At 32.3% G+C, this 254,465-nt stretch overlaps 18 protein-coding genes, 1 long non-coding RNA gene, 1 other non-coding gene and 1 pseudogene across 29 annotated transcripts; 11 read left to right on the forward strand and 10 right to left on the reverse strand.

Moving 5' to 3' along the window:
- The first annotated feature begins 5,511 nt into the window (after positions 1–5,511).
- Positions 5,512–6,193, forward strand: LOC133676520 (uncharacterized). The gene has a single exon (XM_062098201.1). The coding sequence runs from the start codon at positions 5,580–5,582 to the stop codon at positions 6,057–6,059; it is 480 nt and encodes a 159-aa protein (XP_061954185.1). The 5' UTR covers positions 5,512–5,579; the 3' UTR covers positions 6,060–6,193.
- Positions 6,194–40,448: 34,255 nt separating this feature from the next.
- Positions 40,449–42,461, forward strand: LOC133677279 (alpha carbonic anhydrase 1, chloroplastic-like). The gene is made up of 6 exons (XM_062099210.1): positions 40,449–40,726; positions 40,901–41,112; positions 41,356–41,462; positions 41,582–41,684; positions 41,947–42,129; positions 42,217–42,461. Exons 1-6 carry the CDS (start codon positions 40,621–40,623, stop codon positions 42,346–42,348), a joined length of 843 nt encoding a protein of 280 aa, XP_061955194.1. The 5' UTR covers positions 40,449–40,620; the 3' UTR covers positions 42,349–42,461.
- A 1,461-nt stretch (positions 42,462–43,922) lies between these two features.
- Positions 43,923–45,368, reverse strand: LOC133677278 (uncharacterized). The gene has a single exon (XM_062099209.1). The coding sequence runs from the start codon at positions 45,205–45,207 to the stop codon at positions 44,257–44,259; it is 951 nt and encodes a 316-aa protein (XP_061955193.1). The 5' UTR covers positions 45,208–45,368; the 3' UTR covers positions 43,923–44,256.
- Positions 45,369–58,889: 13,521 nt separating this feature from the next.
- Positions 58,890–60,374, forward strand: LOC133677044 (uncharacterized protein At3g28850-like). The gene has a single exon (XM_062098884.1). The coding sequence runs from the start codon at positions 59,075–59,077 to the stop codon at positions 60,314–60,316; it is 1,242 nt and encodes a 413-aa protein (XP_061954868.1). The 5' UTR covers positions 58,890–59,074; the 3' UTR covers positions 60,317–60,374.
- Positions 60,375–60,819: 445 nt separating this feature from the next.
- LOC133677191 (uncharacterized) lies at positions 60,820–63,447 on the forward strand. Of its 2 annotated transcripts, none has more exons than XR_009835714.1 (4): positions 60,820–61,057; positions 61,358–61,578; positions 62,143–62,753; positions 62,991–63,447. It is a non-coding gene; the product is annotated as an uncharacterized LOC133677191 (long non-coding RNA). The 2 variants fall into 2 exon arrangements; XR_009835715.1 differs by having other exon boundaries at positions 62,143–62,235.
- Positions 63,448–73,273: 9,826 nt separating this feature from the next.
- On the forward strand, positions 73,274–170,379 carry LOC133677689 (F-box/kelch-repeat protein At1g57790-like). 3 transcript variants are annotated; one of them, XM_062099815.1, is made up of 3 exons: positions 73,274–73,340; positions 74,415–75,557; positions 76,087–76,360. In XM_062099815.1, the coding sequence occupies exon 2, from the start codon at positions 74,455–74,457 to the stop codon at positions 75,511–75,513; it is 1,059 nt and encodes a 352-aa protein (XP_061955799.1). In that variant the 5' UTR covers positions 73,274–73,340; positions 74,415–74,454; the 3' UTR covers positions 75,514–75,557; positions 76,087–76,360. The 3 variants fall into 3 exon arrangements, with proteins under 3 accessions (XP_061955799.1, XP_061955798.1, XP_061955797.1); XM_062099814.1 differs by lacking the exon at positions 76,087–76,360 and adding an exon at positions 170,370–170,379 and having other exon boundaries at positions 73,300–73,460; XM_062099813.1 differs by having other exon boundaries at positions 73,300–73,460.
- On the reverse strand, positions 80,446–86,350 carry LOC133677299 (heterogeneous nuclear ribonucleoprotein Q-like). 6 transcript variants are annotated; one of them, XM_062099242.1, is made up of 9 exons: positions 86,129–86,350; positions 84,658–85,068; positions 84,460–84,579; positions 84,127–84,267; positions 83,856–84,029; positions 83,279–83,486; positions 83,019–83,194; positions 82,265–82,350; positions 80,446–80,927 (listed from the first exon to the last, which is right to left on the reverse strand). In XM_062099242.1, exons 2-9 carry the CDS (start codon positions 85,057–85,059, stop codon positions 80,801–80,803), a joined length of 1,434 nt encoding a protein of 477 aa, XP_061955226.1. In that variant the 5' UTR covers positions 85,060–85,068; positions 86,129–86,350; the 3' UTR covers positions 80,446–80,800. The 6 variants fall into 6 exon arrangements, with proteins under 6 accessions (XP_061955226.1, XP_061955225.1, XP_061955223.1 ...); XM_062099241.1 differs by having other exon boundaries at positions 84,658–85,093; XM_062099239.1 differs by having other exon boundaries at positions 84,658–85,454.
- LOC133677551 (uncharacterized) lies at positions 100,958–104,015 on the forward strand. Its single transcript, XM_062099631.1, has 2 exons — positions 100,958–101,232; positions 103,652–104,015. Exons 1-2 carry the CDS (start codon positions 100,958–100,960, stop codon positions 104,013–104,015), a joined length of 639 nt encoding a protein of 212 aa, XP_061955615.1.
- On the forward strand, positions 109,475–111,847 carry LOC133677552 (uncharacterized; annotated as a pseudogene).
- LOC133677344 (signal recognition particle subunit SRP54, chloroplastic-like) lies at positions 116,238–125,576 on the reverse strand. The gene is made up of 15 exons (XM_062099325.1): positions 125,323–125,576; positions 125,059–125,197; positions 124,716–124,783; positions 124,537–124,638; positions 123,999–124,151; positions 123,796–123,873; positions 123,288–123,413; positions 123,059–123,161; positions 122,308–122,408; positions 119,528–119,665; positions 119,304–119,447; positions 118,969–119,044; positions 118,021–118,106; positions 117,790–117,915; positions 116,238–116,742 (listed from the first exon to the last, which is right to left on the reverse strand). Exons 1-15 carry the CDS (start codon positions 125,503–125,505, stop codon positions 116,632–116,634), a joined length of 1,734 nt encoding a protein of 577 aa, XP_061955309.1. The 5' UTR covers positions 125,506–125,576; the 3' UTR covers positions 116,238–116,631.
- Positions 133,093–136,683, reverse strand: LOC133677345 (8-hydroxygeraniol dehydrogenase-like). Its single transcript, XM_062099326.1, has 5 exons — positions 136,334–136,683; positions 136,134–136,247; positions 133,954–134,467; positions 133,667–133,820; positions 133,093–133,582 (listed from the first exon to the last, which is right to left on the reverse strand). Exons 1-5 carry the CDS (start codon positions 136,429–136,431, stop codon positions 133,374–133,376), a joined length of 1,089 nt encoding a protein of 362 aa, XP_061955310.1. The 5' UTR covers positions 136,432–136,683; the 3' UTR covers positions 133,093–133,373.
- Positions 149,624–154,183, reverse strand: LOC133677444 (rho GTPase-activating protein 5). The gene is made up of 5 exons (XM_062099503.1): positions 153,564–154,183; positions 151,923–152,043; positions 151,604–151,723; positions 151,025–151,255; positions 149,624–150,461 (listed from the first exon to the last, which is right to left on the reverse strand). The coding sequence occupies exons 1-5, from the start codon at positions 153,977–153,979 to the stop codon at positions 149,850–149,852; spliced, it is 1,500 nt and encodes a 499-aa protein (XP_061955487.1). The 5' UTR covers positions 153,980–154,183; the 3' UTR covers positions 149,624–149,849.
- On the reverse strand, positions 161,520–163,361 carry LOC133676795 (probable small nuclear ribonucleoprotein G). Its single transcript, XM_062098534.1, has 4 exons — positions 163,218–163,361; positions 163,095–163,117; positions 161,837–161,958; positions 161,520–161,722 (listed from the first exon to the last, which is right to left on the reverse strand). Exons 1-4 carry the CDS (start codon positions 163,250–163,252, stop codon positions 161,660–161,662), a joined length of 243 nt encoding a protein of 80 aa, XP_061954518.1. The 5' UTR covers positions 163,253–163,361; the 3' UTR covers positions 161,520–161,659.
- TRNAP-CGG (transfer RNA proline (anticodon CGG)) lies at positions 163,477–163,548 on the reverse strand. Its single transcript has one exon. It is a non-coding gene; the product is annotated as a tRNA-Pro (tRNA).
- On the reverse strand, positions 166,705–171,662 carry LOC133677553 (uncharacterized). Its single transcript, XM_062099632.1, has 3 exons — positions 170,856–171,662; positions 170,457–170,622; positions 166,705–167,117 (listed from the first exon to the last, which is right to left on the reverse strand). The coding sequence occupies exons 1-3, from the start codon at positions 171,660–171,662 to the stop codon at positions 166,705–166,707; spliced, it is 1,386 nt and encodes a 461-aa protein (XP_061955616.1).
- Positions 171,663–194,416: 22,754 nt separating this feature from the next.
- Positions 194,417–202,118, forward strand: LOC133677674 (kinesin-like protein KIN-5C). The gene is made up of 23 exons (XM_062099796.1): positions 194,417–194,686; positions 194,776–194,905; positions 195,292–195,450; positions 195,555–195,904; positions 195,987–196,125; positions 196,220–196,317; positions 196,402–196,558; positions 197,170–197,239; positions 197,335–197,411; positions 197,540–197,593; positions 197,694–197,774; positions 197,851–197,962; positions 198,037–198,123; positions 198,210–198,385; positions 198,549–198,710; positions 198,810–198,917; positions 199,208–199,366; positions 199,447–199,530; positions 199,599–199,804; positions 199,895–199,996; positions 200,252–200,361; positions 200,671–200,822; positions 201,509–202,118. The coding sequence occupies exons 1-23, from the start codon at positions 194,628–194,630 to the stop codon at positions 201,710–201,712; spliced, it is 3,036 nt and encodes a 1,011-aa protein (XP_061955780.1). The 5' UTR covers positions 194,417–194,627; the 3' UTR covers positions 201,713–202,118.
- Positions 202,056–204,346, forward strand: LOC133677675 (pentatricopeptide repeat-containing protein At2g33760-like). The gene has a single exon (XM_062099797.1). It carries the CDS (start codon positions 202,056–202,058, stop codon positions 204,177–204,179), a length of 2,124 nt encoding a protein of 707 aa, XP_061955781.1. The 3' UTR covers positions 204,180–204,346.
- Positions 204,347–221,256: 16,910 nt separating this feature from the next.
- Positions 221,257–225,103, forward strand: LOC133677115 (beta-fructofuranosidase, insoluble isoenzyme 1-like). Its single transcript, XM_062098947.1, has 7 exons — positions 221,257–221,561; positions 222,753–222,761; positions 222,886–223,742; positions 223,833–223,991; positions 224,171–224,415; positions 224,526–224,616; positions 224,725–225,103. Exons 1-7 carry the CDS (start codon positions 221,378–221,380, stop codon positions 224,944–224,946), a joined length of 1,767 nt encoding a protein of 588 aa, XP_061954931.1. The 5' UTR covers positions 221,257–221,377; the 3' UTR covers positions 224,947–225,103.
- Positions 225,104–231,803: 6,700 nt separating this feature from the next.
- Positions 231,804–236,824, forward strand: LOC133676609 (beta-fructofuranosidase, insoluble isoenzyme 2-like). 2 transcript variants are annotated; one of them, XM_062098314.1, is made up of 7 exons: positions 231,804–231,987; positions 234,680–234,688; positions 234,788–235,644; positions 235,735–235,893; positions 236,079–236,323; positions 236,434–236,524; positions 236,630–236,824. In XM_062098314.1, exons 1-7 carry the CDS (start codon positions 231,804–231,806, stop codon positions 236,822–236,824), a joined length of 1,740 nt encoding a protein of 579 aa, XP_061954298.1. The 2 variants fall into 2 exon arrangements, with proteins under 2 accessions (XP_061954298.1, XP_061954299.1); XM_062098315.1 differs by lacking the exon at positions 234,680–234,688 and having other exon boundaries at positions 234,785–235,644.
- A 4,568-nt stretch (positions 236,825–241,392) lies between these two features.
- Positions 241,393–243,704, reverse strand: LOC133676572 (ubiquitin-ribosomal protein eL40 fusion protein). The gene is made up of 5 exons (XM_062098258.1): positions 243,542–243,704; positions 243,354–243,440; positions 243,149–243,251; positions 241,690–241,756; positions 241,393–241,594 (listed from the first exon to the last, which is right to left on the reverse strand). The coding sequence occupies exons 1-5, from the start codon at positions 243,642–243,644 to the stop codon at positions 241,568–241,570; spliced, it is 387 nt and encodes a 128-aa protein (XP_061954242.1). The 5' UTR covers positions 243,645–243,704; the 3' UTR covers positions 241,393–241,567.
- Positions 243,705–246,301: 2,597 nt separating this feature from the next.
- On the reverse strand, positions 246,302–249,796 carry LOC133676825 (uncharacterized). The gene is made up of 5 exons (XM_062098583.1): positions 249,451–249,796; positions 249,131–249,369; positions 248,481–248,593; positions 246,924–247,064; positions 246,302–246,815 (listed from the first exon to the last, which is right to left on the reverse strand). The coding sequence occupies exons 1-5, from the start codon at positions 249,680–249,682 to the stop codon at positions 246,560–246,562; spliced, it is 981 nt and encodes a 326-aa protein (XP_061954567.1). The 5' UTR covers positions 249,683–249,796; the 3' UTR covers positions 246,302–246,559.
- Positions 249,797–254,465: the final 4,669 nt, after the last annotated feature.

Below are 254,465 nucleotides of genomic sequence, written 5' to 3' on the forward strand. Positions count from 1 at the left end.
TTCGTCAGTACATATATTATTGATGGGCTTATAGACAGAAACAGTCCATCGAAAAAACTCTCATTGGTAATTCATGGTATGTTGGTGAGTCAGTCGGTAATAAATATACTGATGGATTTACTAACGGACAAAGCGTACCAAATTTTTTTTTATCTTTTTTATTTCATTGGTATCTCCATTAGTAAATTTAACATATCACCGACAGGAAAACTGTATGTAATACCATCAGTGTTTTTATTTGTCCATCTGTATATCCATCGGTGAATATAACATATCATCGATATAATAATATCTTTAATTCCGTCAGTGCATTAATAGTAGTAGTGATATCACAATAATTCTTTTCCAACTCTCTTTGAGAAATATCGACGAAGTTGTTCAATTGGTAACCTTGTCAATAATATTTGAAAAATATATTGAACAAAATAAAAATAAAATTAAAATAATATAAAAATCAAATATTTATTACAAATTTAAACATTTGTACATTCAAATACAATAAATCTAAAATAGAGACGGCGATGAAGGAGGAGGAGGTTGGTTGTCGTCGCGATTAGGAGGTGCACATGTACCACCCATCTATGATCTCATCTTCATTACCAATCGACAGAGTTCTTCATAATCAACACTCGATCGTTCACATTTTTCATTAAGATGGACCGTTCGAGCCTATACTCATTAGTCTAATATCACCGCAAACTCTAGAGTTTGAGTGCTCGGAATTGATTGCGAGCATCCAATAGTCACTACGGACCGTCCATATGTTCTCGGCTATAGTGTTAGAGAGTTTGTACACCTGATTTCTATCGAGTCCATCAGACGATCCTGCCTCGAACCACAAATCTGGATTAAGAGCATCTGCAAATATCATCTTGATTGCATGCAAAATTCTCACATTATATGAAAGACTTTTCCTAGATTTAATAGTTTTACCGACAGAAATTTCTGTCAGTATTTACACTCATAGTTCGTTAGTACATATATTATTGATGGGCTCACGGACATAAACAGTCCATCGAAAAAACTCTCATTGGTAATTCATGGTATGTTGGTGAGTCAGTCGGTAATAAATATACTGATGGATTTACTAACGGACAAAGCGTACCAAATTTTTTTACCTTTTTTATTTCATCGGTATCTCCATCGGTAAATTTAACATATCACCAACAGGAAAACTGTATGTAATGCCATCCGTGTTTTTATTTGTCTATCTGTATATCCATCGGTGAATATAACATATCATCAATATAATAATATCTGTAATTCCATCAGTGCATTAATAGTACTAGTGACGTCACAATAATTCTTTTCCAACTCTCTTTGAGATATATCGACGAAGTTGTTCAATTGGTAACCTTGTCAGTAATATTTGAAAAATATATTGAACAAAAACAGAAAAATAATTAAAATAATATAAAAATCAAATATTTATTACAAATTTAAACATTTGTACATTCAAATACAATAAATCTAAAATAGAGACGGCGCTGAAGGAGGAGGAGGCTAGTCGTCGTCACGATTAGGAGGTGCACATGTACCACCCATTTATGATCTCATCTTCATTACCAATCGACAGAGTTCTTCATAATCAACACTCGATCGTTCACATTTTTCATTAAGATGGACCGTTCGAGCCTATACTCATATTAGTCTAATATCATCGCAAACTCTAGAATTTGAGTGCTCGGAATCGATTGCGAGCATCTAATAGTCACTACGGACCGTCCATATGTTCTCGGCTATAGTGTTAGAGAGTTCATACATCTAATTTCTATCGAGTCCATCAGACGATCCTGCCTCGAACCATAAATTTGGATCAAGATCTTAATGGGTCAAAGAATTGTCCCCATATCTCACTTTCAATTGGCTGTTATATGCATCTTGAAAAGAAAAATAAAGTAAATTCATCAAGTTCAAGGAAATAATAACTTCAGAAAAAAATGGTTGAAAACCAACATACCATAAAGTGTTGAGCTCGGCTATCCACAAACTGTTGCATCTCTTTTTAGCTGTCATCACCCCACATATGCATTTCAATAAAAAGTATTACCGAAGGAATTATTATGTAAGTAACTCTGTTGGCCATTCTGTTGGTAAAAACATCACGTCACTATATGATTTACCTTTTTTGAATCCGATTGTAATACCCTCCGTAATTCCCTTGGTATATACTAAGAAAATTTTTCCATCGACATATTTATAGTTATACCGTCGAGTTAATTCCGTCGATAATGCTGTCTGTAAAAGCTACACGTCATCATGCTATTTGTTTTTTTTATTCTTTATTTTTCCACTGCAATTCCCTCGGTATATATCGAGGGAATTCTTCTGTTGGTGTTTAATCATGGATACAAGAATGACAAATTTTATTAGTAAATGTCATCACAATATACTGATGGAAAAATTTCGTTATGTTTTCATTTGTATTTGTCAATTTTATAATAATGTAATCCCTATACAACATATCTCTCTCTCTCTCTTCGTTAAGATTTTTTTTTTATATGAAAATTTAATTCGAACTTGATAGATATAGATCCTACTAGAGTACCTTAGTGGATGAGTTATTTTTTATGGTTTAATAAGCCATTTTTTTTTAAGTAGGTACATATATGTATTAAATAACCAATATTATACATACATATTTATATTATTTTTGAATAATAATAATAATTAAATAATTAAGATAGATGCTCAAACAATTATACTATTAAAAGGAATGCTGATTTTCTAACTACCCACTACCCAGAAACACCCAGAATGGAGCATGCGTGTGGAGAACATTATCACCTTCCACTGAGTAACCCTTTTCACCAAACTACTGCAGATCCGTGATTCATATCGTGGCCTTTTTCCTTCTTCTTCTTCTTTTTTTTTTAAAAAATAAGAGCCATCGACAACACCCATCTTCTAGATTAACAAATCCTTAATTGTTCCTTTACTGATTGCATCGATTATATATGTATTTTACAGATTAGAAAACCGTGCAGGACCGCACTTCCATGCTCCACATTGTCACAGTAACGTACAGGACAGGCAAACCGATAATTAAGGACCGTGAAGCTGTAGAAAATTAAGACATTAATTAAAAGAAACTAAAAATCATAGAAAAAACACTTTAGCAATAATTATTTTAACCAACGTCCAGGGTTTTTATCGTATTTTCATCCTGTTTTTTTATATAATTAAATTGGATAATAAACAATTTAATATTTTAATAAATATAAAATATTATTTTTTAAAAAAATAATTAATACATGCAATATAGACACTGATGTGTAAGGAGATTTTGTACTATTTGAATGGCATGTGAGGGGTCGTTTGTTGGCCAAACGATGGCTTTCAGGTGGAATTGGAATAGTCTAGGTAGACCCTTCAACCCTAGGTATCAAGTGTGACCAACAAACCTTCAATTTAGCAGTGACAACATTTTATTGTTTTTTTTATCTTTTTTATCTTCTCAATTTCTATGCTTCACCCTTCAAATTTCATAGCAGCCTTTCAATTTTTTTTTAGATTTGATCTCTATTATTTTTATTACGAATTATTTTTTAAAAAATTAATTATAAAATCAGAATATTTTTTCAATTTCATGCCCTTTTAATGCTTTTATTTGTCAAATTTTGTCCATATTCTTTTGATTGCTATTTGTTTTATTAAGATAATATTTAAAATTGAATTTTTTTAAACGAATTCATCATAATCCACATTCTTTTAATTGCGATTTTTTTCTTTGACAAATTTTCAAAATTAATATTTTATTTTTCGATTTTATTTTTCAACATTAAATTGATTGATCAGAATTGAGTTTCTTGATAAAACTCGAGTCTAGGATTTCATGTGTTGTAAGTTTGAAAGATTAACTCAGGTTTAGAAAATTCACTCAGATTTGCTTGTTTTTTTTCTCCCTTTTTCAAGTTCATGTTTTTTTTTTAGTTTTATCATTCAATATTTATTTTATTAGAGATTAGGCTATATTATTATTTTTATTTGCTTTCTGTAGGATTTTTCATTAATTTTGAAAGTAACTTGGGTTTCTCAAGTATTTTTATTTGTCTTTAATTCTTTGTTAAATTTAGTTTTTTTTTAAAAAAATTATTTTTAAATTAAAGTAAATTAATTGATAAAATATAAGCATGAGAAACTCATTTCATAATATTTTATTTGGTTTTCTTTTCCTAGTAGTTTCTTTTATAGCTCGTGCGACATCTTTTGGTGTCGTCATGCAGCCTTTTACAGTGGTGTTAGAACTATTTTAATGAATTTCTTTTAGAGGTGGGGCAGTGTATGATAATGATATGTCATTTTTTATAGTTAATTATTGTTATTTTGTATTCATTCTATCTACTATTTATGTTTTTAAAATTATTTTATTAAATTAACTAAGTTTATTGACCAATCAAGTCAATGATTGGATTTCATATCTTTCTTGCTTCTTAATTTAACAATATTAATATCAATTGAACATTTTTTTTATGTTAAGAAAAATTTAACATGTCCTGCAACAGATCATGATGCCATTATGTGTATGTATATGTCCATTGCCCGCACATCGTTTGCACGTAAATTTCTGGAACAGTTTAGTGAAATATTGCTTTTTACTTCTTGATTATAAAAAAAACAGCAGTTCTCTCCTATCCCTGAATACTTTCTTGCCCCTTCCTAAATCTTTTGCATTTTATGCTAAGATATTAAATGAGTCCTATTAATTATATAGATGTATGTATTCGCTTCAGGAGAGGCATATAGTTTTGCATCAAATCACACCATGACAAGAAACAGTGCCTTAATTACTAGTGACCCCCTCTGCCAAATCTTATTATGCTGATGTTAGGGTTGGAAGTAAGGAGAATGTCGCACAAAGATGGTAGTCAAATAGTTAACCAGAGCGACCCATGGAGCCCCAGTGGCCAACCATTAACGTGTATAGAGTTTAAGCGGTCCTGCTAGATCCTAGCTGATCTTCCACTACAGTAAAAAGATGGAATCTGGTGATCACCCACTTCCATTCCAAATGCAAGAAACGAGGTTGTGTATTTGCTTATTGTCCCATAGACAAGCCTGAGCCCACTCGCAAGAGCAGGTAGAGATAGCTATCAAGCAATAGATAGATTGTGCTGTACAGTTTAAACACTAACGGAACAACAAATGAAAGCTGAAGCTAATCATGCTTAATTTGTACCTTTATGTTATGCTAATTTTCTTTTCATACTGTAATCTTGTATTTTTAAACTACTCAATCATGCTTTATTTCCTATTAACACCCATCAAAATCTACTCACATGCACCAATGCACATCAGTCGGCTTTGATTTTCAAGTTGGGTGGTGATGATCTCAATGAGTAGGTCAAGTTGCAATTTCTGTTTAAACACCAGCAAAAATCAACACAGTGGGGTCCAAAGTAAAAGGGATGGTCTTTTTCGCAATATTTGGGACATCATAAGGGCATTTTTATAATCATATATTCTATAAATACAACACCAACCATAACCCCAGCATCATTCAGGCGATCGAAGAAATTAAAGCAGTACCTCTAACAGCTTCTTTTTCACTAAGCAGTCAATATCTGGATATATAAACCATGGGGAATTGTCTGGTTCTGCAAGGAAATGTTATCAAGATCATGAAATCAGATGGGAAGATCCTTGAATACCAAGCACCCATAAAAGTCCAGCAAGTTCTGTCAGATTTCTGTGATCATGCAATAGCTGATTCACTTCAGGCTTTCCAGCATCTTTTGCCAGACACCAACCTACTTGGTGGTCGCTTGTACTATCTTGTGCCGCTTCAACTCCCGTCCCCAGCTAAGAAGAAGAAAGTACGATTTTCAATTCCAGAGGATCAGGAGGTCAAAGATGTTCAAGAAAAAACCAGTGTAGTGAGAATCAAGTTGGTGATCAGTAAGCAAGAACTGGAGGAGATGCTAAGAAAGGGAGGAGTTTCAGTTAATGATATGGTTTCTCAGCTTCAGGGACAACAGAGAGTGCAAACGGTTGATATCCCTGATGGAGTGAACACCTGGAAGCCTGTGCTAGAAAGCATACCTGAAAGAAGCCACTAGAAGTCTAAGTGTAACGACTCCTTTTTAGTTCTAACATAGGAATAGATTTACCATGTACTTACTATCCCTGCTGAAAGATATTGAAAGAATACAATATTTAGCTCGCTTCCTAATCAGAATTACTTAGATCTTAATTCCGTGTTTCAAGAAATTAACCTGATTAGAATTATTAGAGATTATTATAAAAACACTTCTTGGTATTTATTTAAGTTTTTAGATTAAAATAATTTTTTAATATGATATCAAAGCTGTTTTCACTCAACAATACAACTTTCTTGATTAAAATAAATTTTTTATATATAATTTCAGAGCTTCAATTACAATGTAATTATGAGTTTGAATGATATCTTTACTTTGTTTTCTAATAATTAAAAGTTAAATTTAGCATAAAATAATAATAAATATATGCAAATTTGAAGTCTAAAAATTTTAAACTGAAAAAGTATGGTAAAGAATAATATAGAATTATTATTTAAATGTCAATTAATAATTTTAATTTTTAGATTGAAATGTTTTTTTTAAATAAATCATATAAATTAAAATTTATTATAACATTCAATTAAATTATCTTTATAATTGTCACCTTAATTACTAAGATGGTCATTTTATAAGGGGCGAACATGGATGTACCATTTCATTTTATTTTCAACCTTTGTAATTTCATATACTAGCAAATAGCTTTATACGATGTGGTTTGACGGGTCATGAGACATGTTTGAATTTATGATTGACTAATTGATAAGGTTATTAAGAATTCCTATTATAATCTGTCTTCCAAGCCCAAGGATGTTAAAATGTTGGTAGTGTTTGGCTCAAGCAGTTAATTATAACACGTGCAATACAAGTTCCTTTAAAGGTTTAAAGACCTTTCGATGCCTAAATTAGTTTAAGTAGAAGATGAAGCTCTTGTAAGGCTCTAAGTGTGTGTGCGTGCTTTTAATTGAAGGGAAAGTATTACAGTTGCCAAGAGGAGGAAGAAGTTTCTAATAAGAAATAATATCTTATTTTACCTTGGAGTTCAATGTTGTTTATATAGCTTTGAATCCATATAGACATGTCCATGTAAGGACAAAATAATCAATATGCTTTCCACATATAATTTTGAACTATTTGAGGACAAATGTCTAGTAATAACATTAGGCCATTACTTCAACTATCTTGATTTTGGATTGTTCAAACAACATATTATTAATGATAAACATTAGACTAATCTTTAAGATGACACATGGCTATGAGGTGTGCCTTCTTCATTTAATGCATGTGCATTTTAACCTTTAGGTTGGTGGTGGATATACTAGTTTAGCTAAGGAGTTATATGTTTAGACATATAAGGATTTGTTTGGGGATTGTACCATCCAAAATGTTTTTTATTTAGTTGGGTTGATGACTTGTAAGGTTGCCAATGCACTCTTGGAAACAAATCGAGGATCACAAACCTTTTGAGGTGTATTAGGCCACTAAGACAACCTTAGGCCTAAGTCAAAGACATAATTCATTGATAATACTAGGTTTATAAGAGCATCACCAAATCTAAACCAAGCCTATTGTCATATAAACTTGGTCTATTTATTTCCATCTAGGTAAGCTTTGAGATCTATAATGATTTTAGGCTTATGTCCATACTCGACCTGATATTGTACGAGGGGTTATAGTTTTTGTCTAAGGAATGTGAACCCTCAACCCATCAATTGTCCTTCTAAGTATTTATGGTGTGGATGACACAAAGACTAAGGTCCATTATGATCAATGTAAACTTTCCATACCTCGTGGTTAGGGTGGCATAGGTGTTTCCCTAGATACACTCCTTAGTCCCATCACTTGTCTTGTCATTTGCTTTTTTTCATAAGTGTCATTACGGTGGTTGGTCTTGAAAATTATAATGTTATGAATGAGCATAAAAGAGAAGACCTAACAAGTGTGATTTGTAGTATAGAAAGTAAGGGTATTGTCCCACAGAGATACAAGTAGTAAAGCTTAATTACTCAATCAAAATAAGTTATTTAAGTTTAAATTAAAGCAAATCATATAAAGATGCACTAAATATACTTTAAACAATAAGTAAAAAGGAGATTTTGTTTATTATTTAAACTAACTAAAACAACTTAGAAAGCTAAGAAAACAAAAGAAATCAATTCTGAAAAATAAGAGGCAAATTGAAAGAATGTAAAAACAAATAGAAGGAAAAAAATGTTTTTATAAGAAGTATCCATTAAGGATAATTAAACATCGATCATTGAATTTATATATGTTTTCTAATATGGTTTGTGCTAATAAATAAAGCAACTATAAAAAAAAAAGTTTTTTTTTCCACCTATCCTTATGTTTTAGTTGTTCGTACATCAATTAATCATAATCACATGATAATCTTCATTAAGCATGCAAGATTTAATTATGTGTCAACATTAAAATCAAGATTGGTGCAATTGACTCATGATAATTAAATACACATGAGGTGTTGTTTTAATCAAAACTTATGTTTTCTAAGTAAAAAATAATCAAACATGGGTTTGAAAATTAGATACTCCTACTACTTAAGTTTATTAGTCATGCATCCAACATAAACTAATCAATAGCAATAGATTTAAAATAAAAAAAAATATATGTTGTGCATCATATAAAATTTAGGTTATCAATCATTAAGTTTAATCATATAAAAACATAAGATATTTATGTATCACAATCAGATATAAAATAATTATAAGCACAAATTGTTATGATAATTTAAAATCTAAGAGTACTAACCTCTTAAAATTAAAAACTAAGCATGTTGTAAATTCAAAAAAGAAAGAATATTAAAAGAATAATTATGAAAAATAATAGAACCCCTCATTCTCTTCTCTATACTTGAAATTTTATTCCTTTTTTTTAGAGGTTAGGATCTGTTATATGTGTGAGGAGGTGGAGAAGTTTTCTAGTTAACAACTAAGTCGTAATCAGACTACTTTGAGGTTTCCTTATACTAATTTGATTTTAATGGCTTATGCATTGAATTTAACATTCTAAAGAGGTTTCTTGTTCATATGGAATCCTTGACACATAATTAATAAGTTGTCATGTCATCATTCCGACATGAAAATATTGGTTGAGACTCATGCTAGTTTGCTGGAAGAGTTCAAGCCTGATTTCATAGATATTGTTCTCTTTCATCTAGATGAGTTGTCGAGCTTAGTTTATATGTATGGAAAACTTGAGATATTTTGTTTTCATCCCAACTTAAATTACAATAAAATTCCATTTATAACTTCAGATATGGTTCAAAGTGTACACGAAGATCAATTCTCACAAGTTTGTTATGACCATTTCTAATCCCACCAGGATTCCTTATTTAAGCTGGATTCCTAATGCAATTAAGATTTACATTTTAGCTCCAATGACTCGTCCCAATGTGAGCTTTCTATCCATTTGCTTGAAATTATGCTAAAAATACTCCATTTAGCTTTTTTTTTTTACACTTTATATCTCCATAGCATTGTTAAGAACAAGAAAAGTTAAGTAAGCTGTTGTAAGATATACAACATGCATAAAATATTAGAGTAAGGTGCTAAAATGATAAAATAATATGAGTGTATCAAGACCTCAAGTTAAAGCATTAGTGTATAAGAGAATGACAAGAATTAGTTGTCTTTTGAAATTGTAATTGTCCTCGATCTAACTATCACATCGTTTATCTAGTTGTATACGTATCAAAATCTAGTTGGATGAGTTTGTCACATCAACTTGCTATTAATAATAGGTTAACCATTTTGACTGTTTATATAAGATTGAAGATGAGCTTTCTTTTTCATTTTAACAACTCTCTTTCTCTCTCTCTCTCCCCCTCTCTCTCTTATTGTAACTTTATTTTTTTGAGGTGATTTTTGATAAAGCAAAACTACCATCTTAATCACTTTAAAAACTATATAAAAAAAACCTTTATCTTTTATCTCCCTCTATTATAAAAAAAAGTTTTACTAACTTTATACACCACTAAATCAATATTTCAAAAGGTTTTTGGGTTTTTAGTGGTTTTTTTAATAATTTTTTTTATTAGAACCCATCTATACAAGTGATAAGTTATTAGTTCATTCTCTATTTTTTATTACTCACCTTTACATGTTTATATATGGGTATACATTCTCTTCTTCAGGATTTGCATACAGGACTTTCCATCACTTCAGCCTCTATGCTAGTCAGTTATACTAGAACAAGTACACTTTTATTACTGCTTATAAGAACTATATGAGGTAGCATGGTGAGATGCTCCATTTGAGGTTATTTATGCATTACTATTAATAACTTAAGCACTTAGGGGGTGTCTTGGTTATATATATTTTCCTATAACCTAAGAGCCTCATCAAAAAAGTTATAAAAGGAAATAAAAATCATGTAAATTAATGGAGGATCAAATGGCTAGTCGTTACCTTTAGATGTGAGATTTATATAGCTAACCCTTAAGAGATTTGAGGATGTTAAAATTTTCTCAAAAACTTATTTGGCCCACACAATAACAAGCTTTTTTTTTAGTCTAGTTGAGAAGTGCTTGTACAACTAATTGGTAGTCCACTACTAAGTACAAAAATAATCCTTTAGCTAAAGGATGCATATTGTAAGAGAGTGTTAAAGGTAATGCACTTGGCCTTTTCTATTCATTCTTTGTAATATTTGTATTAAGCCTAGGTTTATGTTAGTAGGTTGTTTATATTTTTTTTTTATTATTATTGTTACAAGAAGGTTTGACCTAAAGAAAAAACCCCAAAAGAAATTTTTACTTTAAACTTACAACTCACAGACTCATCAATAGTATTTAAGGACGATATAAGATTTTTTTTATCCACTGTAAAAGTAACAGTCTTTTTTCCCAAGCAAACCCACCTTCTAAGGAATACTTTTAAGGCTATCTGAGAATATGAATTTTGGGTAAGCTATAACAAAGATGGCATTAAAATCTAAAAATAAAAAAAGGAAAAGAGTGCATGAGTTTGCTAATAAAAACCATTTTCCCTCTTTTTGTTAACCTATCATACCGAGGTCTATTTGTTTCCCTAGTCAAGATAATTAATGATCCTTAACACCACTAACCTTAGCCCTGATTATAGTGGTTACTCCTTAAAATATTTAAAAGTAACTATTTCTTCCTTGCAAGGCTCGACCTTAGGGATAATCCTATCCTATCAATTGGGAGTACCATTTTTTAGGGAATTAAAATTGGGTTTTATGCTTCTCTCTCATTTATCTTTGACTCGAGAGAAAAGGCCAATGCAGTCTAAACCATTTTAAGAAGAACCTTATCATTTTAAAATTGTTAGAAATCTCATATGTCTAAATGTTTGAACACCTATCTCAATTTTTTAAAGATGTAGATGGATGGATGTAGAGTAATCTCATCCACTAGATATAAATGAAGACCCATATGGCCTTCAATGTAAGTTTTCCTTCTTATTGTTATTTATTTTTATTTTATTTCCTTACACATATGTTGAAAAAGTTTTTTTAGGAGAAAGATGTTTTTTATATGAATATTGAGCAGGTTAAAAGTCTTTTAAAAAGGCTAACCATGAACTAATGGTATGCCAAGAGAGAATTGAGGAGCTGGAGTTCGCCATAAAATTAGTAAAAAGTAAGAGAGATAATGATCAATAAGAATTATGTAGAGTTAAGGTTGTTGGGGAGGCCTTAAAAGAGTTCCTTAACATGTTTGATAAGACCCAGGCTTTAAAAAAGGTTCTTAATGATAAGTGGATAAAAATAATGAGCAATCTTTAATTATATAACTTACCCAAAGGTCTGGTGGTGGATTTCACTAAACCCTCGAACCGGACTTAGACAAGATCTTCCTTGATTGTACTATTGTTGTTTTCTAAAAAGAATATCTTGAGCCCAATTAAGAGGAAGTCGAGGAGTAGAAAATGTAATTAAAGGTAAAACAATAAGGCCTTATAGTTGAATTGCCTTTCACTCATAAATGATACTACATAAAAGGCTTAGTTTCCTATGAAAGAAAAGGAACCCTAAGTTGAAGAATTTAAAAAGAGCTAAGTAGAAGAATTCATGGGTATAAATTAAGTATTAATATATGTTGCACTTGACCCCAGTCTTGTATAATCTTTTGATATGTATTTTAACGATTGTCGTAATTATGTACCTTTTGAATAGTCTTAGATAATTTATTTTTTAATATGTTTATTTTTTTAAGTGTTGTTTATTTTTGGTATTACATATGTTTTATTCAGGGTCTAACACCCATTTTTCTAACTTAACTCTGAGATTTAAAATCCTAACACGTAGTAGATTTTTATAACTAATGTACTGTTTAAACTTAGATAAAAAAATGGTATTCATTATCCAAATACTTAAAAGCTTCTTTGGTCTAACATGCCTAGAAAAATGGGATCCAACTTTCCAATCCTTTCCTTCAACTTATTATGGATGAGTCACGTGCTTTGGAAGGTTTTGACCCTATAATTTTAATACTTGGAGAAATTTTTAAGTTACACTTGATGGAAATGCTTGTGGAGGTTATTCACTTGTTCGTGTATGCTTTTATACCTAGGTAAAGTGGTCATTCATTTCTGAAAGGAACTTGACATTTATACTTGGATAATATGGTTTCTCCATAACTAAGGGGCCTTTGCCTTTATATCTTGGTAAGGTGGCTTTTTCTATCTTGGTGGAATGTAGCCTTTATACCCACACAAGTGGTTTTCAATTGTTGATGGGTCATTGCTTTTATTATCAGACAAGATCACCCTTTATGTTTGGTATAATGTAGATATTACACTTGGGCAAACTAGTTTTTTACTCTTTAAGGGGCATTGCCTTTATAGCTAGACAAGATGAGAATTAGTGTGACAAATAAATCAAATAATTGAGTGAAAATATGTATTTCCTTCGTTCATTCATCATCAAAATATAGGAGTGCTTAGTATTAAGAACTTGGTAAAATGATAGTACATTTTCAAGTGATCTAGGTGTCATGTTTGGGGAGGTTCCTTTCATTAGTGTCCTAAAAAAGGTATGTATTTTCTTTGACCACCCAAGCATATTTGTAAGGTTCATCCAATTTTAGTGATAGTTTTCCTTTGCTCTCAGGGTTGCTCGTTGCCTTAAGCTTCCTTAAGACTAGGTACGTTATGTTGAAATATTTGTCTTTTATACTAGCATTGTGATATTATATTAGCCTTCACTAAGGCCACAAACCAAGTCTTTTCAAGTAGGTTTAGGTTTATCTTGAGTTCTATTTCATACTAAGGCTCTTTTTATGATTGGGACAACCAATCTTGTTGGTATTATCGCTTTTGTTCTATAAATAATGAGAAACAAGGTCTCTATAATAGAGTTTTTTTATTTGTTTTGTAGGTCCATATAATCTCATTGAAGAGGTCCAGCCACTTTATTTTTTCCTCATTAACTTTTTTGTTAAGCCAACTCAAAAGCACTTTATTCATGAGCTCAATTTGTCTATTGGTTAGGGGTAGGAGACAAAGTAAATCATGTGTTTCGTAGTGCCCTCATCTTCATATCTTTGAGTAGTGTCTCATTATCCATGATAAAAAAAAATGGATCACCTAAAATGAAAAATAATATTTTTTCATGTAAAGGAGTTAACCTTATTGGTAATACTCCGGCTAAAGCTTTAAACTTCACCCACTTTGTAAAATACTCTCTTACCACCAATATAAATTGTCTATTTCTTGAGGCATTGAAAAATAGTCCCGTTATTGTTTGTCCCTCTTTAACAAAAGACCTAAGGTGCCTTGCATGGCTGAACTTTTGTAATTGGTTGAAGGAGATTAAAGCTTTGGAATTGATAAAACTATGAGATTTGATTTATTTTTATTTTTTAATTTACACTTTGAAAAATGGATATTTTTTGTGTATATTTTCATGATTGTGTCATTGATAAGATGAAGAGGTTATTTTTAGAAAAATATTTCCTAGCTTTAGGGGTAGGTAAAATTTGAAAAGAAATATGTGGCGTAAGGCAGCATAATGGAGAATCCCTACACAATATTGGGAACGATTCAAGAAATTTTATGCAAGTTGCCTCTATAATCAAATTAGTGAGCAGATGCTTATTTAATATTTCTATAAAGGCCTTCTACCGACTGATAGGAGGATTATTGATGCTACTAATGAAGGAGTTTTGGTAGATAAAACTTTCAAGGCTGCAAGAAACATGATTTCAAATATGACAGGCAATTCTCAACAATTTGGCACTAAGCTTAACGCTCCATATAAACATGTTAATGAGATAATTATTTCATCCTTTGAACAACAAATTGAAAGTTTAATTTCTCTTGTTGGTTAAATAGATATAGGTAAGATGCAAACAACAAAGGCTTGTGGGATTTGTTCAGTAGAAGGCCATCCAAACGATTTTACTTAGACTAAGGTTTGTTCTTTTGATTGATTTTGATATTTTAATTTGAGTTATTTCTTAGTTGTTTTCTTGAATTTGTTTTTTTTTATACTCAACCCCTTATCTTTTCTCACATAGCACAAAACTAAGCTAAATACTCTTTATGGAAACAATCCTTACTCCCTACATATATTTTTAAGGTTTTATTTTTTGTTTCCTGCAGTAGAACACCAAATTTTAGAGTGATTCTAGTTGATTTCTTTATGCTTCTAGTGATCCTTATTTTGTTCTTGAACTTTTTGAAGAAGAAAAAGGCAATGTTAGTTTTTGATAGCATATAGTTTCGATAGAATTTTGTTTTTGATAAAACAAGGCCTTCATATTATAGTATTTTAGTTTTCTTAAGGTAAACATGTTCTAGTAAGACTAGTTGATCCTTTAGATTACTATCCCCACTCTCTCAAGATCATACTCCATTGTTTTTTTATGTTGCCAAGCTTAAAAAAACAAGGTGTGAATCTGCCATAATTATATGAGGATTTGTCATAGACAGATTATTTGGATGGTGTAATATATACATTTAAGGACTAGTTCTTCAAAGATGCATATAAACTAATTGTATTTGCATAACCTTACATTTGTTCTTCAAATATGCATATAAACTAATTTTGTGTTAAATTTTGTAAAATGTCATTTTATGGTTGAGCAAGGGGTAGTTTTGGGTCATGTTGTTTCATCTAGGGGAATTGAGGTTGATAAAGCTAAAGTTGATATTATTCAATCTTTACCTTACCCCAATAGTGGCGAGAAGTTCGTTCTTTTCTTGGACATACAGGTTTTTATCGAAGATTCATCAATGACTTCTTTAAAATTGCATTTCCCCCTATGTAAATTACTATAAAAGGATATGGCTTTTGAGTTTGATGAGGAGTGTAAAAAGGCATTTGATAAGTGATTAATACTTAAAAGTGCATTTTTATCAAGGTTTTATATCATTATTTTGCACTTAAAGTATCAATAACTCTTTAACTAAAGCATGCTTTATAATAACATGTCTAATAATATAAGATACCTTTAAGTTATGGTAAATGTTCATCTTAAATATAGGCCTATCACATAAATCAAAGGATTGATTGATGAGTTTAACTACTGAAATTGAGAAGACAAAGAGAGGGTTAAGCTTAGAAAAGAGATGTTGGTTTACTCCAAACAAGAACACCATTTTGTTATTGGATCATAACTAGAGTTGTAAAACTTGGATTTAGGTCTAGTTTATATGTATGGAAAGCTAAGACATATGCCTAAAACTTTCGTGGAGAATCCAAGATTTAAAAGTGCCATTTTCAAGTTCAAATGGTAACAACAACAGAGAAGTCAGAATCTGTCTTGCAGCCCAGACATTATTTAGTGTTCAACCCATATCTCGAGTTTTAGAAGTCCAAATGCACCGATTCTTATTTTTTTGGAAAGTTGAGATAATTTCCCAAAACTTTCTTAAAGACTATCTATTCAAATTCTGATGTTAGCAATTACATTTTCTACAGACAAGAAGATAAGGATTGTTACCAAGTCAAAAGGTGGCCACTCATTCAATAATTAGTCATCAAATCAATAATTTTGAATTTTGGCCTATAAAAGGAGGCATTTGCCATGCATTTAGGCATCTTGATTTTCAGATCAAGATCATGTTCTTGCTCTCTTTCTTTATATGTTTTTAGTGCTTAAGTTTTGATTTCATTAATCTCTTGTTTATGCCTTTCATTTCCTTTACTATACTTATATAATCATGTTCTCATCTTGTTTATTTATGTTTCTCTTTTTCATTATGTTTAATAAAGTTTATTATGTCAAGGTGAAAAGGTACACTAATGGTGTAAGAATAAGTATAGTGTAAACTCAACATGGACTTTAATGTTTGATACTAATGTTGTAACCCAATTTTGGATCCACCAAGATTTTCTCGAATGTTATTTTATTTCTATTATTCTTTATAAAAATCCAAAAAAATTAAGTAAAAAGTTTAAAAATTCAAAAATATACTTTTCTCAAGTCAACCGCATCTTTCCATCAAAACCGAGTCCACCGGGTCAAACCATGTCGACCAGGGTAAAAATGAGTTTCGGACCGTTTCGGGTCGAAACCGTCATTTTTGGTCAAAACCGAATCCACCGGGTCAATACGGGTCAAACCATGTCGACCAGGGTAAAAAATGAGTTTCAGGCCGTTTCGGGTCAAAACCGTCATTTTTGACCAAAACCGAGTCCACCGGGTCAATACGGGTCAAACCATGTCGACTAGGGTAAAAAATGAATTTCAGGCTGTTTCGGGTCAAAACCGTCATTTCCAACCAAAACCGAGTCCACCGGGTCAATACGGGTCAAACCATGTCGATCAGGGTAAAAAATGAGTTTCGAGCTGTTTCGGGTCGAAAACCATCATTTTCGACCAAAACCCGGTTCACTGGGTTGATACCCATCAAAAGTTTTTTTCCCAGTGTTTAAAATAATTTTCGGTCATTAAAATGGATTTTTAATGGTTGAATCAGGTTTTTTCTAATACTAAATATAGTTTTTAATTTTCCCTATATAAATATATATTATTATACATAATAAAAAAAATAATAATAAAATAATAATAAAATAAATTGGCAAACAGCGATTAAACAAATGCCGAAAGCAAACGGTGATTTAAAAAAACTAAGATTTGAAGATTTGCATGCGGCTATAAATAGCCAGTGATAGTTCGACACAAGGGGAGAAAAGGGGAGAAAACAAAAAGGAGGAAAGAAAAAGAAAGAAAAAAAAAGAAATCTTTACTATTCATGTTTTTTTACTATTTCTTCATGCGAGTAGGATATTGATTTTCAAAAAAAACAATTTGAAAAATATCAAATATATCCTAACCGTTAGATCTATAGTGTTTAGATCTGAACCGTTGATTTAATAGGGTACAATAGGGCTTACCACACTAGATTAAAACTCAAATCCATCTCAGCCCTTAAAACAATTCTCCTTTAGATCCGGTGGCGCCACGTCACGCGGTGTACCAAGCTTTCGGTACACCGCGACACACCTGATTACACCTCTGATCATCCGGACCGTCCGATCAACCTGCAGATCCAGCCAATCATAGCCGTAGGATCAGTTCAACTGCGATCCAACGGTTCTCAGCCTTCAGCTGCACCGTTGCACCATGAGCGCGTTCACACCGTAGCACTTCTCAGATTCCCTCTCTCCTCTCGCCGGCGACGCTCTCTCTCTCATCCGATCTCTGTTTTCCGGCCGTCTCCAGCCTCCGCACCACCACAGAAAGGTTTTTCCCCTGATGTAAAGAAAAACCCTGGTGGTTTTCATTGATTTCGCCGCCTCATTTGGCCGGAAAAGGGCCGCGATTGTCGGCGGCCACCGAAGCTTCATGTCGTCGATTCTCCTTCGTCAGCCATCAACGGCCGACGATACCACCTCCATCAGAATCCTCGTCCTCAGATCTACCAGGATCGACCGTCGGTTGGACAGAAATCTCGCCGGGAAATCTCGCCGCCGCCCACAGTAACCGCGCGTGTGCCACACGCGCCGCCAATGGCATTTTCGTAATTTTTCAAGAAATCCGAGGGTATTTCAGTCTTTTACCTATACATTGACACTCAGGTAATTTTTTGGGTTTCAACTGGTATTTTTGATATTTTTTTATATATAAATGCTTGTAAATTTTCTTGCATGTTGTAAAAAAAATACAAAAACCAAAGTCGACAAGTCTCCTAATTTTTAGGGACTGATGTCATTTTTAACGCGTCTCCTATTTTTAGGGACCGACGTTAACCGTTTTTTTAAAAAAAAACAAGTTACCAATAAACCCAAAATATAATGGATTATATCCATTATTTCTTTTGGTAACCCAGACGTAATTCTCCCTTTTTAGGGACAAACGTCAATATTTTAGACGAGTCTCCTAATTTTTAGAGACTGATGTCATTTTTAATGTGTCTCCTATTTTTAGGGACCGACTTTAATCATTAAAAAATTTACAAATAAGCCCAAAATATAATCGCATTGTGAATCAAATAGAAAACACACAAGTAAGGGTAACCTTTCTATTGAAAGGATGTTTTAAGGGTGGTGTCTACCTTCCCTTAATCATAACTATTCCCGTACCCGAATCTCTGGGACCAGTGTCTAATTTGGGATTTCTAGTTCCCTCAAATTACTAGATGGCGACTCCAATAAAATCTTTGTTTTCCCCAATCGAGAAAAAACCCTTTTTTGTTAAATAAACAAAAAAGCGGGAGCCGTCGCCCGACGTCGTGTATCGACAACTAACATGTTTTGTATTTGTTATCTTATTCACTCTTAAAACTTTGCTTGTTAAATGGTTAATGTAGATTTATGTTGTATAAACCTTGGTATAACAAATACTTGATCCTTTCATAACCAACTGTATGGTATAACCGACAACTGTGTTATGAAAGAAACTTGATTTGTTGTCAACATAAATTAACATCATGAATACCTGACAACATTTACAACTATTAGCATTATTTGAATAAGATAACTAATATAATCATGTTAACAATTTATAATCCGATTGGAACCTCCTTTGTGTGTGGTTTCCATTTGAGTAATAAAAAGAGTTTATACTATACTTATTTGAAATACCATTAGTGGATCCTCTAACCTTAACATTTGTTTTATATTTGTTGAAATCCTTACATCAATATCACATCTCAAAGCTCTCTTCAACTCCTTTTTTGTTATAATATATTTCTTTATTTATAGTTTATACAACTAACCTCCCTGTGGTTCGACCCTGGTCTTGCAGGGTTATTTATTACTTCGACACTCCTGCACTTGGGATAAGACATCAATCTTTTGATCGTGTCAATAAGCTGAAGGAATTGTTGACTTTTACCCTAGTTATCTAATCCTCCAACTAGAAAGCTCCTTTCAAGATAATATATGACAAATAATTATGCAGTAGGTGTTGTTTTGGGTCAAAGAATTGGAAAAACATCTCATGACAATTATTATGCTTCAAAGACTTTGAATGATGAATAGAGAAATTACTCTACTACAGAAAAAAAAAAAACTTTAACTATGGAGAAATTTCGATCTTATTACTTGGTATTAAAGTCATTGTTTACTCTAATCATGCAACTCTTTATTATTTAATGATAAAGAAAGAGGAAAAACCAAGATTAATAAGATGGATACTTCTCTTGAGTGAATTTGACTTGGAGATCAAAGATAAAAAAAAAAAGGATAGAAAATCATGTTGCAAATTATTTGAGTCGTTTAGTTCATGTGGAGGATGAACTTCATTTGTAAGTAATGTTTCCTAACGAGCAATTATTCTTTACGAGTATGGTATTAGCTTGGTATGGGAATATTATAAATTATTTGGTTACTAATATATTACCCCCAAATATGTCTAATGCTCAAAGACATAAGATTAAAAGTGATGTCAAATACTATGTGTAGGATGACCCATATTTATGAAAACATTGTGTAGATCAAGTGATAAGAAAGTGTGTTTCTAAAAATAAAATTATTTCTATTCTTATATTTTGTTATTTTTATACTTGTGGAGGTTAGTTTGGAGCTAAGAAGATGACGAGAAAAGTGTTAGAATGTGGTTTCCGCTTACCAACTTTATTCTGTGACATATGTTTTTTGTAAGTTATGTTATCATTGTCAAAATACAAGTAATATATCCTAGTGGAATGATATACAGTAAACCCCTATATTATTTTGTGCAATTTTTTATGTTTTAGGAATTGATTTCATGGGACCATTTCATGTATCTTTTGATTATGTTTATATTTTATTTGTTATTGATTATGTCTCAAAATGGGTGGAAGCTAAAGCCACTAGAACTGATGATTTTAAAGTTGTTATAGATTTTTATCAAGTGACAGATGAAATTTGTTTGGAGTTTTAAAGTTTCTAAAGCTAACATACTCTCCAGGTTTGGAATTTCAAAAGCTCTATTAAATGATAAAGTCACTTACTTTTACAATTGAATTGTCAAGGCTTTGCTAAAAAAGTATCATATAACCCACAAGGTTTTAATTGTTTATCATTTGTAAACTAATGGACAAGCAAAAGTGTCGAATTGGGAGATCAAATCTATAATTAAAAAGATGGTCAGTCCAAGTAGAAATGAATTGGGAGATCAAATCTATAATCTATACTTTGTGGGCATATAGGACTGCATATCAAAAACCCATTGGTATGTAAACATATTGATTGGTGTTTGGAAAACCATACCACCTTTTAGTCGAGTTAGAACACAAGGCTTATTGGGTTCTAAAGAGCTTTAACATGAAGATGGATGAAAGTGGAGAACACAGGAAGTTGCAACTACAACAATTAAAGGAAATTTGTAATGATGCCTATGAGAGTACAAGGATTTACAAGGAAAAGACAAAGGCTTTTCATGACAAGATAATCTCTAGGAAAGAGTTTAAAGTTGGTCAAAAAGTCCTTTTATACCACTCACGACTTTGTTTGTTTCTAGGAAGTTATGTTCTTTTTTTATTGAACCTTTTATTGTTACTAATGTTTTTTTTCATGGTGCAGTTGAAATTCAAAGTTTAGCAACTTTAAAAATTCAAGACGAATGGCCATAGACTTAAGCCTTTCTATGAAGGATTCCAAGTAGAGAATGTGAGAAAACTAGACCTTAAGGATCCAATTTATACAGATTGAAGAAGGAAGCATTGGGTCGAGCCAACAACAATAAACAAAAGCGTTGTTTGAGAGGCAACCTGAAAGGAAGTTTGTTTTCTTTTCTTACCTATTTTTGCATTTATATTTTGGTTACTTTTTATCTTCTCTTTGCATTTCACCTTATATGGGGGACAATATAGGTTTTAAGTGTAGGGGAGGGGATTTAGGTTGTGTTTTAATTCTATTTTGATTGTTACAAAAAAAAAAAAGGAGTTTTGCTTTTGTTCTTTTGGTTTTTAGCCATTTTTGGTTGTGTATGACATGAGCAAAATTCATTTAAGCTTGAAAATTCATAACATGATTGAATAAGTAACTTTCTAACTTAGAATTAATTAGTCTAGTTATTTTCCTTGAGGATGGAAGTGACTAAATTTGGTAGACTAAAAGCCAGTAAGATTTTTTAATCTTTAGACTGACACATCTATATCAATCTCATTATTTTCTTTCATGTGAAATATTCTTCTATGGATTTATTTCTTCATAACTTGTATTGATTCTCTTCGAGATCACATTAACACATGCAAGTATGAACATGATTAAGACCCTCTTTATTATATGCTATATAAGTCAAATAACTTACCTTGTATTTACCTTTTCCCTCTGTTAAACCCCTTTAAGCTTTATTTCATTTAATGTAAACCCATCTTACAATCTTTTAAACCTGAAAAACAATATATTTACCTAAGTCGTAAAGCTAGTAAAGCATTGTTCATTATTATGATATGTGTGGATGTTCAAGAAATAAGTGTGAGTCTGGATTTGTGTTATAACTATGTCTATGGAACATGTTTTCATTCTGAATTTGTAAGTTGTGTTGTTGGCGTATTGGAAAAATTTTTTGATAAAATAAGGAAATTGCTTTTACTGTTATAAATTGTCTATTTTCATAATTCTTCCTAAAAGTCCAAGAAAGGGGTTGTTTCATACGTGATATACACAAAGGTGAAAGAAAAACAAAGAGTTCCTTTTTAATGATCTTTTTCAATATAGGAGTTATACATGGTTTAAATGCTTTAAAGTCAAATAAAAGAAGCTTCTAAATTGAGTGATTGGTTCTACATGTCTTATATATTCAAGCTTGAGTTGATTTTTTTGCTCTAGAAGTTTAGATGGATTGTGAGCAACAATACAAGTTTCCCACCTTGATCCAAAGCCCCATTACAACCCTTGAAAAGTCCTTATGATTTGTGTTATGTATGTGATCCTAATAGTGAAGAATGAAAATATATGTAAGCCTATGGTAAATCATTTCCATTATAATGAATTTGAGTGAAACACATACCCTTCAAACACATAAGAGTCAAGTGTTTATTTTTGTGAGGTTTTACGTATTTAGTTTACTCCATCTTCAAGTGAAAATGCTTATTAATAATCATAATTTGTTAAGAATGTTTGCTCATGATATGTTATGAGTTTTGAAGAGCTTGGTTTTTCTTTGTTGATGGCATTGCAACCTTGTATTTCTTTTTTTTTTTTTGGAAAGTAAATTTAAGTTTTGCTCAAGACTAAGAAAAAGTTAAGTGTGGGGGAATTTGATGAGAATGAAAATTTTCATTTTTTTATCCTTTAATGTTTAGTATTTTATACTTATTTAATGCCTAAATGTACTCATTATTTTAAATTTTGATTTAGGATGCAAATGGAGATGTTAAGGGCAAAACAAAGCTAATTGGGTGATTTTAGACTATTTTCACACTGCTTTGTAATATAGGCATAACTCTCTCATCCGAGCTTCGATTAAAATGATTTAAAATGCTATGAAGCTTTAAGAAAAAGCTATACAAATTTCATGGAGTTTTGCGAGATATTGACTTCATCGAGGTCAAAATTAGGTTTAAAGTCGTTGCACTTGTACTGCCAATATGCTAGAATGCTCTTTGGTTTGTAAATCTAATATATAGACTTGATATGATTTATTTTCAAAAGCTTCTTGGTGCATGGATTCCAGCTGAAAACATCATTTTTTTAGTTATATTAAGACTCTACTTTATTATTTAATAATTTCATTAATTAGTCAGATTTGGTGGTAATTGTTGAAGGATAGTATTTAGAGTACTTTTATGAGATTTGATAGGTCTTTAAAAATAGATGAACTTTAAAAGGGGAAGAAAAACCCATCACACTAGGACATCTCTTTATTATATCTTCCTTAACAACTACTTCAAGTTTTCATTATGACCTTGCATGGCTGAACTTTTGTAATTGGTTGAAAGAGATGGAAGCCTTGGAATTGATAAGACTATGAAATCTCATTTATTTTTATTGTTCAATATACACTTTGAGTAATGGATATTCTTCTGCGTATAATTTCATAATTGTCTCATTTAATTACTAGGAGGCCTACTAGTGTTTTATTTGTTGTAATTTGATGCTAGATTAGATATCAAATCTATAATGGTTTGATTTCTCTAATTTGTGAAGCAACTAAAGTTTAATAATTTGATGCGTCAAAAATTATTAAATCTTAAGAAGAATAGTCGACTAAATTAAATGCAACTCCTTGTGCTTGTGTTATTTAGTTTTATCGACCTTTCTAATTCTTAAGTTTGCTACCATATTAAACATTCAACACTTGTCTTAGGGTTATTTAGTAGTTAAGATAAATCAAATCGTTTGTTTCTAATTAACTACAATAAAGAAGAGACAAGGAAATAATTCTAACAGCAAAAATTAAAAGTGTAAATTGATATTTACTTGCATTTATAATCAGTTATAAAATTTCAATGGTGGATGTTGACTTGGACCAAAGTATTCTTTGGGTTAATTTCGATCCTTCAATTACAATTGATCTCTAGGTTTTTTTTTCTTATAATTTTTTTGTTATACTCGGACCCTCCTCATCCTTGTTCACTAGCATAAAACTAGGCTAAATACTATTTATGGGAACGATCCTTACTTGCATTACAATATATATTTTTAAGAGTTTATGTTTTATATTTGGATGTGTGCCATAGAAACCAGTGAACTAAACAAATTATTGATACCCAACTAATTAGGTATCATTGGTAAAATTCAAACTTATTCAATCTATTTATATAATACCCTTTAATCATTATCAGTTTTCTCTAAAAAAATAAAAATTCCTATAAATTTACCGAAATTGTCAACTTAATAATAAAATTGACAAAATATGAAATGTATCCATTAAATAACTCATTATTTCTTTTATTACAAAAAAACTTAAGTTATAAAATCAAACTTAATTTCATCAAATGACAAACAAATACAATTTTTAAAATCTTAAACAAACTCTAACATGTACAAATCATACATTCATACACAAATTTATATAGAAAAAAACTATAAAACATGTAAAGACATAAACAAACTATATATACTACACAAAAAAGCTAAAAAGTTAACATAAAAATGGGTTACAATAAAAAAAAATGGGTAGGTTTTCTTACTTGATGTAGTGAATCTTCAAAACAAAAATGAACCAGAACAAGGATACTGACAGATTGAGTGTAAGGGTGGCTGGATTTGTAATGATGGGAGCTTGATTTGTGACAAAATTAGAGGGGAAGGGTAAAAGAAAAGGGAAGAAGAAGAAATTAGGGAGAGGGGGGAGTGAGAAGAAGGGTCATATGACAGGTTATAACTTAAATATTACCGATGGGTTCCCCGATAGAAATTAGCCACTGTTATTTTTCATCGTTAATTTCGTTGGCAATATTGATGTGTCAATATTGGTGATAGAATTAACGAGAGAATATTTGTCCAATTTTTTTTTGTTCTTTTAATTCCTCTTGCAATTCGCTCTATATTATTTAAGTTGATATTTCTGTTTATATTTGATAATTTTCTAGTAGTAGTAAAATTAAAATTACCTCATATTATTGGAAGGTAAAGCTCGTAGGTGGTCTTTCTTTTGGTCAGGTGCCTTGTTATATCTTTTTCTGTGCAAATGTAAAATTAAACCTATTATTTGAGTTTTCTCTTTCACTATTTTGATAATTCTACTGGCTTGAGTGAGTGATGGAAGATGAAAGTGTGGATTTAAAGAAGATTCTTCTTTAAAAAAAAACCTAGCAGATTCTTTGATTAAATCAGTCAATACTAGTAAGTATTTATAGTATACATCCTCTTATGGGCCTACAGAAATATAAGCAACTTTTGTCTCTAAATGGCAAATGTAAAAAGGATAGAAGAATCAAGAATGTGATCAAGCATGAAGATGAATCTGGTGTCACTTGTCTCCAAGTAGAATATTGAGTTTGAAGACAAATTGCACGTTTTCATCCTTCAATTAAGCTAGAAACAAAGCTGAAAATATGTTGAAAATGACCACCCATATATGCTTGATTGGCACCAAAATGGGAAAGAAGATATGGTGAAAATGATCATAAGTAAATGATGTGTTCAACCATTTGGATCAGGAAGAATTAAATGATATCATATATTCTTTAATCCTTTAGAGGCTTCCACATATATTTACTTAATTGTAGTTCATGCTTTTGTGGTTTCTAAGAGATTTGATAATTAGAGGATATATATTGTAGTTCATGCTATAAATTGTGTTTTCTAGAATGCAGTGCACTTAATAATGAGAAAGGATATGATGTATATGATTAACATAATAAAATCTTATAAAAAAAATGAAAATATCATAAGGAAAAATCACATAAAAGGATAAAATAATAAATTTAAATTCAACAGATCCAGAAAAAGAAATAAACATATTAATTTCCAAAAGATTGTGTGTTATATGATCAATACAATAAACTATATATTATCATATTTTCAGCAAATATTATTGCATTACTTTTTCAAAAATTATGTTATTGTAGAAAGGATTATTATTTGTAATATTTTAAGAAAGTATGATTTTCTAAAACAATAAAAACACGAATCATCCACTCAACAACAGGACATTGATTAGTTACAGTAAGTAGCACAATAACATATTTGTTGTCGGAACATTATTCTTAGGTCATAAGTCATAACTTTATCACATTCAGACAGTCTATGTCATTCCAATTGGTTGACCATATTTGGACCATAAGCAGGTTAATTTTCAGCACAGGTTTAATAGTTATGGATTTCTTCCATGTAAGGTTCTTAGATTTATTTGTGCAGACTAAGTCCTCTTTCTTGGTTTTGGTTATATTTGTTTGAATTTCAGGTTTCTAAAGAAGAGCTTGTAGAAGAGTTTTGCAGAGAAGATGAGAAGAAATTCTTGTATTCTATTCTACATCTTTTCCAGTGCAAGAATCCTGCTTTTTACACATTATATGTAATTAATAACAAAATCCTAGATTTTAGGAATCAAATCATCTCAACCATTCATCAATTGAGGGCTACGATTCTTACACATATAAGAAACGGTTTGTAACAGAAATTAACAAAAAAAACAACTATAACCGTTATAACTGTTTTAACTGCCTTTAACTGTTTTTAACTGTTGTAACTGCTTTTAACAAAAACTTCTTCCATTTCTTTATTCTTCACTCTTCTCGTTATAACCTCAGGATTTACTTTTGAAGCTTTAAAAACAAGTAACCAGCTTAACTTTCAACAACCTTTCCTAAGCTGCTTACTGGTTTAACTCTAAGATTCAATCTTAGTTGCTTGAATCTGTCTTTAGGCAATGCTTTCGTGAAGATGTCTACAAGTTGCTATTCACTTCTGCAGAATTGCATATTTATCACTCCCTCTTGCAGAGCTTCTCTTATGAAATGATACTTCCTGTTTATGTGTCTGGTTCTTTGATGAAAAACAGGATTCTTAGCCATTAAAATTGCTGACATGTTATCACAGAACAAAGGTGTTGCTTCAGCTTGCATTTCACCAAAATCATCAAGAACAAATCTTAACCAAATTGCCTGAGCTGTTGCTTCAGATGCTGAGACATACTCAGCTTCTGCAGTTGATAATGCCACTGTGTCCTGTTTCACAGAAGCCCAAGAGAATGCTCCACTTCCAAAACTAAATGCATAACTAGAGGTGCTTCTGCTGTCATCTTCACTTCCTGCCTAATCTGCATCACAAAATCCAATAAGAGTTACTGACTGGTCTCTCATATATTCAATGCCATAGCTGAGAGTTCCTTGCACATATCTTAGAACCCTTTTTGCAGCTCCCATATGAATTTTGGTAGGTCCATTCATGAACCGTGACAACAAACTGGTAGCATACATCAGATCAGGTCTTGTTCCTGTCAAATATAGTAAGCTTCCTACTATTTTTCTGTAAAGACCTTCATCAGCCAACTCACTCCCATCCACCTTCTTCAGTTTCTCACCAGTGGCCAAAGGAATAGAGACTGGTTTGCAGTCCTCAAGTCCAAACTTGCTAAGCAAGGATTTGGCATACTTGCTTTGATGAATGAATACTCTTTGATCGGTTTGCAGTATTCCCATGCCAAGAAAATGATGTAGAAGTCCAAGATTAGACATCTCATATCTCTGCATCATTTCTCTTTTAAATTCATTAAGCATCCTCTCACTGCTGCTAGTATAAACAATGTCATCAACATAGATTGAAACAATGATCAAGTTACCTTCCCGATCAGACCTTGTATACAAAGTAGCTTCACTTGTGCTCCTTTTGAATTTGCACATAGAGAGATATACATCAATCTCACTATACCAGGTCCTTGGTGCCTACTTTAATCCATATAAAGCTTTTCTTAATTTGTAGATTTTGTGCCCTGCATCCTTTACTTCAAACCCCTCAGGCTGCTCAACATATACATCTTCTTCAAGCACACCATTTAGGAATGTTAACTTAACATCCAACTGGAACAACTTCCACCCCTTTTGTGCTGCAAGTGCAATAAGAGTTCGAATTGTATCTAACCTTGCTACTGGTGCAAAGGTTTCATTGTAGTCAATTCCAGATTTCTGTGCATATCCTTTTGCCACAAGTCAAGCCTTGTGTTTTTGTATTATTCCATCAAGATGAAGCTTGGTTTTGTACACCCATTTCACTCCTATAACAGGTTTGTCAATCGGTCTCTCCACCAATTCCCAAGTATTGTTCTTCTCTATCATTTCCAGCTCTTCCTTCATAGCTTATTGACAGGCTTTATCTCCAGCTACTTCTTGGTAATTCTCAGGTTCTATGATGCCCATATGACACCTTGCATATATGTCTTCCAAGGTTTTTAATTTTACTGAAGTAGAGCTAGGTGAAGAATGTTGGTTGCTATCACTGCCAATGTTCTCGGTTAACTCACCAGCTGTAGAGTTTGGATAAAAACCTTCAACATTATCGGGTTGGATTGCAGCAGAATTTTCTTCAGGATTTTCACCTTCAACTTCATCTCCTTCAAGGTTGAGAGGCATTTGCATTTGATTCATCTACTTTCTTCTCTAATTCCATGACTTATCCTCACTAAAGATCACACTTCTTGAGAGAACAATCTTCTCAGATTTCAGATCATACACTCTATATCCCTTTTCACAGCTGTCATATCCAACAAAGACTCTCTTTTCAGCTTTGCTATCCCATTTCTGCCTTAGGGATGATGGGATATGTGTGTAGCACAAACAACCGAACACTTTTAAGTGCTTGACTCCTGGCTTTCTTCCTGTGAAGGCTTCAAATGGAGTTTTTTCACTAACTGATGTTGTGTAACATCTGTTTTGAAGATACACGGCTGTACTCACAGCTTCTGCCCAAAAAATCACTGGCATTTCTTTCTCTGTCAACATGGACCTCGCCTTCTCGCAGATTATTCTGTTTCTCCTCTCTACAATTCTATTCTGTTGAGGAGAGTATGCAATTGTCAGCTGCCTCTCCATTCCTTATTTTACACAGAATTCTTGAAACTCATTTGAGGTATATTCACCACCTCTATCACTCCTCAGCTTCTTTAATTTATACCCATTTTGCAATTCAACAAATGCTTTAAATTTCTTGAACACATTAAGTGTATAAGATTTATTCCTGAGGAAGTATACCCAACACATTCTTGAATAGTCATCAATGAATGTGATGAAGTATTTATTCCCCCCAACTGATTCATTCTACATTGGTCCACACAGGTCTGTGTGTATCAGCTCTAGTAGATAGCTTTCTCTCCACGTTTGTTCTTTGTCAAGTTTTTCCCTATAGTGTTTTCCTGAAACACAGCCTGCATACACATCTTCCACTTCTATTAATACAGGAAGTCTACATACCATCTTCTTCTACTGCATCTTCTTCATGCTAGCAAAGTTTAAGTGTCCTAGCCTTCTATGCCATATCCAAGAATCCTCAATCATTGATGCTTTTCTTGCTGCAGGTGTCATGGACTCAAGTGAAAGGGAAAAACATCAATTTCCTCCCATGATCACTATTGCTACAATATTGTTAAGGCTTTCATCATCAAATATCACTGCTTTGTTACCTCCAAACAGGATATAATAACCATGCTCCATCATCTGGTCTACACTCAATAGGTTTTCATCTAATCCTAGAACAAGCAACACCTCTTGCATGTATCTCTTCCCGTGCTGAGTCTCCACCACCAGTGTGCCTTTTCCAGTTGCTTGCACAAGGTCTCCAGAGCCCATCTTTACTTTGCAGGTTACAGTTTTATCAATGTTGATTAATTCAGATTCTTGAGATGTCATATGGTTGCTGCAGACACTGTCCAAGAACCATATATTTCTGTCTTTGAGACTTGTAGAATGACAAGCATAGAACATGGTTCCTGTGGTTACTCCTTCTTCGTTTGCATAGTTGGCTAATTGTTTGTGACTGTGACTATCACAGTCCTTTGCAATATGGCCAAATCGATTGCATCTTCCACATCTCGGTTTTCCTTTGTTCCTGCACAATCCAAAATGATGCTTTTGGCAGACCTGACACTATGGTTTTATACCTGTTTGACTGCTCCCCCTAGTAGTGTTATTCCAGCTTGAATTGTTATAGTTATTCAGGTTTCTGTTTAGAGTCTAATTTGATCCCCTCCTGTTTTGTGATTGCTATTTTTGAGTAAATTTGCCTTGGAACCCCTTATGTGAGCTATAGGCTTGATTGTTTCCAACCTTTAAACTGTTAAAGGCTTTTTCTGATCTTGTTAACTTGTCCCTTTCATCATGCAGATCCTCCCTCTTATCATAGACTTTGACAGACATAATGACCTCTTCTACTCTTAGAACATCAAGGTCTCGTGTCTCTTCAATGATAGACACGATGGACTTATATCTTCTACGTAAACTTATTAGTAGTTTTTGCACAATTCTGGTTTCTGATATATCTTCTCCTAATGATTTTAGGTTATTCACAGTTACAAAGAATTTAGCTAGATATCCATCTAAGCTTTCACCTTCTGACATTCTCATGTATTCAAAGTCTGCTCTAACTGCTTGAAGTTTCACAGCTCTAACCTTTTTATCTCCTCTGAATTCTCTGCTCAAAATGTCTCAAGCTCCTTTTGCAGTCTTCTCGTTTCTTATGCGTGGGAAAAGGTCATTTGTTAATGCTCCTTGTATGAAGCTTAATGCCTTTGCATTCTTAATTTTGATTTCTCTGGAGGTAGTGGATGTTTGCAAAGTAGTTTGCTCAGCTTCACTCTCTTCATCGCCTAATCCATCTGCAACCTCAGGTGATTGTTGAGGTTGTATTCCAGCTTCTATTGCGTCCCATGGATTGAATGCTATGAGGATTGTCTCTATTTTTACAGCCCAAAAATCATAATTTATTCCATTGAACTGTGGAGTTCTTAAATCTCCTCCAGCAGAGCTTGATCCTACCATTTTTGAGTAAGCAACAATTTAATCAATCTGTTTTTCACAGTTTACACCCCTCTCAGGAATCGGTTTTATAGCTCTGATACCATGTTTGAATTTCAGGTTTCTAAAGAAGAGTTTGTAGAAGAGTTTTGCATAGAAGATGAGAAGAAATTCTTATATTCTATTCTACATCTTTTCCAGTACATGAATCCTGCTTTTATACACATTACATGTAATTAATAACAGAATCCTAGATTTTAGGAATCAAATCATCTCAACCATTTATATATTGAGGGCTACGATTCTTACACATGTAAGAAACGGTTTGTAACAGAAATTAACAGAAAAAACAACTATAACTGCTATAATTGCTTTAAGTGCTTTTAATTGTTGTAACTATTTTTAACAAAAACTTCTTTCATTTCTTCATTCTTCACTCTTCTCGTTATAACCTCAAGATTTACTTCTGAAGCTTTAAAAACAAGTAACCAGCTTAACTTTTAACAATATCCACGCTAAGTGGTAGCTGATAAAAAATCCAATCGAATTCAGAACAATTACCATGGCATCATCCATGGTGAGATTAGAGGATACATGAAAAAATATGTTTCTACGGCTTTGTCTACGAGCTGAACCTTGCCTGACATGGTGGGAGTATATCCGCTCGCCAAACTTAGCCAACCCTCGATGTTTATAGTGATGATTTTGATTGATAGACCGGCGGCAGAGCCCTTTCGGAGAGATGAGATTTGTTTTGGCAAAACCTAGGCCATGATTATGAGGAAGCATGCTTACTGTTAAAGAAAAAGCTGGATACTAGAACTTGTAAAGCATGACTGTGGCATATGATCTTTTCATGGTGGGGGCTGATGAATATCCAAGTTGACCTATGTCTTTTATGCAGATTCTTTTGAATGGTTTGAAGTTCAGAAGAAAAGAGTTGTCATCAAGTTTCTTCTACACCAGCCATATATGTGGTAGTTAGAGTTTCAAAATTCAAGCGATGTGTATTCACTAAGAGCTTCTCATAGTGCAGTGTCATATGCTGGGATAAGGTATCTGATTCTGGCACTTTTGGGTACAATTTGCCTATCCCAGCTAGCCACGCTTCTCTATCCATTTTTGCATCCTGTCTGCTTTCTATCTACTTTTGTTTGTCGAGTTCAATCATGCAGATCTCATGTTGGACGTGAGCCACACCTCTTGGCAGTAATATGTCATTGTTTCTTCTCATGACTCTTTCTGATTCACCATTCATTCTAAATTAAGACGTTGAATTGAGGAAAATCTACATCCAGAGGCATTGATCATAAATAAATTCCACCTTTGAAGCGGCTTAAATAAATTTCTCTGAAATGGTTTCCGAAGATTAAAATTCATGGCGGTTTACTGTTTGTCAACCTGATTTCTCAAACATCAAAGATCAGGTTTTTATTCTGGAAAGACAAATGCTTTCTACAGTGCGTATGTTGTGCATTTGCGAAGACAAATGCTTTCTACAGTGCCTATAATGGATCTTGATTTTGTTTAAATTTGGGATATAAGCACTCCATGAAGGAGGTACAAGCAACACCAGATTTAGTGTTTCTGCAAAAAAAAAAAAAATCCGCATGCAATATGTGACCGAACACCCAGTAACAAATTAGCACGTGGAGCTTAGGTTGACCTCTCGTGGGTAATGGAGCATCCACTAAGAACTGAATTAGAGCTGGCCTGAGGAAGGTGTTATTTGTCTGTGGAGAATAAATAAAGTTATGGATGTCGGGGCTCGGTGAGGCTAGCCAGCTGATTGACATTTCTCTTTAATTTTGGCACACAACTTCTCCGCACTGAATTTAGCTTTTCAGCCTAGAGGCTTCCTCTTTTTTTGCACCTTTTATTGGTTTGCTGGTGCGGATGTAGGATGATAGTGGACTTGTTTTTGTAAATTAGGTGATGAAATTTGATAATTTAAAAAAAATGTGACTTCAGTTGTTGGTTCAATTGATAATTTCAAAAAAATATGACTAAAATATACAACAACAATAAATAATCCGATAAAAAATAACAATTTAAAAAAAAAAGGTAAAAAGAGCCCAACATGAGCTCACTCAAATTATCAAACAATCTATTGTTGAAGAGAGAAACTAAAAAAAATTAAAACAAATCTTAGTTAAACCGGATTAATTCACAAACTTCACGGCTATAGATATAAAATTGGGTTAATCTTATAGAAAGAAATATAAGAAAAAAAATTTTAGAAACCAATTCCTAATAATTCAAATGAAAACATAATAACTTCATAAAAAGAAAGTGAAAAGAATAAATTTGAAGCACAATCTTTATCGAATGAAATATTGAATGATAAAAATTAAAAAAAATTATAATGAAAAAAAAAGTAAAAAAAAAACTCGCCTACCTAGGTTATGATGCAAATCTTTGACCCAATTGTGATACTAGGATGACCGCATTCAAAAGAAAATTCAACAAAAATCATGAAGCTCAATTATCGAATAACTCAACGTTGAAAGATAAAAATAAAAAAATAAATTTAATTTGAAAAATCAATGAAAAAAATATGAATCATCCCAAGTTAACTAGCAAATCCTATGAACATAAGTAGAGTATCGGGATAACCCAATAGAAAGAAAGGGAAAAAAAGTATCAAGATCAATTTTCAATAAATCAAATATTAAATGATGATATTTAAATAAATCAATTTAAAAAAAAAGACCCGAAAAAACAAAAATCAACTCGTGTTAACCTTTGGAACTGGTGACTCTAGACATGAACCAAGAACTATCCCGTTAGCAATGGGAAAACAATATAAGTTAAGTCGGGTTAAGCCGCAAACTCGACGACCATGAGCATAGGATCAGGATAACTTAATGAAAAGAAATGGGAGAAAAAAAGGTTGGAAGACCAATTTTCAATAAATTAAATGTTGAATGATAAAATTAAAATAGATCAATTTAAAAAAAGGACTTGAAAAAATAAAAATCAACCTGTATTAACTTTTGAAACTAGTGACTTTAGTCATGAACTCGAGACTAATCCCATAAAAGACAACTATAAAAAATAATTAGCAAAACTCTACAAAAATGAAAAAACATTAGCTTTAAGAAAGGAAAATAAAAAATAAGCAAACTCGGTTTAATCTTTAAAACTCGTAACTTATGAAATCCTGGAACTAAGTTTAATAAAAAACCTTAATTCCCAATTAATTAAATTTTGAAGGATAAAACATGAAAAAAATATATCAATTAAGAAATTTGTCAAAGTATAAAAGATAGCAATAAAAAGATGAGGGATCAAATTTGATAGAAAAAAAATCGAGGATGAAATTATAAAGAAACAACAATCTAAAAAAATGATGCTAGACAAAATAAATAGTAATAAAAAAATAGAGACCAAATTTGAGATATTAAAAAATGAAAGGGATTGAAATTAAAAAAAACATTTATAATTTTATAGCTTATTCAAAATTTAAAAAAAATATATTAGTTAAATGGACATGGACTAAATGTGAAGGAAAAATTTGTGATTGTGGTCATGATCCCGAAACTAACCCTTTAGTATTGGAAAAATAATGAGTCAACCCGGGTTAACTCACAAACCCTATGACTATGGACACAGGATCGGAATAACTCAATGGAAAGGAAATGAAAAAAAAAGGTAGGAAAACCAATTTCCAATAAATTAAATGTTGCCAAACAAAATAAATAGCAATAAAAAGAATAGGAACCAAATTTGAGATATTAAAAAATGAAAGGAGTTGAAATCAAAAAAATATTTGTAATTTTATAGCTTACTTGAAATTAAAAAAAAAATAGTAATCAAATGGACATTGACTAAATGTGAAGGAAAAAAGAAATTGAAGGGGTTGGTTTTAGATTTTGAAAGGGTTGGCGTTTAATTTGAGGATGAGAGAGAGAGAATGAAGGGGAAAAAACAAATGATTGTTGATGCCAAACTAGAAGTGTGTTTAGTCCATGTGTTACCCCATCATGTATGGAGTGCTAAGACCTTCCAAGTGCCTCTCCAGAAAGCAACATTTAGTGGTTGTAATGGTCGCATACGCGCCACCCAAACAAAGCGAGGTCATTTATGTTCGTACGTGCTAGCAGTTTTTTGTAATAATATTTAATATATGTTAGTTACAATAATTCCCCTAAGTAAAAAAAAAAGTACAATAAAACCAATTTAAAATGATAAAAAGAAGCTCCTGAGAGAGAGTTATGTTGATTTTTTCTTTAAGGCATCAAAGTAATAACACTATTTTAAAAGACCAAAACACACCTGAGTAATAAGCATTATATTTTTTTATTCTAGGATTAAATTAATAATTTTATTATGTAAGAAAAAACAGAATGACAAATCTAACCCCATGTAATTTCTAAAAGATAATTGTGTCATAGTAAAAATATCACCATGTCCCGAATGCCTAGTTCAAAAGTTTTATGGCTCGGGAGCAATTTTATAATTATACTATTACAATAATTAGTGTTCTAAATCTTGGTGAGTAATAAACATTATATTTTTTTTATTCTAGGATTAAATTAATAATTTTATTATGCAAGAAAAAACAAAATGACAAATCTAACCCCATATAATTTATAAAAAATAATTGTGTCATAGTAAAAATATCACCTTGTCCCGAATGCCTAGTTCAAAAGTTTTATGGCTGGGGAGCAATTTTATAATTATACTATTACAATAATTAGTGTTCTAAATCTTGGTGAATAGTAATTTCTCCAAGTGACTTAGTTTTTTGTTAACAAGATTGGTGGCTTACCGCGTACATTCTTTAATGTAAAAAAAATAAATTAGGCATTGCTAGTGTATTTTTTAGAAGCAAGAAAAATATGTGATTTTGGTCATAAATCCAACTAAAATCAATAAGTCCACTTCATGAAATCATATGATAAACAAAATAGGTAGTTACCACAATAAATCCATTGAATTAAATAAATAAAAAAAGGTGACAATAAAACGCTTGCCAATATTCTAAAAAATTTTATATAATCTTACTTGATAACTAAGTACAACTTAAATAGAATTTAATAAAATAATATCTAAAATATATTTTTAATTAATCTCAGGATATAGAAAAATATATCAATCAACAAAATTTTGGGGATGAAAACTTGAAAAATATTATTCAATTTTTTTAAAAATGACAAAAAAAAACAATCAAAGTCAACTCAGGTTAATCAAATAAAAAAAAACTCAATTTCCAACCAACTTAATGTTTGAGAATGAAATTGAAAATAAATTCAATTAAAAAACAGGAAAAAAAAAACCAAGTTAATTCGGATTAACCTGCCAAATCCTCGACCAAGGTCGTGAGACTAACAAAACTCAATAGAAAGAAAGAAAAAATAAAGCTCAATTCCCAACCAACACAATGTAGATGTAATAGCCCAGTCCAACCTACCGTATATTATCTGTTGTGGGCCTTACTGCCCTCATGGTTTTGTTATTGGTGACGTGAACGCACTTCTGAACCTGATATCCCAAAACACGTACAACAAGTTAGCAACCAGCACTACTCATAAAACCCTAGCTCTGGACGCTGGCTTCCGATGTGAGATATCATAATCTCCCCACCTTAAGACGAGTAGTCCTTGGCTCTAATACCAAATGTAATAGCCCGGCCCAACTTGTCGTATATTGTCCGTTTTGGGCCTTACCACCCTCACGGTTTTGTTCTTGATGATGTGAGCCCACTTCTGAGCTTGACGCCCCAAAACACATACAATAGGTCAACGACCAACACTACTCATAAAGCCCTAACTCTAGATGCTCGTTTCTGATATGGGATATCACAGTAAAAGCATGAAATTAAGAAAAAAATCAATTAACAAAAAGGACAAAAGAAAACAACTCAAGTAAACTCGGGTTAACTTGTCAAGCTTGCAACCCAAATCATAAAACTAGAATAGCCCTATGAAAAGCAAACCAAAAACAATTACAAAACCCAATTCCAAATCAACCTAAAATTAAAGGATGAAATTGTAAAAAAAAACTCTTACTAAAAATAGCATCAAAAGAATCAAAGAAACTGGCATCCCACTTTTCTCTTTTAAAGAAAGAAAAAAGAAGAATGGTTCGTCAGATCCAAACCGGAAATGCTCTGTCAACACGCACCACCGATGAAAAAAGCTCATGTCGAGATGATTTTAACTGTACGAAGGAAAGGTGTTTTCAAAGGTTGTGGCCATTGCTGATATTTTATGCATTTTGATGATAATCAATCAACAAGTCCAACATGCAAAGCAAGTGAAGACTTAGTTTTAAGCGTTCATTTTAGTGCTTAAAAGTAAATCTTTATATCATATTTGATAGCACAAATTAAAATAAATGCACACACTTCACTTTGCATGCATTTAAAAAAGGATTGATAAAACAGTTCTAAGAATTCATGAGGATTAAAACTGATAAATCTAGAATTCTACATAAACCGGTTGACACTTTTTCATACGTGATGAACACCTGTGAATTTACATAAATCGGTTGACTGATTGACTTGACCAATCTAAAACGGTAGATTGTTTGAGCTGTCAGAGGAACTATAACGGCTATAAACTACTAGTTTTTGTAAGAAACATATATATATTGTCTAATTGCAGAATTAGAAATTGAAATAGAATTATATCATACACAAGCTATTTTAAGAGCCAAAACAACTTCAAATCATCACTCCTATATCATACTCATATATGTGAATTAAAACATTCATATTCTCACTCAAGAGTATAAATTCTCACGCTCACTACATTTAAATACCTTCATACATTCTAAGTGTTATTGAGTGAGCTATAGAGATATAAGCTTCAATTGTATTATCTACTATTTGAGAGGATGTTGTTACATTTCAAACAATTGTAATCCTTCAAGAGTTTAAGTGAAAAAACTCTTGGTTATTGGTAAGGTACATCACTAAGGTGATAAATCTTTAAAAGAGTATTTCTTCAAGTGGTGAAAAAGAAATTGGTGAGGATTCATCAATAACATTGTAATCTTCTTTTTCCTTTTTAATTTTTCAAAAATTTTGGGTGGTTGGTATACAAACAATGGCAATAGATTCAATCCCAAATCCATCAAGAAATTCTAGCAACTCATCTCACCCCCTTAACAACCTAAATCAATCGAGCAGCCCTTGTTCTTATGCATCCCTTTCTCACTCGAGTGGGCGTTTGGCAGTGTGTCAAGCCCCGACACGCAAGCCAGACTTAGACACTATTGGACTTAGCAATGTGCCAAGCCCCAAGCACGCTAGGTTTGGCAGTATGCCAAGCCACTGGCACGCCCATGGGAATGCGCATCCGTCATTGGAACGCCCAACAAAATGACCATCCTCCCTTGACATGTCTAAGGGAATGAGGTAATGTGGGTCTCGCAAACATGTCAGACCCAAAGTACTTGACCTTGGCATTCCGCCAAGTCCATTATACTTGAACTTGACAGTTGACTGAGTCTGAGATAATATGGGTCTAACGAACATATTAGATCCAAGATACTTAAACTTAGCATTTAGTCAAGTCCAAAGTAACGTGGGTCTGAAAAACATGTCAGATCCAAGACCCTTGGACTTGACAATCAGTCAAGCCCAAGATAACGTGGGTCTAGCGACTCAAAGTACTTGGACTTGACAATTAGCTAAGTACAAGGTAACGACCATCCTCTATTGGGCTCGCCCAAGGGAAAGACCATCATTCATTGGCACGCCCAAGAGAATGATGTAATGGGGGTCTGGCAAACATACCAGTCTAAAGCACTTGGACTTAATAGTTAGCTAAGTCCAAGACAATATGTGTCTGACAAACATGTTAAACACAAAGTACTTAGTCTTGGCAGTTAGCCAAATTCAAAGTAACGACAATCCTCCCTTGGTACACCCAAGGGAATGAGGTAATACGGGTATGGCAAACATGTCAAGCCCATGGCACTTGGACTTGGCAGTCAACCAAGTCCAAGACAACGCGGGTCTGGCAAACATGCCAGACCCAAAGCATGTAGAATTGGTAGTCCGTCAAGTCCAAGTCACTTAGATTTGGCGGATTGTCAAGTTCAAGACAACATGAGTATGGCAAACATGTCAACCCTAAGGTACTTGGTCTTGATAGTTAGCCAAGTCTAAGATGACGACCATCCTCTCTTGGGCACGCCCAAGAAAATGACCATCCTTCATTGGGTCTAACCTAGGAGAAGAACTCAGCCTCCATGGGCTTAGCTACATTTGATGTTTTAGACCCTAATCTCCATACACCTTTTAAATGTATAAAATTCCTCCAATGATCTACCATATTTCAATCAAACATTAATATAGATGTAAGGGATATATATCCCTCATTAAATGTTATCAGGGTAAGATTACACTCCAGACCCTCTTCTTCACAAAAAAAACAAGACTCATGGGCTATAAATACACCATGAGACCTTCAGAACAAAGGTTCGCAATCTTCATTCTCTACTGCATATATATTTTCAGAGCATCTCTTTCTAGAATATTCTTGTATTTTCTCTCTCTAAAAAAATATTTATTTAAGCATCGGAGAGTTCTCATCTCCACTAAATAGGACTTTTTACAGGTACTAGCCACAAGGCACCTTGACTTATCAAGCATCAAGTATAAGCTATCAACTACCTTGACTAGAAAGAATAGATAAAATTGTTACAATCAATTAATTAAATGATTATCCAACCTATGAGTTCTATTCCTATGCTAGTTGGTTTTTTGGACTTCATCACGTGTAATTAACCCTTTTAATTGATAGCAAAATCTGCATCTGCCTTAGTTTTAGCATCCTTTTTTCTGGTTCCCTTTCTCCTTAACTGTTATGTTTTTCTGCTTTTTTATCTGGTTATAATTTACAAGGAACATGAGGTAGCCAGGCTCAACAAATTGGCTTTGTGAAGTAAATAGTTCTCTCATTGTCTTACCTTGAACAATGTGCTACCTAGGGAGTCGTGGTCCCTAGGTAATAGCAGTATTGCATATACATATCTGGCACAGATACATTTCTAGAAAATAGAAACCATGGTTATTGGATTCGTAAGAACTTCCACTGCTGATTAAAATAGTCTTCCTTCCTCCATTAATTAGAAGTTAGGAGATGCTTTAGTTTGTGCTTAGCAAAGTAGACCAGCCACCCCGCACCTAACTTGATGGCAAGGGATCATGTTTCTTTTATGATTGTGGCCAGTACCTTCATATCATGCATGAAATTGCGAAGCTTCTGGCTATTTTAATGATAAAAAGTTTTGCAAATTTTATTCAATGGACAAAAAGAGTTTACCTACAAAAGGTAGAAAACCAGTCAGCTGGTGTCAATCCATCTTGAACAACAATGTGACCAGTGCAAGAATTCAGAGATGCAGATTATATTAGTCTAAATATAGTCATTCAATAAGTTTGATTAATCTCTGAATCAGTTATCAGAAAAAGCTAGCCGATGGTCTCCATTTTCTCCCAAGCCAGCTTTCTGCGTTTTCTACTTGTAATAATAACAGAGCCAAGCTGCTACTTTGTGACAAAAGTGCAAATCCAATAATCTGCATTAATTTAAAGCATTTTGATTAACCCCCTAGCTTAGGATAAAGGTTTCTTTTAGAACATCAAACAAAAAATGAAGCAGGATAGGGCAAGCTCGCCACGTATATAAATAGACATAGACATACAGAAGAAGGTGTACCGAAGGTTTTGAGAGAAGTACAGCTAAATTTACCAGCTCTCTCCAAATTTAGCACCAGTACAGCTACAAGTTGAGCCTATAATTGAAAACTTAAAGCAAGAGAGCCAGCCTCTCTCTAACAAACATCTTCGAGGAAAAGGTCTTAATCAGTCTGAGATGAGAGCACACCTGCAAAATATGGCTCCTCAACTCTCCTCCTCTTTCATTTCTATTGCATTGTTGTTTGCTGTTGCTTTCGCAAATTTTGGACAGCAAGCTCACGGTATGACTCTCTTCCGCACGCGCTACTCTTTCTCCCCCACACACGCACACAAACAGAGTTCTTCTCTTTTCTTTTCTAAAACACATATTTATGTTTCTTTGACAAGTTATATGATCTTTTGTTATTATTATGTCACAAACTAGCTGACTTAGATTCTTGAAATTTTCCTGGCAGGTTCTGTATTTGAATTCAGTTATGCTGGTTTACATGGCCCTGCCAACTGGGGAAGCTTGAACCCCAAATTCTCAACATGCTCATCTGGGAAACTTCAGTCTCCTATCAACATCATCAAGAACGAGGCAGTGGAAAACAAAAGTTTGACACCCTTGACCAGGGTTTACAAGCGTGGAAATGCTATTCTTGTTAACAATGGCTTTAATATTGGGGTTTATTCCTGAACTTGGCACAATTTTGTTAATTTTATCATAAGAAATTAATATACTCTAATCAACTCTTTGAATGGGCTGACATACATGTTGTGGTAGGTTAGATTCATATGAGCTAATGGAGAAAAATAGTTTCAAGAGATCTCTTGGACAACTTTATACATGCTTATCCAAGATATCATTTGTTTTTCTTAAATTTAAAGTAGTAATAATTATTCTGAATTCTGAATTTTCTATATGCAGTTGCACTATGAGGAGAACTGTGGAGTCTTGATTGTAGATGGTAAAAACTACACATTTAAGCAAATGCACTGGCATTCTCCCTCCGAACATCAGATTGACGGAGTCCAGTATGCTCTCTCTCAACTCACAAAAATTACACATTTTTGCAATCAGTATAGATTGCAAAAATGTTTGATAAATAGAAGTGGGCACCAAATTGAACTTGATTGGCATTCTATATCTGCAGATACGCTGCCGAGCTTCATCTAGTCCACCTGTCAGATTCCGGCGCCATCGCTGTTGTGTCAATGCTCTACGAACTTGGTGATGCTGATCCGTTTATCAGTAAGGTAGACGTTACATCGCAGTTTTTTCATCTATACTGATTTTAGTTATTCCTAAGGGCATGTGTTGCAGCAATGCAAACAAGCAACCACTTCACTGTAAGTCTTAGGTTGAAGTAAACAATCCTGTTCCTTCCTGGAAAAGGTTCAATTTCCTTGAGGCAATCGCTTAGGGTTCCTCCTTCTGATGCTGTTCTGCATGAATAGATTGAAGGTATGACATCTCTCGAGGAAAGTTTTAACCAATAAGAGTTATTCATGGTTGCAGATTACAAACAAGCTGGGTGATCTAGCAAAGGACGCGTGTGCAGGCAATGAAGAAGCCCAAATTCCTATTGGGCCATTGGACAATAAGCTATTAAGAAAAAATACCCGCAAGTATTACAGATACATCGGCTCTATCACCAGTCCACCATGCACGGAAAATGTGATCTGGAACGTTCTTGGCAAGGTAAGATATATATATATATAGCTACACACACACGTATGCAGATAAACATACAAGCAGACTTTTTGATAATGGCACACAAATATGTAGGTGAGAACAATATCCAAGGAGCAGGTAGAAGCCCTGAAAGCTCCATTGGGTGCTGATTACAAGCAGAACTCAAGGCCTTTGCAGTCACTGAATGGAAGAAAGGTTGAACTATATAATGAATTCTCCGATTAATATTATTCCCACAGGAAACAAAATGTTCCTTTCCTGTCTTATGAACTTATTTATGTAGTATTATGGACAAATTTACCAGCGTAGATCATGGAAATGATCTTTTCGTGTCTGCAGATGCAACTTCACCCTTAATTCTTTTTTGCTTGAAACATTTTAAGGGGCACGATAAGCTGATTGCAATTAATTCTTCTTCAATTTGACCGTTTCTGGCCTGAAATAGCAGATTGGAAAGTACATGTATAAAGCTCATAACAAACATCTTGAACTTGACTCTAAATCCAAGCTGCTAACTTCATGAAAGTGATACGGACATTGTTCCCTACATTCATGATATTACGTGTCAAATTTGCCAACTGTGTTCAAACTTATGCAAGGAATTTCAGATCAATTCCTTGACAGAAGCTCCCTAGTGGAACAATCCGACAACGAATTTCTTGTCCCCACGAAGTGATGAAGTTTTGAGAACAACAAGATGGAACCCGTTGGTGTCATTTTCATCTGAACTAGAACAATCATGGTGGACTTGATTATTGCTACACCCTTGGTTTAAAATCATGAGTTGGAGTTCTGATCTTGATTTCAGAACCCAGAAACAACCACTCTAAACCCCCCCCCCCCCCCCTTCCTTCTAACAACAATCGCTGTTAAGAGTTTTGATCAGTTTTCTTCCCCCACCATTTCTTATCTGTTGGGAAGATCAGCCCGCAGACAAACACCCATGATGATGAGTTTCGATTATGATCGAGCAGTCAAGTTGAGGTACAGATTTCTGGGCTGAACTCTTGGTTTTTTTTTTATTATTAACATAGATGCGATCAGCTTGGATATCTGAATTAATTTTACTTTACAGGCCTAAAATTAACGAACATATCAACTTTGATTTCAGTACATTCAAGACGTAACCAGGACTCTTTATTTTGTTTTTTTCCCTCCGAGTTATGGCTATAAAATGAACATGATGTATGTAGACAGTGAAGCAGTCAAGTTGTTAGACAAATGGGTGGGTGAAAGACGAACTCAGTCAAGATTTTAAACCATCGATCACACAAAGACCACAGAAGTCAATAATGACGATGGGCCTTCCAAGGGGATTCCCTCACTTGTAAGCTAATGAATGCCCACCTAACCACAACAAATTACAAGATAATTTGAACAAAACCCAACAAAGTGATAAGACCACACAGCAATATCACTAAGCAGATGAAGACCACTCGTTTATTTTTACACTTCTCGAATACCCCGAAACGATGCAAGCTCATCCGAAGTAATTAAAAGGTTCCTTGAATTTGTATGACCTTTCATGGCAACTGCAAACCCCTTGAATTATAATTGAAGCATGTATATATCTTCAAGATTCCATGTTTTCTAGAGTCTTAATCTAGCTGATCAATCTACACAAATTCCTTAGCATGGATGTGAGAGGGATAACCAAATTTTCCAAGGCAAAACAGTGGTGAATTTTAACATAGAACATCAAACTTAGTCTTCCTTGCATTTAACCCAAGAAATTATAAAATTCCATGCAAGGAGGGAGGAACAAAATAATAGCTTTGCATCCTCTTGAGACAAACCACTATCCAATGATATAGGAGCCTTCATTAACTACATTATTTAACAGAATTTACACTCATTATATATCTACAAGCCCTCTTTGTATAACTTTTGAAAAAAGACAAAAAAGAAAAATTCACAAACCATGAAAACAAAAAAGACAAAATAAAAAAAACGTGGAAAGGTAATTACTGTAGTTACCGCGCTTGAAATGGTTAATCCACCATGCCACGTCATCCTAACCGTAATTCAAACCCACAGCACAAAAAAGATGCCCACCAATCACGACCGCAACCAGAAGCGCTCCTCCCCCCTTTTACTTCACCCTGGACCAAATTGTTTACTTGACCAATCGGATCATGCCACGCCAATTTCAACGCTCCACGACTCCGATCTCCTCCCTGACGCGAACCTCGTCATCCCTCCCAAACCAACAACCGGCTCCGCCGCCAACGGTTCCATTCCAAAGCTCCTCCTATGCGGCGCGTCTCTATCACTCGCCGGCAACCGATCCCTGATATCACTCGATTTCTTAAACGTGTAACTCTCGCTAACCGATCCACCATACGACGTGTCATTGCCGGTGGTCCTATGTGATATATCTTTGATGTTACTCTTACACCTGAAAATAGCTTTAAGACTAGCAAAGAAACCTGCTTCTTTCTTCTTGTCCTTTCTACTACTTTCCTTCTTTCCGCTTGATTGAAAAGATAGCTGTTCTTGTTGCTGTAGCTGTTTTTTCCGCAATCTACGGCGATCTTTCTTCGATCTTACTCTTCCCATACAAGATACTTTGGGTGAAGACGGTTCAATCATACCCGTCGGATCCGACTTACCGGTCGAACCGGACCGTTTAGGAAACAATCGTGTGTTTCCATGTTTACAGATGCGGCGTTTCTTTGTGTCAACAACGAAGGTTGATTTCTGTATCTTTGGTAAGCCAATGATTGATGCCTTAGAGTGAAAGGAAGAGAAACGCTGTGAATTGGAGGAGTTATGGTTGGGATTGGGGATGAGGTTCGGGTTTAAGTTTGCGGAGTTTGAGTTTCCTTTTGTGGAATCTTTGCGTTCATAGTATGCGTTGGTGTTGAACCAGTCGAGTTCAGCGTCTTTGGACAGCCAGAAGGATTCTGGCGGGAAATCTGGTGGTACTTCGGCAACATCGGGCGAGTCTGGTGGTGGTGGCGGTAGGGAGCGGTAGTTGTTTGTGTTACTGGTGGTGGCGGCGAGAGTTTCACAGGCGATTTTGCTGTCGCAGGTGCCTCCGGCGCAGGCTGAGACTAGAGTTTCAAGATCCACTTGTGGCATCGTCGCCCGTTCAACTAAGGAAAATTATGTCTCGGTGATTTTTGAGAGCGAGAGAGAGAATTGGAAGGTAGGAGGTTAGTAATATGTGATGATGAAGGAGATATAAGAAAAAAGGGAAGAGGTCTTTTTTGGAGGGAGAGTTTCAACTTGTTGACTCGTGCTTGCTGGTTTTCGGAAAGGTAAAACCGCATACTTTAACAGAGAAATAAATTTATTATAAAATAATCACTCTGATTTTTATAATAATTATTTTATTTAAAAAAAAACCCTCTTTTTAATCAAAATTTCCCATTTTCTTTACTTTTCTTTTATTTTTAGAATATTTTTTTAAAAAAAAAAGGAGAGAATTGATGGGATAAGTAATTATTTTTTTTAACTTTTAGTGAATTTGATCTTTGTGCTAATTATTTATGATTTTTTAAAAGAAAGAAAGGAAAATTTTGATTTGGGCAGCGGCATTAGGCAGCCGCTCTTCCAACTTCTTCCACCCGCTATTTTTTTTTTAATATTTCTTTATTCTTCTTCTTAGAAACTACTAAGACTAATGCCTTAATAAATATTTTTTTTTATTTTATTTTAAATACCAGTACTTAATTTTAAAGTAAAATTATTTCTTGTATTTTTATTTTTTATTTTTTGTTATCAAAGATAGAATTCTGCAACACGTAATCAGTGGTTAGTGGATCAGGATTAGTAGCAAGCATGGCAAAGAAGTCATATTATTATAATAAATTACTGCATTCTAACTTCCTTTAATAAAAGAGCATTTATTCCGAAGCTCAAATATTCAAATAAGAAATTTATACTCACAAGCTCTTGCAAGTACGAACATCTCACTATCACTCGTTCATGTGCTAATCCGTGCTATGTTGAGTGTTAAATTATTATTTTTTTATCAAAAACATTAAAATATTGTTAATGTATTTTTAATAGGTAAAACAATATAATTATATGGAAATTGACACATATTAGATCTACTCGGACCAATTTAGGTTAATTTGTCAAATCTACTACTCAAGTCATGAGATCTTGATAACCCCATAAAAAGCAAATCAAAAAATAATTATGATTATGATTATGAAGTCCAATTACTAATCAATTCAATATTGAAAGATGAATTTGAGAAAAAAAACATAATTAAAAAGAAAAAAAGAAAAAAATGACCTGAGTCAATACGACTAACCTGCAAAACTCGCGATCTAGGTCATGAAACAATGATAATCCCATATAAATAAAATAAAAAATAATTATGATTATGATTATGAAATCCAATATTGAAAGATAAATTTAAGAAAAAAAATAATTAAAAAGGAAAAAAATTACCCGAGTCAAATCAGCAAACTCGCAAAACTCATAACTTGAGTCATAAGATCGAGATAAATCTATAAAAAATAAATTATAATAAATTATAAGATTCAATACTTAGTAAACCTAATATTAGAGGATGAAAATTAAAAAAAAAAATTCTAAAAAATTTTAATTTTTAAAGATTAAAATGTGAAATGCCAAGACATTTCGTTTTTAATTGTTATAATTGTTATAGTGAAATGATAAGGCACTTTTAGCATATGTTAATTTCATATTATCTTAAGCTATTTGTTTTCGCTAGTGAAAAAAAAAATCATATTTAAGCTAATGTCCAATTATGTTATTGTTTAAAAATAAGTTTAAGTCTTTTATGATGATATTATTGATTGCCTTGTAAAATGTTCATTAATATTAGCCTAATATATAGGATTTCTAAAATAAATTGTTCATTAATATTGAGTGAGAATAACATTTGATTTTTTATTTTTAATTGTTTATATATATTTTTTCAACCTTTTATTCTAAGATATTTTTCATATTAGTGTGTAAAAATAATAGATTCATGATTTTCTTACCTTTTTAATAAAAACTTACTTTCACAATTATAATAAGTTTTCACTAAAATCAATGCTTCACGTAAAAAAAGAAAAAAGGATGCTTTCTGTCAAAATAAGAAAGAAATGCATGAATAAGATTAAGTCATTGATTAAAAATATGTTTTCTTTTCTTTTTAGTTCAAATCATCGTAGTTTTCACAAATATTTTTTTATTCTTGTTAATTTTTATTCAATGAACTACCTTGTTAATAAAAATAATAATTTTTTCATCAAAATAAGAAAAATGATTACATAAATAAAAAAAAGACAATTTTTATGTGGAAAAAAATGTTTTCTCCATAATTTTATTTGTTATCTTTTTTCTGTTGACCGTTTGTTTATCGTATGACAACCCTCAATAACTATGCTAGTAACATATAGTTGGGGATAACCGACTTACCTTAAGGTGCATATTAAATTCAAAAAAAATACTAAAAGGCATCGGATTTTTACTGTGGATTGTGAAGGAATTTACTATTCTTTAGAACATTCTTTCTCTTTTTTTAGATATTTTTTCTTTTAATTTTTAATTTTTCAATTTAATCCTTTTATATTAAACTAATTTGGGGTTGGACTTTATTATTTGTTTTACTTGGCTTAATTTTGGCTACTTGCATTGTTAGAAAAGAAAATTGACTCTCAGTTAATGCTTGATTTGAAGAAAATCAATGACACTGAATTGAATTAAAACAATTAAAGGAGTGAGGACTTAATTTTACAATAGACAAGTATTGAACCTTTTTAAAAAATAAATATTAGAGACTAATCTTTTTTAAATTTGACTTGCAATTTTTTTTTCCCCTGGATATGGGGAAAAGTTTTAACATGTGTTTGATGCTTACAATTTATTTGATTTAAAATAGTTAAGGCTTGAGAGATCTAATTTAAAAAAACAAATATTATAGTAAATAAAAAAAATATCAAATACATTGTGCTCTAACAGCGTGTGCAACCTTTTTTGACGACAAAAAAATATTGTCCACGAATGCATGAGGACTACTATAGAGAGACCTCTCTATTAGTGGGATGTGTGTCCATGGCGGTGCTACGATGAAGCTTCGATTGACTTTTCTTTTTTCTCCTACTTCTTTTCTCTCTCATGTCCTTGGAAATCATGTTGAGCTACCAAAGTTTAAAGAAGCCGTGTTTTTTTGTTTTATTATCAAATTTAGTATTTATTTTTTTATGTTTTTTATTGATTTTTTTTTAATTTTATCCTTTAACATTTTGTTTCATTTGATTTTTATATCAAATTTAGTCATCATTCTCTTAATTATTATTAGTTTTGATATGGATCATTCTTTTAATTGAATTTTTTTTTCAATTTCATTCCTTGTATTTTTGTTTCATTTTATTTGTATGTCAAATTTGATCCTTATTCTTTTGATTGCTTGTTTTGGATCCTTTTTAAATTGATTTATTTGTTCAATTTCATCCATAAACATTTGATTGATTGAGAATTTGGCTTCATGTTTTTTTTTAGATTTGCCTTCCTTGAGATGATCTCAACCTCCTGATATAGGTTACATATTTAAAAGATTAGCCCAAGTTGATATCAATTTTTTTAAGTTTTTTTTTTAAAAATTGATCTGTTTTTAAATTTCATCATTCAACATTAGGTTGATTGAAGATTGAACTTTGTTATTTTTTTCTCTTTTCTCTCTGTGGGGTTATCTCGATCTAATATCTTAGGTCACAGGTTTTGTGAGTTAACCCGAGTTGACTTGAGTTTTTCTTTCTTTCTTGCAAGTTTTTTTTTTTCAATTTCTTTCTTATATATATATATATATATATATATATATATATATATATTAACGAATACTCTAAAATGCGTAGAGAAAATACTGTAGCTTTCCCCACAAGTTTTTTTTTCATTTTCCGCATGTTTTTTCTTTCTTTTTTTTCTTTTTTTTTCATTTTTTCTGGTCGATTTTATTTTTAACTATTGAACTGGTTGATAATTTAGCTTTATAGTTTTTTTCTTAGAAACATTATCAATTGCTACAATGTTTTCCACATGGTTTTTGTTTTGTTACAGTGTTTTTTCGCATATTTTTTTTCTAAAATTATCGCTGTCAATTTTTTTTTTTTAATATTGAGATGGTTAAGAATTTAGTTTTGTAGTTTTTTTCTTTAAAACATTATGGGTTGCTACAGTGTTTCCCCCACATGGTTTTTATGTTTTTTTATGATTTTTTCCAAAATTATCTTTGTCGATTTTATTTTTTTAATATTGAGCTGGTTGAAAATTACAACTGTAGTTTTCCTCACAAAACATTGTGGATTGCTATGATGTTTCCCTGCATGAGTATTTTTTCTTTTTTTTATGATTTTGTTTTTTTATATGATTTTTTTAAAAAATTATCTTTGTTACTTCTATTTTTTTAATATCAAGCTGGTTGAGAATTTAGCTTTAAATATTTTTTTACTTTAAAACACTGGATTGCTACAGTTTTTCCTCACATGGTTGTTTTTGCTATGATTTTTTTAAAAATTATCTTTGTCAATTTTTTTTTTTAATATTGAGCTGGTTGAGAATTACAACTGTATATTTCCTCACAAAACACTATAGATTACTACAGTGTTTCCCTACGTTATTATTTTGCTTTTGTTTTTTTATATTTTTTTTCTAAAATTATCTTTATAGTTTTTTTTTAAAAAAAATTATAGATTATGACAATCTTTCTTCATATGATTTTTTATATATATTATTTTTATAAATCCACGATAATACATAGATATACTATAAGCTCGCGACAGTATGCGCATTGCATATAGGAGACAACTATATATATATGCGCTATGCGCGACGGTTTTGTTCGCATTGCAAGTATCATTTTATAGCTTGACTTGTAGTACAGGTGGCATTAAATTTATTTATTTTTAATCTATGTATGATAATAATTGTAATGTTATTGCCGTTGATGATTTCGTAACTTTTTAAATTTCCAATTTATCAATGATACTTTAGAATTCCCTAGCTTGCACTGAGTGCTGATCATTGACGAGTGATGGAAATTTAATCGTTGATAGTTCATTAATTACAAATTAAATAATTTTCAAGGATTTGTAGTTTTCTTTTTGCAAAAGATGATCATTAGCAAATTAAATAATTGTTCGGGGTAGTAGTTTAACTAGCATTAATATATTTCTTTCTTTAAAAAATTCCGAATTTGAAGATCTTCTTTGTAACAAAAGAATAAATTAACTAATTAAAATGACCATTCTTCTTCTCTCCTTTTTTTTTCTTTTTAAATTTTTATGGACATGACTAATCATATATATAGTTTTTTTTATTATTATTGTTTTAGGTCGAAAGAGATGATACAATAGGACAGAGGAACAAGATAGAACATGAAATCAAAATAAAATTATGTACGGTAATAATACAAATGTTTTTATATCCTGTTTGATTAATAATGGACAAAATATAATAAGATATAATAAAATATTTATTTTATTCTTAATATGAATTATTGTCAAATTTAAGTATTTTAAAAAATAATTGACTATTTTTTTTTTACTTTAGTTTATATTGAGAGTTGAAATTAATAATAGTATAATTATTCTAGTTATAAAATTTAGATCGACCCGATGGGTCATTGAGGAGCCTGACCAACCTAGGCTTGGACCGTTTTATTTATATAAAAAAAATAGAGTAAGGATCGACTTATCCTGACTCATCAAAAACCCTAGTTGATTTGTGACTTGAGTTATTTTTTTCTAAAATTTTTTTTTTATCAAAACAACATTATTTTGATTATTTTTTACAAAACAATTAAGTTCAACTTGGGTTAACCCTCCCGACTAGTGACTTGGGTCTTGTCTCGAGTCTATTCTAGATCAAATTTTAAAATTATGATAATAATCATTTTTATTATTTCATGCCTAATTAGTTGTATAATTTTAAAATTGAGAGTTTTTTACAATAATATTTTAGAGATTAAAAAAATAATGTCTCCAAAAATATATCTTTTTTGTACCTTCTATTTTAAAAATATATAAATTCATTTTAAAATTATTTCAACTATAAATTTACTGTTTCCATCTCTTTGACGAAAAATATTATCTCTATATTGTTTTTTTGTCCCCTAACCAAACGAACCATAGCAACTCACCCTCATTATAACATCATTTATGATGATCTTAATCAGTGATTGGCATTGTTCTACAAGACACCCTACCCTGGAAGGAACCAATGTATATATTTGTTTCTCATTTCAATAGCTGATAGCGCTATTGAAAAATAATTAAGATTTTAGTCGTGATTGTTTGATAGTTATATTTAAAATAATATTTAAAATGTTATTGTAAAAATATTAATTTTATAATGATATTTCAAACAATTATCTTTATTATTATATATTTCAATAAATATAAGATGTATCATAATTGCCACTATAATTTTTTGATGTCCATAAAACACACACACGTGTGTGTGTATTTATATTTATATTAAATGGTAAAATAATAAATATTATTTTATTTTTTATTGATTAATAAATAATAGTATATAATAGATAGTCATTATATACTTAAAATCCAATAAATAAATTATAAATATCTAAATTTTTTACCTCATAAATAATTAATAGAATATAAATATTAAAAAATTCCATCCGCAAATACCCATTGCTAACCTAATTGACTCTTTCACAGCTCACAAAATTCTAACATCACATAGAAATAATTTTTAATGAATTTCTGAACCCTCATAAGCATTGTCTGTTAACGTTTTTTTTTTTTTTTTTTATAGAATTAAAAATATAAATTGAGAAATTGTTTCTTATTATCTCGAGATGGCAAGTATAACTACTTCTATGATCTGATTGTATTAATCATCTAACCTTGCTTATGAATTATCCTTCTAGTTGGGGAAATTCCATTGAAAGAAATTGACGGGTACTTGTGAACAATTTTTGGACACATATATATGAACTGAGAGAATGGGCATTATTAATCTTGGCAATACCGACGACCACTTGCAGAATATATTAATTAATAGCAGCCATCAATAAACCATATCTATGCTCAATCTGAGGGGTGTTTATTTTCGATTCGCTTCGATTTTTATCAGAAAAAATAACTAAACTGAATTTTAAAAAAAAAAAACTGCAACCGAACCGAAACCGGTTCAAACCAACCGATTTCAGTTCGGTTCGGTTTTTTAGAGCAAAAACCGGTTCAAACCTGTTTGGCTCGGTTTTTTATCCAGTTTTTTCGGTTTGGCCATCAACAAACAATATCTATATATGCTCAATCTTGGAGGATGCCTCCTGCAACCAGGGGCAACTCATCTTCACTTCCTGGCAATTGACTTCTTTTTTCTTTCTTCCCTGTATCATATTATGCATATATATTCATGCACACGACTCATAATGGGCGGGCATTTTCAATAGTCAAATCACGGTGAGAGCCATAGATTTTCAAACGATTAAATACAAGGAATACATATGAATATCTTTTATTTTAGTACATGATTATTGCGGATTTAACTAGTGTCTCACATGCCCTGGCAATTGACTCTACAACAACCATGTGATGTGTCCCCGTGTATCCATTCAATTATAACGTGGCCTCAGGGATACCAGCGAAGTCATGAGCATTGTCGTGCAAAAATAACGTTATTATTTGTATGACATGTCCTAACATATACTCAATGACCAAGATAATCCATTTATATATATATATATATATATATATATATATATATGAACATCTTGAAGAAGTAAATTGGTATGACTTTGCAAAAGGAGAGTTTAATTTTATTAATGGGTTAAAATGAACGAACAAAAAAGATAATGTGAGAGATGATCAACCTATCTCCAACTCTTTCAGCCTGTTGGAATCACCAATCCCATAAAAAAATAAAAAAATACCATAAAATTTGCATCTTGATCTAAACTCAACAATCAAATCCAATACATCTCATATGTTATGCTAAATATTATTGTTTTTTTTACTTGATTAATGTAAGTATTCGGATCGAGTTTAAGATATAAAAAAAATAAATTTTTTAATTCTAAACTCTTATAACTCAGTATCTACCAGAGTTGCATTATTGTTTTTGTTGGCTAGGTAATTGTAACAGCTAGCCCTGCTTGGAATTGTAAGGATTTGGAATGGTTTTGTGGTCTTTAAGAGACTGAGTTGAAGATTTTTTTAAAGTTAAAATACTGCTAATACAAGAAAAAATAACTAAATTAAAAAAATAATAATACTAATTTGAGGTAGTCTGGGCTCCCATAGACTAAAGTCCTGCATAAAAATTATCATAGTTACCGTATATTTTAATGAGTCGTAAATAACCTACAGGAAACCTAAAAATTCAGGCCTTTGAATTTTGAATTAGATAAGCATCCCTATCCATGATCCTTGACATTGTTTCTCCTTCAAGACTTGGAACCAGCTGTCTTCCATTAATAATGGCACGTCATTGCCTCGGTAATGATTGAATTCCAGCCATTGATTGTATCTGTGAATCTCCGATTGAGATTTTGTCAACCCAGGTTAAATAAAATATTCTCACCGAAGACTAGTAAATTCGAAGGGGAAATTCCCATGATTGAAAATGAAATCTTTTAATAGTTTGTGTGAAACCCCGGGTAAAATTTGAAGAAAAAGTTGAAAATGTTTTACCGAGTCTAAACGGGTATTAACGTGACCAATTTATAAACCCCTGAAAATTTGAAAATAAAATAAATAGAAAATATGCAAGTAAAATTAAAATGATTTTACATGCATGGTTAAAAGGTTAAAAAAAAATAACATGAAAAAATGTTGGTGTAAACCCCGATTGAAAATCGATAACGATACAATGAAACGGTGATAAGTCCGTAAAACAACTAAGTGGTAATAAAATAAAATAAATATATTTAGAACAATAAAATGGTCTTGAGGATTTAGTAGAGTGATTAATACAATCCATGGAAGGATGAAACTACAAAAATTGAGTTTTTGGTGTAAAATCATCTACCGAGCAGTTTTATAATATCAAGCAAAACTCTCAATCCAACTATCAAATCAAGATAAGATTTTACAAGAAACCTTTTGAAATATTATATATCTTAAGTTAAAATATTAGGTCAATGAGTATGGAAATATCATATGAAAATAGAAACATTCGAACAGAAAATAACGTATAAGTTTAATAATAGCAATCTTGTAAATAAACTAGAAAAACTGGAAATTCAGCTTCTTCTTCTCCTATAATTGTTAGCCATCACTAGGAAGGGAAGGAAGAAAAGAAAAAAGAAATTGTGAAAGCATCCACCATTAAAACACCTTGAGAGAAACAATTTTTTTAGGTTAGATAGCGAGGGAGCGACGGTTTAAAGACAATCAACACAAGATTTAAAAGAGAAATCAAGTGAGGAAAAGAAAACAAAGAGAAAAAGCTCACAACATAGTGTAAAGAAAGGAGAAGCTAAAAACTTTGATGTTATTAATAAAGAGAGAAAGTTCATCTTATTCTCGGATAAGATATTATAAGCTTGTTTGTACAAGTTTAAGTAAAGATTATTAAAGTTTAAGCAAAAATTTTAAATTTTAAATTCGTGTTTTTAGATGAGAAAATTAGGGAAATGAAAAATTGTGAAACTGTGATGTTTTTGAGATGTAATAGAAAGTAGATGAGTTTAAACGATACATACTTGACAAAGAAAACTCGTGTTTCATTAGCATTAATAGCTGATAACATTAAGAGAAAATAGAAAAGGATGGAAAACCAAATAAATGCTTATTGACTAAGAATTCAAGGGAGGTTTAGTTAATTGCTTGGATAATTGCATGAATTGAATGTGTTCACATGTAAAGAAAGAAAAGAGATAATGTATGCAAATGATTTTGGAACTTGTTAGTTGGAACTGAGAAAGATGTATGAGGTTTACAATAACTTTAAATATGGTGGCTTTCTTTTTATAAGATTTACAAAACATTTAAATTTGTTAAACAACCTTATCTTTATTAAGTAACAACTAAAAGTAAAACAAACAAAAAAACATAAAAGAAATTAAAATAAAATCTGAATTAAAATAATAAATCCAAAAAAACTTAGGAAATAACAAAATGGCTCAAATAACAACTCCTAGGCTTAATTCTGAGAGATCTAATGATCCAATAAACAAAAACACTTACTATTATTATGATTGCCTATAGAATCACCTGAAAAAAATTAAACCTCATCTAATAGTCAGATTTTTTATTATCACTGTTTTAAGGCGCTCACCTAATTTGATAAGATCAAACCTTTTTTTTTCATAAACTTGTCTCACTAGTCCATCAAAGTATTTGTTGGGGAATCCATATAGAGGGTATTTGAGAGTGTGCTTGCGGTTGCTTTTCAAAACGCTTTTTGCTTGGAAATGCATCAAAATAATATTATTTAGAAATTATTTTTGACATTAAGACGTCAAAATAATCTTAAAACACCAAAGAAATATTAATTTAAAGTAAAGAAAAAAATAAAAAATTTTATTTTTTTAAATGCTTTTGAAACATAAAAATAAACAACCCTATAGTCTGTTTAGATCAAATCCCCATCTGATTATGTCAAATTCTCTCCGATATAGAACTATGCTTTGTGTTTGTTACAGTACTTTTATTAAGAAAAAAAGCATATTAATAAAAAAACACCCTAATGTCCTCTGACACTCCTTCCATTTATTAATTGCCATAATTATAATTCAAATTCAATCCTCAAATAAAAAAACTTTTAATATGGTCCAGTTTTTCTGAATAATAGATTAAAACTTTGCTAAGGATAGGGTTTTTCCATGTGAAGACAAGCTGCAGGCATGCATATAACAATGACTGGCTCCTTTCACTCCAAAGACTCATTATGGAGACTGACGAGCAGTTTTGAAGGCTACTAAAGTGGGCAGAATTAATTTGTAGTCCTGAGATTGAGGTGGAAGAGTATGCAACAAAAGAGAAAACAGATATGCTGGTTTGTATAAGTGTGATAATAGTTGTATTTTAAAATATTTTTTATTTAAAAATATATTAAAATAATTTTTTTATTTTTAAAAAGTTATTTTTGATATTAACACATTAAAATATTAAAAATTTTAAAAACAATAATTTAAAATAAAAAAATAATTTCTTTTATGGCCACCATTAAGAAAAAGAAGAATGATAATGTACGACACTTGAGGTTGTGACCTAACGGGGGAAGAGATTTGTTCCCTATCTTTGCATCCGGGTTCGATTCTCTCTGTGTTTGCCTATCATTCTTGTGTTGTCTTAGCTGCTCACTAGGCTTGTAGGGTGTTTAGTGGACCCAGAAATTAATCGTGGTGCGCGTAAGCTGGCCAAATACGCCGAGTTGAAAAAAAAATAAAAAGGAATGATGATGTACGGAGCTGTTCGTGAAACAATTCTCCGTCTAGAGCTTTGGCATTTTGTGATGTATTTAGTAAGATAGAGAATGATGACACAACTAATCCTCAACAAATGACCTTCTTTAGTCACAAAAAACGAGGAGATTGGGAAAGAAAAAACATGCTTCGATGGGGACTTCTCTCCTACTATATTTATATATTGATCTCATTAATTTATATTTATATTTGCTGGAATATGTATAATAATTGATTTACATTTACTATTATGAACGCTGCCGAAGCCAAATTAAAAAAAAAACACTATTTTACTATGAGTTTTATCTTAAATTACTATAGATTATACTATTCATTTTACAAAAACATTCAGTTATCCATGTTCAAGTAACAAAAATAAATTAATGAAAGTTCTACAAAACTGATTTGAAACTTTAATCTAATTGGAAAATATAGAATCAAGCTCAAAATTGTTTTTTTTGAATTGTTCTATTTTTTGGATTGATTTTATAGTGTTTTGGGGTTAAAAATAGATTTACTTGCATTTCTAGAATATATATTTTTGATGGTTTTAAGTGAAAATAAATTAAAATTAAGTTTTTTTTTTAAAAAGCACTAAACCTAACTTTTCAAGCACCATTGATTGTTGAGATTTGAACTAAGTGATAATAGATTATTTCTCCAAGCGAACTTGTCCGTCAATTTAAAAAAAATATGAGAGCTATGTGTGTGAGCTTGGCATTGTAGACCCATGCTTCCCTGGACTTTAATTTTTGGGGCCAGCACGCGTCTCAATCCTTTTAGGTTAATACCTGATTTTTTTTATATTACCTTTTTATTTTTTTTTATTTTGATTCAAATTCATTATAAATAAAATATTATGTAATTTTGCCATTATTTTGAAATAAGATTATTTGTTTTGATAATGATATTAACAATTACTTTGTGAATTATATTATATACTAGCCTAATATGAAACTTTTATAAGAAAATATGCTTATAAAATAAAATATTTATTTTGTTGTTTTTTAACTATTTTTTTACATGGGCACTGAAAATAACTGATATAATATCACTATTTACTCCGATTTTATATATATATATATATATATATATATATATATATCCCATCAATTAAATTTGAACGTTGAAAGAATATCCCAAATTCCTCTTGAATAATCTCGTTGCTTTGTGGGATTATTGCATAAACTCTGCATTTGCCGCATGAGATCTACATGCTCAAATTCAAACTCTTCTGATTTGGGTTTTTGCTTCTTTTTTTTTTTTTTTCGTGAAAAACCAGCGATCTTTTAACGTCAGTGAAGACGATCTCTCATGGAAATAAATCAGTAACAGAGGAGAGGACTGCGCTCTGTAATGGCTCCCACCTACAGCCGCCAATAAGGTTTCTTGTCTTATTTCTAGAAGACGAACCTTTTCTAAAAGTTGCCTTCCCCGGTAAGGACAACAGAATTAGGCCAATGTGCTTCTTTTTTTTTAAATAGATAGGAGTATTATTATAGCTAATAAAAAATAATATCATTTTAATATATTTTCAAATAAAAAAAATAACTTTTATAACATTTTCAAAATCCTCTGCCAGCAAAATTCGCTAAACGTTGCCCATAACATGAGAATCAAATGACAACAGCAAACATCCACCACAAGAAGAGAGAAACATTTCTTTCCTCCTATCGAAAAAGACTGTACGGTCGTTATCCAAGGCCCAAGGGAGAGGTACAGGCACCTAGATTTTCTCGGCTAAAACGTTTTATATACAAGTAGAAGGGGCAATGAAAAAGTGTCTCGCTACTTTATGATAAAATATGTAAAAGGTTTCTAGATTTTCAATTTTCAAACAAGAGCAGTATTGAGAAAAAATCAGTGAAGCCACGAGAGGGAGACCTCATGCTCATCTCTCCTATCCTTTACTCATTGTATTCAGTATTTGTACGTGTTTGGCTGGCATTTCCTTACCCTCTTCAGAGGGATTTGAAAGCTGAGAGACAGGGAAGAAAAGTAGCAAAAAATACACACAGCGCCCCCCTCCTCGGCACGAACTGCAGACATTTAACTATGAGTTTTTAGGCTAAAATAAATTGCCGATGCTTCTTTATAACCTTAACTTATTTGAATATAAAGCATTTAACTATGGTTTATCATGAATTAGTGACTCGTTGCTGTACAATTTGTTTATTACGCGTGCCATAAGCACACATGATTGATGGGTTCTAAATTGCTTGTTTCTCCTGCACAGACCAGGTTTCATATTTGTAATGATGTCATTAATAGGCAACTTTCTAAGGGTCCCAATTGAAAGGATACTGCGATAATTGGGCCAAAAAGGAGATACAGGAGAAGGGTTGGCACACTAAGAGAAATAACTGAAACTAACGAGGGCTTTCTAACAAAACAATGAAGACATTCGAAAATTTCGACCGTTGGGTCCGTTGCAGACAGACAAGACACAGGGTAACGGTTAAGTTCTTCGGAAAAGAAAAGGAAAACAAAAAATACTCCCCCACTTACTTACGTGCAGTTATCTCTTTCAAAACTGCAAAGAGATTGAAGAAACCACCAGACGAAAAAGAAAAAAAAGAAGAGCAAACCCCACAAGATAAAGAAACAATGGGATGTGTTTCTTCAAAACTCTTCAAGAAAGAACTCCATCAACAAATCATATTCAACAATGGCGGCCAGTGTGTTGACCACGTGGTCTCTCTCACTTCTTCAACTTATGGTGCTCTCAAACTTGACTGCAACAATCAACATCAACAACAACCACCACTACAACAAGCACACAAACAAGAGCCCATCAAAGAAATTGTGGAAGAGAGTAAGAGATTGCAACAAATATCTCCAACAAAAGAAGATCCAGAGGTTGTTAACACTTGGGAGCTAATGGGAGATCTTGAAGAAGGAGTACCCGTTTCAAGTCAAACTAAGAGAAGTCCAAATTCGAGGGTTTTGCTTCGTGGGTTTGCTGATTTGGACCTTAGGAGTCCACTCAAATTCTTGAATCAAAGTGGGTCTCCAAGAAAGGCGAAAACTTATGGTGGCAAAGAAAATAAGGTAAAGAGATCATCAGATTTTAGCCCTAGACCGGTTTTAAAGGCCAACAATTCATCAGGGAATTCGTGCAAGGCAGTGTTGAGATTGAGTTATCCTGTGAAAGCGTCTCCAGTTGGGGCTAAAACAGAGAATCTTAGCAGAGAATCTGGATTCTCTCCGAGGAGGAAGAGTAGTTTTATTCCTCTGTTCGATCCAGAAATAGTTGCATTGTATGAGAAAGACTTGTCCGAAGAAGAAGAAGAAGAAATCGAGAGGATAATTTTACCAAGTTCAAGAACCACAAAAGTAAAGAATTTGCGAGATTTGGAATCTATCCTTCAGTCTTTCGAACAAAAACGCCCGCCTGGAGGGGAAAATAAGGTCGTGATTTACACTACTACATTGAGAGGAATTAGAAAAACATTTGAAGATTGCAACTCCGTAAGATCAATCATTGAGTCACATCATATTCATATTGTTGAAAGAGATGTTTCCATGGATTCGGGCTTTAAGGAAGAGTTAAGAGGGCTAATGGGTACGAATGAAGTCAAAGTTCCACTTGTGTTTGTTAAAGGGAGGTTGATTGGCGGTGCTGACCAAGTGGTAAAGTTGGAGGAGGAGGGAAAGTTGGAGATTCTGTTTGATGGAATCCCGAAAGGGCTCGCTGGAGGATGTGAAGGTTGTGCTGGGGTTAGGTTTGTGATGTGTGTGGAGTGTAATGGGAGCTGCAAGGTTTTGCACGAGAAGCAGAAGAAGATGGTTAGATGTGGTGAGTGCAATGAGAATGGGCTGATGCAATGCCCCATCTGTTGCTGTTGACAATGAGGTGTGTGTAGAATTTTATCTAACCTTTTGAATTGATCTTGAGATTGTGAGATTTTGGCCAGGCTTGGTTAATTCTTGTGACTATTCCTCGTCAGGAATTAACATAGATTTACCTCATGGTGTTTCGATCACTACTACAAAATAAGGCTATTAGCATCAGATTTTAGCAACGGATAATTCCATTGCTAAATTTAGTAACAAATTTGCAACGGATTATATATATATTATTTTTTTAATATTAGCAACATGCTTAGCAATGGAAAATTCGTTGCTAAAAACAAGATAAAATTTGCAACAGAATATCTGTTGCTAATTAAAAAAATAATTATTTAAATTTTAATATAAAACTAAAATTTTACAGATCATTGATTAATTTTTACATTATAAAATCTCAACCGTTTATCACCAGTGTTAATTAATTCTAAACCTGCACCCCCCTTAATTTTAAACCTGCACACCCCCCTATCTCTACTAGTTAATTAATTCCAAACCTGCACCCCCCCTCACCCAACAGAAACGTAAACAGGAGCAAAGAAACAAACAGCCGAAAATTAATTTTATCTTCATCTTCTTCTCCTTCATCTTAACAGATTCAATCTTTCTCTATAAACCACCAAAAACACAGACCCATGGCAACATCCCACTAGATCCATCATTATCACAATCAAACATCCTGATTTACCCCCTCTCTTTATATACGGGTTGGGTTTTGCACTCTTTTCTTCAATAATTCAGGTAACAAATTTTTTTTATCGATACTTTGAATAATGGTTTTAGGCTATTCATTTGATAAAATAAGGGTTTATGAAATGTTTTTACCATGATCTATAACCTAATTATGCATGTTTAATTGAAAATTTATCAAAACCCCCAATTTAATTTGTAGGTTTACGGTTCATAAATTGTTTGAAAATAACTTTTCTGAGCATATGACTGTCTTTTTTCTTTCCTTATTCAATGCGAGTTTGTATAAAAATAGTAATTGAATGATTTTCATTGACCTTTGGAACCATTTCTAATAAACTTGAAGTCCAGGTTCGTTCTTCTTCCAGATTCGTGATATGCTGGAGAATGAGGAGAAGAATGAAAATGCTGCCTTTGTTTCTTTCTGTGGGGATATTGACTTAACAACCTTCAGTGAGAATCCAAATTTGAAAGACACATGGGCTCGTCAGGTTCGTGATATGCTGTAGAATGAGGAGAAGAATGAAAATGCTGAATTCCGAGTGAAGGAGGTTGAGTACATTCAAGCAGAGGTAGGTCCCTTTTAAATTCTTTAAGTTCTTATTTTTGTACATTCTGTTTATTCATCTTTTATTCTCTCTGTTTCTTCAATTTATTTTAAGCTTGCTTATATTCAGCTAAGGGTGTGTTTATTTATGTTTAGCTTGAATATATCTAGTTAGTGATGTTGACTTCAAAATTGTTGAAGCAGTGATAGTCCATCTACAACTTTACTTCCACCACAGAGGACCCGTAATCTTTGTGGAATATTTCAAGGTTATGTGGTTTGTTTGACAAGTGGGTTGTTTGCTAGACATATGCATTTTGTCATACCTTTAATTCTGAGGCAATGGTGGACACTGGAGCAAGCTTTTCAATACATTTCTAAATTTTGTTGAGTGTGGATTTATTTATTTTCATTTTCAAATTTTTACATATTTCTTTTATCATTTTTTTATTTGTTTTTTGAAGAAGGTTTTCCTGCTGGAATCTTTGTCTAATAGGTGTACCATAAAAATCTCAATAAAAGATTCCTTAATAAGTGATTCTTGATGATAGATTTAACTTTCTTTTTTTGTTTGAATACATATATACAGGTGAAGATAATAAAGTGTCTAGTGGAAAACGTTGTGGTAGATATTTCATTTAACCAACTTGGTGGACTGTTCACCCTTTGTTTCCTTGAAAAGGTTAGTGCTTTATCCTAGAAATTGTCTACTCCTTTTGTCCAAATATTATGATCCTTTTTCCGGACACTTCTGCTTTCCCAAATTATTAGTCTGTTATTAGAAAATCACTAATCCTGCCATGCCCTATTCATTAAGCAACCTAAATCAAAACCATCTTCTGGACTTAGCAAATTATTTCTTGAGGCTTGTAGTGCAATATATGCTGTTTTACCTGTTGGACAAGATAATCAAAGGCAACCCTTTTTATCCAAACACTTCAATGTTATTGATCCTTTGCGTATAAACAACAACCTGGGACACAGTGTCAGTAAAGGTATACAAATAGAACTCTACTATGCTGTTTGCCATCAAGTTAAATGTCATTTGAATACCTCTGCTTTTTAACGTTCCAAATTTTATCAAGCAAGGAATACAAGCCGGCAACTATTGTATTCCTATTTCTCCTAGAATTAACTGGTGTTTGTTTCCAGTAGAGTATTGAAGGTTCTTTTTACATTCCAGCAAGAGTCCCATTCCAGGTAGAAAGACATGACTACTTCATGCTGTTTTTATTTTTATGCCTTCATGCTGTTTTTATTTTTATGCTTAGCTTCTATCCATGCCTGCTTCTTCCATGATATATATGTACATGTATCAAGAACAAAGGAAACAATTTTGCATTCCTTCTTTGATATAATTGTGGAGTTTGGTTGATTTTATATTTTCTCAACTCAATAATTATTAATGATAATGCATATATTTTTTCTGGTTTTTAGCATGCCTCGACGAGGATCCATATTAGATTCTAGGAGTGACAGGTCCACTTCATCCAAATCATTTCAAAAGGAGATAAAGAAAAAAGAAGAGGAGATAAAGAAAAAAGATGATTTTATTTTTGAAATGAAACGGCAGATGGATTCCATGAAAGAATATCTTATGAACAATCTTGGATATCATGGTGGGACATCAAATATTGATCAAGGTATGCCAGCACCCATGGCCCCATCAATGCCGCCGCCTATGGCTCCCCAGATAATGACATCTATGGGTCCCACATCTCCACCAATTTATTGACCTGAACCTCAACCACTATAAACCTGATTCATCTTACGTCGATCCACAATACCATGATTGTATCTTTTGATTGTATCTTTTTATTGTATTTTGACTTATTTGCATTAATGCAAGTTTAACTAAATTTTTATGCTATGAATTTTATTTTTATTCCATTTATTATTGGTGATAAAGTCATTTTCCATATTAATTTATGTTGTTTATATATATATTCTATAACTTTTAAAATATCCATAAATAATTAATTAAAAAAATTAAAAGTCATTTGGATAAAAATAAATAAATAAATTTAATAAAAATAATATAGTCAGCAACGGATAATCCGTTGCATATTTGCAACGGATTATCCGTTGCAAATTTTTCAGCAACGGAAATTCCGTTGCTAAAAAATCAGCAACGACGGATCTGCATCCGATATTTTCCGTTGCTGATTCCGATGCTAAATTTTTTTAGCAACGGATTTTAGTTTTATTTGCAATGGATCCTAATTACTATATTTTTTAGTAGTGGATATTGAAATGGTGGAGGTACTAAAGTGGGTTTTAGGCCTCTTGTCCGATTGACTGCTTGTGTTTCTGGACATTAGCTGCTTAATTTGCTAATGTATTATATATTTCACGAATTCTTTAGAAATTCCTTGCACATATAAGCACTAAACCTTAATTTGTTAAACAAGTGTTTCTTATGCAAATTTGCTTTTGAGCTCCATTAACTTTGCAATTCAGTTGGTTCTAAAGATGCCTTTCTTTTTCTAATGTTGCGATAGTTAGGATAACTTCTGTGCCTAAGCAATTAGACATGAAATCCAAATGCCATCAGTGTAAAAGCTCGTGTAAGTGATTCAGTGGCGCGCCAGTGAGGTACTGAATATTGGTGAAGTCTGGAGGCTACAAGAAAGAAAATGGTTATTTGGAGCTGCTCCTAGAACTCTAGTTTCTGGGAGATTTTCTCCCGCGATCATCTTACAGATTAATCTTTGCTTCCACTTCTTTGCTTATTGTGAGAAATTTTCCTACTGAATCACTGTTATTCACAAGAAGATTATTGTGCAGATAAAAAAATTAATACATTCTCTGTTCCGCAGAAAAAAAAAAATGAAGTGTTGAAGAATTCTGAAGCAGAATTCTCCATCTATTATGCAGAAATAAAACTCAAGATTATAAATGGGGTTCTGTTTTGGGTTTTATGTTCCCTGTGTGCTGTTCAATAATCTCTCTTGTTTTAGATATGACTTGATGAAAAATTGATCACGGTGGTGATTGATACCGCCATACCGGCAACCTTTCCCTGCTCATTGAGCGTCACATCCAGGCACACATGGAAATATTAATCCCAGGTCTCGAGAGTTGGCCCAAGAGCCTAAATGCATAGCAGTAGTAACTTAAGGGCACTATCATCCTCATGCTTAGCAACTTTTTTGAAAGAAAAAGAAAACTGAAAGATCCAACAGTGTGAAAATCGTTGTTACATTAACACATGAGAGGATACATGCCACTTACGTAAAGAGGGGGCTAAAAGGTTGAAGTGAAGATTAGCTAATCAATTTTACTTAAAAATGGAAGCAATTCTTTTAAATTTTATCTGAATGATCACCGTAGAAGGAGAATAAAATTGCACTCCCAGTAATTAAGAATAAAATCCTACTTAAGATGGAATTTTCAGTTGAAAGCATGGACTTCATCAAAAGATGGAACGGTTCCATATAAACTTAGAAAACATTATCATTTAATGGAGGTTTAACATGAAGCTGTTGTGCATTACGAGATTTACTATAAAATTTAAACACGAATTACCATCTTTCTTCTCTTTACCACCAGAGAAACTGTCAGAACAACCTTAAGAACAAAGCACCAGGTCTCTGGATACATGCCTGAAAATTACAGGCTGATCCAAGAGTATTTGATAAACTTGTATATAGATTTACTATATTTGAACCCCATGGATACTCTAGCATCAATGTATTTGTACTGTATGGACAGGTGTAATTCTAAGGCTTGGTCACGACAAATAACTTGTTTGATAAAAAAATTTATAATTTTGATTTGAATAGTAGATCGGTTTCAACTTCAATCAGAAGGTTCTACAAGCTTAGTTTTATGGGAGATTAATTAATTATAACCAACTAAGATTCGGAAAGCCCTCAAATTAGACCTATAAGTTTATGTTTTTATCAGTTTTGTTATCTTTTTTAATCAATTTTGAATTTTTAGTTTTGCTTGTGTTATTTTCCCGTTTGAATTTGAATTATTTTTTTAAAATTTGTTTAAAGCCTATTTAAAATAGTTATAATCATGTTTTGAGGACGTGTTATTACAAGAAAATTATTTAGTAATAAAATTGTGAATTAAGGTTTCTATATGAATTTTGTTTTTTGAAAATTGTCTTTCTTTGGATTCCTATTCTTTAGTTCGGCAGTTTTTGGTGATCAAAGTACTAGTTTGAGATAGTTTAATTGTAATTAAAGGATAATTGAGCTAATAAGATGAGATAAATGATGTTTTGAGATGATGGATATTTACAAGTGGAATTGTGTGATGTAAGAGCATAGAAGAGGAAAATGCAATACATGTGTTACTGAGTTATAGGCTTCAATATATAAGTAATACAACAAATTAAAAGACAACAAATAACTACCAAGAAAAGCACTTTATGTTTTCAAAATAAAGATGTAGGTGTTTATATAGCACACCACCAAGCAACATAGTTATAGAATAAAATATTATTCTCCTTTCTCTTTCTATTTTTTTTCTGCAACATGATTCTTGAATCCTTTGCTAATTGGTTCTATCCCAACTTATGCATCATCATCTGGTATTAGAGCTCATAATCCTTAAACCACTCCAATGGTGAAAAATGTTAACATAAAAGATATCCTTAAGCTTGAGAAATCCTTAAGTTTTTCATGTAAGAAAACATTGACAAATTTGATAGGTTTATAAGGAAACTGAAAATAGAATGTGAGAAATTGACAAAAACCATAAAAAATAGAATGAAGGTTTTTAACTTGAAATCTCTTATTAACAAACTTTTTTTATAAAGCAATTAGCACACTTATCCATCCTAACCTTCTAAGAATATCTTTACTAGCAAGTTTTCACCTAACTAAAGGTATACTAGCACACTCTTTTTACCCACGACATCTTCTTTTATATACCCACTATAACCTTTACTTAGTAACCAACCAAACATTTATGTAACTAACCCTGATTTTAAATCTTATACGTTTTAGGAGCTTCTTCTTTATAAAGAGATGGAAGGCTCCACATTCATCTTAAGTTTGTGAGCATAATAAGGGCATTCATATTATGATAAACATCATCTTCAACCTAAAAGTTTAGACTAATGGGTTATATATCTATTTTATATATAAGCACCTTATGTTTTTCATTCATTTTCAATGTGGGATATTTACCATTCATATGTGCACTCAACAAATCTTTCCTTTATATATGTGTCCACTCCTTTTAAACACAACTCCTTTAAGCAAAAGTATATAACAATTAAAGTGTGATATCTGAAAATCAGAGTTTATCTCTTTTTCTAAACCATAGGTGAAGCAAACAAAGACATGAGATCCCAACTACAATCGTCACTCATCCCTAGCTAAACCATCATCTTTTATACCAGTTTGTTAAGGAGCTTATTGTGTTTGTGAGATGTATGGACCTCTGTCTACAATGGATTTGCACATAAAAAGGTTTATATACAATGATGGACACCACCTCCAACTCATAAGTCTAAATAATAGGTTATGTGTTCATATTATATATAAGTATTGTACTATCCCATTCCTTTTTAATGTAAGATATTTACTACTCATATGTGCACCCAATATGTAGAGTCTACTTTTGATGGAAAAGACATCAATCAATAGGTTTATGAATGTAATTTGTTCTTCAAAATCAAACTCATATATGAGTATGAAAAGGTTTAGTATGCTTCCTACTTCTTAGATGATAGGGCTTTGCTTTATAAAACCCATAAACCAAACACATTTTTTTGTAAAATAATAGAATTATTCATTCTATACCTAAATACTCTAATAAAACTATCAACTATATTAATAGAAAAGTGTTTCTTACTATGCAACATACCATTCCTTTCTTTTCAAATAACGTGAACAAAAAGAGTAGACAAGAAAGTTCTATACTGAAATGAGTTTTTGCCCACTAAAACTCTACATTCTAGCTAACCACATTTTTAGATATACTAGTAGTTAACATAACTTTTTCTCGTACATATGTAGAGTTAGAACAACTAAAGAAAATGTGATCCTTATCCTCACTAAACATAACATAAAATAAACACTTTTCACTAATACTTCTTTTCATAAAAATCTGTCTAGATTTATCACTTTAACCTATTAAGAATTGCACGTTATAGACTTCACTTATAGAAAAATCCCTAATATATTTTGAAGAAATTTTTTTTTAGGATTATATTTCCAAATAACATGATCCTAAATATAAAAAAGGCATATAATATTACAAATATTTTAAATGTCAACCATGATTTTAGAGCAAATATGTGGTCAACACCAAAAATAATAAGAAATGACTTTAATAACTTTATATTTCAAAGAAAGACTTTATTCATAAGCAAACCAATTACAACAAACTTTAGTTATAGGACTTAAAAAGAGCTAACTATTCCATTGTAGATGAGTGTTTCTACCATAACTAATAACGTGTTCAATGAGATTGTAGGTTGTACTTTTAAACATAAAAGCTTTATTTTCAATTATAAAAATAATCAGTTGTAATTTTAAAACTTCATAGCTTATCATCCTTAACTTTATAGGAAGAAATCCATGCCCACCTATGAAGAACAATTTTAAAAAATATTCCACACACACACACACACAAAATAACATCATTTTACTCTTTCAATTTTTATATGTCTAATCCATCCTCTTGTTTTGCTTTGGTAAAGTCACATAGTCTTAAGCAACTTTGGTTATATATATTGACCATTTTCACCTTTTCATATAAAAGCATTGTATTTTTATTCATTGGCCTTTATAATCTACACTAGAAGGATAAATAAGGAGCATCAATAATTTTGGATACTAAAAATCTTAGAGGAAATAAGCTACAATAAACTAGCAAATAAGAGAAGCTTAAAAGATTAATTTTACATCATATAAGAAATCTTCCCCATAATAGGCCTACAATAATAAATAAATAAATAAATAAACTTAGTTTGTTTGATAGTAAAAGAAGCCCTCAATACCATGGGAAAATGACCATGTCTAAACCCAAATATTATTTGAATTCACAAAGTAGTATAATTATCCATTTCAACATATAAAACTTCACTTTTCATAGGATTAAATTTCGGACCAAATATAGAATAAAAAACATAAAGCACAAAGGTGATATTCTTAATAAAATTTAGATCATTATTATATAAATATCAAGAGATTATCAGCAAAACAGAAGTGAGATAGAAGGATTTTCCTACCATGTGAATGTTAATCACCATAATCCACAACAACATTTGAGATTTTTTATATCCATCCCTAAAAATTAGAGACATATGGATTATGTCATTCATGAAGAATTTCATGTTCGTACTTAAAAATAAGAGACTCATCAATTAAACCATTCAAGGAAATTTATGTTCATCTCTAAAAATAGAAAAAATCATCAATTAGAAAATTCATGAAAAATTTGATGTTCATCCCTAAAATAAAGAGTCATTAATTAGGCCATTTGCAAAAAAATCAATGTTGGTCCCTAAAATAGAAGACTTGTCAATTAGATCATTCTTGAAAATTAAAAATCAATCTCTAAAAGTAAAAGACTCGTCAACTAGGCCTCTTACAAAAAATTTGATGTATATCTATAAAAAATAAGAGATTCATTGATCATAAAAAAATTATCATTCATTCATAAAAATAGAATACTCGTTGATTAAGCCATAAAAAAAAGATTGAATAAAGCATGAACGACAATCAAATTCTCAAGTGAGCTTAAGACAAGACAATACATGCCATGTGATGTTATTCATACAAGGGTTGAACAATTAAATTTGAATTTTGGTATAATGTTACTTATTATCCAGTTTTATGTTAATCAACATAACTCTCAATTCGAGTGTTAGATAGGGCTAAAATTTTACCAGATATTTTAAAATGTATTGTTCTATATTTGATTAAAATTTTACGTCATCCAGGTTCAGGAAAGCATAATAATACAGGTTAAAAGGTGCTATATAAATTTTGTTATTTATTACCCTTTGATTTGTGGACTTCTTATCTGGAAATGATTTTTTTCCCTAATAATACAAAGATATCCAACAACTTATTTTTCAGAGTTTTCTAGTTTAATAAAGATCTTTAATAGGCAACAACATAGTTTTCAAGTGTGACAAGAATTCCTTAATGTTTCAAAATTATTTTCTTACAAAGATTCTTTATTTATCCTAACTACACATGGGGATGAGGGGTAGTGGTATTCAATGGCAGATTACTTTATTTGTTTTGGAAATTTTCTTTATTAAAAAAGGAGACTAAAAGAGGCAACAATAAAGGGAATTAATATGTGTCATTGCCTTTCATGACTTGCAAGGGTTTCATGCTATATAAAGAAGTTAAAAGGCAACAAAATTGAGGATTTAATTTAGCAATTAAAACAAGAGTTTTTCTTGCTAATTTTGAACATCAATAAAGAGAATTAATATATGTCATTGCCTTTCATGAATTACAAGGGTTTCATGCTATATAAAGAAGTTAAAAGGCAACAAAATTGGGGATCTAATTTAGCAATTAAAACAAGAGTTTTTCTTGCTAATTTTGAACATCAAGGGTTAGCTGCAACTATCCCAATCCTTGCTAAATTTGACCATAAAGGATTCTAGGTAAAAAAAAAAAAGACGATTGTTTTGGAGCATTTAAGCTTGTTTAATGAGAAACTATATTTATTATTTAGGTTTGGTGTTGTTTTCATTATTTTGGACTTGGTTTAGCTTGAGTTTGGACTTTTACTTGAATTTGGGTTCATGATAGCCTATTAGTCATTGTTTAAGGTTTATTAAGTGTTTAGGCTTTAGTTTTAGTTGGGTTTTATTTTGAGCTTTTGGTCTATTATCCATTAAGGTTATTAAGGTTCTTTGTTGAGTTTATTTTAGATGTTTAATGTTGTCAAATTTCAGCAGCCATGGAATATTGAATAAAACTAGTGTTTTGCATGGAGTAACATGTTTTTATCTTTTTTAAAACAAAGAGCAATTGAACTTATCGAAGTATAATTAACTTTGTAGCGTTCTTCCTTATACTTCTCATTCGTGACTCGCTAATTATTGGGTGAGGATTCAAATTCCAATAGTATTGGTATCTCAATTCAAGGTAATTATTATGTCATACTCTTCTATTAAATCTGTTTTTTTTTCTTTTCAGGATTATGTCAATTTGCTTGTAGGTTTCTAGATCAATATATCAATGGGGTTCACATCATTATGTATATAAATTAGTCTCATAAGAAATAAATTATATGAATTTGCATGATTTTGTTCATATTCTAAGAATAAAATTTAAATAGAAAAATCAACATACATGGCATTTACAAACAACATGATATCAGTTTTTAATCGCGTTTCTAGCAATAACTTCACAACAAATGAAAAGATCAAAATATGTACGACAAAGCAACATGTAAAACTCTATACATTGATATAAAGAGAGTAGGTTTGCTACATTACTTGAATGTTAAGAGCCCAACACAATATAATTGAAGAGGAAGTTACTGTTGTTACTGCTATTACTTTGAAAAAACATATTTGAATACCCACAACTTAATAATAACTTGGTGACATTATTGTTGTGTTTAGTGATGATGCTATTATTCTTAAAGACCATACCTCAATAACTTCTTTCTTTATAAAGAAAATGGAAGTGTTACTTAAAAAAAGAAGAAGAAGAAGGTATGCTATTGTTATTGAATATCCAAACCTCAAGATGGCTTAGACATGCTATTGTTACTACTGCAAAGAGGATATTATTGTTTCTGTAGCAACTTCTAGTTGGATTTAAAGCATTGAAACGACACAGTTTAGAGATGTTTCCTTGATAAAAGTTTAATATCTCCTTCTAAGATTCTCAACTCATCTAAGCTTGATTTATTATGACTTCTATAACTCCATATGCATGTTAAAAACCAAAATAATAAAGTTATAGTGAACTTTTAGATAGATTCCATGTTCTTTATTTTTGCTATATGTTTTAAACTTAAAAAGAGAAATAATAGATTTTGAACTATTCAAAAAAGTTTTTGATATGTCTTATGTCCTAGCAAGGTGAAAAAGCCCCGAAACCGAAGTGTTTGGCTCCAATTATAATCCATAAACCAAAAAATAATTTTTGTTAAAGCACCTCTCTTTGCCTTTTTTTTATAATCAAAATCAAGCCTCTTTTTTATTGGCCACAAGAAACGACTTGGAACTTCTCTTTTATATATTAATCTTGAACCCTAACTTTAGCAAAGTTAATCTTCACCATTGAGCTCTTCCTTGCTATTTGTCTTTGTACTATGTTTGCAAATGAAAAATAATGTTTTTTTTAATGGTGATAATGCAGTTGATTTTGAAAGACAAATAAGGTGGGTTTTAGCATTTTTTGTTTCAGTAATAACAAAGGGTATATGGGCTGTGTTTTTATGGTTGTTTACTATATTTGCAACATGAAAAATGACTTGAAAAGGTGGGTTTTGGCTAATTCTACAGCTGAAACTTGGATGACAATGCGTGTGGCTTTGGCTTGATTTTGCAACAAATAATAAAGGGATAAAAATTGTGTATTTTGGCTTGATTTGCAACAGGTCATGTGAGCTATAAGGGAGGGTTTACAACTGCAATTAATCGTATAGTAGTAGGGAGGGAGAGATCCTGAGTTTTGGCTTATTTTCATGAGAAAGAAAAAGTGTGAGGGAGCAAACAAAAGGGTTTCATGTTTTTTTTTTTTTTTCTTGTCGACATGAAAAAAAAAAGGGAGAAAAATGTCATTGTTTGTTCTTCAACTTCTTTTGAATTTTTTTATATTTCAACCTTCAAAAATTCATGAACACGAAAAATAATAAACAAAAAGATTAAAAGATGTGAAATGATTAAGAATTTATTGAATTTCCACGAAAACATATTTTCTTAGAAACTCTCATATTTTTGCATTTTATTTTCTATTTTAAAACGAAATAGGAAGAAAAATGATCAAAATAAAGAAGTTAAAATCAAGTTACAATAAGGATGATGTTATTCCAACCTCTACAAATTTGCCAACACCAAAAATGATAAATAAAAGGTTAAAATGCATGAAATGTCCAAGAATTAGTTGAATTGTCATCAAAACACATTTCCTTAGAAAATTTTGTATTTTTGTTTTTCATTTTCTACTTTAGAATGAAGAAAAAGAAAAATGACCAAAACATGTAATTAGAACAAAAACAAATGATGGGGATCAAAATTGAATTCCACTACTTTTGTTATTACTATCACTCTATAATATATGACTATTATGACGTATTAAATGAACTCTCTTTAATTTTTTTTGTTTTGTGTTAAATTGAAGTGTAATGATAACTATAGATAAAATTTCTAAATCAAATAAAAACTTAAAAGTACATATTAAACTTAAAAATCTATGAAATTTGATATAGTTGATTAAGTGTTGACTTTTTATACAATTAAATTGGTATTTAATTACAAAAAGGGTTATTAGATTTATCAAATTATCTAAACTACAATTTAATAATGTTATCATAACATAAAGAAAGAAATAGAAATGCTTTGTTTGGTCCAATTCTTCTTACAAACACATTGAAACTATAATGATGTACTTAAAATGGTTAAATTCACACGATGAACGCTTTTATAACATTGAATTTCTCTCTTTCTTTGTCTTGAGTCATGACTTGCCATGTAATGCCCATCTGGCATTTTCGCTTACGTTGCAAAATCTCATTGGAGAATGGTTATCCAAAGACAGTGGATATTTCAGATATGTACACGTGTAGTCACCATGATTCAATTGGGTGTACGTAGCAAACATGGGAATCAATATGGTAAGCATTACATGGTTTTTTTTGTCTCTACATTTTCCTCTCTCTCTCTAAAAACTGAGTTGCCTCACTCAGTACTAAAAGAGAAGAAATGGGTGGTAGAAAGAGAAGGAAAGTGAAATTGTAAGTTGGGTTTTGTTTCTATTAACTGAAAACACTATGAAGTTTGTTACTTTACCATTTGTTTAGCATAATTTGTGATTTAATTGCTTTAGTATTAGGGTTTGTTATTACATCTTTTTAGGGTTTTAGATTTTTTTATATGAAGGGGTTGTGTGCTGATGCAAATTGGTTGTTTTAGATTGTGTTTAGTAGTGATGTGGGAAATTGGAATTAAAGTTGAGTGATTTCATTTCAGTGTGATGTGGGTGTGATTTAGATATGATGCTTTGGGTTTAGAGTGATTTCACTTTTGGGTGATGTGGTTTGGAAATTTGAATATTACTCTCAAATTTGAACATTGATCCTAGATGGGTTTCCTAGAATTGCCATATTGTGTGTCATTGTGATTTTTATCAGTGCCGATTCTTTTATTGGGGGGCTATGAGCTACTGATTTATGTGATTGATTTCTGGATAAAAAATGAATTATTGTTTGAATTCACTTTTGGAGCTTGTGTAATTTTTAATAATTTTTTAGCATAGAGTGATCTTCGCAATCATGATCATGATTTTCTGTAAACCAATTGCCATATTGATCTTATAGGTGATACGCAGTTACCATGATTATGTAATTTGTGCTCTTTTGCTGCAATCAATTCCTTTATAATGGCAGGGGTTTTTTGTGATTGCTTCTAATGCTGTCTCCATACTGTTCTTGATTTGAGAAATTCCACTTTTCATTTAAGGTCCAAATCAATCACTACTCTCCCTAAAACTGAAACTGCAAATTAGCTATTTTATTTTATAGTCTTTTACTTCGTCAGCCTTTTATTTATAAATTGCAAATTAGAAATCTATCTCATCCCAGTCAAAAAAAAATAAAAAAATTGAACTTTTATTGGAGTTACAACTTCTTTTGAATAATCTATAGTTGGTTTTGCATTTTATTCCCATTTATGTGCTTTCCATGACATAGGTTATCTGCGAGATTGGTGGATGATAAAAGAAGAACAACAATGAATAAGAAAGCAATGTTGGAAATGCAAACTTGGTCTGATCTTCCCATAGAACTTCTGGAACTGATATTCTGTCGCTTGTCGCTAGAGGATAATATCCGTTCCTCCATTGCTTGCAAGAGATGGAACACTGCTGCCATTTCTGTTAGAGTGGTAAACCATTCACCCTGGCTTATGTATTTTCCAAAATTTGGTAACATGTATGAGTTCTACGATCCAGCTCAGCGCAAGACCTATTCTCTTGAGTTGCCAGAGTTGTATGGGTCAAGAGTTTGCTACACCAAAGATGGTTGGCTGTTGCTATACAGACCCAGAACAAACCGTGTGTTTTTCTTTAATCCTTTCTCTCGGGAAGTTGTCAAACTGCCAAGATTTGAATTGACTTATCAGATAGTTGCCTTCTCTTGTGCCCCAACATCTAACACCTGTGTAGTTTTTACAGTTAGGCACATCAGTCCCACAATTGTTGCAATCAGTACTTGTCATCCTGGGGCAACTGAGTGGGTTACTGTTAATTATCAAAATCGCTTGCCTTTTGTGAGTAGTATTTGGAACAAGATCGTTTTCTGCAATGGATTCTTCTACTGTCTAAGTCTCACTGGTTGGCTTGGTGTGTTTGACCCACTGGAGCATACTTGGAATGTTCTTGCTGTGCCACCCCCTAAATGCCCTGAGAATTTTTTTGCAAAAAATTGGTGGAAGGGAAAGTTTATGTCTGAGCATAATGGAGACATTCTAGTTATTTATACATGCTGTAGTGAAAATCCCATAATATTTAAGTTGGATCAGTCAAAGATGTTCTGGCGAGAGATGAAAACCCTTGATGGTATGACACTATTTGCCAGTTTCTTGTCATCTCATTCAAGAAGTGACCTCCCTGGCATGATGAGAAACAGCGTCTACTTCTCTAAAGTTCGTTTCTTTGGGAAACGCTGCATATCTTATTCTCTTGATGATTGTAGATACTATCCTCGTAAGCAGTGTCATGACTGGGGAGAGCAAGATCCTTTTGAGAATATCTGGATTGAACCACCTGAGGACCTCTCATCCTTCATTTGAACAGAATACAAGCGATGCTTGTTATGTATATTCGAGTTATGCAGGTATGCTGCTTAAACTAAAGTTAACCATTTCTTACATAAAATTATATTTTCTTTCTTGCACATAATTGAATGCTGCTGATGCTCCTTGTATCTGTTGTAGCTCATGGAAATGTGATTATCCTTGAAAGGACTTAAATAAATTCAATGCTTATGTTTAAAATACTTGTCTGATGTAAAGCTAAAAAGATGTACTGATTTTTGAAGATTGAAATACAAGAACAGTTTGAGCAACAAATATTTGCTAACAATATAACCAAGGGAAACTTACAAGTGAGATTCACCAATACAGGAAAGAGTGACTGTTGTTTATCAGTGACACTAAAAGCTTAGAAATGCCAAACTTTATGATTATATCCGAGCGTCTATATTTACTCTTACATTTGACACAAGGATCTGTCTGAAAATTTGTCTTTCAGCAATGAAGGCTTTGGATGGTTGTAGTCTTTGTATTTGCATCCCTTAGTACTTGATCTACATGATTGTTTAATATTTAGTTAAATGTTGTTCTTTATCACTGTGTTTGCCACAGATCGTGGAGCATATTTAGAGTGTTTGCTCACTCGCATTGAGATGAAGCTGTTCATTGAAGTCTTAAAAGCTTTATGATGCAGTAACACACACATGCAGCGCGTTAGCCTTGAGGAATACTGAAATCTACTCCACACCCCCTATATTCTGTCCTTCTAGGATCTGAAATTTAAGATCCATTGGAAGGGCCACTGTGTATGATCATCTGTGCATTCTTAGGCATATAATATGTGTTCCAAATATGTTTCAAATAAATATGTTAGTTATTTTTTGTATTGTTTTGTTCCTAATGTTATTTACTAGTTTAACGAAGTTGGAAAAGCTTGGTAACTTGAAAGATATTGATTGGAACTGACAAAGGGAATCAATATGAGAATGTGGTGTTAGTCGGCCTTATTTGTTTCTCTGGAAATTCCTTGTTCTCGAATCTGAAGTGTTCCAATTTGAATAAACCCTGGAACAAGAATGTGATTTTATGATTGTAGTTTTAGTTATCAAACGATAACCAGTATATTAGAGTTATAGCACCCTAGCCTTTTAGATTAACGCAACAAGTTAGTAATATGCTAGCCATATGACCTTGTGACCTGTGATTTGCAGCTGGTCATTTTTTTGTTCCAACAAGGAAAAAAAAAAATGCAGGCTCTTTCAACTCTTTTTTATATAGTAAATGCAAAAATAAAAAATAGAATAATAAAAGATGAAATTGAAAATAAATTTTCTTATAATAATTTTTTTTAAAAAAAAGGCATGAGTTAAGCACAAATAACATATTAAACTTGTGATTTAAGTTATATTTTATTAGATTTAATAAAAAAAATTAATATTTTTTTAATTATACACCAACAAGGTGCATGAGACTATTTTTATATATCAAACAATATTTTTTTTCAAAATAAAAAAAAATAAAATTAGGGGTTGCTTGTGGGATTGGGAAAAGAATAGCTCTAATTAAAAAAAAAAATGATAACAAAAAAAGAGTTTTTATTCAATTCAAATAAAAAAAATCTTTTAAAACCAAACAAACAATGAAATGATGTGTTCTTTTTAATTTTAAGGGTTAAAAATACATTAAATTAAGAAAAATAACAGGCCAGGTGTGTGGATCTACTCATATGCTCGACTCATAAAAAATTCTTACTCGCACGTCAGATCCATGAAAAAGATTTAGCCTGCGAGCCAAACCTTGTTTTGCTAATAACAGAAAGTGGATGACGTGTCATCTGTCATTTAATTATTTTAAAAAAAATTATAAACAACACATTGTCTGCTATTCTAGTTTCTAAAAATCAAGGGTTACTGAAAATTTAGGCCCTATGTATTTTTATCCTAAAATTTCAATTTGCAATCTATTTTTTACCCAAAACATCTAGAAAAGACTCTAGATACATTGATAAACTCATTCATAACCTTATGAAATCATAAAAGAAATCTACAATCAACTCAAAACCAAAAATCTTTCTCAGTTCAAATATTTTTTTAGATAATTTGAATGTGAAAAAACATCTAAGTGGAATTCCTCACAGCAAAAGAACATTTTGACACCAAGATCAACCATATTGATGAACATAATCAGTCTGGTGATTTTCTCTCTACCGTCAAATTAGATAACTTTCTTTTCTTTCTCTCAAAGTATGGATTGAAAAATAAAGAAAATAAAGTTTTGGATAAAAATTGACTTTTTTAAAATTTTAAAAATTAAAAGTACCTAATAATTGTAATTCATAAAGTGCGAGGACTACAATGAACATTTCACCAAAAAATTAAAGAAACCACACATTTCCTCCTCTTTCTTTATTTTGATCCCTGTCTTGTAATCTTACCCTTTCCTAATAAGGGTGAAAAAAAAAAGTTTAGGGATGAAAAAAGAAATACAATGTGGAAGTCCTAAAAAAATAAGACCGTAATAATCTAATAAAAAAATCAAAATAAATTATGAAGTATAATTCTATCAAATCACTCAGGTTTTGAAATTGGGATAACCTCATAGATAACAAACCAAGACAAATCATGAAACCTAATTTCTAATCAATAAATTGTTGACTAGTGAAATGTTTTAAAAAACAAGTCAATTAAAAAAAAGGAAAAAATCAAGTCAATCGAGTTAACTTGTCAAATCCATGACCTAGGTTTTTTGGCTGTGACAACCTCATAAAAATTAAATCAAAAAAAAATTATGATCTCCAATATCCAACAAACAAAATGTTGAAAAATGATATTGAAATTGAAAAAAACATAAATAGATTTTTTTTTAAAAAAAACAAAATACTATTGAAATAAATAGTGTTTTGTGAGGAGATGCATACTAAAAGCACCACCTTTTTTAGTGTTTTGTTAGCTAGATTGGTGGTTCGTGCTGTGTCATGGGCCAAATCAAGCTTTTTTCAATGCAAAAAAAAGGATGCTCAAGATTAAAAAAAAAAAATAGCAACACCAATAAATAAACCAAACAAAAAAATTAGTTCTGGTCAACCTGAGTCAATCCGTCAAACTCATGACTTGGCACATGAAAACGAGATAACACTATAGAGAAAAAAGGAAAACAATAGTGAAGCCTAAACCCTAACAAACCCGATATTGAATAATAAAAATGAAAAACAAAATCAATTGTAAAAAAAGACCTAAGTCAACCTGTGCTAAATTTTCAATTTTGTGACCTGGGTTCCGAGGTTATAATTACACTATATACAAGGAAAACACAAAAAAAAGAATGAAGTTAATCTCGATTAAAAAAATTCTAATTAATAAAATATTGAATGATGAAATTGAAAAAGAAAGTTTCAATGAAAAGGAATTTAAAACGAAACAAATAGCAATTAAAAGAATAATAATAAAACTTTACATAAGAAATAAATGAAATAAAATGTTGAGGGATGTATTTGAAAAATAAATATCAATTAAGAAAAGGATTAAAAACAAAACAAATAGCAATAAAAAAAATGAGGACCAAATCTAGCAAATGAAAAAATTTGAAGAGTAACGAAATTAAAAAAAAAATCTAATTTTATAAATTATTTTAAATAAAATAGATAATAAAAAAATAGGGATCGAATCTAACAGAAAAATAAATTAAAAGGTTTCTTTAAAAATCTATAGTCAAGCACAAAAATTAAGAAGATAAAAAAAAATCAACGGTACCAAATCAGAAATCCATTAGCCACAAGCATCATATAGGTATAAAGAGCCGAAACAATTCAAAACCATTGAGGAAACTTACGTTTCGATGTTGGACAATGTTGTACGCGTTAGTTAAAGAGCATGAACGTAGCCACGTGTTTTTGCATGATAAGTAAATGCTGACAACTTTTCAATTTTAAACAATATTTTATATGTAAAAATATTAAATTTACCCTAACATAACCTTCTTATAACAAAGATAAAAAAAAAATACTTTAGATGCTAGTTAAAGGAGATTTAAATTCAATGGTAATTTAGTCATCTATTATTCTGTACGCGTTAGTTGAAGAGCATGAAATGCTCCAATTTATAATTCCAATGAGTCTGTAGCCATATTATTAAATTTGCTACAGGAAAACAGCTACCCTTTTAGTTTCTCTTAATTAATGTTTATTATTAGCTCCGGCATCTGATGATTTGACCGTGGGGAGATTAGTTTGATTGGCAGAAATGATTCAAAGCTCCAAAAACTAATGAACTGTGAGCTCGGGCTGCGCATTGTGGACAAGAAAACCGTAAGAACACATGGTTAATCTGCCTAAAAGTACAGTTGGTTTAGTCTTCTCATGGAGCAGGTCGCAGCATCAAAACTTGACAGTTGCTCATGCTACTTGTAATTTAACCAGATGAATAAATTTACTCGGCTAAATCCTTGCAATGGATATCATTAGTATAGACATACCGTCATAATTCAATCTTTTATAATCTTTTTCAAAAATATAAAATAATTTTGCGATTGGAAGGTCAATTTCAACCCTTAAACTAATTTTTTGAATAATTTTAGTATGTTTGAATTCTTTTGATATAGCTTTGATTACTGTGATGAGATTTGTTGGATTTTTTTTTTAATTTTTAATATGCTATCACATATATTGTCAGATCCAATATTTATCCAATATACTCTTAATTTTTAATATGCTATCACATATATTATCACATTTTTAATTTTTAATTTTTAATATGCTATCACATATATTGTATTAAAATTTCACTAAGAATTAAGGACATTATTCAATCCAATATTTATTAACGATAAAGTCAAGAATATTCATCAAACTCTTCCATGTGAAATACTCGCAAATACCATAACTAGAAGTGTTATTTATGATGCCAGTATTAGGAGTGTTAAGTTTTTACCATGTAATATATACCATAAATTAAAACTAGTCACCGCAATATCATGTGTGAAAATATGTCTCCCATAATTTTGGATGAGCTTTTTGGGCCAAGCAACATGCTGCTTTACCCAGGCAGAAGACGAGTTGCAAGGTTAAAATGACAATTGTTTCATCAAAAATACAAAAAAAAAAAGTACAAGCTGTCTTCAGTCGCTTTACACATGTAATCTATGAGTTTTGAGAATTCCTTAAACTACTCAGACTGCCCTGTGAGTTCAGTCTGAAATAAACAAGGCCAAAGCCGTAGCGTGTTAGCACGTCAGTTTTTCTGTTCAAGGTACAAAGCTTTTCGAATCAGTCAATTAATCAAATGTCGAACAGCAACATTTAACTCTCCCCCTTTGCATTTTCACTACCAAATCAGTATGGGTTGTATCGGCTGCGTCCACGGTCATTACCACGTCTTCCACCACTCGAGCTGCCAGCACCACGACCCCTGCCACCCTGTGGCTGCGGAGAGCTGTGCGCTTGCATTCCAGGCTGTTGGCTGTGGAAAAATAATAAAAGCATCTTAAATTTTGGTTAACAGGTCATCATTCTGCAGCTAATCAAATTCAGGATTTTCATGGATTAAAATCACTGGTCTGGTAAGTCCAGCATATAGAACATCTTTTCACAACATAGTAAGCTCAATCATCATGTACATTGTGCTCCAGGTATAATATAGAGTGTGTTTGGTATTGCGGTAGCTGTTGTGGTTGTGGTTTGAAAAAAATTGTTTTATAAAAAGTACTTTTAGTTGAGGTTGATTTGAAAAAATAGGTGTTTGGTTAAAACTATGGTTGAAATTGAGGTTGAGCAAAAAGTAGTTTAATGTGTTTGGTTAAGAATACTTTTGAAATTGAGGTTATAAAATAATTTAAAAATATATATATTAATATTGATAGTTTTTAATTTAAAATTTTGTAGATTTAACTATTGATATTACATCATAAAATAAATAATACTTTATATAAAATATTTTTTATTGTTTCATTAAAATATTTACAATTCTGCAAATGCTACGTCATCAAGCGATCTTTGTCTAATTTATGTAGTTAAATATTGAATAATATTAAATACTAGTTTTTCAAATAAAATACAATTAAAATAATAAAAAATAATTTTTATTTTACTGGATCGAACCCGTTTTAATATATTTTAAGTTTTGAACCAGAACCGGTTCAGCCAAAATAATATAACAAGCTATACTGTTGACGCGAACAGTGCAGCACTGCACTGTTTAATTAGCATCAACAGTGCAGCATGCTGCACTGTTGACGCGAATAGTGCAACATGCTGCACTGTTCATGCCAATTAATTTGCTTGATGTGCGAAAACATGCAGCAGAGAGGGAAAAACGCGACAAAAAGCATGTAAATTCTGCTTCAACAAAACCGTGTTTTCAACGCAGATAATGGTAGGTCCCACGTATAAAAATCACGTCTCATTTCTTAACCAAACACTATGTTATCACTGTTACATGCTAAACACAGCCACAAACTCTTAGCCAAACGGACTCATAGTCAAATGGTAGCGGTGCTCAATTCGCAGTTTGACACACATTTTAGAATAAATTTAAAGGTAATCACTAATGCAACATGAAAATACAGAGAGGTAATACCAAAAATTCCAGGTGCAGCAAGAATTTTGGAGCAATGAAAGGAGGTTGTTGGACAAACAAGTAAATGAAAGGGATGATGACAAACAATCAGCCAACCACTAGAAAGAGCGTGCACAAGTCATGGTATGGAATAGCAAAACACAGAAGACTGACTTTTAATTTATATATCTGGTTGCTGTTGGGTGTGCAGCTGATGGTAAATAAAATAAAACTGTACTTACAGGACATATCCAATCCTTCCATCAGGTAAAAGCATAGGCATCATTGCCATGCCAGCAGGAGTCGGTCCCCTGCCATAGATGACAGGCTGCAGGATTTTGTCATGCCAATGAGCAAATATACTTGATCAGAAAGTTTGAGAAAATTTCAATATGTGCACTAGACATCTCATAACAAAGATAACAAATTAATCCTTATCAATTACACAGCTTGAATGAAGATCTAAATTGCAAACTTTTAAATGAAAAAACACTTATTATGAGAATAACCCATTGCTTAATGCAAAGCCATTTATTGTTGTCATTTAATTATGTCTATTGTGGTAAATTCGAGTATGCCTTTGGCTCTAAGTTCCTCAAAAATATTGTGAATCATAATAATCATACTGAATTAAAATCAATAATAGTTTGCATAAAGTAGTTACCGACTGTTAAATCCTAGAAGCAATTTTGTGAATCTTAAATCATACAAATTGACATTAATAGGACAAATTCCTACCAGTAGTAAGCATAACCATCATTATTTCTGTCTTGAAATGAATAAAAATGAAACAAACTCTTCAGCATCAAATCATAAAATGAAAAGTTGAAATAACTCAGACTTTCTATGTTGACAAACTTCTCAAATATTTTGTTCCTTGATAAATCCTAGCAGACCACCATACACATGCTTGTTCCATGTGTCAAAGTGGTTCTGTGCTGTGCTCTGTGTGTGTGTGTGTGTGTGTGTGTGGTGCACAATAGAACATCAGCTTACTTGTCTAAAGCCAGCAGCGCCAAAGCCTGCACCGAAAGCACCATATGTACCCCCAGCTAAACCGTAGCCAAGTTGAGGTGGAAAGTTTGAGTACAAGGATGAATTCTGTGAATTTGGCCCTCCAGAAGGCTTCTGATCAGTATGAGGTTTTGCAAGGGAACAATCCAAAACTTGACCTGCAAATGAAGAGGCACCTGTCATTAATAGAAAACATTCATAAGTGTAAATAAAGACTGCTAGATTTTAGGAGGAAAAGTTACCATCAATTTCATATTTCTCAGTGTTCTTCAATGCCTTCATGGCACTTGACCTCTCTGCAAAGTGCACAAAACCAAATCTGCTCTTTTCATGTCCTGGTTTTGCAGGTGGAAGAACTACTTTTGTGACTTTTCCGTGATGCTCAAACAGCTGCCTTAGACGATCCTGAGTAATATCTTCAGGTAAATTCTTGACATATACTGCCTTGACCTGTACCAGACATAATAAGTCAGTCATGACTCAAAAACTTCCCAAAATAAATGATTTGATAAAGATAACTGCATGGTGACTTGCAGTTGCACACAAACAATTGTCTAAGTAAGAAATCAATAAAAAAGTGTTAAAAAAAAAGAGCTACAATTCGGATGGAAAAGTTGGTCTAGTGTTGGATCTGGAGATGGGGGAAAATGCTGTTCCTCATTACCAGTCAACATCCCAAAAACAGGAGCGTATGGCATCAATCAAGAAGGCAACAAGACAAATGCAGAAGCATCTCAAGCAGATGAACTAACTTTTTTGATAGGCAGAACAAAGCTCTACTACATAAAATGGAGAACATAAAATGACAATGCAACAGACCTGAGACGCAGCAGAAGATCCTGCATTTTTAGGATCTGCCCAGCTCACAGTAGGAGCATTATCATCAAGTTTAAATTCTGGGTTTGACATCTTTTTTCTTGAGTATTCTGCACATGCATGATTATAATACTCAATGAATGCAAATCCCCGATTCCGGCTCGGGTTCTGTGGGTCCTGCGCAACCAAGAAAAAATAGAAAGATCACTACACAATTCATCATCAGGCTACGTTGTCTATGCATGTATACACAAAAAAAATAAAGCACAAAGACCTTCAACAATTCCACCGAATTAACTCCAGGCCCAATCTTTTTTACAGCCTTCTTCATATTTTCTTCTCCCCAGTTTCTTGGGACATTGCCAATAAACAGTCTATGATTTACTTGAGATGTTGAACACTTTACCTTTTTACCCTGAAGAGAAAGCAGGAATTAAACGAACATTCATACAAAATACCTTATACAAGAAAAATAAAAAATGAAAATAACATTCATACAGCCTAAAGTGAGAAAGATAATAGCGAGCACAAATTCCATTGCCAGCATGAAGAAATGATGTTTCTATGACTAATATCGTATCTATAAAGGAACTCAGAAGCAGGATACCTTAAACTCCGTATTGTTCAACTCTTCAATGGCCTTAGAAGCCAATTCCTTTGTTCTGAAAGACACAAAAGCATAACCCTTTGACTCGCTTGAATCTTTTCCCTTCATTATCCTTACCTGCTATCAGCATATACAAGATTTAGTCCATCCAAACAAAAGAAACATAGACAGGGCATTTGCAAAGACAAGATCAGTTACCTCTGTTACTTCTCCTATAGATTCACAGAATTCCTTCAAATCCCCTTCAGAAGCATCAGGAGGAATGCCACCAAGATACACCTCTGATCCGTGAGGAGGAAGTGCAAGAAGCTCAGCATGTTTTCTTTGCTCATCTATCTCCTCTTCACCATCTGAGCCCTTTTTCGAATCTGCTTCATCAGCAGCCTCTTCAATTTCTTCCTCTTCTACCTCCTCTTCAACCTCTTCCTCTATCTCTTCCACTTCCTCCTCCTCTTCTACTTCTTCATACTCAACTTCTTCTTCCATTGTCTCCTCAGCTTCATTGTCACCATCAAGGTCAACCTGCTCTTCAGGCTCGACAGACTTTTCAGGGATACCTGGTTCATCAGCAGATGCACCACTTCCCCCTGATCTTGGCATCTTATGTATCTAACAAAAGAATCTTGCAAGGAAACTGTGAAGCAAGCACAGAAGCCAGAAGCATTCACAGCAGGAAGAAAGCAAGTATGGAAAGGTGGAAACAAAATGAGAGGCCAAATGGAGTTGCAGGATAAGAATCTCGACAGAATTTGTGCCATGAGATATCGATCCAAGGAGTTTTATGCGAATGATACTCAAATAAGGGATCACGAAAAATTAGCAAATAGCTCCAGCGTCAGGCAAGAGAGAAGAAGGAATGAAAAAAGAGAGGATAATGATCGATGATGATGATGTTCGACAGATGAAAAAATACTTAAAATGAAGTGATGAATTTCTTGAAATTTAGATATTGGCACTGGCCCAAGAAACAACAGCCAGTTTAATAGTTTAAATATCTATCCGGATAAGTACATCCAACCAAAAAACAAAAGGAAAAAAGAAAAGAAAAAGAAAACACAAGTAATGAGAGATTGAACGAAAGTGATTCACATCATAAAACATAATTATTATGAAGCATGAAGTAATGAAACAAAAACAAAGAAGCTATATATTCCCATACAAAAAATAGTCAATATAATAACAAGCAACAGACACAAACTGATCTTGATTATCATTCGAACCTTTTCCTTTTCAACCTAGCCCCCCCGTCCTCCCCTCTTAAGAAACCCCAAAGCTTAATATCTTCGAGAATCTTTTGGGACTTGCAGCTACATTGCTTCTACTGAAAAACACCTTACTTCATGCGCCAATTGATAACATTTTTTTCAATAATTAAGTTCAAGTCAATCCAATTCTTACCATTTATGAGCTAATTCTTCATCACTTTTTATAATTATGAATTCAAATCAAACATTCAAAAAATACTTCTTTTTTTATATATTAGCAGGAAAAAGGAAAGGAAGAAAGAAAAGACGAGTTCTTCCAAAATAACATAAAGAAACTAAAAACAAAGCCAGCAGAACCAGCGAAACCAAACCCACAATCTAATTCTAGACAATAACCAATTAGTTTCGATTAAAACCAAAGTATCTCACATTAACTTCATCAAAGAAGAAGAGAGAGAATTTACCTTGTTAGCAGCACGCAAATTTGAGCTGAGAAATTACAAATGAAGAAGAGAAGAAGAAGAAGAAGAAGACGGAGGAGCTATGAATGATTGTTTTTTTCCTTGAAAAATGTTAAAACCTTGTATTTCTTTTTTTTTCCTATCAGCTCTTAACCGCTGAGTTCTTTCGATTCTTTATTTTCGCGGACCTGCAATCTAAAAAAAGAGGATGAGGCGCTGTGCCCTAATTTAATGGGCCAATAAAGAATAACGCCGCATTGGATAATGGATAACATTATCGAATAAGGATACCTATTCCAAGGCCTAATAAGGGATATTGCATAAAATAATAATTAATTATTATAAAACAATGCCCCTATGCTTTTTCTTCTTCCTTTTTTTTTTTCTTACCTGATATCTCGTATCCTTTTAAAAGATAAAACTAATCTCATTTAAAATTTATAGATACCCTTTTCAGTAAATATGTTTTCTGAGATCGTATTTGTATTCTCGTTCTTACAAGAATATAACAATATTTTAACCGTTAGACCAACACTTCATTAATACAATGCCTCATACTAACAACTAATAAACATTAAAGAGGTTGTTTAATAGTTTTTATAAATACTAAACCAGTCAAATATATTTTTTCAACCATTTTGTTGCCAGCATCTAGTTGTAAGTTAGTAATATAATTTTTTATTTAATTTTATCTTTTAGTATTAGATTTGATAATAAATTATTTTTTGTATTTTTTATCATATAATAAAAAAAATTTACTTTTTTTTTGTTTAATGGTTTTTCTTTATCAATTTCATTTATTTTTTTAGTTCTTGACCCTTTTATTTTTATCTTTTTCAATTTTTATATTTTAATATAATTTTTTATTGAATTTTATTTTTTATTATTGTGTTGATTTTTTCTTGAGCCTGCCAAATAAACAAGATAACATGAAATAAATCTCACATTATTTAATTTAAAATTCAAGCTAAATAAATAATATAAAAAACTTTTTGATAAATAAAATAATCTAACTTATTTTAATAATTCATCAAGCTGCAAAGCACAATCAATAAACTAATAACATAAATCAACTTAATCTAACTTATCAAACTAGTAATTCAAGTTATGAATTTGACTAGACTTAATAATATCATTTTGCTGAAATAATTTTTATATAATTATATGACAATAAAAATATATGCTAATGAAAAAATAATTAGATAATATTTTTTTAAAATAATGATAGGTCTTAAAAAAACTTGCTAATATTATTAAATGGGATTTAATAAAATAAAATCCAAAATATATTCTTAATTAATTCAATAATTTAATATTTTAATAATATTTTAAATTAATTAATTGTAAAAAAACTTGTAAATTTAAATTAATGAAAATGAAGCAAGCTAGACATACCTCTGGCTTTAATTAAAAAGTTTAACCATGCCTAAAAGCTCTGGCTTGTGTTTGAGCTTTTTTATTATTATTATTATTTAGTCATAATATGTCGTCCGTTTTATTTTTATAAACAAATAGATGACATATTATTTATTTTTATTTAGAATCTAACCACTACTTTGATGGCTAAAAAATTAGGAAGGGATTTTTTTCTTTAAAAAATTATATTTCAATATATTTTCATTCAAAAACACTTAAAAATCACCATAAATACTACTAATCAAACCCCAGAACATTCCAAAATAATTAAAAAAATTATCTGAATCTCAAAAATTAAAATCAAACCCAATATGTTGATCTCGTCATGTTTAGAGGAAAAAACTATCACCATCAAACCAATCTCGTCGAATATAACCCTTTGATACTAAGCTTGACTATTTTGATTGCCAAAATCACAACCGATAACTCTCTCTTTTCTATTATTTTACAGTAATTTTTTATCTTTTCTTTCAAATTCAAGGATTAAAAAATAAACTAAATGAATTTTTGAACCAAAATGAAAATAGTCACAAATTTAGAGTGAGCCATGTATTTTCTATGTATTTTACATTTGATTTTTTTTAATTTGATATTTTAATCATAATTTAGAACCTAATTTCTTCTAATTTGGCTATAAAAAGATTCAATTCAAAGAAAATAGTTTGAAAATGAAAAAAAAAATCAGGTGCTTCATTGTTTAAATAAATAGTGAAGAACTTGGAAAAAAACCCCTAGATATTTTAGTTTTTTAGTTAATGAGAACTTTGGTTGAGCTTGTTATTTATTGTTTAAGAAAAATTGTCACAAAGGATATTAAAAATTAAGAAAAATTATCACAAAGGATATTATAAATTATGGCACATTTTATATGTTGTTTTTATTATAATACACTACCAGAAAACCGGAGAAAACCAACGGAATTACCGACGGAAAAATGCCGTCGGTAATTATTACCGACGGATATAATTCCGTCTCAAAATCTGTTGGTATATACCGATGGCCTAAATCTGTCGGCGAAATGGTCAGTATATACTGATGAAATATTTTTGTCGGTATATACCGACCGTTTCGCCGACGGGATATACAGTTTGTCTGGAAATATATAATGGCGTGGTGACGTCAGACGATTTTACCAATGGAATGACCGAGGGATTGAAATTGAGATAGCCATACAGTGACGTGACACTTTCACAGACGGAATTACCGATGGAATCACCGACGGAAGTATTCCGTCGGTGATTCCATCGGAAAAAACCATTACATACCCACCGGTCTACCGACACTCTCTTCCTCTGTTTCTCCTTCTTCTTCTTTCCCATCCCACCTCTCCCCTCCTAAACTGCAGCTCCTCTCCCAAACTGCGGCCACATCCATCCCAACTCTCCACTATTCTCAACACGAGCACTCAATATCCGTTTCTTCTAGATTTTATCATTTTTTTGTAAGTAAATCTATCCTTTTTAGTTTTAATGTTTAATTATGAATTTTATTGTTTTAGTATATGTATTTTGTTAATGTTTGTACTTGTTTAATTGTTATTTGTCAAAGAAAACCAATATTTTTGTTATGTTTTATAGAGGTTCAATAGAAGTCATGGATGATCGTTCATGGATGTATCGGGACTCACCCCAAGGATTGCGAAGGATGGATTATTGTAACGGTATCCAGGGTTTTATTAATTTCGCAACATCTATTCCGAGGAATTTTACTGATGGCGGTATTAGGTGTCCATGCAGGAAGTGTAAAAATTTAAAGTTTCTGCATCAAGATGTTGTAACAATGCATCTTCTAACCAAAAGGTTCATGGAAGATTATCTGTGTTGGTATGCTTACATAGAACTATTTATCCCTGATGAGAGCATGGAAGAACAGGTGGTTGGGTCAACTTCTAGTGCTAGCAACATGCATGAAGTTGGAAATGAGAATAGTAATCCTTACATGAATATGGTTATGGATGCAATGAGAATGAGTGAAGGTAATGTCAGGGAATGTCCCATCGTAGAAGAAGAACCTAATGCAGATGCAGCAAGGTTTTTTGATCTGTTGAGAGATTCTGACGAACCATTATGGGATGACTACACGAACCATAGTAAATTATCAGTTGTAGCACATGTGTTCACTATCAAGTCAGATCACGGGTTGAGTGAGGCCGGTTATGACAAAATTATTGAATGGGCGAGAACTATTATGTCAATATTTTTTGATAGGGTTACATAAAAAAAATAAGAAAAATTTACGGTTTCACCGACAGGTATACCGACGGACTATATAACCCGTCGGTATTTCACAGAGAGTTGTAAAACAATTACGTGATTATGCCACAATCACCGACGGATTTGTCGACGGACTATAACCCGTCGGTATTTCACAGAGAATTGAAAAAAAATTACAGGATTATGCCACATTCACCGACGGGGTTATCGACGGAATATAACCCGTCGGTATTTCACAGAGAGTTGAAAAAAAATTACGAGATTGTGCCACATTCACCGACGGGTTTACCAACGGAGTTACCGACGTAAACTACCGACGAATTTACGCACATCCCGAAGCGCACGCATGTCTGACACGTGTCTGTCTGCACAAATACTGACGGCTTCACCGACGTCTAATACCGACGGATTCACCGACGGATTTACGCACATCCTGAAGCGCACACATGTCTGACACGTGTCCGTCTGCATGAATACCGACGGATCGAAAAGTTTGGTGGGATTTTTGAACTTTTTTTGGTGCGCATTTCAATTAATTTCCGACGAAATTACCGACAGAATTTAATGCCACCGACAACAATTAATGTCCGTCGGTAATTTCATCCGAAACATTGCCATATAAATCCCCCCTTTCCCCCATTTGGTTCATTTTTTTCTCTCGGCTCCGTTTCTCTTCTTCTTCATTTCTCTTCTCTTCATTTCTCTTCTCCTCTCCATTTCTATTTGGCAAATTGAAGAGATTTTATTGTTTTGGTGGTTGTGATTTTACCAAGGTATGTACTTTTTTTTCTTTATCTTTGTATTTTTTTAATTTGAATTGTGATTATTTTTTTTGTGTTCTTTGTTTTGTGTATTGTTTGTAGATAAAATCTTACATTCAACACACTATTAAGGTAAGCATTTTTTATTCCTAAATTTATTTTGAATTGATATAGTGTTTTTTAGTTTTGTGTTTATGTTGTTTTGTGTAGTGTTTTTTAGTTTTTTAATTTTATGATATTATTGTTTGTATTGCTATAATTGTTATTATTGAATTTATGTTAAAAATGTTAATTTATATATATAGAATTACATTTAATTAGTTTATCTTAATTTAGGATATTATTGTTTGTGTTGCTATAATTGTTATTGTTAAATTTATGTTAAAAATGTTAATTTATATATATAATTGTTATTGTTGAATTTATGTTAAAAATGTTAATTTATATATATAGAATTACATTTAATTAGTTTATCTTAATTATATATATAATTGTTATTGTTGAATTTATGTTAAAAATGTTAATTTATATATATAGAATTACATTTAATTAGTTTATCTTAATTTAGGATATTATTGTTTCCATGTCATTGTTATTGCTTGTTATTACATTTTTATATTTATGTGTACACGTTAATTTCTATTTTGAGGTCCATTAGGGTCGATCGTGTTAAGAATAATATTGATTTAGTTATCTCTTGCTTTTGACCATGTAATTATTTATAAATTAAGAGTCTTGTCTCCTAAAACTTGAAATGTAATATTAATCCGTAAATTTGAATGTATGACTTTAATCTAATGTTTGTAACTCTAAGTATCAATTTAACAATGAATGTTCATAGTTGAAATTGATTCTTTTACTTGAATATCATTATATGATGTTATTGAATAAAATGTTATGTGGATGATGATGAGTTGGGTTGAGATCCAGGATGATTGGATTGGGATGTGAAATAAAATTGAAAGTGTAATATAATTTTGTCGATGATTTGGGACCCCCTAGTATAGGGAAGACTCTATCTAATTTTTTTAAAAAACAATCGAAGTGTATATATATATATATATTGTTGTTGTTTTGACTTTTGAGATAGAACAATTTTTTCCCAAGTGTTTGCAGCGAAAAATCAATCTCCTCCCTCTAATTCATTTTTTATTAATTTCGTCGGTGATTGAGATGTGGAGTCGAAATGGACAAATCTATAATGGTTTTCCAAATGTATCAATTACCTCACAAGGAAGAAGATTGATTTTTTTGCTACGGGCCTAATTTGGCATATATTTTCCCAATTTAGTGGGAAATAGAAGAATTAAAATAAGTATAGTTTTTCTCCTTTTGTTTTGTTCTATTATAGCCAATTGCTGCAATTCTGGTTCATCTTCGGTTTTCAGCTGAGTGGAACTTTATCTTTCAATGCCTGCAACAACGCTTTGAGTTCATAATTGTATGTGTTACGTGATGGCTGCAATACTCTTGACGTATTCCGGTCAAATAAACCAAGGGACAGAAAAAGGCATACGTACACACTGTATTTTTTAATTACAAGAATAATGCCTACCATTGCTGAATGCTAGTGTGGAGTCCGAAGTTTGCACTCTGACGCATAAGCCATTAAGGTCCATGAGAAATCGAACCAATCAAAGTAAAATGTTTCGGCTAGATATGTGTACAGGTACTGGATCAACATGGAAGTTCACAAGAAATCATGACTTTTTTATTACTAAAACCAGAAAAAAGAAAAAGAAAAACAGCACGCAGAACTTTCAACTACCTATACATTGTTGAAGCTGAAAAGGATAAGTTCTGAATGATTAATCCAGCAAGAAAATCGTCTAAATGTGGGAGGTCAAATTTCTCGTTTAGCTGCACAGGATTGAATATTGAATGTAATGGCTAAAATCCCAGTTCCCGTCAAGCACAAACTACTGAATATTGCTCTATAAATACCCTATATCAGGGTCTCACATGGACACAGCATCACAGAAGTAAGAGAGGGAAGAAGATCAGAGATATGGCATCAGATTGTCAAGGTAATTACGAATAAACTCATAGTTCAGGATTAATGGCATTTGTTAATGGAATATTGTGCGTGTGTTGTAACAAAAAATTAATGTCTTTGCACTTGCAGGTAAGAGTTCATGGCCAGAGCTCCTTGGAGCACAAGCAAGGGTTGCTGTAGTGACAATTGAGACGCAGAACCCTTACGTAGACACTCAAGTCGTGCTGGAAGGAACACCAGTGACTAAAGATTTCTCTTGCACTAGGGTTCGTGTTTGGATTGACCAAAACAGAATTGTTACTCGCGTCCCCGTAATTGGTTAGATTTCAAGCATGCTGTTGCTGTAATTACCATAATAATGCACTGATCTTTCTCCCAAAAATGAAATAAGGAGTGACGATTCTCCAATGTCTGCCCTTTTCTGGTTATTGTACTAATTAATAAGAGAGATGGATGTCTGCAATATTATTATGCAATGGTGTTTTCGCACAAGACCAGTTCATTACATATATATGACTAAATTTTATTATTTTTCTTCGTTAGTGTAAAATAACCAATTCTGACTAAATTTTATTATTTTTATTCATTCGTGTAAAATAATCAATTTAACTCAATAATAAAGCTGTTAAATAAGATTCTAAGATATAATTTATATTATTCTATAACACACCCCCTCAAATGAATGATTTTTGAGCTTGAAACTTACACAAGTTCATATTATTATGTGCTTAATTTTTATCAAATAAATATAATAATGAAATTTGAACTTGTAACCGCTTGGTAATTAAAACTATAATATTATATTAAAAAACCAATTCAACACAACAACTTAATTAAACTATTAAATAAAATTTTAAAATATAATTTATATTATTCTCTAATAATTTGCAACAAGTCCCACACACATTAAGCCATGGTTATTCAATATTTACACTTACAAGATTTAAGTCAAAGAACACATCTACATTATAATACTTTTAATATGGATAAACCGGATAATATTGAATACCTATCGGGTTAATTATTTTAATCTAGAATGGGTTATACAAAATAGAGTTTTTTTTGTTTGTAATGTTTGTCAAATTATATATATATATATATATGAGATTAGAAAAGGGACAATGGCTTTGGTAAATAGTATACCCGCAATAATATTCTTCACATTTCTTAATTAATTAAGAAGAAAATACATATGTGCCATCGACTTTTATAATTTACATGCTTCAATGTTGTAATTTTGTTGCTCTTTGGTTAAAATGTTTTTGGAAAAATCACTCCTGGTGTCTTAGTGAAAAATTATAATTTATATTTTGAATTTTATATACTGGTTTGAAACTTGCACAGGTCCATACTATCTCGTAACTGCTTGGTCATCAAGGCTCTTATACCACTTTAAGTGAAAGCTTTAACTTGAAACTTGTACAAGTTCACATTACCTTTAACGTAATTTTTATTAAGTAAATGAGGATGGTGAGATTCGAACTCATGATCGTTTGGTTATCAAGACTCAAATATCATGTTAATAAACAAATTCAATCTAAAAGTTTAAACTGTTAAGTGAGGTCTCAAGATATGATTATAATTATTCTGTAACACACTCCTTTAAGAGAAAATCCTTTGAATTTGAAACTTGTATAAACTCACTCACACTATATATTGTGTTTAATTTTTATCAAATAAATGAGGATGACGATATTCGAACTCGTGACCGCTTGGTCATTAAAACTCTGATACCACGTCAAAAAATCATCTCAATCTAATAGCTTAAGTTATTAGATGAAGTCTCAAAATATAATTTATATTATTTTATAACAATACTTAATATCTTCCAACCAAAAAACATTAATATAAAGTCTGATTATTTATAAATTTATCATTTTTTAGTACTTAATGACTAAATAACTCTTATATTAAATATTATAATTTTATAATTAAAAAAAACTAGCAATTAATCACCAACAACTTTCTTTTTTCTTATCCAAATCTTAATCATAACCCTAAATTCCCAAAACTTGTGTGAGATTCTCGACCCTTGTATGAATATATTTGTTACGGATTCAAGGTAGAAGCAATATATATGATGCAATCAAGACTAGTAGACTCAACTTGCTACTGTCAAACAGGGTTTTGAATTTGGGTTTTCAATACACTTGCTACTGTTCATTATAAGGGGTGCAAATTAAGTAGGAAGAGCCCTATTTATCTCACTAGGAATCCATTCGGATCGAAGCTGCTCAACTTGCCGCCTTGATCAATCTCTTAGGGTTTGTTCACTAACATAAAACTATTTTTCTTTTTCCTTTTCAACTTTTGTTTTTTAATTTTTATTTCTCAATAAAAAAATTGAAACACAGGTTCATTTTGTTTAAAAAAGAAGATTGTTTTTCTTAAAAAAATTAAAGAATATATTTAGATTACAACTACTTTTCATAAAAAGAATATAACCATAATTTATATAGTCATCTTATTTTAGAATATTAGTTTTATTTATTCAAATTAAGAGTTATTATAAAAAAGTTATATTATCAACTAGATTTGTACGTCATAATTAAATATAATTAAATTTATCACACTAACTAAATATCAAAATATTAAAAAAATAATTTTAATCTTTTGCATTGCTAAAAAGTGTTTATATATACAATATTTATATTATTTTTCACTTTTTTATTTAGAAAAAAATGAAAAAATCGTAAAAACAATTCATGAAGAATCTTTAAAATACATTTTCCAAACTTAAATATATAACTTTTTAAACATCCATTTAAAAGTGGAATGTTTATTCGACAATATGGAATACATTTTTAGTTTCCATGCAGCTACCACCGCCGACACATCCAATTCCTAATCCCCCGTGGTCAAAACATAAACCCAAAAAAAGAAAAAAGAAGCAGCAGCTCTCGTTGGCTAAGGTATGTTTTTCATCATTAATTGTTTGTCATTCTTATGTAATGGCTGCACGTACGTACACTCTTGCAATATTCTGGTCAAGAAGAGTGGATGGAGGACTCTCGATGATTATAAAAAAAAAAAAGAGTGGATGGAGGAGAAATTACTCCATTATCATCCATTCAATAGCAATGCTTTACTCATCAAGGAATCTAGAACATGTGTAAATTCAGTTAAATATATATCGAATTTAGTGTTTTGCAAGTTTCAAAGTTTGAAGATACTGTTTAAGAGGATGATAGTTTCTATTTTTGAATGTTTTTTAAAATTATATTTATCTTTAAAAAATTATTAAATTGAATTTTTAGTGTTTTTTTATGATTTTAATGTGTTGATGTTTAAAATAAAAAAAAAATATTTTGATATATTTTTTAATTAAAAACACTTTTAAAAACTCTCTGCACACAATACCAAACATAAATTTTGATCTGAAATAAACCACCAATGCAGATTTTTTTTTATAACCCAATTACCACTTAAGCTGATAAGGTTGATTAGCATTAATTGAATTGAAAGGGTCAAGGTCCATGAGAAATCGAACCAATCAAAGTAAAATGTTTCGGCTAGATATGTGTACAGGTACTGGATCAACATGGAATTTCACAAGAAATCATGACTTTTTTATTACCTAAAACCATAAAAAAGGAAGGAAAAAAAAAACAGCACGCAGAACTTTCAACTACCTATACATTGTTGAAGCTGAAAAGGATAAGTTTTGAATGATTAATCCAGCAAGAAAATCGTCTAAATGTGGGAGGTCAAATTTCTCGTTTAGCTGTACAGGATTGAATATTGAATGTAATGGCTAAAAGCTCAGTTCCCGTCAAGCACAAACTACTGAATGTTGCTCTATAAATACCCTATATCAGGGTCTCACATGGACAACAGCATCACAGAAGTAAGAGTGGGAAGAAGATCAGAGATATGGCATCAGACTGTCAAGGTAATTACGAATAAACTCATTGTTCAGGATTAATGGCATTCGTTAATGGAATATTGTGCGTGTGTTGTAACAAAAATGTCTTTGCACTTGCAGGTAAGAGTTCATGGCCAGAGCTCCTTGGAGCACAAGCAAGGGTTGCTGTAGTGACAATTGAGACGCAGAACCCTTACGTAGACACTCAAGTCGTGCTGGAAGGAACACCAGTGACTAAAGATTTCTCTTGCTCTAGGGTTCGTGTTTGGATTGACCAAAACAGAATTGTTACTCGCGTCCCCGTAATTGGTTAGATTTCAAGCATGCTGTTGCTGTAATTACCATAATAATGCACTGATCTTTCTCCCAAAAATGAAATAAGGAGTGACGATTCTCCAATGTCTGCCCTTTTCTGGTTATTGTACTAATTAATAAGAGAGATGGATGTCTGCAATATTATTATGCAATGGTGTTTTCGCACAAGACCAGTTCATTACATATATATGACTAAATTTTATTATTTTTCTTCGTTTGCAACAAGGCTCTCTCACACACATTAGCCATGATTATCCAAAATTTAAATTTACAAGATTCATGTCGAAGGACCTATCGGGTTAATTATTTTAATCTAGAATGGGACATACTATAGTAATTTGATTAAATAGAGTATTTTTGTTAGTAATGTTTGTCAAAAAAATATATTAGAGATTAGAAAAGGGATAATGGCTTTGGTAAAAATCGTATACTCGCAATATTCTCCATGAGGATGAGGGATGAGGACGAGGATGTACTCTTAATTTCTTAATTAATTAAGAAGAAAAATACTTATTTGCCATAGATTTTTATATTTTACAAGCTTCAATGTTGTAATTTTGTTGCTCTTTGGTTAATTGTTTTTTAGAAAAATTACTCTTAAGGTTTTATAATTGGTTCAAATTATGATTAATTAATTATTATAATTTAAAAAATTATATATAATTTATATTCTGAATTTAATATCCTCCGACAAAGACTTGATAAAAAAATCTGATTATTTATAAGTTTATAATTATTTTTTTTTTACATTTAATGACTAAATAACTTTTATATTAAAAATTACAACTTTATCGTTAAAAGTAAAAAAAAAAAAAGAAACAGCCATCACCTTCAACCTTCTCTTCACTTGTCTAAATCCTAACCATAACCCTAAATTCTCAAAACTTGCATGAGATGTTCTCGACCCATATGATGGAAGCAATATGATGCAATTAAGACTACTAGACTCAAAATTCAATTCACTTGCTACAGTCAAACAGAGTTTTGAATTTGGTGTATTCAATACACTTGCGACTGTTCATTATAAGGGGTACAAATTAATAGGAAGAAGAAGAACCCTATTTATCTCACTAGGAATCCATTCGGAATCTGCTCAACTTGCTACACCTTCATCTCCGGAGGTGCCATTTAATCTCATCAGTCATATCATCTGTACCCCAGGAAGTCCAGGTGGTCAAATCATCTTGGAGGCTCAGCAATCTCGAATTCAGACACCTCTTCTTCGTCCCCTGATAAACATCCTATGCATGAATTAAAGATTTGGATTTGAATTAGTGTGACTCATCTGGTGTCGAAGATCTAGACTCAGATCGTGATCCCAGTTCTATCAATCGGTAAAAAAATCCCCCCCTTGTCACATGATTCTATGGGGTGTTTTGCATTTGTGGGTTATTGAACCAAAAAGGTTGAAGACTACTGATATTGAAATAGACAGCTAGTCGAATTATGCTAATTTTTTGAACTTTCGTCCTCTATATTTTCTCAATTTTTTATATATTACACTCTATACAAAATTTATTTAAGACACTAAACATATTTCTTTTGATTTAACTTAATAAAAGGTTATTTTAACAATTCACAATATAGTTTACATTTGGCATTCATGAAATCCTTATTTTCAACAACCAATTATATCACTACACTAAAATAATTCGGTTCTTTTTTTTAATGTTTCACTGTTCATATATAAACAGTAAAAAATCATAATATTTTTTACCAGATTAATTTACTCTTTAGTTGGGCATGGCTTTTAAATACTACTATAATTTTTTCTTAAAGTTTTAATAATATTTTTCAATTGTTATGTAGAAAACACTGTTCCCTCGCTTCTATAAACATTATGGATTACAAAATAGTAAACCATAATGTTTTTTTATTAGTTATTTATTATTATTAATTCAATGCTTATATTATGTGTTTAATGAGATTTAGAGTGATAATTTATTTTAATGTGTCTTTTATATGGTTATAGCGGTATCGAAAAAATATCCTAACATCATGGTATAATTTATTTTTTAAAAAGTTTAGTTAAATAAAAAAGATCTTGAAAAACCTTAAGATATTAAATTTTATAGAGTCAATGACTTAGTTGTGAGTTCACGGAGTAACTCGGGTTTCTCTAATTTGCGGTTTTTGTTGATGTGCTTTTTTTTTTAAAATTGAAATCAATTTTTTAATCTTTTATTTTATCATATAGTTAAAAATAATAATTTCAGGAAAAAACCATGTTATTAAATATTGGAATGTCCATGGATTTGTTCGCGGGTTTGATAGGTTTAACTTTTATTTTTTTTATTTTTTCATAACTGATTGAAAATTGAATTTCATAATTTATTTCATTTCACTTTTATGAGGTTATCAGGGTCTAAGAAAAATGTCCCGATATTGGGTTGCTGATTAATTTTGCGATCGTCTATTTTTATTATCATATAATTAAATAAATAATAGTTTTGAAAAAACAAAAAAAGTTTTAATCTTATTGGAGTCCATGACCTAGTTCACGGGCTTGACCTATTGACTTGGGTTACTTGATGAACGAGTTTGACAAGTGTACTCTTCGAACCCAATATGTTTTTTTTAGTTTTTGCTTCTTTAATTTTTTAATTGTTTTTTCTTCACTTCACCCTTTTTTAATATTTGATTGGATGGAAAATGAGTTTCATGATTTATTTTTTTCTGCTTTCTATAGGGTTATCAATGTCTCAAATAAATGTCTATTTTAAGGTTGATCCTCGATTTTACGAGCATATATTTTTTTATATAATTAAATAAAAATAATTTACGAAAAAACAAAGTTATTAAACTCAATGGAGTCCACTACTTGAATCGTGAGGTGACCAAGGTTGATCAATTTAGCATCTTCTCAATATTTTTAAAAAAGCTATTTGAAGTTTTTTTTAAAAAACTAATTCATGTTTTTACCAATTATTTAAGTTGTCTTTGAACTCGAGAAATCGACCAATTCATGTTAGATCAGCTCTTACATGATTTAATTAGAAACTTGAGCTAAACAAAGAGCTAGGATTAGAGGTTTCAAGATTGATCCATTTATATCTGAAAATATTGTCTTTCAAATTTAGATTCTCACTGAAGGCTGTTAAGTCAATATCCCCACAGAAAGAAACAAACGTAGCATTTTCATTCTTCTCCTCATTCTCCAGCATATCACGAGTCCGCGACTTGGATCATGGGGTGACCAAGGTTGATCAATTTGGCCTCTTCTCAATATTTTTAAAAAAGTTATTTGAAGTTTTTTTAAAAAAACTAATTCATGTTTTTACCAATCATTTAAGTTGTCTTAGAACTCGAGAAATCAACCAATTCATCTTAGGTCAGCTCTTATATGATTTAATTAGAAACTCGAGCTAGACAAAGAGCTGGGGTTGGAGGTTTCAAGATTGATCCTTTTTGTCATAACCTAATTTTGGGTCACTCCCAAATTTTGTTTTGCTTTTCTTCAAAAAAAAAAACTGCACGGTGTTGTTTTGAACGGTAAAGTGCAGCTTCTTCTCCCCTGTAAATGCAGAGACAGGGGAGAAGGAGATTTTTGAAAATTTTGCCCACTATTCTTCCCCCCTCTCTCTCCACCCCACTTGCCCAAAAATCCCGCATGACCCATACCCACACCTACACAACCATACCCTGCAACTCCCACGCCACCATGCCCTGCACTTGGACAGGGGATGGTGAACCTCTCCCTCGACTTCCTATAAATACAGGGGTGAGAACAGAAAACATAGAGGGGGGACGATCTTTTTGAGAAAGAGAGGAACCAAGGGGGGCAAAATTTTGGAGAAGGAGAGAAGTAAATGATAGATTCAAGGGGGGAATACGTAGAGAAAAAGGAAAGAAAGAAAAGAGCAGTGACAGAGGAAACCGAGAGAGAGAGAGACAGAATTTTTTGGAGAGAAACAAGGTGACAGAAATAGAGAGAAGAGGAAGAGCGACCACAACCGGCTGCCGCGACACCAACGCCACAAGGAGCACAAACACAGCAGCACTGCCCACGTCATAGTCAGCCTTCCTCAGCTCATCATCTTCCTCTCACCCGTTGCTGCACCATTGAAGAAAAGGCAGCAACCTGCGCCTCTGCACAGGGAAGAAGAAGAAGAAGAAAATCGTTGCTGTCATCGGGCTTCCCAGCCATTGCCACCTTCATAACCATAATAAGGCATCGTCAGATTCCTCTCCACCGCCACCAGCATCACCGCCATCTGCCATTGCCCTCCTAGTCGACAACAACCCCGTGAGAAGCAGAAGGAAGAAATGGAAACAGAGGAGAACAGAGTTGAAGAAAAACGCAGACAAAAAGAGGAAGAAAGGCTGACCACTGTCCAAGCCACTCCCCAGGCCGCCACCATCAGCATCTCCATGAAGCCGCTGCAGAGAGAGAAGAACATTGTTGACAGAGGGAGCAAAGGAAACAAAGAGAAAAAGCAGCACCGAAATAGCAAGGAGGAGGAAGAAGACCGCAACAACACCACCGCCAAATCAGCCACCACCACCACCATCAGCTCATCTATCCAGGCTCATCATCCCAGGTAATTCTTCCCATTATCACCTTTGGTTGTTCATCTTCTTGCATGCAGAACATGCACTGTGCACATTTTGCAAGCAAGAAATTAATTAGCTGGTTACTGTGCTCATGCACGGTAACCAGTCTATGTTCATTTCGGGCTGGAACATCAGCCCAGCCCATGCGACTGGGCTGAGTCTAGCCCTGTAGAAAGTAAGCCCGTTTTATTTTGGGCCGATTTCAGCCCAGTCTCCTTTTGGGTCGGGTCCAGTCCAGTAAAAAAAAATCCCAAAAAATCTGTGATTTTCCGCAATTTTGTTACTGCATTTTGATCAATATTGGTTTATATTTTTATACTATAAAGATACAAATCCGGTATTAAAATACTCGGTTTTCGTCAAGTCTTAAAGAAAAAAGTGTTTTGTTTTCATGCATACGGCCAAGTCTCTTAAAGAAAAAATTACATCATATTTTCATACAACAAAGAAAACTTCAAAAAAAATGTTTTAGCATGCATTTTGGCTTTAATAACTTGTTTATTAAAGTAACGAGAACTTGGCTAATATTTCAAAAATTTCAAAAAAATTATTTTGTTTTCTTAATATCAGGGATTATGAATTTATACGTAAAACGTACTCCCGATATTAAAAAGGTAGTTTTCTTTTATAGACATTAGAACGGTTAGGCTTTTTCCTATAAGATAAGAACCGCCTTACTGAGGAGGGCTTTTCTTGAACCATAGACGGACCAACAATAAAAAAACATGACAAGACCTTAGATTTTTATCAGACAATAAAACAATGCAGCTTACCTTAGGTAGGGTGTATTTAGGGTGGTAATACCTTCCTTTACGCAACCAGTCTCCATACCCGATCTCTGAGACCAATTAAGGTTTCTAGTGACTAAAATACTAGGTGGTGACTCCCATTCTATTTTTTCCACTAATAAAAAGACAAGAACTCCTTGTCTCCCCATATTTTCCAGATACACACACACCTTGAGAGTGTAGAGGACGATCGCCGCGACGCCGCACATATGCGACACATTTATACCTAAAAATATTGTTATTTTGAAAAAACATTCCATTAAATTTTTTTCTTGTTAACGTATCTCTTGTTTATCTTAGTGAATGTAAGGTTTTTAACTAGAATTTTTATTTTTGTTAAAAACATTATGATTATCACAGCAAGTTAATACAAAATATTAAAATAGTATGCTTATATTTTATGTGTGATTGGAAGCTAAAATATCATAATTGTGATAAAATCATGTTCAAGATATATTTAAAAATTTTAGAATAAAAAAACAATCTAAATCCAATTTTCATGCATAATTTATTGCTAGTGTTATTACTAATATCTATTAGTCTGCGCTTGATTTTCCCGATCTACTTTCTTGATCAATCTCTTAGGGTTTGCTCACTAACATGAAACTATTTTTCTTTTTCCTTTTCAACTTTTTTTTAATTTTTATTTCTCAATAAAAAATTAGAAACACGGGTTCATTTTGTAAAAAAAAAAAAAGAAGATTCTTTTACTAAAAAATTAAAGAATATATTTAGATTACAACCACTTTTCAAAAAATAAATATAACCATAATTTATATAGTCATCTTAATATTTTTATGTCTGTGATAATTTAATTGTAGAATATTAGTTTTATTTATTCAAATTAAGAGTTATTATAAAAAAATTTATATTATCAACTCAAAAAAGTCTTTATATTAGATTTGTTATAAATATTAAATTTATGACACTAACTAATGTCAAAATATAAAAATCATCTTGCTAGCAAGTTGGGTTGTAGCAGCCTTTGTTAATTGGCGGGTGTCATAATGCAACCTTTATGGCATTTTTTAATTAATTCATGACCTGTGGTCTCAACTTCATCACAATTTTAATGATGAGGAAACGTGATGGAAATTGAAAATTATCAGGTTATTTAGAAACACGACTGAAATTATAGTTTTAAAAAATTTAAAAAGTAATTTTTTTATATTTTCAATTCGTTTTAATATGTTGATATTAAAAATAATTTTTTAAAAATAAAAAATATTATTTTAATAATATTTTTAAGTAAAAATATTTTAAATCAAAATAGCCACTACATTTTTAAATATAAGTTTAAAAGCCGGAATGTTTATTCTATAATATGGATTAGGTGTATTTGGTATTGCGGTTGCTGTTATTGCTGTGATTTGAAAAAAGTTGTTTTATAGAAAATACTTTTAGTTGAGGTTGGTTTGGAAAAATATATGTTTGGTTAAAACTGTGGTTGAAATTGAGGTTGAGCAAAAAGTAGTTTAATGTGTTTGGTTAAAAAAACATTGAAGAAAAGGCAGCAACCTGCGCCTCTGCACAGGGAAGAAGAAGAAGAAGAAAACTGCTGCTGTCATCGGGCTTCCCAGCCATTGCCACCTTCATAACTACAGTGAGGCATCGTCAGATTCCTCTCCACCGCCACCAGCATCACTGCCATCTGCCATTGCCCTCCCAGTCGACAACAGCCCCGTGAGAAGCAGAAGGAAGAAATGGAAACAGAGGAGAACAGAGCTGAAGAAAAACGCAGAGAAGAAGAGGAAGAAAGGCTGACCACTGTCCAAGCCACTCCCCAGGCCGCCACCATCAGCATCTCCATGAAGCTGCTGCAGATAGAGAAGAACGTTGTTGACAAAGGGAGCAAAGGAAACAAAGAGAAAAAACAGCGCCGAAATAGCAAGGAGGAGGAGGAAGACAGCAACAACACCACCGCCAAATCGGCCACCAGCACCACTGTCAGCTCATCTATCCAGGCTCATCATCCCAAGTAATTCTTCCCATTATCACCTTTGGTTGTTCATCTTCTTGCATGCAGAACATGCACTGTGCACATTCTGCAAGCAAGAAATTAATTAGCTGGTTACTGTGCTCATGCACAGTAACCAGTCTATGTTCATTTCGGGCTGGAACATCAGCCCAGCCCATGCGACTGGGCTGAGTCTAGCCCTGTAGAAAGTAGGCCCGTTTTATTTTGGGCCGATTTCAGCCCAGTCTCTTTTTAGGTCGGGTCCAGTCCAGTAAAAAAAAATCCCAAAAAAATTTGTGATTTTCCGTAATTTTGTTACTGCATTTTGATCAATATCAGTTTGTATTTTTATACTATAAAGATACAAATCCGGTATTAAAATACTCGGTTTTCGTCAAGTCTTAAAAAAAAAATGTTTTGTTTTCATGCATACGGCCAAATCTCTTAAAGAAAAAATTACATCATATTTTCATACAACAAAGAAAACTTCAAAAAAAATATTTTAGCATGCATTTTGGCTTTAATAACTAGTTTATTAAAGTCAAGAGAACTTGGCTAATATTTCAAAAATTTCAAAAAAATTATTTTGTTTTTTTAATATCAGAGATTATGAATTTATACGTAAAACGTACTCCCGATATTAAAAAGGTAGTTTTCTTTTATAGACATTAGAACGGTTAGGCTTTTTCCTATAAAATAAGAACCTCCTTACTGAGAAGGGCTTTTCTTGAACCATAGACGGACCAACAATAAAAAAACATGACAAGACCTTAGATTTTTATCAGACAATACAACAATGCAGCTTACCTTAGGGGTGTTAATACCTTCCTTTACGCAACCAGTCTTCGTACCCGATCTGTGAGACCAATTAGGGTTTCTAGTGACTAGAATACTAGGTGGTAACTCCCATTCTATTTTTCCACTAATAAAAAGACAAGAACTCCTTGTCTCCCCATATTTTCCAGATACACACACACCTTGAGAGTGTGGAGAACGATCGTCGCGACGCCGCACACATGCGACACATTTATACTTAAAAATATTGTCATTTTGAAAAAACATTTCATTAAATTTTTTTCTTATTAACGTATCTCTTGTTTATTTTAGTGAATGTAAGGTTTTTAACTAGAATTTTTATTTTTGTTAAAAACATTATGATTATCACAGCAAGTTAATACAAAATATTAAAATAGTATGCTTATATTTTATGTGTGATTGGAAGCTAAAATATCATAATTGTGATAAAATCATGTTCAAGATATATTTAAAAATTTTAGAATAAAAAAACAATCTAAATCCAATTTTCATGCATAATTTATTGCTAGTATTATTACTAATATCTATTAGTCTGCGCTTGATTTTCCCGATCTACTTTCTTGATCAATCTCTTAGGGTTTGCTCACTAACATGAAACTATTTTTCTTTTTCCTTTTCAACTTTTTTTTTAATTTTTATTTCTCAATAAAAAATTAGAAACACGGGTTCATTTTGTTTAAAAAAAGAAGATTCTTTTACTAAAAAATTAAAGAATATATTTATATTACAACCACTTTTCAAAAAATAAATATAACCATAATTTATATAGTCATCTTAATATTTTTATGTCTGTGATAATTTAATTGTAGAATATTAGTTTTATTTATTCAAATTAAGAGTTATTATAAAAAAATTTATATTATCAACTCAAAAAAAGTTATTTAGACACATGACTGAAATTATAGTTTTAAAAAAATTAAAAATTAATTTTTTTATATTTTCAAATCGTTTTAATATGTTGATATTAAAAATAATTTTTTAAAAATAAAAAATATTATTTTAATAATATTTTTAAATAAAAATATTTTAAATCAAAATAGCAACTACATTTTTAAATATAAGTTTAAAAGCCGGAATGTTTATTCTACAATATGGATTAGGTGTGTTTGGTATTGCGGTTGATGTTATTGCTGTGATTTAAAAAATGTTGTCTTATAGAAAATACTTTTAGTTAAGGTTTGTTTGGAAAAATATATGTTTGGTTAAAACTATGGTTGAAATTGAGATTGAGCAAAAAGTAGTTTAATGTGTTTGGTTAAAAAACATGCTTTTTAAATTGAGGTTATAAAATAATTAAAGAATATATATATTAATATTGATGGTTTTTAATTTACATATATAGATTTAACTATTGCTATTACATCATGAAATAAATAATACTTTATATAAAATATTTTATATTATTTCATTAAACTATCTACAATTCCATTATGTATGAAATACACTTCTAACAAGGACTATAGTTTTCACAAATTTTTTAAGAGCGCAACAACATCAGGTAAAATATAATCAAGAACAAAATTGGGATTGCAATCAAAGTCTGCAAATGCTACATCATCAAGCGATCTCCGTCTAATTTATATAGTGTTATTGAATAATATTTAACATTACTTTTTCGAATAAAACACAATTAAAAATAAAAAATATTTTTTTATTATTTTTATTTTGCCGGGTCGAACCCGGTTCAATGCATTTTTAGCTTTGAACCGGACCCGATTCAGCCGGAACAGTGGAGCCACGCTCCACTGTTTAGTGATTCCTCCCACACGAAAAGCAGCAAAATGTTGCTTCTACAAAACCTGCAGCACAACTGCAAAATTGGTGGGTCCTACAAGTATAAAATACTTTTTTTTCTTAAACAAATGGTCGTATGTGTGGTTGCAGGTGAACTTCACCCGCAATCACAATATCAAACACTCACTTAGTTTCTATGCCGCTACCACCGTGGACACATCTATTTTCCAATCCCCAATGATCAAAACATAAACCAAAAAAAAAAAGGCAGCTCCCGATGGCTAATTTCATCAGTGTTTGTACTTTTGATGTATGGAGCATGTTTAAAAGTGTGATTGTAGTTGTTTTTAAAAGTGTTTTTCATTCAGAAATGTATTAAAATAATATATATTTTTTATTTTTTAAAAATTATTTTTGATATTAGTGCATTAAAATGATCTAAAAATATCAAAAAAATATTAATTTGAAGCAAAGAAAAAAAATTTAAATTTTTTTAAAAATATTTTTAAATTACAAAAACAAACAGGACTATAATGTTTGCAAATATACTCTTGCAATATTCTGGTCAAGAAGAGTGGATAGAGGAGAAATAACTCCATCATCATCCATTCAATAGCAATGCTTTACTCATCAAGGAATCTAGAATATGTGTAAATTCGGTTAAATATATACAAGCTGTTTTGCAAGTATCAAAATTTGAAGACACTGGAGTATGGTAGTTTCTATTTTTAAATATTTTTTAAAATTATATTTGTTTTAAAAAATTATCAAATTGATTTTTTAGTATTTTTTAATGATTTTGATATTAAAAATAAAAAGATTATTTTAATATATTTTTAAATTAAAAATATTTTTAATACATCACAGCACCAGATAGGCATGGAATCTGAAATAAACCACCAGAGCAGATTTGTTTTTCTTTATGACCCCCTTACCGATTAAGCTGATAAGGTTGATTAGCATTAATTGAATTGAAAGGGTCAAGGTACAATGTTTACTCAGCCGATATTTATACATTCGAAGTCTTATGAAAATGTATGACTTAATTAATTTTCCCGAAGTAAAACTTTTTTTTAAAAAAAAAAAACAGAGAAAAAAAATAAGAGTACTGCACAATTTCTTTTTTAGCTGTCCGAGAATTAATGAATTTTAAGGCAATGGATAAAATATCAGCAACGGTCAAGCACTGGAACGTCGGTATTACAAGAAATTGAAGAGCATTCAGGGTACGTAATGACCAGAACTCGGTTAGTGACTAAGAAAGTGTTTAGGAACGCGGTTGAAACCGTGTTTTTATAAAATTTAAATTTTTTTTAGTTAAAATTCAATACGGTTTGTACATTTTGAATCGTTTTGATGTGCTAATGTCAAAAATAATTTTTTAAAAATAAAAAAATATCATTAGCGTATATTTCGGTATGAAAAGTTATTTGAAAAGCAATCGCTACCACTGACAAACATACCCTAAAAGAGTTACACATGCAGTTTACGACATCAAGAGATTACAACGAAAGCCAAGAACTGATTCATCATCTCTTTCTAGACTACATTTTACCAGTGATGAACAGCGTCTTTTCTTTCTCTCTTGACATAGAAAAGGTGATTGATTTTAGAACCCTAGCTAAAGGAGGAGATAGAGTTGAACTCAATATTCTGCAATTCTGGGAAGCTGAATAGAAGTTGAATAATTAGTCAAAGTAATAAAATGTTTCATGACATGTGCACCTACACACATACAGTACTGGTTTGATAACTAAGAGTTAAGCTCCCTCGTTAATGTCAACATTCAAACTAGGTTGTCAGAAGTGAAATTGTCATAAATCCTTCAGTCTTGACGCGAATAACCTGATTAATTTTGATCCTGATAGTGTTTTTTATTTAAAAATATATTAAAATAATAAATTTTTTATTTTTAAAAAATAATTTTTAAAATTAGCATCTCAAAATAATCAGAAAAACAACCAATCTAGTGTGTGAAAGTTTAATATACGATGGGATGGCAGCAGCGGCGGAACCAAGGGGTTTAAAACTTTTTTTTAAAAAAATATAATAAATAATAAACTTTTAATATTAAATTATTATTTTATTAGTTATGTTTGACTTTAATAGGCTAAATATCCGTGTATCCCTATGCAAGTAGAAAACAAAAGCTTTCCAGTTTTTAATTCCTTTCCTTTACTGTCTCTCTCACATTCTTCTCTGCAAAGTGCAAACCTAGCCGAAAAAAATATAACAATACAAAGCATAAAAGTTAAAGCAAAGCTGCAGCTAATTAATTCATCGAAACAGGTAATTAGTAATTTTTTTTTTTAATGTTTGTTAAGAATTTAATGAATACATATATATAATTCTGCTATTTTTTTTTCAGATCTACTAGTTTTACTATTTTTTATTTCTTGTTATAGTGAATGTTGTTTTTTCTAATTAATTGGATATATTTTATGGGTTTGTTTGTTTCGATTATGCTTGGATTTTTTTATGTTTTGTTTTTAGTAAAGCCACCAAAATTAACAATTTTTTCTCACATGTACCTTATTATCACCAGGTCCAATATACAATTAGACACGGTCTTTCTAGCCAAATTGAGTTCTTTGAAGAGTGTATACCCAACTTTGATTCAGTGTAAGTTTTCTTTTTTAGGAACCAGTAATCTCATTTTTTATGTTAGATATGCTTTTATATATCAATTTCTTTTTTTAATATGTTAATTTTGCTTTCATATGTCAGTGTGGTTTACATGTAAAAATTTTATTTTTGGTTCTGATTATTGCTTCAACACATCGTTATTTGTATTTATTTTTTAAATAGAAAACAATAAAAATTTATGATGTTTTGATTTTAGGTTGAACCATGAACAAAATAAGAAGAATTGATTCCTTTTTTGAGAAAAAGAGGAAAAATATTGATAACTCACAACCTAGTGAATCAACTCCAATGTGTAATGTTGAAGTTATGATTGAACAACCCCAATGTGCTTCAATTTATGAAGAACCTGCATTGATTAATGAGCAGCCTCCTACTAGAATCGACATTGCTCATCTGATTAGAGATCCAAGCAATCGTCCTCAAATTTGGGAATACTCAGTTAATCAACAAGATGAAATTAGAAGGGCATACATTAATTTGGGGCCATATCAACCTTTGATGTCTGAATATCCGCTGACTGGTAAAAAACATCCTCGTCGATTTCAGTCTCATTGGTTCAAAAGTTATCCATGGCTTGAATATTCAGAGAAAAATACTGCATTTTGTTTCCCTTGCTATCTATTTTCAAGTAAGTCATCTGGAAAGCCAGGATCAGACACCTTTACTGTTAAAGGATTCAATTGTTGGAAGAAAGTTAATGATGGGGAACGATGTGCTTTTTTAACTCATATGGGAAAAGGTCCAAATTCAGCTCATAGATTTGCTACCAGGTGCTTGGAAAATTTGAAAAATCAGTCATGTCATATTGAGAAGGTAGTTAAGAGGCAAACTACTCAAGAAATTCTAAATAATCGATTGCGTATTAAAGCTTCAATAGATATTGTTTGTTGGCTCACATTTCAAGCATGTGCTTTTAGAGGACATGATGAACGTCCAGAATCAAAAAATCGAGGTAATTTTCTTGAAATGTTGGAACTTTTAGCATCATATAATGAACAAGTAGGTGCTCTTGTTTTGGATAATGCTCCACAAAATGCTAAATACACCTCGCATCAAATTCAAAAGGAAATTTTGCATGTCTTTGCTAGAAATGTTCAGTCTTCAATTCGTCATGAGATTGGTGATGCAAGATTTTGCTTAATTGTTGATGAAGCTCGAGATGAATCCAGAAGAGAGCAAATGGCCCTTGTTATTAGGTTTGTTGATAGAAGCGGATTTATACGAGAATGATTTTTGGATATAGTTCATGTCAAAGACACAACTGCTTCAACTCTTAAGAAAGAGATTTCCTTTGTTTTATCTCATCACAATCTTGATGTTCAAAATATTAGGGGCCAAGGGTATGATGGTGCTAGTAATATGCGTGGAGAGTGGAATGGATTGCAAGCTTTATTCATTAATGATTGCCCTTATGCATATTATGTACATTGCTTAGCTCATCAATTACAATTGGCTCTTATTGTTGCAGCTAGAGAAATATCTGATGTTCACACTTTTTTTCAGAACTTGATTTTTATTATTAACATTGTTAGTGCTTCTTGCAAGCGTAATGATGAATTACGGGCTTTTCAAGCAGCTACAACTGAACATTTAGTTGATATTGGTGAGATTGAAACGGGTAAAGGAGTTAATCAAGTAGGTGGTTTGCAACGACCTGGAGATAGCAGATGGAGTTAGCACTTCAAATCCATTTGCAGTTTGATAAAAATGTATGGGGCAACTTGTTTGGTTCTTGAAAACATCGCTTTAGATGGATCTACTTATGCTCAACGTGGTGATGCGGCTTTTTCATTTAAGTTGCTAATGTCATTTGATTTTGCATTCATCTTGCATATAATGAAGAATGTTATGGGAATTACTGATGTGCTTTGCCAAGCTTTGCAACAGAAATCTCAAGACATTTTAAATGCTATGCATTTGGTGACTACCACAAAGACTTTAATTCAGAAGTTAAGAGATGATGGCTGGGAAACTCTTTTAGAAGAAGTAACATCATTTTGTAAGCATCAAGACATTGAAGTTCCTGATATGGATGCTTGTTTTTCTAGTGTGGGACGATCTCGCCGTAAAACAAAATCAATAACAGTTGAGCATCACTACCGAGTTGATATATTTACAGCTATCATTGATCAACAGTTGCAAGAGCTAAATAATAGATTCAATGAGCAGACGATTGAGCTTCTTAAGTTGAGCGCAACTTTAGATCCTAAAAATAACTATAAATTATTCAGTGTTGAAGATATATGCTTACTTGTTGACAAGTTCTATCCTGAAGACTTTTCTGACCAAGAAAAAACTCATTTGAGATTTCAGTTGCAGCATTATGAGCTTGATGTGCCCAATCATCCAAAGTTAAAGAATATGTCATCGATTGCTGATTTATGTCAAGGATTGGTTGAAACAGAAAAAGCAACAATTTATCCGCTCATTGACAGGTTGATTCGGCTTATTTTGACTCTTCCTGTTTCGACAGCAACAACTGAACGAGCTTTTTCAGCGATGAAGATTGTTAAAACAAGACTTCGCAATCGGATGGAGGATGATTTTCTTGCAAATTATTTGATTGTCTATATAGAAAAAGAAATTGCTGAAAGATTCACAATTGATATGATAATCGATGATTTCTACTCCATGAAAGAACGACGAGCACAATTAAATTAAATATGTAAGAATCATTCTTTATTATTTTTTACTTTATTTCAAAGTTTTATCATACATAAATAATGCATCGCTTTAACTAATGTTTCTTATATATTTTGTATATTTATATTTGATAGGTATGAAGATCAACAAAATTAAAGTGATGAATACATTATGAAGATGACATTAACTTCATAGCTTTGACTCAATTTGGTATTGCTTTAAACTTCTTATCTTATACAAAGATCGTCATATGTTTGTAATTACTTATTTGAATAAAACTAAATCATGCAGTTTTTTTTATTTTTACAATTTATGTATATTATTTTGGCCCCCCCTATTAAATAATCCTACCTCCGCCCCTGGATGGCAGGTCATCTCCCAAAAATAGAAGGAAAAAGAAAAACAAAATACACACAATTATGGACTAGCTTTTTCCCATAAAAATAAACACGCCTCTGAATTTAGTCAAACTTCAAATAATCTAACCTAGGGTTTTTAATTCTTTGATTTAAACTAAGTGAGATATACTAAATATTAATATAAAAAATGAAGTTGTTATAATCTTCACATTGCACTAAAATATTTTAAATTATGTCCATCTAATCTTAATTGAATGATTTAAATTTATGCAACATGACAAAACACATAAGTAGGAAAATGAGAAGATGCGCTTAGTCATTAGTTTTGATGGCCAGAGAGAGAGAGAGACAGAGAGGGAGGGAGAGCGCCTTCTTGATCAATCATTATTTTGAACGCATATATCGTTAAAACGGAGAAAGAAAAATTCTGGGGGATTAATTCACCTGTAAAATCGTGGGAACGGAAGTCCGATTTCTCTCGTCGCTAGCTGTACAGAATTGAATTTTAAAGCCATATTGGTTAAAGGTCAGTAACGGTGAAGTCAAGCTATCGAACACGAAGCACTATAAATACCCATTACCATCTCAAATGCAATCACACAGCTTAATTTGCAGCAGAAAGAAATATTTGTTAGAGGGTGAAGAGCATTAGCAAAACACAATGGCTTCAGAGTGTCAAGGTAAAGACTAAACTCTGTCATATAGTTTAGAATTAATAGCATTTGTATAAACTGCGGTGTGTTATGATACAATCATTTGTTCCTTTTGCAGGTAAGAGTTCATGGCCAGAGCTCCTTGGAGCACAAGCAAGGGTGGCTATAGTGACAGTGGAGTCGCAAAACCCTAATGTTGATGCTCAGGTTGTGCTGGAAGGAACGGTTGTCACCGGAGAGTTCTCTTGCACCAGGGTTCGTGTTTGGATTGACAGGAACAGAATTGTTACTCGAGTTCCTATAATTGGTTAATCGTTCTGCCAAAAATGAGATCATAAGGAGTCCCTTGGTGCTTATTTTACTGTACTAAATAAGAGATCATATGTTCTCCATGCATCACTGTGTTGCAGCTCAAATAAGACCAGCTTAATGCTGTTATTTTAGGTTTCTTTAATCACCATAAATCTCCCTCTCCCTCTCTCCCCTGGAAGAACAACACTTGTGCTGGACTTGTACCGCACACAGAAAGTTCAATCAATCACAGTGATTTAGTTATACTTGTTAATTATTTGAGGGTAATTTTTTTCGTTGGCAGGAAAAAAGAAAATTATGAGCAGCAATTAATGCATCTCTATTTGGATCTGTATGAGAACATAAAAAAGTTTAAGGAATGAAGGAAAAAGTTCAAAAGATTTACGGAGGCAATTGCCCTCTACTCCATAATCTAGCTTTGCCCATGATGAATCATAACCGTGAGCAAAACAAAATTAACAAGCTATCCCATAATTTATATAGATAACTGTTTGAATTTGAATTTGCAGTCTTACAAGAAAATGAGAGTCACTAAAAAAGTTTTTCATTTCAAAAAATACAAAAAAATATTTTATTAATTTAGTGTTCATGTGACCAAGTCTCTCAAAAAATAAATATTATATTTTGGCTTATATATATTTATGGCATGATTTAACATTTTTTTTATATACACAAATTCAAAAAATATCTTTACATGTATTTTTTTTATTTTTAAAAGTATTCAAAAAATACTTTCAAAAATGAAATTTTACACAAATGTATATTCAAAGAGGTGATAAAGCAGTTTTACTGTCATTATTGGCATAGACCAGTGCTGAATAAATTGTCTGAGGTTTGTTTCTTTGCCTATGAAATGGACATTTGTCCACTTACCTGAACGAAGAGGATATTTTTTTTTTGTTGGTTTTCCACTGAGGCTGGCTTGGGGTAGTTGAACTTTTCATTAAATTTTTTTAAAAAAAATTTGCTTTAAATTAAAAAAAAATATTTAGTATTTTTAATTGTTTTGATGTATTGATATTAAAAATAAATTAAAAATATATATTATTTTAATATATTTCTAAACAAAAAATACTTTGAAAAACAACATCACCCTCTAAATCAGGCTTAAATATCTAAATCAAAATACTACTCTATTCTAATTTGCTGTTTTTCCTTTCATCTCGGGTTAAAAAAGTACTGGCTTTGGCCTCTGTGTATCCTTTTCTATATATTTCCTTTTCTATATATTTCAAAGGGAAAGGCATGTGGATTGTGTCTGTAAATAAATATGGTAGCTGCCTGAATTCCCTCTCTGTGCTGTGCAGTAGAAATTAGTAAAACCAAATCGTCCAAAAATAAGTAAGCAACGAACGATTGAGCATTAGCATTGATCTCATTGTTGTTGTACTCTACGATTGAATCAAATTGCTTCTCAAAGAATTTCAAGAACTATTTCCCAGTTAGACATAAAATGGCAGCAACTTTAAACATTTAAGACTTGCGTTAACATCAATTGTTTCCTTCGATAATAATTATTATTATAAAATGTAGCACTTCACAAAGCAAGGTGGAGTTTCCATGCCCATCGATCCTTCACTGCTTCGTAAAAATAGTTCTCTAGAAAGAATACCTTGTGAGCTCAAAACAATAGTTTCAAAAACGATTTAGATACCAGGAAAAAAACTGAACACTTGCCGGAGCTTATAATATCATCTGGCCGGTGATTTCATTTCTCTCTCAATTTTTTGGTCATGGCAAATACTGCCCCGGCAACGGCGACGATGATAGCTGAAACAAAGATGGTTGTTTTGAGATTCTGCAAAGCATCCTGCTTTTCCCTTTGCTTTTTTTGTGCAGCCTCATCTTGTTCCTGAAATGGAATGAGAGTATACTTCAAAAATTTGCCGGAGAAATAATATACCGGTACAAGAACGAGCAAAGAACAAGCAAGAGGATGTTTGATCACTTCCTCTTGTTTATCCATCCCCAGTGAGATTCTTTTGTATTGTCATTAAAAAAAAATCCATACTTGCGGGCATATCAAGAGGCTGATGGAATGAATTTCTGTCAGCATGTTGAAAGCTCTTAATTACCAAACCAGATACATATTTCTAAGAGTTTGGGTAAAGAAAGGTAAAGGAAGTATAGATAAAGAGTTCGCATGAAAGCTTGATGTAATCCATCATCCTTCTCTTTCATGTCAACTCGACGAGTTTCAAATTTTCGGATGTCATTTTACAACAGTAAAATGTAAAAATAAATAGGGGACTGAGGGGATTGAAGGGACTAACGGTCTTTACTAATTTGTGCACATTCTTGTACAACCCCCTTTTTGTATACATGAGCTTATGATTTGAAGATCCCTTTTATAACCAGATGAGCAAAAAGGCAAATCGAGATTCGCATGCAGACAAATCAAGATTCGCGTAACTTTTCTGCACGGGCTAATTTTCAATATCAGAACTTAGCATATAGAAAATCAAATAATAAACGATTTCAAAAAAAAAAAAACAACCACAACTTTGATTGATGTCCTTTTTCCTACTGTACTGTGTGTATGCACTGGTTGAACTGAGTGCAAAAGTACCTGCTGGATCTCCTTTGTGGTGGAAATATCTGACGATACAGGATCAACTTCAAACTTCCTGTTCAGGGCAGGGTTCAATGCTTTATCAACATCAGCCTCTGGAAATGTTGACTCTGTTGAAGCTCCATATGTTTCCATTTTTCTTCACTCTTAATTCTGTCCTTCAAGTATGTGCAACTTTTTATCTCTTTCTTTGCTTGCCAAGGAAGAAGGGGAAAAAAGAAGAGACCTGTAAAACTGGGCCTTTAAATAAATAGTTTATTTACAAGTGTCATGCACAGGATAATCAGATGCTAAAAGATTGCTACTGTTTTAGGATCTCAACGACTTTCTCTTCTTTGTTCACCAAGAATCACAACTTCCCGGGAAATCTGTCAGATTTAACTAATTCTTGGATGTACATAATGACAAAATCACCCTTAGAGCTTAGCTTCTTTTGTCATTATTTGCTTTACATAGCCACCGGTCCTCAAGTAACATCTGTAAGACTCTGCAACAGCAGACAGAACATGTAGTTTGAGAATAATGAGCTGGATACCTTCAACAGACAATTACAGTGTCCTGCTCTGAGATTGAACATAAGCAATAAACAATCTGCATACAAGAAATATTACCAGAATGACATGATTTTATCTCAGCCTTTATTCCATGCCATTACATACATGTCTGAGTTCTTAAACAAGTTTACAAGCTTTAATACATGGTTCTGGGTCATGAACACTGGTGAAAACATTCTTATCTTAAAAATTTGATCTCATGGAGAGAGTAATTAACTCTCAACTCTCCAATCTCATGTGACTTTGAACTCCGCCTTCTTGATAAGGAGATAGCAAAGAGCTGGTAACACAACTGTGACTATGATCCGTTGACTTCTGGTCATTGTTGCAGTGCCTGCCAACTTAATTAGCCCTAATTGCTAGACCCAAAACCATGGGGACTCGGCCTTGATGATACTGAGTCAACAAACCGCTTGCTTGATTCTGATTTTCTCCTCCTCCTCCTTGCAGTGCCGGGAGGAGCCTTATCCAGGAGACACCCAAAAACATCAAACAATTAGATTGGGCTAGGACTAATTGGATGCTGGATATGCGTAAGCTTCTCGGTTTCTCTATTGGTTTCCAAATATTCTTAACGCCTTCAAACAAGGGAATCGCAAAAGGCATACAATTATATAATACAGCAGGTGTAGGACCATGCAAATTTTACTGCCTTTTCACATTGTGAAAGCTGCAGAATAGTTTGGTTAAACGAACAAAATGGAAACCACAGAGAAGTTTTTTCCTGATAAAAAGAAAACATAAAAGGACCAAGTTCCATTTACCATGTTGACACTTGAAAGTATGCCATACAATTTTTAAAAATCCAAACAATATACTGTTTAGCTTCTTGTTTGGTTTTGTGAGTCGTCTAAATGACTGGAGCAGATCATGCAAGGAAAAGTTTTCCTTCCATCCTCCCTAAAATGAACGGAGCAGATCATGCAAGGAAAACTTTTTCTTCCATTCTCCCTAAGTGGAGTCTAAAGACAGAGATCTCTACCTTCTCAAAGGTCAACTTAAAAAAAAACTGTACTGCCAAAAATTTTATTAGCTAATCCTTGGTACATTTCTGCCATCCAACTTAAACTACATCACAATATTCTGCTTTTCAAAGTACACTCCCACCATCCACTTAAACTAGTATTCTCTCGTCTAAGCAGATATAATAGAACATAGAAATAGAGACAATTAACTTATTTATGCAACATGATGATACAATGAGTCAATATAAAATGTTGTTCTCAGTGTTGAACAAAATAACTTTTCACTCATGATATTTATCTTATTCGAAGTTTCACAGCCTTGGAACAGATTATGCAGTAACAAGGATGTAACAAAGTAGGTAAACATAACCATTAGAACTGAATAGCAGAACTTTTTCAGTCTTTAGAATTGCTGAGAACATTCTGTACAACCAGCATGACTCAGCAACTCTTTACCAATGAATATAATCATGTGAGTTATGAACAGAAAAAGAAGCATTAAAGCGTGCAAATAAAAAATATACATGCATAAGCACACAAGGTACCTTCTGTTCGGTTTTTAGTGCATCCTCAAGATTGCTCAGGGAAGGAATAGATCCACCCTCCATCACACCCATTAGGTTCTTCATACGAACACGCATTTGGAAGAGTTGGGCAACAAGTTGGCTCACCTAGTTTTGATGTCACAAGTATAACCATGCAAAAGTAAACAGCTAAAATATGATAGTACAGAACAGTATTTTCCAGTGCACACATCAAGTAGCAAGCGTGCATACCTGCTGCTCTGTTTTTCCAGAAGCCTGGGCAACTCTTTTCCTCCTTTCAGGAGATTCTGCTAACAATTCTGGTTTCTCTCTCTCCTCTGTAAATTAAACAAGAAATCAGAAAGCATTAGGAGGACTGAATATTCTGAAGGGTTAAACATGTGAACACTGTATCACATAGAAAGAAAAAGCATGCAACACAAATCTTTATGAATTTTTTTTAACAACCAACCATTTAGACCTTCAGTTGCATTGAATATAATATTAGATGCATTTCAACTAGAGAATCAGCCAACAAGCAAGGCTGACTCCAAAAGACTGGCTTTTGTTATTGGAGTGTGTTTAGCTTCCAAGACAAACAATGAATAAAGGAGAGTCAAGTAGAAGTATGAAGGTTCAGAAGCAAGAATAATAGGTAATTGAATAGCAGAGAGATCAGTAGGTGTGGCAAAAAAAAATAATTATTACTGTCACGCTTTATCCACATGATTGGAATAAGTTCTACTTTTCCAAACATGGTACACACTAGAAATGCTGGTTAAGACGATGCATGCTAGGCCAGATAATAAAAGATTTGATGTCTTTAGTTATTTTCGAAACGAATCCAGAAAACACTTGTAATGCAATACTCTGACAAGGAAATTATTGAATAGCTCTTGTCTCTGAGTAAATTCAAGCAACACATCATGTACTTATTGAATCGTACCCAACAAAGTTTCTTATAACATAAAGACTTATCATAGTCAAGTACTAGATTGAAGTTTTTCTGGAGTGCATTTGAAGAAAGAATTGTTGATAAGAGGATTATAAAGACTCAGCAAAAAGAGGGCGCCAGATTAGATGAGTGCAATTGTGCCAAAAGCTCTGGTGTCTTATCACCACTATATCACAGTATACATGCTTAGTCTAAGTTTTGTATGTCAAAAGCAATTTAAACAAAAATCAGGTAGAAGAAGATACCAGGAGTCATCACTTCAATCATTGCTTCCATTATCTTTAAATTCTTCTCTGCTTCTCGAACTTGTGCAGGAGTAACCTGTTTGCATGCACATATAGGAAAATTAGCTGAAGCTTCTTCCATAAGCATACGAAGTTACAAGGCAAAGAGAGGAGCAACATAAATCTTAGAAACTTCCGTCTTTTAAGTTCATGAATTGAATCTGAAAAAAAGACAGTAAAATACCCAATTCTACAATACTTAGATCACTAATCCAAAAATCAGAGCAGAGGTATCTTACACCAACCAGCAAACCACTAACTGTGAAAAATATTGAAGTTAAGGGAGGCTTCCATACCTTGGCCATTCCTGGGATCATTCCTATGACACGAGTCATGGAACCCATCTTAGCAACAGCACGAGTTTGCTTTAGGAAATCATTGAAATCAAAATTGGCACTCATAATCTTCTTCTGCAATTCTTCAGCATCTTCTTGGCGCATCTGTACAGACAAATCAACTAAGAATTGCATTAAGATATGCTCATTCAAGAAAACAAGAAATGGAGCTCACTCGAACTTACAACTTCTTGAGCCTTCTCAACAAAAGACAGAACATCTCCCATTCCTAAGATGCGTCCAGCCATGCGATTGGGGTAGAAAGGTTCAAGATCCTCCATTCGCTCTCCCCGTCCTACAAGCTTGATTGGCTTTCCTGATACCTGCCATCACTCAACTACTAAATACTAAATATATATGAAATATCTGTACTGTTAACTTATTATTCAGTACATCTTCTGTATCAAACAAAAAAAGAAAAATCACCAAAAAATAGCACTAAGAAACAACCAACAGCTGCTGTCACAAGTATACATCAGCTGCTCAAACAAAAATTACTTCATTCACACATTTTTTTCCAAAGGAATTTCAAAATGCAGCATTACACTATGGACTTTGAGTGCCACATCACAAGGTAATTAAAGCACTTTTATGGTGCTTCTGCAAGATTAGACCAGCCAAAACCTACAACATTTGCATTTATGAACAACATATGTTACGCACTAAATCTCTAGATGTGTGCATGATAGAGAGACAAGTGAGTCCATCTCTTGCTCTCTTTTTCAGAGCAATTTGAGAGGCCTCGTAGAACCAGATTTGGTGGGGATACCAGACCTGTGTCATAGATTATACATGTGTATGAACAGAGACGATGGAGTATATCCCAATTCAATACCTTTTGGTTTGGGGATTGAACACGTCCAAGCCCTTGGTATTAGATTTCTTTTTTTTTTAGTTTATTAATTAGACTTAATTTATGTTATTTAGTTGGACAATTTTATTTATAGGCTATTAGCCTAATTGTTGGTTTTGATTAGGGTTTTACTATTTACACGTTAAGATAGATATTTTGATGTATTAATAAAAGTTGATAACTTCTCCTTCTCCCTTTCCCTTCTCTTCTTTTCTTCAGCTCCTTCTCTTCTTCTTCTTCTTCTTCTTCTTAGCTTCTTATTTCTCACTTTTTTTTCTTATCTTCTTCTCCTTTAATCTTACCCGTCCCCATCAACTTTGATATCATAGCCCGGTTTTTTATTGTTCTAACAATCAAACGATGCAACCAAGTTATTTTTTGAAAGCCTAAAAAAAATTGTAGCACCAGCAATTCCTTCTACGATTCCAGCGCCTTTCAATTATTTCCCTGGCTATAAGGAAAGCAAAAGGAGATTAAGCAACAACAGCACTTGTAGTTGATCCTCGAACCCATTGCCCATCTCTAGCCAAACACTCTAGTCGACCTTCACACCGTCAGCCACTCTCGTTGCCCAACTCTAGCCGATCTTAACAACCACATCACTAGAAAAAAAAAATGCCTAGACCAACAGACACGGAGTCAGATTCAATCACCACAGCAAGATTTGCAACGCAAGTCAGCAACCCATCATCATTCACTATTCAAGCAGTCACTCTCCTCTTTCAAGAACTTTCTACTCTCCTCAATCCGCAGCAACAAACCCATCCATAACAACCCTCTTTGACCAGATAAGCAGCCACCAAACCACCACACAAGAGCCCCAAATCAAGAAAGCCAATTTTAGACGACCTTAACCCTATCACTGTCGAACAACTAAACAATACAAACTTCAAGTTGATTTACACAAGTATTATAATTATCTAATATTAGAGATTATTTCATGATATAGATTAGATCTGAACAATGTCCTTCGAAAATCAATAAAAAATTGTAGACAATTAGTAGTAGACCATTCAAAGTGTAATAAATGATTGAACTACCACCAAACAGTGATATTAGCTCTACTAAGGACCCAATTATATATAAAAGATAACAAAATATCCTTTTGAAATCCCTATCACAGTACCCTTATCATAAGCACAAAAAGAATATATTGATGCTACTATGGATACACAGGTTATTTTTATTAGTGACAATGAAATTTAATGAATCCTAGTTCATAGATACGATTACCTAATTCATATTATACTTGGATTATTAAAGAGATATCGCAGCAACTTGATCCTGATCTTTGGGAGTATTATCAGAGCCACTTTAAACTAAACTTGTGGGGTCAAGTTTCTTCAACCCTAGGAGAGTTGGTGGAGACACCAGACTCATGCCACATATTGCACGTGTATGAATGGAGACGACGGATGACAGCCCATCCCATTACTCTTGAGCATGTCCAAGGCCATAATATTGGATTTTTTTATTTGAGTTTATTAATTAGGCTTAATTTATGTTATTTAGTTGGACGATTTTATTTAATGAGCTATGACCTCAATTGTTGGTTTTATTAGGGTTTTACTAATTATATGTTATTTTTCTACATGTTAGATAATTTATTTGAATTAATAAAAGTTGCGGAGTTCCAGACCTCTCGCCCTCCATTACCCATCTTTTCTCTTCTCCAGCTCCTTTTTTTCTTCTTCTTGGCTTCTTCTTTCTCTTCTTTCCTATGATTTTCTTCTCCTCTACTTGTCCCCCATCAGATTTTAGGTGATGTTCTTGATCAAACCACACTAAATAACCATTTTTCTCTAAATTGATAGATTACTCAGCTGTTTTCAATATTTTCCAAAAAGGCCAAAGAAATCATATTTAATTTCCCTATAACATAATCCCGAGGCTTTAATCTCATACAGACAACCATCACAATTCCTTATCGGAAAAACAATCAATTTTAAGAAAATTCCTTGACAAACAAAGGAGATACAAAAGATATCATGAAATGAACAAACAGTTATGATAATTTCCATCATTTGTCATACAATCACAAAAAACTCATCCTCGCATAAAATCAGGCTGCTATAAAATAATGAAAAAATCTAAGGAAATTCAAACACAGACCTCTTTGACACTAAGAGCTGCACCACCTCTAGAATCCCCATCCAGCTTGGTCAAAATGGCACCCGTAATTCCAATTTCAAGATTGAATGTTGTAACCAGAGCTGTCAATGTACCCAAAGAAGAAGTGTGTCCATGAAGTAAGCATGTTCATTGTAAGTATGAGAATATGAGTTCCACGCATGGTTTAAGATTATAAATAGGACAGAGAAAAAATGCAGAATTGGAACTATTCAGCATGCATAGGATTATATATTGAAGCCCATATGGCCTACTAAGGAAAAACAAAATGCATGGCTATAAGTTTGTCAATTTCTTTTTAAATGATTCATCACAAAAATGAAGATTAACATAAGAAACTGATATATTAAGAACAACAAATTCGAGAAGGTTCTAATGGTACAAGCTTTAGGTAAAATGGGCAAAACAGTTCTTTCAGTTTCTTATACAAAATATTGCTATTGATAGTTAGCAACAAAGAAGTAGAATTTTATGATATTTGTTATGCACTTCTGACACACCTATGTTATCTGTGAATATATATATATATATATATATATATATATATAGAAAAGAAATCAATAGCTTGTGTGACATGGTAAGAGCATGCAAGACAGAAAAGGCACCTCATTAATCTGTAGATTCTATACAAGAAATAACAGTTTCTTCAGGCTCACTTAAAAGATTGTGACTAGCAGTTCAAATAATAACCAAATCATTTGACCACTATCATAGAAAGTGAAGGCCAGAGTACCTGCAGCTTCTTGCCCAGTCATTGCATCCACAACAAGCAAAACTTCTGTTGGATTCAATATCAGTTTAACGTCTTTCAGCTCATCCATCATCCCTTTGTCTATCTGTTAAATGTTACCAAAATAAAATGTATTCCAGTTAAATAAAAAACTACGTGCTGCAAAAACAGAGAATGAAAAGGCATATTTTCCTACTCTTTAGAAGATCAGACACACAAAGAAATTATTAACCTGAAGCCTTCCAGCAGTGTCTACTATGACCACATCTATGTTCTTCTTTTTGGCCTCTGATAAACCTTTCCTAGCTATTTCTGAAGGTTTAACATCAGTTCCTTCTGTATAAACAGGCACACCTACCTGTCACAAGCTACAACTAAATATAAGAAAAACGAGTAATATAAAAGATATATTATCAAAGCAAAACAACTATCTTGTTAACCACAGTAACTTAACAAACATGGAAATTAGTTCACTTCAAGTTAATGAGAAACGTCATATTTAGTATTTCATCTTGGAGTAGGAAACATGAATAGCCTTTGCCTTCACAAAATTAGCATCACTATATGGTAAGAGTGTCAATCTCTACCAGTACAAATGCTCACTTTAATTGCACATTTCACTTGACAGCCTAGGCCAAACCCAAAAGATAGGCAAATGCCTAAAACACCAAACAACAACATTAATCCATTACTCTGCAAATAGGTACTAAAGCAATTTCTTGACAGTCAGAATTCAATACCTGTTCACCCAAAATAACAAGTTGATCAATGGCAGCAGGTCTGTAGACATCTCCCGCAATAAGCATGCAAGACTTCCCCTGTGGTTTCCAACACAACCGGTGTCAACAACATAACTAAGCATACAAAAAGCTTATCAACAGCCAACTACAAACACCCACAAACCCCAGAGAAAAGGATAGAAGTTGTGGCTTTCAAAATGCACCTGTTTCTTAAGGTAATTAGCTAACTTTGCACAAACAGTTGTCTTCCCAACTCCTTGTAGGCCAGCCAATAATATTACAGTGGGAGCAGATTTAGCAAAGACCAATTCAGATACCTCTCCACCCATCAATTTCACAAGCTCATCGTGCACAATCTGCAAGAACCAGATATTCATAACCACCAATACAAACACAACAAAGACTCCATAGCTTTGCTCAACTTCCACATTAAAGTCATTAACTCACTATATAACACTCATCAAATTATTGCAAGTAATCCTCACTGCCTCCTAGGAGTTTTTATGCATGCTGGGCTAGATTCAATTCAAATGTGAAAACAAAGACAATAACTTAGACAATAGAAGAATACAGCACCAGCTGAGCCAACCAAACAATAATATTTAGTGAGCACATACAACATCGAAACTGACTGAAAATTTGTTTAAGTACACAAACATAAAGAAGGAAACTTCACTTTTATTTCACAAATCACTCAGATTAATTACATTTTAGAAGTATTCAATTCATAGAAATTTATACCTTGACTAATTGCTGATCGGGTTTCACTCCTCTAACCAGGCCAACACCAACAGCTTGGTCACTGACTGATTGAACAAACCTTCGAACCACAGGAAGGCTTACCTGTCAATAGACCAACCATAATTTGTTTTTTAAAAACATTAAAAGAAACTCGAATTCTAGTTTGCAAATTCACTCACATCAGCTTCCAGTAGAGCTCTTCTAATATCCCTCATTGGCTCCACAATATTCTCCTTGGTCAAAACCTCTGCAGCAGGTAAAAAAATTCAACCGCAAACAAAAGCCAAACACCAACAAAATGAAAATGTAACATATTTAAAACAGAAAAAGAAAAGAAACCCACAGTTTTAATCCATCTATAGATACAAAAATCAATGCTTTCCTTTTCTTATTGTTTGCTAACATTGATGTATTTTTAATAGCTACAACACACTACTCCATGCCTAAATTTGCTAGCTGTTTTTTAAGGAAAAAAAAAGAGAAAACTAATAGAATTGACAAAATAAACATGTAAGCTCAAACCTTCTCCTTTGAGCTTGTTCCAAGCAGATTCGAGACCACTAGTTAACTGACCAAACATTTCTGCTTTTACCACACCACCTCCCATTTCTCTTCTAAAAGTAACGACACTCTTGCAAGTCACCCACCTCCACATCTCTTTCTGTTCACCACAGGTAAAGAGAAAGCAAAACAAGAGAGATTTGTACATCAAAAGATAAGCCGAATTAAAAAAAAACTCCAAATTTACTAAAATGGGAGTTGTTTTCTTTTCTTTCTTGAACTTACAGTGAATGAATTTCTTGAGGAAAGCGAAGTAACATTATTGCTTGAGCCAGTCCACGAAGAACAAAAAGATTTAGTTGAATATCCTGGACAGCTTGAATAGTAAGAGAGAGTCTTGTTGTTTTTCGAGAGAGAAGGAGTAGAGAAATGGCGGGAGGCAACGGTCGATAACTGTACGGCCTCCATTGCCAAAAGGTAACAAGCTCTCTGTATTTTTTTGTGTAGAAAATCTGTTTGTTCTATCTTCTTCTTTATCAAGTTAGTTGGTTTTTATAATACGCGGACTATGGCTTTATTTTGATTTCTGGGATCAGAGCCGTGAAAATATATGACGTGGATATTTTAGATCAAAATTAAGCAATATTTGTATTTACCTAGTCCCTATAGTTTTAAAAATTAAATATATAGTCCATGTGGTTTTCAACATCACACTTTTGACTTCAATTTACTAATAAATCTCTTACTTTCATTTTTCCTTTTTTTTTTCTTAGAATAAATCTCTTACTTTTTCGGTTGCTAGAAAAAACCACAATCTAACGTTATTGATATAACCTAATTTTCATCTATTCGATTTTAATTTAATTTTATAAAAATTAAAATTAAAAATTAAAAAATCAAGAATTTATTTTGATGAAAAATATAATTTCTTACCTTATGGAAAAGCTAAGGACTAGAATATATTTTTATTATTCTCTTCTTTTCATCAAAATAAAATAATAATAATTTTTAAAAAAATTATTTTTAATTAAATTCAATTTTTTTAAAAAAAATAAGTTTATTTAAGATTTTATTTTTAATGTTCTATAAAACTCTCATATTATAAATACAGATCTTGTACATTATAAAAAAACAAAAAACAAAAAGAGACCATTACATGAAACCCCGGAAGAAGCCATTACACGACAACCTAGAGTGAAGGCTTTACCGAAAACATAAATCGATTTTCAAGCAGGGAGCCGCCAGCTCCAGATTTTTTTTTAGACTCTTCACGGGCTTCTCCATTGTCATCAACTTGGTCACACACCTTGATCTTCCTCTCTGTCGCGAAAGCCCCCCCGCGTCTCCCTCCCCTGTGCTTCTCTTCCCTGTCGGAACCTAACCCAAAGACAGCCCACAGCATTCATCCCTGTGGACCCTGCCAAACAAACTTCACCGTTCATTTTCTGGCTAGCATTCATCATCTCCTCAGTCGTGGGCAGTGGTGGTTGCGTTCTTCAGCCACCTCCAACATCTCCAATCGTAGGCAGCTTCAGCACAAAGAAGAGTTTTCCTCAGAACTCAGTTCCAGCAACAGCTTCTTCTTCGTAGTCCGGCACCCAGAGCAACACCAACATCACAAAGCAGCGACAGAAGGGGAAGATCATCCTCCAGCAGCAGCTCTGCACTAACATGGTGGACGAGAGCTACCCATTAGGGAAGATCAACAAAGTCTTCAGCATCCCCATTGTGGTCCCTTGTTTCGGCCATGAATGAGACGACAACACTAGGAGCAGCACGACAGCCGTATCCCAGCCTCCATTGAAGCAATATTTAGAAGCTCTCTTTCGCACCAGCAGCCGTGAGCAAGCTCAAGCCAACAGCAGCAGAGGAGCTCCAGCAACTCCAGCAAACTATAAGCTCCAACAAGCGACCCCACCGTGCTCCTAAGGCCAGCGTCCACCGGCTCCTCAGTCGTGAGAAGTTTCTTCTCCACCATAATCAGCTTCCTCTCTTCTCCCCTAGCCACCGGTCCAACCATCAACAGTACTAGGTGAGTTGTTGCCGCGTCTTACCATTTTTAATTAACCTGTTATTGTGCAAGCATGCATTGTAATTCACGCATGCTTGCACAGTGCAACAGCAAACCGGGATACTAGCTTAGGCTAGTGACCGGGTTGGACTGCTGGACCTAGTCCAGCCCATATTACTGGGCTACTTCTGTTCTAAAAAATTTTAAAAAATAGTTTTTTTAATTTAAATTTTAAGGATTTATTCACTGGCGTCAGAGTCAGAAATACCATATTTTTTGGGTTATACAATATTTATCAATGCTAGAGTTGGAAATATTTGTATGTGAATATTCACTAACACCAAAATCAGAAATATTATAGGAAAACCATAAAAATAAAGCAAAAACAAACTCTTAGCAATTTAAGAAAAAATCAACTATACAGTTTGCCTCAAATAAAATACTTAAGGTGTGATATTATCTTTTTTTTTTTACGTAACCAGTCTCGTACCATAGAATCTATGTTGATCAGTTAAGGTTTCTAATAACTATAATACTACGTGGTGAGTCCTCAAACTAGACATCCCCCCTCAAAGAACAAGATGTCAAATATATATTCTTTTTCCATGAAAAATTTATAAATGGTCATCGCGATGTCCGAGCATGATAAGTATTATGATATTACTATTTTTTGCTCGTTTTATGTTGCAAGTCAAGTTCCAAGTTAATTTTTAACCCAAGAAAAGAGAGTACATATGTGATGGATATTAAAAAATATAGGGTTATTTTATTTTATATTAAGGGTAAAATAATATTTTTATTTTCTTTTTAATTTAGCCTATATATAATCTCTTTGTATTTAGGTTAAAATTATTCATTTAGATTATTGTGATCATATCATGCAGAGTCAATGAAACTCTAGCCTTCTTCTCTCTTATTTTTGTATTTCTCTTTATTTCTTTGGATTGTTTAACATGGTAGCGAAGCATGGTTTCATAGAACAAGGTTTAATCTCAAACACAGCTTTCGCAGATCCAACTTCAAGAAGATATTTTTTTAGTTTTTGCAATATGGTATTTCATTTTCCTTTCTTTTGCATTATGGTTTTTTTTCGTTTGTTGATTATGACTACTAAAAGAGATGATTCGCTTCAGTTTGTAGGTGTGAGGTTGGATGGAAAGAATTATTTGTATTGAAGTTATGTGATGAAAATTTTTTTTTAGGGTAAAAAGATGTGGAGATATGTTAGTGGAACTTTTGTAATACCTAGTAATATTGATGAGGGTTATGTTACTTTGATAGATGCCTAGGAGCAAATAATGCAAAGATTATTACTTGGATTAACAATTCTGTTGAGAATTTCATAAATACACAGTTGACGAAGTATGAGACAACAAAAGAGGTTTGAGATCATCTATAAAGGTTATTCACGCAATCAAAGTTTACAAAGTAGTATCAATTAGAGAATGACATATGAGCTCTTCATCAGAAAAATATGAGTATTCATGGGTTTTATTCTGCTATGACAGATTTTTAAGATCAATTGACTCTTACAAAATTAAAGGCATGTGGTGCATATTGCTCGTAGAGAGCAGCAACGATTGATACAGCTGTTAATGATGCTTCACTGTGATTTTGAAAGACTCAGAGATTCAATTTTGTATCATTCTTTATTATCTTCTGTTGATTTAATTGTCAATGAGTTATTGGCTGAAAAAATATGTCTTTGGTTTTATTCTGAAAAGAAAATTTTTTTTACTTTTAATCTTTATGTGCTAGCAGTATCTTTTAAGTCATTCTTTAATAATCAGAATAAGCCTTACGCAAGGGTTGCCTTCAATAAGTATAGTTTTTATAAGCAGAAAGATCATTGGAAGGTTTAATGTTCCAGGTTAAGACAACAGAATCAAGCTTGGACGTCTGATAACTAGTTACAATCCTATTACTCTGGCTGAGCAATTTCAAAAGTTTATCTCCTTGCAGTCATAAACTATGTTTGTTTCTTATTCCATAGGTCAATTGTCTTATAGTTATTGAGGTATGTCATATTCTGAATAAATCTTAGATTTTGATGCTTCACATCATAGGTCTCAAGATTCTTTATCTTTTGCTTTTTTGTCTTCATCTTCTATTCTTGTTATGACTTTTGATGGCACTCTCATGTCTTTAATAGGTGTTGGTTCTATTATCACACCTATTTTTCTTCTTCTTATTTTCTCTTTTCCACCCTAAAAAATATAGGTTGGTCCACTTTGTTGTTGATATTTCAACTATAATCATTTTTCTTTTGATTTTTAATTTTTACCCTTGGCCTTTTTATTAAAGTTTTATTTTTTTTAATTTAATCATTCAATTCTAATTTGTCATGTATAAGTTTTCCCGATTTAACCCTTCTTGATTTCTTTTTTTTTTCCTTGGTTATTTTGTAGAAGTTTTGATGTTTCTAATTTCCTTATTCAATCTAGGTTTATGGTGTGTTTTTTTTTTCTAATTTGGTCCTTGTTTTTTTTTATTTTGTTAAATTTTATTTTATTTTCAATTTAACCCTCCAATCAATTTTTTTCTTATACTATAATTTATTTTTTTATTTCAATTTTCACTCTCATTCTTTTAGTTGTTATTTTTTTTTTAATTTTAGATCCTTTTGTGTAATTGATTTCTTTCCTTCATCCTTCAACATTTGATATTAGATTGACTTTTTTTCAATTTAATCCTCCAATCAAAACTTTTTTTTTTTGCCCTCTAATTTATTTTTATTTTTATTTTCACCCTCATTCTTTTAATTGCTATTCTTAAAATCTTTTTGTGTAATTGATTTTTTTTCTAATTTTATCTTTCAACATTTAATTTTTCAATGTATGGTGCTTTTGGTCTAATTACCCATCACGGGTTTGAAAAGTGAATGTTAGTCAATGTTCTTTTTTGGTTTTTTTTCCAATTTTATTGTTCAACATTTGGTTTTTTAAAAAAAAATTGTCTTTGTAGTTTTCTTCAATTTCTTTTTTATCAGGTTATCTAAATCTCTTAACTTGGGCAACAACGAGTTTTGTTGATTAATCTAGGTTGGCTTGACTCTTATTAACCAGGTTACATGTTTATCATATTATCCCGAGTTGACTCAAGCTGATTTTTTTTCTTTTTTTATCCTTCTACATACTTTTAAATGTTTGTTTTTCAAGTTATCGTGGTCTATTTAAAAATAGAAATTGTTTGTTTGCTAGTACCATCAAATTATTTTATCATCTAATTAAAATAAAACTAATTTATTAAATTCATCTGAGCTAAAACCCAAATAGTTTGTTTTTCTTATTTTTTTTAAACATACTTGCATCATCTAAATATTATTTTTTATGAAAACAAAAATATAGCCTTGTGATATAGCACGGACCATATCTAGGCATTTATAAATAACACCTCTTTTGAGATTCTAGATTCCTAATTCATCTATTCCTTATATTTTCATTTATATTTTAATGTTTATTTTATATTTTTCTATTTAACCCTTAGTCAACTAGAGTAAACTATTTATTCAATTTTGTAGATCTTTAATCATCATTTATTCATTAATCCAAATTTCAAATTTTATAATTTTTTCCTACAACTTCATTATGTTTATTTTTAGTGTCTTTTAGTTTAACAAACGCTATTTTATTTTTGTTACACGCTATTCATGTACAAAAGTAAGATTTACTGTATTGAATACCTAAACAAGTTTTATGGATTATATTTATTTAGTCTTCCTTAATTAAACATAAACATAGTACATAATATATTATTTTCTAAAATTAATTTAATTTTTAATTTCTAAATTAAACAAGAATTTTTTCAATTATTAAAATATTAGTAATTTTTTGTGTTAAAGTTATATGAATTTTATTTACATTATTACATATAATAATCTTCAATTATTAGAAACAAAGAAAAACAAAGAATGACAAAGCATGAGTTGTAAAACGGAAAGTGATTAAACATCTTTTTGGTTCACTTGAGGAGTATTTTAAAAAATTGCCTAGGTTGTTGTTAGCAATAAAGGAATCAAATCCTGGAAAATCCTAGAACAATTGTTAATTGAATGCACTAAAAAAATATTGATGATAGTACAACGGTTTTTTAGGAGAGTTTTTTAGTCATTTCTATTGAATGTTTCAAGTATTGTAGACCACTTATCGATGTTGATCGCATATATTTGTATAGGAGATATGATGAGAAGTTATTGATTGCAATTATTTTTTATGCAAATAATAGGTTATTTCCTTGGGTTTTTCAATTGTTGATGGAGAAAATCTAATTGGAGATGATTTTTATTTTGCATACAAAGATACATTACTGATGATAAAACAAGTATATGTATAATATCAAATAGACATGTAGGCATCAAGAATGGTAAAGCAGAAGTTTAGCGTAAACCTATAGGATACCATCAGTATTATGCTAAACATTTTATTAGCAACTTCAATCATAAATTCAAAGACCTGACTAGGAAAAAAGATTTGATGAGGATGTGTTACGAACCTTCAAGACACAAATTTGATTTGTGTTATGAAAGAATATGTAAGTTGAACTCAACATATAAAGAATGGCTTGAATGAGAACCACAAGAAAAATGAGCTTTATGTTATGATAGTGGTCACAGGTATGGTAATATAATAACTAATCTTTCATAATCATTTAATCATGTTCTGAAAGGTGCTCTTGCAATACCTATTTCAGCTATAGTACAATTAACATTTTACAAGTGTAATAACTATTAGGTCAAGTGGAGACGTGAATCTAATGATTACATTCAATGTGGTAAAATTTTCCCCCTAACAATTCAAATTAAGTTGAGAATCAGTACAGATAGATTAAGAGATCATACTACAATGTTATTTGATTATAAGGAGCAGGTGTTCTAGGTTAACACCCCTATTAAATCAGGTGTTGTAAAAAAAGTTAGATGGATAGTCAGATTGAATAATAGAACATGCACATGTATTTGTAATGCTAGGTTGTGTGCTACTAAAGTATTTGAAAATAATCAAACACATGTGTTGATATTATATTGGAGCGATTTAGATAGACAACATCCTATCTAGGAATTTTCTAAGCTATTTGTTAAATAAATAAATTAACTTCATTGAATTACTAATTTTCTAGCTTAACCGGTTGACTAGTTTATCTAATTGTTGGAAATGGTCAACCAATTTGGAAAAAAAAATATGATTTTTATGAATTTTTTGTCCATATATGTTTTATGCGAAAAAATATATATATTTGTCCAACTTATAGACTAAAAAACAAACTACAATTAGAATCTATAAAATTTACTATTCACACATAAGCTTACCTCTATTTCTTAATTTCAACCAATTTGCTGGATTAATTGATTACTATGAAACAGTCGATCAGTTTGTAAGAATTTAATTAAATATCATGGTTGGGAACCGCGACATCAATTATAATTTTTTCATGGTTCCTAACTGTAATATTTAGTTAAATATCATGTTTCTAAACTATGACATTAATTAAATGTCGTGATTCTCAACCGTAACATCCTAAAAGTATGTTATTTTACTAAATCTTTTTGCTTCAATATCATTTCGCTATTTATTTTCATTTTATATGTTAATTGTCCAATTTATCCCAATCTTGTATGAATTTATTTATTACTTAAATTAAGGTTTTTGGTACAAGGGTAATGCAGCTTAATATTCACTCCAAATAATATTATTAATTTCTTTTTATTTCTTTTCCTTTTTCTCTCTTAAAAAATTAACTTTTAATTACCTTTCACCAATCATTATTAATAATTTAACTATTTTCTTCTATTTTCACTAAATATAAAACTCTTTATTTTATAAATACAGCAACATGCTTAAAAATTAACTTTTGCATGCTTAAAAAAAACATATTATTAACTCTTTATCCTAATTGCCCAATTTTTTTTCTTTTTCAATTTTGATCGGAAGATGAAAATCTTGACATAAAACATCAACATTAGGCCTCCATCGGGCCTTTATAAAAGCTGCTTATCAACCTGTTTCCTTTGGTAAACCTCGCCGTAGTTTTCAGTAACATTCAGTCAGTTATTGAAGAGAAACCGCAAACATATTATTTGTTCATAGCATTCACACAACCGTAAATGGATCTTACAAAGGACTCGAGAGCATGGTATCAGCCTAATGAAACAAACTTACAAACAATTCTAAAGCGTTTCGTAGCTGCCTGGGTATTGCCGATGTGAAGTTTTCAAGAACACTCAATCGTTTATTAAAGAAAAGTCCCAAAGATAATCTATTTATTCATGACAACAACACATGTTATCAGATTTTGTAAAGGGTTCGAGAACATGGGATCTTCTCCTTAATTAGGGCTTCGTAGCTGCCAAAGTATTGCCAACGTCAATGACAAATCGGTATCTGACATCGTTTTTAGCCAAACGTTCCATTGCCGTATTAAGATAGTCCGTTGAAATAACTTCGATATCTGCTGTGATGTTGTGTTTTGCTGCAAAATCAATCATCTCTTGTGTCTCCTTCATGCCTCCAATACCACTCCCGGCAACTATCTTCCTTCCTGTTTACCCATCATCTTAGTATCCATAAGTTAACAATTATTAAATTGAATAACTGGATGTACATAATTAGGTTTTATACTGACCAGCAATCAAAGAAAAGGCAGGTAGCTCAAGAGGCTTTTCTGGTGCACCCACCAAGATAAGCTTCCCATGAGACTTCAACAATCCAAACAATGGCAAAAGGGGGTGAACTGCAGAAACTGTATCGATGATGCCATCTAATGTTCCTGCAGCAGCCTGCACATCCCATTACGTACTCTTAACTTGAAGTAAAATATGAGATTCAACGAAACAATTTACATAAACTTATCTCAATCTAAACAAGCTAGAAGATTTTTTGAGATTTTATGGGAAATGGACTTGAAGTTACCTGCATTTGCTCTTGGTCACGACTAACCAAAAATGAGTCTGCACCTAAATTCTTCAAAGCCTCCTCCTTCTTAGAAGGGGAGGTACTAATTACTGTCACTTTAGATCCAAAGGCCTTGGCAAATTTGACAGCCACGTGACCAAGTCCACCTAAGCCAACGATACCGATATGCTTGCCGGGTTCATCTAGTCCAAAATATTTCAAGGGACTATACACTGTAATCCCGGCACAAAGGAGAGGAGCGCCACCGTCAAGCGGCATGTTATCGGGGAATCGAATGATGTAGCGTTCGTTAGCGACCATGTGATCTGAGTAGCCACCGTAAGTGATGGTTCCATCATGGTAGATGGAGGCGTATGTCAGGATCATTTTTGGACAGTAATTTTCAAGATCACTGGCACAACTCTCACAGGAGTGACATGCACCAACCAAGCATCCCACGCCTACTTTGTCTCCCACATTAACCTTTTTCACCTTGCTCCCAACTTCTGTCACTTCCCCCACAATTTCATGCCTGCAGACCAACATTCCAGTATTAGAAACATAAAGTACAGGCTATTGATCTAGATTAGCAAAAATCAAACCAGTAGTTTGAATGTCCACGTAAATTAAACTTCTAGCTTAGTTAATTCATTTGCGGACGAGTGCTGCTTAATTTAGTGGCACTTGCCAAGTTGAGGCGACACTAATTATGAAAAAAGAAAAAAACAATGTGAAGTCAGGAGACTTAAATGTTTGCCGTGGATTCTGTTTTTTAAAATACCATTTAAATTGTTTTTTGTTTTTAAAATATAAAATTAATAATTTTAAAATAGTTTTGATGTGATAATGTTAAAAAATAATAAAAATTCTGAGAATAAAAAACTCAATACGTCCAACAAATAAGCAATTCAAGCTTGGTAATGATGTTCGAACCAAACTTTTAAATTATTAAGGAACTCCTATAATACCTCATCAAGTCAAGATGTTATTTGACTTATGCTACATGGGTTTTTTTTTAAAGAAAACACCATTAACTACTTTATTAATGAAAAATATCCGTCAAATTAAATAATAATAACAATAATTATTGAGCGAAATATTTTTCTATATATTTTCTTGCAAATAAACACAAATTAAAATCTTATTTAAATTGGTCAGTGTGCAAGTCAGCTTTGGCAATCCTACCACGCTAGTTCCAATCCTTTCTACCATGAAATATTGTTTTCTTTTTGGTAGGTGTCATTGAATATTAGAATAGAAAAGAACCCCTAGAAAAGAACAGGGCCGGCCGGTAGGTAAGTACTCTTGTCCTTGAACAGCACGAAAGTTTCGTCTAGTCTTACACCATTGCTGAAAATTGCTCTTAGGGTCAACATTTTAGGCGACCAAGGTGGAACTTTATCACCTCTACGCACACGCACTTAAAAATGGAGACAAATCTAGGTGGAGAAGGCAGTCTATCTTCTTCTGCAAGGGGTTCAAATAGACCCCACCGCAATGGCAGAAGCCTTGTGTTATTTTTAATTTAAATCATTTCCAGAACCTCGGATTATTAGAATCGTAAAGAATCATGACTAAAGAACCACATGAGAGGAGAAGAGGGAGGATAACCACAATCTCAACACTGCCTTGGGTTATTAAATTGCAGCCTGATAATGACTAATTGCCCCGGATTATTAAATAAATGACGCATCGTGGTCGTTCAGCATCTTGTCGAAAGAATCAAGTTCGACATGTCCCACTTTCGGTCCACAGTGGGAGGCGCTTTTTTTTAAGATATTTGAGTTGTTTTTTAAAGTGTTATTTTATTTACCGATGAGGGAAAATCATACTTGAAAAATCAGTGGAGAAATGAGCTTGCAGTAGGTCCGAGTATTTATAACCAGTTTCTGTGATTAATTTCAGATCTAATTTAGTAATTTTCGATGAAAGATCACCCTCATTACATCAAAATACATTTTTAAGAATTTAAAAAAAAAATTAAACACCTCGACCAAAAACAATTCCCATAATTATTCTAATCCATATAAACGTGTTTTTTTTCTTTTCCTTTAGTTAAGACAGATCTGATTTCTTACTATTTTTCTGAACAGATCGAATTTCTTACTCTATATTTTAGTAAGATTTACAAACGTGTAATCAAAAGTAAACGTAAATACGGGAAGAAAGGAGAGAGCGAGAGAGAGATATGAACCTACCCAGGAACCAAAGGGTACATGGAGAAGCCCCAGTCATTCTTGATACTGTGAAGGTCAGAATGGCATATCCCGCAGTATAGCACCTTGAACCTCACATCCTCTTCGCCAGTAGCCCTACACATATGCATATATACATATTTATGATATATCCAAATGAAAAATAAATACAAAAAAATGGAGATAGAGAAACAAGCGATCACCTCCTGGAGAAGTTGAAGGGAGAAAGATGACCAGATTGATCCCTAGCAGCCCACCCGAAGGCCTTCACGGGGTGTTCTTCTTCTGGTGACTTGGACATGGTGCTTGCTTCAGATAGAGAAATGTCTTCGAGAAGGAAGGCAGGAAATATATAGAATGACTTTTCTTTTCTTTTTTATGCTTGGCAAGTTTTTCTTTCTATATATACATAGGGACAAGGAGGTGATGTTACTGGTAAACAGCACTCACAGGTGGTGTCATCGGTGAGGTCGAAGGAGGCATGATTCTCGCTAAAAAAGCAAGTCGTTCTTCTTTTTGTGGGAAAACGTTACTCGCATGGAATTTTTTTTAGTCCATGAACCAGTTTCGGGTCCAACAAGGAAGCTGCCTAAGTGTTTAAAAACACAATTATATTAGAATCCAATAATTTAAAATTAAGTTTGATTTAAATTAATGTATTTAAATAAGATAAATGACTTGCATAGTCATAAATTAAAGAATCATTAGCATTTAGATGTTTTTTCTATCTTGTCACATGTAGTTTAGAAGAGTCAATAAATCAGCACAAATCTTTGCTGAACTCATAATATGTTTTATAAAATACTTATAATGATTGATAAGTCTTGTTTTACCCGTAATTAATTATGATTTTTTTCAACTTTATATTTTATTAAGTTAAAATTAAACTCAATGGTTCAAATAAATAAAAACTCTATGTAATTTTATTTTATTTTTTGTATTTAATCAATTTTTCCTTTTCCATATGAGTTTCCTTTTTAAAGAAATGATAGTAACTAACAAACTCCTGTAGACTAGGGTAAAAAAAACAAACTCCTAAGAACAGTAAAAAAAAAAACAACTTTGACAATAAATCAATCACTAAAAATAGTAAAAAAATCTTATTTGGCATGTGAGGTTTTGGCCTAACGGTGGTAGGGCCTTGTTCCCTTTCTCTGCATCTGGGTTCGAATCTTATTGTGCATGTCTGTCACCCCCGCGGTGTCTTATATGCTCACTGGGTTTACATGATGTTTAGTGGGTCGTGGGATTAGTCATGGTACGCGCAAGCTGGCTTGGACATCCATGTAAATCAAAAAAAAAATCTTATTTAAAAAGTATGGTATTATTAGGGTTTTTTTACAATATCATTTTAATCATTCTATTAAAAAAATTCTCACACAAATAATGGTAAATAATTTTATTTATACTATTATATATAATTATCTTCAATTATTAGAAAGAAGGGAAAACAAAGAAAAAATTAATTAAATGATACATTTATTCACGGTATGATAACTTTGACTTAATAACATATTATTTATTTCCAAGCTGTAGCTATAAGGACTTCTTGTCTCTTTAGATTTGGGAATCGCAAGTGCTTCCGAGATGGTAGATGATGTTGATGAAGCTGGCTGTCTTTTTCGTAGTTTTGGTAGGTATGATGTTGATTTCCCCGACTCCATTTCTATGTTGGCGTTTGTGTCCAACCCCTTGCCCAATGCTAATTGTCTGAAAATGACATCATGCATCTATCGTAAATATTATTTTTTTAAATCCCTTAATTAATTATATTCATATATTTTTGGGAGCTTAATTAATTTTATTATGAATTTAATTACAAGAAAAGATTGATATTTAAAGTCAATTTAAGTTTTAATTAGAAGAAATTAAGATTTGAAGGTTGATTTGCAATTTTAAAGAGTTAATTTGGTCAAATCAAAGACTTAATTATATAAATATTGAAGTTTGATAGGCAATATAGAGATTTCATTGAAGAAATCTAAAACCAATGACTAAACTGGAAAAAAAAAATGTGTGATTGTAGGGGTTGAAATTGACCAAATCAATGGGCAAATTGAAAAAAATTAAAAGTTTGATGATCAATTAAGGATCCAAATACACAAATCAAAAATCAATAAGCAAGATGAAAATGACGTTAAACTTCGAGGTTGATGATTGAGTTTGGCATGGGTGAAATTGCATGAAATTTAGAGTTTGGGAGACAATTACGGATACAATTAAAAGCAAATAGAAAAATAGGGACTAGAATGAAATTTGTTAGATCCTAAAATAAACCTCTAATTTCTAGAGTTCAACCTAGACGACATGTTGTTCAGCTACTGTTTAGCTTCTTCTTTGATAGTTTTTACTGATCGAGTAGGCACTTTCAAGTAAATAAATGTAGCGTTGTCAACCACTTTTAGGGCTGTAACCATCACCATTCAACATATACACACTCCCTCTATAAATATCAGCTACTACCATCAAAAGTTTACCTCTCATTTTCTTCAACAAAACTCAACAACATTTCATTCTCAAACAGCCATTACTGTATTTTCAGATTCTAAGATGATCAGATTGATACTTTCAAACAAATAAATGTAGAGCTATAGACCTTCAAATTAAGTCAGGCTGGATCCAAACAAAATGTGTGCACATTCTCTACCAAAATCAGATGGTGATAATTGTGCAAGCTCTTTAATCTCCAAGTTTGTTGCAAAATTATTATTGAAAAATCCAAAATATCCCATTAATTCGCCACAACAAGATTTTCTTACAAGCAATTCATATATTTTTTTAAAAAAATTGTTTTAAAAAAAATCCAATTATTATATGCCACCACATCATTTAGGTAAATTAAATTTGACAAAAATACTCAATACGTCCAACAAATAGTTGATTAACATAAGCAGTCGAAGAGATGTTACTTGACTGGATTTGTCTATTGTGTGCCATTTTGGGTCCATTGAAATCAAAGATTCAACAATGAATAATTCAAGCTTGGAATTGATATTCTAACCGAACTTTTAAATTAGTAAGGAACTCCGGTAATACCGTATCAAATCAAGATGTTGGTTTCCCACTCCCAACATATAAGACTTATGCTACATGGTTTAAGAAAAAAAACACTATTAATTACTTTATTAATGGAAAACTCTAATATTATAACAAATGTATCCGTCAAATTAAATAATACTAATACTTATCGAGTAAGATATATTTTTTTGTATTTTCTTGCAAATAAACACAAATTAAAACTTTATTCAAATTGATCACTGTGCAAGTTAGTTTGGCAATTCTTTTGATGTTATCGGATAATTAGAGTATATTTATTTTGACTTTTTATATATATATTTATTGTGGGGTACAACTCTTAACTGCAAAAAAATATAAAAGTAAAAATAATAAATTCATATTTTTACTATTATTTTTTTTTATGGATGAATCCTACAACTCAAAACAAACTCAGAAGCAAAAAAAAATATACATTGGGTATTTTGCTCCATTACTCTACCTAGGTTGTAAGTAGTTTAGGCACCGTTTGGAAACGCAGTGTAAATCATGTTCTATAAAAATTTAAGTTTTATTTACTAAAAATTAATTTTTTTATATGTTTTGAATCGTTTTGATGCGCTGGTTTCAAAAGTAATTTTAAAAAAATAAAAAAATATCATTTTAATATATTTCAACACGACAAACACTTTAAAAAGTAACACAACCACACTTCCAAAAATTTTCTTAGTAAAATTTCATTTCTGTCGTTAACATTGTTTCCTTTTCGTAGGTCTTAATGAACAGAACCCCATGAAAAGAACAAAAAGTCAAGGACAGTAGGTAGAAATAGCCAGTTGGTTTGCAGACCAGATCAAATGTTTCTTCATAGTAGAAAAATTGATGCAAAATTACATGTGCCGATAAATTCAAAAACCAAGCTGCCAATGATAATCCAAGACTAGATTATTAAGTTACAAAATAAAAATAGATTAAAATATTTATCCCACACACTTAAGAGCTCTTAATTTTTTATTTATTTTATTATATGGTAATTGAACTATCTTTAATGAAATGACATCTTAAATATAATCTTATCTATTTAATTATGAAAAAAATCTAATTAAAATTTAAGAAAGTGAAGAAAGTGAAGGATCATAAAAAATAGCATTTGCTAATAAAAAAAATTATTATAATTTTATTTGAAAATAAATATAAAATTGAAAGGCATTTTATGGAATAATACCATATATAATATTGTAATTATTTTATTTCAATGATTTTTATATAAAACATATAAACAAAGGTCAGATCAAAATTTAATTTGTAAGAAAAAAATATGTAAAGGTGCTTTTAGTGCTTTTTCACCTAAAACCACTCAACAAACACCCTATAAACATAAACAACCTATATCTAACATCAAAACAACCACTAATCATTAAAAAAAACAAACAAAAATCAACTTAGATTCAAAAACATTCTCATGCCCTAATCCACCTTCTAGGCAAGATAAAGAAAGTAAACCGCCTTAATAAAACTTTTCTCGAAATCCAATAACATCAAAATCTGTATGTGTATTTTTTTTTTTACTAAAATTATCTTTATCTTCTGCTATCTTTTGACGACTCTTTCACCTATCAAACCTAAAGAAAAAATAAATAAAATAAAGTTTTGAATCAAAACTAAAATTTTAAAAATTAAAAAGATTATGGAAGAAAAAACAAGTACGAGGACTAGAAATAATTTTTTTGGTGGAAATTTTAGATTGTCCATGCTATTTTACACTTTTTTTTTTTTTTGAAAAAAAGTGATCATAAAAGTTTCAACTAAAAAAAAAAAGAGTTTGAGTATGTATATAAAAAAAATACCATCACAATTGTGCGTTTGGATCAACAGCATGTGGGGTTACAGTAAGAACCTCGTGCCTTCTAGTTTATTTTTATAACTATAATTATTATTTTTTTCTATGAATAGCAGGAAAATTGTCTCCTCTGGCACCGTCGGTAGAAATTACTTGTAGAGTCAACGGTCAACATTTTAGGCTCCCATGGTGGAACATTTTACGAACTTAAAAATGGAAAGAGAATAAGACCCTCTCAATTGGCCAGTCTATCTTCTGCGGGGTGCAATGGACCTACCATAGTGGCAGCAAGGTCTTGGCTTATTATAAGAAGTCACCGTTTATTTTAAAGAATTAAATTAAAAATTAAAACTAAAAAAACAAAACCAACCTTTATATTTGTTCCCTAATGCTTGATTTTATATTTAAGTTTTAAACTTTATTTTATTTACATTTTAATTCTTATGTATCAAGAAATGAGAGGGAAAGTTAATAAAAAAAGAAAAAATATTTAGTTATTCAAATTCTTACAAGGAGGTGTGTTAAGAAATAAGAGAGGAAGTTACTAAAAAATATATTTTTGGTTATTCAAATTCTAATAAAGAAGACAGATATTGAAGTGTGTTTAAAATTATAGTATCGGTGATGGTTTAAAGTGTTTTTTACTTAGTAAAATATTAAAATAATTTTTTTATTTTTTAAAAATTATTTTTGACATAACATATCAAAATTATCTAAAAATATATAAAATATTTATTTTAAATTAAAAAAATAATTTGCTCGACATTTCCAAACAAACAGATATTCAAAACTGTTGGAATTAGCCAATACATGGGCGGATTCCTCAGCATGTGATTTGATCTCATAAGATAGGAACAAAACCTTCTCCTTAGGTTTATTACGAGGGGTGCAACCTTTAATTTTGTTATTAATTTTTTATTTACAAGTTAACAATTCATTCTTATCCCTTTTATCTTAATCCTTACTGGTTTACTCTACTGCATAATAGCCCATGTAATAAATATTTCATTAATTATTATTTATTATGTCTACAATGTAGATTAACTCTACTAGGAGTAGGATTGGTACTGAATTTATTGTTATTTTTTAAAAAATATGAATAATAAAAGAAATTTAATGTCTTGCAAGGTCGAATTTCAGCCGCCTCTGGGAATGGCGCAATTTTGCTGTGCCCACAGAACTAGTATTTGTTTTTTTTTTAAGTTTTAGTTTAACGTGGGTATCCGGGCCAGCTTGCGTGTACCTCGAGTAATCCCACGGGTCCTGAAGTTAACGACCATGTAAGCTTCCAGTGGCCATCATATGAGCAACCACAGGGCTTGAACCTGAGACCACAAAGTGAGCAAACCTCTTGGTCTCAAGCTCTTACCACTGGGTCATCACCTAGATGGTTTAGTATTTGTTTTTGTAATATTACGATAGTTGTTTTTTTTTTAATGTTTTTATTTAAAAATATATTAAAATAATATTTTTTAATTTTTTGAAATTTATTTTTTATATCAACACTTTAAAATAATTTAAAATAATAATTTTTTCCTTTATATTTTTACAAAAAGACTCTCTAAACATAAAAACAAACCGAGCCTTATTTCGTCGATGTTTCTGTAGTTGGAGGAGGAAGGCTTCTTATTATTGATGTCGACAGGGGTAGGCCTCTTAATTATTATTTTAAAATGTCCCACAATTTTAAAGCTTTCCGCTTTCCAGGATCGTGTAATAATAATCATATCTTTTCCTTGAAAAATAAATATAAAGAAAAGGAGAAATAAGAAACAAGCGACCACCTCCTAGAGAAGTTGAAGGGAAAAAGATGACCAGATTGGTCCCTAGCAGCCCACCCGAAGGCCTTCACAGGGTGTTCTTCTTCTGGTGACTTGACGTGGTGCTTGCTTCAGATAGAGAAATGTCGTGGAGAAAGAAGGCAGGAAATATATAGCATGAGTCCATGACGTTTACAAGAACAAGGAGGAGATGTTGCTGTGTAGACTGTAGACAGGTGATGATGTCATTGGTGAGCTAAGGGCATTATTGTCGCTTAAAAATTATGTACTGTTTGTTTTTGCGATTTAAAAGTATTTTTAAAAAAAATTAAACTTTTTTTCTCTTTGTTTCAAATTAACATTTTATATATTTTCAAATCATTTTAATGTGCTGATATCAAAATACCAAGAAAGCGTTGCTTTACATTTGATTCTATATGCCTAGGGAATGCTATGTGTTCTCCACTTTCGGACCTCGCAAAAAGAACGTGTTTTTTCCTCGTAGTTTCTCTCTCATTCATGGAGCGAAGAAAGTGGGCTTGGCCCCATTTACCGCTATGCTTGGGGAACTCAAAGAGTTATTAAAGGAAAGGGATGCAATCTCCCCCTTTGGCTTTTGAAGAGGAGAAGGCAGAGAAAAACGACAAAGATGATCCAAATCAGAAATAGCAAGTCCTCACCAATCAAGCAACAAAAAGATTGAGAAGAAATGGGGGCATATATTTCAAATGTAAAGATGCATGTATATCATCTAAACTTTGAGATATTGAATAATGTGTTTTGCAAAGATTCATAAGAAAAATCCCTGATGGGATCCATCAAAAGGAAGGCCACCTCAAAAAAGGCTAAGAATTGAAAATCTTTCACTTATGAAAAAAATTTCCACCTTTTCATTTTTCATCCCGAAAGTAGTGCGTCTTCTAACCCTACCTTCTTTTAAGTGCGCCTTTGAGCTCCCATCTCCTGGATAGTGCGCCTTCAAGCTCTATCATGACATTCCTTTAAGACTTTTCATCTTCATCTAGATAGGTCACCCATTACAATAAAATCATTTCTGAAAAATCTTTGTATTTTTCAAAAAAAAAAACAAATCTTCACATTCCTTTTTTCACCATTAAGCAGGTCACCTGGAATAATTAAACCACTTACAAAATTCTTCGCATTATTTTCTCCCCGGGCAGGTCACCCATTACAAAGAGACCCTTTCTGAAAAATCTTTGTATTTTTCCACTGGGTAGATCACTTATTACAATGAGACCCCTTCTGAAAAATCTATGTATTTTTCCAGTTAGACAAGTCACCCATTACAATGAGATCCCTTCTAAAAAATCTCTGTATTTTTTTCCTAGGCAGGCCACCCATTATAATGAGACCTCTTCTGAAAAATATTTGTATTTTTCCTCCTGGGTAAGCCACTCATTACAACGAGACCCCTTCTAAAAAATCTCCTTACTTTTCTACCTGGGTAAGTCACCCATTACAATGAGATATTTTTTTTTTTAAATCTTTGTATTTTTCCACCTGGATAAGTCACTCTTTATAATGAGACCTTTTCTTTGTATTTTTTTCACTTGGGGAGGTCACCCATTACAATGAGACTCCTTCTGAAAAATCTTTGTATATTTTCCATATAGGTAGGTCACCCATTACAATGAGATCCTTTCTGAAAAATTTTTATACTTTTCCACTTGAGTAGGTCACCCATTACAATAAAACCCTTTCTTTGTATTTTTCCTTCTAGATAGATCACCTATTACAATGAGATCTCATCTAAAAAATCTTCGTATTTTTTCACTTAGAGAGGTCATCCATTACAATGAGACTCTTTCTTTATATTTTTCTATCTGGGTAGGTCACCCATTACAATGAGATCTCTTCTGAATAATTGTCTTATTTTTCCACTTGAGTAGGTCACCCATTACAATGAGACCCTTTCTTTGTATTTTTTTTCTGAGTATGTCACCCATTACAATCAGACACCTTCTAAAAAATCTTCATATTTTTTCATTTGAGTAGGTCACCCATTACAATGAGACTCTTTCTTTATATTTTTTTACCTGGGTAGGTCACCCATTATAATCAGACACCTTCTAAAAAATCTTCATATTTTTTCATTTTAGTAAGTCACCCATTACAATAAGACCCTTTCTTTATATTTTTTTACCTGGGTAGGTTACCCATTATAATTAGACCCTTTCTTTGTATTTTTCTATCTAGGTAGGTCACCCATTATAATGATATCCCTTCTGAAAAATCTTTATATTTTCCCACTCTAATGATGCAACAAATTAAAAAAAAAAAGAAGGAAAGTAACGTGTAGGAAACATACATAACAATCAAAACTCTACCCTACTTTATCCCTTTACTGACCAATTATTTACGGATACACTTCACTCTAATGATGTGCTAAAATAAAATAAATAAATGAAATTTATGCATGGGTTTGGAGCAACAATAAAAGGAACAATGCTAGTCCACAATAGAAAAACAAACTACAATAAAATGTATCATCCTTTGATTAAATTAAATATTGAGAAAATATGTCATTGTAATTGTCAAGAATTAATTGGTTGTGAAGATTACAACCTCATTAATATTATAAACCAAACATTCAAAATCCAAAATCCCTCCATTAAACTGAGTCATATCATAAAGGAAAAAACCTCTAAAAACCAAAGCAAAATGATCTTCTCATTGCACCTAAAACTAAAGATATTCCACTTACACAACATACAAACCCATCTCCTCCTCCTTAACAAATTATTTACATGCACATCCCACTCTAATGTCAATGTTGATTGTACATTACTGTTTTATCCTTCAGTCTTTCCTAACTTGTTATTCTTAATTTTGAACATTTTTTTCTCCTTGTATTTTCTCATTGGTTTTAAATCTTTCAACTAAACTCAATAAAATCAACAATTTCTCAACTTGATACATCATTTATTTTTATTTTTTTTATGTTATTATTAATTACCAAAACATCTAACATGTCCATATATTACTTTAAGAATTACAATAAAAAACATATTCAATCAAGCATTCTCACATAAATTTAAATCTCAATCGATGGCATTTCACCATTTGAAAAAAAAAATCAAACATTCAATGAGTCCTTTAATTTTGCCAATTATGCACATGAAACAATACACAAATGTAAAACATAGATATGAAGTTTGAAAAAAAAGTTGAAAATAAATTTCAATTAAAAAATTTTAATCACAATTTCTTATAATATGTTTATTGTTAATTATTTTTTATTACACAATTCTCTTTCTACTTAAACCAATTGTAAGCTGATGTGTAATATTTTTTTACTAGATCAATACACATTAAGATCTTTTAAGTTGCTTAAAATTCTGTGATGTTATAGTTAATTATGTATCATTTGCTTTCCTTATCAGTTTCAATTAAATGTGTTCATGATAAAACTACGAAGTCAAGTTATATTTGATATTATTTAATAAAATAATAGTAATTGTGAATTTAAATTAAATATAACTCTAGAATATTCATTTATTTTTAGGATATGATTTTATTAGATTAATCAATATTAATTTAAAAAAAAACATTTAAAAGTTTATAATGATATAAGAGTTGAATTTAACTAGTGGATATTATATTATAACAAGAACACATATATCTGCTAGAAGGATACACGCAACTAAAAAGTAAGAATTGCACTAAGATTTGGATTATAAGATCCTTATTTTTTTATATAAGTGTTTGTGTAGGATTAAGATTTTAAATATATGTGAAATTCAATCTCCATGGCATTATAATAGGTTATCCAATAGCTAAAAATGATTGGCAGCCTCGTATACACATTTTATTTATGTTACCTTCTTTCTACAATTCACCTATTCAATTTTTTTTTTCTTTTTTTTCAGCCTTTACAACTTTATGTTTCTTTTATTGTTTTATTACGTAGTTTAGTTTAGTTGCACTTTATTTTTAATTTATTAAAATCAAGTAGAGTTTTTCGTATTTTATTTGATTTGTAAGGTTGTTATTTGCTTCTACTCAAGATTCTATTAGTTTCTCCAAATTATATATATATATATATATATATATATATATATATATATATATAAAAGAATAATTAGCATAATTGATTTAGAAATTATCTAATTAATTAACAGATTAGGATGCCAAGTTGGATCAATTTATCTTAACAAATCACTCCATCAAACAACAAAAGATTGGCATGATTGATTTGTTTACATGATAATAGATGACAAAATTGGTAATAACTTCATCAATATAATTGACCAATAATCAACATAAATAACTGATGAAGATCAATCACATGACCATTAAAAATATAACAGCCAATTGCTTACATAAAACCAATTAAACGGTCCCAATTTGACATGCTACACGATAGTTTTTCATCATTTAACTCTCCTAAAAAAAATAAAGAGTTATAAATGGATATAATCTTAATGCTTCTGTGTAACTTATATTAATGTCATCATTCTTTCACCTTCAGCTTAACCTCACACATTCTTTTCTACTAATTGATGGTGTAGTTAGGTGGTCATGACTAATATAGTCAAAATCCAAGAGGTCACCAATAGCTTCTCTTGAAGGATCTTTCTTTTATTAACAAACAACTTTATCTAACCTCGATTTGATAGCCATCCAATTAAAGATAAAAAAACACAACAAATATTGCTTACCAAAATAACATTATTATAGTCAATGAAGCCATGTATGTCGTGATCGACAAGCTTAATCAAATTCACAGTGAGATAAAGCATAATCGATCTTTCACACAAACACTAAGGGGGAAAGTACAAAAGAATCTTCCAACACCAAACATTTCAAAGGAAATGTATGGGAGTTACTAACCATATCTTGGGTATCACATAGTTGTGCATCAAACACAACAACAACCCTGGCAACATTGAAGCACAATCATATACGAGGTGTTCATTACTACACATGTATATAGGAAATATTAGGCCAATTACATGGCCCAACCATATTATCTACAACTAGATCAACTTATAATTAGATAGTTTAGTGCCCTACATATTGCCTTTTAGCAAGGCAATCTCAGTCTTCCAATACCTTGAGGACTTGTTGTCACCTAGCAAAGGAAACATACCTAGTTGACTATTTCAAAAGGTTATAATGGCTCATTAAGTGGCTGATTCAAACTCTAATGAGGAGTTTGAAGAATTTCAGTAGCATTTGATATTTGTTGTATAACTTTTAAAGAAATAAACATTTAAGGTCACTATATTAAAAAGTCCAAAGAGGCTAACAAGCCTACTATAAATATATAAAAAAAAACAAAAGAGAGAGACTAAAGCCGTCAAAAAAATAAAGAATACTCAGACCATTTTTCTAAGGTGACAACAATAGTGGATGTTCTTAAATTGAGACAAATTTTTTGAAAAGAAAAAATATAATAGAACATACCTAATTGACCACGTAGAGTTAGTCACTTGTGTTGTTACAAGTACGAGGTATATCGATCGTGATACTATCAAAGTATTGAAAAATTTCATAATAAACTTTTTTATAAAGTATATAGGTGTCTCACTTTTCATACAATTCTATCTAAAGGAGAAGACTTGGGGAAAAAGTTGAATAGATTGACACATAATAAGTGTCTAAGATCTTTTTAGCCTAAAAACTTCTTGATGAAGAATGGCATAAGCATCATCCATAACAAAAGTTATCAAACTCATTGACGAGGATAACAAATTGACCAATCACTAGTATTTCTTAGACTTGAAAAGTAGGTGGCAACCAAATCGACTAACCAAGACCTAGCTCATTAGGATGTAGTGTATAAAAACAATGGTAAGAAAGGATGATGTTAAGTCATACACCTTACTAGGAAAACATGTTTTGGGATTAAAATAAACATTATTTATTTGCTCAATAATCAACAACAACAACAACAACAAACACATGTCATAATACTAACATGTGGTGTTAACAATCAACCATAAACACGATCATTACAAGACAAAATTAAGCCTAATTCAACACAATAACAAGCTATCCACATTGTGCAATGGTCGATTTGTTGATTGATTTGAGCATAAAAAACATGTTAATATTCCTTTATTTATGCTAAATAATGGAATATAAAGGGCATTGTTTATATGAAAACTAAACAATCAGTTTAATTAAAAACAATAATTATTCACATAAAAAATTAATAAAGAAAGATGGAATGGACTATCAACTAATGAAATTGATCATTAACTAGTAAAGATAACTAAGATCAATAATCAACTATCAAACGGAGATTAAAATTCATATTAAGCAATTGAATCAAGTCATATTCAAAACATGAGTTTCTAGTAGTTAAACTAGTGGATATTACAGTATACAACACCACATAAATAAAACTGATAGAAAGATACACGTAAATAAAGAATATAAGCTGTAATAGGATTTAGAATGTAAAGTCTTTATTTGTCAATTACTGTTTATATAAAATTAAGGTTTTACATCTAAATAAAATTCTATTCGGTAAATAGCATCAATCTCGTATACTCATTTTCTTTATATTTATTTTATTAGTTTATTATGATTTTGCTGGTTTAGCTACACTTTCTTTTGAAACAGTTAGAATCAAGCAAAATTCCCCCCACATTCTATTTGATTTATGAGGTTGCCTCCTCTCAAAATTCAGTTCCTAATTATAATTTCTCCTCGCTCTGGAAAGAAGAAATGAAGAACTTGTGTATCCAGAAATTATCAAATTAATTAACAGTTGTTAATCTCTGTTCACTGACAACCTTGTCAGCCAATCACTTTTAGAAAAGAACAGGACAGGCTCGGTTAAAAACATCGTCCAACTTTAGTATTGTTACGCAAATTAGGAAAAAGCTACTGTAGAAGGGAGCTCAAGTCTGGAATTCAGTAAAAAGTTGTCGTAGAATAGGGATACTTCAATTGATCAGAAGCTGTACTATGAAAAGACTACGTTAGAACCGGTTAAGGAAATATAAACATGAAGCACCGAAAGGTTAATGAACACCCAGAAACACTCGCGAAAGCACACTGAAAACCATACAAAACATATAAAAAAGAAAACACACAACAATGCCAGCTTGTCTGGCACAAGCTGGCAGCTTGGTACAGAACTCAAATCCTTCAGCGCCAAGCTTCGAATAGTTCTGTCTTTGGATTTATGCGACCTACGATGCCAGTTCCCTTACCCTTCTCTATAGGCCCAGCAGCTCTAACTATTGGCTGCTCCTTCACCTTCCCTCTTTTGAAATATGAAGTACTCGATTGACCAGTTTGGCTCTTGCAACTTTTTGCTTGGACCCCTCCAGTTTTATATGTAAGGCCACCCTTATGGTGTTCATTTTTAAAGGCATTCACTTGAGATGCTACTTCACAAGGACAATTATCAACCAGAGATCGCTTTCCTACAGGAATGTTCTCAATAGAACTTAAGAAACTAGCAGATCCATCCACGGAATTGGAATCATCTTGAATAGGTTGAGAAGGGCTCTCGAGAGCAGGCTCTCCAGCAACAAATGACTTCTCCCATTCATTCTCCTCAGTGGCATCTTCATCCTCCTCACAAGATGGCTGGGAAGCGTTCTGGTGCCCATTTTCATCAGTAGGCTCAAGGCGGGAAGCTGGAGCTGATTCTATCACAGATTCTTCTCTTTCTCTAAGTGTCCTAATTATAAGATTCTTGAGAAAATTCATCACTTGAACAGCGTACATCAAAGCTGTTAAAGGATCAGACATCTGCAGTCAAAGAAGTAGGCTGTCATTGAACTATACATTTACCAAGGCTACAGTTTATTGGAGACTATTTGGCAGCTAGACTGAAAGAAGATTGTGTATCGTAATGTCAAAGCTATAGACCAAACAGTAATTCAGCGAGAAATTTTTTAATATCATAACTGCTGCAGTTGTTGATAGAGAAGGTTTTGGCATTGGTCTGGAGTTGCTCACTTCAAAAAGTGGACCATTGCATGTGAAGTTGCATCAAAAAGCCAAATAAGTAAGACTAGATCGTTCCTGCATGCAGTAATTCTTATTGTATGTTTTGATCAACTCATATGAGTTTTCCAATTAGAAAACAAGTACATAATTATCCTTTCACTAAGCTAAGGGATCCACTATTAAAATAAAATTCATATTCTTCAACAATCTGGTGTCAGAGCAGGATGGTCCAGGAAAGATGGTGAATGCATATATCGCCACATAGCCTAGTAGGAATTGTCTATGACACACTAAAAAGTCAGTTTATTGCATGGAATTGGCTATTGTATTTCCATATAGAAAAATAGAGAAAATTTACTCACTTGAGTCATGTTTGGTGCAAACACCATAGCAACATTGCGTGCATTCATCTTGTTCAGATGTTCCATTTGCGCAACATCAGCCATCAGGTTTACTGCCCAGTCAAGTAAAGCAGCTTCTGTAGGGGGAAGGAGCCTTGCAAGCTGAGCACACTCCTCTTCTGACTGACACTGCATTACCTGCTCTGGTGACAGAGAGTCCAGGACACCGGTTGGAAGTTCTCTAAACCATGCCTACAGAATCACCAATACATAGAATTGATGCAAAATATCTTGTCAGCTGGGGAGAAGAAACAAAGTTCATATGAATCAATGGATGCGCACAGGGGTTTGGATAGCAGACAACCTTCAATGGTTTCAAATTTCAATCCAAAAAAAATCTGAAAGCTCAACTCAACCAAGCTCAAAGCCAAACTGGTTGGCATTGGAAAAATAAAAATGTTGGAAAACGCCAAAAATCTAGTTACAGGAAAAAAGAATCAAAATCAGGTAGGAATGTTGAATTGGTAAGTGGCAACCTAATGCTTGCATGCAACACGATCTCATAGAATGAAAAACAATAAGCAAAAAGCCACATTGTACCTTTATAAGGCCTGCTAAGCAGTGCACATCAATGCCCTCTGGAATCACTCCCTTGTTTAATTGGTCCCTGACATACTCCTCCTGGCTGTTACCTGCAGTAATTCTGAAAATTCCTTCTGCCTGCACAGTCCAGTTTGAGGATCTGATGTCTGTTTATTCCAGAAATTTACACAGGCATCTAGTTTTCATATAACCAAAAACTATGCCCAGAAGTTGAGAGCCACTACACTAGTTGAATTATGCTATATGTGCACCTAGGACATAGTTGGTTCAACTATAATTCATCTGGCGCACATGGACTGGAAGAAAGGAAATGTACCTGCAAACCTCCTTGGGCATACAACTGTCTCTGCATCATCAAGAGTATTGTAGGCACGCTATTCCCTCTAGAGTCATATGAAAGCTGCATGGACTCTGTTGAAACCCCAAAAACAGTTGCACTACAAATGAAGGATGCTTAGTCAATATTTAAACATTAGCTTAGACACTGTTACAATATCAAACAGTAGAAACTAGCATCTAAATATCTCAAATAATCATGGAGATGGAGAACAAAGTCCAGAAACCTTGGTTGTTCCATGAAATTTGACATAACAACACATATAAAAGTTCAGATTACTTTTCTAGATAGACATACTGCTAACATCTAAAAATAAGTTCTTGTTTTATTGGGTGATAAAAAGAAGGAATAAGATGACAACTAACAATTCAACAGAAATACCAAGAAACTAATCTGTTGTAGAATAACCTGAATACACACACACAGACTGCACCATATTAAGGCAAAAGCATGGAGATCCTTTTCTAGTAGGCCTGGTAACTTGATAAAGGTTCAGCTTAAGTCATCAGCAGCAGTTCATCATTTTCACGTTGGCAAATGTTGGCCAATCACCTAAGTCTACAAAATGAGTAAAACAACTCTTGGCTTTAAATGCCTAAGAAATAACTAAACAATAAAGATTATCTCGGAATGGTTGATAAAATGTTTTATACATAGCAGAATGGCTAATAGGCAGTTAATGAAGACACAAGCCATGGGCAGAACACTATCAAGACTCACAACTCCACAGGATCTGGCAACAATGGTGCTAGCACAGATTTAAAGTGGCCAATGTCAAATGGTCAACACAAAGGCAACATCAGTATAAAATGCTGATGTTTCTGAAAATGAGTTTACAGAAGGCAAAAGATGAAAATTCTGTATGACTGCCAAATATAGAGAAAAAGTGCAATACAATTAACTTGAAAGGGCTTGCAAGGAGAGACAGTATTCGAATTCAAAGGTTGATGTAAGTGGAACTCTACGTATAACATGCAACAGGCTTCACCAACAGAAAATCATTGACATATTCCACCAATGCTCACCCAGTTACGCCTTATGATTCAAAGAACTACAACATTATGCACATGCAGCAGCCCCAAACATTTGGCGAACCAGAAATTTAATTGAATAGCCACCTGTAAGACTAGAGTTCTCTGCAATGTCTAAAAGACTAAGAAAATGATGAAACATGGAAACAATTAATTGTCACAATGCCAGTTGATAGGTGCTAATACAATTTGACTTGCTACAGTGATTCAAAATTTAACCATGCCAGATTGCGACTTATACTTAGATTAGTGGAGCTGTTCTCTGCTGGTTTTGTGAGTCAAGTGCACTCCAAATTCCAAATAATTTTTACAAATTTACTTTTCATGGTGATACGACCATCTGCCGAAACTTTTCCAGAAAATGAACATCAAAAGAAACATATTTAACAAAATAATAATTTTATACTACAAATAATGAAACCCATATCAAAAGTTTCTCCAAAATTAATCATCTACTAACAACCTAAGATTAAACATCTAGAAGTTATACCAGCTGTATGTCTAAAACCAAAAACGAACCAAGCAAGCAGCCAATTAATTTAGCATTAAGGGAAAAACAAAACCCAATAAATTTCCTTCCAAAACTAACCTCGCACTGGGGGCTCTCCTGGGAACCTCAGGCTCAAACTCAACCGGCAAACCAAGAAACCCATTAAACCTATCAAAAGTAACATGAGCAACATGCCTAACATTAGTTGGCACCCCAATCTCCATTCTGCAAAGGTCTTTGCTCCCAGTACTAGCAGTAACACTACACCCAACAATAGACCTCCTAAAAGCAGCCACCAGAAGTTCCACGATTGACACTTGATCCCCTTCTCTCTCCCTCTCTTTGCTCTCTTCTTCTTGGTCTAATATTTCATGGGTTCTATTATGAGGGCGGTGCTGTGGTTGGTGCTGGTGTGGGACGTCAACATCATTGGTGCTGACAACACATGGTGTAGAGGTGGAGCTTGAAGGAGAAGGGAAGTGATGAGAAGGGGATGATTGGAGTACTTCAGTCATTGTTGTTAATTTGAGAAAAAGTTAGAATTTTTTTCTCAAAAGAATTAAGTAAGAAACAAGAAATAGGGCCAGTCTTTTTTTTTTATTCATGGGATATATTTTGAGAAGGGTTTTTTCTTGAAATTTTGTATTTATATGAGGGGTCAAGCCCAGAATTTTGCTGTAGAGTTGGATTGAAGGAAAGGTATTGAGTTGGATTGTTGTAAGGTAAGACGTGACTATCATCACTTTTGTATTTTATATATTATTCTCTCTTTCTAATCTTAGCTTGGCTGGCTGGCTCTTAAGCAGCTGAAGTCTGAAATAGTAACAAAAGTTCCCATCTATGGATTTGTTTTAAAAAATAGCATGGTAAATTAAAAAAATTAAATTAATAATATAATTAAAAAGAATTACTGAAATAGCACATTTTATTGAGAAAACATTATATTTATAGCTTGTCACTATGAATAGAGATATTCAATAAAAAATATTAAATAAACATAAAAAAATAAAAAAAATATTAAAAATATATCAAAATTCTAATTATAATATCACCGATATTATAAAAAATATTTTGACAAGAAGAATGCAGGCCGCTCAGTCTTTATACGTACCCAAGTCCTCTTGGAAAAGCAAACCTGAGTTGCAGCTGCATCAACATTACATTTGTCTCATTATTCGCAATATTCTATAAAATATTGCCCCCTAGTATAGGATAAATCTTGTGATTACTACAATAAATATAAAATATTAGTGGAATAATATTATTTGAAAAAGATTTAGCAAATTAATATATTTTTACTTTGTTGTGTTTTAAAATAATGATTTTAATAAATATTATGTTTATGAAGCGTAATAACATAAAAATATACTATTATCTTACTCAATCGGTCGATCGGTTCGTAATAGTTAATAAAACAAATATTTGATTTCAAAAATAATAAGAAGAATCTCAAAATTGCCAAAATCAGAGGGTCTCAATGAAATTTTTTATATCTAAAGATATAACGGTTCGCGTAGCAACTCAGTAGATACTATAAGGAAAACAATCTTTGAAAATTCCTGAAAAAAATTTGAGTGTGATCCAACGTTCAGATCAAAAGTAATGTTCTTTTTTATCTATTATTTTAGTATGGCATGACCAAACCTCATCTTGGACCTAAACTTATCCTACTGATTCATAAATATATTTGTTAGGTCATCCACGTAATCTATTTGGGACAGATCCTCATTTAGTTATAACATATTCATGCTTAACTGCTTAGAATCACTCGTTATCACAAGTTTAACTATATCATTGACATTGAAAAACAGAGGATAACTACTGTGTGAATAATAACTTTTTAAGAATTTAATTGGAGTCTATTTTTTTAGTTTACAAGTTAGACAAAGATATATACTTTGACTCATATAATATATTTGGAAGAAAATATTCATAAAATTATGGTTTTTATGTGAAACAGTCGACTGGTTAATACAACTAGACTCAATTGGCACACCGGTTGAGTCAGATGAAAGGGAATTCACCTTGACGCGCTTCATAAGCACAACATTTACTTATCTTGTCTCGCTTAGAAACAGCGACATTTAGTAAATGTCACGCTTTTGAAATGAAATGTGACGACGTGAAAGTATGCTATTTCGCTAAATCTTTTTCAAACAGAGTTATTTTATCAATTTTTTTATGTTTATTATACTAATTTGACAAAAAAAAAATTGTATCAAATAAAATAAAATGACTCATCCAACGAATTTTGAATAATATGTTGTTCGATGGATCTTCATGGTAAAATGAAATAGAATTCTATGACATGTTTGTTCTTTTTATCAAAATTTGGCTCAACCCTCAAGGGTGATTCATCAACACGACAGGTAGGAAAACAATTTGTAAATCATGATTCGGATTTCATGTATTAAGGTATTTCTGCATCCTTCTAAGCTCATCAACCATGAATATAGATTCTCATTTCATTATCCAGTTCGTGTCGTTGTCTGGACACAAACTGGATAATGAAATGAAAATCCATTTCATTATCCAGTTGTTTTTCCTCGTTGTAAAGGAAAAACAACTGAATCTGTGATTTGATTTTAGGAAAATGAAGAATCTCACATGCCTTGAGTAAATTGAACAGGTTGTGAGAAAACCAAACAGGTCATTAGTGAGAGGTTTTCATTAACATGGAAAGACAGGTAAGTCAGTGGGGCCATCTCTATAAGGAAGGCTTGTCTTCGGTGTGAGACCAAAGTAAGGAAAGGACCACCTTAGTCCCAGGCGTAAACTCTTTATAGTATTTTACTGTAGAAATGTCAACGTTTAGGTCCCACCAGTTACCTAACATGAAGCACCATGGTTCTAACCAGCTCAAAGCTCTTAGATCTGTCCCTTCCTCGGTGGAAAACGCAGAGAAAGCTAGCTGGTAGAAGAAGATCTGTTGTTGGTTTGGGGTGGTTTTTGTTTTTAAATGTTTTTCTAAAATATAATTATTATAAAAAGATATAAATATTTCTTAAAAACATTTTACCCTATGATACCAAACACTCAGGAAAAGCATATAGGAAGTTGCCTTGAAATAATAACCTAACAGAAAAAAGAAAAGTATTTAAACAAGCCTACAAAGAGTCTGAGCAATTATGAAAGTAATTAACAATTCAATAATATAGGTGCACGAAGCACTAACTTGCTATTATGAGGACTACTCCATTCTACTTCCATGTCCCTTTCGCAAGAAAGTATGGAAACATATCATGAAGAGTGCAAATGATAAAAAGGAATCAATAAGGCGATCCATAAAAGACATAACAAGGGAGACAATAGAGATAAGATATAAAAAAGACAAATATAATTATGTTTGGTAGTTAAGTATAACATAAAAATGATTGTTTTTATATTTTGTCTGGTTACGATGGATAAGAAAAAATAAAATATGAAAAAAATTTAATTTACCCTTAACATGTATTACAATAAAAACTTATATATTTTAAAAAATAATTAGATATTTTTTTTACTTTAATTCATATTGAATGTTAAAATTAATAATATTATAATAACCTTAGTTATAATACCCAAACTAGTTCAGCGGGCCGACTCAAGATCTGAATCGGTCCAGAATTAAGAAAAAATAGAGGAAGGATTTACCCAACCTACGACCTGGTTTGACCCTCCCGACTCGTAACCCAGATCTTGCCCTAGATCAACTCGTGAGTCGGGTTTTAAAATTATGATAATTATCACTTTTATTCTTATATTGATCAGGTCAACCCAAGTTGACTATATCGACCTGTAACCCAGGCTTTGCCCTCGTTGACCCCCAAGTCAGGTTTAAAAACTATGATAATAATCATTTTTATCCTTACGTTGATTTGGATTAACCTAGGTTGACCCTTTAGACCTGTTAACTAGGTCTTGCCCCAGATCGTCTCTCAAGTAGAGTTTTAAAACTATGATAATAACCATTTTTATTCTTGTGTTAACCCTTTTGATTTGTGAATTGAATCTTGTCCTAGGTCGACCCCCTAGTCGAGTCTTAAAATTATGATAATAATCATTTTTATTCTTGTATTAACCCTTTTGATCTGTGAATTGAGTCTTGTCCTAAGTCGACCCCCTAGTCGAGTCTTTAAACTATGATAATAACCATTTTTATTCTTACATTGAATCGAGTTGACTTTTTTGACCAGTGATTCGGGTCTTATCTCGAGTTGAATCCTGAGTCAGATTTTAAAACTATGATAATAATTATTGTTATTCTTATTTTAACTCGGGTCAACCTAGGTTGACCTTCTGACTCGTGAATCGGGTTATGTCTTGGATCGATCCCCGAGTCAAGTTTTAAAACTATTATAATAACTAATTTTATTCTTACATATAATCGAGTCAACCTAGGTTGACTTTCCCAACCAATGAAATGGGTCTTGCCCCAAGTCAACCTTTATGATGCGAACCTTAGTGGAATTTAATGGAATTCACGACCCCAAGATCAATCTAATCCAAGTTTGTTGGGATTTGAATGAGCTTATCACATTGAAAGACTTGCTCCAAGGCAACAAGACTATAAATCAACTCGATCACAATGCCTACACCTGAAGACGAGCAAAGAAAATATAAATTCACAACAAAGAATGGTCAATTCTTTAAAAAGTTGAAAGTTCAATCAAGAACCAAGATTGAGCAACCAAAAAGTTGGCTACAATGCTGAAATTATCATTAAAAGTTTGATCTGAAATTATTCCTAAAAAATATTTAAACTCTAAGTCAAAACCATAGTTTCTCTAATAGGTCTCACATAAACCCAATTTAAATAATAATCAACCTAAGCTAAAACTAGCCCAATTTTATTAAAATAAACAAGTCTAAAACCCAAACGAAATGTCTCCTCTCAAAATAAATAAAATTTGATAGCCCAACTAATTAAATAAAACAAGTTTGTTGTTTTCGTATTCTGTCTGGCAGCAGCAAAGCCCAACTAAAAAAGGATAGTTCTCTCTCGTCTTAATGAATTACAAGGCATGTCATATACCGTTGGAAAGGTATAGAAGTCTAGTTTCCATCCCAACTGAAAGCACATCAAAATTTGATCTGTAACTCCAGTTATGACCAAAAGAGTAATAAAAGGTCAAACTATCCGAATCTAGTCTTCTTCTCCCAATCCTTGTGTAATGGTCTTGGTCCACCAACAAACCCCTCTTGAACATGAATCGGATTAATCAAGGCTTACACTTTATTATTATAAATCCTCTTGAAGTCCACCTTAGCCTATATATCTCGAAGAAGTCCATTTAAAGCTTCTTTGAATTTCTTAGCCCTAAGCCTAGTAACTGGACCAACTGGAACCTCCAATGAATCCTTTGATGGTTGGATTGCATCATTACAAGTCGGGTTTTAAAACTATAATAATAACTATTTTTATTCTTACATTGACCTAGGTTGACCCTTTCAACCCATGACCCAGGACTTGTCTTTAGCAACCCTTGAGTTAAAATTTAAAACTATGATAATGATTTTAAAACTATTAAAATAATCATCATTTCAACTTGGGTTGATCTTCCTAACTAATGAATTGGGCCTTGCCCTGGGTCGACCTCCAGGTCGGTTTTAAAATTATGATAATGATTATTTTTATTCTTACAATGATCCGAGTTGACCATTTCAACTCGTGACTTGAGTCTTGCCTTTAGTCGACCACGAGTCAAATTTTAAAATTATGATAATGATCTTTTATCTTTACATTAACCTAGGTTAATGGTCAACCTGATCACTGCTCATTGCCCTGAGTTGACCCCCGGGTTAAGTTTTAAAACTATGATAATAACCACTTTATTCTTATATTAACTCGAGTCAACCCAGATTGATCGTCTCAACCCATGACCTGATCATTGCCCCAAATCGACCTCCAGGTTGCATTTTAAAGTTATGATAATAATTATTTTTATCATTACATGTCTTAGTTGAACACTTTTGAAATTTAAAGTTTTTTACAATGATATTTTAGGAATAAAAAATAATAAATATTGTCTCTGGAAACTTTTTTTTTCACCTTTTATTTTGAGAAAGTACATAAATTCATTATAAAATTGTTTTTTTATTTTTATTGCCTTTGTCTCTTCTATCTTAGAATAATAACCAAACAAAACACTACCTAAAAGAAAAGGGAGGGGAGTGGAAGTGTTGCTTCAACAAAAATAGTTGTGGCATCAAAATCAAGTATTTTTCCTTTCTTGCACACTTAGCTAAAAGTTATGGCAAAATAGCACAAGCCATAAAAGTATTTGAAAAATAACATAATTTTTAGTAAAAACATGATTGGTAATAATGATTTTAACAAAGCTGTAATTGAAAACGTTGACATTGATCAAAAAGTCAAACCGCAAGCTAACTTAATTTTAATAATACATGATTGATATTTGGGGTTTGACATTTTGGTCAAAGTTATTGTTTCCAATCATGTTTTTGTTAAAACTGAGTTATTTTTTTGATCTGTGTTATTAAGCCAAAACTTATGACAAAATATACTACTTTTCAAAAAAATCCCATCAAAACCTTAATCTCAATTTTCATGTTTCCACCCAAAACTACTTTCAACTAGATAGTTGTCTAACGGAACTCGAAAATTCCATTCTGGGATGTTGGATGAGTTGTGTGCAGCAAAAGCTGTGTCATTATCCCTACCAAATATGGAATCTTACATGGTAGCACGTCGTACTGATTCATAAAGAGTATGTGTATTATTGGATGTGTTATCAACAAACAGCACATGTACGGTTAAGCAAAGAAAGATTCGCCAAGCGTTTTGTGGGGGCTATAGGACAGCCCCGAACTGCAAGGAAAAGTAAAGCGAAAGCACAGACTAGCTGAGGAAGATATATACTATACAAAGAAAGAAACTCTCCGAGGATTATGCCGTTGGGATGCTTCTGACTCGTCCACATAAAGTCACTGTTTCAAAATTCAAACTCAGTTTAGCTTGCAGCTGATTGTCAGCTAACCCGAGACACAAAAAGATTCTGTAAGAACACTTTTCCTGGTGGGCGAAACCCCATCCGAAAAAGAACTTTGAAAATCGGTTTTGTCATGTCAGAAACCGCTTAGAGAAACGAGAATGTGCAAGACTTTGGTTTGTGTTCAGTGATCTCAGATAGCTTCATCACTACATTATTCCACTGCAAAGGAACAAAAATCCCTCGAGAAGGAGAAAAAAGGACCACTACTGATTACAATCTCTTGGAAATATTAGAAAGCTGAATTTAAAATCGAACGTCCTTGAAGCCTTCATACTTGCAAACCACACCAAGAATTGGAAAGGGATTGGAGCCCCAAGATGGATAAGCTTATAAATATGAAGCAACCTGCATCAATAATCCACCCCTTTGATTGCTTCTCACTCAAGCCAAACTGGAAATTTAAAGTTCACTTTTTAAGAGAAGGAATACCAAGTGCTGACATTACAGAACTCAAGTTTTATGCCAATCTGGAAATTTCTAGAATTTTCAAGATTCATGCAGTCCGTGATAGCAATGGCCAACATTTGCTAATGTGGTAGCAATCAAGGAATGACAGGCAACCAGACTCGTAGACATGATAGAATGCTTCCCTTCACCAACTAGCACAAGGTTCACGGATGTCCACGCTTCTGCACTGGCAGATTCGAAAATGGCGGAACATATATGATAGAAAAATATAAATAAATAAAAAGATCCATTGCGGAGCAATGGGAGTAAGAATATCAGCAGCCAATCCAACTAAACAAATTAGAAAGACACAGGTGGTGGTCTGCTAAGAATGATTTGCCTAGGCACTCAAGGTATTTGATGAGCAAGACAGCAGCAAAAGGAGTCTGAATGCCTTGGCTTCACAGCGGGTCTAGCCACAGAAAAACACCAAACGGGTTAACTGTCTTTATCCCAAGTATATCAACTGGCGATTAACCCCGGAGAAAAAATCAGGCCTAGGCATGTTGATAATATTAAAATTCAAATCAATAACAGTCTAAGCCCGCTAGCTCAAAATCTAGAGCTGAAATACTAGTATGTTTCAAAAGGAGGGGGGGACAGCAAGAATCACTGGTCAAATAAAGGATTCATATGACCTTCATTGCGTCATAAAATATTAAACTTCTTCATCTCATACAATTGTACACATCTGAGTAAAAAAGCATAAGAGTTAAAAGCCATCCTAGAACGCTACGAGTACAAAACCATTCATCACTGCGTTCTGGTCACAGGTTCCAACGCTTCAACAGTGACAACACTATTGCCTCTGATCACCTGCAGCAAGAAAGTGAAACTAAATTAAAAAAAACAAGGGCCAATAATTGGAAAAAAATTATTAAGTAATGATTTAAATGAACTGGAAAAGAAAAATGGTGTACGGTGACTCACCACCATGCCTATGTCGGTTTTCTCATCACCATTCACCTCCACGGTGTTGTCAACCACCAAATTCATGAACTGGTCAAACCCACGGAGTGTTCCGACCACCATTCTATTTGCATTCAGCTTGACTGCATTTGAAAAAATAAAAAATCAACTTCTTCAAATATCATGATAAATTAAAACACAGACAAATAGTGCGTTAATAGGTAACTTAAAGGGCCAGAAAACCAGTAGGAAATAAACCAATTAAAGATGGAAATTCTCAACTGAGTACAGGGCTGTTTCCTCTGTACAATAGTTGTTTATCAACAATTCTTGCACAAGGTCTCTTATCGATGTTCTTTATTCCATTTTACATCAATGTCAAACTCCTAATTGAGTGGAATATCAGTTTTGAAGAATTTTAAGCAGCTCTGAAAACTTGCTTAAGAACATGATTGCCTAAGCAATCCCAGGGGTGAGGCTCAGATTTTATAATTATTCATTTAATTTTGCATGCAATTTTACATTTTCACTTTGACGTTTCATAGCTTCAAGATATTGAAGCCGGCATCAGAAAGCTAGAACCCCAAAAGCTCTACTGTTCTACCCTGGACGTCCAGATACAGTATCCAAACCAAACACCATAAATCTTTCCTTCAAAAACTCCAGCACGTACATTCATCAATTTAGTACTAGTAGAACATATACACCTGCTCTCATAAGCTGATTTCCTGTTCTTAAACCAATTCAAGATTTTAACCAAATTTCTAAACCCTTCAGACTTCCAAAGACCAGCCAAAAAGTAACTTAAAGATTATTTCTGCATATATGGGGAGCTGATTTCACGCCCGAGCTGTTCTTATGGGTTCTAAATTAAAATAAGTCGCTAATAAATAATTATAACAAGGTACAAAAATTAACCACAGCAAATACAGCTACAAACCAACTTCTCTGTCTCTAACAAGCTTATCAATTACTTACCGCATTAACAATGAAACATCAATTCAAGACAACAAATTTCTCAGTTGTTATCAACTGAATCCACCAACAAGAAGTTCACACAAACATTTTTTGTAAAAAAAAAGAAGAAGCAACACTCTTTTATGTTGCAAAACAGATATATTTTTCCAACAGAAAACCACTAAAAAAATTATATATAGATAAAGAATGTACACATAATATCAAACCTAAAATTCTCCATCTGATACTTCTATGATTTACCAGCATACACAAACTGTGAATAAAAAACAGAGAAAATAAAAGGGAGTTGAGGAGAGCTTACTTTGAAGCTTCTTATCCATGTACCTGTAAAAAGAAAACAAAGAACAATTAGAGAGAGAGAGAGATACAGCTCAAAACGAAATTAACCAACTAGCCACTATAAAGAAGGAAAAAAAATGCTTACTTCTTGAGATCTGGTGGCTGCCCCGATCTGCTCATGACTGAAACGAAGACTTTGATGGACTCTTTTTTTTTTTTATGTGCTGGTCGCGATAGAAAGCAGGAGAACGAGCGCTCGATTGAAGGGGCACTGCATTTGTTTGCCTCTTTTTGTAGAACCCTAAAAATTTGAAGCCCAGGATTGGGTTCTGTCTATGGGCCACAAAGGCCCATGATGGTCCAGTAAAGGAGTGACAGCGAAAAAGGGCAGGATATATCAGAGAGGGGTGTTGCGAGAATCGAACTCGCGACCTCTCGCACCCGAAGCGAGAATCATACCACTAGACCAAACACCCACGACATTTGGAAATCCCATAACATATTTAATGATTAATAATAACATTTAAAGAGTTTTTAGATGCATGACGGAAGAAAATGCAGATGATTTAAACCAAGGAGAGGTTGCATACAGGCGAGTGCTCGGTGCTGCAGGTTCCATGGTATTATATAGATGAGTGATCACAACGTATATTGATTACACTATTTGACCCGCGGGTCGGAAATTTCTCTTTAATAAAAACTTTAGGTATGCAGGTTATTTTTTTAAAAAAAATTAAAGTATAAATTAAAAAAATCATAGTATTATCTAACCAAATAAACTGATAATTATTCATGTAAATAAAAAAACTCTTTAACAATAATCAAAAGAGAAATTAAAAAAATTAAAAAATAGATGTAGGTTGGAATATTTAACATAGTTTATTTACTTATGTTTAATAAATTTATTTATGAAAATCAATTTATAATAGAAATCGATGTGTATATAAAATTTATTAAATAAAATAAAAGAAAGAAAATTTTATGCAATGCTACTCATATTAAAAATACTGTAAAAAAATAAATGTTTTTATTTAAAAAAATAATCTATAGAAAATATAAATAAATCACACTAATCTCATAAAAAAACTAAACACACTCAATATAATAAAAAATAATCACTATTTCAAAAAGACTAAATAATCCAAAAAATTTACAAGAATGAATATGAATCAAAACATAAATGCAAAAATAATTTTTAAAAATACATGTAAAAAGTAGTAATTTTTTAAAAAACAAATGAGAGAAAACAAAAAAACAAAGAAGAATGAGGCGAGGTGTTCTAGGCTTGGTAACCCAGGCCGAGTGTCTGACCTATAAAAAAAGAGCCTCCACATTGGCTTTTATTTTTTATCTGAAGTTAATGTAGCCTGCCCCAATTCTTTGCTAAAAAATAGACGACGTGTCATCTATAATTGCCTGTGGTGGCTGAAAAAATAGGACTCTTGTTTTATAAACCTAAAAATCTATTTTTAATCCCTTTTTTTTTTTTATCGAAAACACCTATGAACATCCTTGAAACCTTGTCTCACCAATCCATGCTCATACAAAACAAATGCAAAAAAGCATCGTAAAACTTATAATTAACCTGAAACCAAAAATCTTTGAGAGCTCAAATATGTTTTTTAAAGTGTTTTTGAGGAAAGAAAACAAATAATTTTAACTCTCCTTATCATATAAAATCACTTGACACAAAAAATCAATTGTTTTAGTAGTTGGAATCATTGTCAACGATAACTTTCTCTTTTCAAGTTAGAATCCGGTGACTCCCCTCTCTCTCCTCTACTGCAAAAGAACTAAAAAAAAAGAAATGAAGTACGGTACCAAAATGTAATATTTAGAAATTATAGGGACTAATTACCTAATAGCTTAAAAAAATATGGGATTAAAACGAACATTTCAAACAAATTGCAGACCCACCCACCACCAATGTTATTCGTATAGAAGCTTCTAAACTTGATTTTAAGGTTTTTTTAATATCTGGTTGATCTAAAATTTTAACTTATTATTAAAACAAAACATTTAAAAACATCTAGTAAGATCTCAACCCGATTCAACGGTTGGATATAAAATTATAGTTTTTAGAATAAAACTATATAGTAGGAAAAAATAAGCCCAAAACCAACTTTAACCTTCCTAAATAAGTGTGGAAATATTTGTAATAGTTGTTGCCTCTTATTTTGCTTGTAGAAGGTGGAAACCCCAAAAATATTATGTCATTAAATATCATCAGCCCTTATTTTCTTGTGTAGCTATGATAGAGAAGAAATTGTTATAAGAAAATGATTTTGAAACATTAAAGAAATTATTGCCGCACTTAGAAATTATGTTGCTATCTATTAAAGATCTTTGTATAACTAAAAAACTCCCAAAAATAAGTTGTTGAATATACTTGCATAACAAGAAAAAGAATCATTTCGAAATAGAAAGTTCACAGGTCGAAAGACAATAAATAACAAAATTTATATTACATTTGCTGACTTATATTGTAAGAATTTTTTGAATTCCGATTGACATGAAATTTTAATTTAATTTAAAATAATATATCTAAAAATTCCTAATAAAATTTCAGTCCAATCAAATTAAATTTATTAAATAATTTTTTTGGATCTTATCTTATTTTAAATTACTAAACACGTACTATTTGCGAGGGAATCGCAGCAACCTTCCTTGTAAACAATAGATTTGGAAAGAGTCTAGAAAAAGTATTGTGCATAAGAACATTTGTCTTTGTCAATTTAAAAATAAAACAAACTAAATTTCCAAAAAACCTTTAGACTTGTTTTCTTCCCAATGCCGGGTTCTCCTTCCTAGTACCTTCAATTGACCTAAGCCAGCATCGGACACACTTCGAGGGCCAAGCTTGTAAATAGAAGAACTAAAGGCACAAGGATGCCACGTGCACGCCAATGAAAAGTGGACAATCCCTTGCAAGGCACATGCCTAAGGAAGTTCCTAGCTATATCTCTCTAAGTTCCGGTATTCTTTGACTGCAAGAATCAATAAAGAGCCACCCTGCATAAATAAGCAAACGTGGCCCTGTGAGCATTAAATACCCACCTAACTCCAACTCGATTTGTTTATTTTTATTTTTAAAAAATATTTTTTAAAAATTATATATTTTTAATTTTTTATTAATTTTAAATTAATATATTTTTAGTGTTTTTAAATTATTTTAATGTATTAATATTAAAAAATAAAAAAATATTATTAATGAGAAAAACAACCATAATCTTATTATTAAACAAGTTTAAAATTATTTTATTTATTTTTTAAATATTATTTTTTATATTAGTATATTAAAATTATATAAATTAATTTATAATAAAAAATAATAAAATATTTTTAAACATAAAAATAAACCAGCTTTTCATATAGCAACTGTTCAAAGGACATAATTCCACCCCCGGACAAAGACAGATCAGAGGAGATTGATATTGATCAGATTGTGTGCCGTACTGCTATTATTTTTAGCAGCCCAATGAAGCTCCCCTAATCTAGGAGAGTCTAGGACAGATAGGATAGGAAATTAATGGTGCCCTGCATCCATCATTATGGAATATGTTTATAATTGTTTTTGTAAAGAAATTAAAACATCCCTCTTTTAATAAGCTCATAATTAATATATTTCATTTCTAAACGTGGTTGCAGCCCTCCACAAGAACACTCTTCATGCTGTCAATGAACTCTTGCATTTGCTCCCTTGAATGCAGTGGTGATGGATACACACAGACACAATCCAACCGTCCATCTCTGATGGTGTCAAAAATTGCAATGGAAGGCCCTATACCATGAGCAGAGGCACACCCCATGTAATCCTCTACACCGACTTCCTTCTGCAGGGCAGCATGATCATCTACCACAGACTCTTCAAACACAGATACTAAAGCTGTTCTGAGAGAAGATGATGGCGTCAAGCCAGGATTATCAATGGCCTTGCACATAAGGAAGTTGAGATCTGCCATGTCTGAGAAGTGCCTGTTGCAATTCTTGTAGCTAGCAAATGCCGCGTACGTTTTCTGGGCCAGCTCCCATAACTTTTCTCCTCCTTTAATCACATGAGCATTCAGAATAGCAGAATGATAAAATCCTGGCAGAAGCAATGATTTGGTTAGTGTAGCAAGGAAATGGCAGCAAGGCTAATGGCACTGCATGGGAACTAATATTGGAGTCATGTAATGGTCTAGTCCTCTCTCTACGCATGCAGCGGCGCCAATTAATATATGCTATCAGGCCACGAACGTGCTGCTGGGTCAGGTATAAATTAAAAAAATACCTGGTTCCATTAATATATGTCTTAGTTTTTATATTTTAAAATTATTTTAAAATTTTTATTTAATTTTTTTATTTTAAATTAATAATTTTTTGATATTTTTAAACTATTTTGATGTACTATATCAAAATTAATTTTTTAAAAAAACTTTATTTTAATATATTTTTAAATAAAAAACACTTTAAAAAATAATAACCATCACACTCCCACCCAAACAGCCCTATAATATTACAAGCAATAACTTTTCAAATATTTTTTTTATTGGCCCACCATTTGATTTAAAAAAAGTTGAAATCCTTCCATAAATGTATAAAATAAATATTCTATTTAATAATAAGGACATTTATAGTCGTGAGATTATTTTTACGAGCTCACGGATCCCATCATTTAAAAGCAACATTCATTTACTTACTTTGCTTTTATAAAATAACATAAAATAAATTAATCACAATTCTTCTACTTCAACTGCTCTCTGTCGTTTCTTTTATTTATTACCAACATTATTATTTTTATCTGGTGGGATGCTGCTCTATCAAGGCACAAAACACAAAACTCAACAATATACTGAAGTAAAGTTGTATTATACAAAGAGAAAAATAGAGTAGCCTAAATGCATAGAAAAACCATGCATTTAAGCAAATCAACAAATAGAGACCTGTAAAATTAAGTACTAATGATATAATGGAATGTTTATTTAATATCACGACAACTTTATAAAAAAACAAAAATTAATTTAAAATTAATTAAATATTAAAAAATAAAATTGAAAAAATAAAAAATAAAACAAGAAACAAAAATAATTAAATACCAAAAAAATTAGGCTATGATTTTTATTTTTATCAAGGGGTGGACCCACCCCTTTTTTTTAAAAAAAATAAAGCATATAACATGTTGTCTACTCTACCCAAACTAGATTTCAACGATCAAATGTTGTTGAAAAATCAAATCAAAGGTGTTTTACACACTCAAAAATTCATTTCAATCTTTTTTTACCCAAAAACAATTCATATATGCCTTAGGAAACCCAAAAGCAATCCAATAATATTCAAATGAAATTATCCTTATCGAATGAAATTTATTGACATCAAAATCAATAATTTTAAATTATCCAAATTGACATTAACCAATATTCTCTCAGAATTTGATAATTACTCTCTTTCATCTCAAACAAGTAACTGAAAAACAAAAGATGATGTTTTGGGTCAAAAGTGAGCTTTTTAAAAACCAAGGGGATTGAAGATGAGTTATTGAAAAGTAAGAGGATCAAAATTAATATTTTAAGTTAATTTCAAAATGACCACCTAGTTTATTCATGTTTTTTAATTTGATCTCTTGTCTTTCGTATTTTTTTTTGCTTAAAAATTAGAAGTAATTTACCTTTAATTTTGCCACATCCAATCTAGAAAAAAAAAATTATTCCATTCCACAATGAAAATATAAAAGATGAAAGGTAAAAATATATACAGTGAAAACATGAGTTGTGTTAATTATTTTTTGTGTTTATTGTTGAATTTGTTTTTTTGTTAAAATTTAATTTTTTATTTTAAATTATTTGTTTTAGTGTTTTTTAATAGTTTTAATATGTTGATATCAAAAATATTTTTTTTTTAAAAATTATTTTAATATATTTTTAAATAAAAAATATTTTAAAAAATAACTTTTACTACACTCCCAACCACCCCATTAATATAATTGTAATGAATAAACGTTATAAGGTGCCACATCAATTGATTATTTATTGTAAGAAAATGAGAAATTCAAAAAACCTGATATCGTTTATGTCATTAATTTTAATATGGATTTTGGGAATGCTCATGCTTTTCCATTTCAAATACACGCATTGATAGCCAGCTAACTTAAAAGCTTATTTGTAGGTTAAGAAATATTAATTTTAATTAAGTATTTTTAGAAGTGTAGTTATTGTTATTTTTTAAAGTGTTTTTTTATTTTGAAATACATTAAAGTAATATTTTTTATTTTTAAAAAATTATTTTTGATATTAACATATCAAAATGATTAGAAAACATCAAAATAATATTAATTTGAAACAAAAACAAAATTTTAAATTTTTTTAAAAACATTTTTAAAATAAAAAAATAAATAAAATTTTAAAATAATTAGCAAAGCATATAAAAAATATAAATATCTCGTACTACGACAATTTTATTTTTATTATTTATATAGAATCATTCAACTCTTATAGATAGCGTGCTTTACTCAATTCTTAAAAATTTGAAATGATCTTCTAAGTAAATAAAATAAAAACCCAATATATAAATGTAGAGAGTGAATAGTAATATTAAATATTCTAAAATTTATAAATAATAAACTTTAATCATTTTAATATTTATTACATAACTAAGAATATGTTTTCAGTCATGTCGGTCATTTCACATGAAATTGTTTTATACTAGATTGACGTTGAGCGTGTTTCATAGTGTAGTTGTAGGTGTTTTTGAAATAATTTTTCGTGCCAAAATGCATGCCAACGATGTTTTTTCATTTTTTAAAAATTATTTTTGATATCAGCACATCAAAACGATCCAAAACATACAAACTATATTAAATTTTAATAAAAACAAAATTTTCAAAGTTTTTAGGAACGCAGCCGCAGCCGCGTTCCCAAACGGTGCCGTAGTTTAAAGCTTAGATCACTGGATTGTCTTGTTAGGATAGCTCGTGCGTCACCCAGCCAACCGACGGCTATTATTTTTGTTTAAAATAATACTATTTTAATTTTTTTTATAAAGATCTTAATTTTAATCTGACGAACTTATTAAATTATTTAAATTTGACAGGTCAATGTCAAAAACTGGTTAAAATAAAACTAAATTGACTCCTAAAATCGAACAACTATTAATAAATATGCCATATAGCTAATTTTGTATGATCTTATGTGGAGTGATATTAAACTTTGCCTAATTATAATATATAATTCTGTAAAATAAAATAAAAGAAATCTAGCATTTGTGCAGGTGAAGTGCACTTTGCCAGTTGTTTTTTCTATTCTTGTTTATTTATCAAAATATCATGGAGAAATTATATTAATTACATGTCTATATGTGGGCACACAGTCAAGCAAGCATGTGAACAATGATCGGAAAGAGGGCTTACCAAAATGGTGATTAGAAAGAGTTGGATCAAGAACTGATCTGCAGTCAGTCAAGGTGACGACTGCATACTTTCTTTGTTTATCCACACGACTCTTAGATTTGCGTGCAGCTATTAATCCCGCACTTGCCAAAGCCCCACACAGCTTAATTCCTCTTGATCTGCAGCCCTACAAAATTTAAGACAGCTTGTTTAATTTGTCTGTGATGAAAAAATGGAGAGTTTCAGAATAGATGCTAGCAGATCTTCATAAACATAAATCCTATGTGTAGTAATAGTACGTTCATGCCTTCACTTACATGGGTTCCATGCAGAAAATAAATTAATCATATGAAACTAGCATTTGATATTTTAAGGCAACAAACAATGGCATATTGTAATAACACAAGTCCTAGTACTTACAGCAATGATCTTCTCCGTGTCCTTTTGGTTCAGCTGCAACCTTACCACCTGAGAAGATCTTGGTGACTTTGAATCCTTGAATTTCAGATTTGTTAGCCTAAGTGAATTCACCGAGTAACCAAGCATGTCAATCCCACGCTCCCACAAACCCTTCTTAGCCTTCTTATTAGGAACAAGATCCTCAATACTTGAAGTAACCTCCTCTTCATTTGCTATTTCCTGCTGCAGAGCACCTTTCTCCTCTTCACTCACCAGCACCACCAGTTCCTGTAGCAAAGACACAGCCGTGGTTCGGTCACACGCCGAGGCATGAAGCCTAAGAACCAGTACCCACTTTTCGTTAGGGAGGGCATAGGTGGTAGCAAAAAACATATCTTGAATGTCATTAATGAAAGGTGGTGCCTTGTTATGGTTATACCATGAGTTTTGGTTAAGTTCATGCTCAAGGACCAGATGGAGGGGTGAGAGAGATTGGTTTTTTGGGTTCAATGGGTTTTCGAGGATTTTGAAAGTCGACGAGAGGTTGAATGCTTTCAGTTTAATGAAAGGAGTGGGAGATGTAATGAAGGAAAATGTGTTCGTGTTGCTGCCAGAATGGAGTCTTGACCTAAGGATTGGATGAGAATTTTGGAGTTTGTGGAGAGCATTCTCTAGACCCGAGTTTCGAGGGAGCTTAGATGTGAGGATGGCCAAGACGGCTATGCCAGTGCCACCGGGCACCGCTCGGCACCAGCTGTGCTCGGTGCCTCCCACTGCTCGGCCCTTGGGCTCAGCTGTTTCTGGACTGATCAACGTCTGGCTAGACATGTAAATAATCTAGTAGAAGAAGAACAGTAGAAATATTTGCAGTGTTTGCTATACAAAACTAGGCAAGGTATGATATGATGTGGTTCCAGTAGGAATTTATATAGCGGAAGCGATCGAGCACTTAGGTTACATCAATTTTTAGATTATTTTAGTTTTTTTTATCAAAATAAATATAAACATTAATTTTGTTATGAAAAAAAACAAATTATATGCACACCATCACACCCCGAACTGATATACCTTAAAAATACTTCATTTCGATCTAATGCTTTATGCAGATAATTTCCGCATTCGTTTATAGAAATGACTGTCGTGTTTATTCAATGCATGTTGGTGTGTTTTTACCTATATTTGTCTTCAATTCAAACTGAACTCGTACATTTTATTTAACTCTACCGAGGACTCAAGTACTTTAATAACTTCATAATTACATCGTGTGGGATGCAACCAATATTATTCACTCCCTCACCAAACATCCTTCATGGCCTGCATGTATTAAAACATGTTTAACACATCAACAAGCATAATGGAAATCCAAGAAGGAAGTAAAGTGAAGATTTAATTCAAGTATTCATTTTAGTGCTCAATGTAAATTTTTAAATACTATTTGATAGCACAATTAAAAGAATATACACACTTCGCTCTGCATGTATTAAAAAATTGACTGTACTATTTATTCAATGCATGTAGGTGTGTTTTTACCTATATTTGTCAACAATTTTATGAACTGAACTCGTACATTTTATTTAACTCTAAAAGTACTTTCACTAATAGAATTTTTATATTTACATCCGTTCGATATTTGTATTATTATTATGTCAGTAATTAATTTACTGATGGGACTATGAATGAATATGCTATGTCGGTAAAAATTTTATCAATAATTTTTTATTTATTTATGAGTCTGTTGGTAATAAAAAAATATTATCACCGATGGATTTACTGACTGGAAAAGCACGCAAAAAAATTACTCGCTTCATTCTGTTGGTATTTCCCTCAGGAAGCTTGTCATATAACCAACAGAAATACCGTATGCAATTCCATCGGTGATTATTTAAAAATAAAATAAAATAATAAATATAATGCAAAAATAAATACAAAAAAAATCTTATCTTAATGTAGTTGTGAGTGAAGCTGAGAAGAGAAAAGAAGAAAAGATGAGAAGACATACCTAAGCGTGGAGGAGAAGAAAATGAGTTGAGGAGAGAAGAGAAGGAGTTGAGAAGAAAAGAGAAGAGAAGAGAAGAGAATGTTGGTGTTTTTTACATAAGGGGAAGAGAGAAGTAGAGGAGGAGGAGGTGTGTTTATTATGAAATAATGGATTCTAGTCTTTTTATTTTGGCATTTTATCGATAATTTTACTGAAAGAGAATTAAATATTAATATTTTTAACCATTCCATCGGTGATTTCGTTTGTAATATTTAATTTAAAATTTTAATTTAACCAAAAATTTTCAAAAACCACCAAATATCACTAACAACTTTTCAATCCATTGGTGATTCTGTCTGTAATATTTAATTTAAAATTTCAATTTAATCAAAAAAATTTCATAAACCCACTGTATAACATCGATGACTTTTCAATCCGTCGGTGATTTCATCTTTAAAGAATAGTAATTAACAGTGTAATTGAGAAGTGAATAGTTCTAGAGCTCCATGAAAAATACTGATTTTCATCGGTGATTCCCTTTGTAAATGACATGATGAATAGTGTCAGGAAGAAATGAACAGTTTATCAACGAGTTTACAGACGGATTTTATCGATGGTATTAATATCATCGGTATAAATAACATGTTATGATACTTTTTGGCTTTGTTTTAATTCTTTCTTTTCCCACTGTAATTCTTTTGGCATATGCCGGGAAAATATTTTCGTCAGTAAAATTCATTGTTACCGACGGAAATATTTCGTCAATGTTTCTATTTGTATTTGTTAATTTTCTAGTAGTGTTTATTCACTTCAAAACTAAATCACGTGGGGTGAATACTATGTAGCCAACATTGTTCACCCCCTCACAAAACATTGGCGATGGCTCTTTTTATTTTTAAAAAATTATTTTGGTCCTCAAATTTTTATTTTGAGCAATTTGATCCTGATTGAAAGCCAATTGATTTGGATTTATTAGGCAAGGGTGTAATTGAAAGAATAAGAATTAAAATTAAAAACACCCCAAACACGAGTGGCGTGCCAGAAGTTTCGGGAAAGACACATTTTGGTCTTCTAACTTTAAAAATAACACGAATTATACGATTTTGGTGCCTTAATTTTTTTTCAAATTCAATCTTGGTACAAAAGTTCTTTTATGTTAATTTTTAGTTCCTAGTTGAGAGAGCAAAGATAAAAGTCGCCGAATTCCAGTGGTAGAAAGAGAAAAATATCATTGACATCGATTTAGGCCACCAAAATAATTAATATTTGTGTCAAATTGTTTCATTTGATGAGGAGAGTATATGTTAAGTCTTTTTTTTATACCTTTTATAAGTTAGTAAAAAAATAAATCTAAACTCGGTTTGATTTTGGTTTCCAGAACGGGTTTTTTGAGATCATGGAGATTTATCATGGCTGCTAAGATGTTTTGGGTTAAAAATTTTAAGTCTTGATTTTTCAGCCGCCATAATGGCTGAAATCTAGGCAAATAAGATGATATGTTATCCGCCTCAGCAGGCAATGCATCATCTTATTTGTTTTTTAAAAAAATCATGACATCCACCCCAGTTGCAACTGAAAAAAAGAGCATAGTCTCGTGGGACTTGAAAAAATGGGCTCGCCTTGCTTATCAGACCCAGTTGTGCTTGGCCTTTGCTTTTTTCTTTTTTTCTTTCTAAATTATTTTTTTCTAATTATTTTTTAAAATTAATGCTTTCTTATATGGTTTTTTTTTTATAATTTGTTTATTTATATTTAAATTAATATATATTCTCTCTTTTATTTTGTTTAAATAGCCTGTTTTACATGACAATTTTTTTTTTGTTATGCACTTAAATTTTAAAGAGTTTTTCTGATTCATCTATAATTATTTTTATCTTTTGTATAAATGAAATTTATTTTTTAAAATAAAAAACTATTTTCAAATAATATTTCTAATATGTGCAATCTTGCATGATGTTTTTTTTCATTTTTATTTTATTGAATTAGTCTCTATTTCTATTACTGTTTGCTTAAATAAAAAAATTATTTTAATAAATAAATTTAGCTAACAATGTCTTTGCATGTGAGATTAAATATGTTGATCTATATTTGTCTTTTTTTTTCTTTTTAGTCATATTTATAGGTTTTTTTTATTTATTTACCGACACATATAGTTCTCGATATATTTGATTACATGTATGCATATTTGTTTTTTCACTTAAAAAGGTTTTAGCTACAAAAACATGTTGAAAAAATCTATGTGTATATTTTTTTTATTAAAAAAAAATATTTTGTAACTCGGTTAATTCTTGGTTTTGTGAAACAAAATACAATTTAATTAATTTAAAATAATTAGAGCTTTAGGAACTAAATTTGAATCATTAGGGACTAATTTGCACTATTAAGGTGGAGTTCATGTTCATTTTTCAATTTTGATCTCTTAATTTTTTTTCTGATTTAATCTATTTACATTAATTTTATTTGAAATTTTATTTTACTTAATAGTTTGTTTTAATCTTGATTTAATGCCCCTCTTGAGGTCATCGACTGCATCAATCATGACCGAATTAAGGAATTTTAATATTTTGCTTAACAAAAACCATTGATTAATCTCAATCTCGGTTTTTATATAAGAAATTAATTGTCGTACACAACTCTTCTAATGAAACATCAACGCCTTATCTCTCAAGAACTTAATCAAGCATGAGCGAATTAAGGAAAGGTTTTTTTTTTATATATATATATATACCGAAACAACCACTAATTAATTTCAATCTTATCCATATAAAATATATTGTGCGCAACTCTTCCAATCAATCACCAACTGCATTAACTCTCAAATTCTCAATTATTGATCAGCAAAATTATTGGTTAAATACCAAATGAGATATATAATAAATTTAGGGTTAAACCAAACGACTATTTGATATAATTAAATGAAACGATAGATCGTTTTAGCTGTCAGTGAAGCTGTAACAATTATAAATTGTTAACTTTTTAGAGTATATATTATCACTCATTATATGAATATATATTTTCATTCTCACTATACTTAAACAGTTTCTAAACCTATAAGTGTTATCTTGTGAGATATTAAGATACTGAAAGTTTGAATTGTAATATCTACTCTATCAAAAGAGAGTAGATTATGATAGCAAACCATGTTTGTAAACCTTTGAGAATTAAAGAAAAACTCTTGGTTTTAGTGAAGTATTTTTACTAAGAAAAAATCTTGAAGATGACATATCTTCAGGTGAAAGAAAAATCTTGAAGAGAAAATATCTTCAAGTGGTGTAAAAATCTTGGTATGGATTTATCAAGTGGCCATTGTAATGACAAGTTAAAAAATATAATATTTAAGTACGGTTTGATACTTGAGGTGTATATATAGATTTGTTGAACCACATTAAAAATAAGTTTGCAAATTCCCTCATTTATCTTTTTACTATAAGCTCTTTAATTATATTATTAATTATTATGTATTTGAATTAATTTATATTATTTGTTAATATTAATAATACACCTAATTCATATCATTTTAGGTGTTATGGCCCTCTTAATTCTTAAACAATAAGAAGTCTTCCAACAACAACAAAAAAAAATGTCAGTTTTCATGATTTCTTTGAAAGTGTCATGTCACACTCTTCATAGTGTTCCAATGCATGTTACTGGATGCCAAATGGGTAGATTCTAATTTTTTTTTATCCTCTAATATTTAATTTATTTATCAAAAATGAAAGTTCATCACATTTTTATTTAAAAACTTTTTAAGAGTACAGGGTGTATATATTTCTGTAATACTAACATATGTTTATTTTTTGAGTTAATTATTATATTTTTTAATTTAATTAATTTATTATTATCATTATTTTTAAATATTATTAAATCAGTCATATTTATTTAACCCATTCAATTCCACTATTAATTTTTAGTGCTTCTTTGAAAACATCCGGGTCACCTCAGTATTTTTTTATATATATATTACAAAATAAAAAAGGTCGCCAATCTATTATTTCTAACTGCCATCAATTCCTTATTAAAAACACAGCTGACAATTTCACTTTTTCACAGCTTACGGGTCTCTGTTTTTATCCACCGTACGTAACATTTAAAGCTTCTCTGTAAATTTATTAATTGCCTCCCACCAGCTACCTTCTTCCTCTCCTTAATATGCGTTGAAAAGTGGTGTCAACCGGCGACCAAAGAGGTCATTTTTGTCGTGCATCTACGGCTGAGCACTTATGGTATTAAATTAATTCTGTCGGATTTGACATGTCGCCTATGCTCTACCTATTCGAGTAGCGTAGTTGAGAGACTTCACATGGCCGCTGTTGGTCTGCTTTAATTTAGTTATCTGTGCTCATGCCGTCTAGTTTTCGGTTGGAGCTCTTGTCACCTGTTTGTTTTAGATCGAAAAGTATTTTTGCAGGATATTAAGATTTTTTATTATTATTTTAGATTATTTTGATATATTGATTTTAAAAATAAATTTAAAAATTTTAAAAATATATTATTTTAATATATTACTAAATAAAAATATTTTGAAAAACAACCAGTATTACAATTGAAACAAACTTATAATAACTAGCTACACGTGGTGTGTTCTACTTGTTATGCAATGTCATGATGTTGATGAAAATAAAATACTTTAAAAAACAACTGGTATTATAACTTTAAATAGACCTGTAATAACTAGCTACACATGGTGTGTTCTACTTAGTATGCAATGTCGTAATGTTGGTGAAAATAATAGTTTCTGTATTGAATTCAATGAATGCTTGGATGCAAAATGATAGTACTTCAAGGGTATGTTTGGGAATAGAATTATGATTATTTTTCAAAGTATTTTTCATTCTGAAATGGATTATAATGATACTTTTTAAAAAAAAAAATTATTTTTGAGATTAACGCATCAAAACGATCCAAAATATAAAAAAATTAATTTTTAATAAAAAAAGATTGAATTTTTTGGAAACGCGGGTTGACTCGTATTTTCAAACGCTCTCTAAATGGTGCATTTTATCACAAAAAATGGATATAATAAGAATGGTAGGGAAAGTGATTCTTCCATATATTATTGTATTGATCTTTTCCTTTTTTAAGTTATATTTTGATAATAGTTGTTTTTCACACTTATTACTTAAAAATACATCGAAATAATATTTTTTTTATTTTAAAAAAATTATTTTTAATATTAACATATCAAAACGATCGAAAATCACTAAAAATATTAATTAAAAATTAAAAAATATTTTTTAAAAAATACTTTTAAAATAAAAAATAAACAAATTCATTTTTCAAGAGAAAAAAAATTAAAAGATTATAGCCTTTTGGATATATATATATATATATATATATATATATATATATATATATATATAACAGAATATCACGGTAGGATACCCAGGCATTTTTTTTTTTTTCCTAAACCCATCAATCATTTCTATCCTTCACTTCAGCAGTCATAGTTAAAGAACAAGGAAACAAATCTCAACAGGAAACCCTCTTTCTCCAACGGGTCACAATCTCTTTTCCTTGACTCAGTCTCTTTGATAAGCTCTCTTCCTGGTTTTTCTCATGATTTACAGCCAAGCTCGTGAGTTTCGAGTATCATGAGGTTTTTTGTTGTCTACCCTATCAAATATAAGATAGTCTTGTCCCCTCTCTAATCTCATCTATGCAATCTCGTCCCTCATGTTCCGTCTCCTTGCCAACAAATATAAGATGGTTTTGGAGACGAGTCGACTCAGAGAGTAAATTAGCGGCAGTTTGGTACCGATTGAAAAGTATTTTTAAAAAATTTAAATTTTTTAAAAAATTAATATGTTTTTGATGTTTTTAAACCATTTTAAAGTGTTAATATCAAAAATAATTTTTAAAAAATAAAAAAATATTATTTTAATATATTTTAGAATGCAAAACACTTTGAAAAGTAACTGTTACTATACTTCCAAACACCCTTGTAATTTTAGTTTTAGTTTCAGAGAGAATAAGTAGCTAGATAACTGAAAATGTCTCTCTTATGTTCTTGTAAGTTTATCCACAATCGGAAAGGAAGCACCTAATCCCTTGAAAAGCTCATTCAAAAATGATTGGCCATCCTTAAAAAATTTATTAGGGTTGAAAAATAAGCTGCAAATATAGCAAAGATGTTGAAAGCAATATCGGATACAAGTTTGATCACAACAAAATAAAATAAATTCATTATTCTCAAATCCAAAACTCCAACCATTGCTTCTTGATCCGTAACCCACGAACCACCATTGAAGCAACCCAATCACCATGCCTTCAAATAAGAGCTCGATTTAAAATGTATTTGAAAGTGTGGTTGCGGTAATTTTTTAAATTGTTTTTCACTCGAAAATGTATTAAAATAATATTTTTTTATTTTAAAAAAATTATTTTTGATATAGCGTATCAAAATAATCTAAAAACACCAAAAAATATTAATTTAAAACATAAAAAAGTAAAAAAAAAATTTAATTTTTTTTTAAAATATTTTTAAAACACAAAAATAAACAGGATCTTAGACAACATGCTTATGATTTATTGTTGATCGTGATATTTTATATAGATTTTCAAGAGATTGAGATTTGGGAGATTAAAGATTTTTAATTTTAGGATTTAGATATTGACATGTGGAGAAGAGATAAGAATTCGAGGGATAAAAGACTGGAACTTTGGTTCAATACCCTAATTTTTGTTTTTTTTTATCTTTTACGTCTATTAATATTTTTTAATTGATTTTTTAGATTCATAAAAAAAAATTACTCTTAATACAAACCAACATTTTAAACGTTTTAAAACACATGTCATGATCCGGAGTGCTTAAAAACACCTTTAACACTATAAGGCTTGGGATATTGGAATATATTAATTGAACTCTTATATTGTTTTTAGCATGCATTGGATTGAATAATTTCTTTTATTTTATGTTTGGTAGAGATGAAAAAAGAAAGATAATAATACTTATGTATTGTCTAAAATTTGAAATGTAGATTTTAACATATATTTTAACCAAAAAATTTAATTTATTTTGTTTTTAATATAAAGAATACATTTATTGTTTTTAGAAAATCATTATTAGTACTTATTTAAATGTTATTTTATTTTAAATAAAATCAACAAATTCTTTTTATGTTAACCGAAAATAAAGGTAGACCAGGATCTTCTCAATTAAGGCTCTGTTTGGTAGTGCGGTAGAAAAGTACTTTTCAAAAATTTTGAAAGTTTTTTTTTTGCTTTGAATTAGTATGTTTTTGATGTTTTCAAATTATTTTGATGTGCTGATCTCAAAAATAATTTTTAAAAAATAAAAAAATATTATTGTCATGCTTTTCTGAGTGAAACACTTTGAAAAGCAACAACAACCACACTCTCAAACACCCTCTAAGTATTTCCATGCTCCTCTGGAAAACCACAACATCATCATGAATATGATGGGGACTTCACCTTCGACACTTTTTTAGCCCTTCTCGCCATATTATCATACAACGTCTCTCCATGCGCCGACCTTTTAATGGTCATGGCACCCACCACACACAACACTAGACACACAACCATCACCATTTTTTCCTTCATCATGCTATATTAGTGAATATAGCTTGTAGTTAATTGGTTGATTATATATAATATTAATTTTATTTATATAAAATATATTTATTATTAATAAAATTTCTATTTATTTTTTTATATTTAATTAATAAATTTAATGAATGATTAATAGATTTAGAGTAAATATAAAGTTCACGAAACAAAAATATTTTGCATAGAATATTATAAAGTTGTTATAATTATGAGATCCTTATTACATCAAAGTATTGTTTCCAAATGTTCCTGAACAATGTTCTATTAAGACTGAATATTAATTAGAGTTGTTGAGACCAACACAATTTATATTCCTTCCTTTATGAATTAAAGTAGATGCTCTCGAAAATTAAGGCATGAGAGATACCTGGAACTCATATGCAGGTGCTTATCAGATGACATCTATATTGAACTGACCCGCAAGAAAATTTCATATGGAGAGATCACTTATGTCTATGAAAGAACTTACGTGATAGTCGTGATCCTTAGACTTGAGATCACCAAGTTAACTTATATTGAAAGTGTTATGCTTTGATCTTGACCACATGTTGTCCTAATTTAGGGTAACAAACAAGTAACTATTGGGTATAGCATAACTATATGAATGCATTTGGGTAATCAAGAGTGGATTTATCACTCTATGTGAATTAAAAAAATTATTTCATTTGTTCTCAAATAGTATTGATTGTGAAAATTTTGACCAATATAGAATGAGATTTAAAAGAGTTTCAAATTTTATTTAAATAATCAATAACTATAGTGTGGAGAACTAAAATGATTTAACAAAGCACACATACTCCATGCTATTAATGTCCAAATCAGAACATTCTTAATGAATGAATAATAATTATAATGAGAAACTGGACACTGAAATGTTAAATCAAACCACTTATGACTTTCCTATTATTTGGAGGATCATAACAGGTTGCTAGACATTGTACTTGATCTTCAAATATAAATTAATCAATTGTTGAATTGATAATAAATTATTTTTTAAATTCAATTAATCCTATTTTATTTAGGATTATGATTTATATGTGGACTAACTTATTAGGGAACCTAATGGGTCACACACATAAGAACCATTGGTTAGAAATTAAAATATAATGATTAATCAAATGTGACTTGATTGTAAATGAATTTTATAAACTGAAGACTATAATGTAATTAATATAGTGGATTATAATTCTAGACCTAGAAAAAAAAAATCAAATAGGAAATTGATTGAATAAATTTCTAAAATTATCTTAAAATCATATGTGATATTATTTAAAGTGGAAATTGATTTTTTTTGGTCATTTATAGGGATTTTAAGTTTCCCTATAAATTGAATGTTATGCCTCTTACAATAGTACATTACATGACAATACAATAATATAGTACATAAACACAAAAAGAAAGAGTTAGCACTCCAAGGTATAACAACCTCTCTCTTCTAAAAGGGTTAAAATATTTTTCACTAATGACTCGTGTGGATTATTATTAAATGTCAGAAACTTGGACAGCTTGTTGTTTGTGATAACTTAGCCTTAAAGCAATTATTTAAAGCTAAAAAGACTATCAGATAATCTTTGTATAAACCCTAAACAACTTTATATATATCTAATGGGATAATTAAAACTCTTGAAAAACTTCAGATTTATAGTTTTCGCTACGTGCATATCTTTGGGGAAACCCAACAATGATATCAGAGCTTTTATTAGACAACTAAGGTTGTTGATTGTATGTTTTAATTATTATTATCATTATTATTATTATTATTATTATTGGCATTAATTATGAATTAATTTTATATGACCGGAACAATACTGGATTATTTTTTGAAAAAATCATGAGAGAAAAATCACTTTTTTAAAAAAAATAATAATTTTGCACATATGACCACATTTTTTAGATTGAGCTAGATTGGTGGCTAAGAAAGCCACCACTAGTTGTGCCAACACTGCTAGTTGTGTTATTAGCTAGCCAGCTCAACGTTGGATGGTGAGGCAACAATCAAAGGCTATTATCCTGCCAAGAGCAGCCCCTGAAGTAAGGGGTGGCGTTGCACGAGGTAGCAAAGGGTGGTTTGGAATGTTATTGTTGGGCATTCCGACCGGTGATGTTCTGATATTTGCTCAAAGGGAGGGTAAGCACACTGACACAATATTTTACGTGGTTCGGTAAATCCGCCTACATCCACGGGAGAGGTCTATTTTATTAGAGATAGAGAAAGGATACAATAAATACATGTAGAGGAGGAGGATTACATCCACTCTACTCAACTCATCAACTCTCTTGCTGCATTTGCAGCTGCTGCAATGGCAGCAAGGCTGCTGCCATTGGAGCCCCTCTTTCTCTCTTCTTCTCTTCTCTTCACGTTCTCCCAACTCTCACATTTTGCTCTCACATAATGCCTCTATTTATAGGCATTTCATGGCAGCTCTTCTTACTTTGTTGTCAACATTGGTGGCTGCCAAACTCCAGCTCATTCAACAATGGTGGCTGCCAAACTCCAGCTCATTCAACAATGGTGGCTGCCAATAGTCAATGGTTGGTGCCAACCATTTGCTGCACATGCAATGGCAACAACCCAACAATCACCCCCTTTGCCATTCATGTGGGGCAACTGTCCTCTTGCTTCTTCAGCACAGGCTTGCATCTTGCAGCTCTTCCAAGCTTACCATTTTGAGAGCGTCTTTGGCCGAGTTTACAGGTACTCGCCAAACCTTTCATTCATCAGAGTCACCAAAGCACACCTTTTCTCACACAAAAGGATCACTACAACCAGATGGTCTCCCACATCACATCTGAAGAGTGTTAACGCTTGTCTCTGGAACACAACATTCCCCTTCGAGCGTATCAACCATGCTCGGTTCGGAATGATTCATCAAGCCTTACATCAAGGCTTACAACACCCCCTCAAACAGAAATTTCTATTTCCAAGTGCGACAGTCATTATCTGAGTATCTCAATATGATCACGAGCTCACCACTCTTCCAAGAGTCTACTCATCCAGGAGTTGCGCCTGCCCTCTGTTCCACCCTAGGAACCACGCCTTACTTCTCCGTGAGTCTCTCGCTCTTAGTCGTAAGAGTCCAGGTAGCTCTCCACCTTCACCTATGGGGGCAGCCCATTAAAGGTTGATCCATATCTGTCTTCATACTCTGAGTATTACAATGCCGTTACCGAGCTCACCACCTTGACAAGAGTCAACTCGTTCCAGGAACCTGCGCATGCCCTTCTGCTTCTTCATAGCAGCCGCGTCTTAGTGCTCCACAAGTCACACACTTATTGTCCAAGGCAAATGTCTTCTAGCTCATTGATCTTTAGCATGGGGGCAATATCCATGAAAGTCAATCCTGCATTTGTCTCCATACTCATCATAGCCACTTCATTGGCTATATACCTGTCCACTCATATCTAGCCATCACATTGGCTCTGGGGCGTTCTGAACTAGGCTTACATTGTGGCCCACACACCTTCTCCTTAGGTGTCTCCGCTCGTCGTCATGCGGCGGTCTGAACTCGTGCTCCAATTCGGCTCGGCTCGCGACTGATGATGTGGCAGGTGGGTCCCACTTTGCTGACGTGTCTGCTGACTGGTCGATGATGTGTCTGCTGACATGGCATGCCTACTGTGCATGATGACGTCACCATTACATCAGGCTGATGTCATCATGGGCCATGCTAGTGTGCATGATGATGTCACAATTACATCATGCTAATGTCATCCCTAGCATGTCTACTGTTCATGCTGACGTCACTTTTACGTCATCCTTATCCGAGTCCGTCGCATGGGTCGGGTCAACTGGTATTCGGGTCGGGTGAACTCATCCGGTGAAGAAGACGCGTGGGGCGCGTCTGCACGCGTGGGCAGACGCCTTGCCGGAGAGTGATGGAGAGTGCGGCCATGTCCGACGTCCGATGTTGACGCCGTTTTCACCAGTGGCTTCGTCTCGTCCTCCTCTACACAGTGGTATGGTCAAAACATAATTTTGACAACTTTCATTTTTGAGCAAAGATCAAACACCACTTTAAACCATGTGCTTTGATACCAATTGTTGGGGTTTCCGACACCCCATGCGCGGACTGATGGTGTTCTGATAGTTGCTCAAAGGGAGGGTAAGCACACTGACACAATATTTTACGTGGTTCGGTAAATCCGCCTACATCCACGGGAGAGGTCTATTTTATTAGAGATAGAGAAAGGATACAATAAATACATGTAGAGGAGGAGGATTAAATCCACTCTACTCAACTCATCAACTCTCTTGCTGCATTTGCAGCTGCTGCAATGGCAGCAAGGCTGCTGCCATTGGAGCCCCTCTTTCTCTCTTCTTCTCTTCTCTTCACGTTCTCCCAACTCTCACATTTTGCTCTCACATAATGCCTCTATTTATAGGCATTTCATGGCAGCTCTTCTTACTTTGTTGTCAACATTGGTGGCTGCCAAACTCCAGCTCATTCAACAATGGTGGCTGCCAAACTCCAGCTCATTCAACAATGGTGGCTGCCAATAGTCAATGGTTGGTGCCAACCATTTGCTGCACATGCAATGGCAACAACCCAACAATGTGGTCATTTGTGCTTGAAAACAAGAAAAAAAATAAGGTGAAAGAAGGCGAGAAAAGGGAAATTAAGAAAAAAAAAGGATTGGATTGGAAGGGTTATAGGGTGATTTGATTAGTCATCCACTCGATAGAGGCTAGTGATATCGAGTTATTAATATCAACATTGATTAATCATCTATGTGTATAGAGGCTATTGATATAAGCTTTGGTTGATATCGATATAAATTCCATTAGTCATCTACTAAACGAAGGTTAACGATATCAAGTTTTTAATATCGGTATTGATTAGTCGTTCTTATGTATAAAGGCTAATGATATCAACTTTGGTTAATATCAACATAAATTTGATTAGTCATCCACTCGGTGGAGACTAATGGTAACGGGTTTCCAATATCAGCATTAATTGGTCGTTCGTGTTTATGGAGGCTAATGATATCAGTGTTACTAATATCATCATTGATTTGATTAGTCGTTCATATCTATGAGGGCTAATGATATCAATTCAACTGATATCGACATTTTAGTATGGTCCATTGGATAAAGGTTAGAGGTTTTTGCCAAGCAAAGGTTTGAGATAAACTATGAGGAATTAAGAATATTTATTTATTTATTTATGGTATGGAGATTAAGAAACAATATCTTGATGAAGTGGATTTAGAGGACTCAATCATAGTTCTAATAATGTTCGTTGACAACTTATAGTGATATAAAGGTAGGTTGATTGGACAAACCTGTTGAGTTACAATCATAAGATGAAAGAGTAGTTCTTTGTGATAAGAATACAAGAAAAAAACTAATGGTAACTGTCATGATGTGCACGACATCGAATAATGGAGTTGTCTCCTGGAATTGAAAGGGGTTTTGGGTTTAATCATAAAGTTATGATTTTTAGAGAGTCTCCACCTAATATCATGGTCACTAGGAAACCTAATGGTCTATAAGAATCTAGGTAAGGGACTAGTTGTGCAAGAAAAAAACGCATTACCCCTAGTGCACCTTACCTGTGATAAGTAGCATTGTTAATTGATTATTTTTCTAGGTCATGTTTCTATTCTTTGATCTATCTAAGATTTAAGGAAATTCTCCTTTCATAAGGAAGTCTCTATCTTATCGGGTTAAATCTTAGCCGATCTAAGACTTGAATTTTAGCATTGCACTTGTTTCCTACTTTGTATCTTTAATACCTAAGGGTATACTTTACAATGTAATTTTATACCCTCAAATAATAAAGTGTAAAACTAACTCCTAATTTTTATTGCTATTAATTCATTTAATTTAATAACAGGAATATGCATTATATTGTAAAATCCATGCCTCAAATATTAATTAAACAAAATTAATTTTTGTGAAATTTTTGGTATTTTGGTCAAACCTTAATGGATAATCATAAACTAGTTATGATATTCATTTTGTATTTTTAAAACATGATAAAAATGTAAAAATCCGATTTTGTTTTTTAAGAAAATATGAATGAAAAAAAACTTTATAATTTGGCCATATGCATGAAAAAAACATATTTTTTTTTGTATATTTGAAATTTTTTCAAGATTCCAGAGAAAAATCAGGTGTTTTTAATATCAGGTTTCTATCTTGTAGTGTAAGTCTACAACCTGATATTGTGTAAAAACTATAGGAAAAACAATATGTGAGGGACCCATAAATAACTTCAAAATGGTTCCTTAATGTTTTCAGAATTTTTAAGGATTGTTTAGCTAAACAATAAAATAGGTATAAACTGAAACTAAAAAAAAAGAAGCAGTAAGGCGTGTTTGCCAAACATGCCTTTAGCTTAAAATCAGAGGCATTAAAAATGTCTTAAGGCTATGTTTGGCAAACATGCCTTAAGGATTTAAATGAGGCCTTATTTCCTTAAAAAAAATGGCATAAAGTCAAACGCACCCTTAACTTTTTGGTTGGGCCTACAGGTTGGAGGCCTAAGTCTATGTGTACGAATTAGGATCAAGCCCAACTTGACTTGATTTATTGGGTTGACAGATGACCCAACAATCATTTTTTATACGGGGTTTGGCTTAGCCCAACCATACGGGTTTAATTTAAGTTTAGCCCATACAACTTTTTCGTAACCCTAAACTAGTGACCTTGTTATAGCCTCTATAAAATTTGAAGTATCTCACATTTTGCATGCTATTTTAATAATGAATTAACATGAAAAGAGAAGAAGAGTTACCTGGACAGATGGTGCTGGTCACTAGATGGTGGCTCAGTCATTGGTGGTGGTGCTTGATGATGGAGGTTAACATTAGTGCAGGTTCAGTTGGAGGCACTAGTGGCGGTGGAGAAGTTGCACTGGATGAGGAGAAACATTATGGAAGTTGTAAGAGGGGCCGATGTTGCTCGCTTTCCTGGGGGAATCTTGGTCATTGGTTACTGGTGGTGGCTACGGTGGTAGGTGGTGGTGGTCTAGACGGGAGGAGCTCGTGGCTGCTCACGGTAGCTACTAGAGTGGAGAAGAAAGAAAGAAACCAATTAGAGGCTTTGGTTTTTGGATTCTCTATTATTACTAAGACTTATGGTTGACATGAAGGTGTTTAAGGTGGTGGTGGTGATGTTTATTAAGGTAAGCATATTGGAAAATATAGGGGAAGGTTGGTTTTTTTGTTTTACAAAAAAAACTGGTGTAAGGGGGCTTTTCGCTTTTCGCTTTTATCTTTATTTTTTCTTTTTTCCTTTCAGTCCCCCCCTTTTCATGGCTACCATTAGGTTGCTATTTATAGAGGGTGTCGCGGGGCGACGCGACGTCGTCTAGCGACGACGGAGGCTTTCTGTCGTGCCTCCTGATGAGGGGTGTTGTGTGTTGGGAAGATTTTTGGATTTAATCATAAAACTATGATTAATGTTTAGGAGTCGCCACCTAGTATTATGGTCACTAGAAACCTATGGTCTGCGAGAGTCTGTGTAAGGGTCTGGTTGTGCAAGGGAAAGACGCATCACCCTCAATGCACCCTACCTAAGGTAAGTTGCATTGTTGTTTGATTGTTTTTCTAGGTCGAGTTTCTATTTATTGATCTTTTCTAAGGTTCAAGACAAATCTCTCTTCATGAGGGAGTCTCTACTTTATCGGGTTAAATCCTAACCGTTCTAAAGTCTGAATTTTAGCATTGCAGTTATTTATACCTTATATCTTTAATAATTGAAGGTGTACTTTATCGTGAATTTTACACCCCATAAATATTAAAGTCTACACTTAGACCCCTAAAAAAAAGGGTTGGAAAGAGATTTTTGACATGTTGGCCAAACCCTAAAGGATAATCATAAACTGATTACGATATCCATTTTTTAGTTTTTTTAAACATGAAAAAGATCCATTTTTTTTATGAAAGATATGCTTGGAAAATTTTAGGATTTGGCCGTATACAACAAAATATATATTTTTTATTTTTGAAAATGCTTTGATTTTATTTTTGAAATATTTTAGAGAAAACCGGGTATTTTAATACCAGATTTGTATTTTATAGTGTAAATATACAACCTGATATTATGCAAAATTGGTAGAAAAATATTTGAGAAAATCACAATTTTTTTTAAGGATTTTTGAAAATTTTATTTATTTATTATTATTATTATTAATTAATTAAATATTATTTAAACATGTGGGTTGGGCCAAGCATAAGTACAAAAACATGTGGGTTGGCATTAACCCAAAAAGGTTGGGCCGAACTCATCCCAAGATATTGTTTTTTAATTTGGGGACGAGCTGGACCCGGCAGCCTAGTGACGAAGTTGCATGAGATAGTGCAACGTGAATTACAATTCATGTTGCACTGTTCTCATGTGGCAGTAGCAGAGAGGGAAAAGAATAAAAAGAGAGGAGGGAGGCTTACCTAGCGTTGAGGGAACTGGTGGCCTGACTGGTGGTGCACGGTGTGGTTGGCTTTAGTTGCCGCTAGAAGAAGAAGAAGAAACAGAGGCCTGCGAAGGAGAAGGGAAGCTCGCGGTTGGAGCTGTTGGAGTGGCTGAGAAAAGTTGCTACCCTGGTTGCCCTTGGGAAGGAGAAGAGCTTCTAGGCAAGGTGGTGGCCGCTGTTTCTGCTGGTGCCGCTGCTGCCAAGATCACAATGGCAGAGAAGGGGGATTTTTACAGAGGAGAGAGAGAGAGAGAGAGAGAGAGAGAGAGAGAGAGAAGTGGTGCAACCGCCACGTGAGATGGTTTGATGGCTATTGGAGGTGGGGATGATGGTGGGAAGACGGGTGATGAAGGTGGTGGTGGCTGAAGGCTACGGTGGAGAGAGAAAGCAGAGAAAGGATCGGTTGCAGGAAAAATGAGCAGGGAAGACTGGTTTTCAGCCAACTTTGAGTTCGATTTTCTTCTCTCTCAGACCATGAAATCCACCTCTATTTATAGTCGATGGAAGAGGGCAATCTTGTCTACACAGGGGAACAAATTCCAGCCCTTGATTTGATTGGGAAGGATCCCAACTGTTGGCTCAAAGTAGGCATGATGCACTGTCAATCTGCAGCTGCAGGCTGCCTGAGGTGGCATCTTTGGAGTGGTGCCATGTTCGTTTATGTGCTAGTGAACCGGTGACGACCATACCCAGATGTAGAGGGATGTCTGGTGATCAATTTCGTGCACGGTTTGGCAAATTTGGTGGACGTTAAGTGCATTAAATGCACCTGCAAAGGAGGTGACTGGACTAGTTTTTTCGGAAAAATAAGGAATATAATGAATTGTTACCAAATGACGTGTTGTGTGGTCCCTCTTTTTTTTTTGACTCAAAATGGCGCTGTTGTAGGTTTTAAATAGGGATTTCAATTGGAACCCTGGATTTACACGTCTTTCGCACATTAGTCCCAAGTCTCGGATTTTTGCAATTTAACCCCTAATTGACCATTAAACTTTTAATTTCTTCAATTTAGTCCCCGGTTTTTGTTAATTAGACCCCTATAGTCCGTCACCTTTTGCAAATTGGTCCCTAACTGCGAATTTCTTCAATTTAACCTCTAATTGATCCCAAAACTTCAATTTTCTTGCAATTTGGTCCCCTAATTTCAATCAAATAACTTGGTAAAAATTGAATTTGGTCTCTTAAAATTCCAATCTTCTCAATTAAACCCAAATTAGGCCCCCAAACTTAATATTTCACCAATTAAGCTCTAAATAAAATTAATTTGACCCATTTAAAGTATAATTAAGTCCTTGCACTTAATTAAATCCTTCAATTGGAACCAAATTAATTCTTAAACATAATTAAAATTTAATTTGGCCCATGATTAAATCAAATTGGCCTATTAAAAATTTAATTATGTCATTGGACTTAATTTTTATGCAAATTCATCCAATAATTATTTAATTTGACCTTGAATTTGCATTTTTTCCCTCCATTTTTGGGTCTAATGGGGTACAATTATCCTTGAATCTCCTCTAAAAATTGCAGCTTGATTTCCCGGCCTGCTTTTTCCACGTTGCCAGCCTTTATTTTATTTTTTGATTTTGATTTTGAAAATAAATAAATAAATTTTTAGAGAATAACCTAGAATTGGATTATGACAGAGGGTAAGGGACATCACATGGTAATATATCATAGTTGTTCATTCTTGTTAACCCCCATTAGTCATTGATGAGAAACCCCAACAACCTTTGTTGGAAAGGTTGGTTCTATATATGTTTTTAGACCATCTTTGCAGATATATATCATAGCAGGGGTAGGATTGAAGTAAGGCTGGTAGGGTCCTCGTTCATAAAAAATGCAGGGAGAGCAAACTTTTCATTATTGAAGTCAAACTGAAGAGGAAATATAGCACCTAAAATTCCCTTTCATATAGGCAGTTTCCGCTTGTTTTGGGAAGAAGACAATGAATAATTGCCAGATGATGTGTCATCTGACTTTTTTTTTACTTAACGTTAACCGAAACACTGTTATTTTGGTTAAAACACATTATTTTTTTTAAATGAAACAATACTGTTTTGGCACTTCTATACTAAATCATGTCATAAACCCCTATTTTGATTTCAACATTTAATCTTAGAGTTTGATCAATTAATTTCTAAATTGAATTATGATTTCAAGAATTAATTCAACTTTTCCCTTGCAAAATTTGAAAAGGACACTATGATTTTAACATGTTTTTTTTAACTTGGTCTGTGGTCTTGAATATTTTTAATTTCATCCTTAATTAACCTTCAAACTTCTAATTCCTTCAATTTCACCTATATTTTTAATTGAATTGGATCTCTGAATTCACGTGCTTTTTGTAAAAAAGTCGTTGGTCTTTAATTTCTTCAATTTGACTTTTAATTGACCCTAAATTTTGATTTTCTTGCAATTTTATCCCTAATTTCACCCAATTGAGCTTGGAAAAATTAAATATGTTCCTCTAAAATTCCAATCTTCTTAATTAAGCTCAAATTAAGTTTCCAAACTTAAGTATTCACTAATTCAGTCCCTAATAAAATTAATTTGACTTTTTAAAATTCTAATTAAGTCCTTGCACTTAATTAAATCTTTAAATTTGACCCAAACTAATTCTTAAACTTAATCAAACCTTTAATTAGGCCCATGATTAAATCAAAATTGGATTATCAAAAGTTTGTAGACTTAATTTCTATGTAAATTCATCTGATAATCATTTAATTTAACTTTGAATTTTTATTTTTTTTTCAATCTTAGGTTTGTTGGGGTATAATTAGGCTTCTAATTTTGTCCAAAATCTCAGTTTGGTTCCTCCACGCGTTTGAAACTCTTCGCAACTTGTTTTTTTTTTTTGCCAAGTTACCATTCTTTCATTTTTCATTTTCTTTTGTTTTCATTTTTTTATTTTTATTTCATTTTTTTTGTTTTATGAAAGAAAAAGGCAATTTTTTTGGGAAACCTAAAATTGAGTTATTACAATGATGAGGATGGTGATTGTTTGACAACCTATTCATGATAGGAATGATGTCTATTTAGTAACTTGTTGCATGTAAAAATAGTGGGTGATTTGGCTGCATATTATATGTAAAAGTGGTGACTAATTTAGTAGTGTATTGAAGTGAGTCTAAAGACTTTTTTTGGACAGCAACTTGATGTGTTAAAGGGCTATTCCGACAATGTATTGAAGTCAATATAAGGATTGTTGTTGGATAATAATTTGGTGCATTTGAAGTCTATTTTAATAGCGTGCTCATTAAGAAAAGAGGGGGGCTGTTATGACCATATAAAAGGGTATAAGTATGAGCCAATTTGAGCGTTGTATGAGAAAGAGATTTGAGGACTATCCTTGTGGCCTAATGGGACAAGAATACACGCATCTATGTTTGTAAATTATTGGTGATATGGTTGTCAATCCAAGAAAACGATAAGTGTATTGATGTACGGGAGATTAATGTACATAAAGTATTGTTGTAAGATGAACAATTAAGAATGTGTTACCTTAGACCAAATTAAGTTAAACCAAATATTAAAGGATCAATATAGATAATGAAAATTGATAAATTATTGATTATACTTGTTTGGAATCGTAAGATTATACCTATATAGTGTTTGATTACTTAAGAGCATGCATGATAGAGAGTACAAAAGGGAATTCACTTTTGATCCAACATATGATATAGAGTAAGGTATGTAGAATAGGCTTATGCCATTAATAAAACCTTGGGGGTGAGTTATAATGGATTAGGTTATCGAGACATATTCTTGAACGATATGTAAATTTTGGGTGGAAAGATATAGTTTGAAGTTACTTTGATTAAGTGATGATATTGTACTCAATGTTAGTAGAGATTATGGTAAAGATGATGAGTTGATTATGTTATTATTGAAAAAAATTATGGAGGTTTGTTTTACAGAGATCCAAATAGATGTTGTATCTAGTACATCATAATTGTGTTGTGATAAATGTCTTATTTAAATTCATATGTTTTGCAGGTTCTTGTTCTAGGATATCACCTGTTGAGACAGGGTACTGATTTTCTAAGTTACATTACCAGGTAGATTATCATAGTGTATTTTACTTCAAATGGATGAGAATTATAATATGAATAAATATTTGTAATGTAATGGTCTCTTTATGAAAAGTTAAGGTTAAATTGTTTAATATACTTGGTAAATTTTAATAGGTGTGTACTATTATAAATTGATTGGTTGATTGACTGACCTGAGGCTTAATATTGAGAATGAGTTGTTGCATTATAAAACTTGAGTCTCTATGAGTTGTTATGTAGGTTATTTAAAAAAAGAGAATAATTGTTAATGACTCGAACAGAGAAGACTTTGTCGAAATTTTATCAAAATAAGATTATTAAAAGCATAAGATAAGAGAGTGATTATTTGATTGGATTGCCAATGCATGACAAAAAAACAATTACCCTTTTTTATCAAAGATTAAGGCTCGTAGTAATATTATGACATAGAAAATTTACATGGTTAGTTTTGTTAACTGTAATTCATTTTAGTTGTTGGTATATTAAAAAAATGTAATGTAATATTAGCTTTCAAAATATTTTATTTTGAATAAGATTTAAAATTTAGAAATTTCATTTAATAATTTCTTAAACTTGGCTTGGAAATTATTTTAAATCATTTGAATTTTTTAAACATTAAAGATTTGAAAATTATAAGCAAGAAATGGAAGGATTCTATCAATTCTTCACTTGATCTTCATTTTTTTCGACCAACAAAACAAATATTAAATTCTTAACTTCTCATTCATCATTTCTCTAATCTTTCTTATGTTTGGTATTGTGGTGTATTATATTTTTTAAAAGTGTTATTCGCTTAAAAATATATCAAAATATTGTTTTCTAGATTTTTTTTATTTTTGACTTCAACACATCAAAATCATCAAGATACACAAAAACAATATCAATTTAATTTTTAAGTGAAATGCACTTTTAAAACACATATAAAAACAAAATTTATCATATTTTTAAATATCCATTAATAAACACTCTTTTATATGACTATAATTCAAAGGGCTATTTGAATGAATAACAAACAATAGATTCTCAAACTCGAAAGATCAAGGCGAGGAGGTAATTTCTCCTAGGTGGATTGAAATTATAAATTTAATTCCGACCAAGAAAGTAAAAACTTACTTAATAATAAAGTAAAAACTATTTGACAATAAAATTAAAATAAAAAAAATTATAAAGCAAGAATATAACACTCTAGTAATAGACTCATATAGTGTATATTTATGATGGTTTTTAAAAGTATTTTTTACTTAAAATAAATCAAAATATTTTTTTATATTAGAACATCAAAATCATTAGAAATTACCAAAAAATATTATTTTAATATTTTTTAAAACTAAACACAATTAAAATACAAAAATAAAAAGTGTAGTAATTATATATATATATATATATATATATATATATATATATATATATATATATATATATATAGAGTCTGTAAACATCTATAATATTCCAAAACACTTGAAATAAAAGGAAGACACAGGGACAAAACCGTCAAAGTGCAAAACCCGAACAGCTACCATATAAGGACAATGGAGGCCCCGATGCATTTCAAACCGTTGGATTTCATTTTGATTTCGAAAGCGAGCGGGTCTCAAAATTCAAATCGCATCCCCATCTCCATCCCGCTCTCACTCCACATTTCACACCAAGAAAAGACAGAGAGAAAGGAAGAGAAGGGAGATCGCCAGATCGATTAAGAGATTGATCTCTCGAGAGAAGGCTGGATCTAGCACCAGAAGCACGCGCGATTCTCTCTCCTCCAGGAAGACAACCAAAAATGTCAGGTCGACACGACAAAGAGAAAGGCGTTAATGTGCAAGTCCTTCTTCGTTGCAGGTAACATTTTTATTTTGGTTTCTTATACTTATTTTCTTTGTTATTTCTGCTAACAAAGTTTATTATTTTTTCTGGTTGCGATGTGTTAGGCCGTTTAGTGAGGACGAATTGAGGAGTAATGCTCCGCAAGTGGTAACTTGCAATGATTACCAGAGAGAAGTTGCGGTTTCGCAGAATATCGCTGGGAAACATATTGATAGGGTTTTCACTTTTGACAAGGTGAAGTTGGGATTAAATTTGTTTTGTTTTTTTTTTAATGTTTAATTTTATTTTTAAAGTTTGGAAAATAACTCTTAGTGGGTTCTACACCTCTTTTTGGTTTTGGTGCTTTTAAGGTTTGGTTTTATAAGTGGGTCATTGCGGTTACGGGATTTTAGTGACAGATTTTACTGCCCGGGTTTGTGATTGTGTTCTTTCTGCGCTGGTAGTTTTGAAGTTTAATTGGCTATGTGAATAATGCCTAATTGTATGTTGAATTGTTATCTGCTGGATTATTTATGTTGTTGTGGTTTGCAGAATTTCTTTTTCTGATATTGAATTTGGTGGGCTGCTTTGATTTCCTTGTTTGTGGCAAGGTCTGATAATTTGTTTAATGCTGGATGTAGGTTTTTGGTCCTTCAGCACAGCAAAGAGATCTTTATGAACAAGCAGTCGTGCCAATTGTTCATGAAGTTCTAGAAGGGTTCAACTGTACCATTTTTGCTTATGGTCAAACAGGTACAGGTAAAACTTACACCATGGAAGGTGAATGCAAAAGATCAAAGGTATAATATGGGACTATCTAATTTACATGTTGGTTTGATGTTTTAAATTTACTATTGTGCAGTTGTCAGTTGATGATTTATTTATGTGATGTAAAATGTGACAGAGTGGGCCTAACGGAGAGCTGCCTCCAGAAGCAGGGGTCATACCTAGGGCGGTTAAACAAATTTTTGATACTCTTGAAAGCCAAAATGCAGAATACAGTGTGAAGGTCACATTCTTGGAACTATACAACGAGGAGATTACTGATTTGCTTGCTCCTGAGGAAATTTCTCGAGTTGCATTGGAGGAGAAGCAAAAGAAGCAGTTGCCTCTCATGGAGGATGGGAAAGGTGGGGTTCTTGTAAGAGGTCTAGAGGAGGAAATAGTAACAAGTGCGAGTGAGATATTCACTCTACTAGAAAGAGGATCTGCGAAGCGTCGAACTGCAGAAACTTTTCTGAACAAGCAATCAAGGTAACGGTTCCTTTTCTTTTCTAATGCTCAAAGGGTGATTATAATGTTCTTGTTGTATAAATAATCCGTCTTCTTTTTACAGTCGGTCACATTCCCTCTTTTCTATTACAATACATATCAAGGAAGCAACACCTGAAGGTGAAGAACTAATCAAATGTGGCAAGCTGAATTTGGTGGATCTAGCTGGTTCAGAAAATATATCCCGGTCAGGTGCTAGAGAGGTATACAATTTTATTCTGATTTTTTTTTCTGGGATGCCTAGTTAAATTTAAATTTACAACCATCTGATGCTTCGTAATCCTTATTGTTTAAAAGGGGCGTGCAAGAGAAGCTGGTGAAATCAACAAAAGTCTACTTACTTTGGGGCGAGTCATTAATGCTCTCGTGGAGCATCTTGGGCATATCCCTTACAGGTTTTTCCTGCTACCCCAGTTATTATGTTATATCCTACGTTGATTTTTCCTTTGACTTCTATTTACATTCTTGAATTGCTCCAGGGATAGCAAGCTTACTAGGCTACTTCGTGATTCACTTGGAGGAAGAACCAAAACATGCATTATAGCAACTGTATCACCAGCTGTTCATTGCCTGGAGGAGACCTTGAGTACACTGGATTATGCACACAGGGCTAAGAATATAAAAAATAAACCGGAGGTTAGTTGTACTGTTTAGTGTTTTAGTTATTTTAAAAATATATCTTTAATTGCTCTCAAGTTTTATGTAGAAGTAAATGCGCACATGACCATTGGCCATGCGCGTAATAGGATCAGAAAATTGATATAGTTGATAGAATTTGGGCGGGTAACTGTCTTTGTGAAGTTTAATAGTTTTTATGTTCCATTGTTGACAAATGTAATTCCTGAATGAAATATTCTGTTATGCAAGCTAGTGTATTTTACTGCATACCTATTTGTTTGAGTTGGTCCTCTTTGTTTGGGTTGGTTCTGCACCCTGGGATTTTTTCAACTTCAAATTTTAATGTGAAGAATGATGCTAAGATCTCAAAAGACATACATTTATGTATAGCTTAGAAGTGCACCTTGCTTTTTAGCGATGAATAGGAATATGTTGTATATATATTTTTTCTCTTGAAGACGGATCGGATTGAAATTTAGTTATGGTAACTGTTTTTTTGCCTTTCCTATTTGTATTTTCAACCTGCAGGTGCTTATTGGAGCCCTTTATATTATTGAACATTTAAATATAGCTCTATTAGGTCGTAGTTTTTTTAGTCGGTTCATCTTTTATGCCATGACTGTTTGCAGGTCAACCAAAAGATGATGAAATCAACTCTTATCAAGGACCTTTATGGAGAGATTGAAAGACTTAAGGCAGGTGAGGTGCTGCCAGGGGTGATAAAGAGAACATTCCATTGTAATTTATGTTGCCTTAGTTAGCCAAGTTGTAATAACTGTTGCCATCTTGTCCAGAGGTTTATGCTGCCCGTGAGAAAAATGGTGTTTATATTCCGAAGGAGCGATATTATCAAGAGGAAAGTGAAAGAAAGGTATTACTTCCACATTTTACAGATTAGCTTTGTTGCTGTAATTATAGTTATGCCTTCATTTGGCCATTGGATATTTCACTTGTACTAAATCAAGTTTTTTGCTCTCGTCATGTCTTTACCATGATCAGGCAATGGCAGATCAGATAGAACAAATGGGAGTTCTGATAGAAACCCACCAGAAGGTTAGTGTGGCATTTTGTTCTCTACACAAGGTGTGAATTGATAATTTTTTTGGTTTGAAACTGAAATTTACAAGAATAATCTATGTCATGCTACAAACAGCAATCTGAGGATTGGCGGGACAAATATGATGCCATGGTTCATCAATGTTCTGATTTGAGCAGCAAACTTAGTGCCACTGAGGTGAGTTGGGTTGATTTGTTGTTTAGCGTGGTTCTTATGTTTGAATGGAGTTTTATGACCTGTTAAAAACGTGCAGAAAAACTTCAATCAAACTATCAAATTGCTCACGAGTACTGAAGAAGAATTGAAGAAGTGTCGATATAATTTGAAAGAGAGGGATTTTATCATTTCTGAGCAGAGAAAAGCAGGCATGATTAACTATTATTCTTACATTTTATTGATATTTTAATGTATTAATATTGCTCTTGAATTTTCAAAACAGAGAATGCTCTGGCTAATCAAGCTTGTGTTTTACGGTCTGACTTGGAGAAAGCACTTCAGGATAATGCTTCTTTGTTTCAAAAGATTGGTATGTTGTCTTTGATGTGGTTTGAAAGAGTCAACTTTTATGGCTATGCAATTGACAGTTGTGACTATCTACGAGATGCTGTGCAGGTAGAGAAGATAAGCTGAGTTCTGATAACAGATCAGTGGTTAACAATTTTAGAACAGAGCTCTCCCAACAGATCGTTTCTCTCTGTAACATGGTAGCTACATCAATATCTCGGCAGAATGAACATCTTCAGTGTGTTCAGGACCTTGGTAATTCTTTCTTGGACAGGCATCGTAAGGTATGAAGAGTATTTGGTTACAGTTTTCCAGTCTTGTTTTTCTCACTGATTTTGCTATCTGAATTATTGTTGCATTGTTGTTATAGTACTTTATATTTGGATATTAAGTTGATTTTTTTTTTTCTTAATAATCTTACCATCCACGCTTGTCATCTTGTTTCAGTCAATTGAGGAATTGAAGAAAAAACTGTCATCTTCGAGGGCTGTGTATATTTCTCACATTGAGGCAGTGCAAAATGTGGTCCGTTTGCACAAGGCCAGCTCTATAGCTGGCTTAGAGGAAATTTCTTTGTTTGCTTCTTCCAGTGCAGAGTCTATTAAAGATGTAGGTTGCAATTATTTGAATATTTTGTTTTATCATTTTTTCCTTCTTTAATCATTCCATCAACATTTATGTATTTGTTTGATTTTCTTTTCAATTCAGTATCTAGCATCAGAGGCTGGACAGGTTTCTTTCATATTCGATGAGCTTCAGAATACTCTATCAACTCACCAGGGGGAAGTAGCTCTTTTTGCTAGGGAAATGCGTCAGGTTTGATCCTTTATCTTACCTTGTGTTTTTTGTAATTTTTATTTTGGTTTGGGCAGCCAGTCCTAATTTCATTGATACCTAGTGCATGTAGTTTTTTAGTTCTTAATATTATCCCTAAACACTTAATTTATCCGTAACTTGGTCTTTGTACTTCCTTCATTATAAGCTTTGAAAACCTGCTTACTGTTGTCCAAATGTGTACTTGTTTTTACCTATCCTAGTTGGATCTTTCAATATAACTTTTGCTGTTTCTTATTTCTTGTTACTTTGCTTTCATTTGGGTCAAACAGCGATTCCATGTCAGTAGTGAGCAAAGAGAGGAGGTTTCTGAATACATGAATGGATTTCTTGATAAGATTTTGGAACAATGCAAAAATCTGGAAAATCATGCGGTGCAAGCTGATGCAGTACAAATGAAAAATATTGATGATTTTCAGAAGGCTTATGAGGTGCGACATGGTATAGTAACTAAAGATACGAGTGAATATGTTGTCTTCTGCCTTGCCAACTGAAAGCTTGATCCGTGCAGGAGCAATCAAAATCAGATGCGGAGAAGCTTGTTGCTGATATCAACCATCTTGTTTCCAGCCACCTTCAGCATCAAAAAGAGCTGGTATTTTCTCTCACATCTTTAATTTCATACTAGGTGTATTGTTCAGATGCTGATGGTTAAGTTAATAGGTGGATGCAAGGCTTGCTGATCTCAGAGAAACTGCCACCGGAAACAAAGCAGTATTGGATGGACATGTTTCTTCGATGGAGGATGTTTCAACAGATGCAAAACGAAAATGGCAGGAATTTTCTATGCAGACAGAGAATGATGCTAAGGATATTGCAGATTATTCAGCTACCAAACATTGTAGAATGGAGTCACTCTTACAGCAATGGTATGTATCGTCTTTTGCTTGTAGTTGGAATCAATATCTTTGATTCTTTGGTTGGAATTGATAAAGTCTGTTCCCTTTTCTTTATTTTAGTGTAAGCACTGCTGGATCAGCTTTCAAGCACTGGGAGAAGACACTTGACTCTGTGAATGAGATGGGAAACAATCATGTTTCAAAATTGGTATCCCTTACGAGGTACAAATGCCATATTCTCTCGACATCTTCATTGTTTAGTTATTCTTGACACATTCACTGTCTCATAGAACCTACATGTGCATCTTTATAAGGATTGTGGTTTTGGCTCTGGGCATAGAATGCATGGGCCAATATATGATGGCAGCTTTGCTCTTGTTGTTCTGTTGTTGCATCTAATTTTCGTAGTTGTGTCATTAAGTCAATTCCTCAATCTGTCTAAATTCATCCCTTTTCCCTTTCAATGCCCTGGTGAAGAAATGCATCTGACAGCATAGAGCAGCATGATGCGGAGGTTGGTTCTGCACGGGTTACAGCTGAGCAAGATGTGGCAAAGAATACCGAAGATGTCCTTAAGCACATTAACAGTAAGTTGTATATCTTTCCTTTTTTTTTCTTCCTGGAGTATAATAATCCTAACCTTTCACATGGTTAAGATTTCATTGAAATATTATATGATAGGTAGTTAAATTGATTAAAATAAACAGTCTTGTGGCAATTCTATGGAGAGTTTTACAGTGATTCTGAATGTGTTTGAACTGGCTTTTTAACATACGCGTGCAGATTTAGTTATGCATAGTAGTTGAGGATCAGTGCATTTTGACATGCATTCACATCGAGTTTGTTACTTTATGATTAGGGGCGTGAATTTAATATTGATGTGAATCTGTTTACAGGAGTGTCAGAGGAGGAGCAAGGATCTGTATCTAAAATCTTGGAGGCTGTTAAAGCTCACTCAAACACGCTGGAGACTTTCAGGGAGGATCACTCTGGTGAAGCTGCAGCTATCGATGATAGAGCAAAGGAAACATTTGAGCAGCAATATATGGTAAGTTGGTCGAGCACACCTGCGCCCCTATTCAAGTAGTTGAAGGGGAAATAGATCAACTACAAGTTTTAGTAAATAAATGAGAAAACTTAGTGTGATCTTCTTCAGTCTTGGAGATGCACTATTCACGTCATTAACAATTTAAGTGGATGGTGGTGTGTGATTCTGCTTGGATCTTGTTGAAATTTTGCCAATCAATACTGGAATAGACTGATGTGTTTTGAAATTCTTAAATCACATGCTCTAGGGGGTCTAGTCATGCTCATGCATTTATTTCTACTACCGTGTTGAATTACCAAATTGAACCCCATTTAGATGCAAAAAAGCATCATTCATGTTATGAGCATACCTGTTGTTTCAGCGGAAAATGTTTTACTTGGGCGTAGATAGAAGGATGAAAGTCTTGCTTGCTGAGCTCTGTTGCCAGACATGTAATGAAATTAACAAATGCATGAAACTAACATCCGAATGTTTGCATCTGAAAGTTTAGGTGACGAATAACTGATTAACTGTTTGGGTTATTTTTCTGTGTCAATTATTTATCCATGGTAGGAGAGAGTATCTACTAATAATTTACAGCTTTTTTGTTAATGCTTTCGTTTACCAAAATCTAGCGTGGGGTGAATTTATGGCCTCTACAAAATAAAATTACAGTCACTCGATACGTCTCTTGATCTAACGTGCAGGATTATGAGCCTACAGGCGCAACACCGTCGAGAAGTGAGCCAGATGTTCCTAGCAAGGGGACCATTGAATCACTTCGGGCAATGCCAGTGGAAAATCTTCTCGATGAATTCCGAGAAAATAATACATATGAATCATTTGAGGTCAAAGAACTGAAGCCCTCTCTAATACCACGGTCACCCCTTGTTCAACTGAATCAGCAATAGAGTGGCTGTGTTCCATTAATGTCCTTCCAATGAATGCCGATTTGTATACACACATGATGGAAAATTGCAAGGCTGCAGGAAAGGGTGCGGTGGGGAGGGTGTATTGCTAGTTTCTTGTCTAGATTAATAACTCCCTTCTTGGGATTTAGTAATTTGTAGCTTAACAGAATGGATATTGTAAAGTGAGGCATAAAACTACACATTTGGGGTTCCAAGTTTTATTTTCACAGTGGTGGCTCTGCTCAGTTCAGTTCTGCTTATGTAAAGTAACATATTGCATTCTTTGATCACTCAGAGCAGAAATTGAATTTTTGTTGGGCAGGTTTTATGAATCCTTCTGGTTATGAATGCTTTTGGGTCGATGTACCTGTTGCTTTTGCTGTTGAATACATCATATTTTGCAACCTTTTCTTATTTGCATCAACTGGGTTTTGAGGGTGGGGTATTTAACAGGGCTCCCTTGCCTGTAAGCTCAACTTGGGTACATGAACAGTTCAACAATATATTTGTAGCTATCATCAACCTCTCTCTCTCTCTCTCTCTCTCTCTCTCTCTCTTCTTTCTATCAACAATTAACTACTGCTATAGAGATATGTTCAAACTACATAACCAAGCCATCCTTTTCTCTAACCATGGAATGCTTCGTTTCTTCTCAGCTTCTACAGCTGCTGCAGCCATCTCAGACGCCGTACCGCAACCTCAACAATCCACCTTAGATTCCAATGCCCAAATGAAAGACATGATGGATCCTGATTTTTTTATCTCCACACTCTTCAAGTGTAGAAACATATTCCAAATCAAACAAGTTCATGCCCAAGTAACTACCACTGGTATTATTCATGACCTCATTGTTGCTAACAAACTCCTATACATATGCGCAAAACACAAAGATTTGGTCACTGCTCATCTTTTGTTTAATAAAATGGAAGAGAGAGACCCAGTTTCTTGGAGTGTTATGATTGGTGGGTTTGTAAAAAATGGTGATTATGAACGTTGTTTTCAGACTTTTAGGGAGCTTATTAGAGCAGGGTCAAAACCAGATAACTTTTCATTACCATTTGTTATAAAGGCTTGTAGGGATACAATGGGGTTGATTATGGGCAGATTGATTCACTCCACGGTTTTGAAAAATGGGTTGCAGTTGGATAATTTTGTGTGTTCTACTTTAGTGGATATGTATGCCCAATGTGGCATGATTGACAACGCTAAGCAGCTGTTTGATAGAATGCCTAAGAAAGACCTTGTAACTCGGACAGTCATGATTGCTGGGTATGCTGAATGTGGAAAACCAAACGAATCATGGGTTTTGTTTGATCAGATGAGAAGAGATGGTTTTGTGCCCGATAAGGTTGCGATGGTGACTATTGTAAATGCTTGTGCTAAATTAGGTGCTATGAATAAGGCTCGGTTAGTTCATGATTATATATGTGCAAGGAGATATTCTTTGGATGTTGAATTGGGGACTGCGATGATTGATATGTATGCTAAGTGCGGAAGTATTGATTCCTCTAGGGAAATTTTCGATAGGATGGAACAAAAGAATGTGATTTCGTGGAGCGCGATGATTGGGGCTTATGGGTACCATGGACAAGGCAGGGAAGCTCTTGATTTGTTTCATATGATGTTGAATAGTGGATTAATACCGAATAGGATCACGTTCATTTCCTTGTTGTACGCTTGCAGTCATGCAGGTTTGGTCGATGATGGTCTTCAGCTTTTCTCTTTGATGCCAGTTAGTTATGGTGTGAGGCCTGATGTGAAGCACTACACTTGCATGGTTGATCTCTTGGGGCGTGCTGGGAGGCTAGATCAGGCATTGAGATTGATTGAGAATATGGAGGTTGAGAAAGATGAGGGGATATGGTGTGCTTTCCTTGGAGCATGTAGAATTCATAGACAGGTAGACTTGGCAGAGAAGGCAGCAAAATTGCTTCTCTCGCTACAAACTCAGAACCCGGGGCACTACATATTGCTTTCTAATATTTATGCAAATGCTGGCAGGTGGAAAGATGTGGCAAAGATTAGGAATCTGATGACCAAAAGGAGGTTAAAGAAAATTCCTGGTTATACTTGGATTGAGGTGGATAACATTATTTATCAATTTGGTGCTGGAGATAATAGTCATCTTCGATCAAAGGAGATCTATGAGATGCTGAAGAGTTTGAGTCAGAAATTGGAATCGGCTGGTTATGTCCCTGATACAAACTCTGTGTTACATGATGTTGATGAGGAGGTTAAGCTTGGAATTTTGCATGCACATAGTGAGAAGTTGGCAATTGCATTTGGCCTTATTGCCACCCCCGACGGAACTCCTATCAGGATTACAAAGAATCTGAGGGTTTGTGGCGATTGTCACTCATTTTGTAAGCTCGTGTCAGCAATCACACAGAGGGATATCATTGTACGCGATGCTAACCGATTTCACCACTTTAAGGAAGGGATTTGTTCTTGTGGAGACTATTGGTAAGTGGTTCAAGGACATAGGCTTTTCTATTTTCCTTTCCTTTCCTAAGCTATTTTCCTTCTGCAGTGATTTTGAATTTGCGAAGAGGGAAAAAAACATAGCTCTGTATTTTTTTTAAAATTTTCTAGAATTCCTTCACAAGATTGTGAAAAAGATCTCGCTTTCTTGTTTGTTGTGTGGATTGCAATTATAATTTTTTTATATTAATTAGATAGTGTAAGCATTAGATTAATATAAATTATATTTTAAAATTTTACGTAACAATATAAATTCTGAGATTGAATTAGATTTTATCTAACTGCTTAAGCTTCAAAGTTAAATTGATTATTTGATGCAATATTAATGTTTTATTAATCAAACGATCAGGAATTTGAGATTTATCACCTATTCTATTTTCCATCGATAAAATTAACTGGTAAAATATTATTTGAAGAGTTCTCAAAGTAGCTGTTAATCCAACAGCATATTGGAAGACGTATGAAACAAATCTCCATGTATCTTTTTTTGTGTGTTCAACTTGTTTGCTTTCTATCTTACATACCAGTATGGGACTTTTATGATACAAAAGTGTCGGCTCAGTTAATTTATTGATGATTCAACTGAGTTCCAGAAAAAAAGAGGGCCTGCTCTCCATTTCCTAAAGAAGAAAGTTGCTTTTTATTTTGATCTCTATGTATGCTTTGTAGCTGGATTGGCGGTTTATTAAGCTGACATTTTTGCAGCAGCTAGTGTCCATTTGAATTGCAAAGTGATTGCAAACAAGAATACACTGCATGTCGTGCCTTTGGCAGAGGCAGTGATGGTACAGAACTGGTAATTGCATGCTTTGTGGTGCCATCATTGGTATCTAACATTAATATGGCTATGGTAAACAAGATCAAAACCATACATGCGCCGTCATAGGGTTAAAAATCTGAGCTAGCTAGGTTAATGGAATGGTTTCCTTGAACATTAAGAGTTTGATGGATCCACGATCAGTTACTGCAACCAGCGGCTTCGTTTCTGAGTTTTCTTATTTTGGGCCACCTTGAATTTGTGAAGAAATAAAATGGTGTCTGGGTTTCCCAAAATTTGTGAATTGCCACGTTAATCTATTGTAAATTGTCCTAACTTAATTCTGAATTATTTCTTAAAATTCATTTATTTCCAAAATAAAAGTAAAATAAAATAAAATAAAGGCTGATAATACGGAGAAAGTAGGCCGGGAAATACAACTGCAATTTTAGAAAAAATTCAAGGCCTAATTATATCCCATTATGCCCAAAAATGAAGAAACAATGCAAATCCAAGGTCATATTAAATAATTATTGGATGAATTTGCATAAAAATTAAATCCAAGAACATAATTAAATTTTTAATAGGCCAATTTGATTTCATCATGAGCCAAATTAAATTTTAATTATGTTTAAGAATTAATTTGGGTCCAATTGAAGAATTTAATTAAGTGCAAGGACTTAATTATACTTTAAATGAGTCAAATTAATTTTATTTGGGGCTTAATTGGTAAACAAATTAAGTTTGGTGGCCACCACCTCATAAACATAGATTCTTTTGTCACATTGCTTGTTAGGAGTAATACCTTTCGAGTTGTAAGCTTGAATCATTTTCGTTAAGAGACAGATTTTGCACAAAAGGTAAGTCAATGTCCCTTCTCATTAATGCTTGATAAGTTCATTATATTTTTTTGAAAATACAAAATTCACTAGTCTATTTCTTCCACGACCTCTCTAACAAAAGGTAAGAAGGCAAAGCCGCGGTTCTCAATTTTCCAAAAAAGGCATTGGTTTCAGCTAAACTTTGGCGATAGCGAATGATGTCCCCTACCACATTTCACGTATTGATTCTAATAATCCGAGCATGTGCAGCAGCTTCGTCCATTTGCTCATCTATCTTGGTCATCTTTTCTACGAGCAACATATTGGTTTTGTTCAAAGCAACGTTGTTGGCGTCGATTTGGTCCTTGTGTTTTTCCATCGTTGCTACCTTCTTGTCCAAATACTTCACATTTTTGCGTTCCTTGTCAAGTTTTATCCTCAGAACTTTTATCTCATTCTTCTTAAATGCTAATTCTGCTTCATCAATCTCAAAACCTTTTCTTTTACTTTCCTCTTTTGCAATCCCAGTCAAATGGCTTTCCAACTCTACATATTTCTTGTTCAAATCCTCATACTTCCCAATTCTATCCATTAGCTCAAATTGAACTTGTGCAAATTTCTTTTGGTAACATTTTGCACTTCCTTGACAGTCATTAAAGTCAATCTTCAATGCTTCAAGTTTAGAGCAACTTTGCATCCAATCCAAGCTCATCCCTCCTAGCTCTTTCTCACTTTCTTCCCTAACAATCTTCTCCTCACCTAGCTTTAACTTAAGCCTTGTTATTCTCGCATCTCTAGACTGTATTTGATCATCTAGAAAAGCTCTTCTCTTATTCCCTTCCAACATCATTTCTTCCAACATTGCTTTGTCTTTTCTGCTTTTGCTCAACTCTATTTGAAGTTTTTCCACTTGTCTTCTCAGCTCCTCTTCACTGTTGACCTTTTCCTCTTAATAGGATCTTCTACAGTTTGGGGAGATTTGACTATTACACAAGGTATGGCTGAAGTAACCAAGTCTCTCCATCTTGCATATCCTTCACTTGCATTTGGATCCCTCAAACCTTCCATCTCAACCAAAACCATATGCTTCCAATCTCGTTTGATGATCTCCAAAACTTCTTGTGCAATGAGATCTTTGAACAAACCAAGGAATTGAGCAATTCCCATAGTACTTGGAACAAATTGCATGCCCTCAAGTTGTCTTACCACAACGGCATGAGCATAACTCACATAACCTGTAATCCCTACCAATGGCACCTAATGTCTTTGCCCACAACTCATCAGGACTTTCATTGCCGTTACCCATAGGGCTCTCCACTTGAAATCACTATTAGGCAAACCTTCTAATTTTTCAAACTAGCCTTGGTTGTCTAGATCTCCCCATTCTTCTTCTTCTACTATCTTCAGGGGTCTTTGGTTGAACTACCAAAAATTATTGAAGACATGCTTTTTCGTTTTAATATGGCTAACCATCCAGATATACAACAACTGCGTGCAACATCTCATAGCTCCTTTTCTAGTCCTCCTGCAATGGTTAAGTGTCAGGATGGTTTCAGCTAAAATAGCAGCCAGTGGATGATTTGTGTATTCTCATACTCTACATAAGCAGTAGCGACATCCAGACTTACCAAACTTGTTTGGCTTGGGAATAACACAAGGCTAAATATGCCCAAGGCAATCAATATCTTTTTTTTTCTTATCCTGACTTTTTTTCCAGCTCAATTTCTAGTATCTTCCATTTCAGACCGGTAGCGTTCTTCTCTAAAAACTTTTCCAAGTCGGAGATTCTGAGCAGCCTTGACAGTTTGGGGATGATCTTGTTAGATCTCAAAGGAAAGTAAACCTTATGCAGATGGTTTGAAAACTAAGTCAATATCCCATATTACTCCATAGTAGGACATAAGTCTATGCTCCTAAAAAAAAAACATCGATAGTCTGGATCCCAAAAGTGAACTAGAGCTCGCACAGCTAGGCTTAAAACTTCTACCTTTGCAATCTCTACCAAGCGTCCATATTTCCTAAGAAATGCAATCTCATCCACATTCTGGAAGTGAACTATTAACTTGTTCACCTTATTCATAATGCAATTCAGGTTCTTGATTGACGATAGCTTCTTAGCATCACTTTTAGGGCAGTCTCCTTCAGTCAATTGTGACAGTTCAAAATTTTTCCCATATTCCATGATGGAAAATTTAGCAGTGGTGGCCATTTCATTCACAAGTCCTGTAGTTAAAGATGCATTGGGTTTAGACTTATTTTGATGCAAAAAGATATTATGAAGCATACACCCTAAAGATATGTTCTAGTTCCTTTATGTGAGACATATGGTAGGTTTACTACTTGGTCTCTAAAGAGAGTCTCTTGTTGTCCTAGTGATCACCCTCGTAAAGGCAATATAGGGGCTCAATAGATAATGGGATGACACATATACCAATCACTACCAGTTTAAGCAGTCAACAAATAGTTGGGGTTTACACAAACTTAAACCTTGACTCAAGTCATAAAGCAAGCTGCTAGTCCCCCACTTAACTTAAAGTTTAATGTGTGTGCCCTCAAAAAGATAATAATAATAAAAGTGATGCATGACATGATGCCATAAGATCTTACCCATATCCAATATACCATGCATGACAGGATGTAAAGACGCATACTAAAGCTTTTAAACAAAGTATTATTCATTGCAAACAAAAAAAACAACAAAACATAACATCAACAAAAAAATTACCAAGCCTAGTTCAAGGGTCCCCAGTGGATGTCGCCATCCTGTCGCACCCTCGCGTGAGCGCGGCGTCGCGATGAACCCTTCCTGGAATGAGGAATTTGATTTCGGGATTTTTGTTTTTGTGAATAAGGGAGTCACTGCCTAGTAATATGGTCACTAAGAAACCTAAATGGTCTTTCAGAGATTTTATGGCAAGGGATTGGTTGTGTAAAGGGAATATATTAGCACCCCTAGTACGCCCTACCTAAGGTAAACTACTTAGTGTTTGGTTTGCCTTGCTATGGTGTTGGTGGTCTCTTATCAGTTTTCCTAGGATATGTTTGCTATAATAAATAGGCTTGGATTCAAAGTCTAAAAGTAAGAATCCTTGGCCAATATAGATCATACCTTTGGATATGTTTACAGAGTGCCAAGAAGAAATCGATGCAAATCTCTTAAAATCTATGTTCAATTTGAAATAAATTTATAACCTATGAATTAAAAGATAGCTAAGATAGAATCTAAGAAGATTCAATGTGCTTTAAAAGCTCATTTTCCCCTTAGTATTTTAAGTGTTCGCGACTCGTAAATCGCAAGGAAGAGGGATAAAAATTTAGAAATTTAAGAAAATTCAGAGCGTTTTAAAAGCATATTTTTTCCTTAGTATTTCATACTCTCACGACTCGTAAACCGTGGAGTTAAAAAAATTGAAATGTCCTCAATTATAATCGAGGCTTCTTTCAAGGATGTGTGATGACTTATTATTCCTAGAAAAATATTTTGGATATTAACCACTTGGGGTTTCTTTATCCAAACATTAACAACGATAATAATAAGTTATTCCCAATAATATTTTGGATATTCGTCAATTTGAGATTTCTTTATCCAAACATTAACGGTGAATAATAGATGAATTTTCCTAAAAATAAGATTTTTGTATTTTTGGAATATTGTCCAACACCCTTTGGAGTTTTACAAACATGTTGTAAAATCCAGAATGCAAAAAAATAATTTTTGTATTTGAGAAATCCATGCTAAAACATATATATTTTTTAAAACTTTGAATATTTGTTTTTTTTTTAAAGAGGAAATTCAAAATATGTTAGGGTATTGGCCGTATGAATGATAACATTTTTTTGATATATATATGTATATTTTCCACATTGCGTCGAAAACCGGGTATTCTAAATATGAGGTTTGTATTTTTCAACATAAAAATACAAAAAACAAAACAAAACAAAACAAATACACGAGAAAATCAACGATCTTACTCGTTTTTTTTTTGGCTGGGTTTAGCTCGACCCATGTGGCTGGGCTGAATCCAGCATGCCTAGTCGGGTCACTGGCCCAAACCAGTGACCCGGCTGGGAACAAAGGCATGCATGAGTTTCCTCACGTGTGCCTTGGCTGATCACTGTTCAAGTGAATTAATTTTCACTTGAACAGTAACAAATGCACTAAGGATGCATGCAGAAGTTGGGAATGACAAACCTAGAGGCGCAAACGAAGAAGCTGCAGCGACGTTGAGGGCGTGATGGCTGATCTATCCGTGTTTGTCTGTTTCAACCCTTTTCCTTCTGTTCTGTGTTTGCGTTCGTCTCTTGTTTTTTGCATCTTCGTCCCTCTCTCTCTACTGGTTCCTGCACTTTGTTCTCCCCTGTTCTGCAGATTTTACTTGTAGAAAATGGAGCAAAGACTGAAAGGCAGTCCCTGCTTGCCTTAATCTTTTCTGTTGTTCCTTTCTAATCTCCTTCTCCTTCCTCTCCTCTGTTCTCTCTTTTGCCTTTTTTGTTTTTTTTCTTTGCCTAGTGGCGTTTGCCTCTCTCTTGTTTCTCTTCTCTCTCTTTATTTTTGTTTTGTTTTTTCTCCTCTTTTTTTTTGTCCCCTTGCATTTAGATCAATAGAGGAGGCTTATATATAGCCTATATGCAGCTCCATTTAGAAAATAAACTACACTAATCAGCTCAAACAAACTAGGAAAACATGTTATTCTGATTGATATTCTGATGATTCTAGTGGTTATTTTCCATGATTAAAGGATGGTGTAGCTCCTTTCTGCCCTCCCACGATTGGTAACGTGAGGCCAACTATTTCCTTCGGTATGAGGCAGAAAAAAAATATGGTTTTGCAACTCTAAAAATCAAGCGTGATGATAAAAGAAACCAGCAGGAATTTGCAGAGAAAAAAGAAAAGAAATCAGACTGGAAGGTTTGTACAGAGAAAAAGGAAAGAAATCAGATGGGGGAGGGATTGTTCTCAAAATGACAATGAACAATACCTTGCTAATTAAATCCTATGGGGCTGTTACATACGCAGTATGGGTTTAAAAATGAAAGATTTGAACGCCGTCATTTGAAGAAGCAAAAATATTCCCATAGCGTGGTAGCAAAACAATTGAAATTATTATGAAGTTTTTTGATCCAGTCATTGTTTTTTTTTCAAATCCTTCAACGTAACTAAATAACATCCCAAAATTGGTCATTAATTAACTCGATAAATCCTTGAACATTAAATTGGGTCCCTCGAATCAGACCTGCAAACTCGGGCTCGAATCCTTCTCACGACAGGATTCTCTACTTTCACGCTAGATATTCAAACATGAATATCTTGAGCTTATTATCGAAATCAAGCGATTCAAAAGCCCAAATTCATCTACACACACAGAACTGCTGCAATTTTCATGAGGGATCCAAAGTGAGATAAAATATTTTTGAAGAATAGAATTGCAAAAACTCGGGTTGGAATTCTTCTCGCGGCAGGATTTTCTGCTTTCACGCTAGATATTCAAAAGAGAATATCCTAAGCTTCTAATATCAAAATCAGGGGATTAAAAAACCTGAATTCATCTACGCATACAGGTTTACAACTTTCATGAAGGATTCAAAGTGATATAAATTTGTTTTGAAGAACAGAATCTGGCTGCAATCTGGTTGGTCAAGATGATCTCCTAATCTGATTCAGGAAACTGACAATGCCAAGCATCCCAATCTGACTGAGAGTCTGCCATAGGACCCAATAAAGATGTAGGTCAATTCTTTAACATGTCTTGAGTGACAGAATATAGCTGGGATGGTCAGATATTGCATGAAACCAAGTCAGAATTAAAGCCTAAGTTGGAATAAAATATTATGACAGCAACATAATCAGTTTTTTTAGTGGAAATTTCGAGGGATTTATCCGACCTTAAAGGCTAAATAAAGAAGGAATGAATTTAGCATTATGAAGACTCCTAATCAGTCTAAGAAACCTGATGATTTTAGCAGCAAAGGGGGGAGGATAAAGAGGACAGAAAATCGCTCAAACAGGGTTTGAAAAACATTTCTTTCTTCTCTACTTTAGTCAATTCCTCAACAATCATTAACTAAACTCTTGCATTTGGCTCAAAAGAGGTATATACCATCTCCAACACGTGGGGTCCAAAAATAAGTAACAACATCAAGGATTAAAGAGAAAAAACGTGCAAATCTGGGGCTCAAATTGAAGTTTCTTCAAGGACCCAATTGCATAAACTTTAAAGTTTGAAGTCGATAGGGGTGTAGATTAGATAAATCAGAAAGAAAAGGACTAAACCAAACTTTGCCAAAACAACGCCGTTTTGGTTACTGTTTAACTTCTCATTCAATTTTCTCTGAAATGATAGTTCAGAGAGGCTAAGTTGCAAGTGCATTTAATGCCTTTAACATCCATCAAAGTTGACTAAACTTGCACGCAATTGATCACCTGACATTTCTCTACAACCACATATGGCCCGTTCAGGCTGAATGAGAAAGAAACAGCCTCAGCGGCAGCCTAAAAAGGCTAACTCAGGTAGCCTTTTCTTGCAGATTTGATAGCTCACGATGTACATTTTGATCCAACGGTTGGGATCCTTCACAGCCGAACCAAAGGCCAATATTTGGCACCATTAAAGAAAAATTATCCCTCTTCCACCACCTATAAATATATCTGGATAAGTTTTGGTAAATAAATATACAATTTTTTTAAAGATTAATTATTAACTTATATATATATGAATTTTGAAAGTTAATAGTAAAGTTTTAATTCAAATACATCACCTAAAATATTAAAAAATAAATTTAAAAGTATATAAAATTAAAGTGAAAGTGAAAATAAACTCACTATTGAAGTTACATCCTTTAATGTTTTGTGGAATATAATTCATCTATAATCGAATCTGAATTGATATTGTAACAACCCCTCAACTGTGATAAAATAACAATCTCATGTCAACTGAAAAACAAAGTAATAAAATTTTTTTCATCTCTCAATTCCTCCTTCCTTCACTTGATTCTTTCTTAGATTAGTGTTTTATAAGTTGGACTTTGTAAGTTTACAAGGTTATTCTCTCATTTTTTTTATTTTTTTTCCTTGCATTTTTTTTATGTTTTTCCCTTTCTTTTCTCTCTTTCTCTCTCACCTTTTGTTTTTTTTTTTTGTATTCTACTTCTTCCCAGTTGGCAACATATAAAAGAAAGGAAGAAATGATTTGTTTTATTTTTGAATGGCAAATAACTATTTTACCCTTAATAAGTTGTTTTACTTTTATTTGACGGTTTTTTTTTGTTAGCACTAACAAGCTCCGCTCATCCTAAAATTTTAACCATATTTTATTCAATATATTTTAAGATCCCTCGTAAAATTTCAGCTCAATCTGATGGTCGGATTGAAAATTACGTCCAATAACATAAAACTGATCAAATTGTGATTTTTCATCAAATTTCTGAATTTCTCCAAAACTCCTGAAATTTTAACTTAAGCTAAAGCATCATATTAGAAGGCTTCACGTAAATTTTCAGAATTTTTTGATAACTCAATCATGAATTATGGATTTTTTTCCACATAAAACTAGTAAACAAATATTGATAAAATCTTGACCCGGACTATAGTCCACCCAAGCTTTTAACATGCCTTCACCCTTGATTACATCTCTTCAGTTGCTCTGGGGTTCTCCATCACCTCTACTTGGTTTCAGTAAATTAAAAAATTGTAAGAAGATGAGTGATTACAATTGACAAACTACAAAATTCAGCTCTATTAATTATGTCTATAACAAGTGTCCATACCGACTTGCCTCTTTCTCTTTCAGTTCAAGTTGCCGTCAAATATTGTCTTTGTTTTAGTTTCTTTTGCTGGAGATCGTTGTTTTCCATGCTCTGGCATGTTTCTTTTTCTCCATGTGGAATGAAGGATGGCTCTAGGCTAACATTTCCCTAAACCTATGAACATTTTAAGTGCAGTCTTTCAATACACAAGAGGGCTCTATATCCAGCCATAATAGAAAACTCCATGAAGCGCTTAAAAAGGATTCTCTGCAGGGGGTGAATGCTCTTGAATCTGATGGAATTAATATATCCTGTAGTGGGAAATTGACAATGAATACTACGCACAAAGCTCTTAAATGGATTTGCAATGTCCATGCGGCCATGCCTGTCAAGATAACAGCCTTCCTTTCAGCTTAGCCAAGTTAATTGACTTGAATGTTACCTCTCATCATTTCGCTGATTTTTTTGTGTGAATTTGCTATACCGACTCTTCTTTTTTCCGTCGTAAATACTCAATGAAGATGAAAAGTCCTTACAATTATCATGATTTTATTTTACTTTTTATTCAATTGACAATTATCTTTTTATCAATTTTCTTGGTTTATTTCATTAAACTTATACATTATTCTTTTGATTTATAATTAAATCTTCTTATTTATGCTCAAAAAGACAATTAATGTTAATAATGCCTATACAATTATTTGTTTTAATTACAGTAAGCAAAACAATAACCTGACTCGTAGATGAAATGAGCAGTAATCTCGTAAGAGAGTTGGATACAATCACATTTGTTGGGTCTAATCACTTAATAAAAAAATAAAAAATCTAAATACTCCTAACACTTTTATATATAAAAAACTCTCTAGCACTGTCAGCATGTTTTTACAATAATTAGATTCAATTTAGAGATTATATAATTAATATTATATAGGTATCGTTTCTATTTTTATAATGTTGAGCGTCATTCTCGTCCTACATAATTGAACTGAGAATTAAAAATTGATCATAATTGATGCAAGATAGAGGTCAAGCTACAAGTTGAAGCAAGGTTCTGCGGACATGGTCATAATTTGTGTCAAGTCCTCTTTTTTTTGTTTGTACGTTGAGAAAATCATGATACGAGAGAAAATTCAAGATAATGTTCTTGCTAGCCTATGACTAGATAAAAAATGTCATCCTAGTGAAGGAGAGATTTGCTCACACTTATGTAATATATATAATACCAATCAGCAAGTTATGATTGGTTGGCTGCTGACAAAGATTATAGGAATTAATGGTGGTATTTATCGGAACTTCTGCTCTTTTAGCTATTTTTTTAAAAAATTATTTTTGTTGTATAAAAATATTAAATTGATGTCTTCTTTGTGTGTTTTTTTTTTATGAATTTAATGTGGTAATTTTAAAAATAAAAATAAAATTTAAATATTTTCAAACAAAAAATTATTTTGAAAAACTTCTTAAACTGCAATCTCAAACATTCTAAATCTAGGTAATTAACTACAAGGTCATTGGAACAATTTATTTAGGAAAAAGAAATAAATACAATAAGACAGCGATACAATAAAATTTCTTTTTATTGTTCTCCAAACACCAAAAAATAGTTATATGTGTATAATATTATATTTAAAATATTTATATTATGTGTATTTACGTTTTAAAAACATTCATTTTATATAGTATAGTTAAATACTGAAAAATATTTTTTTAACTTATTTTTCATGACTCTCAAACAGTAAAATAAAAACTGTTTGGTGTGTGGCAAACCTGACCACCATGCACCTCAATGCTGAAATAGAAAGAGAAACAACAATTCTCCTAAATCTAAGGTTGGCATGGTTGAAGGAGAAGACATCATTGTTGGGGTTGTTTTTCAAGTCCTATGGCGACCAATGAGAGAAATTGGGTGGTAGACTCTGGTGCTACTAGGCACATATATATAAATAAAAAATTCTTCTTCACCTATACATGTTTTAAGGATGGAAAATAAGTACACCTTGGAGACTCAAGAACTGCAAATATTCTTGGAAAAGGCAAAATTTTTTTGAAATTGACTTCGAAAAAAACATTAGCTTTGAATGAGGTGCTGCATGTCCTTAATATAAGAGTAAACTTTGTCTTTGTGGCTTTTTTGAGAAAATTTAGGATTAAAGTGTCATTTGAATCTGATAAGATTGTAATGACTAAGAATAATATACTTATGGGGAATGGATCGATATTGTAACCATGAACCTTTTGTACTCAATGTTGCTAATAAAATGAATGAAAATGCATCTTCTTCTGCTTACTTCCTTGATTTTATTGATCTATGACATGCTATATTAGGACATGCTAGTTTATCTTATTTTAAAAAATAAATTCTTTTGGTTTAATTTCTGGCTTAAATTCTTTATCTATGAATAAATGTGAAATATGTGTTGAAGCTAATATTATTAAGAAAGCTTGTGAATATATTAAAAGACAGATTGAATTACTTAGTTTAATACACAAATTTAAAAATTTAAAACAAACTATGACTCAAGAAGATAAGAAATATTATGTGATCTTAATAGATGATTTTAGAAGAAAAACTTGTTGAATTCTGAAACCTTTGTGTTGAAATATTATTTTTTAAAACAATATCCACGCAAGTTATATTTTATTTGTGGTTTTTTATTGAACTTTCTCACAACAAAATCTTGTTTTAGTAGTTAAAGCAGAAAACGTCGGTAGAGCTCCTATTTTGGTTCTATTCCCTACTTTGATTGGGTCTATTTTTATATATGCATTTACGACAAGAGAATTAGAGAGAGGTTGCAGAATCATTTTCGTATCTTTGATTGGTGTTGCTCTCATATTATATATATGCATGCTGTCCTTGCTAGAAGATTCGAAAATGATGTTGCAACAATTATTTTCTTTCATCTATTTTTTTTTGTTCCTTTTATTTTATTGTGTTCTATTGTGTTTTTACTGTAGATTGTAATAGTGCGTGTGCAATTTTGATTATGGGGCTGTTGGTTGGATGGGTAATTTGAGTTTTTTCATGGGTGCGTGTCTTGAGACCCCTTTTCTTTATGTTAGTGCTTAGTGACGTGGATATTGTTTTCTAACGGAGGCAACATGATGCTGTTTTTTAATGAAGCTTGCTACGTACTGAGAGAGGTTTCTGGGGTAAACATGGCATGCTGTCATCTCAAGAATTAGGAACTTTTGTAAATGTTGGTGTTGTGCCTAATATTACCATGACTAGTCATGAATCTGAGAAGTTCTCTTTCAATTTATTTGGTTGCTACGTGTGAGTTTGAAAAATGGACAGAAAGGGTGCAGTCACTAGGGTGTAATTCTGCTTTTTCCAGCTTGCAAGCCAAGAGACCATCGATCAGAGCAAAACGCTTTGAGAAGATGGAAAGCATTGGCTTATATAGAAAAGCAGACCCGGAATCCTTTTTCTAGAATTATATTTTCTCGTAAAACGATGGAGATAACATATTTGGGAGCAGAATAAAGAGCATTGCACACCAGTGCCTGCGCTAGATCTGCAAATTTTTTGATATCATACCATTACATCTCTTCAGTTGCTCTGGGGGTCTCCATCACCTCTACTTAGTTTCAGTAAATTAAAAAATTGTAAGAAGATGAGTGATTACAATTGACAAACTACAAAATTCAGCTCTATTAATTATGTCTATAACAAGTGTCCATACCGACTTGCCTCTTTCTCTTTCAGTTCAAGTTGCCGTCAAATATTGTCTTTGTTTTAGTTTCTTTTGCTGGAGATCGTTGTTTTCCATGCTCTGGCATGTTTCTTTTTCTCCATGTGGAATGAAGGATGGCTCTAGGCTAACATTTCCCTAAACCTATGAACATTTTAAGTGCAGTCTTTCAATACACAAGAGGGCTCTATATCCAGCCATAATAGAAAACTCCATGAAGCGCTTAAAAAGGATTCTCTGCAGGGGGCGAATGCTCTTGAATCTGATGGAATTAATATATCCTGTAGTGGGAAATTGACAATGAATACTACGCACAAAGCTCTTAAATGGATTTGCAATGTCCATGCGGCCATGCCTGTCAAGATAACAGCCTTCCTTTCAGCTTAGCCAAGTTAATTGACTTGAATGTTACCTCTCATCATTTCGCTGATTTTTTTGTGTGAATTTGCTATACCGACTCTTCTTTTTTCCATCGTAAATACTCAATGAAGATGAAAAGTCCTTATAATTATCATGATTTTCTTTTACTTTTTATTCAATTGACAATTATCTTTTTATCAATTTTCTTTTTGTCAAATGAATCATAAAAGATGGTTTTGGTGAGAAAAAAAAATCCCAAAAAGTTTCCTGTCACGTACGGCGCACAAACATTATCTTATATTCTTTATTGATTTTTCGTGTTAAAATTACCAAATATCATTTATTTTTATTAAAACTTTCTTTTATGGTTATGATAAACTATTATTCACGAACATTTATTTTGGTTCAGAAATGTCACGGAAAGAAGGAATGTATTAATATGAAGAAGGTTTGATTAAAAAGATATTTTGTTTTTTTAATTTTATTTTCAAATTGTTCAATTTTTTTTTATATTTGTTTTGGGTGCTTGAAGTTTGTGTGAATATACATGTCTCAGAAATCTATTTTTTTTAAAATACATTAATAAAAAAAGGAATTCTAATAATCATTAAACGTATATACACACTATTCTTTTGATTTATAATTAAATCTTCTTATTTATGCTAAAAAAGACAATGGTAATGATGCCTATACAATTAATTATTTGTTTTACAGTAAGCAAATAGATAATTAGAGAGTTGGATACAATCACATGTTGTTGGGTCTAATCACTTAATAAAAAAATAAAAAAATCTAAATGCCCCTAACAGTACTTTTATATATAAAAAACCTCTAGCACTGTCAGCATGTTTTTACAATAATTAGATTCAATTTAGAGAATATTCTATAATTAATATTCTATTTATTGGCATCGATCGTTTCTATTTTTATAATGTTGTGCGTCATTTTCGGACTCCATAATTGAATTGAGAATTAAAAATTGATCATAATTGATGCAATGATATACAAGTTGAAGAAAGGTCATGCGAACATGGTCATAATTTGTGTCAATTAAGTCCTCCTTTGTTTTTTTTTTGTTTTTACGTTGAGAAAATTATGAGACCAGAGAAATTAAATTAAGGATAATGTCCTTCCTAGCCTATGACTAGATCAAAAAATGTCATCCTAGCTAGTGAAGGAGAGATTTGCTCACACTTATGTAATATAATACCAATCCGCAAGTTATGAGTGGTTGGCTGCTGACAAAGATTATAGGAATTAATGGTGGTATTTATCTTGACTTCTGCTCTTCTATTAGCTATTTTTTTAAAATATTTTATGTATAAAAATATTTAATTGGTGTTTTTTATGGTATGTTTTTTTATAGTTTTGATTTGGTGATGTTAAAAATAAAAAAAAACTTGTTTTAATATATTTTTAAACAAAAAATTATTTTGAAAAACTTCTTGCTTAGAGACTGTTTGGAAACACGGTTAAAACAGTGTTCCGTTAAATTTTAATTTTTTTGGCTAAAAATTAATTTTTTTATGTTTTCAGATTATTTTGATGTACTCATCTAAAAATTAATTTTTTAAAAATAAAAAAATATCATTTTGATATATTTTTAAATAAAAAACACTTTAAAAAATGCTATTATAATCTCAAATATACCCTTACACTGCACTCTCGTAAACATTCTAAATCTAGGTAATTAACTACATGGCCATTGGAACAATTTATTTAGAAAAAAAGAAATAAATACAATAAGACAACGATACTAATAGAAGTTCTTTTTATTGTTCTTCAAACACCAAAAAAATAGTTATATGTGTATAATATTATATTTAAAATATTTATATTATATGTGTACTTACATTTTATAAAACAAACTATATATATAAATATATGATATAATAATTTTTTTTTCCCTATCTCTACACTTTTTATATCTTATTTTTTTCTATATAAGTGATCAAATAATTATGTTTAATGTTTTATATAAACTTAAAAAAAATCAAAACACCCATTTTCTATACCATAGTTAAATACTAAAAAATATTTTTTAATTTATTTTTCATGATGCTATCACATGTCAGAAAATAATATAATTTTTAGAAGATTTTATAAAAAAACCACCTTAAATAAAAAACACTTTGGCCAAACATAACAAGAAAATGGAGCAACTAAAACAACAACACCTGATTAAATCCTTAAATCTAAATCTTGTCACGTTTTTTATTTTAAGATTAGCACAAAGAAAATCTTTTGTTTTTCTCCCAGACTGGCACAGGTCGCACATTTCTTTTATTTTTTTTCCTGTCTGGCACAAAAAATATAATAGCTAGGGTGATGCATCTACTGCTTTATAGTCGGTACTGATATTTATAGAGTGAATCGAAAAAGAGAAACTACAAAATTGTTTAGTCTTAGTCTTAGTCTTAGTCTTATCCTCTCGTAATGTTAGGGTAATATTACGAGAAGATAAGACTAACTAAGATTGGACAAAACACTTTCGTAGTTTCTCCTTTTCGATTCACTCTATAAATATCAGCACAGAGTACACACTCTACAGTAGCTGCTTCCTATGCTTGCTTCACACCTTAACTATTATTTTGGAAAAATTTAAATTTTTATTTTATTTTTTTCTTTGTTTTATTAGTATTGTTTTATGTTTTCAAGTTATTTTAATATGTTGATGTCAAAATAATTTTTTAAAAATAAAAAAATATTATTTAAAAAAAAACACTTTAAAAAATAATCGTTTTCATACTCTTAAACACTCTTTACAAATTATATCGTGCTTGCGTGTTAGAAAAAATAGTTCTAAATAAGTAGCAAAGCGAGGAACGACATTTGAATCTTTCAAGTATTAATTTGAAGTTCAAAACCCTTGCCTTTTTTCTTTTATTTTTAAACTAAAAAAAGATAAATTTCTTGCTCATGGCAAAGAATAGGGAGAAGAAGTTTCGGCACATTATTTTTCTTCCCTTATTCTTTTCAGCTCCACAATATAAACATTAGGTATTTTTAGGATAAATATTCTAAATACCACTAATGATTTTATATCTAAATTATTTTTTATATCAATCTTATTATTAAGCTATGCATGTGAGATTTTTCATCGCCTTGCCAAACCTAAGCGTGCAAGTGTGTTGTTGTCGCCAAACTCAGGTATTGTCGCCAAGCCTAGACATCTTGGGTGTGGCGTTAGGCGCCTTGGGTCTGGTGTGGTCGCCAGATCTAGAAACCTTGGATGTGTTGTTGTTGTCGATCCCAAGCGCATGAGTCTGATTTGGTTGTCAAATCTAGATAACTTGAATCTATCATGTTTGTCAAATCTAAGTAATATAAATCTGATATGATTATCAGAACCACAAGACATAATGAGCACTCAAGTCTACAATAACATATGTTTAACATTTCTTTCTACCATTACTATAACTATTTATATTATTTCCTGATCGACAACATGTTTACCATATCTAAGTAAATAGCTAAGCGAGGACGGATATTTGAATCTTTCACATATCAACTCGAAGTTCAAAACCTCCCAGAATAAAAACTAACCATCCGCCAAGTCAGCAAGTAAACGGCAAATCCACAAACTAATATTTGTAAATGTCAACATCGTCTAATTGGGGACTTCTTAATTATCCTTTTCAGTCTCTAAGAAGAGCCTAGAAAACCTCTATATATATCCACTCTCCAAGCACGTAAACTCTCATTCCTAGCTCTTTCGTTATTATTCATTACAACCAAAAATAAAACTCTCTTCCTTCTCTGCTCTCTTTGTGATACCTGGTTTTCTCTCGTGGACGATAATCATATATCAATGATGGCTATGCCAAACACTCTCTCAGTTCTTGCTTTGTTTGCTTTGTTTTTTGTGCTTAGTAACAATGGAGCCGAGGCTTCTCATAAGATTTATCCTCAGTTTCAGACTCTTAGTGTTGAGAACGTGAATCAAGTCCATAGAACCGGGTATCACTTTCAGCCTCCTAGGAACTGGATCAACGGTACATAAGCATCTTCTTTTCTTTATTTTCTTTCTTTCTCCCATACAATGCAAATAGTAATACCTATAATATATTTCTTTAAAAGGTAAATAATATACGTTGCCTTTTTAATCTTTTTTTATGACCTTTTTGTCTTGTCTGTCTTAGAGTCTTAAGTGTAGTAGGGATAAAGCTTTAATTGTTAGTCAAGATTTCAAATTTACTTATATTACTCTATTTTCTTATCATGAATTATTAATTTAATTACAGTGAAGATTTGAATTTTCAACCTTTTTTTTTTTTTGCAAATGTATTTAATTAATAATTAAAATTCGGGGGGTAGGCAGTACTAGTAGGGATAAAGCTATATATTAAGGTGTCCATATTTTGTCATGTCTCTCTGTTTTTGTGAATGAGATGAAAACTCCTTGGATATTAGACAAGAAGATGGTTGAAATTTGGACATTAAAGATGAGGTTAGTGGTTATGGAGGCAAATTAATATTTGCATTGCGAATGTTCTTTTTCGAACAAGAGATAGGGATTTATATCGCCAAGGTTGACATTGAAGGCAAAACCTAATTATGTATATAATCTATGTCTTTTTGTTTCTTTGTAATCGTGTTTATTGCCTGCATAAAATTGGTGGGTCCTTCTTGGGCTTCAAAAATAATTGGCCGGGCACCATTAATAGAGACAAAATGACTCTTTAGTATGCACCATAAGTATATTCAGACAGTTTTCCTATGACTCTATAGTATCTATTACTTGAATTTATTGCGTTCACATCTTAGGAGAGTGAGATCCAAACTTCACCTTAGAAAAGGGGAAGAAGCACACGCTTTGATGAGCCCGGCTTAATAACTTGGGCATAAGTTGTTAAATAATTATTATGAAGAAAACCAGGGAATCTGGTGGGATAATCCTATATGAATCATTGCCAGGACAGATTATTAATTGTTTTCAATGGCATGACATGAGGTTTTGATGTTTTTGTTTGACTTTAAAAAAGGTTGTACCATTTTTTACTTGCTGGGAACGTTCCTCACTAGTTCTGTTCAGCTGTTGTGTCAAATTCTATGCATTGATTAAGGTTTGAGTGAAAATTGACTTCAACAATGATGGCTAACTTTTGTTTTTTTGTCTCCTTCTTGGGTCCATGATGCTTTTGGGTGCGGCTCAAATTGATTGGGGTAAATTTTATCGACAATAGATCCAAATGGTAAGCCAATTCAACAAGAACCTGATTGGTTTCATGGCCAATTCAACAAGTATATTCAGACAGATTTTGAATCAATCCTATTCCTGATTTTGATTGTTTTACGTGTGCTATTTTGTATGAGCAGCACCTATGTACTACAAGGGGCTATACCATCTATTCTACCAATACAACCCCAAAGGCGCAGTGTGGGGTAACATTGTTTGGGCTCATTCAGTTTCAAAGGATTTGATCAATTGGGAATCCCTTGAGCCTGCACTCTACCCTTCTAAATGGTTTGATAATTATGGATGCTGGTCTGGTTCAGCGACAATCCTTCCAAACGGTGAGCCTGTTATATTCTACACGGGTATTGCCGATAAAAATAACAGTCAGATCCAAAACTACGCAGTACCCGCAAACTTGTCGGATCCATATCTTCGTGAATGGGTTAAGCCCGATGACAATCCGATAGTGAACCCGGATGTTAGTGTAAACGGTAGCGCGTTCCGTGATCCGACAACTGCTTGGTGGGCTGATGGGCATTGGAGGATTTTGATAGGCAGCAGGAGGAACCATGTAGGGGTTGCATATTTGTACAGGAGTAGGGATTTGAAGAAATGGGCCAAGACCAAACACCCGTTACATTCAGTTCAGGGTACAGGTATGTGGGAATGCCCAGATTTTTTCCCTGTTTCATCATTCGGTGAAAATGGGTTGGATCCTTCAGTTAATGGACAAAATGTGAAACATGCATTGAAGGTTAGCTTAGACTTGACAAGATACGAGTACTATACACTGGGTACTTATGATAATAAGAAGGAAAAGTATTTTCCTGATGAGGGCTTAGTTGATGGTTGGGCTGGTCTTAGGTTAGATTATGGAAACTTTTATGCTTCCAAGACATTCTTTGACCCAAGTACGAATAGGAGGATTTTGTGGGGTTGGGCTAATGAGTCTGATGCTGTTCAACAAGATACGAACAAAGGGTGGGCAGGAATTCTGGTAATACTTGGTGGAATTTATTGTTAACTATTTAGAAGTCATTTTTATTGGTTGATAACATTTTACGTTTTTTTTATTGCATTGCTGTAGTCGATTCCTAGGAAGGTATGGCTAGATCCAAGTGGAAAGCAATTGCTGCAGTGGCCTGTTGTAGAATTGGAGAAATTAAGAGGGCACAATGTTCAACTGAGCAATCAAAAGCTCAACCAAGGTGATCATGTTCAAGTTAAAGGCATCACTGTTGCTCAGGTTTGTTTCTTTGTTTACTTTATATTTTTCTTTTTAGAAAAAAATTGGACATTTAAGTTCAAGAAGCAATTACTTAAAAAATATATCAAGTCAATGTTTTTTTTTTTTTTTTTTACCTTGAATGGTAGCGAAGTTAAGCTAAGATTTTGCTGATTAATTGCTCTGCATATATTTTACAGGCTGATGTTGATGTAACCTTTTCTTTCCCAAGCTTGGACAAAGCTGAGCCTTTTGATCCAAAATGGGCTAAGCTTGATGCACTTGATGTATGTGCCCAAAAGGGTTCCAAAGCTCCTGGTGGACTTGGGCCATTCGGACTCTTGACATTAGCTTCAGAAAATCTTGAAGAATTCACTCCTGTCTTCTTTAGAGTATTTAAAGCAGCAGACAAGCATAAAGTTCTCCTGTGCTCTGATGCAAGGAGGTTTGTGTTATAGCTTCTCTTCTCTTCTCTTCTCTAGACACATGTTCTCATCCTAATTTTGTTATCAACCTCTACTGAACATGGTCTGTATACCTGGCTTCTTTAAACAGCTCTTCCCTAGGTGAAGGACTATATAAACCATCTTTTGCTGGATTCGTTGATGTTGATTTAACCGACAAGAAACTTTCGCTCAGAAGTTTGGTATGATGATCCTTTCATTATCTTAGTCTGAAACAATACTTGCTCTTGTTATGTTCTCATTTACGTAACTATCTTAACATACTTTTGGTTATTACTCTTTCTTTCCAGATTGATCACTCTGTTGTAGAGAGTTTTGGAGCTGGAGGAAGAACTGCCATCACATCCAGGGTTTATCCAACTATTGCAGTCTTTGAAAAGGCTCACTTGTACGTGTTCAACAATGGCAGCGAGACCATCACAGTGGAGAATCTTAATGCTTGGAGCATGAACTTACCTGTTATGAATGTCCCTATAAAGAACCGAGGGGGAGAGAATCCACGCAATGAATAATAACAAGGAAATGAATTAAGAAAATCTAATCTTTATTTTAGGAAGGATAGTTATTTGAACATTGCGGTGTTGAGATTGTGTGGTACACCACAAAGAATAATCCAACCCTTTTTGTTCTCGTGTAATTCTCATGTATATAAATAATCCTCGTTTTTTCTTTTTTCTTTGCAATTAATCTTTTTATTTTTTATTAATATTTTCTTAGGTCTTTCTTGAACAAATATATTTCTATACGAAATATAATATTTTATAGAAGTATTTACTAAGACAACCTAGATCCTCGCATACCTTATGTTAGATAAAAAACAATCACTTAAGGTCTTGAAGAAATATTTAAAAAATCGCAAAATAGAAGAAATATAAATGAATGGAAAGGAAAAAAAGAATTGATTAAGGTCTTGAAGAAATATTTAAAAAATCGCAAAATAGAAGAAATATAAATGAATGGAAAGGAAAAAAAGAATTGATTTTTGTTTTCACTTTAAAAAGATTCTATGAAATATACTTATTTCATACATTTTTAATTTAGATAGAAATCAAGAAAATCTAAAGTATTCATTGTATAAATAGCAAACTTTATTTAATTTTTTTATATTATTGAAAATTCTTGAAGAGTCTTTTCAAGAATTCATCTATCTCACTAACAAATAAAAAAAGACTTAAATGATCCTATATTAAGAGTTAAATTAACAAAATGAGAGCGCTATAATAAATGCAAAGGATCCACATGCTCTAAGACTTTACTTTACCATGAGTGAAAATTTAGAGAGTTGGAAAAGCAAAAACCTTTAGGGTTGATTATGTAATTAGATAATTAGAATTGAAAATTATATTTGTATTGAATGATTTATTGGATGTTTTGATGATTTCTAATTTATTAACTACGACTTCTAACCAAAAGGAAGTTTAGCTTCCATTCTCCAAACTTTTACAAATGAAAAATCTTTTTATTTTATCTTCTTTTGTTTTGTCTTTTACTGGCTCTTATAAAAACAAAATTGATTCTTAAGAACCCTCACATTCTTATATCATGTTGAGGTATTATAGAAGAAAAAACTACAAAATTTAATCCAATTTAGTGTAATCAATTAACATGTTGGTTAATTATATTATAAAATATAGGAAAACAAAACATTTCCGTATAAAATTATAGATAGTCTTTCTAATAAGTCCTTGGCATGCAAAATTGATGAAGCTATTGTGAAGGCTAGATTCGATACTTTTAATTTCAAACCTAGATCTTTATTTAGTGATTAAAAATTAATTTTCAATCAATATTTAATTCAAAAGGGCAACTACTGAAAATATTGTATAAAGAAGAAACTGTTAAAATCATTGTATAAAGTAGATTTTAGAATTAAAAAAAAATACTTGAATTATATTAAAGATGTATCCTAAGGAGATATGATTTCATTTTCTTGGTTCATTACTTTGTGCTTATTTAAATTCCATTACCTTTTCACATATGCAGATCTTTGCTTGCTTACATGACTTTGTACTATAAATATTGTAAAGAGTAGACAACTATCATAACCTGATTTTGATCTCCAATTTCAAAATATTTTCAAAAAGTTCAAAAAATGTAAAAAAAAAAATGTAAAAAAGCATATGTTTTTGATGCATTTATTCCTATTTTATAATTTTCAACGTTTTTTTTAAATCAAATTCTAAAAAATATGTTTTTGATGTATTTACATCCATTTCATAATTCTTGATACTTTTCATATCGAATTGACATTAAGTTTTCTTTTCTAAAAAATCCAAAAATAAAATCAAAAGTAAAACAAGGAGCAAAATAAACAAATGAGTTAAAGTTAAAAACAAGAAAAATAAAGGATCAAAATAAAAAAGAGTACCCTAGGGACCAAATAGCTAACGAGAAGATGACAAGATTTGGGCATTATATATAGATGAGTGACATGTAGAGAAAAGGAGGCAACCACACACATAAAAAACATTATTCATCATCTTTTCCACCAAAACCCTAACCAAAAAAACATCATTCATCTTCTCTTCCATCAAAACCATAATAAAAAAAACATTATTCAACATCTCTTCCTCCAAAACCCTAGCCAACATAAATATTTTTGAGATAATATGAGCTAAAATATAAAGAAATAAACCCTAGAAGAACACTATTTATATTCTCCTACTTTTCTCTCATAAAAACTCTAACCTTGTCTTTCTCTCTTTAAAATCAAAACTTCCCCATTGATTTCTCTCACCTATGAACTTTATTTTCAATAAAAACACCACCATTTTCTTCACCTCGAAGCCCTTTATAAAATTCCTTGATCAATCAAAACCAACAACCTCTGTATCATCTCTCAATTGAAGAAAAAAAAAGAATAACCTCTATTTCATCAAAAATGAAAGAGTCGTAACCATCATGGCTCTACATTGTTAGATCTTCGTCATTGATGAGAGGTGGCCTACACCTCCATCATAGAAAGAAGGAGCATGGTCTAGCACACCCTACGGGTTCCTCCACATGTTGTTCAGACACTAGTGGCACGTGGAACAAAACATCAAAGCTGACAGCTCCTTCCTAACATGTGGCAATCATACATCGCCATTGATTTTCTTCTTTCCAACAAGTTTTGCCATTATTCCATACCCTTTCAATCCTTTACCCTTAGAAAGTCCATTTCAAACCTAAAACCTTTCTTGAATATTTATCTTGCTTTATTATCGATTTTGATATGTTTTGTGAAGAGATTCTACGAGGTGCGATGTTTATTGGATTAATTTTGTGTTGGAATGATATTGACCAAATCTTTTAATCTTGCATACCCATTCTCATATGTAAGGATTATGTGGAATAACATGCTTAGACTTGATTTTAGCTTTGTGTATGTGTTTGTGTTTATTACTTATTGTAATCTTATGCATGCAAAATTAGGGCTCTTATGTGTTTATAATGCATTTGGTGGATGGTTACCCTTGTTCAATTTCATCCATTTTATTAGTATCACATGATCCTCATCATTCAGAACATAAAAAATAGAATTATCACCATCAAATTATACATATGGTCAACCCTCTCACATATTAAAAAGTAAAAAAAAACATATTCTTGCACTTTTTTTTTAATTTACACATGTTTAGCTAACTATTGATGTCATTTTAGTATTTTTATGTATGCATTTAAAAAAATCTAAAGATATTTTTCATATTGCATGCATCTATTTTGAGTTTTATAACATATTTATAAAACTCATAAAAGTTTGACCCAAATTAAAAGGTTTTCAAAAAGTCAACATCCCAAAAATTCTTTTCTTTTCAAACTCATGATGAATAAATGTTTTGTTATCCACTCGTAGTATTTGAGATGATAGATTTATAGAGAACTGTTATTTTGAATATTACGGAGAATAACACCTCTGCTTCTTTGTTTCAAATATACCATCATTTTAAAATTATTTTTTCGATCTAATATTCATCAATGATACCTAAGTGTCATTCAAAAGTTTTAATAAAATTATCAATCTAATATTCATCGATAACAAAATGATGAGTATTAGTAAAAAATTTAGTCTAATATTTACCGATTACATCTAAGTATGAATCATGAGTATTAAGCCTTTTATTCAACAAACATTGCGAGTGAAACTAGGTGTTATAGGAAAAGTGAATCTCATCGAGGCACCATCTATAGACCTTTCCTAAGATTTAGGATGGGTTCAATGAGCCCAATATAGGCCCATGAATCCTTTACTAACATGACTTGATTGGCAATTAGTCACAGGCCCTAATCAGGAGTGACTGGCCTTAGAAATATCAATTCACCACGTGTTACTGAAAGATAATAATTGAGAGGAAAAAATGAATCGGAACATAGAATGACTAAATTTAATCCTCAACCAAGAGTTTGACTTATAGCAATAAACCTAGTATCACCATATAAATAGACCACTAATAGATTAGACACAACAAACTATTAAAAATAAAAGACAAGATTAGTAATAAATATAGGATACTTTACGGTGATAGTATCTTCTCTCCAGCATGATTAGTCCCTTACCTCAGATCTTTGAAGATTAGTTAGGGTTTTTAATGATCATAATACTAAATGGTGACTTCTCTTTTTATTTTTACCTCATTCTCAAACAAGCTTTTATTTTTATAAGCTCAATACGATGTCAGGTGCAACAAATTATATTTCTCTTGTATTAAAATTTATTTTAAGTTGAGAAATCTATTTCTTCTAGATTTTATCTCAATTATTGATTTCTTTTTTATAAAGATTCTTTTCTAGGTTATGTCGAGTATAGCAAGATGAAAGCCTTTTCTATTCCTAACTGGAGAATATTGATTCCTTAGATTTACTTGGATATAAGATGTACAAGTCATATCGTGTGTGTTTGTTATTGGTGAAATAATATATCTTTAGAAAAATAAATTGTCCTTTAAAAAGTGAGTGAAATTAGACATCGTAAGTGTGCCTTATTTTTACTAAATAAATCAAAATTTTCTTCACATATGATTGTACACTATAGAATATTAAAGGGTAGAGAAATTCTACTCCAGTTTTCTCTTGACACCTGAACAATCATATACACCAAATTAAATGAGTCCTATTATACACAGAAGGACTACTTTAATATTAAATTACAATAAACCTTTTATACTTCACTAGCTTTTATAAATTAAAAAGTTGAGGAAATTTACTTAATTTCATATTAAAATTGTCTTTTACGACAAGTTTGGGCTTATTTTCATGCGTTCGAAAGCATTTAAATATTGTATGCAAAATAGATGAGATTTTTCAACCGTCAAATATCAAATTAATGGAGGATTAAAATGCTCAAATATTGATTATATTTGAGAAGAAATTGATAAAATTAAAAGACTTGAAATTCAATTGATCATAAGGTAATATATTGGGATTAAATTGAAGTTTTTTACTTTTTATTTTTTTTTATTATATATAGATGAGTGACATGTAGAAAAGGGGAGGCAACCACACACATAAAAAAATATTATTCGTGCTTTTCGGGCAACGTGTGCAAGGTCGTCTAGTGATCAAATGCCGCCTTCCACCATAGCGTTTGATTCATCTCGGCATCGTCTCCACGATAAGGCAGCATGTGTATCCAAGCATCTTCTAGTTTAGCTCTCGGTGACCTTTTCTTTTTCCCCCCTTCTTTTATCTCTCCCCTTGATTTATTTGCTACACTTAAAAACATTTAAAGAAGCCCTTTAGTTTTTTATTCTTTTAGATTTGGTCTCTATTCTTTTGATTACTATTTGTTTTATTTGAAATAATTTATAAAATTTGAATTTTTTTCAGTCTCACCCCTTCAACTTTTTTCAACTTTCAAATTTGGTCCTCCGTCTTTTAATTGTTATTTGTTTTATTTGAGATATATTCTTAAATTGATTTTTTTTTTACAATTTCATCCTTCTTAAGTTTTCTTCCTCTAACAAATTTGGTCTTCATTCTTTTTATTATTATTTTTTTTACTATGGTAAGTTTTTAAAATTTATTTCAATCTTCAATATTAAATTGGCTGAAACTAGACATCTTGATTGAGTTTGGATCTAGAATTCCGTGGGTTACTTGTTTTAGATATTAACTTAAAGTTTAGGAGGTTCATCTATGTTTGTTTTTTTCTTTTTCTTTTTCTTTTTAAACTCATGTTTTTTCAGTTTTATCTTTTAAAATTTATTCAATTAAAGATTGAGCTCCATTATTTTGATTTTTTTTTGTTTTTTATAGAATTTTTCACTAATTTTTAAAATGACATGGATTATCTTAGTTCTTTTTTTTTTTGTAGTTCTTTCTTGAATTTACTAGCAAATCTTTTAAATTGATATTTTTTTATGATTCCATTCTTTAACATTAGATTTTTTGAAAATTAATTTTCTTTTTCAATTTCATCCTTCAGTGTTAGGCTACGTAATTTTCTTCAATTTCCTTTCTATTCATTTATCTCGGTCTCATCACCGATACCATGAGTTTGATGAGTTAGCCTAGATTTTCTTGGTTTTTTTTAGAATTGTTTTTTTTTAATTTAATTGTTATGTCTTGTCCTTCAGTATCAGGTTATTTTATAATTGAGTTTTGTAATATTTTTTGATTTGTCTTCTATTAGATTATCTCATTTGCATGATTTGAGTTGTAGAGTTTAGTTTACATACCTGGTTTGATAGGATTTTTTTTATCTTTTTTTATTGTTTTTTTTTCAATATCTTCATTTTATATTAGATTTGTTTGCAACTAGACTCATAACTTGACTTGACTTCTTTTTTTATATTCGAGGAAACTCTATCCTCTAAAAAGCACACTTTATGAGTTCAGATGAGCGAATAAAATCTTAGTTGTTCCAGGTTTTTTTGACTTGACTTGTATATTTATCATACTCATTTTGATTCTTATTTTTTAAAAAAAAAATTAAAATATATTTTTTAACGGATAAAAAAGTATTAGGGAACATGACACAGCACGGGTCAACAGATTTAGTAATTACTATATTTATAAACGTTTATGTGAATATTGTGATTTACAATCCAAATAAATAGCAAAGCGAGGACCGATATTTGAATCTTTCAAATATCAACTCGAAGTCCCAAAATAAAAACTAACCATCCACAAAGTCAGCGAGTAAACAGCAAATCCACAAACTAATATTTGTACAGGTCAACATCGTCTAGATGGAGACTTCTTAATTATCCTTTTCAGTCTCTAGTAAGAGCCTAGAAAACCTCTATATATATCCACTCTCCAAGCACGTAAACTCTCATTCTTAGCTCTTTCGATATTATTCATTGAAAAAAAAAAAAAACTCTCTTCTTTCTCTGTTCTCTCTCTTTGTGATACCTGGTTTTCTCTCGTGGATGATAATCAAATATCAATGATGGCTATGCCACACACTCTCTCAGTCCTTGCTCTGTTTGCTTTGCTTTTTGTGCTAAGTAACAATGGAGCCGAGGCTTCTCATAAGATTTATTCTCGGTATCAGACTCTTAGTGTTGAGAACGTGAACCAAGTCCATAGAACTGGGTATCACTTTCAGCCTCCAAGGCACTGGATCAACGGTACATGAGCATCTCCTTAATTTTCTTTCTTTCTCCCATGCAATGCAAATAGTACTATCTATAATATATTTCTTAAAAAATATAATATAGTATAAGTTGCCTTTTTAATCTTCTAGGGAATGACCTTTTTGTTTTGTTTGTCTTGGATTCTTAAGGGTAGTAGGGCTCCATCTCGATTCAGTTCTTCTTCCTAAGAAGATGCTATTAATTTGACATTCTTTCTTCCTTTCTTTTTGCCTGCATCGTGCTGTTAGAGAATAATATAAATCATATCCTTGAACCTCACCTAAAAGCTTAAGCTTTTGAGTTGAGATGGTTCTTTGACATGGTATCAGAGCCTTGATGACCAAGTGGTCTCGAGTTCGAATCTCATCATCCCCATTTATTTGATAAAAATTAAACACAAGGTAAAATGGGTCTGTACAAGTTTCAAGCCCAAAGAGCTTTCACTTGAGGGGGTGTGTTAGAGAATAATATAAATCATATCCTTGAACCTCACCTAAAAGCTTAAGCTTTTGGGTTGAGATGGTTCTTTGACACGTGCTTACATAGTCCAACTCCACAAGCCCTTGTTCTAAGAGAGATCACTTTAATTGTTAGTCAAGATTATTTCAAATTTACTTATTACTTTATACTCGCATATTTTTGCAAACTTATTTTGGACAAAGCTGTTAAGATGTTCTTTTTGGTCTTCAAGAATATATTGCTATCAGTCTATTTAATTCTCGTCTCCTGTTGTACTCTTTTATATCTGTCATGTTATTATTAATTCATTGATTATATATATAATTTCATCAAAAAATATATGGTTTTGAGGTTGTGATTCCATGTATATAATTTCATCGAAAATGCCATAAGTTAAATTTGTACACGACAATATGCGGGTTGGTGAGGTTTTGGACAAACAGGAAAATAGCACATGCAAGGACGAAGCCAGGAATATTTTTTGTTCTGGGCTACGAACAAATAAACATAAATTATTTTTCAATATCAATGAATAGACACTTTGGTTTCAAGCCTTGAATAGACACTTTGGTTTCAAGCTTTTTATTTTCCATCACTTCACTAATGATACATGGAAATTTTCACATTATAAATTGAAGGATGAGTTAAGAAACCATACTATATACTGAGGGAGTTAAGCAAGTGACAAAAGATGTGGTAAGTGCGTGAAATATTATGAAGTTCGATTGAGTATTTATTTATTTATTTTTATTAATATGAATAATTAGGTCAGCTCACGTGTAGCTCGACTAATCCTACGGGTCTTAAAGTTAACGACTATGTAAACCTTCAGTGACCCTGAAATTTGTGGGACTCGAACTAGTGACATTTAGGGAGCAAACCTAGAGCTTGACCAATTAGGTTACACTCCTCATTGTTGATTGAGTATTTATTTGTTGCTATGAAATGGGGCTAAAGAGAGAGCGTCTAGGCACCGCACCGCGTTCTCCCAAAATTATTATTATTATATTTTGTTAAAAATTAATTTTTTTAATATGTTTTGGATCATTTTGATGTGTTAATCTCAAAAATAATTTTAAAAAAATAAAAAAAATCATTTTGATACATTTGGACACGAAAAACACTTTAAAAAACAACTGTAACCACATCTAAACTTATTTTTTTAAAATTTTATTTTTTTTAAATTAAATTTTTTAGCGTTTTTCTATGAATCAAATATATATATAATGGGATATATAAAATGGGTTCTTTTCTCCGGAATAGAAAATCCTAGAGATTTATTCAATGAGTAAGAAGAAAAATTGGATGCCAAAGGCTAAGAAACCCAATGAAAAGGCACGAGGCTAATAAAAAATAATGTAGATGGGACTATTTACATGTATGGATTTAGAAAAAAATAAATAAAAAAAATTATAAATGAGATATTAGGTGTTTTTTTGGATCTATTTTTCTACCTGGGCTATAGCACACCTCAATCTTCTATGCTCCTCCGCCCCTGAGCACATGTCTTTAGATTTTCTACAGAATTAACCTTTTAAACTCCGAAAAGGTGGCACCGAAAGGTGCTTGGATGCGCGGAAGTCTTTCTTGTCCATTCAGCATCCTACATGCAGCCGTGCAAAAATAGTGGGCTATCGGTGGTGCTAATCCTTACAAGGACCACTTTTTTTTTCATTTTTTCTTCTTTGCAAAGCTGACGTGCTGGTCTGTGATCCTTTCCTTGTTGACACTGAGGCAGTTTTGTATTGGTTACTCTTTAAATAACACTAGTGCTCATATATACTTGAAAAGGGTTGAACAGACTTCATCATGTTGGTTTTCTCTTTAAAAATAGAAGGAAAGATTCAAGAAGAACTGGTTTAGACTGGGGCATATGCTGTTAAATAATTATTATGAAGAAAAGTAGGGGATCTGGCGGGATAATCCTATATTAATCATTGCCAGGACAGATTGTGGCCAGCGCAATATTAAGATTTTCAATGGCATGACATGAGGTTTTGATGTTTTTGTTTGTCTTGAAAAAAGATTGTACCATTTACTTGCTGGGAACATTCCTCCCTAGCTCTGTTCAGCTATTGTGTCAAATATGATGCATTTATTCATTTTTTAGTGAAAATTGGCTTCAACACTGATGGCTAACTTTTGTTTTCTTCTTCTTTTTTCCTTTTTGGTCCATGATGCTCTTGGGTGCTGTTCAAATTGATTGGAATAAATTTATCAACAATAGATCCAAATGGTAAGCCATTCCAACAAGAACATGATCGGTTTCATGGCCTCCAGTTTTTTAATCAATCCTGATTTTGATTGTTTTATGTGTGCTAATATGTATGAGCAGCGCCTATGTACTACAAGGGGCTATACCATCTATTCTACCAATACAACCCCAAAGGTGCAGTGTGGGGTAACATTGTTTGGGCTCATTCAGTTTCGAAGGATTTGATCAATTGGGAATCCCTTGAGCCTGCAATCTACCCTTCTAAATGGTTTGATAATTATGGATGTTGGTCTGGCTCAGCGACGGTCCTTCCAAATGGTGAGCCTGTTATATTCTACACGGGTATTGTGGATAAAAATAACAGTCAGATTCAAAACTACGCAGTACCCGCAAACTTGTCAGATCCATATCTTCGTGAATGGGTTAAGCCTGATGATAATCCGATAGTGAACCCGGATGCTAACGTAAATGGTAGTGCATTCCGTGATCCAACCACTGCTTGGTGGGCTGATGGGCATTGGAGGATTTTGATAGGCAGCAGGAGGAAACATAGAGGGGTTGCATATTTGTACAGGAGTAAAGATTTTAAGAAATGGGTCAAGGCTAAGCATCCGTTACATTCAGTTCAGGGCACAGGTATGTGGGAATGCCCAGATTTTTACCCCGTTTCATTATCCGGCGAAAACGGGTTGGATCCTTCAGTTATGGGACAAAATGTGAAACATGTATTGAAGGTTAGCCTAGACATGACAAGATACGAATACTATACAATGGGTACATACGATAAGAAGAAGGACAAGTATTTTCCTGATGAGGGCTTAGTTGATGGTTGGGCTGGTCTTAGGTTAGATTACGGAAACTTTTATGCTTCTAAGACATTCTTTGACCCAAGCACAAATAGAAGGATTTTGTGGGGTTGGGCTAATGAGTCTGATGATCCTCAGAAAGATAAGGACAAAGGGTGGGCAGGAATTCAGGTAATGCTTGGTGGAATTTATTGTTAACTTTTTAGAAGTCATTTTTATTGGTTAATAACATTTCATGTCTTTTTTATTGCGTTGTTGTAGTTGATTCCTAGGAAGGTATGGCTAGATCCAAGTGGAAAGCAATTGCTGCAGTGGCCTGTTGTAGAATTGGAGAAATTAAGAGGGCACAATGTTCACCTGAGCAATCAAAAGCTCAACCATGGCGATCATGTTGAAGTTAAAGGCATCACTGCTGCTCAGGTTTGTTTTCTTTCTCTGTTTGCTTTATATTTTTCTTTTAAAAAAAATTAAACATTTAAGTCCAAGAAACAATTACTTAAAAAATATATCAGGTCAATATTTTTTAAGCAATTGTTTCTTACTTTGAATGTTAGTGAAGTTAAGCAGAGATTTTCCTGATTAATTGCTCTGCATGTATTTTACAGGCTGATGTTGATGTAACCTTTTCTTTCCCAAGCTTGGACAAAGCTGAGCCTTTTGATCCTAATTGGGCTAAGCTTGATGCACTTGATGTATGTGGCCGAAAGGGTTCCAAAGATCCTGGTGGACTGGGGCCCTTTGGACTCTTGACATTAGCTTCAGAAAATCTTGAAGAATTCACTCCTGTCTTCTTTAGAGTATTTAAAGCAGCAGACAAGCATAAAGTTCTCCTGTGCTCCGATGCAAGGAGGTTTGTGTTATAGCTTCTCTTCTCTTCTCTTCTCTAGACACATGTTCTCATCCTAATTTTGTTATCAACCTCTACTGAACATGGTCTGTATACCTGGCTTCTTTAAACAGCTCTTCCCTAGGTGAAGGACTATATAAACCATCTTTTGCTGGATTCGTTGAAGTTGATTTAACCGACAAGAAACTTTCGCTCAGAAGTTTGGTATGGTCCTTTCATTATCTTAGTCTGAAACAATACTTGCTCTTGTTATGTTCTCATTTACGTAACTATCTTAACATACTTTTGGTTATTACTCTTTCTTTCCAGATTGATCACTCTGTTGTAGAGAGTTTTGGAGCTGGAGGAAGAACTGCCATCACATCCAGGGTTTATCCAACTATTGCAGTCTTTGAGAAGGCTCACTTGTACGTGTTCAACAATGGCAGCGAGACCATCGCAGTGGAGAATCTTAATGCTTGGAGCATGAACACGCCTGTCATGAATGTTCCTGTAAAGAGTTGAAGGGAGGAAGAATACACTCAATGAATAATAATAATAATAATAATAACAAGGAAATGAGCTAAGAAACAATAATCGTTATTTTGGGTAGGATAGTCATTTGAAAACTACGATGTGGGGACTGTGTAGTAACACTGGAAAAAACAATCCAATCCTACTTGTTCCTATGTAATTCTCTTCTCATGTATATAAATAATATTTCTTTTTTCTTCACAATCAATTTTTAATTTTCAATTAATATTTTCTTTGATATTTCTTGAAGAAACATATTTCTATGAAGAAAACTTATACTTTCTCAAGGATCCTTTCTTGTATTATGTTTGGATTTTAAGCTCACATCAGTCTTTTTTGCTTCATGCAAAGAGTTTCTTCTTATTATAGTTATATTCTCACTAATTAACTAAGAGAAAAACTTGGGATCACACCCCTAACAATAAAAGAATGTCTGTTCACACACCCCAAGATCCAAGAACACCTTATTTAGTCATCAAGTCACCATACATGAGCACCATAACTTCTTCATCTATTTCCATATATATATATATATATATATATATATATATATATATATATATATATATATATATATATATATATATATATTTTGGTAATCCGGGGTGTCCGGGCCAGCTTACGCGCACCATAACTAATCACCGGACCCACTGAACACCCTGCAAGCCCAGTAGGTATGTAAGACACCGCGGGGGTGACAGGCATGCACGCTAAGACTCGAACCCTAAGACTCGAACCCAAGTGACAGGGGCAAGGAAACCTTGCCTCTGCCGCTGGGCTACAAGCCTTGATGCTCTATATTAATTATATTTAGCCATATATTAATTATATATGTTGTATATTAAAGATGCAGAGCCCAGTTAGATATGATTTTATTTAGTCACCATACATGAGCACCCTAACTCCATACCTTATTCACGAAGGTAAATTTATTTGCTTGTTAAGAGGATAGCAAGTTACAAATCCTAGTATTTTGTTTCTATAACTATGACATTCATAAATAGAGTAGTTAATAAATGAAATAATTAATGGTAGATTTGAATGTAATTTTTTTAATAATGACCATCGAAGCTAGAACTCATTGAACACTATGGTGTAATTTTTTAGATGATTTATACTTGTCAGGATCCTTTAATACATCATATTAGATATAAAAAGATTCAATATAAGTCTCATAGGAATATTGAAAAAATCATGAAATGGAAAATATCCAAATGAATGGAGAGCAAAAAACAAAGAACGAATTCTATTTTCACTTTAATGTTTGGAGCATGAAGATCTAAGAAGGGAGAGAGTCCACTTAATGAATAGAAGAAGAAGAAGAAGAAGAAAATATAATATCTTGTAGAAGTATTTACTGATAATTTTTTAGACAACCTATACTTGCTCAAGAATCCTTTAATATATTATATTAAATATTAAAAAACAGTTAGTTCAAGTCTCAAAGGAATATATTGAAAAAAATTACTAAATGGAAGAAATTTGAATAAATTGAAAGGAAAAAACAAAAATTGAGTTCCATTTTCACTTTCAAAAAATGTTATAAATAGATCTATTTCATAAATTTTTTATTTAGATAAGAATCAAGAGAATTTAAATATTCATTTGTATAAATATCATCATCTATATTTAGAAAGCTATATGCTTTGGAAGAATCTTGTATATATATTTAGAAGTTGATCTTGAAGAAAAGTTATAGGCAACTTTTTATACTCTATATCTATCAAACTTCACTTAATTTTCTTATATTATTGTACTTGAGCAACATTTCTCGCGCACTTCTAGAACCTGAAATTCTTGAAGAATCTTTTTAAAAATTCACTTATCTCAATTAGAGATGATCATTTTCGGTTTGATTCGATTTTTATCAAAAAAAATAATTAAACCAAATTTTTTATTAAAAAAAACTAAAACTGGTTTAAACCAACCGGTTTCGGTTCGATTCGGTTCAATTTTTATGAATAAAAACCGGTTCAAACCAGTTTGGCTCGGTTTTGGCTCGGTCTGGCTCGGTTTTGGCTTGTTTTTTCCGGTTTGACTTGGTTTTTTTGTTTTGGCTCGGTTTTTTCGGTTTAGCTCTGTTTATTTCCGGTATTTTTGGTTTGGGTTCGGTTCGGTTCGGTTTTTTCGATTTCAGGCTTATAAAACTAAAACCGAATCGGTCGGTTTTTTTAAAATTTTAATCGGTTTTTTTAGTTTTTTTCCTCACTCCTAATCTCAATAACCAAAAAAAAATAGATTTGAATGATTCTGTATTAAGAGTTAAATTAGCTAAAGGAATGTGACATAATAATTGCAAAGGACTCACGTGGTCTAAGACTTTACCATGAGTGCGATTTTAGAGAGCTTTGGAAGCAAAAACCTTTGGGGTCAATATTGTTATTTGATAATTAGAATTGAAAATTATCTTTACATTTAAGATGTTTTATTACATGTTTTGATGTTTTTATCATTTCTAATTTATTAACCACATTTAGCTTCCATTCTCCAAACTTTTACAAATGAAAAATCTTTTTTTTTTATTTTTTTGTTTTTTTTGTTTTTTTACTAGCTCTTACAAAAGAAAAATTGATTATTGAGAACCCTTGCATACTTATATAATATCGAGGTATTATAGAAAAAAAAACTACAAAACTTAATTTAGTTTAGTGTAATTGATTATTTAATATATTGGTTAGCTATATTTTGAAATACAAGCAAAAAAAACAAAAAAAAACATTGGCATATAAAATCATAGGTAGTCTTTCTAAACAATCCTTTTATTTTGCATACAACTTTGATAAAACTATTGTAACGGCTAGGTTTTAGACTTTTAAATCTAACCTATATCTTTATTTAGTGATTAAAAATTATTTTTGGATCAATCTTTAATCCAAATGGGTAACTAACGTAAACAATGGATTTTTGTAATATTTAGTAGAGTTAATATTATATTTTTGTGATATGGCCATCAAAGCTAAGACTATTATCTATAGAATGGAATTTTAAAAGTATTATTTTATTTTATTTTATTGCATATCTATGTAGAAACATAAATTTTCTACCAATCATATTTCGTCATGTGTTGTTTTATTCTTTAAAAGAAAGGATAAAATAAAATTGAAATAAATGACATGAAAAATAAATGAGCCTTCATATAAAATAATGTTATTATTGAATATGTTAGAAAGACTCTTGAAAGAATATATTACATAAAGATTGTACCCATTCATATATTTAATAAAATCATATATTCGTACACATGTGCTTGTTTAATTTCAGGTGTTTAAAATTGTGTCTACAATCTCAACTTAAGACCATGGATTGGATATACATATTTTTTTTAGATGAATAACTGAGCTTTCAAATAAAATAATGTTATTATTGAATCATCAAAACTATTTTAATATCTATGAAATAACTCATATCCATAAAGCTTTTATGAATTTATAAAATTCATACAACCTTTTATTTTTTTTCATTTCTTTTTTTTTTTTCAAACCATTCTTTGAATTCAGCTTGATCTTTAATCATAAAGATTGGAAGTGGCACTCAAAATTAAGAGGCAGTGTTAATTGCCAACTCCTTAGGTTTTATTCATTAAGAATGAAGATCAAGAAGAAAGTATTCACTATAAAAAATGAAGGGTTTTCTTCTTTTTTTCATGATTATTGATGAATCATATGCATAAAAGGATGCATGTACGGTTCTTAAAGAATATAATTTGATCTCAATTAACAAACTTTATAAAAAAAATATTTTTTCAGGTAGTAAGATCTTCAATCAATTTATTGTTTCTATAGTAAATCTCAGCATGGAAAGTGAGATGAAAGATTTGTACTTATTTATAAACTCTCCTAGTAAATGGATAATACCTAGGAGGCTAGGATAGCTATTCATTAAAGAAATAAAAATAATATTTATAATATAACATCTTTCACAAACCATGGAGAGATTCGAGTATGAATAAATCATGAATATGGTCTAAATAATGAAAATAGTAAATATCATGCCCCGAATTAGTAAATTAGAGGTACTCTTTTGTACAAAATAAAAAAATACAAGTAAATCTTCATAAATTTCATTGAAAATAGAAAATACTTGTATATTTTCTAGTTCATCGAGCTTTGATTACTATGAAATAGAAACTTTATAGATGAAGTTTGAAGATTGGTGGATGATATTCATATCTATATATATGTATACAAATGATCTAATACAATAAAAAAAATTGATTTAGCCCTGTGCAGTAATCTAGTATACTATTATATTTGTATAGATTTTGTAGAGGGACGCATTTTCTTTGTGTCCACTAGTTAGGAGTTCCAGCTTCTTCATCTGGGGTAAGGCAGCTCGCAAGGCTCGTAATCTCGAGGTTCTGTTCTAATCTCATTTATGCAACATTTTATCTACACAATAAAAGTTTTATGATCTATAGCATACACTACATATGCAGTTAGAAATAAAAGTCCTTGGAAATGGTTTGCTTGCTAACATGTGTTTAGAGAGAGAAGGGAAAATCACATAAAAAATTAGATCACAATCACATAAAACACCGCATTCGATTAAGACGAGGGAAAAATCAGAAAACAGAATATATTGTAAATATCAAAATAAAGACAGCAAAATCTTAATAATATTCATGTAGATTAATCACAGGTTGTCTTAGTAAATCCAGATTCCACAACAATGACAAAAACAAGTCCAAAATCTCACTCTCGAATTCATCCGAGGCACAAATGCAGTAATGATCCTTTACTTGATCTTCTTCTTGGGCCTCAACTGCAGGAAGTAGAAACAGAGGGTTTTCCAGAACATGAGATTCTACATAGTGGAAAATAAAACAAAAACATAGACTAAATTTTACATAAAAAAACCTGATTGCTATGACCGCACTTCTTCTTCCTACAGTTGACAGCCCTGGGATGCAGACGAGCATAGCACCTGGTGAAAAAAAAGGATCAATTAGCTGGTGAGGCGCAACTAATACAGCTAATTTAACATTAATCTGTTCTGAGAACAAATTGAGCAGATGGACAAACAAGTCCATATCATACCCCATATAAGAACGGAAAAGAGAGGCAACAATAGCGGGCAAAGAAAACTTCATCCAAATTCAAAATGCAATTCAGTTGCAGCGCTCAGTTTGGAATTTCAAAACACAACAGACAAGTGACAGCTCTCTAAAGGCATTTCATGTTTACCCATATGATAAACTCAAACATGCTAGTTCAGCACTATACTCTTTCATCTCATCATGATAGCAGATGTGATGACTGAGAGATTTTGAAAATGAAGCAAAAAAATGAAATTGAAGACCAAAGAATTAGAGGAAGAAATTTGAAGGTTTGATAACTGTCCATGACAGTACGCAGGACAATCTCCCTCCCTTGTGCACCGGTATATGATACAATATACATGTACACATAGAAAATTATGAGCCACCCAAGGAAATCAACTGGGGTAAATGACCCAGTTGATCAGGAATATAAAATAGAAAAGGAAATCAATATCAGGACTAGGATGCTATCTATTAAACCTAACACAGTAAAAGAGAGTTCAACTAAGTCCCTCTAATGACACCAGCTAAACAAAACAAAAAATAAACAATATAGCTGAATTTGGCAATTAGAGTTAAAACATGCTTATCACCAAAAAGAGAAATGATTATGATTAATGGAACATAATATAAAACAAGCAATCTGCTTTCCAAACAAGTCATGGCGTGACTCTGAAAAAAAGTTCAGAATAAAAAATATAAATATGTTCTCCAGCAACAAATATATGATATGAGATCCATTTTCACAGTATCATAACAACACATTTACTAGAGAAGTGTAAAGAAATTGCATTATCCCATAAAAACAAAAACATTTATATAAAAGAAAAAACAAAATATTTAATCTACACAGAAGAACAAAATGTACCAACCATGAAAATCAACTGGCCGCATATCAATACCAGCTGATAAAGTTGAAGAATGGAAATCAATATCGGGAACTTATATAACCTCTAAAGCACTCTTAACAGCAGTAGAGGCTAAGTTAAGTCCCATAGAAATAACAATACCTCAAAACAAGCAAGACACACAAACACACATATTTTTAAATCCCAAACATTCAAACATCACAAGCACATCTTAGGCATACTCAATTCATATTTTGCAATCATACTGTGATTAGAAGCTAAACTAAATTTTTAAAGGGCTCTTATCTCTTTCATTGCTTATATTTTAAGATTAAAGAAAATTATGATGCAAAAGCAGTCAGATAACACTTTGCAAAAGAAGCATAAAGCAAGACATTAAACTTAATGGGAAAAAATCAAACAGCGTACTTGCGGCAAATCATCTTCTCTTGATTGTATTTGCGCGCCAAGGCCATCAAAGAAGGCTCGATAATTCCTCCTCTAAGCCTCAACACTAAATGAAGTGTTGATTCTGAATGAAAACACAAACCAAAATAAATTAATAATCATTTCATGAAAAAGCCAACTTCACAAATCAGACTAACAATCAATTCAAAAAAAAAGAGAAAGCAACCTTTTTGAATATTGTAATCAGCCAAAGTTCTGCCATCTTCCAGCTGCTTTCCAGCAAAAATCAACCTTTGCTGGTCCGGTGGAATCCCTTTTCCAACAAAACAAACTTACATTTTTACATTTACAGTTTTGAAAGAGTAGGAGATTATAGGGGGGGGGGGGGGGGGGGGGTGGGGGGGCAAGATGTACCTTCCTTGTCTTGAATTTTGGCCTTGACATTATCGATGGTATCACTGCTCTCAACCTCAAGGGTAATGGTCTTGCCAGTTAGGGTTTTCACAAAGATCTGCATCTTTACTTGCTCTCTATCTTACACTCTTGAAAATGAGAACGGCTGTGTTGATGGGTGTCATTAGGACTTTATAGCATGCTCAGCTAGGGTTTTCGTTTGGGGAGACTGACGGCGAGAAAACTTCGGCATGGTTATGGGCCACATGGGCCTTTTCACACTGATTCGGTTTCTAGCAAGTCCAATGTAGTGGTCTCAAATTCGAAAGCCCAACACGAACTCGTGTTAGTTGCCTCTACTTGTAGCCGCGGTTGGCAAGGGTATTCATGAATTGAGCCTTTATTATATTTATATTCTATCCATTCAAATATTCAAATATTATATATAATAAAGATGGTTTTAGGACAAAACAACTAAATAATGTAGGATTGGTTTCACTTATAAATAGTGAACTAGATTAATATATTTTTTACTTGTTTTATAACATTTTTATTTTGTAGATTAATTAGTCATCGCATGTCTTTAAATAGTTAAAGATCACATAATCAAGCTATGATGGGAATAATATTATCTTTTATAAAATAAATGACATGTTGTTTATGTATTTTTTTCTTTACAATAAAAAAAGAGGAGGTCGGTCACTTTTTATTATGTTTTATAATATAGGATTGGATTAATGGACTGGTGAAGGGGCACTCTTTTCCTTTTTTCTTTTTTATTTTTTTTTATGTTTGGATCAGTTTACGCGTACCTCGACTAATTTCTCGGACCCTAAAATTAACGATCAGATAAATTTTCAGTGGCCATGAGATTTGTGACGCTCAAACCGGTAACTTTTAGAAAACAAATATAAGATTTGATCACTTGAATTATATCCCTCAACATTGGAGCACTCTTTTTTTTTTTTTAGTATAACATGAGTGTCCAGGCTAGCTTGCGCGCACCTCGACTAATCCCACAAGCCCTAAAGTTAACGACCATGTAAGCCTCCAGTGGCCATCATATGAGCAACTACAAGGCTCGCATATCTTTAAATAGTTAAAGATCACGGGATCAAGCTATGATGGGAACAATATTATCTTTTATAAAATAGATGACATGTTGTTTATGTATTTTTTTCTTTACAGTAAAAAAAAAAGATGTCGTTCACTTTTTATTGTGTTTTATAATATAGGATTGGATTAATGGACTGGTGAAGGGGTACTCTTTTTTTTTTTTCTTTTTATTTATTTTTGGTGTTCGGATCAGTTTACGCGTACCTCGACTAATTCCTCGAGACTCTGAAATTAACGATCAGATAAATTTCCAGTGGCCATGAGATTTGTGACGCTCAAACCGGTAACTTTTAGAAAACAAATATAAGATTTGATCACTTGAATTATATCCCTCAACATTGGAGCACTCTTTTTTTTTTTAGTTTAATGTGAGTGTCCAGGCCAGCTTGCGCGCACCTCGACTAATCCCACGGGCCCTGAAGTTAACGACCATGTAAGCCTTCAATGACCATCATATGAGCAACAACAGGGCTCGAACCTGAGACCACAGAGGGAGCAAACCTCTTGATCTCAAGTTCTTACTACTGGACCACCGCCTAAATGGTTTGGAGCACTCTTTTCTTGTATAAGGAGGAGAAGGAGAGAGAGGATAGGAGAACATGGAGAGAAGGGGAAGAGCTTTGCAAATCCTAAATGAAACGGAGGAGAAAAAAAAAAGAATTGATCAACGATTTCAATGACTTTTGCAAGCTTGGAAGGAATAGGGGGAGGGGAACGACGACCAGCCTAAGGGGTTGGAAGAAATGAAATTCATTGCTAAAAACAAAAGGAAAAAATAGATTAATAAGAAATAGAAGGATTATATACCCCTATAGAAAATAAATTATAACAAATTATAAATTTTAATTTTCAACAAACCCAATAATAAAACTTAATTTTCAACAAACTCAATGATAAAAGATGAAATTGAAAAAAAATCAAACAAATAACTCAAGTTAACTTGACACCCACGATTCAAATCATAAGACCAAGATGACAATTGAAATCAAATTAAAATAAATTATGAAATTTAAATCTTAATCAACTCAATGTTGAAAGATGATATTAAAAAAAAATCGATTAAAAAAAGCAAAAAAAAAACTCAAGTCAACTAAAATTAATCCGCTAAACTCATGACTCGAGTCATGAGATAAGAATAACTTCATAAAAAATAAACTGAGACAAATCACAAAATCTAATTCTCAATCAATTCAATATTGAAAAATATAATTGAGAAAAAAAATTTTCATTAAGAAAATAAAATAAAATAAAATAAATATATAGTCCAGAACATGAATATATGATAACCTTATAAAAAATTAAAATGAAAAAATATAAAACTCAATCTTAAATAAATTTAATATTAAAAGATAAAAATAAAATTTTAAAAAAATATTATTCTAATAAATAATATTGCGTGAGATAAGGTATAGCAAAAACCCGTTCTCCTTTAATTTTTTTTGTTTTTTGGTTAATTGTTATAGTCACACTTATTTCTATAATCAGCAGCCAAACAAGCATATGTTATCACACCCAAGAAAGGAAAATAAAGATATCACAATTTAAATATGTCACATAGATACAAGCACTCACAAATGCAAACACCACCCAAGAAAATCGTCTACAAGTATATGTATTGTTAACTAACGGACATTAAATAGTCTTTAAAAAAATAAAAATAAAAACTGAAAAATTGGAAGCAAATATTACAGGGAATTTGCCTTCCGTTATGGTTGTTTTTTATTAGGCACTTAACCATTCCAAAACATGTACTTGCGAAGAAAAGATCAATTATTCATATTGTTCAAGCATGACTAGAAAAAATCAACCTGTTGCATCACAGTGGAAAAAATCAGTACTATCCAAATGATCTGGAATACTGGTAATTTGATCATACTTTTGTAGCAAATCTGACTTACAAATCACAACCTAAAATCCATACGATTATGTCGAAAGGGAAGCCATCCTGGGAGTCACAATCTCAAGAAGTCCCTTTGGATTGTCCACATGAACCCAGTGCCCTGAATTTGGAAGAACATGAAGCGAGAACTTCCCCTCAGATTCATCCCCGGTCTGGCTAGAAAGGCTTTCAAGTCGCTGAATTAAATCTGGATCCCAGCGGTCACTCTTCTCTGCAACTACTAGCCCTATCTCCATTCCTTTTGGTGGATGTTCCAGTAGAGACCAATATGAAGTCTCCCTACAGAATTTTTATATTCACTATTTAGACCGTCAATGTCATTATTTATATTCCGCAAAGGAAGGCATTTAAATTTGATTGATTCGATAAAAAAAAATAGAGGTTGACCTGTAAGAGTTGAACATCTGGATAGCACCTTTGAGATCAAAGGCCCAACTCTCTTGCTCTCCAGATTTCTTGAGGTTGCTTCCAATCCATTCTGATAATGATTTTGAGAAACCAAGTTGAATCATGTGGTTCACAAGCCAGCTGAAACCATAATCATCCCGGGTGGGGGGGGGGGGGGGGGGTTAATAAATTGATTTACTCTCCCAGATGATGTTTTCTAATAGAAATTCCATTCCAAGAAATACCACAACTTGTGCATTTTATCCACAACTCATAAAAGATAAGGAGATTTTGGGCTTAGCTGAAAGCTTCAAGCAATACTTGATCATGCAATTTCATGCTAAATGTCCAACATTACATTGTCTAGGCTAGGCTAAAGAGTGGAGAAGGGAATTAAATAAGCAGAAACAAACATTATGCCTGGTCTTGATTCAATGTGACAGATGTGGAATGGAGCCTAATTAAATAAAATAAAATAAAAGATAAGGATGGCAATGGATACTCACGGATTGGATTTCTAACATATTCAAACTTATATCCAAAACAAATAGCCAAACTCTATCCATTACCCATTATATAAGAAATTTTAACATCCATACTCAGTTCATCAAGCTTCAGGCAATTGTTACCTGATTCTTATTTAGTAATCCATATATAATAAAAGAGTATTATATATATAAAATACCAATGTATATATTTTGGTTTGGGTTTGGATCAGATTTTGGGTTGAGTTTAACAATATTCATACCCTAACTATTAGCCATTGAGTAAAAAATTTTAGATATTCATACTCAATCTGAAACAATAACTATCCAAAAAAACCCACTCACTCGGGTTAGCGAGTATCCATCATATTTGAGTTAGATTGTCATCCCTAGAAGAAAGTATTAAATAAGAGAAAGTTCTCTCATCTTGTTGGAAGGATATCATCACATAATTATCTATGATTGTTTATGTTGTAGCAAGACCATTTCATTAACATGGAGGGAAGTGGCTAGTAATATTAAAAGGATTCCTCTTTAGATAATAACTATTGTAACTGGAATTTTTGTGATTGGTTTAATACATATTTTCTTATATGGCAAACTTTGTATTTAAACATCTGTTAAATTGTTTGATGTCGTGAGTCCTGCACTTCTACTGGAGTTCATATTCATATCAGAGATGAGGGCCCTTTATTAACAGATTCCATATGAATTTGAACTCCAGAAAGTATAGTAATTCCAGGCTTTAAATAATGGTCTATATCACATTAGTGAATACATGAGTGCAGCATGAGCACCTATTTATCTGCTCCAATTCCAGGGTTCTGTCTATGAAGAAGATTAAGAACTTTAATTTCCACCTTAACTATAACAATTATCATATATGAGAACTAATCCTCATTTCGAAATTGGATTACAAAATGGTAATCTAGTTCCAAAAACAACTATGCCGATGCCTGCATCTATATTTCTTAAATAAGGTGATACTTGGCCCACAAAATGCAGCAATCATGCAAGTAAAACCAAAAACAAAAATAAAATGTCAGATCAATAACATGATAGAAACATTTACCTTCGTGATGGGATTGGTGAGGGTAAACTATGCAAGGTCCTCAAAACTTTTTCAACTTCTCCATCACTATATTCAGGACTTACTTCTACAGGCACAGAATCCAGTACCCACAGCTGTTCTGCACAAGGAATTAAACATAAAAGAACAGAAATGACCTCATGCCCAAACACGACAAGAATTTATCAAACAAACCCAGAAAGATTTATATACTTAATTGACCAGTATAAGACACACAGAACACACATTCATCAGTAATGACAGATGAAAATAACTAACTACAAGAGCAGAAGTGAAATGCCATCATTCAAAATCACTTCACATGATCAACTTAAACAGCAGATACGATAGCTAAAACAAACAAACAGTGAAACTATATAATTCATCTCATTATTCAACATACACACACTTCACCTAACAACCCATGAAAACATCAGATCCCTTCAAGGATCAACATTGATTCAAGTTTTATACCGATATATAGCTTACAGTACAGCCAATTATTGAGAAATACATGCAAGAAAAAAAAGAAAATAATCCGTCAATTCATTTCACAAGAATGACAAAACGCCCACTTCAATTTCCACTAGAGAAAGAAGACCACACCAGTTTGATAAAAAGATAGTAATGAATCTTCCAATGAAAAAGAATACCTGTTTAGGAAAAGAAACAGAATGACCATAATCACCACGAGTGCAGCTCTCAGCAAATTGCAAAGCAACTTTGCCTCCCATAGAATGACCAATAACAACATCAGGCCATTCCCAACCTTTCTCTTTCACCAAATTAGCCACATCCATAGCCGCATTAAACATATTATGAGGTGGGTCTAATCCCTCTATATCAACAGATTTGCCATGGTTCCTCATATCCACAAGCACCATCCTCCACTCTATAGTAAATAACCAAATCAAAATCAAGAATCCAAAATATAGACAAAGAACAAAGAAAGTAAGAGAGCGATGGAGTGTACCAGAAAGAGAGGAAGCGAGATTGCGAGAGAAAGAACGCCAGTTGCGACCAGAACCTAAGAGCCCGTGGAGAATGAAAGCTGTAGGAGCGTCAGGTTTGTTGGGTGAAGATTGGATTTCTTCGAAAGCTAGGGTTTGGAGAGTGCGGGTATTTTTGTAATGAAAAGGTGGAGTTCGAGAGTTGATGAATCGAGTTACGAAGTTTAGACACTGTTTAGTCTTAAGAGTAGCCATTACCAGAGTTTGAGGTGAGGTCCGCCCTTTTCTTGGAGAGTTAATTTTCTCCTCTCTTTCCGAGACTCTGTCAGTGGGGGACGGTGGTTTCTCCTCCTTGAACAAAGCAGAGAAGGATAAACGATGTCGTATCCTCTTAAAATTATTGGATACGCATTAGAAAGAATGGTTTTGTTAGTCATGTAGTTTTTTTTTTTTTTACATTGGGTTTACATGTAGTTTTGTTCAATCCTTACTTTTATATTAACTAAAATAATTTTTTTTATTTATAAAAATATATTTTTTTATTTATTTTACATGTATAGTTTAAATTAAACATTTTTTTTAAATTACAACTAAAAATGTTATTTTTACCTATTTTTTTTTTAAATTTCAACCACGAAAACTATTACAACATTAAACACATACTAAGTTGAGACTCCATTTATTCGAACAAAGACAATTAAAAATGTCTGGTTCATTTGGATATGGAGGTGAAGATGGTATGTTTTAGGACACTAAACTTAATGGTGTAAACAAATTAATAATTAAGTAGGAATTATTCACCAATTTCAGATTTTATAAATTAAGGTTCTTGAAGAAAAATTTAGGGGAAATGCAGAAATTGTTAGAATCAGTTTAATTAAGCTAACAAAAGATGTTCTGAACATGAAAAACACACGAGATTGTTAAACAAAAATCATTGACTTAAAAGCTTGAGTGACCGGCCATGTGAGGATGGAATGGGGGATGAAAGGAATTTTGAAATTTGGGTTGATGAACACTTATAATATGTGTAGAATGTGGACAATGAATGAATGAGGTAAGAAAAATCAGCTAGAAAGAAAAAGGGAATCCTTAGCCCCCTTAGATTAAGCTCGGCCAAGAGCCAAATGGAGGGAAAAAAAGAAGAATTCTTGTGTGTTATGTATTTTTATGCATGAACCAGTTATAGTAGAAAATCCATTTAGGATAGCCGACGAATCCTGGACAGATTTGTCACTCCCATTCTAGGGGATATTCGGGTCAGAATGATACAATTTGGGAAGCATCTCTCATAGAAATTATAGCTTGAGATGTTATATTTCTAATGAATCCAACCTCGTTTGATTTGGAGCTCTAGAGCTCCAGATATAGGTAAATATATGAAGAAAGGTTGAATTGTCATCCCTGTTGGCAGATTCAGCGAGAATTGATAAAATAGGGAATGTTATTCGCAATAGGGGCAAAAACCGGTTTCCTTCCCATTAAATTTTTTGTAACATCAAATCTTAACACTGGAAGGGGGTAAACCACATTTGAAAATGAAATTGATGATGTGCATAATGATCTAAAACAATGAAACGTAAAGAGTAAATGTTGTGGTTGCCTTGCCATTTGCAAAATGAAAATTGGACTTGAATTAATGTGATTTACTTGTGAATTCATGAGGAACCGCGAGGGAGTACAACAACAACAAGGGAGTGCAAATCGAGCATCGGTGGCAAGTAGGTGTTTCACACCTATACTTTCCTTAGTTAAGAGTGAAACTAGTATTCTATTTTATTTTAAAATTTAATAGTTGCGAATAAAGTTGAAGAAAGGAAATATATAATAAAATGGACATGGATTGAAATTTGATTTTAGTTGTGGACTTACAGACTTCAATTTCAAATAATGAACTATAATGATGAATCCAAAACAACCACCTCTGGACTTGATTAGTTGATCCCAAATATGGGCGGCTAATAATGTTAGCAAGTTTTGCTAACATCGGCATGATCTTAATAGAAATATAATGAATGTTGAACTTGATTAATTATTTGGGTTAAGAATAGTTAATGATACCGGTAGACAATGTCGATATCGACAAACCTAGGATAATTTGATTAACTTCCCAAGAAAAAAGCTAATGATGTCAAAAGATCTTAGCATCGGCATTACTGGAAAAATCTCCAAGATGAGGCAAAAAATAATTGATTTACAATTTCGGGTTGGAAACAGTTAATGGTAGGGGTGAGCATTTCCGGTTCGGTCCGATTTTCATCTAAAATAATAACCAAACCGGGCTTTTTTTTTTAAAAAAAAAAACCGAAACCGAACCGAAACCGGTTCAAACCGACCAGTTTCGGTTCGGTTTGGTTCGGTTAATTGAAGAGAAAAACCGGAAAAACTAGTTTATTTTTTTTGGCTTTTTTATGACTTTTGATGGGGTCATTTAAAAGGCTTGAAAATTTGTAATCGATATAAAAAAACCTATATTCATTGTTTAACTTTTCTTTACCATAATTTATCTCAAATTACAGGAGAAATATCTTTTAATTTGCACCCTAGTTTTCTCAAACCAATCAACTCTAATCAAAATGCAAAATAAAATTATACAACAAATAACATTTAAATCAAGAAAATAACACATCTGATAAAACTAAAGAAATACAATCTGCAGGAGTCCTTGAAATTGAAATAAAACGCATCAACAGTCTCTCTCCCAGCACTCACAAAAACAAAACAAAAGGAAAGATGCTGCTATTTTAATATTATTGTTAAGTAAACCATATGCCTTCAACATTTTATTGCTTGTATTTTCTCAGAAACCAAGTGAGAATAAACTGCAAAGAAAAAAACCAACTATTGAGGCGCGCAAGCATGAACATTAAAAGTTCATCTGGTTCTCTTGAATAGTTCACCTGAAAAGTTTAACAAAATAGGTTAATATAAACTGATAAAAATTAAAAGAAAAAGAAAAAGAAAAAGAAAAAGAAAAAGAAAAAGAAAAAGAAAAAACAATATAGAAAAGAGAATAGACAGATCCAACTTGGAGAGACAAAGAACTTGAAGGAGCGACTGCTAGTTTTGATTTAGAGACAAAAAGATTGAGAGATGAAGATTTGATTGAGAGATTGAACAAGAGGGAGGGGGGGCGGCGGCTGAGTTTGCTAGGGTTGGAAGAAGAAACTAACAAGTAGATCTGTATATGGGAGAGATGAAGATCTGGTCGAGAGATTGAATAAGAGGGAGGGGGGCGGCGGCTAGATTTGCTAGGGTTAGAAGAAGAAACTATAAAGCAGATCTGTAGATGGGAGAGAATAGAGATGAAGATTTGATCAAGAGGGAGTGAGGGGGGGCGGCGGCTAGGTTAGAAGAAGAGACTGAAATGTAGAAGTAGAAGTGTTGATGGGAGAGAACAAAGAAGAGATGAAGATTTAATCAAAGAGAGAGTCAGGGGGGGCGGCGGCTAGGTTAAAACTTAAAAGAAGAGACTGAAATGGGTTAGGAAGGTATTTATAGTACCGGCTTTTTTATTTCTATTTGAACCGGTTCGGTTCGGTCCGGGTTAACCGGTTCCTGCATTACAAAACCGAAAACCGAACCGAACCGGGATTTTTTCTAACTATTCTAATCGGTTTAATCGGTTTTTTTTTTCGGTTCGGTTTTTTCGGTTAATTTTTTCTCGGTTTTCTCGGTTTATTCGGTTTTCCGGTTTTTTTGCACACCCCTAGTTAATGGCACTAACCGGTAAGTTAGTGCTGACATTACTAAGGATTTAATTGGTCGGTCTTGATAAAGACAACTAATGACACTAATAGAAATTATTAGTGTCGACAATAACCTCCATAAACTTGGGATATGGTTGTAAGATGGATATACCCGGTGAAGAATAATGGATAATAATCGTAAAAAAAAGCCATAAGTGGGTTACGGAATGATAGGCTCTAGATGTAGTAAATGAAAAATTTAGGTGTAGGTTTCCAAGACAACTATGATTGTGTACTATCGAGTAATCAATTATATATGTATATACATGTATTTGTGACTCTCCCTCATTCCTGTTGTATTTTTAATTTTAATATAATTTTTTTCATATTTTGATATTGCATGTCCTTCACATTCACGCCAGGAGTAGTGTCCTAGGTTTCTAATTCTTTTTGTATGAATTAGGAAATTCATGTTTCTAATTCCTTTTGTATGAGTTAGGAAATTAGTGTATCTAGTTCTTTTAGTATGAATTAGGAATTAAAAAAAATATCAATGTATTTTGCCGTAAGTAATTAAATGACTCGAATTGTATTAGTATCTCTTTATATTAATCATAGAGATTCAAAATTCTTACTATTTTTATGCTTGTAATATTAATGTTGTTTATCCATGTTTGACTACCATTTTGTATGCGTTTGTAAATGAGAAGGAAAAATGAATATGTGAGCTATCATGATTGTAACTAGTAATGATTGTGGTTACGATGCAATATGAATATGTTATGATTGCAGAATGAGCATAAAATATGTACAAGATAAATTGTTAATAACTTGGGATCTTTCCAATATAGGAGAGATTCTACCGAAATTTTAGTAGAAATTTTGATAAACTTTAAATATGTCGGCAAAAAAAAAAGGAAAAAAAATTACCAAATCATTACTAGTCATCATTTCATATGCTGGAAAAAATAACAAAACTCACTTTTTTTAATGCAATAATTAGCTTTTGATCTAGCACGCGGTGAACCACAAAATAGAGCCTCATGACAATTTTAAAGGGTTTTGTTAGCTACATTATAAACAAAAGCAAAATAAATAATTAATAAGGATGTTGTCACGTGGATTGGTAGAAAAATGTGTTTTTTTTACTAGTGATAGGATAAAAATATTTATTGTGATTTGAATAAATAGATTATAAATATAAAAAATCCAATCTTTTCATCCTTATTCCACTATTTTTATATTAAAATAAAAAAGGATTTTCATATAAAAATACAGTAATGCTCATTAAAAACCTATAAATGCTTAGTTTTTCATTGTATATTAAAACCAAAGTCATTGTAGATCAA

The sequence above is a fragment of the Populus nigra genome, chromosome 17, assembly GCF_951802175.1.
Source record: "Populus nigra chromosome 17, ddPopNigr1.1, whole genome shotgun sequence".
Lineage (NCBI taxonomy): Eukaryota > Viridiplantae > Streptophyta > Magnoliopsida > Malpighiales > Salicaceae > Populus > Populus nigra.

Excerpts from the sequence above, each read along its gene's own strand:
- LOC133676520 (XM_062098201.1), top strand. The coding sequence starts at position 5,580 with ATGGGGAATTGTCTGGTTCTGCAAGGAAATGTTATCAAGATCATGAAA.
- LOC133677279 (XM_062099210.1), top strand. The coding sequence starts at position 40,621 with ATGAGAGCACACCTGCAAAATATGGCTCCTCAACTCTCCTCCTCTTTC. Across the intron at positions 40,727-40,900 it reads TTTTGGACAGCAAGCTCACG|GTTCTGTATTTGAATTCAGT; the intron begins GTATGACTCTCT and ends TTTTCCTGGCAG. Across the intron at positions 41,113-41,355 it reads ACAATGGCTTTAATATTGGG|TTGCACTATGAGGAGAACTG; the intron begins GTTTATTCCTGA and ends TTCTATATGCAG.
- LOC133677278 (XM_062099209.1), bottom strand. The coding sequence starts at position 45,207 with ATGCCACAAGTGGATCTTGAAACTCTAGTCTCAGCCTGCGCCGGAGGC.
- LOC133677044 (XM_062098884.1), top strand. The coding sequence starts at position 59,075 with ATGGGATGTGTTTCTTCAAAACTCTTCAAGAAAGAACTCCATCAACAA.
- LOC133677689 (XM_062099814.1), top strand. The coding sequence starts at position 73,429 with ATGGGTGGTAGAAAGAGAAGGAAAGTGAAATT. Across the intron at positions 73,461-74,414 it reads AAGAGAAGGAAAGTGAAATT|GTTATCTGCGAGATTGGTGG; the intron begins GTAAGTTGGGTT and ends TCCATGACATAG.
- LOC133677299 (XM_062099242.1), bottom strand. The coding sequence starts at position 85,059 with ATGCCAAGATCAGGGGGAAGTGGTGCATCTGCTGATGAACCAGGTATC. Across the intron at positions 84,580-84,657 it reads CTATAGGAGAAGTAACAGAG|CAGGTAAGGATAATGAAGGG; the intron begins GTAACTGATCTT and ends ATATGCTGATAG. Across the intron at positions 82,351-83,018 it reads GCGCTGCTGGCTTTAGACAA|CCTGTCATCTATGGCAGGGG; the intron begins GTAAGCTGATGT and ends AAAATCCTGCAG.
- LOC133677551 (XM_062099631.1), top strand. The coding sequence starts at position 100,958 with ATGGAAACAGAGGAGAACAGAGTTGAAGAAAAACGCAGACAAAAAGAG. Across the intron at positions 101,233-103,651 it reads ATCCAGGCTCATCATCCCAG|ATTCCTCTCCACCGCCACCA; the intron begins GTAATTCTTCCC and ends AGGCATCGTCAG.
- LOC133677344 (XM_062099325.1), bottom strand. The coding sequence starts at position 125,505 with ATGGAGGCCGTACAGTTATCGACCGTTGCCTCCCGCCATTTCTCTACT. Across the intron at positions 125,198-125,322 it reads CCTCAAGAAATTCATTCACT|AAAGAGATGTGGAGGTGGGT; the intron begins GTAAGTTCAAGA and ends TGTGGTGAACAG. Across the intron at positions 117,916-118,020 it reads CTGGAAAAACAGAGCAGCAG|GTGAGCCAACTTGTTGCCCA; the intron begins GTATGCACGCTT and ends CATCAAAACTAG.
- LOC133677345 (XM_062099326.1), bottom strand. The coding sequence starts at position 136,431 with ATGTCCAAGTCACCAGAAGAAGAACACCCCGTGAAGGCCTTCGGGTGG. Across the intron at positions 134,468-136,133 it reads ATGTACCCTTTGGTTCCTGG|GCATGAAATTGTGGGGGAAG; the intron begins GTAGGTTCATAT and ends GTTGGTCTGCAG. Across the intron at positions 133,821-133,953 it reads GTGACCAAGAGCAAATGCAG|GCTGCTGCAGGAACATTAGA; the intron begins GTAACTTCAAGT and ends TGGGATGTGCAG.
- LOC133677444 (XM_062099503.1), bottom strand. The coding sequence starts at position 153,979 with ATGACTGAAGTACTCCAATCATCCCCTTCTCATCACTTCCCTTCTCCT. Across the intron at positions 151,724-151,922 it reads ATGCCCAAGGAGGTTTGCAG|GCAGAAGGAATTTTCAGAAT; the intron begins GTACATTTCCTT and ends TGGACTGTGCAG. Across the intron at positions 151,256-151,603 it reads GCTTAGCAGGCCTTATAAAG|GCATGGTTTAGAGAACTTCC; the intron begins GTACAATGTGGC and ends GTGATTCTGTAG.
- LOC133676795 (XM_062098534.1), bottom strand. The coding sequence starts at position 163,252 with ATGAGCAGATCGGGGCAGCCACCAGATCTCAAGAA. Across the intron at positions 163,118-163,217 it reads CAGCCACCAGATCTCAAGAA|GTACATGGATAAGAAGCTTC; the intron begins GTAAGCATTTTT and ends TTCTTTTTACAG. Across the intron at positions 161,723-161,836 it reads AAACCGACATAGGCATGGTG|GTGATCAGAGGCAATAGTGT; the intron begins GTGAGTCACCGT and ends TTCTTGCTGCAG.
- LOC133677553 (XM_062099632.1), bottom strand. The coding sequence starts at position 171,662 with ATGTCTAGCCAGACGTTGATCAGTCCAGAAACAGCTGAGCCCAAGGGC. Across the intron at positions 170,623-170,855 it reads ACACGGAGAAGATCATTGCT|GGCTGCAGATCAAGAGGAAT; the intron begins GTAAGTACTAGG and ends TAAATTTTGTAG. Across the intron at positions 167,118-170,456 it reads TCTTTCTAATCACCATTTTG|GAGGAGAAAAGTTATGGGAG; the intron begins GTAAGCCCTCTT and ends ATGTGATTAAAG.
- LOC133677674 (XM_062099796.1), top strand. The coding sequence starts at position 194,628 with ATGTCAGGTCGACACGACAAAGAGAAAGGCGTTAATGTGCAAGTCCTT. Across the intron at positions 197,240-197,334 it reads GATTGAAAGACTTAAGGCAG|AGGTTTATGCTGCCCGTGAG; the intron begins GTGAGGTGCTGC and ends CATCTTGTCCAG. Across the intron at positions 197,412-197,539 it reads AAGAGGAAAGTGAAAGAAAG|GCAATGGCAGATCAGATAGA; the intron begins GTATTACTTCCA and ends TACCATGATCAG.
- LOC133677675 (XM_062099797.1), top strand. The coding sequence starts at position 202,056 with ATGAATGCTTTTGGGTCGATGTACCTGTTGCTTTTGCTGTTGAATACA.
- LOC133677115 (XM_062098947.1), top strand. The coding sequence starts at position 221,378 with ATGATGGCTATGCCAAACACTCTCTCAGTTCTTGCTTTGTTTGCTTTG. Across the intron at positions 223,992-224,170 it reads AAGGCATCACTGTTGCTCAG|GCTGATGTTGATGTAACCTT; the intron begins GTTTGTTTCTTT and ends TATATTTTACAG. Across the intron at positions 224,617-224,724 it reads AACTTTCGCTCAGAAGTTTG|ATTGATCACTCTGTTGTAGA; the intron begins GTATGATGATCC and ends CTTTCTTTCCAG.
- LOC133676609 (XM_062098314.1), top strand. The coding sequence starts at position 231,804 with ATGATGGCTATGCCACACACTCTCTCAGTCCTTGCTCTGTTTGCTTTG. Across the intron at positions 235,645-235,734 it reads AAGGGTGGGCAGGAATTCAG|TTGATTCCTAGGAAGGTATG; the intron begins GTAATGCTTGGT and ends GCGTTGTTGTAG. Across the intron at positions 236,324-236,433 it reads CTGTGCTCCGATGCAAGGAG|CTCTTCCCTAGGTGAAGGAC; the intron begins GTTTGTGTTATA and ends TTCTTTAAACAG.
- LOC133676572 (XM_062098258.1), bottom strand. The coding sequence starts at position 243,644 with ATGCAGATCTTTGTGAAAACCCTAACTGGCAAGACCATTACCCTTGAG. Across the intron at positions 241,757-243,148 it reads GAGAAGATGATTTGCCGCAA|GTGCTATGCTCGTCTGCATC; the intron begins GTACGCTGTTTG and ends TTTTTTCACCAG. Across the intron at positions 241,595-241,689 it reads AGTGCGGTCATAGCAATCAG|TTGAGGCCCAAGAAGAAGAT; the intron begins GTTTTTTTATGT and ends TACTTCCTGCAG.
- LOC133676825 (XM_062098583.1), bottom strand. The coding sequence starts at position 249,682 with ATGGCTACTCTTAAGACTAAACAGTGTCTAAACTTCGTAACTCGATTC. Across the intron at positions 247,065-248,480 it reads TCACCAATCCCATCACGAAG|CTGGCTTGTGAACCACATGA; the intron begins GTAAATGTTTCT and ends TTATGGTTTCAG. Across the intron at positions 246,816-246,923 it reads CAGATGTTCAACTCTTACAG|GGAGACTTCATATTGGTCTC; the intron begins GTCAACCTCTAT and ends AAAATTCTGTAG.